Source organism: Muntiacus reevesi, chromosome 12 (assembly GCF_963930625.1).
Source record: "Muntiacus reevesi chromosome 12, mMunRee1.1, whole genome shotgun sequence".
Lineage (NCBI taxonomy): Eukaryota > Metazoa > Chordata > Mammalia > Artiodactyla > Cervidae > Muntiacus > Muntiacus reevesi.
Window position 1 is genome coordinate 20473044 of NC_089260.1, and position 288358 is coordinate 20761401.

Consider the following 288358-nt stretch of genomic DNA (forward strand, 5'->3'; position numbering starts at 1 on the left):
ATAAACCTTTCTCTTTCCACACATACAGCCTATTGGTTCTGTTTTTCTGGAGAACCCTGACTAATACACTGTCCTACCTCCTAACTCAGCTCCCTGTTCCTGTGTTCACTCCCCTCCAACCCTCTCCAGTGAGGCGCACTGGCTTTTTGTAATGTTAATTTACAAAATTTGCTGAATCCCTATTGCTTATTGATGGACAACTGGGTTTCCCAAACATCAGATGTTTGTGTATCTTCATTGAGCTTGACATGAGTTTTCAATGTCCCCTATACAGTTACTTGTTTTAGATTTTCCTTTACATTGACGCTTCTCAGGAATGCTTGCCTTTTGGCCAGAATGTGTGCGTTTTTAAGATAAAAGTTCTTTCAGAGATATTGTGGGTTTTAGTGAATAGGAGAAGAGCACTTTTGTGGAAGGTTTTGGGCTTTACTAATTCCTTGCAACCCCACAAGCTGGCCCTCTTGAATTGAAGCTAAATGTCTAAGATAGGATGTCCCAGCAAGATGGAGACATATGACACAGATAGATACAGCTGTCTTGGGTCATCAAAACAGAGGCGGCTCCTTCTTGCCTCTTCACCTGTGGATGGGAGTGGGGATGGTGAATGTTTGGTCCACTCTCTGGGGTAGGGATGGAGGTGGGGAGTATGAGTAAGGAAAGAAGAGGAAGAAGGCAAGAGACCAGTCAAGTTTTCGTAACTCACTCCCTGGTGTTTGAAAATATCCTATTTCATTATTTTCTAGAATTTATTTCTGCAACATCTATTCCGAGGAAAACATTAGAAAGAAATATGTAGTCTCTTTGCATCAGTTACTCCTTTTGTCAATATTAAATGACTTAGTCACTTCTGTGGAGAATTAAAGAGGTTGATTCATGGCGATGTGACCCTCCCGTTACTTCCGCTTCCTTTTTCCCTCTTGTATATCAAGACTCAGAGCCCTTGGGAAGGCCTTGCTGCACTCAGAGAAGAGCCTGAGACGAACCTGTAAGTAAACTTTCAGAATAATCTTGATTTTGAAATTGCTTTTTTTTTTAAAGAAAAAATTAAGCATTAGTAAATTGAGTAAAGATGAGACCAGAGGAAACTTGAAGTCCCAGGTTCTACCCCTGACAGTTTACCGATGAACAGAAATAGCAGAAAGAAAGCTTTTTGTTAACAATGGTCTGAGGGATCTGAATCCCTCATCGCAGGGAGGACAGCAGCTTGAGCACCTTCCTAACAAACAGCCGTGTGGACTTGTGCCACCCCCAGCTTTTGAAGAATTGATCCCTTAGCCAAGGCTCCGGTTGGGGAGAGGAGCAGGACTGGCTGCGAAAGGGCTGCCAGGCCTCACAGACAATGCCGAGACGGACTGAATTGTTCTGTAGATGCTGCTGGGTTTACCCCGATAGCTTTCATTAATCTTTCCTTTCTTGTGTGAAGGTTGCTTTCAGAGAGGAAGGCGTTTGCTGTCTTTCCCAAGGCAAGAGCGATGAAAACACAATGATGAGGAACTCACTCCACCTCTCGGCGCTGCTCGAGCTATTTTGGCAGGCTCAGAGAACAGTGCGTTCCCAACCGATTTATGAAGTTTGCAAGAGTTTGAAAAAAAAGAGAAAAACAGAAATGCTCCATTCTCCTCATGTCCCCCTCTGGGGGCTCCTGGGCGGCTGCAGAATGCCAGCGCCCAGGGTGGGCTCGGCCACTCTCCTTTGCCTTCTTTCCCGAGACCGTGGGCTGGAGGACCCTTAGAACTGAGCTCAGCCAGCCCACGGCACCTCTGCGGCCCCCAGTGAGGTCAGGGGACCAGGCGAGGCCACAGGTCTGCTGTCTCCCAGCCTCACGCTCTTTTTCTATGCCTCCTCTGCCCTTTCTCCAGATTCCCTCTAGAATGAGATTTCCACCAAGCCCCGAAGTCAGTGAGAGGCTGACAGGTGCAGACTAGTTTTCTGCAGCGGATTAGCAAGAACCGGCTGGAGGAGCAGAGAAAGCGCATGGGCAGCGGGCCGGTGGGCAGGTGCCATGGGAGTTGGTCTCCCTTGCTGGAGATCTTGTGATGCCAGGCCAGGCGAGTGCTCCCCACGCGGGGAAGGAGGGAAGAAATGGGAAAACGCTGAGGTGCCTGTCTGTCCTCTGGGTCTTTCCCCAAAGAGGGCTGCGTTGGTTTCTCCTGCACTCGCAAAAGCAGAGAGCCTGTGCGTTTCTGTCTGCCAGCCCCAGAGCGGCACTGCTGACGTGTATGCGTCTTTAATACACCTCCACCCAGAAGACTCCCGGGGTGGGCCACTTCAGGGGCTGTAATGGTTTTTGTCAGGGCTGTTGGTTGGGCCTCCTATCTGAAGCAAGGATGCATACTTTGCACCTCGTGAGTTAATCTGGGCCCAAAAGAATCACAGGACAACACTGGAAAGTTCATCTCCCTGACACCCCAACAAAGTGGGTAAACAGAGCTCTGGGGCTAGGGGCTGGGAGCTGGGAGCCCACGCCCTCCACGCCAGGGCTTTTGCTGCGATCCCTGACATTTAATAACCCCTGGGAAAGACCATCGAATCCACTGTGTATGCATCTCCCGGATGGTGGTTGCTGGCGTGCGCAGGTTGATGGAGGAGCCTGGCTGCTTCTGTTTCCCATGGCAACGGTTCAGCTCTGCATGGAAGCAGATAAGTGTGGGCTCAGCCTGCGTACACAGACCGCACATTCTGCATGGCTCCCTGCTTGGACCAAGTGCTTCTCATCATTGCCCCTGCTTCTTAACTTGTTCCCTCCTACCTGGTGGCTCAGACAGTGAAGAATCTGCCTGTAATGCGGGAGACCTGGTTCAATCCCTGGGTTGGGAAGATCCCCTGGAGGAGGGCATGGTAACCCACTCCAGTATTCTTGCCTGGAGAATCCCCATTGACAGAGGAGCCTAGCGGGCTGTAGTCCATAGGTCGCAGAGTCAGACCCGACTGAGCGATGACTAAGCACAGTAACCCAGCCACACAAAAATGACTTTCATCCCGTGAAAGAGAGATGGGTCCTCAGTGATAGTCTTCTGTGGACTCCAGCTGTGGGTTCTTGGCCCCAGGGTGTGGTGAAACTGGAGTTTAGGGGTAAAGGCAGAAAAGTGGTCATTATTCTTGGCATATTGCTGTTGGTAAAAGCAACAGGTACATGGTCCTGGGTAGACACTGACATGGAGTCAGGAGATAAACATTGTTGCTAATGGAGGCATGATACAGGGCAACCACAGGTTAAAGAGATCGGGGGGAGACTTTTAGTGCTGCTGAAGAAGCAATGGAGGAGAGGGGGCGCTCAATCCAGCAGCACAAGAGAAGGGAATAAAATAGAGCTGGAGATCTTTGGGCAGAAATAAATATTCCCAAGGCATAAAGAAAAACATTTATGCATGAGACTGGAATCTGGCCTACAGCATGATTTTTAAAAATGTCTCAGGGGATAAAAAGAGAGAAAGGCAATTCAGATGACAGGAGAACAAGCAGGATAAGATGAGGAGGAAGGCAGAGCAGAGAGAGGAGGAGGAAGTCAGGTGCGGATTCCCCAAAGGCCAAGGATTGCAAATGGGTGACCAGTGTCCAAAAGCATTGTCAGACTGCTTAAAAATAAAGTGAGCTAACTTAAAAGAGAAAAGAAAAACTCAAGAGATGTTACCCAAAGAAAATGAGATTTCTGGCTTCTCTTGGAAAAAATCAGAAAATCTGGCCATGCGGGGTCTGTGTACAACCTCAAAGAAAGCCTGCTGGGGGCGGAGGAGGGAGCTTCATAGCCCCCCACGCCCCACGCCCCACACCCCTGCCCTCCAAGAATTCTCTGTCTCCTGATTTCCTTCACTCTTTATGGTGCCCGTCTGACCCCTGCAGGCATTTGAAAACCTCAGTGCTGCCCACGCTGCCCTAACGTCCTAACTCAGGGACCACCCCGACCCTGACCTCCAGCCCAACAGAGAAGGCGGGGACCAACACCGAATGCAGGTCTCATCCCCTGACCCTGGGAGGACAAGTGCCTTGCAGCCTGGTCCTCAGACTAGGATGGGCCTGACCCCCAGATGGAAATCCATTGTCAGCTCTGGAGGACTCAGCTAGTCTGTGCTGAGGACGCCCAATGTAGATGACAAGGCAAGGAGAGCGTATACCTGCATTGTTGAATATGCATTTCATGATATGCATGTGATTGGGGTTTTGGGAATATAGTTCAACTAGACTTAGAAATTACTCTTTGAGGATCATGTGAAAGAGAATCTGAGAAGCTTGCCTATCCTGAATCCTCAGTACCACTTAAACATGAGATGTAATTCTGTTTCTTCTGCTTATTCGCTATGTGACTTTGGGCAAGTCACAGCCTCTCTGAGCCTGAGTTGTCTCATCTAAACTGTATCAATATAATCATGCAGAGCTGTGGCGAAGATTGGGAATAATGTATTTCAGATGCCGTAACAGTGGCCAGACTCTCGGTAACAACCTGATCACTGTTAATATTATCTATTATTATTACTATTTTGCTCATTCCTCATTTCTAATTATTTATTTAGTAATAGCTGAAGGCAAATTTGGTATGTGGGAAATGTGATACTCTGTTGCTTAGGAACTCTGGTAGGGATTTTAAAATGGGCTTCATGAAGAGTCAGAGAGGAGATGTTGATGGGATGGAAATGTGTCGCCCTGTGGCAGGAAACTGGGGTCTGCCTCCCACCTCTGCCTCCAGTGTTGGAAGGGCCTTGGCAAGTCCAGCAGCCTCTCTGGATTTTCATTTGCTCATCTGTGGAAACCAGCTGGCCAGGTGTTAGTCATCTAGAGCTGTGTTGTTCAGGACACAGACACCAGCCACGTGAGACTATTTAAATTTAAATGAATTAAAACTAAAGTTAGGAATGCAGCTTCTCAGTTCCACCAGTTCTAGGTCAAGTGCTCAGTCATCACAGAGGGCCAGTGCTGACCTCGTCAGACGACTCGGATACGGAATATCTCCATCACCACTCAAGGTGCTGTCAGACACTGCTGAATTCTAGAGACGGCGACCCAATGTCTGGTCCCCAGACCAGCAGCATCAGCACCACCCAAGACTTGTTAGGAATGTGGACGCTCAGGTGCCATTCTAGATGTTTGGGATCAAAATCTGCATTTTGACACGACTCCCCCAGCGATAACACACTCAAGTTTAAGAAACTCTGATCTATAAGATTTCTTTCAGCTCTAAAAATAAAATTTTAAAAATCTGGTATCTGCCTGAAAAAGTCTTTGAGAAAAAATAAGCAACCGGCTTGTTCAAATCCTGATTCCCTGTTTTTTGTTTTTTTTTCCTAAAAAGAAAGGATTGGGGCAATTGGAAGAAAGATGAGCAGAATGACTGCACCTCTGTAGGACCAGAAGATAGAAATCAACGGACATCTATTAATAAAGGCAACGTGTCAAATGTCAGTGCTGGGAAGGCGGAGCAGTCCAGCTCCTGCCTCTGAGCCTCCCATCCTTAGGGCATTCAAGCCTTGCCTAAAGAGCTTCAGAGAACAGAGGTTCAATTCTCTGTGGCAGCAAAGAAACAAGAAGAAATGGATTGCATTTACTGGGTACCTACCTTATCTCCAGGGCATCTTAACCTGCTTGTGAAAGCTCCCCTCCATAAACCTCACCAGGAAGGAGCTCAGCATGTCTTCTATTCAAGTAGGGAAAATGAGGAAGAGAGATTGGTGAAGAAATCAAGGCCACATTCAACAGTGATGGGAAGGGCAGAGTGGAAGACCAGTCCTGGGCTAGTGGTGCAAAGCTCTCCCCTGTGGCTTGAGATATTAATATAAAATGGGAGGGAAGGTATATGGTCTCTTGCTGCAGAAAGTTTTGGTGTCTTTTAGTGACATGCTGTTTTCAACCCCAAAACAAATGGGAATAATATTAGATCTGTTGCTTGTTAAGAAAACATGTGCCTCTTACAAGACAAAATTGCAGGCATATATCTTATATAATTGTTATTAGATTTTATTGGCAAATGTTAAAATTTTAATGGATCCATAAATCTATTTCTCACTTGCAGAGAAACCTCTTCATTAAGAACACACTGTACAAGGATAAAGGCAAGAGAAGGGGAAAACAAATCTAAAATATGCATTATTAATTTTTTAGGAAGCAAGCAACATGGTACCTCATAAAGGATATTAGAAAACATAAAACAGCTGGGATTTGTGATTTGCTGTAGAGAAAAATCTGCTGATTTGAGAAACATGCTCACAGGGACAACTGTGCTGAGCTGTGTTTAATCGCTCAGTCGTGTCCGACTCTTTGACACCCCATTGGCTGCAGCCTGCCAGGCTCCTCCGTCCATGGGGATTCTCCAGGCAAGAATACTGAGTGGGTTGCTTTACTCTCCTCCAGGGGATCTTTCCAACCCAGGGATCGAACCCAGGTCACCTGCATTGCAGGCAGATTCTTTATTGTCTGACCCACCGGGGTCAACTATTTTGATGCAAAAAAAAAAAAGAGCAGTTAGAAATGGGTTTGTGATATACAAACAGTGTCTTAAAGAGTCACTGACAGGAAGTGTGATGAGTTTCCAGCAGATAGAATGAACTGAGCACCCTGTCACACAACAGAGCCCAGAGCCGTGGAATCTGGGCATGGTGCAGGGGGACAGGGAGATCTGGCCTGAATCCCCTTGTGCCACCTGCTCTGTGTGGCCCCTGACACATTTCAGCAAGCACTCTGGGCCTCAGCGTCCATTATGTGAAATGCAAAGAACATCTGTCTCCAGAGGCTTCAGAGAGGATGCAGAGAGAGGCTCTCTGTAAAGTGCCCCTAGGACACAAAAGGCAATTAATACCCATTAGTGCACCAATTACTCACATAATGGTTTGAGGTCAAATCCAAAGCCCTAACAAAGAAGGCAATGGGGCCACGCCTAGGAGGAGAGGCGGCACCTCCCAGCGGCACTGGGGCTGGGTGTTGTGTGAACTCCCCACCTGCTCACTGCTGGCTGATCAAGTCCTCCTGCCCAGCAGTGAAGCAGGGCTGATTCACACCGGCAAGGCTGGGGACGGTTCAGGAGCACAGGGGCCATACATGATTTCTGAGGGTCAGAGAGGTGTGGGTGTGGAGTCGGTGCATGGGAGCACTCAACGTGTGTGTGTTAGTCATTCAGTCATGCCTGACTCATTGTGACCCCATGGGCTGCCGCCTGCCAGGCTCTTCTGAAGTCCATGGGATTCTCCAGGCAAGAATACTGAAGTGGGTTGTCATTCCCTTCTCCAGGGCATCTTCCTGACCCAGGGATCAAACCCTGGTCTTCTGCATTGCAGATGGATTCTTTACCATCTGAGCCACCGGGGAAGCATGGAACCACTTAGTTCAGTTCAGTTCAGTCGCTCAGTCGTGTCCAACTCTTTGCGACCCCATGGACTGCAGCACGCCAGGCCTCCTGTCCATCACCAGCTCCCAGAGTTTACTCAAACCCATGTCCATCGAGTCGGGGATGCCATCCAACCATCTCATCCTCTATCGCCCCTTTCTCCCCCCGCCTTTAATCTGTCCCAGCATCAGGGTCTTTTCAAATGAGTCGGTTCTTCGCATCAGTTGTCCAAAGTATTGGCGTTTCAGCTTCAGCATCAGTCCTCCAGCCTCCAAACTGGTGTTAACTGAGCAACCTGAAATGAGGAAATGACTTTCTTTTTGGGTTCAGGCAGAAGGGGGTTAATGTAGGGCAGAAATGAGATGGGGAAGGCAGGTTAGGAACAAACCTGTGGAAATTTCTCCAGCAATTATATAGAGGGCTTGCAGCTCTTGGCATGTAATCTGAATGGGAAAGTTCACTGCCAGCCTCCAAACCAACCTCCAGTTCTGAAAGGAAGCAAGCTTAGGGGAAAAATTAACTCTGTTCTTTTGCTGGTTACCCTTCTAATGACCGTTTACTCCCATCCCCTTTCCTCCAGATGGAGTTAGAACACCCTCGTGGGGAGGATCTTGAATCTCCCCTAAGGCCAGTCCCACACGGTAATGCCCCTTCTTCAACACAATGTCTCCCCATTTTTCTTCTCTGCACTGAACTTTCCCATTCAGATTAAGTGCCAAGGGCTGCAAGCCCTCTATATTATTGCTGGAGAAATTTCCACAGATTTGTTCCTAACCTGCCTATTTCCCCATCTCATTTCTGCCCTACATTAACCTCATTCTGCCTGAACCCAGAAAGCCATTTCCTCATCTCAGGTTGCTCAGTTCATGCCCTCCAGCCAATGCCCTGACACTTCTCTCGCATCACGAGTGTAATTCACCGGCTGGAACGATATTAAGTTACTCCATAAATCCAGCCCCACAATATTTGATGTGAGAAGGGATTTATTTGAGAGGGTTTAATAATTGATCAATGTGTTCATTAAAATTCCGTATACACGGTATAATGCTCATTAGGTATTTTCATGTCAATCAAGAGAGCTCAAATTTATTTTATACTGTTCCAAGTGAACCCAAGGCTCTCTGAGTGCATCATGGACCTAAACCTGCATGACTGTCAGGGCAACCCCTTAACACCTTCATTTTAGTTATGCCAGATGTGGGAAAAAAGAAAAGATGATTAACTCAGTGACAAATTATTCTCGTTTTCCTTATAAGACTCTCAGGAGAGAACTGCACTTGGAGGGTAAGAGCTAGGGAGTGAAGGCGCAGAGCTGATTACATCGGTCTCAGTCCAATGCCACCTTTGAATTTGGATGCCTTTAGTTTGCCTTCTTTTTTGTAAAATTAGAGCACAAGAAAACAGATGATTATCTGAAAGTGGTCTGTCTTCTTGCAGTTTGTGGAAACTGCAGCCTGTCCATCAACCTAAGATTGGTTTCAATTAATAAGACCCACGGCACAGTCCCGCTGCTCTTATCAGTAAACAACCACTGCCTAACGAAGTCGCGCAGAATTCAGGGGCTGAGCGTAAACAAGCATTCCTTTTTATTGTTCAAGTATCTGTGATCAGCTGGTGGCTGAGGACTGGCTATGTGATATGTGATGTGTGGTATGTGACATGTAGTACCCTGCTTCACATTCAGGCAGTGGACTGGCTATTGGCTGAGTTGATGGAATAGACTGGTCATGTGCCTCTTGTCCTTCAGCAGTCCACCGTGTATAACAGGCAGAATGACCCTCGCCTCCCCGAGCCCCAACCAAAGATGTCCATGTCCTAATGCCCAGAACCTGTGGCTATGTTATCTTTCGTGGCAAAAGAGATTCTACATGTGTGCTTGAGTTAACAATCTTGAGATGGAGGGATCATCCTGGATTATCTGGGTGGCCCTAGTATAGTCACAGTGGTCCTTACAAGAGGGAGGCAAGAGGATCAGAGTCCTGAGAGAAGATATAAGGATGGAAGCAGAGGTCAGAGAGAAAAGAAAATGAAGCATTGCTCTCTCTGAGATGGAGTAGAGTCCACAAGCCAAGGAATATAGGCAGCATTATAAGCTAAAAAAGACAAGGAAATGGATTTTCTCCTGGAAACTCCAGCACTCTGGACCAATTTTAGACTTCTGACATTTAGAACTATATGAGAATAAATATGTATTGCTATAAGCCATTAAGTCTATTGAAATTTGCTATAGTAGTAATAGAGGCAAATACACCTGGACTTGTTAACAAGGGCTTCCCTGGTGGCTCAGACAGTGAAGAATCTGCCTGCAATGCAGGAGACCCAGGTTCAGTCCCTGGGTTGGGAAGATCCCCTGGAGAAGGGAATGGCAACCCACCCATGCCAGTATTCTTGCCTGGAGAATTCCATGGACAGAGGAGCCTGGCAGCTATAGCCCATGGGGTCACAAAGAATCAGACATGACCGAGCGACTGACACTTCCACACTTTCATAAGCCACTAGCTGTGGAAATTTGCTTCAGCAGTAATAGAAGCTAACACACTTGGACTTGTTAACAAGTTCTTAGCAGGGTTCCAAGAGAGAGGCAGGAGGGAATCATAAACTCGGAAGAGACACTGTCACTTCTGCCACATTCTCCTGGCCAGTGGTGTCACAAGACCATCCAGAATTCAAGGGTTAGAGCAATAAACCCCACCACCGGATTCTATTTCTCTTACCTCTTGATGGGAGAAGAAGTAAAGTCACCTTGCAAGGAGGTGTTGAAACTGAGCAGTATTCTGCAGGGCCTTCCTAGGAACCAACCCCATGTGCCCCAACTCTTGTTTGTAGAAGAGCTTCACCCTCCTAGGCCCTCTCCAAGTCCAAAGAGCAAATTTAATCAGAAAAGTGAGAAACTATAGAAACAAAGGAAAATAGTCAAGCAAAACAAAATAATGATTTTAGCCATAAAACAAAGTCAGGGCCCTTTAGTTCCTCCTCACAAGCTATAGATAATATTCAGCACCATATCCTTGAGTTGTTTTGCAGATATTAAAATCTCCATCGGGTGAAAGAAGTTAACTGCAGGCTGACCACAGCAGGTGGACCTCAGATTGGTTGAAACCAGGTTGATGCTGCTAATTCCCAGAATGTCACACTCACCACCGGGCAATCAAGAGCTACATGAGCTGGTCAGGCACCTGCAAGCCTCTCCCCCGTCTTGACTTTAACAGCCCTTCCCCAAAAGCCATTGGGGAGTTGTGGCCTTCTTTTTTTTAACCATGTTTTTTATTGCGGTTCAGCAAAGCGTTGGACATGACTGAGAGACTGAACTGTCAGTCGCTCAGTCATGTTTGACTCTTTTCAACTCCATGGACTGCAGCACGCCAGGCCTCGCTGTCCATCACCAACTCCTGGAGTCCACCCAAACTCATATCCATTGAGCCAGTGATGCCATCCAACCATCTCACCCTCTGTTGTCCCCTTTTCCTCCTGCCTTCAATCTTTCCCAGCATCAGGGTCCTTTCAAATGAGACAGCTCTTTGCATCAGGTGGCCAAAGTACTGGAGCTTCAGCTTCAACATCAGTCCTTCCAATGAACACCCAGGACTGATCTCCTTTAGGATGGACTGGTTGGATCTCCTTGCAGTCCGAGGGTCTCTCAAGAGTCTTCTCCAACTGACTGACTGACAATTAGTTTATAATGTTGTGTTAGTTTCAGGTATATAGCAAAGTGATTAAGTTATATACATACAAGTTAAGATATATATATGTATGTATGTATGTATGTATGTATGTACATACATAACTTAATTGCAGCCCACTCCAGTATTCTTGCCTGGGAAATCCTATGGACAGAGAAGCCTGGCACGATAGGGTCCTTCGGATCACAAAGAATCAGACACAACTGAAAACGCACATATATATGTGTGTATATATATATATATATACACACACACACACATATATATATTCTGTTTAAGATTCTTTTCCCTAGGTTATTACAAAGACATTGAATACAGTTAATTGTGCTATACAGTAGGTTTGTAGTTTTTATTTATTTTACACAAGATGTGTGTATATGTTAATCATAAACTATTAATTTATCTCTCCTTCAGCCCTCACCCCATGGTCCCATCTGGAAACCACATTTGTCTTCTGTGTCTGTGAGCCTATCTCTGTTTCATAAATAAGCTCGTTTATATAGAGTTTGGGTCTTTTAAACACAAGCTGCCAATTCTCCTGCCTGGCCCCACGCTGGGGGCCTTGGGATAAACTCTGCACTCCCCTTCCCCACACTCTGGTACCAGTAGGTTAGCTTTACTGCCTTCAGGCGTGTGGACCCAATCTTAGTTCGATAATAGTGTGGAGACTGAGAAGGGTAAAAAATTATGGCCATTCTTCTTGCAATCAATCTATCACCGTGCCCTTTGCAAAGTGAGAGGGGACATTTAAAAGCAGCATCTGACCCTGGTTTTTCTTCATTTCCAGGGACACAGGAAGCATGGGCGTCTGGACCTCAGGCACCAACATCTTCTCAAGCCTCTGGGAGACGTATGTGTCTCCAAGAAGCCCTGGATGGGTGGCCTTTACCCAACACGTGGGCGTTTGCTGTTTTGTCGCTTTCGTTTCCGTGGGCCTCCTTTCCGGGGCCTTCTGCTGGTTTCTGTCCTCACTCATCGTCTTCATCACCTCCTGGATGGCCACGTGTGTTCTGCTCTGCTGCTCCAAGCACGCACGGTGCTTCCTTCTGCTGTTCTTCCTCTCGTGCGGCCTGCGTGAAGGCAGGAACGCGTTGATCGCTGCGGGCACCGGGGTGGTCATCTTTGGACACGTGGAAAATATCTTTCACAACTTTAAAGGGCTCCTGGACAGTATGACTTGCAACCTGAGGGCAAAGAGCTTTTCCATCCATTTCCCACTTTTGAAAAAATACATCGAAGCCATTCGGTGGTTGTATGGCCTTGTCACTCACCTGAGTCTATTTGATGATCTTGTGTCTTGGAACCAGACCCTGGAGGTCTCGCTTTTCAGTCCCAGCCAAGCCCTGGAGGCTCAGCTCAACGACACCACGGACAGAGCCCTGGGGGTCTTGTACCAGATGGTGACGGCGACGGAGGTGCTGTGTTCCCTGGGGCGGCAGGCCCTTGCCCTCACGGGGCTGCTGCTGCTGCTGGCTGGCACTGGGCTCTTCATGAAGCGATTCTTGGGCCCTTGTGGCTGGAAGTTTGAGAACATCTACCTCACCAGACAATTTGTCCAGCTGGATGAAAGGGAGAGGTGTGAACAGAGGCCCTGTGTCCTCCCGCTGAATAAGCAGGAAAGGAAGAAGTATGTCCTCGTCCCGTCTTTCTGGCTGACTCCTAAAGACAGGAGGAACCTGGGGCTCTTTTTCTTCCCGGTTCTTGCCCACCTCTATATCTGGTTGCTGTTTGCAGCCATAGATTATCTGCTATACTGGCTCATTTTCTCCATGAGCAAACATTTCCAAAGCTTGCCAGGGCTCGAGGTGCACTTGAAACTGCACAGACAGGTAGGTGCTCATGGGCCCGTCTCACCTGGTATCCTAGCTGCTTGGAAAAGATCGTGAACGGCCCAAGGAAGGGCAGTGTTATATTTCCCTCCTGGATCCCCAGTGCCTGGCACGGAGCCTGGAATGTAGGAAGAGCCCCAAACAAATTGGTTAAACTGAGTTGAAACCCCAGTCTTATATGATAACGTTCTGCACATCTTTGATCTCTGCATTCGTTTCCTGGGGCAGCCTTGTCCCAACAGAGAGGACCATGGTTTTTGTTCATCCCATCTTTCCTCTTTTCCATTTTTTCCCCGTGGCAGTTTATGATTACGTGGACATTTCAGGGGGCTTCCGAGGGGTTTCCCTTGCCACTTCCCAGGTGCAGTAGCTAAGAATCCACCTACCAAAGCAGGAGATGCAAGAGACTTGGGTTCAATCCCTGGGTTGGGAGGATTCCCTAAGGTGGGAAATGGCAACCCGCTCCAGTATGCTTGGTTGGAATATTTGCCATGGACAGAGGAGCATGGAGGGCTACAGTCCATGGGGTCACACGGAGTCAAACACGACTGAGCCCATTCTGGACATTTCAGAGGATCTGCAGCCTGACAGATACTTGTCTCACTTGTTTTTAAACCCAGGCACTGTGGAGCTGAGCTAGGTGGGATGTGCACTTGTGTGTCTAGTGGATGCGTATGTGTGCACACAATGTGTGTAGCTGTATGTGTTTGCACATGCGTGTGTGTAGGAAAGTCATGCATACTGGGTGGTGTGTACTAGCCTGGGGTGGTGAAAACACCATCCACTGTTTCCATGTGTCGGACTTTCTTTCCTCTTTATGGAGCTACAGTAGGTTATGCCTCTGCTGGGGGAAATCTCGGAGGGGAAGGGCAGAAGGGGACCTGCAAACCCTCCTCTGAAACCCCACTTCCTCCTGCGGTGTCCACACTCTCCCTCTCCCCCCCTTTTCTCCTGGTCAGCAGGTGCTGTCTGGCCCCTGTCCCTCCCACTCCTGGGCTGCTTCTCCGAGCTGATTACTCTGAGCATTCCCTTCCCCTGAAGACTTCAGTTAATTACAAGAACCCCCCGTTGCTCAAGATATCTGGAGCAGAGTGGATAATGGAAGCAGAGTCTCAGATGGAAGCCAAACAAGACTTTTCAGGCCGGCTGGATCGTGGGGGGCAGCTGGTAAAAGGACCCCTGCCTTCCCTCCCCCACAGCCCACCTCCCTCCCATAGGTCCTTTTTTTAACCAGTTCCTCTCTTTCTTTCTCTTTTTGCTCCTCTCTCATCTGTTTCTCTCTCAGCCAAAACCCAGGCCTGGTTTGTGAATTCTCACTGTTTTAAACGGGGGGCGGGGTGGGGAGATGGGGGTGGGAGAGGGAAGCGATCTCTGCCTTTTGAAAAAGGCCCAGAAGCTTCCCAGTGACACTGTCCTGACAAATACATTTTTCGGTGTTTTTGCGGGGGTCCTGGGGATGCAAAGATGTCTCAAGCGTGAGGGCTGCCGTCCAGCAGCTCACGATCTGGCGCGGGGAGACCACCTCGGACACTCACAAGGACAGCAGGGCGCTGGGCGCTGGGACAGATGCGAGTTCGAGCCAGCTGTTCCGGCTCCTCTCAGACTCTCTGCTGCAGAGCGCGGGAGACCGTGCCCCCAGCGGCCGGCCTCCACGTGACTGGCAGTGCCTCTCTTATTCCTGGATGACCTTGGAGATTCCTGGTCCCTCCGTTGGGGCAGATTTTCAAAGCGGTCAAGCAAGAGGAGAAACACTGGCTCAAGTTTCCTCCCACTTTCAAATGATTTTAAATAAAGAAGAAAGATGGGAGATGACGTGACTGGACCTGGCTGGATGGCTGGGCACTGAAAGAAAAAAACAGCTACTAGGTCGCTACTTATTGAGCACCTACTGTGTGCACCAGTCTGCATTAACTTTTCAGGACTGTCTGCTACCTGAGCGAATCTTTTCATTTGTTACTCGATGCCGTTCTGGCAAATTGTTTACTTGGGAGAGGCAAACACATTTTAAAACATTGGGATACCATTTAATACATCGCTCTGTATTTTGAGAGTTTGTCTTCCACACTGCCCTCTATCAAGCCCTTACAAAAGTGTTGACTCAACCCTGACTCCCAGCTGCAAAATCCCTGGTTAGATTCCTAAACTAAATAACTCCTTTCCAGACTGGACACCCGCTGCTTTCTTATTGCAGGATTTCTCATCACTGACTCAATCGATGTGTTTGTTTCTTCAACGGTATTAAAAAGAGTGCATGCCTTTGCTCTGGGGACTGAAAACTCTCTATTTAATCACAGGCAAACTGTCTTTTTTTAATAAGAGAAAAGGAGAGTCAACAAGAAGGCTTTCTCCTGCCTGGCTACAGTGCTGGGGAAATTGCAGATTGGACTTGACATTTGTGTTAAAGTCCCAGGATTGGGGTTTCCAGATTTTTTACTGGTATTGGGGTGAATGCAAGGTGCACAGTGTTCTCTGGGTGTGGTTGGGTTCTTTTCAGAAGTCATTTCCAGCTTTTGGGCCCCAGGGCTCTGGGGCGCTGGGGTAATAATAACTTACTAAGTATTCCAGTCTATAAGGTTAATGCTCCATCCCCAAGGTGCTTAATTTACACTGGGAGTAGTTTATTCGTGGGCAGGATCTGGTCCATTAATTCCTGTTTTACCAAATTGGAAAACAGATCCACTGAGAGATGATGTGACTTTCTCAGGTCAGGGAAAAGTAAGAGCTGAATCAGCACACACGTCTCCTGCTGGAGGCTTGTCTGGGTAGCCCAATGTCATCTGCCCTCTGGGTCAGTTTGATGAGGGCAGCTGGTTTATTCTGTTGCCTTCAAACAGGAAGGAATGCACCCCTCCTAGCATCCAAGAGAGATGAGAAATTGTCCTATTTTGAGACCTCTATAAATAGGATTTTAGAGCCACTTTCAGTAAATATACTCTTTTTAGTACCCTTGCATCAAGAATAATTTTACCCCATCCCCGCCACTTCAAGCTCTAGAAGGGTGACTGAGAACATAAGTTAATGCCTCTAGATCTTTATGACCTTGTGGTCTGCTGACGGGGTGTTTGTCAAGATGCAGAGACTATGACTGGGTCTTGATGGGCTCTGCTACAAAATATCTCCTCCAGTTGAGCTAAAACCATCTTTCATGAATCCCACATCCTCTGAAGTATAGAAACAGGCATTCCATACGTGGGTTATGCAGTCAAAATTATTAGAAGAGGACTTCCCTGGTGGCCTGGGCTTCCTTGGTGGCTCAGATGGTTAAGAATCTGCCTGCAGTGCAGGAGACCTGGGTTTGATCCCTGGTTTGGTAAGATCCCTTGGAGAAGGGAACAGCTACCCACTCCAGTATTCTGGCCTGGAGAATTCCATGGGCAGAGGAGCCTGGCAGGCTACACAGTCCAAGGGATGCAAAGAGTCGGACATGACTGAGTGACTTTCACTTTTTTCTTTTCCCTGGTGGTCCAGTGGTTAAGAATCTGCCTGCTGGTGCAGGGGACATGGGTGTGATCCCTGGTCTGGGAGATCCCACATGCTGCAGAGCAATTTAGCCCATGTGTGTGCCACAAGTACGGAAACCTCAGTGCCCTAAAGCCTGTGCGCTGCAACAAGAGAAGCCACCGCAATGAGACGCCCAGGCATCGCAGCTAGAGAGTAGCCCCGATTTGCCACAACTAGAGAAAGCCAGTGTGCAGCAATAAAAACCCAGAGTAGCCAAAAATAAAATAAATAATTTTAAAATCCTTTCAAACATTATTAGGAGAAGGATTTGCTGAAGCCAACAAATTTCTCTGCTTTCTTCTCAGACCCTTCAACAGTCTTGTGGGTATCATTTCTCTCTAAAGAAGAGACAGAGCAAACAAACTTACCTGATATCCTTCTCTCAAGGAAATCTATATTTCCCCAAACCCACTTTGGAAAACACTGCAGTAGCTACAACTAAAACTCCTCCCTTCTTTACTCCAATCGTTGCACATAAAAAGAGTTGGAATAGCTTCTTCCACCAAAGCTCCCTGCGTGTTTTAAGATAAATTCTACCTGCTGCAGAGCAGTATAGAGAAAGACTAGGGCAGGTTATGAAAATGGCGTGGATCTTGATGATTTTATTCTTTCACTTTAGGAACAAGGGACTCAAGACATCATCCATGATTCTTCCTTTAATATATCTCTGTTTGAACCGACCTGCATCCCTAAACCGAAGCTCCTTCTGTCTAAGACCTGGATTCCTCTCAGCATCATTCTTGTGATACTAGTGACGCTAGGACTGTTGTCCTCCGTCCTGATGCAACTTAAAATCCTGGTGTCAGCATCCTTCTACCCAAGCGTGCAGAGGGAGCGCATGCAATACCTCCACGCGAAGATACTGAAGAAAAGATCAAAGCAGTCAGTGGGAGAAGTAAAAGGGAAACTGAGTCTGTACTTTACAAAGGTAAAGCTGAAATGGGGGTGTAACCTGTAACTAGGGAAAATTTGAGCTTCAAGGGCAAATGGAATTTCTAAGCACTCTTTCAAGCTTACGTTAAGGCTTATATCCCCAGCAACAGATGGGGAGACCCTGGGGGTGAGGGGGCGAGGATGGGGAACAGACACACATGGCTAAGTCCAGAAGATTCTACAATAATGCTGGTTGGTCCAGAAAATTCTGGAAGAATAATCCTTCAAAATGCTGATTCCAACTGAGTTTTTCAGTCTTATCGTAGAGAAGCTACTGGGAATGCCTCCTCTAATTGCTGCTAAAGGACACTGCCTAGAGAGAGTTATTTTACAGAGTAAATAAAGAACAGAAGGGAAGTATCTGCTACAACTTGGTAAACTTCAAAGAATTTGCTCATTGTCCAGCATTAAAAGACATAGGGACTGTCCTTGTAGTCCAGTGGCTAAGACTCCAAGCTTCCAATGCAGGGGACCCGAGTTTGATTCCTAGTCAGGGACCTAGATCTTATAGGCTGCAACTAAGACCTACTGCAGCCACATAAATAAACATTAAAGTTTTTAAAAAATATATGATATTTATATAATATATGTATATTTATACATATATATGATAACATAATGACTTCCACATACATATAAAATGAACACTCATCAAAGACTTTATTCAACTTATTAATTAAAAAGGGAACTTTAAGAAATTCCAACCAATTCAAAGAACAACTTAAATCACACCCATATATACAAACCACTGAGAAGACCAAAATTAATTTGCTTAATAGATGTAAAACTGGCTTGTTCCAACAGGGTGAATGGGAGGATGAGTTTTATTCTACTGGGTGAAATTCATTTGCATGCTTATCGACAAGAATCATTTGTATTGTTGCCATCAGCCATCTACAACTTACGGAATCAGAAAATATTTCATAGGCAATGAAAGAACAAAACAATTCTTAAGAATAAGCTTTTCTGGCCATTTTCAAAGTCTTTTGAAAAGTTTATGTCAGTGGCAAATGAAATAATTCTAATGCTCATTCATCCAACTTCGTGTCTTTTCAGATTCATTTCTGGTTTCCGGTCTTGGAAGTGATTGGGAAGAAACAAATGGACATTGCCAGTGAAGACAACCCAGAAGAGACCCCACACAGCTCTTCGTCTACCCTGTGCCAGCGATTCTGCTCAAGGCTACTGACAGCAGCCCATTCTCATCCCCAGCGAGAGAGAGCTGCACAGCAGGGTCCTTCAGCAGCTTGAGTTTGCAGGGTCAAGCCATTTTTTTCCATAAAGGGGTCCCAGGTAAATGGTGAAGCTGTCTGTCTCACAGACCAGACACGTGGTCTGGACTGTGTGTCTGTGTAACAGTACAATAACCCAGGCCCTGCAAGGATGAGTCTCAGCATAGATTAATATTCAAAGAAGAAAATTAGAAAAAAAGAAAAATCTCTGCTATAGACTCACAAGTGAATATCAAAGAGAGCATACATGTATGATGCCAGGAAAATATCTTTCAGTGCTTCTGTCCCTTCTCTGCCCTCCTTAATATCCTTCATGGCTATTTCCTATTCTCACAACTGTCTGTCTGCCTTCTGCACCCTTATTCAAGAACTCTTTCCAAAACCCGTCTCCAGCAGCTCCCAATTTCTTCCCACCATCTCCTCTCTCCTACCCTCTACTTTCCTGGGTCTCTTTGGCCTTTCCTCTTTTACCAAATCTTCCAGCCACATTTATTTAGAGAACACATTTATTAAAATCATATGAAAGGCTGGTTACAATGTTCACCTTGGGCCTCTTTTTCATGATACTCAATATATACTGTGTAGCACAGAGACATATTTCCCCGATAATACCTAAGGAAAAAAAATACTGATTCTGTTTTCTCTATGGTGTCAGAGTAGGAAAGAAAGAAACATCAAATTTTTTAAACTTTTCATTTTGAAACTTTTTCAGACTTACAAAAAAGTTGCAAAATAGTACGTTCCATCTACCCATCACCCCTCATCTTTGAAAGTTACCATCTTATATAACTGCAGCACAATTGTCAAAACCAGGTAGTAGCATTTGGGAAATGCAGAATCTATAGAACTCATTGGATTTTCACCAGTGTCCCACTGATAGCCCACTAATGTCCCAAGGACTGGTCCTTGATCCAGTCCAGGCTCACACATTGTACTTGTTTGTCACAGTTCCTTACTCTCGTCTTATCGGGGACAGTTCCTTAGTGTCTCTTTCTTTTTCTTTCATGACCTTGACACTTCTGAAGAGTGCTGCCAGTTATTTAGTAAAATGTCCTTTGACTTGGGTCTGTCCGATGTTTACTAGTAAGGAAACCCCGGAGACGTATTTTTTAGCAACAGTACTACAGAAGTGCTGACATGCTCATCTCAGTGCACGAGATCAGGGGTAAGTCATGCTGACATGCCTCGTTACTGGTGAGGCAACCTTTCTTCGATTAGTTAAGATGGGCTCCGCAGAATCTTCCACTGTTGAAGTCATTTTTTTCCCTTTGTAATGAATAAGTATGTTGTGAGGAAATGCTTCAAGACTAGGCAAACATCCTGTTTCTCATCATACATTTACCCTTTAGTTTTTGCATTCAAGGATGCAAAACAGTGCCAGCCAAATAGTGATTTTCTTTATTTTAATGGTGATTTTCTATTTTCATAATATCTTCTACATTTTTAAACTGAAATTCTACATTATCCCTAGAAAGAAATTTTTTTTTCAAAGACAGCTTTCGTTTTGGGCACTGGAGTAGGCATTTTGTACATATGATCTCACTTATGTTTCATGACAATCCTGTGAGGTTGGTAGTATTATTTCTATCTTCTCAATGGGAAAGCTTACCCTCAGAAACTCTGACTTATCTTGCCTAGAATGGGGTCTTGGCTTCTGCATGTTTAAAGTTCCCAGATGATTCTAACGGTCAGCCAGCCCTGAGAACCATCATTCCAGGAAGTTTTACATTGCAGTTCTTTCAATACAGGTTGTCAACGGTGAAATTTCTCTAGCAGAAGGATCCTACATTAGAATTCTGAGTCAGCATTTCCCAAAGTGTGTTCCTCAAACCACTAATCCCTTAGTTGTTTCATAAAAGAGATAAATGATGTTAATAAATCCTTATCATCTGCCTTGCAACCTTGAAGATCCATAAAGCATGTTGGCATAATTTTTAAGAATTAAAAAGAACCCTATAATAATAGATCTTTGAGAAACCCTATAATAAAGGAATATCATATAATTTTGTTTCACCCCAAATTTTCTCAAATTATTAGACTTTGGTGCGATTTTAACTGTAATAACTATTAATAACACGTAGGACCAGCTCTAGAACCCAAACTCTGATAAGTGCTGATTTAATTAGCATAACTTTTTGACCAAAAAAGACCTGTGGTGAAGATAAGTTTGTAATTTTGGATTTTATAAATATTCTAATGATTTTATGCTTTACTGTATTTTCTAAAAATATATATATATTAATAAATTGATATGATATGTGATTTTTTTTACTCATTTGGCACTTATTTCTCCTAGAGAAGGGATCTGCTCCACATTAACTAAGGCAAGAAATCAGCTGCTAAAGTTAGAATACACTCATACACAAAATAAACTCTAAATGGCCCAAACAGAAGACATGATACCATAAAATTCTTAGAAGAGATCATAGGCAAAGCACTCTCTGACATAAATTGTACCAATGTTTTCTTAGGTCAGTCTCCCAAGGCCACAGAAATAAAAACAAAAATAAATGAATGAGACCTAATCAAATTTACAAAGTTTTGCATGGCAAAGGAAGCTATAAACAAAACAAAAAGCCTTCAGAATGAGAAAAAAATATTTGTGAATGACAAGGATTTCATTTACAAACAGTTCACACAACTCAACAACAACAACAACAAAACAAACAACACAGTCAAAAAACAGGCAGAGGCATAAATAGACATTTCACCAAAGAAAAAACACAGATGGCCAGTAGGCACATGAAAAGATGCTCACTATTGTCGATTAGAGAAATGAAAAGCAGAGCTACAATAAGGTACCACCTCACACAGTTCAGAATGGACATCATTAAAAAGTCTACAAATGACCAATGCTGGAGAGGGTGTGGAGAAAAGGTAACCCTCCTACGCTGTTGCTGGAAGTGTAAGTTGATGCTGCTGCTATGGGAAATAGTATGGAGGGGCCTCAGAAAACTAAAAATAGAATTACCACATGATCTAGCAATCCCATTCCTGGGCATATATACAGACAAAACTATAACTCAAGATATATGCACTCCTATGTTCATAGCAGCACTGTTTACAACAGCCAAGACATGGAAGCAACCTGAATGTCCATCAACAGATGAATGAATAAAGAAGATGTGGAACCTATATATCAGCACAATGGAATAATACTCAGCCATAAAAAAGAACAAAATAATGCCATCTGCAGTAACGTGGATGCAATTAGAGATTATCATACTGTGTGAAGTAGGTCAGAAAGAGAAAGACAAGTACCATATGATATCACTTTTATGTAGAATCTAAAATATGACACAACTGAACCTATCTATAAAACAGAAGCAGACTCAAGGACAAATAGAACAGATTTGTGGTTGCCAAGGGAGAGGGGGTTATGGAGGGGTGGAGTGGGAAATGGGGGTGACAGATGTAAGCTCTTCTATATAGAATGGATAAGCAAGGTCCTGCTGTACATCACAGGCTTCCCAGGTGGCCAAGTGCTAAAGAACCTTAGACATAAGAGACGCAGGAAGATCCCCTGGAGGAGGACATGGCAACCCACTCCAGTATCCTTGCCTGGAAAATCCCATGGACAGAGGAACCTGGCAGGCTGCAGTCCAAAGGGTCACCCAGAGTTGGATACGACTGAATAGACTTAGCACACATGTACTGTATAGTACAGAGAATTATATTCGATATCCTGTGCTGAACCACAGTGGGAAAGAATATTTTAATGAGAATGTCTATATATAACAGAATCACTTTGCTGTGTGGCAGAAATTAACACACTATAAATTAATTATACTTTAATAAAAAATTAAAAATAATGGACTACTCAATTTTTAGAAAAAATTGGACCCTCAGCCTTCCTAAATTCTATTAATTAACTAGCTTACTTATTTACCTAAAAGTATCACCTTTATCCACAGCAAAAATTTGAACAGGGCACATAGAAGGTGCTGGGGATGCCCAGATAACTCACCTTTGTCCATGCCTTTGGGATGCTTTCAGTCTACTCAGGAAGACAGATATATGCTTAGACAATAAATGACAGTATGTGGTAGCTTTTGCTAAGTCCCTTCAGGGAACAATGGGCCTGTCTCTCTGCCCTCCTCTGAACGCTGTAAACTGAATGCTCTGTTTACCCCCCTTCTCTATGAGGAGGACACTAGAGGGGTTGGTCAAGGGGTCTTAATTTCCTTGAAACCAGATTACCTTTCTGAAGTAGCAAAATCCCTCTTGTTTCTAACGGACTTTGAACAGTTCGCCAGATGCCTGGAGCATGTCCTGCTGTTATTATGTTAGGCATGCTTGCCCTTATTCTGAAGAGCTTGTCCCCACTGGAAGGACAGGCAGGCAAAGAGGTGCTGGTCACCAAAGGCAATTTTGATCTTGAAAACAAGATTCAGACTTGCTTATTAGGGCCAATCTAATGTAGGACATAAAATTCTTATTAAATTTCAGCTTATCCACTTTAGATTTAAATGAATGGTCAGTTAAACTTCTGGAGACATCTATTGTGGAGTGCGCTCTCTTAATCTTGTAAAGAGACAGAAAGATATTGTCCTAAGTAATTTAATACAACTTCCTTTCACCTCTAATTTTAATGGCTTGTAAAACTGTATCGCATGGTCTAAATCACTATTTCCCATCTCATGAATCTGTACTTGGTGTCCATATTTTGCTATAAGTGTCATTACGATGCCCTCATTGACTCCATATTTGTTGTCAGTTGTGTTTCTCTTTGACAGTAAGATACTAATCCTAAAAATCTTCATACTAATACATTTCTTTTACTGTTATACTGAGGATGTTAAATATTGTCTTTCCTCTTAGATTCTATATCTGCTGCTTTTTCTGTTAGAACCTAGTCAATTCTAATTATAATATAGGATATATTTACATCTTCACATATCATACATTTTTGTCTTAATTAACCTAAGAGAAATAAATAAAAATATCTAACGCCTAAGGAAGTAAGAACTAACTTTTTAACCCAGTCAGTAATACTGACAAAGACCACTGAGGTCAATTATTATTATTATTGCATATAAGGCAAGATAAGTTTTAATGATATGGTTCACTCATTTACTTTAATTAATCTGATAAAAATGATTAGAGTCACCAATCCTTCACACTGCCTCCAAGTAAAGAAAGTTAATTGTTCTCTTAAAGATGTTGGGTACTACTTAAAAGAAACCTTTCATGCTACCCTAAGACCATAATCATTAAGCCTCATGATAACATAAGATGTAGTGGTGTGCATTTATATAAGTTCATATACCATATATAAATTCATCAAAGTTCATACACCAGAGAATTTATTAGGTCAGCTTTTTAAATCATTGCTTTTGAGAATGCCCAGTATCTTTCTATATTTATAAAATTGTTTACAAAAATTAAACTTGTCTTAAAATCTAGGCAAATTTGTTTAAAAATAATTATTGTAAAGATTTATTAGTACTATCAATGTATTTGGCAAAGTTAGGGAAACTCAAAAGATTAAAAAGCAGCTTTGAAAAGATTCTCATATAATTAGGGTACATGCATGCAGAACTTTTGAAATTAGAACTTTGTACTTTTAAATAAAATGACAAGCTAATTGCTTGTTCTTAATAATATATCATGGTTTGGAACCACTATATCTGTAAAGTTTAGTAAGCATAAATTGAAGAGGTGAATATAAAATATCTATTTTGACAAGCATCAATTAGCAAAGTCAGTCCAGGAACTATTGCAAAAGAGCACAAGAGAAAAAGAAGGTGGGTAATCCAGGATATTTGTAAATTTATCACTGACATACACATTAGAAACTAATGCTGTGTTTAGTAAGCACATACCTAACTTTTTAAGAGAGGTGTTTTTTTTTTGACTGAACAAATATAGTATTTTTAAATCACCATATAAGAAAACAAAAGTCATTACAGATTCTGAAAATAAACTGGACAGATTAGAGAGTGGCATGAATGAAAAAGTCAATGATTACTGGTGAGATTGTGGAAGGTTATTTTTCATATTTAGAGTTTTCATTTCATGCAAAGATGGGCACAATAAAGACAGAAATGGCAAGGATCTAACAGAAGCAGAAGAGATTAAGAAGAGGTGGCAAGAGTACACAGAAAAACTATATAAAAAAGGTCTTAGTAATCTGGATAACCATGATGATGTGGTCACTCACCTAAAATCAGACATCCTGGAGTGTGAAGTCAAGTGGGCAGTAGGAAGCATTCTACAGACGAAGCTAGTGGGGGTAATGGAATTCCAGCTAAGCTGTTTCAAATCCTAAAAGATGATGCTATTAAAGTGCTGCACTCAATATGCCAGCAAATTTGGAAAACTCAGCAGTAGCCACTGGACTGGGAAAGGTCAGTTTTAATTCCAACCCCAAAGAAAGGCAATGCCAAAGAACGTTCAAATTACCATACAATTGTACTCATTTCACAAAATTGTACTCATTACCAAAATTATGCTCAAAATTCTCCAAGCTAGACTTCAGCAGAACCAAGAACTTCCAGATGAATAATCTGGATTTAGAAAAGGCAGAGGAACCAAAGATCAACTGCCAGCATTTGCTGAATCACAGGAAAAGCAAGGGAATTCCATAAAAATGTCTACTTCTGCTTCATTGACTAAAGTAAAGCCTTTGACTGAGTGGATCACAGAAAACTGTGGAAGTTTCTTAGATATTAGAATACCAGACCACTTTAACTGCCTCCTGAGAAATCTGTATGCAGAACAAGAAGCAGTAGTTAGAATTGGACATGGAACAATGGTTCAAAAGTGGGAAAGGAGTCCATCAAGGCTGTATATTGTTGCCCTGCTTATTTAACTAGTATGTAGAGTACCTCATGTGAAATGCTGGGTTGGATGACTCACAAGATGAAATCAAGATTGCTGGGAGAAATATCAACAACCTCAGATATGCAGATGATAATCACTTTGATGGCAGAAAGTGAAGAGGAACTAAAGAGCCTCTTGATGAAGGTGAAAGACGAGAGTGAAAAATCTGGCTTAAAACTCAATATTCAAAAACGAAGATCATGGCATCTAGTCCCATCACTTCATGGCAAATAGATGGGGAAACAGTGAAAACAGTGTCAGGTTTCACTTTCTTTTTTTTTTTTTTTAGGTTTCACTTTCTTTGGCTCCAAAATCACTACAGTGGGTGACTACAGCCACAAAATTGAAAGATGCTGCTCTTCGGAAGAAAAGGTGTGACAAACATAGACAGTGTATTAAAAAGCAGAGACATCACTTTGCTGACAAAGTGACAAAGTATAGTCAAAGCTACGATTTTTCCGGTAGTCATGTATGGATGTGAGAGTTGGACTATAAAGAAAGCTGAGCTCCGAAGAATTGATGATTTCAAACTTGAAGCTCCAATACTTTGGCCACCTGATGCAAAGAGCTGATTCATTGGAAAAGACCCTGATGCTGGGAAAGATTGAGGGCAAGAGGAGAAAGGAGTAACAGAGGATGAGAAGTCTAGATGGCATCACTGACTCAGTGGAGATGAATTTGAGCAAATTTGGAGATAGCGAAGGACAGGGAGGCCTGGTGTGCTGCAGTTCATGGGGTTGCAAAGAGTAGGACCCAACTTAGTGACTGGACAACAGCGTGCTCTATGGTGGCATGTGATTAAGAACCCGAACGGTCAGGCAGCAGCTTTAAAGCACATAAGTCTACACAGTGCTACCGGGCTGCATAGGTATGTCTCCCTGGCCATCATCTCGAGGTTTCCCCTGGGCAGCAACCCCCCAAACTGGGTCCCAGATGAGCATATGCGCTTCTATCTGGGAGATACCCGCAAGCTACAGTGAGGCAGTGGGAGGGCGCAGAGATGCTTTGCACTAGCCTACCTGCCCCGAGAGCACATCTGCATCCACAGGGCCTTAGAGGTGGCACTGTCCTTTCTGTCAAAGCTCCAGCAAAGAGGCCACCCAGACAGACAGCCTGGTGCAGGACCGGGGGGAGCACCTCAGATCACCACCTGGGCACTGCCTCGAGTGGCTACCAACCAAGAACCATCTCACAGGCTACCACATTGCCCTGAGACCCAGCCATGCAAGCCTGGCTGCCTATGAGAGCCAGGGGATCAAGGAGTAGCCTCTGGACAGCAGCCACAAAGACTCGGAGCCAGATGCCTATAAAAGTTCCGCTGGGGGAATTCCAGGGACCAGAGGTGGTGGGCAGAGAGCCAAGACAGTGGCCACCAGACCCCTAACTTCCCTCCTCAGAGTGCCAGCAGGCCCCCAAATGCCTGTCAGATCAGATACCTGCCCCCAGGCCAACTCCAAGACCAGCACATTGGCCTCTCTCTCACAAAGTCCAAGCACCCTGTGTCTGCCCTACACCCTGAGCTTCAGACTGGTGCGTCCCAGGACAGGAACCCTTTAAGAACCCACCTCCCTATAGCCTCGTGGGGCTTGTGGACAGAGCCCTATTGGTTTTCAAAGCTAGATGTCTTGGGAGCCCATCTCTCAGGTGCAGATCTTAAAAGTGGTGGCTTCCCACTATGAGGTTTAAACCTTTTGTTCCTCAGTGAGAAGCAATCTCTTCAGGTCTATGATTCTTTAGGAGACTGCAGTCTCCTGGAGAGAATCACCAATAACCTGTCACCCAAGCTTCAGCATTTGATTTGTTTGTTCTTTCATGGTTGGTCAATGAATCATAAAGAACAACAGATGCACTTGGGTCATAAGTATGATTCATTTGATGAAAGAGGGAAAAGATAGCATTTGATCAAAATAAATGTTTTCTCCACAGACACAAAGAAACAATCAGAACAGTTATTATATTCTAAATGTCATAATTTCATAAGGTTTAAAGTAAGGCTGCAACATCAGTTGGCTGAAAATGGAAAGTCTGGCTTTTTCAAAGCAAACAGTGCACTCGCTCTAAATGCAATATATTAATTAGAGAATGAAAGAAATTGATCAAAGTTCTTTTTCTAAAGGGAAACCATTGTAGTGACTGTGCACAAAGAATAGGAGCACTATGCCTTGCAAGTAGAAATGCTAATACATACCAGAAAATAAATAATCTGCTGTTTTAAAATATGATACAATGAAAGAAAAAGAATGTTGAGTTAGAAATTAGAGGAACTGACTTCTAATTCTGGTCCTGCTACGAGCTAGCTCAGCCAAGGCTCTTCCATTTCTAGAGTCAATTCAGTCCTCAGAAATCATGTGTGTGTGCTAAGTGGCTTCAGTTGTGTCCAACTTTGAATGACCCTAGGGACTGGCCTACCAGGCTTATCTATCCATGGGATTCTCCAGGCAAGAAAACTGAAGAGGGTTGCTATGCCCTCCTACAACGGATCTTCCCAACCCAGGGATCGAACTCCCTTCTCTTATATCTTCTGCATTGGCAGGCAGGTTCTTTACCACCAGCTCCACCTGGGAAGCCCCTCAGAGATCATAGTAGCTATTATTTACTGAGCCCTTAGTAGATATCAGACATTGTTTGGGGTGTATAATTTCCATTAATCCTCACCCAAATCTCAAGAGAGAAGTTCTGGTGCTGTTGCTGTTTTATAGATGAAAAAGCTAAGGCACAGAAAAGCTAAGTAACTTGTGTGTTCATGAAGCAATAGTTGATCACAGCTACTTTCTACCATGCTGCCTGCTACAGCCTGGTTTTGATCTGTGGATCCCAGCTCAGAGATTTGGATCACAAATCCTGGGGAGTTAACAGTCTCCTCACCAAGCATTGGGAAGATCCCCAGGAGAAGGGAACAGCTACGCACTCCACGATTCTTGCCTGGAAAATTCCACGGAGAGAGGAGCTTGGCAGGCTACAGTCCATGGGGTCGCAAAGAGTCAGCCACAACTAAGCGCCTTACACACGCCAGGCATTTGTTTTTTGTTGCTCAGTCACTCAGTCGTGTCCGACCCTTTGTGACCCCAGGGACTGCGGCACACCAGGCTCCCCTGTCCTTCACTATCTCTCAGAGTTTGCTCAAATTCATGTCCATTGAGTTGGTGATATCATCTAACCATTTCATCCTCTGCCGCTCTCTTCTCTAGCCTTTAATATTCCCTAGCATCAGGGTCTTTTCCAATGAGTCGGCTCCAGGCATTGGAGCTCCCCTCCAGTCTGATCCTAGCCTACTTCCTCACCTTATTTCTCACTCCCCTTCTGCCCCAACCCTCCCTTCAGTCAAAAAGCTCTTCCCACCTGGCTTGGGAAGAGTCACCTGCATTCCCCATTCACACCTTTGAGCTCTGGGACCTCCCCACCTGTAGCCACTCTGCAGTCTTCTCTCCTCATTCACTTCCTCCTATCGTTGAAGTCCCACTGCTTCCGGAAATGAGCACAGTGGGAAGAGCACGGGAGGGAGTTAGGAGAATGCGATCCATCCTGCCTCTGTCACAGTGTCTGTGTGGGAACTAGGAAATGTCATCTACTCTCCATGGGCTCCAATTTCTTGATCAACTGAGGTGTCAGACTCCTGAAATTTGCAAATGTATCAACTACTATTCCTTTAAGCAGTAACCCCACCCCCTTCTAATTCATTCTTTTTTAAAAAAAACATTGTATATTTATATTTTGTATTTTTTATTGTGGCAAAATATATATAACATAAAATTTGCCATTTTTACAGTTTTTAGATGTACAATTCAATGCCAGCATTGGATTTTTTAAATTGAAGTATGGTTGATTTATGATATTGTGTTAGTCTCATGTACACAGCAAAGTGATTCAGGTTTTTTTCAGGTTATATTCCACTATAGGTTATCATAATGGAATGTTGAATATAGTTCTGTTGTTGAATGTAATTCAGATGTTGAATATAATTCTGTGCTACACCGTGGGTCCTTGTTGTTTCTATTTTATACCTAGTAGCTTGTATTTCTAATTCACTTTTTAAATCACCAGTTCCAAACCCAACAAACACAGAGTTGCCCTGCTTGAAACTGAGGCAGGTGACTTGAAGCCAACTTTCCTTCCTCTCCACAGTTCTTGAGGCAACAGAGGAGTCTGAGGTAGGAGACACCAGACTGACTTTAGTCATTCATGCACAACGTTCCCTATTTATTTTATCACATATAGCGTAATTTGTGTTCTATCATGTACTTGCATGTTCTTTAAATCAACCCAGCATTTTTTTCTTAAATAAGTTTATTTTAAAGGGAAACTTTTTAACACTATTGCAAATAGAAAACCAGGATCACCTTCTGTAAATAGAAGGTAACATACATAGACATCATATATAATATTTATTGTATATATATATATACTTACATATTTACTAATACTCAATATATATATATATACATATACATATATATGTACACACACACCCCATACAGATATACACAGAGACTCATATACATACTTTGAAAGCAAACCAACATTATTACATTAGCTTCTGCCAACATCCACCCACCAAAGCCTGCAGCCCACTTTCTGTTTGTGTTAGCAGCTTGTAGCCCCCATACCTAGGGGATATCCCACTGAGGGTGAGGGCCGGGGGTCTTTATACACCAAGTCCTGCCAGTTGCTGGTTGTGGGCTGGTGCTGCTTCTGGGTGGTATGTATTCCCTGGCACACCTGACTTCCCTCAGTTATGAAAAAAGCTCCCAGGCAAAGAGATGCAGAGACTGGCTGCTGGAGGCCTGCGAGAGCTTGAGGAAGTGGTGAGTCCGGGGAGGTAGGAGGAACCTGGTCCCCGCAGCATCTCCGGCAGCGCCACCTCCCCCTCAGTACAATGGAGAAGCCCCGCCTTCTGTGATGGTTCAGGCCTCTGCTGATGTTCAAGGACCGCCATCGTCTTGATATGGTTCTTATCCATAAAGCACTGAAAACACTTTGCTTTCATTCCTGACTCCTTTTTTCTAATAAAATATCTGTTCCTGGTGTGGGGATATTTATACCACAAGATAATAGTTTTCCTGAAAAAGCAGTGTTCTTCTCCAGGTAATGTACTGAAAAACAGTCATCACTGTACTTTGGAATGTGAGAAAGTCATGGGACCATTAATTCAGCTTAAGTACATGAATGATTTCTCTTTGAATGTCTGTCTCATTCAGCCATGAAATCCTAGACAACTCCCAGAAAGCTGTGGCCCAGAACACTTCAATCCCACTCAGAAAACTATTTATAAGGATGCCCGTGTGCAATAGTCTTTAACAGTTTTTCCCCCTTCTCGAATGTTCTCTAGCATAGATGGCATTTATGCAATTCAGAGAAAGGCGTCTCAACGGGATTAGTCAGCAGCCAGTCCTCTGACGCAGCTTCTGTGATCTAGTTAAAAATAGGAAAAGAGGATGTTTTGCATAAGTCATCACCATTGTGCGGTATGGGAGAACTGACCACTTTTTTTTTTTTTTTTTTTTTTGGTTTCCACATCCTGTTACTTTATCTAAAAATAGATGGAAAGTCTGTCCCTGAATCTTTGGACAAGACCTTAGCTTCTGTGACCCAGGCTCTCTGGTTCTGCTCGTGCCTCGGTTCCTTCGTAGGCTTCCCTTCACCCCTGCCATTAACGACCCCAGCTCTGGCCTCGAGCTTGGGCTCGGGCTCAAGGCCCCTGCCTTTCCTCCCCTCCCAGGACTGGCAGACCCCACGGCGGGCAGGGCCCAGGTACAGAATATATACAGAAGCTGACCAGGTGGAGGGGTACACCAGTGTGTGCCCACCTCATCCAAACTGAGGGCAGCTCTTCCTTCTTCCTCCCAGGCCAGCTGACCTGCCCAGATCTGCTAGACACACAGAACTTTAGGGAAGCTCACTTTTATTTTAAAGCCTTTAAAAATTTTTAAATTAATTTTTATTGCAGTATAGTTGCTTTACAATGTTGTGTTCAGTTCTTCTACTGTTCAGTAAAGTGAATGAACTATACATATACACACATTCCCTCTGTTTAGGATTTCTTTCCCATTTAGGGAATTACCCCTTGTATGATATGTACAGTATGCAGAACCAACTCTTTTAAAGATATCTCTTACTGGGTCATAGCTTAGGTGCACATTTAGGATAAACTTTACATTATCTTCTGATGTACTCTACTGCTAAATTCAGATATGAAGAGGTTAGGAGAAACCAGAATTGAAATTTTTTTTCTTTTTTTTTATTGAAGTATAGCTGATTTATAATGCTGTGTTAATTTTGGGCATAAAGCAAAGTGATTCATATATATTCTTTTCCCATGTCAGTTATTACAAAATATTGAATTCCTTCTTCCATACAGTAGGTCCTTCAGAATTGAATTTTTGATGTACAGCCAGAGGAAAGTTGTTCTATGGAACTTGGAATTGTATCTTAGCTACAATACATGGTCTGCTACATAGACGCTCATTGAGAGTTGAGGAAAAGCTCTAGATGAAAGACCCCAGCAATCCACTGGGCTGAGGGATCTTATACGCGAGAGATACCAAGTGTAGTGATCCACCTGGTGTCCTATGGGAAGACAAGGAGTGGTGAAAGGCCCCAAGTGAGGAATAGGATGAGCTGTTGGACCAAGGACAAGCCCACCCACACTGGCTACATGTGGCAGGTGTGTAGCAGACAGCTCTTCTTGCAGATGTAAAAATCCACCTTGGAAAAGAAAAGATCATGTGATCCTGAACCACCATTAGTGGGCCTCCTCTGAGAGGTTCTTAATATAGGTGACAGCTGAGAAAGAGACTGAGGTCGTGACACATACTGCAAGGGGAACAAGATGGATGCTAAGAACAGATCGGTTAGATCCATCGTCATTAAAGTGATGGAACCATGTCGGGAGCCTTAAGACACAAATGGACCAGTCTAATAAAAATGACACAACAAAATGAAATTAAATGTGCACTGTGAGTGGATAAGAACCTGCCTGCCAGTGCAGGGGACATGGGTTCAACCCCAGTCCGGGAAGATTCCACGTGCTGGGATGGGGGTGGGGAGGGAACTAAGCCCCTGAGCCTCAACTCTTGAAGCCCACCTACCTAGAACCCATGCTCCACAACGAGAGAGGCCAACGCAACAGGAAGCTGGAACACCACAACTAGAGTAGCCCCCTTGTTTGCTGCAACTAGAGAAGGCCTGCACACAGCAACAAAGACCCAGGGTGGCCAAAAATAAATAGAAGAGGTGGTCTTACACTCAAAAAATATACACGTAAATTTTTTAAAAAATGGACCTTCTCTCTACAAAAGGAAAAAACATTATGTGCACTGTGACTCTTGTACCTCCTTTTTCTTGGAACGGTGTTCAGATTTTCATTTGTGCCAAGGGTGAGATCGCTGCGGTCTGATCATGGCAGTGACCAGCAGGAGGTAGAGTCTGCCGATGTAGGTGAGAGTTTGAGAGCCATATGTTACTTCAGGAGCCAAATGCTTTTCCCGGAGACTCTTCCCAGGGCTTTACAATACACATGGAGAAAAAAAGTTTTGAAAGGAATCAATGAAAATGGCTGGCTGACAAGGGAACTTGTTTCTTGGCGAGGAAGTTGTTGAGAAAATTTTTATTTCTAGTTGGAAAAAAAGAAATCATGCCATAATGTGTTTAAATGCAATTTTTAAAGTTAATTTTCTGAGAAGACAATGTTCCCTTAATGTAAGACATTCTATATCAGGACAGGATGTAAACACGCTGGGAACTGCCACAGTTAGACATCTGAAAAAGATACAGCAATGCTTGGTAATGAGAGGCAGGGTGAGTGTGGCATAATGAAGGAGCAGGTTGCCATGGAAACAAGCCACTAAGTGGAATGTGGCCATCTCGAGCGCACACACCGCATGAAGGGAAGGGAAGGAGACATGCTAGATGGTCAGGAGTTCTCAGGAGGGATCACGAGGGTGGTTCCACATGAACTATGTGGCACTAGAAAGAAAGCCAGAGGCTGTGCAAAGCCACCAGAGAGGGGAATAAAATTCACAGCTTGTTGGGTGTTTTGAACTTGGCTTTACTCATTTGTCTTTCATTCATCCGTTGGTTCATTCTAAGAGATATTGATAAGTACCTTCTGAAGGCCAGGCACCATGCCAGGCGGGTAAGGCTGCGGAGAGGAAGGAGACGTGGTTTCAGGTCACAAGGAGCCTTGTGGTCTCTAACTCTTCTGTGGATGAACAAGACCTCAACACTGTCCTCAGGTCCTGCTCCTGGGAATCCAGCCTCTCTTTGCCCGGCAACTCTGGTCCTAATCCAGGATGTCTGCCAAGCTTCCTTCCTGACCCAGTAGCATCCTTGCCACCTTGCCTAGGATTCCAGCTCCTTCTGACCTGATCTTGGCTTCCAACTCCATCCGTGCTTCAGATCTTTGTACTTCCTGGCAGCTTTTGGGCTCAGATATCCAAGTGCTTGTCCTAACCTCCTCCCTCCCGTGGCCTCCTGTTGAGCTTTCTCAGAACTTGCCTGCAGCGTTCAATTCATTTCACTGTCCTGGTCCTCCCAGCTCTGTGAATCCTCTCCATGAGTTCTCGAATGCCATTCTAGCCTCCACTTGGCCTGCCTCTTTTGGGATCTGGCTTTTACATGTGGCACTCAATAGGGATGGTACAATGACTCATAGTAAATGCTCACATTATAAGCTCTTTCCTAACCCCAATTTCTCCGTGTATCAGTGAACTATACCTCCCGCTTCCTCCAGTGGGACCCAGCAACACCTCCTCCTTCTCTGTGCCCTGTTAAACTTGTTCAGTTCTCAGTTATTTTCTCCCTTTCTTAGCACCCTCCCCTCAAAAGTGCCCTTCTGTTATTACAGTGATCTCACCAGTTTATTTTTAAGTCTCCCATGGCCTTTACAATCTCTCTCTCTTTTTTTTTTTTAACTATAAACCAACTTTCAGAACTGGTTTGTAGCTCAGATGGTAAAGAATATGCCTGTAATGCAGGAGACTGAGTTCAATCCCTGGTTGGGAAGATCCTCTGGAGAAGAAAAAGGTAACCCACTCCAGTATTCTTGCCTAGAGAATCCCCATGGACAGAGGAGCCTGGCCAGATACAGTCCATGGGGTCACAAAGAATCAGACATGACCGAGCGACTAACACTTTCACTTTTCAACTTTTAGAATAACTGATGTTTTGGTCCTGAAATTGAGTTTATAATCATATTATACTCATTACATTCATACTGTTTTATTGTCCACAAGCTTCACTTGGTTCAACACAATAAAGTAAGCAGGACAGATATTGCCATTTCCACTTTATGGATCAAGAAATTGAGATTCAAAGAGACTCGCCCCAGACCACACACTGTGATGAAAGCTGTCCTTTCACCCAAATCCCGGGCTCCTTGTCCATGTCATGTGTCCTCTGGTGCATGAGGCCCAACTTCTGGGGCTCTGAGTCTTCGCCTTCACCACTCCACCCCCCACAAATTATTCTAAGAATCTTTCCTTCTTAGTGTTAAACCACCGTCCTCCAATGAATTTCAATAAAGAGAAATACCTTCAATTTTTCCTCTTTAATTAGATCCGTGGCATAAAGGTAGATTCTAGGATTCAGAAACCTTCCTTTTTCTTTTGTTGCTTTTAAGGTGGAGGAGGAGGAGAAAAGGGAGGAGGAGAAGAAAAAAAAAACCACACACACAACAAGAAAATCATTTTTTTTTTGCATAAGTCCTTCAAAATCCCAGCACTACTGGCATAGTATCCACGCCTAAGAATCTTAGTAATTTTTTGACTCCTCTCCCCATAACATTTTCATTATAAGCTCCCTGAGGGTTGTGTCTACATCTTCTTAATGTCCTGTAAACCTCTCTCCCTCTCAGCAGATCTACACCCAGTAAATATTGATTTGAGGGGGTGCAGTGTGTTCTTTCAGAAAATAGAAAGCAAGCGGTCTTGTTACTAAAATTCCCCAGACAAGAGAATGCTTTATGGCGAGTTGACGGCAAGTTGGCCATAAGGTGTAAAGCAACTCAGAGAATTGTACACCACTTAAGAAAAGAACAGAGGCCCTGAGAGAAGGGGGAGTGGAGAATAAATAATCCCCAAATGTTTGTCTGCAAAGTGAGTCTGTGCATGGAGCTTGGCCAGCTCCCAGTGTACTGATGGGAGGAAATGCCCCTGGAGGGGTCAGGTGGGCGCTCTCTCAGCCCCGTGGACGCTGTACCTGGTCAAGATGGTGAGTTGACCATCAGAGTCTCACTGGGTGATGAACAGGATGGGCACAAACACGAGGTGTGGGGGAGTCCCAGTGATGGTCTAGACATCTACCAGTGATGCTGAAAACTCTTCATCTGTGAACCTGTACCTAAGCAAATCTTAGAAAGTAATGGTGTTATTGTTGGCCAGGCCAAGGGGAACATAACGGTCTCATGCCTCAAAACCTGTGTGTCCCAACCCAGAAGGATTTGGTGTGGAGTTTTATAGCAGTGGTTCAAGGGTGGAGATGCTAATAAGGATCAGGCTGTGTGCAGGGCCTACACTCCTTTAATCTGGCTTGGGTGGTCACCTCCCTTGTCTCTGCATCCCCTCCCTTCCCTGATTAGCAACAGTTCCAATCTGCCCTTTGCAACTCAGGGAAGGTCATGGGGGCTGGAATCTAGTCCTTATAAAGAAGAAGTGGGGAGCACAGAAGAGCTTCTATGCCCAGGAGCCCTAGAGGGTCCTGCTTGGTTTCAATAAGGGCCTAACAAATATTACATTAATGACCAATCGAAAAAAAAATGACCAATCGAGCATGTTTATAGAAATAATTAAAGAAAATGCTGAAGGTTCTGTGTTCTTGTGGAGACTACATCCTAATCTAAGGTGGAGAGCAATGCTTGAAAAAGCCTTGTTAATGCTTCCTAACTCCAACAGCTTGTTATGGAAACCTCCGGTGGCCCATAGAGCCACAGTGGCCTGTCCCCAGTGAACCTCTATGGCTGATGGCCCTGGATGAGCTGAACTGTAATCTTCTCATACTGTTTCTTTTACTCGAACACACTTTTTTTTCTCCTCTGCCAAGTGTGATTTTCTTCATCAACAGGATTTAAAATCCTCTTCTTTCAGCAAATCTTTCCAAACTCAGACATTTTCCTTTAAATCGTCTCAGCCACAGTACTTAATTTTCATTCACCAAGCCCATTGTGAAGGTCTGCCTTGTGGAAATCATTGTACTGGTGTTGTTTGAGGCATGAGCTGCTAAGAAGCCATCCCTGCCCTTGAAGAACTTAAAATTACAATGCAGTTGCAAATACTTTGAACAATAAATATAACATAGCTATTTTATCATGCTAGATTACTGTATAGGTTAAATTAAAAAGTGGGCAAATATATTTCACGACTGGTCATTTTTAATTTTACAAACTTCCCTGACACCCTACGGATAGCTCCTGAGATAAATGCCTTCCTGAACCCTGAACACAAATAATGATTTGCTCTACTGTTCATCTTCATTTGTAAATTATTTCTCTTTTCTTCCTCCATCATCATCATCTTTGTCTTCTTTTCCCGAGATGAATTCATCGAACACTTCTTTGTGCTACTCACTGTACATTTGAGGGACAGTGGCAGCCCAAACTGAGGGATTTGGGGGAACTTCCCTGGTGGTCCAGTAGCTAGGACTCTGAGTTCCCAATGCAGGGGGCCCAGGTTGAATCCCTGGTCAGTGAACTAGATCCACATGCTACAACTGAAGATCACACAAGCTGCAGCTAAGACAGGCCCAGCCAAATAAGTAAATATTTTAAAACAGCAAACAAAAAACTGCGGGGTTTGGTTTTGTGTTCTATAAGCAGTAGGTGTTTAATAGTAAATGATAGACTCACCGCCTTTTTCTTTATTTTAACTTGTCCACAGATGCTGTCCAAAAAGAAAGAAAGGGAGAAAGTGGGCTTGATACAAGGAAATCTAATTAATCTATTTGTGCTTTCAGGGGGTTCAACAGCAGGTACATGAGAAACAAGGCAAATAAAAAAGTTAAAACAGGTGTGGGAAAGAGGCAATGAGGACAAAAGTCAGCTTCTGTATCACCTCAATTAGTCCCTTCAAAAGCTCCCCAAGTGAGGAATCATTATTAACTGTTCCCACTTTACCAATGGGGAAACAGACTCAGGAAGGTCAAGTGTCTAGATCATCTGGTTCAAATCCAGCTCTGTGACTTTAGAGCCTGTGACAGGCCCAGTCTCTCCCCAACAGGATGCAGCCTCCTCTGTGGTGGACAGGCAGAGGGGAAGAGAAAACGCTGAGAGAAGAGGGCCCCGGGTGGAGCCGCAGATGCCGACCCTGGGATCCGCTGGACCTACAGGCGTCACCTGAGAGCCGGGCTCTGCTCATCCTCCATGTTTCCTCTTGTAGCTTACTGATTGCTCAGCTGGTCCAGGCCTCAGGGCCACATGCCCACTGACCTCAGAGTTCTCTCCGGGTCCGTGCTAGTCCCTCACCCTGTGCCCGTTCACTCCGCCCTTCCACTCTTGGCTTCCAGGCTCCTCCAGCTGCCAAAGATCTGGCATTCCTGAGCCTGGTGAGCTTCCCCACAGAAAGGGAACAGTCAAGACTTTGGCAGTCTCTGGGAAGTGTGCTGTTTATTAATTCATCATGTCCCTATTAGCAGTAGTCCTAACCAGCCTGTGCTGACCACACAGTATGGGTTTTGTGACCCTCACAGCATCCATGTGCATTAGGAAGATGCTATCATTCTCATCTTATAAATGAAGGAACTGACACTTAGTAAAATCAATTAAATTGCATGATGAAAATGAGCTCGACCTCATTAGCACTCAAGAAAATGCAAATTAAATCTCCAATAAGATAACTTTGACAGGATAAGATAACTTTGTTGATTGGCAAAGCTGGTAAGTTGGACAATAAATAACGTTGGTGAGAATCTGGAGGAGCAGAAACCCTTAGCCTGTTATGGAGGGCATAAGTTTCCATATTGAAGAAGAATTTGCCAGTATCTAACTAACAGTTTTGCTCAAGGCATTCACCTTAGAGAAATGTCCAGTGAACACAAGGAAGCTGGTACAAAAATGCTTATAGCAGTGTTGTTTGTGATAATGGAAACAACCTAAATGTCTATCAATAAGAATGTGGGTAAGTAGACTGGGGTGTGGTTATACTAGGAAATACTGGACAGTAATAAAATGGATAATAACTAGCGCTAGACCTATCAGAACAAATAACTTCCAAATATGTGAAGCAAACAATACATACTTAAAAAAAAAAGCCCAGAGAAAACGTATACATCCTATATAGTGCTTTTTAAAAATTTTTGGCTCATGTGTGATCTCATTCCCCAATCAGGAATTGAACTCACACCGCCTACATTGGCAGCACAGAGTCTTTACCACTGGACCACCAGGGAAGTCCCTATAATGCTTTTATGAAATTTAACTACATACAAAACAATGCTTAGAGATATGTACATATATAGAAAAGATATAAAAGTTGTCAGTTCAGTTGCTCAGTCATGTCTGACTCTTTGCGACCCCATGAATCGCAGCACGCCAGGCCTCCCTGTCCATCACCAACTCCCGGAGTTTACTCAAACTCATGTCCATCGAGTCGGTAATGCCATCCAGCCATCTCATCCTCTGTCGTCCCCTTCTCCTCCTGCCCCCAATCCCTCCCAGCATCAGGGTCTTTTCCAATGAGTCAACTCTTCGCATCAGGTGGCCAAAGTACTGAAGTTTCAGCTTCAGCATCAGTACTTCCAATGAACACCCAGGACTGATCTCCTTTAAAAGTTGTACATGGGACTAAAACACCAGATTCAGGACACTGGTCACCTTCGGGGAGGAAGGGGAAATGAATAGAGAGGCACACAGGGCTCTTTAGCTGTAAACTTTTCTATTTTAAACAGGATAGTAGGTAAATAAATGTGATTATGTCAATTTTTTTTTGCTTTTGTATGTTTTGATAAATTCATATTGCATCTTAATTTTAAAAACTGCTTAAGTCCTCAAACTAGGAGACAGAAGTTTAGATCCCATACTTTTGTGCCCCAGTATATCACGCTGCTTATCAGAGGAAGTAGTGAATATTAAAAAAAAAAAAAAAGCTACTAATTCCGTCTAGCCTTTGGACAAGACTTGAGAATGTAATCGTTTAGCGACTAAGGGACCCTTATTTTGTATACCAGAAGCAACCCTGAAAAACATGGTGTTATGTTTTCCCATTGCCTTACGTCATTATTTAGAACTACGTTTCTACAAACATTTTCATGACAAAACCTGATGAGAGCAACAAAGAGATCCTGACATTCATTTCAAATGATTTTGTTGATGCAGATCCTATGATTATTTCATTCTCCCAAAGAAATCCATCAAATACTAGTAATGAATCAGTATTCTACATTTAAAGCCTTCCCTGGTCCCTCAGGTGGTAAAGAACCTGCCTGCCCTTGCAGGAGATGCAAGAGACTCGGGTTCGATCCCTGGGTCAGGAAGGTCCCCTGGAGGAGGAAACAAAACCCACTCCAGTATCCTTGCCTGGGAAATCACACGGACAGAGGAGCTTGGAGGGCTACAGTCCATGGGGTCACAAAGAGTCAGACATGACAGCGGCTAAATCAACCACCACCACCACACTAAAATACTACACAAAATTTATCCTTATTTTGTCGAAAGTTCACACTACTTCATCAGCATCAATTTAGGAAGTTAGCAGGAACTCCTTCATGTCCTCCAGTCATGATCCATCAAATGCCCAACAGTTGACACTCTGGTAGATGCTGGGGAAGTAACAGTGGACCAGACAGTCCTTCTCTGAACAAGTTTTCAGTTTCCTGGAAGAGGCTGACAAGTAAAACTATGGTACTATGGGATCAGGTACATGGTGGCCCTGATATGGAGGGTCAGAAAGTGGACCTAACCCATCCATGTTGGGTCTGGGGAAGCCTCAGAGTGAGGGTGATATTTAAGCTGAATTCTAAAGGATGAGCAAAAACTGGCTTCTAGATGAGAAAGTAACAATACTTTCTTTTCAGAGAATTTGGTCATCATATTGTTCAGTTTTTTATTGCCAACCAATGTGGAGAAGAAAAGTAGGAGATATTTTAAGGTATCTCTTACTCGAGGAAAAAAGCCTTGTGATTCTTCTGTAGATGTATTGTTGTTGCTGTTCAGTCAGTAAGTCGTGTCCAACTATTTGCAACCCATGGACTGCAGCATGCCAGGTTCCTCTATCCTCCACTCTCTCCCAAAGTTTGCTCAAATTCATGTCCACTGAGTCAGTGATGCTATCTAACCATCTCATCCTATGCCATCCCCCTTGTTCTTTTGCCCTCAATCTTTCCCGGCATCAGGATCTTTTCCAGTGAGTAGATTCTTCTCATCAGGTGGCCAAAGTGCCGGAGCCTCAGCTTCAGCATCAGTCCTTCCAGTGAATGTTCAGGGTTGATTTCCTTTAGGGTTGACTGGTTTGATCTCCTTGCAGTCCAGGGGACTCTCAAGAGTCTTCTCCAGCACCACAAATCAGAAATATCTGTTCTTACTGGTTTGGCCAAAAAGTTCGTTCAGCTTTGCCTGTAAGATTTTACTAACAAACTTGAATGAACTTTTTGGCCAACCCAATAGTTCATCATCCTTTTTGCTGCGTATTCAAGATAAATTACAGTTTGAGTAAACTGGATTCCCCACTTCATGGATCACAGCCTGCTGTGGCGAAGGGGCTTGTATACATCAATGAGGCTATGAGCCATGCCAAGCAGGGCCACCCAAGACTCAACAGGTCATAGTGAAGACTTCTGACAAAACGTGGTCCACTGGAGAAGGAAATGGCAACCCACTCTAGTATTCTTGCCTGGAGAACCCCAGGACAGTATGAAAGGCAAAAAGATATGATGCTGGAAGATGAGCACCCCCAGGTCGGAAGGTGTCCAATACGCTACTGTGGAAGAGCAGAGAATGATTCCTAATTTCAAGACAGGCTTCAGCAGTATGTGAACCAAGAATCTGCAAATGTCCAAGCTGGGTTTTGAAGAGGCAGAGGAGTCAGAGATCAACTTCTAATGTTTGTTGAATCATGGAGAAAGCAAGGGAATTCCAGAAAAACATCTACTTCTGCTTCACTGATTACGCTAAAGCCTTTGACTCTGTGGATCACAACAAACTGGAAAATTCTTAAAGAGCTGGGAGTACCTGACCACCTTACCTGTCTCCTGAGAAACCTGTATTTGGGTCAAAAAGAAACAGAACCTTACATGGAACAACTGATTGGTTAAAAATTGGGAAAGGAGTCCATCAAGGCTGCATATTTAACTTATGCACAGAGTACATCATGCAAAATGTGGGGCTGGATGAATCCATGCTGAAATCAAGATTGTTGAGAAAACTATCAACAACCTCAGATATGCAGATGATAACACTTTAATGACAGAAAGTGAAGAGAAACTAGAGGCTCTTGATGATGAAAAAGAAGAGTGAAAAATCTGGCTTAAAACTCAACATTCTAAACACTAAGATCATGGCATGCAGTCCCATCAACTCTATGGCAAATAGAAGGGGGAAAAGTGGAAGAAGTGACAGATTTTATTTACTTGCACTCCAAAATCTCTTTGATAGATGGTGACTGCAACCATGAAATTAAAAGATGCTTGCTCCTTAGAAGAAAAGCTATTACAAACCTAGACAACATATTAAAAAGCAGAAGCACTACTTTGCCAACAAAGGTCCATATTATCAAAGCTATGGTTTTTCCAATAGTCATGTACATATGTGAGAGTTGGACCATAAAGAAGGCTGAGCACTGAAGAATTGATGCTTTGGGATTATGGTGCTGGGACTCTTGAGAGGCCCTTGGACTGCAAAATCAAACCACTCAAACCTAAAGGAAATCAATCCTGAATATTCATTGGAAGGACTGATGCTGAAGCTGAAGCTCCAGTACTTTGGCCACCTGATGCAAAGAGCTGACTCATTGGAAAAGACCATGATGCTGGGGAAGATTGAAGGCAAAAGGACAAGGGGCGGCAGAGGATGAGATGATTCTCTGGGTTAAATAGCATCACTGACTCGGTGGACACAAATTTAAGCAAACTCTGGGAGGTAGTGAAGGACAGAGGAGCCTGGTGTGCTGCAGTCCATGGGGTTGCAAAGAACTGCACATGATTTAGCAATTGAACAACAGCACAAAACTGGATTTCTACCACCCTTTATCAAAAGCATGAATACATCCCACATCTAAGTAAGTTGAGGCAGATTTGCCTACCATGAGAACATTAGTGCCTGGATTTTACCACATGTTTTTAAAAACCCTCTTGGCCTAGTTACCCAGGGGAGGAAATATAAGCTCAGCTTCTCTGCATACATGAAGGATCACAGCATAGACCAGAAAGCATGGGGAGGGAAGGTTTCATTGTAGCATCTTGCAGCCATACGGATTCCATTTAATGCCCTCAAATCCTGTGTTCATTGGTATGATTGGATAATTTGCCTTGGAGGTATTCTAAGGTTGAGTATTTAATTTGATTACATGGGGTTTGCTGAGAGATCTGATTTCCAGGAGTTTGGAAGCAGATGTCTCTCAGGAAATTATGCTTTCTAATCAAAACCAACCTCTCAGGCTCCCAATCCCATTAGTTAGGAGAAGACACACATAATTGGATAACAGGATATAAAATGAAGATCTAAATGTTTATTAATTGCAATAAAGATCTAAATGCTTATGAATTACAATAGAATGTAAAATCACAGAGTTAGCCATTAAATAACTACATTTATTTAAATAAATGTAGTCATTATAAAACTTTAAACGGGAAAGTGATTTTTAAAAATTCAAAGTAAGAAATCTGGTACAAGCAAAGATGACATTTTAAAGTATCGTCTATGAATTTTCACACAGACTTTTTCTCCCACAATAATATTCATTTATATCTTCAATCTTGCACAGCAACAAAGTCACAGTAAGAAAGACAGCAATTGCTTCTGAAAAGAAATCAAAGAAGCCGAGAGAGATTATTCTTTCAAAAGGATCTTAGGGAGTTGAAATAAGGCTTGCTTCTCCACGGGCTGACAGCATTTAACTGGGATGGGAACAGTGACATCCTTTTCTCTGATTTTACCTTTGAACAGAATAAAAGGAACTGAGTGTAACATTCTCCCTCACAAAGAGATGCAGAACCGAAGCCTAACCCCCAAGAAATGTTATAATCAAAGTAAACACTAATCTCACTCCTACAAATGCTGGTAATAGCATGTTATGACATTCAATAGAATGTCTTCCTCTTGTTAATCTTCCTCTGAATTTTTAACACAATTTTTTTGGATTGGAAGAATAATTCCAATCATCAGGAAATGACAACAAAGCTGGAACTGTTGGCTGTACGGTGTTAATAAAGACTTAAAAACATTCAAATGAAAGAGAACACGGCTGGGGGTACACAGCACCCCATCACAGTGTCAGGGTTTATGTCAGGAAGCATAGGTTAGCATAAAGTGCAAACCAGCAATGCCTAACTGGATTTGTATGTAAAATGAGTCCTTTGACAGATTGTGTCCCTAATTAACACAAACATCTTTCCCTGTCCATCATGTCAACGTCTTCTGTCATCTTTTGCTGATGTGATGTGTTGCAAATCTGAAAATATATCATAGAGACTAGTGAAGTTACAGAACATGCAGATTTCATGAAGTAAATAGAAATGATGTTAGAGAAATGTTTAAATCACAGCAAAGCCCAGCCAAATAGACACTTGGCAGAGTGGGACCAGAAAACAACTGAAAAAATAATAATAATTTTTTAAAAATCCAAGAAAAAGAAAATGACAAAGATGATGATCATAGGTGCTCGAAGAGCACAGATTTGAATGTGAAAAGAAAAAACTGATGAAGCACTCAAATTTTTCTTAAAAAAATGACCATATCTGTCATGTTATTCTAAAACTGTGTGAAATAAAGCTTATTATATACGATCAAATAATTTTCCTGAAAAATTACACCCAAAGTAACACTTGATTCATTTTTCATTCATTCTAACTTCTAGAACATGGTTGCCTTTACAATACAAAGACTCATTACTTCCAGATAAAGTCCTAACCAGTTTATACATTTTGACTATAAACTTGCACTCTTGGTATTAAGTAGTGGCAAACTTCCTCACAGCAGGTCCCTCTGTGTTACCAGCCTCTTTCTTATATCTAGTTTTCCAAGCCTTTGAGCAATGTTTCCTAACATCTTAGAGAATAAATCTCCAGCTAGCTCAAGGCCTTCTTCAACTTGGGAGGCTCACCCACGCATTCTGCATCAAGAGGCTCACCCGGTCTGTCCTTTGGCCAAACTATCCTTGAATCTTAAGTCACTTGGAAGTCTTTGACCTTGATCTTGGACTCTTCAACCGTCCAGGAAAAAAGAGATAGGCTAACGTTATACGTTGTACGGCAGGAAACCTTGCTCTGCCCACCATCCCTTACCGACAGCATGTGGTCAGGGCTGGGCCTGTTTCCTGGTCCCATGCGTGGAGCCTTCTTTTGTCCCTCTGGATGTCAGTGTGACGACTTCTCCTTTATAGGGTTCACGCTTCACGGGGGTAGGTGTGCAAGTCTGAAAGAGAACATTTCATTTTTCTCTTGTGGTTTATTGGCTTCTTGAATTCAAAGCTAAGTTCTGCTATCTAAATGAATTGTGAGATCAAAAATGAGGCAGTGAATTTATCAAGTGCCTCCCACTCCTTATCCTTTTACAGAAGTTCCCAGCAAACAGGTACCTGTGTTATCCCCACTGTCTCTTTCAGGGGTTAAACTGCATCAGACAAAGGCCCAGGGAACACTTCCTAACACCATTCTTTCCACTGCAACTTTCACCGGGATCTCTACCATCTCCTCACACACTGGGTTTTATAACCACCTTACAGGCTTATCAAACATTCTGTCTTTTCCTGTGGCTTCAATCCTAGATGGCTGTATTCCCAGAGTTCTTTATTGTGCATCTCCTAAGACTTTCAGCATTTTGCTGCAGATCCTAGCAGTCTGTGTGTACATTTCCTCATTTTCCTGATTGTCTCTGCTTGTAACAGGCCTTCCACAGAATTTCCCATCTGGAACTACACCTCTCTGCTGACCAGCTGGGTAGTGGGACCCTGGATTCAGCCACAGTTAACTCAGTGTTTGACCAGAGTTTTGAAATCAGGACTATCTAAACAAAGGGATTCATAAGAAGTAAATTATATTGTTCATCAGTGTGGAAACAAATTCCCTGATAGTTCAGGTGAATTGTAAACCACTGTCATTAAGGGCGTGGGCTCTGGAGCCAGCTTGCCTGGGTAAATTATTTAACACTGTGCTTCAGCTATAAATTGAGGATGGTAACAGAACCTAATTTATAAGTTGGTTATGAGAATTACATGTTGAGAGGATTAAATATATGTAAAACATTTCAAATAATGTCAAGTGTATAATAAGCTCTTAACAAATAAATACATGTTTGTGTGTACATTTGTCTTATTTTTACCATCGAAACTAATATCTTATAGTGATCAACAGTGTGGGCTTTAGAGAAAGGCAGGTCTAAGTCTGAACATTAGCTTTGCCATTTACTGGCTGTAGGAAACTAGTAAGTTAATAAGCCCCTCTGAGCCTACTTACTCACCTGTGAAATGGAGGGCATAAAACCCACGTCCCCAGCACATGAGATTTCCCAGATACAAAGCATTTTCTTCATTCATTCAATAGATATTTATTGAGCACACACGAGCCCCAGGCACAGAAGCAGAGAACAAGATGGAGACCATCCCTACAGCTGCAGAATCTGAAGCAAGCTGATCACTCAGTGAATACGAAGACCCCTGCCCTCTGCATGTAAGTCCAAGCCTCTGTTCATTTCCTGTGTCCCATGGGATGCTTTGCTGAACCTCCATTTCAGCTCACTGTCAACTAAGTCCCTTCCTTCACCCTGGATCCTGTCATCACCTTGAATATCGACATGGAGAAATGAGAGCCCATCCACACCTGAAACTTTAAGCTCACGTAATTCCCCACTCTCTGACCACAACCTCCCTTTCAGGTGTTAAGTCTCCAGGTTTTTCCTTCTCCCGGTTGACTTTCCAAGCCCAACTGTATGTATATACCTAAACCTAAGACATGCAACACAACCTGCAACATGCTCACGCTCAGTCCTGTCCAACTCTTGGCTCCTCTCTCCATGGGATTTTCCAGGCAAGAACACTGGAGTGGGTTGCCATTTCCTTCTCCAGGGGGTCTTCCTGACCCAGGGATTGGACTCGAGTGCCCTGTGTCTCCTGCATTGCAGGCAGGTTCTTGACCCCTGAGTCACTGGGGAAGCACACTTGAAACTAAAGTGACCATATAATTTACCATCCAAACTGGGACACTTCTGAGCGTGTAAAGGATACTAAACACAATGAACAGGCATAATCCAGGACCGTCCAAGCAAACCAGGATTTGTTTCCACCTTCCTCCAACCTTTCTCTTACCGACAATCTAAAGTCTTGCTTCTTTCTCTTTTCCAGTTGTTATTTGCTCTTGGCAAAACCCGTGGCATATTTCAGTTCAATCATCAGCTTTTTCACAGCCCTTGGAGAAAATGACATCAGTGGGCAGATAATCTGTGTCACCCGCCTTTGTGCTGTGTATTCCTCATCAGCTCCCCCTCCCACCTCCCTATTCCCACAACAGTGCCTTTGAAACCTTTGTCTGCAGTTTTCATCTGTACTTTTTGGTCTCTCCTGGACTCCTTAGGGACAACACTGGTGATTTAAATGGAACTGTCAAGCCTGGGCCCTACCCTCCTCATTCAGGACAGGGCTTGTTCCACAAGCTGCCTGGTCCCTTGAAGGATCCTTTCCCTGGACCCAACTGCAGGCTCAGGGATGACTCAAATCAGGTGGATCAGCATCCTTCCTAGCATCTTTCTGCTGAGGCCATGTCTTCTCCTACTGTGGCATGCCCACCCTCTTTTTTACCTAAATATCTGCAGTGGATCTTCAATAACTCAGCCCAGGCAATCGTCAGCCCAGGAAGCTTTAACCCTCTCTGCCACATCAGAGTGTCTTGTTTACCATTTTCTGTTTTTGTGTAATAGTCTGCCTCCTCCAGCAGACTCGGGGACAGTGTATTGCTCTGTTTCTCTATAACAAGTACTCAGTATATAGTTGACAAGTCCCTACCGAGGGTGGAGGGCCTTGGTGGGGAAGAGATCCCCCATCTGAGCTTCTCTCTTCTTTGCGTCTGTTGTCCTGGCCAGAGCTGACTCAGTTTCCCTCATCTTCTTTTGTTCTGCTTCACCATTGAGCTGCTCCCCAGGTTGCACTTGCCCTTTGCACTTGTCTTAAGACCGCTTTCAGGCTGCTCAATCACTGTGCTAGCAATGCCACGAGGCTCCTCTCAGCCTGGCTGGTCACTCTGGTCACACCAACCATCCAACAGCTCTGATGCGACTGGCCAGGCGTCACCTGCACATAGCTTCCCTCTGCATCTGCCGCTGAGGCTCGGGACGGGCAGGGACCGGTTTCCCATCAGAATGGCCGTGGCCATTAACCACCTCTGCCCACACGGCCACCTCGGGCACAGACTGACCTTCTTTGGGGAATTTTCTGCCACCCTACACTTCACAGCCTTCTGCTTTATAGACAAGTGGACAGAAATCAAAGACAATCCAAGCTCTGGTCTCAAGCCTTGCAGTCCTTTCAACCTTTTCATCTTTTCTTATCCTCGGACACGGTTGCATAATCTCTTTTAATGCTAGACCCAGGTCTTGCTCATCTTTGTACTGTTTATCACCCAGGGCACTGTACTCTGTGTACATTTTAGAACCTCAGTGATGTTCACTGTGATGAAATGGAAAGGTCACGGTGCTGGTGCTGCAGAATGTGAAGCTGTCCCTGTGTTATTCCAGAGTTCAGTTGCCCATTTGTTTTCTAAGTAGACTGACCCTGCAGCTCTCAGGAAGAGCAGTCACGTGGCTTCTCTCTGGTGACAAATGGCAAATCTCCATCTCAGCCCGGACATGGGCACCAGCATCTGGCATGCCCTCAGAGGCTGTCCCAGGGGTGTCCTAGAGGCTGTCCTGGGGCACCAGCATCTGGCATAATCTCAGAGGCTGTCCTAGGGGTGGGAATCAAAATCAAGCGGGTTTCTTTCCCAGGTATCCAGGATGAGTACAGTAATGACAGGGACTCCATCCCAAGTCTCCCAACTGAATGCACTCCTATCACTTAGAGGATGTTAATTCTGCATAAAGCTCACGGAAAGGCCAGGATGAAGCATCAGAGGGTTTTGGGTTGAGTAAAGTAAGTAGGTCTCTTCTCTTCTCATGTTCTCCTGGGTTTCTTCCTGCCTCACCCGTCAGCTTTCTTTGGCTCCCTTGCTGGCTCTTACCCTCCTCTCCTCAACCTCTGAAGGCTGACATCTTTCTCAAGTTCCCTTTCTTCTCTGGTGGCCTCAAACTTGTGGTTTTAAATCTTATATATGCCAGGATTTCTAACTCTTATGTCCAGCCCCAATCTCTCCCAAATCCCAGACTTCTCTATCCCAATGGCTAATGACCTCCTCACAGGGAGGCATAATTAGCATCTCAAACAGAATGAGAACTTAAGCACCAACAAACTATAGCTGAAATTGAAGTAGGATTACAGCTCTTTGAGCCCAGGGACTGCTATTTTATTGCACCGGTATCCCCAGCACATGGAAGATGAAACAGCACCTGGGGCTTAATAATTTGTTAAGTGAAAGATTTCTTGACTGCAGGACACTTTTTTAAAGAACTTTTTAGATGATATCAGGCAATAGAATCACCTGAGGATAGCATTATCTACAATCATTTGACAGTTTTCTCAAGGAGCACCTCAAGAGACTAGGGTTCTGAACATATACCTTTGGGAGATTGACCTGGGTGGTGGCATCTTCTCCCCTAGAACAGACTGGTCAAAATTAGATGATCACCCCAGGCCAGCAGTTCTTCCTGTCTTGATGCGTTCACAACCAAATAGAATGGCTTGAGAGTAAAACAGTGTGAAAGGCTATCCTAAGTAATATAGGAAACGCGGATGGTACCTCACCCAGCAGGGTGCTGGTGGTTTACCCCTATAAATGAGAGTTCAATTTGAGTTCACAGTATTTAGTGATGATTCTTACTATGATGAGTTAATAGAAAGATGAAAAAGAATTATATCACAATATGCAGTGCTATGAATAAATATTAATTGCAATCATTATACCTGCATAATTGCATAGCTGCATTTTGGTTAGCTGATCAGGGGAAAGAGGAAACTTCAAGTTGATAGAAAATTTAATTGTATTGTCTGCAGAGAGTGGAATGCTAAGATGCTAGATTTTCTGACTAGCAAGACCATAGAAAAGAATCTTGAACCCCATGGAGTTCCTAATACAATGTTGACCATGGAGGCTAAGATATTAAAATAGTAATAAAGACAACAGAACTTCCAAATACCAAAAGCAGATGCTGACCTAACACCAAGCAGTTCCTTTGTTCCTTTGAAACAGTGACTCTCAGGATAAAATCCACGCCTGGCTGGTGAATTTAGATAGGTACTTAGTACCTCGTGAACGTCGAGGTTCTCAGAGGTCCTTATGGAACTGAGCTCACCAAGGGATGGTGAATCACTAGACTCAATAGAGGTGATCCATAACAATGAAAATTCACATTTTGGTAATGTTTTATAATCCACCAAATGTTTTTATTTAATGTTCAAAATACTCTGTGAGCTATTTCTCCAGAACAACATGAGCACCTAATTGGTTTTCAGCAAATATTTACTGAGTGTTGAATGGTTAGATGAAATATGAAAAGAAAGCATTTAGAAAGTCCCTGTATACAGAGATGTGCTGGTAAATGTTGACAACCCACCTTCCCTTCTCTCATCACTCCTAAGGCCCCGACTTAATGCACGTGCCTCTTTCTGTCATGCAAATGCTCCCACCGTGGCTGGTTTCAAGCTACCAAACTGACATCACTGAAGAAGGAGCTGGGATTTGATACATATATGTGGGTCCAACATACAGTTCACCTTTCGTAAGTGTAAGTAAGAAGAGATCTACTTATTCATTATTAGCCATCGATCTGGGAAAATTAGAATTATATGGCAGTTGATGATGACTTCAATTATTAATATTTTCCTTGAGTTACCACATTGAGAAAGACATTGAAAAACTGTTATTTAAGAAATGGAGGACACCCATTTCAAAGATTAGATCAGCCATTCACTCAATTTTATCGTATCTAAATGGCAAATTATGTGTATTGATGCAAAGGTACAGCTAGTTTAAAAGCTTGGGCAGCAGTATTCTGAAACCATGCGTGGCTCCATGCAGCTATTCCTGCTTCTTCAGAAAATGCAACATGACCCTTATTTTACAAAAGAGATTGGGTTGCTTACTACTAAGAAAAGAGAAAAGGGGATGATCGGAAGAATGTCTATACTTCCAAGTTTTGGTAAAAAAAAAAAAGTAACACTCTAAACACACACAAAGTCTAGAAATAATAAACCATTTGAGTTTAAAGAGCTATCTTTTGGAGGGGGGTTGAAGAATGAATCACATGTAAATTGATTTTGTTCTTTCAAAATGTTCTTGAACGTCTCAGTTGCTGTTACAGAGACCTCCATAGGCATCATTGGTTGAATGCACAGATAGAAACGGACAACAGTATAAAGGACTAGAAAATCTGTGGATTTTGGTATCTGCTGATACTGAGAATAAAACCCCTGCAGATACCAGGGGACAAAGTACTTTTTTTCTTCCTCTATTATTTTTGTTTTCCTGAATCCCTCAGTACTCTTCCATAAGTGACTTTTTATATTGAACTGAAATATGTATTTTATTATTCTGTTTATCAAATAAAGTTTGATATTTCATCTCCTGATCTAAATTTTTTCCCTTAAGGATCCGCTGTTTAAATGTTAAACTAACAATTTCCTGAAGCTGTCAAACTACATCAAAATGTCATTTCTCTCCTTTGGAATTCCTCATAATATCTGTTAACAGTGACAGCTGCACAGCATGATACTAAGTTTTTTATTAAGTAATAAAATCATTGATAGGAATCAAGTTTACAGATAACCCCCCTGTTTGGGACGAGGCAGGGGACAATTTTCTGTGTAAATTTATCTAAATTCCTTTCCATGACCTCTGAAACTATAGTCTTTGTTCCTTCCATTTGCAATTTGTCTATTTATCAAACACCTACTAGATAGCAAGTATTGGGCATAAAAAAGTAAGTTCTTCAAAGAACTAACATTCTAGCCAGGAGACCAGCTGAGTTCTGGGACTGAGAAACCCTGGCATTTCTCTACAATCTGTGCTTTGGAGTCCAGAGTGGTAAGTGATTAATGTTCTCGGGAAGGATAACAGGTGAGCAGGAGAAGTGATCTGGGCACTTCCTGTTTGCCTTCAAACTCTTATCCTCACTCACAAAGAAGTCTGAATATTTTAAATGAAAACCAAGGGAAGAACTCTCATTACCTCATGTGAATATAAAATCTAGGATTCTTAACCGCTCTTTTTCTTAACTTCAGTGTGATATGTTTCTTCTATAAAATTATCTTTGCCTAATGGAGATTTTAAAAAAAGATCTGAAACATCTCCACACAATCCTCAAACCTCATTTTATCCACTTTATTTGATACTTTTTCCACATTAACACTTTTAAAAATAACAGATTCCCCACGATTTGAATTTCACAATTATGTTCTTTTTTCTTGTTCTGTTGAAGTCCCATGGTATAGTGAGAGTCCAGAAAGCATTACCACAAACCCTGGCTCTTATGATTCCTCACTGCTTAGCCCAGGGAAATTTTACCTAATTTTGCTGAGAGTCAGTTTTCTATTCTGTAAAACAGGGATGATACTATCTCACATGGCTTGCTGTGCAGATTAAGTGAAATAAAAACTATTAATTACACCAAGTACAGTGCCTGACAGATCATAAGTGCTCAGAACAACGTATTATAATGACAACTTTACTTATTGTTATTGTAAAGGCAATCATGGACTAAAATACCTTCAAAATTGAGATCAGAAGAAAATAGTAAGAAGCTAACTCACAAAACTGATGGTGAACTCTGAAAAAAAATGACGTTGACATTAATTTTGCCAACAAAACACCCAACAACAGTTTGAAATAGAGAACTGATGAAGCCAATCATGTGGTGATCTTGGCTGCCTCAAACATTTTCCTAACAGGAGGAAGACTTAGGCAAAGCCAGTCTTTCAAATACAGTCTATCAGAAAACCTGGGTTCCATCTCTGGGTCAGGAGAATTCCCTTGAGAAGGAAATGGCAACCCACTCCAGTATTTTTGCCTGGAACATTCCATGGACAGAGAAGCCTGGTGAGCTACAGCCCATGGGGGCACAGAGTCTGACGTGACTGAGAGAGGCTAATATGAGGTGTTCTCAGTTAGCCTAGCATCCTTGCTGGTGAGCAGCAGGTACTGACAGCCAGGAGCTGCCTCACCCTGGGCATGATCCCTGGGTTGGGAAGATCCCCGGAGAAGGGAATGGCTACCCATTTCAGTATTCTTGCCTGGAAAATTCCATGGATAGAGGAGCCTGGCAGGCTACAGTCCATGGGATGGCAAAGAGTCCAACCCAACTGAGAGATTAACCCTTTCACTTTTTCTATTGGATCTACCGCCACAGAAAGTCTACGCCTTTCTGTTTATTCCTTGTATTACTACTACGAGTGTCATGAATGAACTAGCTTCCATAAATGTCTCCAATTATTTTTTCCCAAACCTAGCACAGAATAATTTATCTCCCATTAACTCACTTAAAGGGCTTCCCTTGTAGCTCAGTTGGTAAGGAATCTGCCTGCAGGGAGGGGGGATTGGGAACGGGAACACATGTAAATCCATGGCTGATTCATGTCAATGTATGGCAAAAACCACTACAATATTGTGATGTAATTAGCCTCCAACTAATAAAAATAAATGGGAAACAAACAAACAAAAAAGAATCTGCCTGCAGTGCAGGAGACCCGGGTTTGATCCCTGGGTTGGGAAGATCCCCTGGAGAAGGAAATGGCAACCCACTCCAGTATCCTTGCCTGGAAAATCTCATGGACAGAGGAGCCTGGTGGGCTGCAGTCCACGGGTCGCAAAGAGTTGGGCACGACTGAGCAACTGACACTTACTTAACTCACTTAAGTCAACCTTTATGTTTTACACTATGTGGTTTATTGCTTACGTATATAGCTTTTGGAGTCAGATAACCAGAGTTTATGTTTTGGTCCTGCCATATATGACCTATATGACATGACCAACTTTATTTCCTGAAGCTTCAGTTTCCTAATATTTAAAGTGGGGAAAATAATAAATACTGCCTCACTTACAAGGTTGTTACAGTGACAAGATCCCCTAGCACTATGCTTTGCCTCAGTAAGAGCTCAGTAAATGTTAGTATTGCTGTAATTTACCATATGATATTTAGAAATACATGGGAATCTTATAGTTTTTACCTACCTGTCACCTGTCAGCATCAACATTTACAAATTAACCCCAGCAAAATTGCAACCTTAAATATTTTGACGAAATACAATAGATGAAGAATCATAACATTCTGAGAATTTACAGCATTCCAGAGTACTCGTTTACTAAATCAAAGCTTTAGGAAGTGATTTTAAAAAAAGAAGAAGAAAGGATGAATCTTATTTATAACAAAGTCTGAGAATCCACAAGCAAAAAAATTTCACAAGACATTAGGGAAGAAATCAAAGAGACTACAAGACCCAAATGAAATGAATCAGAAAACAGCTGGAGAACTTTGGAAAAAGAGAAATGTATTTTAAAATGAAAAAAGACAAGGAAGCGTTAGAACAAATCCAAGGGTTATAAACTGTAATGGTTACATGGTCAGCTTGGGAACATTAATGAGTAAAGCCTGCAGATGAAAGTCATAAAGGCTGCCTCTGCAGGACTCCATCACCCAGCTCTAGCCTATTCATACCATATGATATTAAGGGCACTGGTTGCCTTCTATCACTCCCAAACCAGCAGTTTAGATGATTTTAATCTGAAATTTTTGATATGTTAGTGTATTTAGTTGAAGTGAATTTTTAAAATTGTTGAAAACACTGCATGAACTAAATAAACAAATGTGAAAATCCAAGACATATTAAAAGAACATACCTTTTAAGACCTCTCTTATAACAATAGGATTATTACAAAGACTTTATTAAAAATTCGGTCATCAAAGGGGGAAAACAAAGAGACTGAGCTGATATTTATAGACCTCCCACTAATGCTTTATATTTTAAAATCTCACTTGACTCTTACAGTCTCCTGGGGAGAAAACACTATCCTCCTTTTCGAGATGACGAAGCAGCCCAGGGATGACAGAGAAACTTGCTCTTGGCCACACGGCCAGGAAATGTGAAGTCAAGGTAGAATTCATATTTACTTGACCCCAAACCCTGCCATGAATGCACCTTGAAAGTGAAAGTGCTCAGTCGTGACCCCAAAGACTATACAGTCCATGGAATTCTCCAGGCCAGAATACTGGAGTGGGTAGCCTTTCCCTTCTAACAGGATCTTCTCAACCTAGGGATCAAACCCAGGTCTCCCGCCTTACAGGCGGATTCTTTGCCAGCTGAGCCACAAGGGAAGCCAAAGAATACTGGAGTGGGCTGCCTATCCCTTCGCCAGTGGATCTTCCCGACCCAGGAATCAAGCCAGGGTCTCCTGCATTGCAGGCGGATTCTTTACCAACTGAGCTATCAGGGAAGCCAGGACGGCCTTGCAGACCTTCATCTACAAGGAGCATGGTTTTCCAAGAGGCTGTTGAGTTTGAACTTCACGTTTTTTGTTCGTAGGGGAGGCCACGCCTCCCACTGCTGCTCCCAGCCAATGACAGCATGCTATGTAGCTGGACGCAGGAACCGGCTCAAGGGCTGGTTGTAGGCCTGGCTCAATCTTTTTTAGTCTGCAAGAGATGCTTCTAGGGTGCTTACCACGCTTTTTTTTCCTCTCCCTGTCTCATTCCTTGGGGCTGGGCTTGAGTTGCAGTCTGATGGCTCTCCACAGTCTTTCCCACTTTCCCCCCGATTTCTTCTCTGAGGTGTAAACTGGTGACCCTTTTATCTTTCTGGATGGCTACTTGTGAGTGGACCCTGACTAACAGCAACTGCCAAAAGCCCCACAGGGGCCCTGAACTTGCCTAGGAAAACCCGACTTGGTCCACTAGGAAACCCTGAATAGGCACTAATCTGCAAAGGAAAATGCATCCATCTAGTAATGATTGCTTTCTTTGAAAACTCTATTTGTCGGTAACCTAGGTAACCTTTTCTGACATCCCAGGAATAGGTTAGCCCATTGTATGGGATAATAGCAGCACCAACATCCAGGAGCACGTGACAGGACCACCCAGCCCATGGTAACAGCCCCTGCAGCCCCAAACTCACCTGGTCCCGCTGCTTGATCCGTTTGTAAATATATTCAGCAAATGGTTTACGAGGAATAAACTTCCCATCTCCTGCTGAGACACTGAAAACTCCAGCTTCATATACCACTTTGCCTCTTGAAATAGTCACTAGGGGCACCCCATGGCAAACCATGCCCTCGAAGATGTTGAAGTTGACGGCCTGATGATGAGTTTTTGCCGAAATGGTCCTGATGTAAAAACAAAGATGTTCCCGATCATGCCTGGCTCACTTGACAAGTATCAAATATTAAAATAATGGCTTAGAAGAAAATTTAGCAACTCTATTAAGCCATAGCTTTATTACTGGAACAAGTGACTTTAAGAATAGAACATAGCATTAACATTTCATTACCAAGTAATTACATTTTCTGAGGGAAAAACCCAATAGATCACTCTTTATGGTGATTAAAGAGGTGGAGCGGGTGGAAGAAGGGCATTGTCTCTGATGTCCTTGATTTTAAGTCATTTTTATGTATATGTTTAAAGAACAAAATATTAACTATAAAATATTTCAAATAGATGAATCTGATGAACATGCTGACCCAATACCCAACTCTACAGAATTTTAACTTTTTGCAGACACAGTTGAGGCTTCCTCAATACCTCTCCCCAAATTCCATTCCTAGAGGCAATGGTTAATGGGTAGCTTTCAAGGAAAATTATATCTTGAATTTCTTTCCCTTGTCTGTGGCAAAACTGGAAATTCGAGCACAATATAAATAACAAAATATGTTAGCATATAATCCCTTATTCACGTGTTTGTATATTCATCAGCTGTCTCGGTAGTTTATGAATACTTCTTAATCGCATACAATATGACTAAAGACTTCCAGGCTGGATATTTGGAAATGCTGGGTGTCTCCTTTCCCTAAATCACATTAAATGGAAAATGAAAAAGAAAATCTGGCAGCAGTGGACTATAAAAGCATAACCTGAAGTTTCTACAAATGCTTGCTCTCAGAAATGGATTAAAGAAAAGTGATTTGTTAAAAAAAATCCCAAGGTTAGGTGGAAGGAATAGCAGCTAACAGCTCCCCTGCAGCCCTAATCTGGAGGGTCAGAGCTGGTAGACTTCACAGAGCCACCTCCAATGGAAATGAATGGGATCACACTGGCCTGGTCCTGGGTTCCAGAACCCTGTACCCAACTACCTGTTAGGTTTCCACTCCTTAACGCGTCCAAACAAATTGTTGATCTTCCATGATGACTACAGTCCACACACTTGAATTTGCTCCTCTCTGGAGTTTCTCATCTCAATAAATGATCCTCCAACCATGTTTCCTCAATCCTTACCCATCATCAAGCCTATTGATTCCACCTCTCCCCTCAAAAAATCCCAAACCTACCCACTTGTCTCCCACTCTGCTGTCCCACTGAGTCCACACCACGACCGTCTCTCATCTGGACAACCCCAACACCTCTCGATGCTTCCACTCTATTTTTTTTTAGCAGTTTGTCTGTACTGTGCTGCATGTAGGATGGTTCCCTGACCAGGGATAGAATGCAGGGCATCTGCAGTGAAACCACCAAATCCTAACCACAGGCCACCAGGGAGCTCCCTCCGTGTTTCCACTCCTACCCTCCTGCACTCCTCACCACTCCCCACAAAGCTGCTCAAATGATTTTTTTTTTTTTTAATGAGTATCAGATCAGGTTGCATTTCTGCTTGAAACCCTCACTTGCTTCAGTCTGTTCCCCAAAAGCCAAATAGCTGTTTAAAAAGTCCAGATGATAATAACCACAAAAAAGAATCTGCTACCAATGAGAAACATCAGCATGGAAAAGAAAAAGAGGAGCTTCCTTATGCCAGGTGGATACTTTATGACATGCTATTTCATTTTTATAGCACCGCTTCAAGATAGTATTTTCTACACTTGACAAGTAAATAAATTGAGATTTAGAGAGATTAAATAACTTGTCAAAAGACCTATGACTACTTTGTTGAAACTGCAACCTTTTTATATTTTTAAAATTAACATACAATAAATTTACTTTTTTAGTGTTAGTTCTCTGAATTTTGACACCTGGATAGAAGTCTTATCCTCACAACACTCTGGACACAAAACAGTGCTATCACCTCCCAAAACTCATACTGTCCCTGTGTAGTCACAACTTCCCCTCACCCACAACTCTTGGAAAACCCTGATCTGTTCTCGTTATTGTAGCTGTCTCTTTTCAAGAATGTCATATAAATGGAATCATTGAGTAGGTAACCTTTTGAATCTGACTTCTTTCATTTGGCATAACTATTTTGAGATTTATCCAAGTCGTTGTACATATCAGGAGTTGATTTCTTTCTAATTGCTGTGTAGTATTACCTTGCATGGGCTTCCCAGGTGGCCCTAGTGGTAAAGAAACCCCTCCCAATGCAGGAGACTGAAGAGATGAGGGTTCTATCCCTGGGTCAGGAAGATCCCCTGGAAGAGGGCATGGTAACCCACTCCAGTACTCTTGCCTGGAGAATCCCATGGACAGAGGAGCCTGGCAGACTATGGTCCATAGGGTCACAAAGAGTCAGACACGACTGAAGCGACTTAGTGTGCACGCATTCCATTGTACAGATGCACGACTGAGTGTTTTTCCATTCACCTTCTGAAGGTCATTTTGGTTGTTTCCAATTTTTGATGATTATGAATACAGATGTTATAAAGATTCATGTACATGTTTGTTGTGAACTCTTTCCTACTATATATTCCCATGAGTGGCATTGCTGGGTCATATGGCCAGTGTATGCTGCCAAAAAAACAGCTTTCAGTATCTTAGAAATCAACTAACTGATATAGAGAAACATTAAAAGATTACTAATGATTGGGAGGTGGGTACAAATACAACAACAATAATTTCAAACACTAAGGAAATGAATAAAATAGTTAAAGGGTTAGTAGGTATAGAATGAGTTATGAATAAGCTATGAGTTGGTGATAAAAGATACAGGCTTAAAGAAAAATAAATCTAGGAAACAATATAAAGGAGATTTAGACCTTCAGGCTACAGTGACTTTTTTATGACCATCACAATCTGTCTGTGATAATTTCATAGTCTAGTACTGCGTTCCTGCTTTTCATAGTTACATTGATGGCAGAAGCTCTTGGGCTTATATTGTAGTATGTTACATAAGCATGTCTAGACTGATGCATTAGTAAGGCCACTATATAGAGAAAATAAAATGCATAGTAATTCATGCTGAAATGGTTATTTACATACAAGATTGGGAGGCAAGAAAGAGAAAACCCTAAATTATAAAACTTTATTTCTCTAAGCAGAAAGTTAAGAGTTACAGATGCTGTTAGGAAAATAATCTAACAGAAGAAATAAGTGCTATACACAAAAATTGCCATTATAATATCTACTATTGAAAAACTGAAGCATAACAATTTTCCAATGATTACTCAATGGAATATGGTATATCTACGAAAGACTAGAATTAAGAATACACTGGGAAAGCAAAGAAAATGATGATTATATAATTTAAATGAGAAAAAAAAGTTGGGTTTTCCTAACTTCCTAGAAAGCATGGGTGAACACATATGCATGTGGACAAATGCAAAAGAAATATACAAAGCAAAGTGCTTGTGTGGCAGAGGAAAAACAAATATGCAAAAAACAAGTAAATATGAAAGCAAAAGATCTGTGGCAGCAAAATATCAAATCACATTTCTCTGCCTCAGCCAAAATAAAAGTCAGGTTTTTACTTTCTCATGTTGGAGTTAGCAAGAGGAAGAGGGCAATTAGGCAACATCTAAGTGATTCACTATAATAAGGTATTATGTAAATGAGGTCAAATTAACACAAAATATAAATTCTTGGCATTATCACCAGCAGCAAAAAGTATGAGCTCCCACTCGCACATTGGAAGGTGTCTGACAGGGTGTCATTTCTCACCCAAGTGTTTCTTCCAGCTGAGCTGCGAGTTTGCAGCTCTTTAGGTGCTGTCAGACTTCTGAATCTTCTCTTTCCCCGGGTGCCCTTCTCACTGCTCACACCTGCTCTCTCCCTGCCCCTGCCATGCCAACTTTTTTACCTTCCACTAGACTCTGCTCAAAAATCCTGCTCCCATTCAATTATATCTCAATAAAACTGACAAAGAAAAGAAGAGAAATGAAATGAAAAGAAACTAAACAAAAGGAAAGGAAAGAAAAAAGAATACTGGTCCCCCTAGAAGCTAACCCTGATGACCCACGGTAAAACTTTGCATATTCCTCTGTGGTTTCAGTTCAGTTCAGTTCAGTTCAGTTCAGTGGCTCAGTCGTGTCCGACTCTTTGCAACCCTGTGAATCGCAGCACGCCGGGCCTCTCTGTCCATCACCAACTCCTTGAGTTTACTCAAACTCATGTCTATTGAGTTGGTGATGCCATCCAACCATCTCACCCTGTCATCCCCTTCTCCTCCTGCCCCCAATCCCTCCCAGCATCAGGGTCTTTTCCAATGAGTCAACTCTTCGCATGAGGTGGCCAAAGTATTGGAGTTTCAGCTTCAGCATCAGTCCTTCCAATGAACACCCAGGACTGATCTCCTTTAGGATGGACTGGTTTGATCTCCTTGCTCTGTGGTTTAGCATTATGTAAATCAGTTACTATGTTTTGTATGTTTTGGAAATAGAATACTGATTTAAACGGAATGTAAACATCCAGTCCTACAGTTCTGTTGTGTACTTAACATTTCTGGTGAACTGTACAAGCTCATTAGTAATAAATAAATAAGCATGGTTACAATTATTATTCTTAGTTGTATTGTATCCAGTTATGTGAAACATTTGTTTATCAATACCTAACAGTACTTAGCAATACCAACATTATCAACATGATCAAATCCACAGATAAGGATTATCACCCCATGTCTGGATGAGGCTGAAATACAGCTGTGTAAGAGCCTGCAAGGAGATCCAACCAGTCCATCCTAAAGATCAGTCCTGGGTGTTCATTGGAAGGACTGATGCTGAAGCTGAAACTCCAATACTTTGGCCAGCTCATGCGAAGAGTTGACTCATTGGAAAAGACCTTGATGCTGAGAGGGATTGGGGGCAGGAAGAGAAGGGGATGACAGAGGATGAGATGGCTGGATGGCATCACTGACTTGATGGACATGAGTTTGAGTAAACTTCGGGAGTTGGTGATGGACAGGGAGGCCTGGCGTGCTGCGATTCATGGGGTTGCAAAGAGTCAGACACAACTGAGCAACTGAACTGAACTGAACTGAAGAGCTTGCCCAGTTTGATATTGAAGGAACCTCTGAGAGGTTGGAATCACTGCCACTTTTTGAGTAAACTGATATATCTGTAACCCCATCATATGAAGATTTTAAAACTTGTGGTACATTTTCAATATTTGTTTTAAACAAAAAATGCAATACAGTATCATCACAAGGTTTATTAAATTATTACAGAATGTATTTAAAATCTACTTATTACCAGTACAGTAGGGGAGATGCTTCCCTCATAGCTCAGTTGGTAAAGAATCTGCCTGCAATGTAGGAGACCCAGGTTCAATTCCCGAGTTAGAAAGATCCCTTGGAGAAGGAAATGGCAACCCACTCCAGTCTTCTTGACCGGAGAATTCCATGGACAGAGGAGCCTGGCAGGCTACAGTTCACGGGGTCGCATGAGTCAGACACAACTTAGCAACTAAACTACGACCATGAGAGATGTGGTCCACTGATGGAAGAAGCACAAGTTCAAAGTCACACAATTGCTTTTGTAAGGACGCTTCTCCCTTTGAGCATGCTTCTTCCAAGGCAGAGGCCTTCTGCTCTAATGCAGAAGCCACAACACACTTCTCAGACACCTTTGCAGCGGACCCCGTCAAGTGACCTGGCCTCCTCCAAAATGGTGCCCCCGCACCAGTCTTTGCATGGCAAGCTGGTGGCTCAGGAAGCAGGTGCCACAGAATCCATGTTGGTGAAGGTAGAGCTGGACCAATCCTGTTTTTCAGGCCAGCTGTGACAGAGGTTTAGCACTAGGTTTCAAGCTCTGCTTCAGTCAAACCATCCATGATAAGTGAGTCAGGAACAGTCCTGGAGCTCTCCACATCCTGTGGTAGACTTGGGGCATGGGTCCCAGCTACACATCCTCTCAGCCTGGTCTTCTGGCCCTCCTGGAGATTCTCTGAGCCACCAGTTCTTTTTAACACGTTCCTCTTTTTTTTTTTTAACCACCTAGCTTAGAGTTCTTTTGCTTGCAGCTGAAGAAACCTGCCTGATACACTTTCTTTCAGCCATCTAAGAAGAAAGCAAGAACAACATGCCTGGGCTCTGACTAAGAGGGATTCAGTCATTGGACTAACATGTCATCATCCTAAGGTTCAGTGACACTGGGAGATTAAATTGGAGCAGGTGACAAATTGGAGCTTTGCAGTGTATTTCAGCCACACGTGTGGTCCTCTTCCGAGAGATGCAGTGTAGCAAGCACTGCAGTTCCAACCCTTGACGTTCACTCTCCCTTCCTCTGGTTTTAGCCACACCCCCAATTTTTCTTTAAGAAAACTCTCTCACGAATTCCCTGGTGGTTCAGCGGTTAGGACTCCATGTGTGTCCACTGCAGGGGTGGTGGGTTCAATCCCTGGTCAGAGAACTAAGTTTCTGCATGCTGTGGGGTGTGGCCAAATAAAAAAGAAAGAAAGAAATGTTTCTCCCCCATTGTAGTTAATCTGGCAAGATGGTCACACAGGGTGCCCTATTCTTCCCTGGCTAAGAGGTGGGAAACCACAATATTTCCCAAGAATTTGAATCTTTGGCAGGATGACAAAAAAAAAAAAAAAAGTGATTGGAGGGTACATCCCTGAACACAGATCAACTTCTGCCACAGTCTGTCCGGGGTTGCTCTGGGCTCTGCTCTTTCAAAGCCTGGCCCATAGACTATTCCTTTGATCTGTGAGCTCCCCATGACCTTCCCATAGACCATTTTTACTTACCTGAGTATAAGTTACTTGCTCTGGTTTGCAGCCAAAGACCCTGACTGATAAAAACCTTGGCCTTTGGAGAGTAATTCCTGTAATGAAGAGTCCATGGATGTCTCTGAGGCACAGTTCAAAAGGTCTGTTACTCAAAAAGAAATCAGAAGCTACTTTCCACCAAATCTATCCACAGAATAGATGTGAATGTGGGGTGATGTTCTGATTCCATTCATAAGTCAAACCAAAGAGCTGTGAGATTCATCATCAAACATTTTTTTCAATTTAATGATATGCAAGCCAGCTCAGGAGAGGAGTAATTATAAGAAATACCTTCTTTTTGACTACTGATTGGATGACTAGGCTCTTGGTCTGTCCCGGTGGTGACAGGAAAGACAAGAATGATTAAAGCCTTCCCATCTGGGAAGTGAGGCTAGAGTTCCTGGACCACTGACTCTTCATTAGCAGATTCTCCGTGGTCACCCTGCCCCAAGGGAAAAACTGGTCTCTGTCAAATGAGCTTTGAGCCTGTATCAAGCAGGCACGTCTCTCTGCAGAGAGGTGTCAAGGTTGTCTTAGCGAGTCCCAATTATACACATCTCCAAGGCTTGAGCTGACAGGAAAGCAGAAGCCCTAAAGATAACATTAAGCTGTTTTTCAACTGAGTCAATAACTTTGATACCACTGACATCACAGCCACAGAAAAACATTCTGTCCCTTTGCAAATAGCTTCCTATCAAAGAGCTGTGTGCTCCTACAGATGAGAAAAATCACTGAAGCAAAGCCTGCGGGAGATGGCAACACTGTCCGTGTGCTTTCAGAGAGAACACTGGGGAGAGGACGAGAATTTCTGAGAATAGTTGGGGGTCTTCCTGACCGCAGAGAAGTCACTTTTGTAGGTATTTTCTTATAGTTTCTCCAACTCAGCTACTTCGTCCACGGCATGAATAGATTCTTACCATGAGAACCAAATGGAAGTTAAAAGAATGTATCAGGTCTATTAGTGGTTTCTTCAAAAATATATCTTGTCTCAAAAAAAGGGAGGGGGTGGGAGGAATTGGGAGTTTGGGATTGACACATATATACTATTGATACTATGTACAAAGTAGGTAAGGAATGAGAACCTACTGTATAGCACAGGAAACTCTACTTAATGTAATGTGGTCACCTGAGGGGGAAGGAAGTCCAAAAGGAAGATGATATTCACACAGGTGTGGCTGATTCTGATTCATTTTGCTATACAGTAGAAACTGACACAACATTGTAATCAACTATACTCCAATAAAAATTAACTTAAAAACATATATACCTCATCTGTCTACACTGAGTTATGACACCTTATATATTGAACATGAAAGGATAGTAACCATTTAAAGCTTCCCAAGAAGAACTAAAGAGACTCTTGATGAAAGTGAAAGAGGAGAGTGAAAAAGTTGGCTTAAAACTCAACATTCAGAAAATTAAGATCATGGCATCTTGTCCCATCACTTCATGGCAAATAGATGGGGAAACAGTGGAAACAGTGGCAGACTTTACTTTGGGGGGCTCCAAAATCACTGCAGATGGTAAGTGCAGCCATGAAATTAAAAGATGCTTACTCCTTGGAAGGAAAGTTATGACCAACCTAGACAGCATATTAAAAGGCAAAGACATTACTTTGACAACAAATTTCCATCTAGCCAAAGCTATGGTTTTTCCAGTAGTCATGTATGGATGTGAGAGTTGGACTATAAGGAAAACTGAGCCCCCAAGAATTGATGCTTTTGAACTGTGGTGTTGGAAAAGACTCTTGAGAGTCCCTTGGACTGCAAGGAGATCCCATCAGTCCATTCTAAAGGAAATCAGTTCTGAATATTCATTGGAAGCACTGATGCTGAAGCTGAAACTCCCATACTTTGGCCACCTGATGTGAAGAGCTGACTCATTTGAAAAGACCCTGATGCTGGGAAAGATTGAAGGCAGGAGAAGGGGATGACAGAGGATGAGATGGTTGGATGGCATCACCGACGAAATGAGCATGAGTTTGAATAAACTCTGAGAGTTGGTGAAGGACAGGGAAGCCTGGCATGCTGCAGCCCATGGGGTTGCAGAGTCGGACACGACTGAGCAACTGAACTGACTGACTGAACAACATTATGAGGAAGATACTATTTTTTCTCCCATGCAGTAGACAAAGATGATGACACAAAAAGGTGAATAACTCATGCTCTGTTACACAGCTTGTAAGTTCATGTATCTCACATGAGATAAGAAGTTGAACTATTAACCACTAGACAAGTAGCCCCTTGAAAGCTCTATGAGAAGTTTATTGCAAAGCATGCAATCAATGAAAACATTCTTCCTCCACCAGGAAACAAATGAGGAGCAACTCGTCCCGTACTTCCTGGTATTTCTCAAGTCTGTTTTCTGTTTAGGCACAAGAGATTTAGGATGCTATTAAAAATTCCTTAAACTGAGATTGGATATTCTCCAGGTGATCACGATGGAAGACTTTTTTTTAACGTGTGTTCCAAATGTCCATTTCAAAGTACTTCTCTGTCAATTTCTTGGATGTGGCAAGTTATATAAATGGGGAGCAAAGCAGTCACTTCTCTGGAAATGCTAAATGGTGTTGCTTCAAGTGTATTCTCATTATTAAGCAAAGTTGCTGCTCACTGCACCCATCAATCTTCCATCCTCTCTGCAGACTTCTGCACCGCCTCCCACAGAAGAGAAAATGGGAATTGCTTCAGCCACGTTATTAAATCTAAATTGGACAATCACTTGGAACTCTATTGGTGCTCCATGGATGACAAAACATTCAATGCAGATTCATAAAAATGCTGCCCAAATATTGACTTACAGAAATAAACTGATCAGGTAAACCAGCTATTTTGTCCTTGGAGTTCTATTCTACAGGTCATGGATAGTGGTATAGACCGCAGTTAGATACACTGGATTTAGACTCTAGAAAGTTGACCTTGGGCTTCCGTGGTGGCTCGGATGGTAAAGAGTCTGCCTACAATGCGGGAGAGATCTGGGTTTGATCACTGGGCTGGGAAGATCCCCTGGAGAAGGAAATGGCAACCGACTCCAGTATTCTTGCCTGGAGAATCCCATGGACAGAGGAGCCTGGCGGGCTACAGTCCATGGGGTCGTAAAGTGTCGGACACGACCGAACAACTAATACAACAACAAGCTGACCTTGGAAGGAGGTACCACATCTTTCACCCCCTCACACAGCGCTGAGCAAATAGGAGACACTTTGCCTACATATTTGTTTATCTGAAAATAAGTTATTAGCTAATTTTGACATTACTACTTAACATAAATATTTCATGGTTTATATAGTAGTTTTCAGAAAGTGGGGAACTAAGAATAATTTAGTGTCTCAAAGGGACAGGAGCTGAATGTGAATCAGCAAAAGTTTAGCATGATTCTAGGAGGCACGTCTTACTAATGTTAAACAAGGAAGTGCTTACTGCTGAGGTTGATTGTGAGCTTTCAGAAGGTGAGGCTGTGGGCTCAATATATTGGTTCTGTGTTAGAAATAACTTTCTGGGGTGGGGGGGGGGTGGACTTGGCCTTGTAATGACATTGTTACCCTTCCTGGGAAACTGCCTTGCTCTTAGCAAGATGACACTGATACCCTATCTATGGGTGCAACTTGGGCAGAGAAAGATGCGGATTTTCTGCATAGTAATGCATGCTCTCTCAGTCACTACAGCCATGCCCAACTCTTTGTGACCCTATGGACTATAGTCTTCCAGGCTCCTCAGTCCATGGGATTCTCCAAGCAAGAGTACTGGAGTGGGTTGTCATGTCCTCCTCCAGGGGATCGTCCCCACCCAGGGATCGAACCTGCATCTCCTGCATTACAGGTGGATTCTTCACAGCTGAGTCACCGGGGAAGCTGTATAGGTTTTCCATACAGCAATACACTAGGTCAAATTCACATAATATCCTTCCTGAAAATCAGAATAGACCAGGTCCTGAAGATTATGTTCAGCTCTAATAACATATTTTAGGAACAAAACAAGGCTTACTGGAATATAAAGGGAAGACAGTAGGGTTCTCAATAAAGGGATGGAAAAAGAGAACGCTAGATAACAGAAATGTCAGAGGGACTTCTCAACTTTTTTTTTTTTTTTGGAAAGGAAAAAGATGACCTATTTTCCCTCCATCCCTGCTGAAGGGAATAAAAAGAGGTAGTAAGCAGAAATGCAGATGAAATGTGGTATGACACTGGAAGATAACTTCTTGACAACCAGGAGTGAGATGTGTTAGTGAAGAAGAGCAAAGTCTATGGCCGGGAAACAGATCCATGGACGTGGCTGCCAGTGAACTGTGTGAAGAAGTCAGAAGGAATTTCCAGCTCCACAAACCTAAGAATGGACCCCTGGCTGCCAGCATTCCTGAGGCAAATAGAATGTCGAGTGATACCATTTCCAAGTCACTTCAAATAGGGACCCTCAGAAACTCCAAAACTGTCATTTGCTTATAATAACCATAACCAAAATACTTAGGATTTACTCTGTCATAGGCATTGAAAGCATTATCTCATTTAATCCTTGCAGTAAACCTATGATATTGATGTATTATCATTATGCCTATTTTACGGATGAGAAAACTGAGGTCAAAAGAGGTTAAAATTTCCAGGACACAGTGAGCATGTGGCAAAGCTAGACCCTGAACTTCAGTCTGTGAAGTAAAAAGGCTTCCGAGTAATGATGAAAAGCAGCTTGATTTAATGGCAATGCAGGTTCTACACACTCTTTCAGAAGTGGCCTGAGACAATCGGTTGTTAACTACGCAAAATGCTATGCTTATGTATTTCTGCCACAGCTAGCAAGTTTTTCCTCGTGCTGACTGCTCAAATACCATCAGTCAGTTTTGAATGGATGGAGTTACTGATGATCCAAGTAGCTAAAGGGAATTTCCTTAGAATTTTTTAGACATAAATTGTGAATAACAAAGTAACATTTTCCCATCACTTTTTAAATTCTGTCTAAAGTTTGTGCTGTGCAATGATACTCCACAAGAGCCACTCAGATACCAGAGGCTTCCCCGGTGTCATGGTGTGAATGAACCAGAGTCCCAGGTGTCCAGAGAAGGCGCTGACCTTGGATGTTCAAGAAGTCTGTAATCTCCCAAAACCCTAAATCAGGGCTTGGAAAACTATCAGAGGTTGCAGATCAAATCAGGCCCACAGCCTGTTTTTGTAAATAAAGCTTTACTAGCACATAGCCACGTTCATTCAGCTATGTATGACTTGTGGCTGCTTTTGTATCTCAATGGCAATGTTGAATAGTAGCAACAGAGGTAGCAACAATAGTAGCAATCATAAAGCAGCAGGTTTTATGGCCCATAAAACCTAAACTATTTTCTCTCTGGCCCTTTACAAAAGGAGAGTTGACCTCTGCTCTAAATGCTGCTGCTGCTGATGCTAAGTCGCTTCAGTCGTGTCTGACTCTGTGCAACCCCACAGACGGCAGCCCACCAGGCTCCTCCATCCCTGGGAGCCTCCAGGCAAGAACACTGGAGTGGGTTGCCATTTCCTTTTCCAATGCATGAAAGTGAAAAGTGAAAGTGAAGTCGCTTGGTCATGTCAGACTCCTAGCAACCCCATGGATTGTAGTCTACCAGGCACCTCCTTCCATGGGATTTTCCAGGCAAGAGTACTGGAGTGGGGTGTTATTGCCTTCTCCATCTTTAAATGCATTCAGTAGCAAAAAGAAAAAAACAAACAAAAAAGGACCTAAAATCTTGACAAGGGAGGGAGACACAGAAAGAAAAAATGGAAGGACAGAGGAGAAAGAGAGAGAGGAAAGAAGAGGGGTAAAGAAAATAATAAAAATTTTAAAAGTGCAAAGGAGGACAAAAAGGGTGACCAAATCCTTGTGGGCAGAGGGGGACACACACACCTGTGACCATCCAGCAAATTCCAGGTGTTATCAGTGTCCATTAAACTATGTTCCAGCTTCCTCCATGGGCACCGCCTCACCTAATTTTGCAACGGCCCAGATTATTATCTCTGTTGAACAGCTGAGGACATGGAGACTGAGGGAGGCTGAGAAACTTGCTTGAGTCACACAGGAAGTATATGTGGCAGGGTGGGAAATAAACACCAGCAGACGATCTCCCCCACTCCACCCTTCATCGTCACACCCCACCATCCATGAGCACCCCCTGCCCCAAGGATGGGAGTATCACAATCTTCACTCATTGACAAGGTTACTAGGACTCTTGGACTTTTAACAGTGAGTATCTGCTTTCTATCTGGGCAAGAACGCTGGTGACAGCTAATCATCTATTTCCGTCCGGGTGCACCGGAGCGTTTCATCGACCCTCTGAAAATAGAGCATTCTGGAGGAGTGAGCACAACCCCAAAGTCCCAATTAGCAATACGGAAGTCTAGTTCCCATTTGACCGGGCCCAAAAGGCAGCTGCTTCGGGGAAGCACTGTTGGGTCAAAAGAGCAGGCGCCGGGGCTGATTGTGGTCACTGCAGCATCACCTCTGTACTCCTCGAGCAGGTGCGAGGCTCAGACTCCAAGGTGGTGATGCTGAAAAGCTGCGCAAAGTGCAGCGGGCGAAGTTGACTGCGCTCCGCCACCAAGCCCGCCTCAGGGCAGCTCATCCATAATGAAGCAGGGAAGGCAGCGGCGGCCTGACAAGCGCTCTGCCTCTGCAGAGAGACAGGCAGAAACCCGCTGACTTGAGCAAACTGGGGTAACAACTGCCAACCCTCAGGGGTGCTTACAGCCCTGGACACTGTTGCAGAGAATGCAGCTGTGTTAATGCCCTGATTCTGCATACAGTCTTTGACTTCGGGGTTGTAATCAGGCCCATTTGAGGAGGAGGAAATTGAAGCAAACCAAGGTTAGGCAACTCACCCTAGGTTTCACCATCTGTAAGTGGAGAAGCCAAATTTTAAACCTGAGAGGTCTGAGTCCAGGGAGGTCTGAATCCAGAGACCACGTGTTCTATGCTGCAGGCACACCTTCCTTCCCTGCCCTCTAGGGAGGCTATCACTTTACAGTGTCTGACAGATGAGACAGAATCCAACCAGGCCTGCTCTGAATCCCAGCTCTGCCCTTTTCAGCCCTGTGATCTGAAGCTAATGAATAACGTCTCTGAAATGCTCAGTGTTTTTACCTTAAAACAGATACCTGCATTGTTCATGGTATCTAAGCTTAAAACAGACACTCACATTGATCTTGGCATCTAGGTTTTAGAGGGTGGAAGTGAAGCAGCAACCAGTTTGCAAGTCAAATGATCTGCCGCCTCATCTCCAGGTGGGAGAAGCCCCCCTGAGTTCTCCTGCTCCGTCTTCATCAGCCTCCATCAGCTACTCTGACTCCAGGCTCCCCTGTCCACAGGATTTTCCAAGCAAGAATACTCAAGAAGGTTGCCACATCCTTCTCCAGGGAATCTTCCCAACCCAGGGATCGAATGCTTATCTCCTGCATTGTAGGCAGCTTCTTTACCACTGAGCCACCAGGGAAGTCCATGTATGTATATATACATGTGAGCATATAGCTATTGCTCATACATATGTATATGCATGTGTGTATACATCTGTATCTATATCCGTATTTCTAGGTGGTTCCAATTCTCTGTTTGAACCCTGACTGATATATCCTAGATGGGCTACTTCTGGGATCTTTTCTTACAGGGATCTCTGTCTTTCCTTGTCTTTTGCTTTGACATTTTCACTTGATTTTCTTATAGTCACTAATAGCACCTCAGTGGCTAGGAGCCATGGCCAAGCCATGTATGATGAACATGACAATGATAAATAACATTCTGTTGCAGCTTCTGTTTATTGCTTGCTTATTTGTCAAACCCTATGCCAGCATCTTTACATGCATTATTTTATTTAATCCTCACAATCCAATGGGAGCAGGATTTTTAAAATACTTATCTTGTAAATGAATAAATTGAGGCTCAGGGAAGCTGAGTGACTCACCTAAGATCATAAATAAGAGTCTATGTGACTCAAACACAAAGCACTTAACCATCATGTATTGCCTCCATCTGCAAGTGATCCATCCAAAAAACAAGTCTGGAGCAAAATGCACATTTATAGGAAATTTTACCCCATGTTCTACCAGAAACACTAAAGCACCTTAAAAGGAAAACATAATGTGAGGTAGGATAATTAGAGATAAAAACAGAACAGAGAAACTTTAGGAAAGAAGATGGTCCCAGGCACCTGTGGGTAGATGAATTTTGGTCTGTATAGGAGATTAAACTCATTAGCATAAATTTCTATGCAAAACCTTTCCCCCAAACTAGGCAACCAAAGAATGAATCAATTTTAAGGCATTCTGTCATGTTTTCTTTTAGACCTTGTGAACAATTTATTCTCATTATTGCCAGAAAACAACAAGTGAGGCATGGAAAGACTAGGAGCCTTGTCATATATTTAGGAATTAGAAATGCTGTTATATAAAAGCAAAGCAACAACTTGAGTCTTTTGTCATATTGCTGAAAGCCATGCTTGGGTCATTAAACTCTTCTTGTCTCTGATTTATCACTTAAATAAATGAGGTAGAATTACTAATTAGGCTTACAATGTTACCATAAAGAAAGTTAGGTTCTAAGAAATGAGTTTCCTAAGTCCAGAATGATAAGAATACTATTTCACAGTTCTGACCTGCCAGCTATCCACAACTCCATTTGCTTCCAGCTTAAGGCGAAAAAGAAAATGAAATGAAGTCATCTTGGTGGAACATTGTAGAAAATCTCTATCCATCTATGTGTTTATCTCATACTCATTCATTTAACATATATTTATTGGTCACTACTCCATGGACTGTTTCAGGCACTGGGGATACAGTAGTTGAATAAAACAGAAAAAAATTCCAACCTGAATAAAGCTCACACTCTACTCAAGCCTATTTCTGAATTTGCAAGGACCTCTTTGTTATAAGTATGACTCTAACACATGAACAAAGCCAATCTTTCAATAATAATAATGTGCATATAGGGCCTTACAGTTTATGCAAAGCACTTTCATGTAACTATAGATTTTATTTCTCAAAAGAAACTTGGGGGGTTTTCAAAAAATAAGAGACTATTTAAATAAAGAGACAAACAATAATATGTTACCAAATGAAAAATATACAAAGCGCATGAGCGGATATTTCTTTATAAGGAAAAAAAACCCAATTAACAAACATGAAAAAATATTCAACTTCCTTAGTGCTCAAGCATATGCAATTTGTAGCTGAAAAGTAACAATTTTTACCTGAAAAAGCAGCAAAAATCAAAGAAAATAAAAGATTGTACTCAGAATTGGTCAGCAACAATGAGGAGGTAACCACATATGCAGAGAACCCTTAAATTCATATATTCTTTGATGTAGTGATTCTGCTGTTAGTAATTCAGCCAATAGAAATAATCAGAAATTTGGATTTAAAACAAAAAGAGAGAGAAAGACTTAAAAACTGTAAAAGTGTTCCAAGTTATAACTAACATAAAGAAATTATACAGACAGCCTTCTCTGGAGACACTGCCCCACGTGGTCAAACATCCATCGCTGCTTAACACTCCTTTGCAATGTGACATCTAAGGGGTTTTTTACGTAAAAACCACAAGAACAACTGCATCCAAGTGACATGCCAGTCAGAAACTAAATGTGTGGAAAAGGATTTGTAAACAGGATCGAAACTATGATTGACAAAACAAACTGGAATTCTGAAACTATTGTTGGTTCTTCTAAACTTTTTTTATTTCCCATAGGTTCTCAAATCATAAAAGTCATTTACTTTGATACTTCTCTGCTAGTTGAGAAATGTCTCACCACTCTGAATGTGATAATGATAACGCTATTGCTGTGTGGTGCTTAAGTTGCTCAGTCGTGTCCAACGCTTTGTGACTCCAGACTATAGCCAGCTGGCTCCTCTGTCCCTGGGGATTCTCTCGGCAAGAATGCTGGAGTGGATTGCCATGCCCTCCTCCAGGGGATCTCCCTAACCCAGGGATTGAATCCAGGTCTCTCTCATTGCAGGCAGATTCTTTACCATCTGAGCTACCAAGGAAGCCCGATAAAGCTATTAATGTGCTTCAAGTTTTACCTATGCACACATCATGTGAAAGGCATTATCTCCTACTCCAACAAGCCCCAGGGCTTGGTACTATGATTCGCACATCTGCATTAGTGTGTGTGAGAGGAACTGAGACCTGAAGAGGTGACTAACTCATCCAAGGTCACGTAGCTCCTATCTGAGATTTGCATCTAGTGACCCAGTTCTGCTCTGAATCTCATGCCCCTTAACGACTGTGCCACACACCCTGACCTTTTACCTTATAGTAAATACAAAGAGTTTTGTTTTAATCTGTCCAATTATGTTCTAAGTTCATAAGGGGAACACATCTCTCACTCAGCTTTGAGTATGATGTCTTACACCCAGATGGCATTCAATAAATGCTTGGGTCATAAATGAACAAAGCTGCAGTTGTTTTGAAGTCATTTCTATTTCATTCAATTTTCAGTCTTTCTCCAAGTTATCAGGAGACTTTTCTGTCCCCCAGGGAAAAATATCTTAAATCAATTCCTTTCCCCCCATTTTCTTTGCCATTACCTTGTTTGAGACCTTAATCCCTCAACCCAGCCTCCACCAATAGCCTCCTGATTATTCTCCCAGACTCCAACCCAACCTGTATATTCATGACCCTAAAATGCTATTTAATCAAGGTTTCCCAATGGATGAGCCCAGACGCAAGATTGAAACTCTGAGATCCCAGGGTGACCAGGTGTGGGCAGAGCTCCTAAGCTAAGTCACCTTTGACCAAAAGCATCCTCCCAAGTGACAAGCAGTCCTGGTGTAGGCTCAGGCTGAGAATTTTGTCTGGATGTGAGATTTTCAGTGTTACTGGAAAACTGGCAAGGTTCCGGGCAAACCAGGACAAGTTGACTTTGCTATATTCTCCTTCCAGTCTCCAAATCCCCTTCTCTTTATTGCCATGTACTCTACAAATAACCATTTTCTACTTATGCCATGTAAAAATAGGGAGGCACAGATTTAGATCAATTCAAATCCTCACACAAAGACGTTCAATAGCTCGTGCTGTCTAAGAGAAAATCTTCTGGACTTAAACTACCACTCAAAACCCTAGGCAGTTTGGCCAGGACTAATCTTGTCTCCAGCTGCTTGCCCTCTTGACCCCTCTGCCCAGCCCCTTCTGTCTCTTGATTGCCTATTGAATTATCTTTTCCATTTTCCCTCATTTCTCCCAGATTCTTCATCTGGAGGGCTTTACTGCCCCCTGTCTACTCATCCAGATCCTCCCCTCAAGGTGATTCAGTTAGTTCTGCACCCTTTTCCAAGCCCAGCTCAATCTTCTATCTTCAGCTCAGGACAATTATTTGAACCATTCATTAGTAGGAATCAAGTGCATGAGACCTTGCCCTCTTCTTGAACTGATGTGTTGAGAGGTTATAACTTTACTCTTCCAAGAGTTACCTTATCCTTTCCCATGTTTATATCTTGTCTGTCCAACCAGAATGCGGTTTTAGATGGTGTTACACTTTATATTTATGTCCCCCCCAGTGCTTAGCAATGCCATTTCTTACATCAAGTGAGCGTACAATACATGCATGTTTATAGATAACTGGGCTGTCTTTCTCCCCCACCTCCACCGCATAAGGAATTCAGCAACCCTTCTACACAGATGAATGCTCCAATTTTGTGTGTGTGGCTAAACTGCCTTCTCATTTTTCTGCCTCCAGACTCTTAGTTTTTCTTAAATGCCTGGTAGGAGAATAGAACCAACAGTATAGTATAAACACTTCCTTCCCTGGTGACCAAAAAAAAAAAAAAAAAGGACAGAATCACATTGGAGGTGGAGTTGGGAAGGGAGACAGGAAGAAAATATTATCACAGAAATGTAAAGAAACAACCTTTAAGAAACTTTGGAGAGGTGAAGAGGATTCCAAATATAGGAAAAGAAAGAAAAGATAGAGGGGAAAAGGGCTTCACAGAAAAGAAAAAAATCAAATAAGCTGTCTGTGTTAGCGTATGGCCAGAGAATGTGCAGAGAGGCCTGGCACAGACACCACGCTCTGCCTGGAGGCGCCACTCCTGTGACCCCCTCCAGAAGGCTGCCCTTGACAGGCACTGTGCAGATGGTGGGATGCGTGTCCATGCCCGGGGGGACCCAGATGCCTGGTCAGCATGCAGCCCCAATCACAGGACCCAAGGCAGGCACAGGGAACTGATGGAAAATTTCCTTCAGGCAACATAATCTCGGCATAAAAAACAATATTGATCCATTTGCCTTCCAGCCAAAGAGAAATCAAGTTAGACAAAGGAAATTAGGCAGTAGGTTTAATGTGACTCCAGCTGCAGCTGCAAAATAAACCTAATGTAGCCTGACTCTCCTTCCCCAGCCCGCTCTGCTTTGCACTGGCCACTCTTCTGGGAGGGCACAGAGTTTGCACAGGAGCAGGAAACCTTTTAAATGGAAAACGTCAACTGTCCTCTGGTGTTCAGAGAATCCCCCAGCCAGCAGGACGTGCTGGGAAGTGCAATCCCGAGCACTGGCAGATTTGCAGGGACCTATATCACTCGTTGGCCAAGCGCACACTTGTCACTGAGGACAATGCATGCAATCCGCTTCTCTATAGCCCAGCAAGGAAGCTGTGATCTTGAAGTCTGGGGCGGCCTGCTCTTCATGAACCTATACATGTACATGTGTGTATATATATGAATACAAATTTAATCTCAGTTTACACGTGATGAGAGTGGGGGAATCAGGACCAACATGTATGTTTGTGCAAAGTATGTGAGGCTGTAACCAGAGTCCTGATGAATAGGAAACAGTTATATGTCTATGTGGATGTCTCCTGGGTCAATGCTAAGAGTCTATATTTCAGGATGAGGGATGCAGTTAGAATAACAAAATAGGTACGGGGCCAGGTCTAAAGGTGGATATTTGCTGCGTCATCTCAAGGGACAGGAAGTGATCCTGAGCCCACGTTGTCTAACTCCACTTCCTCCCACCCACACCCCAACTCCACATTCTGTCCCACTCTGCTAGTGAGGGCTGATCCCTGGAATGTCACACTCACAGTTCAGAAAACAATAACTGCAGCGAGAAAAGCAAAAGCCACCACCTCTCCACTAGCCTTGCCTACCTACCCCCTGCTCCACCTACCCCGAGTAAAGAGTGGGATTATGTCTTACTTTTGTCTTCAGCTGCCTACTGTGGTCTTTGACACATGACTCATTGGAAAAGACCCTGATGCTGGGAAAGATTGAGGACAGGAGGAGAAGGAAGTGGCAGAGGATGAGATGGTTGGGTGGCATCACCAACTCAATGGACATGAGTTTGAGCAAACTCTGGGAAACAGTGAAGGACAGGGAAGCCTGGTGTGCTGCAGTCTATGAGTCGCAAGGATTAGCGACTGAACAACAAAAAAGGGGTCCAATATACCATTCTTAATGACTGACTGAATGAATGTGGGACAAGATAAAATGTACTACAGACAAATGGAAAGTTCTGCATTTACTTACAAAGAATCATGCAATTTTCTATCTTTCTACTGGCAAAAATTTGACAGCATTTGATATAAAACAAATCAGGGACTAGATGGATGTCCTATAGAAACTCTCCCAGTGTACCAAGGATGGACACAGTGTCTGAAATAGTGAAAGACTGGAAAAAACCTAAACATCCACCAGCATTGGAACATATATAATCAATCATGCTATATTTGTAAAACAGAATATGATACAGCAGTGGAAATGAGTGAAGCACCTATGCATTTCAGCACAGATGAGTGCCAAAAACATAATACTGAGAAAGTGGCACAATGATAAATGTGGTACAATTCACATAAAGCCAAAAATATGCAAAATACATATATTGTGCATATTCTGTGTTTGGGAATGCACTTATGTATTGCACAAATAGAAATAATGCATGGAAGCAATAAACATCAAATCTAGGATTCAAGTAGCTACTGGGGAGAGGGGAGAGATGGGTTTGGAAAGGTTAATACACAAGTGTCAATTGCATTGTTCTTTGTACCTTTTGTTTATGTTAAATATTGTGTCTTTGAAGGATTATGGACATTGTAAATTACTATCTGCTCAAGGGGACTTAAGAGTGTGGGACCAAAAACAACCATTCAGTATAATCCTATCATCTTAACATAAATATTAATACCAGAGAAGGCCCTACACAAGTTTCTACATTATTGACTGAATAAATGTGCTAAGATATTAAAACTCCATATAATTGCTCATATTTCACGTTTTTAATCTTCAAATGGCAATTTAATAAGGTATTGAGTCAGCCAAAAGATTAGTTTGGCTTTTACTGTAGAATGTTATGGAAGAAATGGAATGGACCTTTTGGTCACCCCAATATATTCTAGAAAAATGTCATAAAGGTAATGAAGAGTTCTTTACTTAGTTATAAAACCAATCATCTTCATAAGTTCCTGCTCTGGTGGTATTACAAGGAAAGTCAGATCCAGTTCTAGGACTTGCATCTTTGTAGGATATGGACAGGTGTCTGTCAAGAGAAGGGTGAGCAGAAGTGTGCCCAGGATGTTGGGATTCTGCTAATTATGGTCCTCAGGATCCACTGAGGGATCTGAGGATGCTTATCTGGTGATGGGATAACTTATTGGAGCCAATATCTTCAAATGTTTGATTGAATGAATGAATGAATGGACTATTATCTGAGAATGTAGAAACATTCCTTATAGCTTCAGAGGCCAAACATGTTAGGAGCTGGAAGGAGGTAGTTTTTAATGCAACCAAAGTAAGAACATCCTAACAATTAAAACCATCCCAGAAAAGACTAAACACTTTGGTTAGGTAGCAAGTTCCCTAAAATGAGTAGTAATCAAACAGGGCTATAGAGAACTTGTTTGGGGAGTTTATTGGATTTTGAGTTCCAAAGTCTTCTCATGCACTCTGAGAACCTCTGCTGCTCACACCTGAGCATCAGAAGTCCCTGAAGGGCTTATGAAAACACAGGTTGCTGGGCTCCACATGCAGTTTCTGAGACAGTAGGCCCCAGGAGGTACCTGAGAATCTGCATTTCTAATAAATTCCCAGATGATTCTGATGTTGCTGGTCCAGGGACCACACTTTGAGGACCCCAGCTCTTTAAAAAAAAAAAAAAAGGGTAAAACAGCTTACATTAAGGTTTGTGTGTGTGTGTGTGTGGGGGGGGGTGGGTTGAGTTTTGTTCAAGCCATTAAAATAACTTCCTAAATGACTCTGCTTCCAAATAGACTTCCACTGCGATCATCTTCCACAGAGAACAATGTATTGTTACCGAGGCTTTCTCTAAAGGCCTTTGTAGGAAGCTATGGCTCTTTGCTGTGCTTTAAGAGCATAAGGACCCTGGGATTGTTTGCAGGTACTGATATTAAATTTTCTTCCACCCATTTTCACTCTATCTCCTGACCCCTCCATAACCAAGGGCCCATGTTTTTAAAATAACTAACCAGAATTAGGGGTGAGTCTGTGACCAAAACACAGAATCATTTAACCCACAAAAGAATCCAATCTGGTTTAAGCCACATTCATGGCCAGGCTAGGTCTGGCAATGCTACTGGTCCTTGACTCTGGAATGTATCCTTGTCAAGCACTGCCTTGGGGAAGGAGAAGACAGAAGTGCCAAGGATCTTTCTTTTTTTCCAACTCAGATGGGAAAATGTAAAACCTGGATCTTGAACCTGTTTCAGGAACAGATAAACAAGGCCCAACCAAAAATTTAAAGTCACATTTATTCACTGGCCCAAGACAATTAATATCTGGTTTAGTCACTCAGTAAATAACTACTGAAGTTCTATGTATTCCCGCAACTGTTTTGGTACCTAGGGATATAGCTGTAAATAAGACAGGCAAATGCCAAAGAGAGAAAAATGTATAATATATGTGTGGTAGGAAGAAAAATATAGCAGGTGTTTAGTTAGAGAAGACTATGCCTTTCATACAACCACCTCCCCTTGGTGCTTATTTTTTGCCCAAATCCTAATGCTGAAAATAAACTGCTTACTCTGGCAAAGGCAAACCATCAGTGACAGAATGGGTTACTGTGATCTGTTTCTAAGCTGCTTTTCTTTTATAATTTGAAAAAATGCAGTTATTAGTAGTGAAGTCCTTTGAAATCATTTCTAGTTCACTTGAAAGGTTCAGTTGCAGTAATAACATGTTTAAATAAACAACCTGGAATAGATAGTGGTGAAAATTTTACCCATATGTAATCAGCAAGCTAGCTTTTCTCACTCATAGCCCAAAACTGTTTTAAAAGGAAATATCTCCTGAAGGTCACAAAGTGGATCTTAGCGGATTGTTGAAACTGTTTCACTGCAAATAATCTCTTAAAGGAGTCAGCTCTGGGAGCACACGAGTTCTGATTTAATCATGTTATCTTAGCCAAAAGAATCCATCTAAGCGTCTTCATTTTGGTCCTTCTTGCTGCAAGTTGCAGGTGTGTAAGAAACACAAGAGATTGAGCTTTCTCATGATTTTAGTATAATTTCATATAATTTTAGTACTGTATGGTATATGATCTCATATAACTTTAGTACTGTTTGGTCTGCTTTTGAGTCATAATTATAGTTAACAATAGCTCCCACTTATTTAATCATTGACCATCTACTGCCACTGACTACCTACAACTATTGAGCACCTACTGCATGCCAGGCACTACTGAACATTAATTATGTATGGAGCATTTCAAATAGTTTGTTTTTTATTTGGTTTATTATTCCAAGCATTTTATGTACACTGTCTTAAACACAACAATGCTATGAGATTAGATATCATCATCATCCCTATTTTATAACCAAAGAGACTGAAATTCGGAAAAACGAAATAACATTCCCAAGGTCACACCCAGAGAGTATGTGGTAGACAGAGGAGCAACTGAACCGCCAAGGCTTTCTCTTGACAATCTTGTTTTGCTCCTGCCCTAGCAGGTAGGCTAGATTTTATGTGGATTAGCAAAAGTCTTTTATTCCTCGAGATACTTTGCTGTCATTTGCCAGAGAATTGCCATAATTGCTCTATAAATCTATGGTAAATCTACTATGTGATGGGTGCTCGGATGGCTGTGCAAAAGCAGAGGCTGGACAACCTTCACCAGAAGCCACGTTGCCCCCATGAACGTCTGCAAGGCAACACGGTGAAAAATCATGGCGTAAATCATCCTCGTTTCCTGTCGCCCATCTGGTACAAGGCTTGGCTCTCTCTTCCCTCCTCCCACAGGATGTGTGCAGCGATAGTGTGGGTTTGGGGACTAGAGGAGGCGTGAGTTATAAACAGTCTTAGAAACAGGTATTAAAAGCAGAGCCTTCAGGCTGACCAGCGTTTACAAGCAGAGACGCGGTCGCTGTGTCTGTGAGTGTGTGCTAGTATGTGGGCATGCTGACGCTTCTTTTGAGAAGAAAGATCATAGTGTATACAAATTAGTTAAATGGTACACATTGTGCAACTTCAAGGGGAAATGCCCAGTAGCTTCCATGAAATAGTCACTGGCAACACAGCTGTAATAATCAACCACAGTCACCACCCTTTACCAAAGGGCACCTTACTCCCTATTTTTTGTTTTTCCCCCGAGTCCCACAATCCCCATTGCCCAAGGATGAAATCATCATTCTTATCCTGCTTTCTTTCACACCCAAGGCCCTCTCTAGATCCAGGAGGGCACTTTCTTAAGCTGCAAGTCATTACTCTTCTCTGAATATAGTTAAATTCATTTATCTCTATCTTCAATGAGAAAGGGAAGGAAATTAAGCAGGAAAGACAGCACAATGCCTTCAAGAATGACATATTCAAGGTCAAAACCTGCAATAATTGAATTTAAAAAATAATACACACAAATAACTGAGCAAAATATGCCTGCTTTGCAAAACACAGTCCAGCCTAGGAGTCTTCATGAAATGTTCCAGCGCACACAATGTGTTGGCTGTGTGTTTGTGTGCTTGAGATTCTGTGAGATACCCTGCAGCTCATAAATACTGAAAAGGGACAGTTGCCATAGTAACTAAGTGCTATTTAATGAATACAGAAGAACGGAAGCTCATAGGATAGCCTCAAACTGCCAGAACGTGAGTTACTGATGCTGCTATGAGCTTGCAAGTAACTTACATGCCATCTTCACTAGTAAGGTTTTTAACAAGTTGGCCAGTTTGACTGGTCTCTGTCTTTGTGATACTGACAGATTTTGTCTTGACATCACATGAAAATCACACTCTTGATTTCGTCCTCCTGATTCTAAGTTCTAAGATATCCTGCAAAAACGGGCCAAACATTTAGATTGGCAACATGTCCTTAAATTCGAAGCTCTGACTCAAGTTGTGACGTGTTAGGACACATACCTCTGTCACAAGCAACAGACCCTGGCTCCATGGGCCGTCACACTGCATACAGCAGACTCTTTTTTACTTCCAAAAAAGGTGAATGCTCCATATGCACAAAATGCAGTTTGTTTTGAATGTGCACAGAATAGCACAGAAGAGCTATTGCACTTGATTTTTGCAGAAATTTTTACAGGCTAGCAACGTCTTAGGTAATCTTTCATCAGGATGTCCAAACCTTCTCTACAGACTCCCACTGCCAATCCTGTCTCACCATCCATCACCACAAGTCAGATTCCTCACTCTGGAATCATCTGGCTTTTTACAGGTTTAAAATAAAAAAAAGCCTGGTGTACTGCTTTTCTTTCTCCTCATCTCCCTTAGTCACTTTAATGCAACCCATTTTTAAGGTTACAGATTGTGTTGCAAGCATACTTACCTCACATGCCATTAAAAAGTAATGAGAATTTAAAAAAAAAAAAAAGAAAGAAAGAAAGAAAGGAAAACATCTATGTACCATGAAGCCAAAAATCATTAGCAAGTGCATCCATCCTCCAGGGGCTGGCTTTTTCTTGCATAACCAGCAGCTAGATTGGCCTCGTTTGGGCCCCTAGCTCAGGGTGGGCTGTGTGCGCCCCCTTCAGGTTCTTGGGTGAAATGCACATTGCTCTCATTTGACATAGTTGGGCGATTGCTTTTGCTAAAACCTTCCGGGAAATTTGGAAGGAAAATTCTGTCCAATCTCTAATAGTGTGGTCAGATAGAAAGCTTTCACATCACCAGCCTTCAGATAATAATAAACTCATGTAAAATCATCCCTTTTTATAAAGGGATATGTTGAAAAGAAAAAAGAAAACCTATAGATACATCTGTTTGTTCATTTAATAATGCTTCCCCACTAGATAAGATCTATTTAAAACTGCCTCTATCTGTAATAAACAAAATTAAAACTGGAAGAGAGGCAGCCCATGGCCTCCTCATCCTTCTGCTCCTTCCACATCTTGAACCTGTTCTTTCTGCCTTGTAACCCCAAACCTTAACTGCCTCCACCCAGACAGACCCTCCTATCCATGCCTTGGTTTGTCTGACCTCCATGTTCAGTCTTGACTCAGGTCAGGGGCTTCCCTGGTGGCTCAGACGGTAAAGAATCTGCCTGCCATACGGGAGACTAGAGTTCGATCCCTGGGTCAGGAAGATCAGGTCAAAAAGGAAATGGCAACCCACTCCAGTATTCTTGCCTGGAGAATTCCACGGACAGAGGAGCCTGGCAGGCTACAGTCCATGGGGTCACAAAGAGTTGGATGTGACAGAGTGAATAACACACACTCAGGATTAGAAGTCTCATCTTCTCTCCTCTCTTAATGGTGGGCCTTAAAGGTCTTTTGCCAATGGCGGCACTAATAGAAGAAGGATCTTTCTTACTCTGAACTTCAGTGGTGCCTTGTTGCCTAGCATGTGATATTCTTAACACATTCCTTCTGGAACTGGGACTATTCGGCTTTATCTCTTATCTCCTCTCTGTAGACTGTCAGCTTCCCAAAGGCAGTGCCTGGCTCTTGTATAACCTTGACCCTCATGCCTGTTTCTCAGGGCTGCTCCTTGCTGAGTGACTGCGTGAATGAACCAGGAAGACAGCTCTCTGTTAACTTCATTTTCTTTTCCTGTTATAAGAGTTGCTTAAAAAGCTCATTGCTTCCCAACCTCAAAATAAAGGGGACACAATGAAAAGCAGACCCGTAAAGCAGTTCTTCCTCCTTTCCTCAGAAAATCCTTTATCCTTTATTCATCTTCATTCATTCATTCTCTCAACAATTATTTATTGATTCTTGTGAGGAAATAATGTTCTCCTCACTTTTCCTCTCATTATAATCTTTGCTGAAGAAAATCTTTCCCATTTTCCTCACCAGCCCTGGGATCAAACCAGGTCTCCTGAATTGCAGGCAGATTGTTTACCATCTAGCCACCAGGGGAGCCCCTCAAAGACCAGAGAGAATTGAAAACACTCGAGTGTTGACTGTCCTGTCTAATTCCTAGCCGTGTGGACAGCCATAGGCAGGCCAGTCCCTGCGGATCTTCTCTTTAACCCTTCCCCTGGATAGCTCCCGCGGTATCAGCCTTAGGAGTCTCCTTGGTTCTTACAATGTCTGAGAACAACACCATCTCAGGTGTAAAGCATTGTCTTCCTTAGACAACTGGACAAAGAAAAACGACCTGAACTCAAGGTTGTGAATAATTCGCTTCCTTTACTTACACATATATTGTTGCTTGGAAGATATTTATAGGCTGTGATTATGTCTCTTTGAGTCATGTTTTTAGACTATATAAATTTAGACCACTCTCTCACCAGTGTTAGCTACTGATCTCTGTAACATTCTTTGTCCTTCCTGTCCCATTCACTTGTTTCAGAATAGCCTGTAATGATCCAGATGTTAAGTTCTTATTCTTTTTAAAGATCTATATATTACTTGCTTAATTTCCCTAATTTCTAGCCTAAAATAACTAACTTAAGGTCAAGCCAAAAAGCTTCTGTGCTTTTAAGTTTCTCTCTACCACTTTTTTCATCAGTTCTCTAGTATTTCTTATATAATACCTGTCTTTCACTTTATAACAGTAATGATAACAGAAAATTAAATATTCACATTTTTATATACGTGCCTTTTGGGGAAAGGTTACATACTGGCTTTTGATTACTAGTTCTGAGTCTTCTCTCTTGATGTCTGCTTATTGTATATAACTAAGGGCTAAGCATAATGAAAACCAGCACAACCCGAGAGCCTGCTGTGTAGGTCTGGTCCTAGCTCACCAATGCTAAGCTGCAGAATCCAGGCATATCATTTAAGGTCTCTAAATGTCCACTCTCTCATCTGTAAATGAGATATGAATAATAATTATTATGCCTATTATTCAGATTTTTTTTTAAGAATCATCTAAAAAATGTAAAAATGTTTTAGAACCTAAGAAAGTGTTACATAAAAATAAGATATGTATTACTATGGTTATTTTACATATATCTAGTTCAGCTGGTGTCTTTCTTTGCAATAATCTTTCATTGTTAGGTGTTCTCAGCTATTTTGCCTGTGGTGACCAGGGAGGCAGATGAACTATTGGGCTCTATTTCTCTGACTCTCAGAGTCTTAAAAAAAAAACACAAAAAAACTTTTCTTATTTTAATGTCCTTTTGAAACACAGAGAAATGTTATCTTTACTTGGCAGGATGTACTGAAATGATCTAGCTCTCTTTGGATTTCTTTGACTTGTATCTTACTTCTCCAACCCTTTAAGAATTTTCTCTAATCCACAGTCAGAATTTTTTGCACTATCATTATTCATCTTTTTCAATGTGAAAACTGCAGAATGTGAGAAATGGGGTTGAATAGGTGGTTGAAGAGGAGACTCCATGAATAATGAATCTGGAAGAATACAGGCATACCTTGGAGAGAGGGCAGGTTTGGTTCCAGAGCACTGGAATAAAGCGATTATCACAATGAGGGAAGTCACATGAATTTTTTGGTTTCCCAGGGCAAATAAAAGTCATGATAATATTGCATTGTAGTCTATTAAGTGTGCAATAGCATTATGTCTAAAGAAACACTATGCATACCTTAATGAAACATTATTTTATTGCTAAACAAGGCTAACCATCATCTGCTGCTGCTGCTAAGTCACTTCAGTTGTGTCCGACTCTGTACGACCCCATAGACGGCAGCCCATCAGGCTCCCCCATCCCTGGGATTCTCCAGGCAAGAACACTGGAGTGGGTTGCCATTTCCTTCTCCAATGCATGAAAGTGAAAAGTGAAAGTGAAGTCGCTCAGTCATGTCCAACTCTTCGCGACCCCATGGGCTTCAGCCCATCAGGCTCCTCTGCCCATGGGATTTTCCAGGCAAGAGTACTGGAGTGGAGTGTCATTGCCTTCTCCAAACCATCATCTGAGCCTTCAGCAAAGTCCTAATCTTTTGGCTGATGGAGGGTCTTGCTTGGATGTTGATGGCTGCTGTCTGATCAGGATAGTGGTTGCTGAAGGCTGTGGCAGCTGCAGCAATTTCCTTTTTATTATTGTTTATTTATTTTTGGTTGTGTTGGATCTCCACTGCTCCGCGTGGGCTTTCTCTAGGCAAGCGAGCTTCTTGTTGTGGTGGCTTCTCTTGTTGCAGAGCATGGGCTCTGGGGCGTGCAGGCTTCAGTAGCTGTGGTGCATGGGCTTAGCTGCCCCACAGCATGTGGAACCTTCCCTGACCAGGTATGGAACCCGTGTTCCCTGAGTTAGATTCTTAACCACTGGACCACAAGAGAAGTCTGGAAATTGTCTTAAAATCAGACAACAATAAAGTTTGTTGCAATGATTAGCTCTTCCTTTCATGAAAAAAATGCCTGCAGCATGCAATACTGTTTGATTGCATTTTACCTACAGGAGAACTTTTTTCAAAATTGAAGTCAATCCTCTCAAACCCAGTCTCTGCTTTATCAACTAAGCCTACAGAATATTCTAAATCCTTTGTTGTCATTTCAACACCTTCATAGTAACTTCATCTTAAGAAACCACTCTTTATTCACTCATGAGAAACTACTTTCTATCCATGAGATTGCAGCAATTAATTCATAAGCTCAGGTTTCTAATTCTAGTTCTCTTGCTATTCCCACTACGTGTACAGTTACTTTCTCCTCCGAAGTCTTGATTCCCTCAAAGCCATCCATGAGGGTTGGAATCAACTTCTTCCCAACTCCTGTGAATGTTGATATTGTGACCACTTCCCATGAATCACAAATGTTCTTAACAGCATCTAGAATGGTAAATCCTTTCCAAAAGATTTTCAACTGACTTCCTGGATCCATCAGAGGAATCACTATCTAGGGCAACTATAGTCTCATCAAATGTATTGCTTAAACAATAAGACATGAAAGTTGGACTTATTCCTAACCAATGGGCTGCAGAATGGATGTTGGATTAGCAGGCATGAAAACAACATGAGTCTCCATCAGAGCTTTTGGGTCACCAGGTGCAGTCATATTTCAAAAGGAATTTTTTTTTTTTCCGAGAAGCAGGTCTCATCAGTGGACTTAAAATACTCAGCAAACAGATGTACTGTCATCCAGACTTTGTTCGTCCATTTATAGAGTACAAGCAGACTAGGTTTAGCATAATTTTTAAGGGCCCTAGGATTTTCAGAATGGTAAATGAGCACTGGCTTCTACTTAAAGTCACCAGCTGCATTAGCCCCTAATAAGAGAGTCAGCCTGTCCTTTGAAGCTTTGAAGCCAGGCATTGACCTTTCACTAGCTATGAAAGTCCTAGGCAGTATCTTCTTCTGACATTAGGAATATTTAATGCATTTTCATTTACACTGACAATCTGTTGTGGGGTGTAGCCACCTTCATGAAATATTTTTGCTAGATTCTCTGGATAACTTGCTGCAGTTTCTACGTCAGCACTTGCTGCTTCACCTTGCACTTTTTTCCTGAAACTTCATGAACAAATCGTTGCTAACTTCAAACTATGAATATTCTTCTGCAGTTTCCTCACATCTCTCAGATTTCACAGAATTGAAGAGAGGTAAAGCTCTGGATTAGGCTTTGGTTTAAGGGACTGTTATGGCTGGTCTGATCATCTATCCAGACCACTAAAACTTTCTTCATATCAGCAACGAGGCTGTTTCACTTTCTCATCATTCATGTGTTCACTGGAGGAGCACTCTTAATTTCCTTCAGGAACTTTTTCTTTGCATTCCCCACTTGGCTAGCTGTTTGATGCATGAGGCCTATCTTTCAGCCTATCTCAGCTTTCAGCGTGCCTTCCTCACTAAGCTTAATCATTTTGAGCTTCTGATTTAAAGTGGGAGACATGACACTGTCCCCTTTCCTTGAGCACTTAGAGGCTGCTGTAGGGTTATTAACTGGCTTAATTTCAATGCCGTTGTGTTACAGGGAATGGGAGGTGCAAGAAGAGGGGGAGATACAAGCGAATGGCCATCTAGTAGAGATGCACATCTCTAGAGATCTACTAGATCCACATCTAGTAGAGAGCACACACAGCATCTGTCAAGTTCATCATCTTACATGGGCTCAGTTCAGCCCCAAACAATTACAACAGTAACATCAAAGATCACTGATCACCATAACTGATATAATAACAATGAAAAAGTTTGAAATATTGCAAGAATTACCAAAATACGATGCAGAGACACTAACTGAACAAATACTGTTGGGAAAATGGAGCCAACAGACGTGCTCCAAGCAGGTTTGCCACAATCCCTCAATTAGTTAAAAACACGCTGTCTGAAGTCCAATAAAACAGGGTCTGTTCGCATAGACTTTTGTTTACCACAACATAAAACCTATAAACAAATGTCTCTTTGGTAATAGTAGACGGTCTTACCTATCCCCATTTACACATACACATGTGCATACACACACACTTGTGCACACACACATGCAATGTTAAAGTATGTGGAGTTTTCTCTATTAACACCTGCAGAACTTATGAAAAACACAACCAGGATGCAGATGTCGTCTGCATCAACATCCTATCAGGAGAAATTAACAAAGTTTCAGCCTCTACCGAACGCTTTTCTGAGTTGGTAGAATTGGCCAAACCTGCAATACTAACATAGAATTATGGAAATTGGAAACAAAAAGCTGGCGTCTACTGGGAATGACAGGCTCAAGATGAAATCAGCTGGAAAATTTGGCCAACTAAAAGTGACATCCTTTGTGCTGGAATTTTTCTATCTGAAAGCTTGAAAAAGGCTATAATTATTTCGAGTTTTCAATGCAACCCTTTTTAAACTAAGCCTTTCCTTTTCTTCACGGCTCTGTACCTTTCCTCCCTGTGAACTCAGGCGCCTGCCAAGCACTGAATTGGGAAATTCATATTGGTTTTATACACATATGCATTTCCACAGAAGGTAAGCAACACAACTCTTGCATCTTCTATGCCAAGGAGAACAAAAGAATGTTTGTAGAGTCAAATCTGTACCCTGTACACAGGCTCAGATTATAATACCTGAGCCTGCCAAGAAGAAATGACTGATTAAGGCCAATGAATAATTTCTTTGCAAGTTAGTGCTTTTTCTCCATGGAGAAGCCAAGTAATACAAAACCTTAGGCTTACCTTGTGGCTTTTGGGTCCCAAATCACAATGTCAGCATCTGAGCCCACAGCTATTCTTCCTTTTCTTGGATAGAGGTTAAAGATTTTAGCTGCATTTGTGCTGGTAACTGCCACAAACCGGTTTTCATCCATCTTGCCACTGTGCTGTAAAACAATTCAAGGAAGAAAATACATTTCTTTTTCTGATGAATCATAAAACACTAAAAATCTCCTATCAATAAAAGTGGGAGACTTGTATCTCTTAGAACCAAATAGAACCACACCTAATTTTGTATACTGTGAGGCCAAACACATCTGTGAATACTGATAAATCTTAAACAATCATAGTGACAATGATGGGGATGAATGAGGTTAAATATGGAAACCTGAAAGGAACTTTTTAAAAACCTATCAGCTTAACAAAACACCCACACAAATTTTTCCCATTCTTCCCAGAATCACAGAGAAAAGAGCTAAATGTTGGTAACAGTAATTTCAATTTTTTTACTTCCACCACCTACTACATTTATGATCTGGATTATTTATTGCAGACCTAAGATTTATAGATAAGATTTATAAGAAAATCATGTAGATATTATACAGAATACTATAGAATTAAAATAAGATAGGCCTATAAGTCTGGTGACAACACTTTTAAAAAAGAAGAAAAATCAGCCAAGAGGTTCAGTTTTTGCACTACTAAAATCTACATGAACCAACAGTCATGGACAGTCTGCTGCAAGAGACTTTAATATGGACAAACTTCAGTGGGATGTGATCCCTCTGAAATGATTTTTTTTTTTAAATGTTGAGAGTTTATTCCTATACACACTTATATGGCAAGAGCATCCTAAGGTCTATTTAATTATCAAAGGTTCTCTGCCTAAAAAAAAAATAAATAAAACTTTAGGAACCACACCCTGAAAGTAACATTCCCATAAATAAATCATCCTAAAATTTCAGAAAATAACATAGATTCCTGTATGTTATGAAGAAATCTCCGATCACTTTAGATCCACTTATACACTTTAAGATCAGGTCCCATCACTTCAGGGCAAATAGATGGGGAAACAGTGGAAACAGTGGCTGACTGTTTTTTTTTTTTTTGGCTCCAAAATCACTGCAGATGGTGATTGCAGCCATGAAATTAAAAGACACTACACCTTGGAAGAAAAGTTATGACCAACCTAGACAGCATATTAAAAAGCAGAGGCATTACTTTGCCAATAAAGGTCTGTCTAGTCAAGGCTACGGTTTTTCCAGTAATCATCTATGGATGTGAGAGTTGGACTATAAAGAAGGCTGAGTGCAGAAGAATTGATGCTTTTGAACTGTGGTGTTGGAGAAGACTCTTGAGAGTCCCTTGGACTGCAAGGAGATCCAACCAGTCCATCCTAAAGGAGATCAGTCCTGGGTGTTCGCTGGAAGGACTGATGTTGAAGCTGAAACTCCAATACTTTGGCCACCTCATGCAAAGAGCTGACTCACTGGAAAAGACCCCGATGCTGGGAAAGATTGAGGGCAGGAGGAGAAGGGGACGACAGAGGATGAGATGGTTGGATGGCATCACCAACTCAATGGACATGAGTTTGGGTAAACTCCGGGAGTTGGTGATGGACAGGGAGGCCTGGTGTGCTGCGGTTCATGGGGTTGCAAAGAGTCGGACACGACTGAGTGACTGAACTAACTAATACACTTTATATATTATGAAAATCTGCTGTAATGAAGTTACTCATTGTAGTTAACACAAGTTCAAAGTGAAAGGTTGGACTGTTGTTATCAAGAAAGTCTAAACAAGGAGAAAGAGAAGGAAAGCCGTCTGGGATGATTAGAGTTAAGGTAGAGGTAAAAGGGGGGTGGAGAGGACAAATGGCAGAAGATAGGGCCGTAGAGATGTTTTGAAGATCTTTACGTGTGAATGAATTGTTCAAATATCATCCAAGAAGTAATGCAGAAAATGAAAGGGTTTTAGGGAAGAAAGCAGCATGACTATACCCTGGTGTTTGAAATGCAATAGTGGTCCTAGAGTATAGGATAGATTGTAGCAAGCCAGACAGGGACACCAGCTGTGAGGCTACCATGATGGTCCAAACAAGACATGGGACTCCAAGTAGAATGGTAAAGGTGAAGGTGGAAATAAGGAGGCATTTGGAAATAAAATTGACAAGACCTGGTCTTGTCAAAAAAAAAAAAAAAAAAAAAAAAAATTAGAGCTGGCAGTGAGTGGTATGTGCAAGGGATTCTGGGTGTAGATGTAATTATTCCTTTTCTTTTTTTCTTTTTTAAATTTTTTTGGCTGTATCATACTGCACATGGAATCTCAGTTCCCTGACCAGGGATTGAACCCATACCCCCATATCAGAAGCTCAGAGTCTTAACAACTAGATCACCAAGGAAGTTCAGACATGTGATTACTACATCGTTGAAGGGAGGGGTTCTGAAAGATGGATGGGAATGACATGACAACGGGGACCTCAGGTCCTACTGAGCAAGTCTTCACTGCTGATCTTTACAACTACACTCGTCAGCTGCCTGGATAGGGTTATGTATGAACATTTAGCCATGTGATTATTCTTCATCTTCAGGTAGAAACTTTTAAACTGTGAAATTAAAAGAAAATCTCTGTGCTTTGGATTTATGATTTATGTGACCTCATACAGTAACTTTTTAACCCTAATATTCAAAAGTTCTTTAAAAGGGACATCTACATTTTTATATGAAAAAGAGGTACAAATGTAATAAAAAAAAAACCCTTCATGTCTTTTCAATCATTCCAAGTGTTTATATCAGTGACACATGAGGAACTGGGATTCACAAACATGGAAATCAGATAGAAGGACTATTACATTTCAAAGACTTCAAGAATAATCCTCTTGGTACCCAATCTAAATTTATACTCTGGCACAAAGCATCCTCTAAATCATGTAGAGAAGAAAAGTATTTTTCCTTATTATCTTGGGAGATGGCATGGTGTTGGTGATGCGGTAGTATTCTCAGTGGCCACTTTAGTGAAAATAATTAAGAAGCTCTTCATGAAGGCTTCTGGAACTTTGGTCCTAAAATAGACCAGATCCCATTGAGGAATTCAGCAAAACAAACTGAATTCTGTGACACTCACCACGCCTTTTTCCCATATTATCGACATCCGGTCCTCAACACCATTCACTCCATTGGGAATCTTGGTGAAATCATCCTTCCCAAGAGCTTTCTGGCAGCTGTTGAAAGTACAGTTGTCAGACCCTGTTGTGGTTAGGTCATCGCTGTAAAAGAGACACACATGAGGGCAGAGGTGGGTGAGGAGATAGAAAATGTCAGGAGGAAACTACCATACCTTTCCCTGGTCTCCTGACCCCGTTCTCAACTGAAAGTCAGAAGACCGCAATGGAGAAGGAGCAGCTTTTCAAGGCTGGAAGGAAGTGGCAAGTGAACTCTTGTACAGTCTGTTGTGAAAACTTCTTTGTTAACTTGGATCTGAGTATCTGTGAATGGGGAATGTCAGAATGTCCACGAATGGTATATTCCTCAACAAAAATGATCATACTGTCCCCCCAGACCCCCACCAAAAAACATATATCAATGGTCTGAATGGACTTTCATGGGGATAACCTGCTCTGAGGGCAGGATGTTGCCTTTTACCTGTGGCTCTTCCCTAGATCATCATCTTTTGTATCCCTACCACAGGCATATCTGGATCCTGGGTTATATCAGCATGGAAAATGTTCAAGAATATTCTGTCTGATAAAAATAAGGCATATGGATGCGACCCGGCCCTAAGCAACAAGAGATAGAAAAGACAGCAACAACAAAAAGCCAAAGCAGAGGAAAACGTGATCTAAAAAAAAAAAATGATCTGATTTCACTGTGGTCAGGAGAGATTTTGGCACCACATCATAATGTGATTAAGCCAATGCCTTTTGGTCCCCAGATGCAGGACTCCCCAGGGCCTGTCAGGTCAAGTAGAACAGAGGACTGGGAGGTCAATGGAAGATCCAGATGATATCACACGATCTCCTACACTCAAATCCTTCATGTTTTGAGACTTGAAAAACATCTTAATTTTGCAAAACATGTAACAATCATCTGCTAATTGATTACTTAGCCAACAGATTCATGAGGAAGTCAGGCGTTGAAGGGTCCGGTCGCAGGGGTGGACCCATCACATGGTGGGCGGCATGGAGCCATTCTCTGTCCCAGTGGTGGGTGCCATCCGTGCCGAGACCCGCTGCGATGGGTTCTCCGTAGACCACCTTCCCTGGAAAGTTCAAAGGAAGTCATCAGCACCTCCATTTGCTCTCAAGAGAGCTGATTGACAAACACCTAAGTACTAGTCTGTCTGTCCTAGCTAAACTATCATTTACCTTTGCCTTTCACCTCTCCAGTGGCTCTGGATTGAAAACTAAAATCTCCTATTTACTGAGCCTTTACTATGCTCCTGTCAAAGTGCACTGCAGCTTGTGGTAAATGATTGCACCCACTCACTGCTACTAGGCTTGGCCTCACGACTTCGTTTGGCCAATTAAATATGAATAGAAGTGCTTGGAAGTGCTGCTTCCAGGCAGAAGCTATTAAAACCACGATGCGTCTTGCCTCTGCCATGAGACCAGTGGAAGCTGCTTCTTCAGGTGTGTCTCAGAATGAAGAGAATATGGAGCAGAGGCAGAGCCAACTGATGATGGACATGAGCATGAATGAAAAAGAGATCTCTGCTGCTGTAAGCTATTGATATTTTAGGTTAATTTGTTATTGGAGCATAACCTAGCAAAAGCTGGCTGATATATATGCCATTTTAATGGAATCTTCTCATAAACCCTATCTAGAAAATGCTATTATTATCTCCATTAAAGGAAGCGTCTTGGGCATATATTTAGAGACAACTATAATTCGGAAGGATACATGCATTCCAATGTTCACTGCAGCGATATTAACTACATCCAAAGCATGGTAGCAATATAAATGTCCACTGACAAATGAAAGAAGAAAGATGTGGTACAAACATCCAGTGGAACATTACTCAGCCATAGAAAAGAATGAAACAATGCCATTTGTAGCAACATGGATGGACCTAGAAACGATCATACTAAGTGAAGTAAACCAGACAGAGAAAGACAAATAGCACATGATGCTGCTTCTATGCAGACTCTTCAGAAAAAATATACAAATGAACTTATTTATGAAACAGAAATAGATCCACAGACATAGAAAGCTTACAGGTTACCAAAGGAGAAGCAGGGGGAGGGATACATTAGGAGTTTAGGATTAACAAATACACACTACCATTGGGTTAGCCAAAAGATTCATTCAGGTTTTCCCTAACATCTTATGGAAAAACCCGAATGAACCTTTTGGCCAACCCAATATATATAAAAAATACATAAACATCAAGGACCTACTGTCTAACACAGGGAACTATACTTAATATTTTATAATAACCTAGAAGGGAAAAGAACCTGAAAAGGAATATACATACATATATATATATATATATACATATATATATATGACTAAATCACTTTGCTGAACACCTGAAACTAACACAACATTGTAAATCAACTATATTTCAATAAATAAATAAATTTTAGAAGGTAAGGCTAAGGCTTATAGGTTTAAACTCTATACAGTTAAATTACACACACGTAACACAAATGGGGGGAGGAAGTAGGATCTGAATCCAGGCATTTTGATTCCATCAATCCTAACCTCTATACTACACTACTCTGATGATAATGATGACATAGAGCCCAACCACAAATAAATTGATCATCTTTTCACACTCTTAAGGTAAAAAACCTCCTCTAAAAGCATACGTTAAATAAAAGAACACTCAGATAATAAAATTGTAGCCAGAAATGCATATTTATAAAATCATGCAAATGAGACTATCAAAAGCACACAATGTTAGAGCAGTTAATAGCACGTAGTGAATTTAAATTTAAAATCAGGAGCCTATCTCTGATTAGTGTTTGTCAGCACTGTAATAGATTCAGTGGCATCCACCTGATCACATCCAAGCTCTCTTGAAGGAGAATAAACAGAAGAAAGAGGCTGGCATCTCAGTCACTTCACTCTGGCTAACCAGATGCCAGACCTTAGTTAAAATTCGATATACAACTGAAATCCACTGATTTCCGCAGAGTGTCCTGACAGTGGACGGCCACCAGCTGCCCGAGTCGTGCTGAACTGGGACGTAGCAGCCTATTATCACGCAGCTCATTTCTCCCCCAAACAAACCATCTTCTCCAGTGAGCCTAGGAATTTGAAAAACCCTGAAAACAAAGCTACTTGAAGCCTAACCGACATTGCCTCTTAACTAACCCAGTATCAAACCACGGTCAATGAAATTTATCCTCCAAGAACTTTTTGTTGTTTAGTTGCTAAGTCATGTCCGACTCTTTCGCAACCCCATGTACTGTAGCCTGCCAGGCTCCTGTCTACATGGAATTCTCCAGACAAAAATACTGGAGCGGGTTGCCGTTTCCTTCTCCAGGGGATCTTCCTGAACCAGGGATCAAACCCAAATCTCCCGTGTCTCCTGCACTGCACTGCAGGCAGATTCTTTACTGCCACTGGGGAAGCCCCAGACTAAGGGGAAATGCACTCTTTATTGGAGAGATAACAGGACAGACACGGTATTTTATTTGCAGGTACGAAGAGACCTTCCTAGTCCAAGAGAACTCTTTACGGATAGTTTAGACAATGAGAAACTCAGATACTTGATCTGCAGTAACTTTGCAAGTTGCCAACTCAGGATTTTTCATGGTGCTTCATCACAGAGGAAAGATTCTTATCACATGTTCTATTTGATCATTTGGCCCATCAAGGGGGTATGGGAATATAATTCCAAAAGTTCTACAATTTTAATAGCTCTCTGGAAAAATTAAAAGTGTCAGCATCTACCAGGAGTCTGCCAGAGTCGTTTTGAAACCAGATGACAGGCAATTTCCTTGGAAGGGCTTAGCACCTTTAAAATGTGATGTGCCACTTTACAAGCTCTCTATTAATAGGGCTATTTTCAACTGACTCCCCATTAAGTATCTGTAAATACTTAAAAAAATAGAAAAAAGAAAAAATTCCTAACTACTCTTTCCTGTATTTCACAATGGTTCTAAGACACTTTCAAAAGACTAAACAGCAGGAAAGCAATGACAAGAAACAAGGGGCCTAGGTAATCTATAAATTGAAGAATTAAATTAGATAATTCAGCATAATGGTGGGTTCTGTTATTTGGGGGCCAAAAATAAAGTCGTAATAAAAAATATAATTTATGTATAGCACTCTGGGGTTTGCAGATGTAGCTTCAAGATCATATATCTTATTTGACCTTCATGGAAACCAAAACACTGGTTTGACAGATAAAGAAACACATTCAGGACTTCCCTGGCAGCCCAGTGGTTAAGGCTTTGCTTTCCAATGCAGGGGGTACAGGTTCAATCCTTGGTCAGGGAGCTAAGATTCCACATGAGTCATGGCCAAAAAACCAAAACATAAAGCAGAAGTAATATTGTAACAAATTTAATAAAGACTTTAAAAATAGACCACATAAAAATTGAAAAAAAAAGAAACTGACCCCCTATAAAACTAATTTGTCCATGACACAGGAGTAGTAAGTGGTCCATGAGAATTATAGAAACCTAGTACACTGATAACATACTACACATAGGCACTATGTTAGTAGGGAGAAGTATTATTTTTCATTTCTTGGTAAAGAGCATATATTTTCAAAAGTCAACCATTAGATCTGTGGACTTGGTTAAGCGATTTTCCAATTTCACTTACTGGTTTGATTTACTATACTTAACAGGTTGGTAATGAAAAGTCTTAGATCTGTTCTCTCTTGATTATATTCAAGACCAGATGGTTTCAACAACCCTTGGGAGATAGTACATCTCCATCATTAATGTCCTCCCACTGTCTCAGCAAGTTTCACAGTATGTTGTACCCTGCCTCCCCATGCATGTTCTCTCCTTCTTTCTCCATCCTTTGGCTCAAAACCAACAAAGAATCTGCACTTATGATGCAATCTCCCAGTTGAAGGAGTTCTGCTCTCTGAGAGATTCTTAAGATTTCTAAATAATGAAACATGTCAAATCAACCAAAACTGCCCCCATCCCTGACCAGACAACCCTAATAAAATAGCTGTTTATTAAATGAAAGTGAGAGAGCAGATATTAACATCTTGTCTGCATTTGGGAGTTGCATACAATCAAGTCACAGCATCTTTTAGAAAAGGTTGAAAGATGCAGAAAAGCTGGCATAGGTGCCCAAGAGTGGAAGCATTGGTTACTAAACAGAAGACCAAACACTCTCATGAAAAAAAAATTTCCCCGCTTGAAAGACAGAGTAGAACCTTACTGGACTTCAGATTCAAAATATTACACTTACAAAGAAAAAAAAATTGAGAAGGAAAATACACAGAAGGGGTATAATAAAGTAGATCACACAGATTTAGATTCAAATTCTGATTTTGTTCATTTTAGTTGGTGACATTGTGCAAGATGAGCCTCAGTTTTGCTCATCTGCAAAATGGGATCATAGTGTGCCTCTAGTGTGGCAGTTTGGGTGAGGATCAAATAAATTAACATATACAAAAGTACTTAGCATCTTCCTGGGATCCTGGAATCACTTCATGTTATAAGCTGAATCGTGTCCCTTGTCAAAATCCACACGTTAAAGTCCTAACCCCCAGTATCTCGGAATGTGACTGTATTTGGAGATAATGATACTTTAAAGAACTGATTAGGTTAAAATGAGGTCGTTAGAAGTGAGCACTCATTTAATAAGAATGGGTTCTTGTGAGAAGAGGAAATATGAACACAGACACACCGAGGGGAGGCAGTGTGAAGACACAGGGAAGAGACCAGCATTACAAGCCAAGGAGAAGGGTCTGGAACACTTCCCTTCCTTCAGTGACGGCAGAAGGGACTAACGTTGCCAACACATGGGTCTTAAACTTCCAGCCTCCAGAACTGTAAGGAAATCAGTTTCTGTTGTTTAAGCCACCCAGTCTGTGGTAGTTTATTGCAGCAGCAAACATTAGTTTTCTTATGGTCAATTCTCTCTCTCTCTCTTTTTTAGTGTTTTAAACTGGGCAGTCTTGAATTGGTTTGCAAATAGACATAAGGTAAATCACCATGTTCTAAATTTAAAGGACAAGGAGGGTTCAGATGTTCACGCAGAGGAAAGAATAAAGGAAGTCTGAGATTCAAACCCACCTTGGCTCAGGCACACATCCATCCTTTCTTAGGAAAAGCACCGGTTCCCAAGCATCAGCTCATTGAACTTGTGTAAGTGAAATTCGGTTCACTCTACTCAGTACCAACAAGCGAAGAACAGCATGAACATACGGCAGAGAGAGGCCTCTGTGTGGCCCTCCCTCCCCCTCAGTGTCAAACACAAGAGGAACACGTGAGGAGGGGAAGGTAGAGTTTAAATAAAATGGAAAACGGGACATCTAAACCTCTCTGGGAGAGAAGTTTATATTTTATAGCAATAAGCCTGAAAAATAAAGCTTTCTACCAATGTGAAACCAAAATCAAATCAAATGAACAACAAAAAAACTCAACCATAATGTAGCCCAGTTCATTGTAAGTTGCTTGAGAATCAAAATTATCTTAATCATCTTTGCAAATTCAATGCCAAGAGCAGTGTCAAGCATATATTAGGTATCCAATAACTTCACTTTTTATGAAGTATAAACAAAACATTTTATTAAAAAGTTCAAGTGAGAGTCATATTTATACCCAAAAGACATGAATACGGATGTAAAACAGAATTAAGCTTTATTAAGACAAATTGAAACAAGTTATATAGAGAAACTAGTATTGAAATTTTCAGTCATTAATTGGTAAACAAATTATAACAGATATACACCAAAGAGCGCATCAAGTAAGCTGCAGAGAGAAATCACCACCTTTCTAAACAAAGCACAAGAAAAATACTGAATTTATGTGCATCCGTGTTCTACTGGGAGGTGGGAAGGAGAGATGAACAATAATTTTTAAACACTATTAACAATCCCATATGTCAATATATGGCCAAAAAAGGAACATGGATAACCAAAGCTACTCAAACCAAAGTAAAAAGTACCTCTGTCATTGAAGCAAATGACATATAGTGACACATGTACCATTTGGACAAAGAGTGAACAGTGAATGAAAGAGATCTGAGAGTAGACAGATGGGAACTTCTATACGAGGCACAATTTCAGCAGGTTCACCCAACTTTTTACTGGAGGTATGGAGCAACGGAGGGGAACTCTACTTCTGGAAGAAAAGGATAACACTCTAAGGACAGCCTTCTGACCCCCTTGCTTCATTTTTGCACTAGTGGATGGGAGCTAGCCTAGATCTAGTTGCTCAGCTTGGATTGAGACTTGAAATAAACACGAAATTGAAATTCCTTGCCAACTGTCAAAGGTAACTCAAGCTTTCAATGACTTGCATGGGGAAGCTTTATTCTTTTTCCTACAACCTGCTTTTCACTTTTTATTGCAGGTACTGAACCCTAAAAGGAAATATCAAGGTATGAACAAAGGGAAATGGCAGGCTTTGAATGAAAGTTGATTCACTGAACATGTATTCCCCTCTCTTCCTTTCCAGCTCACATCAAATGCTGTTAAAGATGTACAACAGATGAACAAAATCCAGAGCTGTGCTGAGAACCAAAGAGGAACCATGGCTGACCAGAGGTCATGACAGACTGTAGGAAGACAGAAAGCAGACAGGATTGCAGTTCTTATAACGGCAAGTAGTGGCAGCAACAGCCTGAACTCAAAGGAGCAGAAGGTCATGACGGACATTCTTCCCGGGGTGGAGAGGGCAGTGAGCGTGCAGAAGGGGATGAGATGGGGCCGTTGGCCCCCATCCACACCTCTGCCCGGGGAACTAAGCTTCCTAAAAGGTGCTGATGCTCCAGAGTGAAGCAACGGAAACCGAAGCTCACGAGTGACCATGCCCCATTTACACTCACATAGCTCATAGTCTCATTGCTGGCGCTCTCATTTGGGGGCAGAGTTTGCTCAACAGCGGAGGAAGTCCACACCAGCTCCCTGCTCTATCACCTGGACTGTCCACTCATGAACACGGACAGCCCAGGATCACCAGATACTTGAAGAAGAAACAAACAACATAAAAAGAAGGGCCAAGATGTTTAAAAAAAAAAAATACACACACACTGAAAAATGGACTCAGTAAGAAACAGAGATAATCCAGGAAAAAGTGCTAAGTTACTCAGTCTTGTCTGGCTCTTAGTGACCCCACGGCCTGATGCCCGCCAGGCTCCTCTGTCCACGGGGATTCTCCAGGCAAGAATACTGGAGTGGGTTGCCATGCCCTCCCTCACGGGATCTTTCCGACCCAGGGATTGAACCCACGTCTCTCAAGTCTCCAGCCCTGGCAGGTGGCTTCTTTACCACTAGCACTACCTGGGAAGCCCAATTATAGAGCCAGCTACAAATGCTGGAACTCCCGTGCATGTAAAGAAATAACGGAACTGATAGAAGTCAGGAGGAGACAGAGGAGATAATACTGGGCCTCTCAGTTTCTTTTCAACCTAGTAGATAATAAAGAGATCCCACACAAAAAATTAGCCAAAACACATAAATTTAAGAAATATTATTTGAAGTGACATTTACTATTAACAAAACTCAGGAGGCGAGAGGTAAGATTTATGTAAGTTAGACTGCTCCTTTTCCACCACTCAGAATCAAGTGATACTGTCAAAAATTTTTAAGTCACTACTTACAAATTTAAGGTTTAGAATTTTGGAGGAAACCAACAACAACAACAAAAAATAGACATGGTTAAAAATTTCTAGTTCCAAGACTGAGCTGAGAGAGAGAATGCTTACTTCTGACTTAATACATTCTTCATCATTTCCATTTCTGGCATTTTTTTCTTTTAACAATGATAAATAACAGAATGATAATAATATTTTAAACATGCTTTTAAAAATGTAAGGCCAATAAACAAAACCAATTAAATATAAACTTGACATCTGCATTTCCCAACACTGTAACCTAATTTCTTCTTGACAGAGTAAAGAGTAATAAAAAATGTGGACTTTGGGGTTGAACAGACTTGAATCCCAGCTTTAGCACTCACTAGTAAAGTGAACTTGGGCTTAATTTACCAAACTTTCCCAGTCCTCAATTTCATCAATCACAAAACAGTGATAAAATTTTGCCTGAAGCATTGTTATGACAATTTGAAAAGATAACGTATGTTAGAGTGTATTAATGAGATAATATATAATAAAACTTGAAACAAGATATATTGAAATATGTGCCAAACGCATATTAAGCACTCAACAAAGTTGGTTGTTACAATCGTTAACCCTCAGGTTGCTATCTTCTGGGTATATAGTTGGCAATATAACAATAAAATCCAACATAATGAGAATGTTGTATTTCTAGGCAACTACAATAGAGACAATTAATAACTGGATCTCTTCCGTGCCTCCGGGAGCAATGATTCTCACATTTAATATGCATATGAATCACCTGGGGTTCTAGTTATAAGGGCACATTCCAACTCAGTGCATCTGGTATGAGGTCCAAGGATTTGCATCTCTAATGAGCTCTCAGGGGATGTCAATGTAGTGTTCCAGGGACCACACTCTGAGTGGCAAGGCCCTGGATGACAGAATGGGCTGGCAAAAGGATTTACTGATAGGAGATCCTCATATTACAAATTTGTAAGGCTGAATCATCCCTTTTTAAAAAAAGATAATGATGAATAGATGTGTATTGTTCTTTTACATTCAGAAATTATGTGAGATATACCCTACTTATTTAACTTACATGCAGAGTTAAATGCGCTGGGCTGGAGGAAGCACAAGCTGGAATTAAGATTGCCAGGAGAAATATCAATAAGCTCAGATATGCAAATGACACCACCCTTATGGCAGAAAGTGAAGAACTAAAGAGCCTCTTGATGAAAGTGAAAGAGGAGAGTGAAAAAGTTGGCTTAAAGCTCAACATTCAGAAAACTAAGGTCATGGCATCTGGTCCCATCACTTCATGGCAAATAGATAGGGAAACAGTGGAAACAGTGGCTGACTTTATTTATTTATTTATTTTTGGCTCCAAAATCACTGCAGATGGTGATTGCAGCCATGAAATTAAAAGATGCTTACTCCTTGGAAGGAAAGTTATGACCAACCTAGACAGCGTATTAAAAAGCAGAGACATTACTTTGCCAACAAAAGTCTGTCTAGTTAAGCCTATCGTTTTTCAGTGGTCATGTGTGGATGTGAGAGTTGGACTATAAAGAAAGCTGAGCGCCGAAAAATTGATGCTTTTGAACAGTGGTGTTGGAGAAGACTCTTGAGAGTCCCTTGGACTGCAAGATGATCCAACCAGTCCATCCTAAAGGAGATTAGTCCTGGGTGTTCATTGGAAGGACTGATGTTGAAGCTGAAACTCCAATACTTTGGCCAACTCATGCGAAGAGCTGACTCATTGGAAAAGATCCTGATACTGGGAAAGATTGAGGGCAGGAGGAGAAGTGGACGACAGAGGATGAGATTGTTGGATGGCATCACTGACTCAATGGACATGGGTTTGGGTGGACTCTGGGAGTTGGTGATGGATAGGGAGGCCTGGCGTGCTGTGGTTCATGGGGTTGTAAAGAGTCGGACATGACTGAGCGACTGAACTGAACTGAACTGAATGAGGACGGAGTAAATGAATCTACTATAAAAGGTCACTGTGTCCACCAGCTCTTGTCACTCTGTACTCCCCATGGATCTGCCCTCGGATTGGCTGACGCGGTCACCACGTGAATGGTTTGACACTGCTTGGTCACCTGTGAGAGGTCACATGCCAGTGATGGAATAATCTCTCATGCTGGTTTATTCTAGACTTCTGCTGGCCCTGACAATTGCATGCTGGAGTATCTTCATAAGTGTTATTACAGTACGTCTGACTCAACTAGAGCATTTGGGTTGAGATTTTAAGTATTTCATACTTATAACCACCTTGCAAAGGGATTTAGCAATATCCAAAAAGTATTTGAACTAGCAGTCCCGTTTCTAGTGAGGTTACCCTTTTATGGGAGATAGAATAATGGTGCCCCAAAGATATCCATGACCTAATCTCTACAACCTGTGAGTATTTTACCTACATAGCAGAGAGACTTCAAAGATCTTAAAGATCTTCAGATAGGGAGACTATCCTGGATTAAATAGGTGGATTCAATATAATCCAAGGATCCTTAAAGAGAGATCAGAACAAGGAATGTTCTCCACCCACCACAGCTGGCTGTGAAGAAGAGGTAGGGAGATAGGAACCAAGGAATGTAGGTGGTCTCTAGAAGCTAGAGAAGGAAGGGCATTCCCCTTGGAGCCTCCGGAAGGAATATAGCCCTCTGACACCTTGGTTTCAGCCCAGTGTTACCTTTTTCAGACTTCCACCCTCCAGAACTATATGATAATAAATTTACATTGCTGTAAACCATTACATTTGCTATAATGCGTTACAACAGTAATAGAAGACTACTATACCTTCCACATATATGAAATAACATATGCATAAGGCCGTCACTGTGGTTTTATCTGTAACAGCTAAAAATTGGAAACAACTCAAATATCCATCATTAAAGACTAGTTCAAAAATATAGTGGGATGCTTTGCACCTGTGAAAAAGAGTGAGGAAGCTCTCTATATCTAATATGAGCTGACCTTTAGGACATATTTTCAAGTAGGAAAAAAAAATAGAGAACACTATGTATTTTACCTTTCAAGTAGGAAAGAAAGAAAAATAAGACATGTATGTTCTTTTTCCAAAAAAAAAACCCCCAAAACCAAAAAACACTACAAGGGTAGCCCAGAAATAAGTTAATGAAATAATTAACTATGGGATGTTAGAGAACACTACGTATTTTACCTTTCAAGTAAGAGAGAAAGAAAAATAAGAAACATATGTTCTTAAAAAAAAAAAACACTGCAAGGGTAGCCCAGAAATAAATTAATGAAATAATTAACTATGGGATGTGGGATGAAGCAGCTAGGAAGGAAGCAAGACATCTCTGAGAATACATCTTTTAATGTATCACTTTGACTTTTGGACCAGGTAAATGTTTTATATATTCAAAATATAAAATTATATTTTAAATAATATTAAGATATTCATAATTAATTTTAATAATTTTCTACCTATGATTTACATTCTAAAATCTTTTCTAGACTTATTCTGCTGCTAATGGAATTCTATCCCAAATCAAAATAAATACTCAGGATCCAGAAACTGTTTCCTGACAGAACGGTCAAAATCATAGACTGCTGGTGGGTTAAGATTGACCATTTCTGCTGACTTTGCTGTTTCTTAAATCATATTTTTACATTACAGACCTCACTGACAGGCTATAGGACCTGGTACACCACTTACCAAAAAATAGAGAAAACCAATTTCATAGGGCTAGCAACAGCGCCATCTGGTGCCAAAATTTAAAGCTATAACAATTAATAAAATTGAAGTAAAGGTTCTTTTTGAAGTGCTGTGTTCTTTAATGTTGAAGTTATATATGGCAGAAAAAAGCAACCAGAAATGGCTGGTACCAAGATCTTTTTTTCTTATGAATACAAGATTTATTTGTCTTCCTTCTTTCAAGCGCTGAGCCAGCCATTTTCCCCAGGTTTCCTGGAGAAGTACAGAAGGAGACATGAGAGAAAGAACTATGGGAGGTGGAAATGGCTCCTTCACAAGGCGAAGAGGATGACAAAGGCCACCATCAGGCAAAAAGAGCCCCATGGCCTCAGAGAGGGCAAAGCCCAGAATGGCGTAGAAGAGCTGCTGCTTTAGAGAAGGGTTCCTCCCATAACCAGTGATGAGGCTCCCAAAGGAAAGCAGAACGTGTGAGTTGCTCAGCTGTGTCTGACTCTTTGCAACCCTATGGACTGCAGCCCACCAGGCTCCTCTGTCCATGGAATTCTCCAGGCAAGAATACTGGAGTGGGTTCCTATTCCCTTCTCCAGGGGATCTTCCTGACCGGGGACCGAACCGGGGTCTCTGGCATTGCAGGCAGATTCTTTACCATCTGAGCCCCCAGGGAAGCCCGAGACTCCCAAACACAGTCCTAATTCCAGTCCTGGAGCCAGCCACCCCTGCTGCGGCAGCCCCAGCTGCAATGAACTTGACCACTGTGTCAATGCCCCTTGAAAGGGCTCTGGTCTGGAAGCTGTGGCTAGGAGTAAGTGCAGTGGTCAGGGAACATGGGGCTGCCGAGCTTCTGAGGCCTTCAGCTGTCAGCGTCGTCGGCCTTCTTAGTACCACTGCAGACAGTGACCGGCTCAATAGTGGAGAGGTCCTCCTGATCCAGGAGGGCGTGCCTGCGTGCTAAGTCGCTTCAGTCGTGTCCGACTCTTTGCAAGCTTATGGACTGTAGCCACCAAGCCCCTCTGTCCACATCCACAGGATTCTCCAGGTAAGAATACTGGAGCGGGTTGCCATTTCCTCCTCCAGGGGATCTTCCCGACCCAGGGATCGAATCCCTGTCTCCTGGGTCTCCTGCACTAGTAGGTGGGTTCTTTACCACTAGCGCCACCTGGGAAGCTGATCAAGGAGGGAGTGGAGACAAACTTGGCACAAGTGTACATTTTCAGGGGATGAAGGGCTGTTTCAGGAGAGCTGCTCCCAGTGCAGAGAAGACAGAGAGGGGTGGGCTGGTAGTCAGATCCTATCAATTCCTGTGTGAAACTGAAGTTACTCTTAATTTGATATATTTACATTTACATTTAAAAATGCATTTAGCTTGCCCAAAATTCTTAGTGAAATTCAAGCGACAAGAAGTAACGTTGAAAAAATTTATCCTAGTGTCTATTATGGACATGCCAAATCTATTTTCATAGTTTTAAAATCTATATTATAAAAATGCAGCCAGGATGAGTTACACAAATCTTTCTGGTTATCTGGTTTCCTAAAAGTGAGAGAAACCACAACCATCTCCCAGGAGCATCTAAAGTGTTGAATAAAATACACCTTATTTGTTTTCATCTTTCCTTTCCCAGTACTGGCCAATGAATGAAATTATTTCCTTCCTTAATTCGTACCAAAAGCAGATTTTCTCTTTCTTTTTAGATGATTACATAAGACCTGGGTTTGATTCCTGGGTTGGGAAGATCCCCTGGAGAAGGAAATGGCAACCCACTCTAGCATTCTTGCCTGGAGAATCCCATGGACAGAGGAGCTTGACAGGTTACAGTCCATGGGGTCGCAATAGTCGCATACGACTTAGTGACTAAACCACCACGACCACCACATATTAAATTAAACTATAGAAGTGAGGCAATTAAACAATTTGGAGTAAAAATATCTTTGTTTTAAAAGTCTTAAAATAATTATCATAAAAACACTATTTGGATGATTATTTCCATTGTGCCAATGACTAAGTTGCTATGAGACAAATCAATTTGGTTCGAAAGAAATGTATTGAGCACCTACTGTGTGTTTTGCATGACCCTGATTCAGGTATTGGAAGGGCTAATGGAGGTGCCAAGGAGACAGGGAAGTTTCTTTGAAGTTCACTAGAGAACTGGTCTGACTCTGTGCAACCCTATAGGCTGTAGCCCACCAGGCTCCTCTGACCATGGGATTCTTCAGGCAAGAATACTGGAGTGGGTTGCCATGCCCTCCTCCAGGGCGTCTTCCCAGCCCAGGGATGGAACCCACGTCTCATATGTCTCCTGCCTTGGCAGGTGGGTTCTTTACCACTAGCGCCAGCTAGGAAGCCCTAGAGAACTGGTAGTTAGTGGCGTGAAGGTTGGGGCTTGTAACCGAAGGAGGGCGAAAACAGACAGACCTGTGTAAGACTGGGGGAAAACAGAAAGGATGCTAATAAAAAGGCAGGAAGAAAAATTATGGAAATGCATGGACAGCTTTCTCATAGCGGTTGCCATTATTTCACCTTACTCTTCAGCTAACAGCATGGAGTCGTAAGGGAGGGTGCAGTTCAGGAATTACCATCTCTCCGGGCGTCCGCCACCACCTTTGCCGCGGACTTGCTCATCACGTGCACGACGTAGAGAGGGCAGTTCACGGCGCTGGCTATGGTGATGGCCCTCAGCGTGGCTTCTGCCTCCACCGCCTCTGGCCGGCACAGCTCATGACCCTCGGGCCCCGTTATCCCCAAGGCCAGCATCCTCTTTGCTCCCTGAAAAGGCAGCAGGAACGTACGCGGGGGAAGGCTTTGCTGATGACAAATCCCGTCATTATGTTGTGAAATAAGCACACTGCCAGGTGTTTATTTTAGATCTGTTTGGCCAAGGTGGGTGTGAACGTGTGTGTATACAGTGTGAGTTTTTGGTAAAAAATAATCTACTAGCTCTGATTTGTTGCTGTTTAGTCACTCAGTCGTGTCTGACTCTTTGTGACCCCATGGACTGTAGCCCACCAGGCTTCTCTGTTCATGGGATTTCCCAGGCAAGAATACTAGAGTGGGTTGCCATTTCCTTTTCCAGGGGATCTGCCCCACCCACGGATAGAACACACGTCTCCTGCTTGGCAAGTGGGCTCTTTACCGAGCCATCTGGGAACCCCACTACTCTGATAACATGTTGTTAATTTTTCATATACACATTTCACAATTAAATTATTTTGATTGAAAAGGTGAAGAAGATATGAGGTCTGTTCTAATCACATTCTTTGAAAAGACCCAGGAATCGAACCAGGGTCTCCTGCATTGCAGGTGGATTCTGAACTACCAGTTGAAGCCCCTTTGAAAAGCAGTGTCCATTTTAAAGACATTGGTTCAGAACAAACAAAATGAAGAATCCCAGTCCCCCACATTAGATTCTTGTTGAAATGACTCATGCTATTGTGTAGTTAGTTCTAGTCTTTACCGATTCATACTCTTCACTGCCTTCTCCTCTAACCCACAGAATGATATTAGGCTAGTATTTCTCCTCTCCAAAAGTGTTATTTCTTCCTTACAAGAAAGGCAGGAAGTCAAGACAGAGCGTCAAAATGACTTGCCCGGTATCATACAGCTAGGATGTTGAAGAGTCCAGTTTAAATCCCAGTCTGTTTGAGCTTACAGCTCATGCTTTCCTCGTATCATCCCCCACCCCGGCTTCTGGCCATGTGGCCACCCTCTCACTGACTTTAATGGGAACTGAGCCCAGGGAGAGAGAAAGATCAACCAGTATAAAAGGCAAGAGGCAGCTCTTTAAATCTTGCAGATGGTGTACCCTTTGGGCATTAATGATGGAGCTAACATGAGAAATAAATATCATCTAGATTCCTTCAGAGCACATTTTAATACCCTATTTCTGAAAAGAGTGGGGCTTAAAACAGCTACCTAATGCTTTGCTTAAGTCATCAGATTATGCTGATGCCCACACTTTGGCATTCTGAACCAGCAGCTTGAGCATACTTTAAATGAAAAAAAAAAGTGCTGGGGACACAAAGAAAAATCTGTGCTTTTAGAATAAACCTTGTTTGAGATCTAATGGCTGCTCTGAAAAAGGGAACTCCTCATTCCAGTGCATATACCACCTGCCAAAAACTCAGAGCAAGGACAGCAAGTAATTGGAGTCAACTGTTTCCAAGTCACAGAAAATTAGTTCCTGAATTTCCTTTTTCCCAGTCCTTTAAATGAGTTTACCTACTTGGGGCCAGTCATCTTCACCTTAACTCATGGGCAGTTTCCCTTCTGTGGAAACTCTGAGTGGTAATTACCTACCTCCGCAATTAGCTCTCCATTTTCGGCATGAACTTGAGCAATGGCTCCGATCTCCTTGCACCGAGAGAAGGCCTCGTACAGCTCCACATCTCTCACCATGTACATATCTTTATAAGCCATAAACATCTTGAAGGAGTTCACACCTTTATCCTGGGTGAGGATTTTCATTTCTTCTTTAACCTAAAAGGGCACCACAATCACAGCAAAATGTCACCCTTTAAAGATAATACCAGCATTCTCCAAAATGCTGCATTCAGAAGAAAATAAAGTAAAATGAGGACATCAGTTGAACTCCAGAAAAATGTAATTAAGGAATCGATCGTTCATCTGATGAACCACTGTGAAAAAGTTAAATCATGAAAGAGTTAAGAGTACTCTCCCTTCCCCAAATACTTCACTTTTACACTTAGATATGAAATTCTAGGTATATCTAGAGAAACAGATACTGAGGTGGGAAGAAATTATTCTAGGACATGAAAAGACAACCGTTTGGCAGCAACAGAAGCAGTCGTGTCTCTAGAAGGAATCAGAGCTAATGTGAAGTAACGTTTGGGGTCAAATCTGAATCCCACAGGATGAGTTAGAAGACGGAGGTGGTGGAAGATGTGAACTGACCCACTGGCAGCTCCTGGAGGTGAAAGATTCTGAATCAGCGGGAAGCCCCAGGAGCCTTCTGGGTTGCCAGCTCAAAGGTTCTGATCACCAATTCCAATGTGTGAGTGGGAAGACTGGGGGTTCCTTCACACCGCCAAGCAGGTCTCCAGACATCAGCCAGGAGGCATCTTCCAACTCAACTCAATTTTAACACTACCTGGAGACTGCACCATGCTCCACAGGTTAAGAGTTCAGTCCTATGGGGGTGTCAGGTTGTCACCTACACTTCTGACCAACCAGCTATAAATCAGAGGTTTCCACAGCCCCCTCCTCAGGTTCAATTAATCTGCTGGAGTGGTTCAGAGAGCTCAGAGAAACATTGTACCTACTGGATCATGGTTTACTATAAAGGGACATAACAAAAGATACAGACGATCATCAGATGGAAGAGGTACCTCATAGGCGAAGGAATGGGGAAAGGGCACAGGGCTTGTGTGTCCTCTGAGAGCACCAGAGTTCCCAAGCCTCCCCTCGGTCACCATCCTTGAAGCTCTCCAAATCCTATCCTTCCAGGTTTCGTGGAGGCTCCATTACACAGGCCAGACTGATGCAAGCATTGGCCACAGGCAACCAACCCAGCCTCCAGCCCCTCTCCCCGCCTCAGAGGTCAGCTGGGTGGGACTGAAATTTTTAACCATCTAATCACACAGCTGGCTCCTGGATCAATCAGCCCCTGTCCTTAGGTGGTGTCTAAAAATCACCTCTTTAATTTCTTGTAGCTCAGATGGTAAAGAATCTGCCTGCAATGCGGGAGACCTGGGTTCAATCCCTATTTTGGGAAGATCCCCTGGGGAAGGGAAAGGCTACCCACTCCAGTATTCTGGCCTGGAGAATTCCATGAACTATACAGTCCCTGGGGTCGAAAAGAGTCGGTCACGACTGAGCGACTTTCACTTCACTTAATATAATAGACCCTTTCATTGCCCTCATCATGTAGGAAATCCCAAGGGTTTTAGGAGTTCTGTGCCAGAAATGGGGACAAAGACCAGACATGAATTTGTTCTTATAAATCATAATATCATACCAATGATAAGAGATGAGATAGGATCAAAACTAGTTTAGTAATTGCCTTTGCAGGTCCATTTTTAGTCTCAACAATGACTAATAACTTCAAAGGAAAAGTTAGAAGATTTGACCAAATAAAACTGCTTGAATTTCTACAAGTTGAAAAACACACACATATATGTAAAAAATATACACACATAAATATAACATAAAACAAAATATATAATAAAACATAAAAAATATGTAACAAGGATAGGATTATTGCTTAGTTAATAAAAATGTTAGAGTTATTACTGCTTCTACTTGATAAGAAAAACCTTAACATTCTAGATGAAAAATGTTATTTACAGTTCAAGCAGTAAATTCAAATGACTAATAAACATGGAAAAAATGTTAGCCTTCCTACTCATTAAAAAGTGCAAAATAAAGCAAAGCAATCTTTTCCTACTGTATCAGCAAAGTTTTAAAAATGACAATATCACATGTTAAGTTACTCGCTCCCATCACTGTTTACTCTTTTATTAATTTTTCTCAATTTTCTCCGTGGCACTTTATCAGCTGGCATATAATATATTTACTTGTTGATGACCTGCCTCCTCCTCTAGAATTTCCATCCCATATGAGGAGGGGCTTTGTACAGTTTGGGCTTCCGAGGTGGCTCTGGGATAAAGAATCTGTCTTTACCCCAGCAGGAGACACATGAGATGTGGGTTCAATCCCAGGGTGGGGAAGATCCCCTGGAGAAGGAAATGGCAACCCATTCCAGTGCTCTTGCCTGAAAAATCCCATGGACAGAGGAGCTTGGCAGGCTACAGTCCATGGGGTCACAAAGAGTCAGACACAACTGAGCATGCATGTAAGCTAAGCTTGTATAGTTTATCTGCTGCTATATCCTAGAACAGTCCCTGGTTCATAGTGGCCACTCAAAAACTTTCTGTTGGATGAATAATGAATGAAAAGGAGCAGAAAACACCAAAATGTTGAGAGTGAACATCACTGACATGATGAAATGAGTTTCAAGATGCATTAAGTGACAACAGCAAGGGTAGAACTTGGTATAATGCGCTTCATTTTTAAAAACTTTTTTATAAGTTCGAATTTTCTACCGTGAGTCTATTATTTTTATAGTGGGGGAAAAAATGCTTTAGACTGTTAGAAAATTCACACAAGGGGCTTCCCAATTACAACCCACATTGCTCAAGTGAAATACCTATGACTCCCAGAGTAGAAGAGCCTTTCTGCAGATGGCCTTGTTAAACATCCCTGTCACCCATATCCGTATCCGTGGGTAAGTCCCACTATACGAATCAGGCATAGTGGTTTAAGCCTTGCTATTCCAAAAGTGTGGGACCTGAACAGAAACAGCAGCAGCACCTGGGAGCTTACTAGAAATGCAGAATCTCAGGCTCTACTGCAGAATCCCAGACCTACTGCTATGGGTTGGCTGTGTCCCCCTCAATTCATAGGTTGAAATCCTAACCGCTAGTACCAAATGTGACCTTGGGCATGCATGCTAAGTCACTTCAGTCGTGTCCAACTCTTTGGGACCCTGTGGACTCCCACCAGCCTCCTCTGTCCATGGGATTTACAGACAAGGATACCAGAGTGGGTTGTCATGCCCTTCTCCTGGAGTCTTCCTGAAGGGCAGGAAGGCATGCCTTTCCTGAAGGGCAACCCATGCCCTTCTTACGTTGCCTAGCTCTTTACCACTAGCTTACATTGCAAGCTCTTTACCACTAGCGCTACCTGGGAAGCCCAGTACCACCTTGGACTTGTATAAAAAAATTAATAAATAGAAGGTGGTTCAGATGGTGAAGAATCCACCTGCAGTGCAGGAGACCTGGGTTCGATCTCTGGGTTGGGAAGATCCCCTGGAGAAGGGAGCGGCTACCCACTCCAGTATTCTGGCCTGGAGAATTCCCTGGACCCTGGCAGTCCATGGGGTTGCAAAAAGTCGGACACCGCTGAGTGATTTTCACTCACTCAATTAAGTAGAGTCAAGAGACCAGAAGGGGGAGCTCTCATACCTGCATGTAAACGCAGAAGAAAGGGTCCTCTTCTTTCTTGGCAAGGACCAGAACAATGAAAAGTCATGGACTCTGTTTACTGGAGCGCTCCCAATTTTCTTCTCCCCTCTATGAAAGCCTGCGCCTTCCCTTGCCCTGTGGGGACTTGCACGTGGCTCCACATGTTTGTAGACCCTGAACTGCAATCCTTCTGTTGATCTCAAATATGCCTATCTCTGCTGGAGAAATATCAAGCAGTCTCCTTGTTTCAGGTCAACATTTGGAAATAGGGCATTAACCAAAGTAATCAATTAAGATGAGGTCACTAGGGTGGGCCATAATTCAATAGGTTGCCATGCCCTTCTCCTGGAGTCTTCCTGAAGGGCAAAAAGGCATGCCCTTCCTGAATTCAATTTATAAAAAGGGGTAATTTAGCCACACACACACACACACAGAGAACATCATGGGAAGACAAAGGCAGAGATTCAGGTGATGTTCCTACAAATCAAAGAATACTAGAGATTGCCAACAAACCACCAGAAGTTGGTGAGAGGCTTGAAAGAGATTATTCCTGACAGCTCTCAGAAGGGATCAACCACACCAACACCTCGATCTCAGGCTGTGAGTCTCCTGAACTGTGAGACAGTACATTTCTGTTGTTTCAGCCACCCAGAAATTTGTAGTTCTTTGTTAAAGCAGTCCTAGCAAACGAATACACTCACTGAACATAATCTGTACTTTAACAGTATTCACCAGGTGAATTATTTACATATTAAAATGTGAGAAACACTGGTACACGCAAGCATCTTCACCTTTGCTCTATCTTATAAAACAAGAGTGGGAGGAAAGGAGGAGAGGAGAAGGGAAGGAAGGGGGGGCCGGAGAGAAGAAGGCAGGCAGGAAGACCTTAAATCCAAGGAGGTCAGATGCCTCATTTAGAATGCTGTTTCTGGAAAAAAATTAACTTTTTCTCTGGACTCTAAACCTTGCTACTACATTTGCTGAACTATCTGATTACTTGTTTTATATTAACTTAGTGTCTACAACCCAAATTTTGGGAGGAAGTAGGGACAGAAGTTACATGGTGACTTCAAATAAAGTCACCCCTGTCAGTCCTTTCTAGCAAAAAGATTTCTGAATTAAGTCCAATGTGGAAAACATGCTATTGATTTAAATCACAAGTAAAACTTTCTTCCAAAGTACATATACATGTTTTCATGGGAAAAATAAGCATATTTTAACATATCACAAAACTGTCTTTTCTATCTGAGTCATGTTATTTCTGCCATGGTCTAAATGGTGAGCAGATACAGAAGACAGTGGAAACTCTATTTTGAAATGATCTGACCAGGAGTTGATATTAACAGAGCACCAGCTTAGCACACAGCTGGGAGAAGGCCTTGAAAACATTCCTGATCTGTCGCTTCCTTGTTTTTTTTACAGATATTAAAAATATTTATCTAACTGAAGTCTAATCTGTGGGAAAAGACTCCTTAAAAGTGCCTTCAGATGTTGAAGTGGAAAAGTCCAGTACTTCTAAAAATTGCATTTAAAGTATTTACAATTCATGACTTAAATATTAGGAAAGACTATTGTGAATAAGTATAAGGGATTTATCCTATTATCTAGCTTTTTTTTTTTTTTTTTTAGTTTTCTCAATTGATAATACTTCACAGGATTCAAAACTCAAATGGTACAAAACAGTATGCAATGAAAAGTCTTCCCTCCAATTGTGAGTTCCAGGAAGCAATCAACATCACTGGTTTCTTATGTTTTGATGTTGCCCATTCCTTGATCTTTGCACAGAGCAATGACTAAAGGACTAACTAGAAGAAATTGGACCCCTCCATGGTTCACCTGGTCACTCCACCACGTCACCGCCACATGAAGGCTGTAGTCGCAGCAGACTTTGGGATCAGCCCAGCTTCGCCAGGTGTCAAAGGCCTCAATGAGGGAGTGGCCTTTGTGTGGAATAGCAAAATCAATGATCATGGTGGTGCCTCCCGCCAGGGCAGCCTGAAATCACAGAGAGTTTCAACAGGTTAGCCATTGGTTTTCTAGTTGAGTCATTTATCTCCTTGAACAGCACGCATTTACAAGCACTTGGGCAAATTTGACGGGCCCAGGAATTTGCACAAAGATGCTGCCTGTGTAAAAGATCCAGAGAGACATGAAGAGATGTTCCATAAATTCAAGTCTGAAGCATTAAAAGAGCTGGAATGGCTTCTGCAAAAAGAATGACATGTCTGGTGAAATGAAAATGGCTTTGCTCCAAAGAAAACAGAGTGAAGGCTGTAAAGAAAAGCCAAAATGGAAAAACGAAGACGATTCAAACATTTTTCTTCTCAAGAGAACTATATTCATCACTGTAAAATCCTCTTCATTAGACTCAGTCTCAGAGAACTGTATCTCTAACGACACTGGGTTCCACACAGACTCTCAGAAGACTCACGTGATTCCCAGCTGGTCTTCGTTCAGGCAACTCCTGAATGGTTCCTTAATCCTCAGCTGTCTCCTCTAATCCATCTCCAGTGCTCTGGCCTTACTGTTACCCCTCGACTTGCTCCTCATGCCTCCAGTTCTGCTGTTACTTCCTCCAATACAAACCCCTTTATTGCAATTAGAAGGAAATTTCAAAGCACATGTGTGACCCCTTGTCTCCAAGACATAAAATTGAATGCTTCCCACTGTCCCTGGGATAGCCTTTAACCTTAACATGGTCTACAAGGCCCTGCATGATCTGCCTTGAGACTTCTAGTCTCTTTGGCATATTATACTATGGTACCTTATGACTGGATTAAAAACTATTAAGTTATATCAAATGTCTTTGACTAATTATTGACACTGCTTTTATTACAAGATGGTTAAGTATGTTTTTAACTGTTGCATTCAAACAATGATTGAATACTCATGTATAGTTGTGAGAGCTGGGCCATAAGGAAGGCAGAATGCCAAAGAAATGATGCCTTCGAACTGTGGTGCTGGAAAAGACTCCTGAAAGTCCCTTGGACAGCAAGGAGATCAAACCAGTCAATCTTAAGGGAGACCAACCCTGAATATTCACTGGAAGGACTGATGCTGAAGCTGAAGCTCCAGTATTTTGGTCATCTGATTCGAACAGATGACTCATTGGAAAAGTCCCTGATGCTGGAAAAGATTGAGGTCAAAAGAAGAGGGCATCAGAGGATGAGACGGTTGGACAGCATCACCGATGCAATGAACATGAACGTGGGCAAACTCCGGGAAGTGGTGAGGGACAGGGAGGCCTGGCGTGCTGCAGTCTGTGGGGTTGCAAAGAGTCGGACACGACCGGGTGACTGAACAACAACCACAATTCAAATGAAGAAAAACAACAGGCAGAGATACACTAGCGCATGGGCTAAGGGCACTGACCGCACAGGCTCACTGGTTCCAGGGCACAGCTCAGCTTCAACATTACACTCCGAGCCACTCCTTCACTCCCTCACTCCTTCCTTCCTTCCTTTTTAAAATTAAATCTATTTAGTATTTATTTTTGGCCGCTCTGGGTCTTCATCGCTGCAAGTGGGCTTTCTTTAGTTTCAGAGAGCGGCGGCTGCTCCCTAGCTGTGATGCACAGGCTTTCTCCTCGCAGAGCCCAGGCTCTATGGGTGCGTGGGCTTCAGTCGTTGGCGGCTCCTGGGCTTAGCGGCCTCTTAGCACGTGGACTCTTCCCAGACCAGGGGTCAAACCCGTATTCCCTGTATTGGCAGGTGGAGTCTTTACCACTGGACCAGTAGGGAAGCTCTTTCCTTTGCTAGTTCATCTGTACCTCCCTTCCTTGTATGGTATTGCACTGTGTATCAGGTCCTCAGAACTTATACATCTTGTAACTGAAGTCTGTGTCTTTTGAACCACAGCTCCCCTTTTCCCCCCGCACCTGCTTCTCAGCCCCTGACAACCACCATTCTACTCTTGGGTTCTCTGAGTTTGGTTTTTTTAGATCCCACATATAAGCGAGTTTATATTATTTCACTCAGCACAATATCCTCAAGGTCCGTCTCTGTTGTCACAAATGGCAGGATTTCCCTCTTTCTAAATGATATTCCATTGTATATACACAGGTTTCGTTTATCCACTCATTCATAAATGGACATGTAAATTTATTTATATCTTGACTTGTGAATAATCCTGCAATGAACAGGGGAAAGCAGACAGCAACTTCTCAACCTCCGGGTGCCTCTGATTGCTAACCTGTGAAGTGAGGACTATAATTGTACCTAAACCATAGAGTCGCTGGGAAGACTCAACTGAAGTGATGTATATAAAGTGCTTAATATGGTATTTGGTTCATGGTAAGTGTTTCATAAGCTTCAACTCGCAATGAGCCTTTGTGAATTAGGCATTTTCCCACTTTTCATATGTCAGTTCATCTCACCGTCAGAAACAAAATTACATGTTGTCATGTTACAACAAAGAAGGGCGTGCCACCATCTTCTCTCCTAGGTTTGCCCACATGTCACCTTCCCCTACTCCCCACCCCACAGCCTCCCTCCCCGGACATATTGAGTGCTCCCAGGTTCCAGCAGGTACACCAGCTATATTCCATCTCTTTTTTCGTGCCTACTTAAGTGGATTTTTATTTTTTCCTTAAGTCATTTGGTCCCACTCCAACTCTTTTTGGTCTCAAAAATCTCAGTATTTATACAGGATTCTGTACTTTTATCTCTATCTTTAGATAACAATTGCCTTATGCATGGTGAAACAATACATATTTGCATTTCTTAAGAAATCCCTATGGGTATAATGAGAGTACCAGAAAAAATTCCTTAGGCTCTGGATTTTTATTTGAATGCAGATTAATCTTCTCACCTTCTTCCTTCTAAAATGTCTTCTCACAGATATCCCTTGAGGATGAAGGGCATTTTTCTAATAGAAAGTGCTGTTAATTAAAGTGTTGAAAGAAAATACCTTTTTCCTGTCTATTGAACTAGAAAATCAAGCTTAAAGAACAATTCTTTCCATATTAAAAGTCTCATCACATGCAGAATGTGGGAAACTAAATACAGTGCTGGTGGGAATATAAATAAAATGATGCAGCCACTTTGGCAGTTCCTCATAGAGTTATGCGACTTAGCAATTCCACTTCTAGGTATATACACAAGAGAAATGAAAACATGTCCACACAAAAACTTGTACACAGATAATCAGAGCAGCATTATTCATAATAATCAAGAAGTGGAAACAGCTCAAATGCCCATCTACTATTGAGTGAATAAACAAAAGGTGGTGTGTTCATACAATGAAATATTATTTGGCCATAAAAAGGAATGAGATTCTGATATGTCTGCTACAACTTGGATGAACCTTGAAAACATGATGCTAAGTGAAAGAAGCCAGTCACAAAAGGTTACATATCCTATGACTCCATTTACATGAAACGTCCAAAAGGGATAAATCACACATTAGGAAGACTAGTGGTTTCTTGGGGTTAAGGGGGTTGGGGAAATTTGGGATGAGAGCTAAAGGGTACTGGGCTTCTTTTGAGGGAGATAAAAATATTCTAAAATTGTGGTGATGTTTGCACAGCTCTGTGAATATACTAAAAAACATTAAACTGCACACCCAAATGAATTAATATTATTATATATGAATTACATCTTAATAAAATTATTACCCCCCAAAAGTCTACCCTATGTAAGTTATTACATGGAATGAAAGGGCTGGTTACACACAATGCAGTGAAAAATCTTCCCTCCAATTCTGACTTCCAGGAGGCAACACACATCACCAGTTTCTTGTGTTTAGACATTGCCCATTCCTTGATCTTACACAGAGAAAGGACTAAGCAACTAAACAGAAGAAACTAGACCCCTAGTGGTTCACCTGGTCATTCCACCATGTGAAACACAAATGATCAGACACACAAATAATCAAACAGTCTAGAGAGGGAGACAGAAATACAAACAAACAATTATAAAATAATCAGATGATGATAACAGGTAGCAAGTACACTTCCATAGTAAGCACAGTATAGGGATTGTGAAAAGGAAGTTAACATTGCTAAGCTCCTAGAAGAGATGGGCTTCCCAGGGGGTGGTAAGTGGTAAAGAACCCACCTGCCAATGTAAGAGACATAAGAGATGCAGGTTCAATCCCTGGCTTGGGAAGATTTCCCTGGAGGAGGGCATGGCAACCCACTATAGTAGCCTTGCCTGGAGAATCCTATCGACAGAAGAGTCTGATGGGCTACAGTCCATGGGGTCGCAAAGAGTTGGACACAACTGAAGTGACTTAGCATGCATGCTAGAAGAGGCAGAGGGAAAAGACTGCTGGAACATTCAGAGGAGCGAAACAGATCAGAGGAGGCTGGGATTTGAATTAGTACCGGGACATACGCTCGAAGCTGCCACTAACGGTAATAAAATCTAACTGGTAGAGAGCACCTATTACGTTCCAGGAACTATTCTGATGTTCTAAGAGTTTAAACCCCCTCAGCAGCTCTGCAGCAGGTCACATCATTAACCCCGTTTTAGAGTTGAGGAAACCGAGAATAGCACCCTGAAATAACCCCCTAGTTCTCACAGCTAGAGAATGACAAAGGCTGGACTGGACCCAGGTCATGGGTTCCAGAGCCTGTGCTCTCGGGAGCAGCCAGGAGCAGGCAGAAGTGCTGAGAAAAGGGTCCGCGAGGAAGAATCAGCAGAAAAGTGGTAAAGGGCAGAATGCATCTGCACAACAGAAACCGGCTCACAGAGAACACCAACTCGTGGTTATCTAAGGAGAGCAGGACTCGGGGAGGGACAGGCAGGACTGAGAGATACGAACGACTGTGTGTAACAAAATAGAGCAGCAACAAGCACAGTACGGAGAATTATAGCCATTATCTTGTAATAACCTATAATGGAGTGTAATCTGCAAAACCACTGACTCACTATGCTAGACACCTGTAACTGACATAATATTGTAAATCAACTAACTGTACTTCAAAAACAGGGGGAGGTGGGAGGGAGGGTCCAGAGGGAAGGAACATATGTACACGATGACTGATTCCGGTTGACGTATGACAGAGACCAACACTGTGTTGTAAAGCAATTATCCTCCAGTTAAAAATAAATGAATTTGAAAAGATGACCAAGACGTGTGAAGCAGTGATTCCCAGAGGCAGGCAGGGCGGTGGTGGCTGCAAGGGTGATGGGGGTCTGTGAGCTGCGTTTGCCTGGGGTGACTGAGGCGGTCGGCACAGCCGGGAGAGAGCATGGGCTCCGGGGAGGGCAGCCCGCGTGTGAGATGCTCGGGCGCGTGTCCACTCTGCGGACAGAGAGAGACGCAGCCCTGATACTGACCAACACTCAGGAGGACGATAGGAGAAAGATGTGGCGGTGACCTCGGGAAGGGTGCTAGAGGGGTCCTGGGGTCGGTGGAAATAACCAGAGAGAGACAGAGAGGCCACAGCAACACGCTCCAGAACGTAACAGCCCCTAGCAAGAAAACAAAATAGGACGGAGTCAGGACGAAACGTTTTCAGTGGCTGTTTCTGGAAGGCGTGCTTACGGGTCTTCTTCATTTTCCTCTAGTTAACTTTTGTCTTCCGTAGCTGCTATATTTTCTACAAAAAAAGTCTAACTTTCGAAAGACGATAAAATAGATTTTTACATGGTTTTAGTGTGAGTCAAAGTCGTTCAGCGGTGTCTGACTCTTTGTGATTCCATGGACTATAGCCCACCAGGCTCCTCTGTCCATGGAATTCTCCAGACCAGAATACTGGAGTGGGTAGCCGTTCCCTTCTCCAGCGGATCTTCCTAATCCAGGGATCGAACCCAGGTCTCCCGCATTGCACGAGGATTCTTTACCGTCTGAGCCGCCAGGGAAGCCTGGTGTATTATATTAAGTATAGGTTTTACATAATATGATACAAGCTCATATATGCCATATGAATTAAGTAATGATGAGTCTCATGAAACTGAAGGTGTGATGGTAAAACAGCCACTTTTGTTAAAACTACAGCAAATTTCCTGGGGCTAGCTATAATTTAATCATGAATAAATATTTATCACAAATGCTTCACATCCCTAATGAACTGAAAAGGAGCAGACATTTGTCTTTTTTCATTTCTTCTCGTTCTGTTTCTCTTTCCCGCTATCCTCCATTTCCTCAAATTTCAAAATAGGAACAAAGTGTCTGGGAGAGGACAGCCAGGGGCCAGAGTGTGCAATGGATGGAAAATGGAATCTGTCTTTTTCCAAACCACTAGGGCATCATCCATCCATCTGCCACAAGGATCCTAGCTGCTACCCTGGGACCTGGCGAACAGTGGTCGGGCACCGTCAGCGTCCCTCCCCGTGTCCCTCGAGCCTCTTTTTGGTCTCTCTAGTCACCCAGGGTCCTTTGGCAGCCCAAAGTTTTCTCAAATCCCTGAACATGATTTCAAGAGCTGAAATACTTCCTTCTTTCCCCTGGGTTCAGGGAGCCATGTGTCACAGCAGCAATTCTGTAATCTCAATTAAAGGGGACACAAAGACGTGGGAAGGAGACCTGTACCTCCCACTAAGTATTTGCCTCATAAGGAAGAGCTTGTTCAAACACTCAGTCCTTCATTAAGCATTTTTTTTTTTTGTCTTCTGAATCCCTTTAATTTACTTTTTATTGAAGGATAATTGCTTTACAGAATTTTGCTGTTTTCTGTCAAATCTCGACATGAGTCAGCCATAGGTATACATATATCCCCTCCATTTTGAACTTTCTTCCCATCTCCCTCCCCATCCCACCCCTTTAGATTGATACAGAGCCCCTGTTTGAGTTTCTTGAGCCATACAGCAAATTCCCGTTGGCTATTTTACACATGGTAATATAAGTTTCCATGTTATTCTTTCTATACATCTCACCCTCTCCTACCCCCACGTCCATAAGTCTATTCTCTATGTCTGTTTCTCCATTGTGGCCTTGTAAATAAATTCTTCAATACCATTTTTATAGATTCTGTGTATATCCATTAGAATATGGTATTTATCATTCTCTTTCTGACTCACTTCACTCTATATAATAGGCTCTAGGTTCATCTACCTCATTATAACTGACTCAAATGCATTTCTTTTTATGGTTGAGTAGTCTTCCATTGTGTATATGTACCACAAATTCTTTATCCATTCATTTGTCAATGGATATATAGGTTGCTTCCATGTTCTAGCTATTGTAAATAGTGCTGCAATGAACAATGGGATACGTATGTCTCTTTCAATTTTGGTTTCCTCGAGGTATATACCTAGGGGTGGGATTGCTGGGTCATATGGTGGTTTTATTCCTAGTTTTTTAAGGAATCTCAATACCGTCTTCCATAGTGGCTGTATCAATTTACATTCCCACCAACAGTGCAAGAGCCTTCCCTTTTCTCCACACCCTCTCCAGCATTTCTTATTTGTAGACTTTTTGATGAGGGCCATTCTGACCAGTGTGAGGTAATATCTCATTGTAGATATCTCATTTTGATTTGCATTCCTCTAATAATAAGCGATGTTGAGCATCTTTTCATGTGTTTGTCAGCCATCTGTATGTCTTCTTTGGAGAAATGTCTGTTTAAGTCTTTTCCCACTTTTTGACTGGGTTGTTTGTTTTTCTGGTATTGAGCTGTATGAGTTGCTTGTATATTTTTGAAATTAATCCTTTGTCAGTTGTTTCATTTGCTATTATTTTCTTTGATTATCTTGCTTTGATTCATGTCATCGAGTGTTCTGCCTATGTTTTCCTCAAAGAGTTGTATAGTTTCTGGTCTTACATTTAGGTTTTTAATCCATTTTGAGTTTATCTTTGTGTATGGTGTTAGGAAGTGTTCTAATTTCATTCTTTTACATGTATCTGTCTGGTTTTCCCATCACCATTTATTGAAGAGGCTGTCTTTTCCCCATTGTATATTCTTTCCTCTTTTGTCAAAAATAAGGTACCCATAGGTGCATGGCCTTATTTCTGGACTTTCCATCTTGTTCCATTGGTCTATATTTCTGTTTTTGTGCCAGTACCATACTGTCTTGATGACTGTAGCTTTGTAGTATAATCTAAAGTCAGGAAGATTGATTCCTCCAGCTCCATTCTTCTTTCTTAAGATTGCCTTGGTTATTCAGGGTCTTTTGTGTTTCCATATGAATTGTCAAATTTTTTGTTCTAGTTCTGTGAAAAATGCCATTGGTAATTTGATAGGGATTGCACTGAATCTATAGATTGTGTTTGGTAGTATAGTCATTTTCACAATATTGATTTTTCCTACCCAGGAACATGGAATATCTCTCCATCTGTTTATGTTGTCTTTGATTTCTTTCATTATCTTATAATTTTCTGAGTACAGTTCTTTTGTCTCCTTAGATAAGTTTACTCCTAGATATTTAATTCTTTTGTTGCAATGGTGAATGGCATTTCTCTTTCTGATTTTTCCTTGCTAATATATAGAAATGCAAGTGATTTCTGTGTATTGATTTTGTATCCTGCAGCTTTACTAAATTCACTGGTTAGCCCTAGTAATTTTCTGATACTATCTTTAGAGTTTTCAATGTAAAGTATCATGTCATCTGCAAACAGAGAGAGCTTTACTTCTTTTCCAAGATGGATTCCTTTTATTTCTTTTTCTTCTCTGATTGCTGCATCTAGGACTTCCAGAACTATGTTGAATATAGTGGCAAAAGTGGACACCCTTGTCTTGTTCCTGATGTTATGGGGGATGCTTTCCATTTTCACCATTGAGAATAATGTTTGCTGCAGGCTCATCATATATGGAGCTTAGTATGTTGAGGTAGGTTCCTTCTATGTCCATTTTTTGAAGAGTTGTCATCATAAATGGGTGCTGAATTTTGTCAAAGGCTTTTTCTGCATCTATCGAGATCATCATATGGCTTTCATCTTTCAATTTGTTAATATGGTGTATCACACTGATTGCTTTGTGTATATTGAAGAATCCTTGCATCCCTGGAACAAACCCAACTTGATCATGGTGTCTGAGCTTCCTGATATGTTGCTGAATTCTGTTTGCTAAAATTTTGTTGAGGATTTTTGCATCTATGTTAATCAGTGATATTGGCCTGTAGTTTTCTTTTTGTGTGTTGTCTTTGTCTGGTTTTGGTATCAAAACCAGATGGTGGCCTCATAGAATGAGTTTGAAAGTGTTCCTTCCTCTGCAATTTTTTGAAAAAGTTTTAGAAGGATAGGCATTAGCTCTTCTCTAAATGTTTGATAGAATTCTCCTGTGAAGCCATCTGGTCCTGGGCTTTTGTTTTTTGGGAGATTTTTTATCACAGCTTCAATTTCAGTGCTTGTGATTGGGTTGTTCATAATTTCTATTTCTTCCTGGTTCAGTTTTGGAAGATTGAACTTTTCTAAGAATCTGTCTATATCTTCCAGGTTGTCTATTTTATTGCCATATAGTTGGTCATAATAGTCTCTTATAATCCTTTGTATTTCTGCATTGTCTGTTGTAACCTCTCCTTTTTCATTTCTAATTTTGTTGATTTGATTCTTCTCTTTTTTTTTCTTGTTGAGTCTAGCTAAAGGTTTGTCAATTTTATCATCTCAAAGAACCAACTCTTAGTTTTATTAATCTTTACCATTGTTTCTTTCACTTCTTTTTCATTTATTTCTGCTCAGATCTTTAAGATTTCTTTACTTCTACTAATTTTGGAGTTTTTCTTTGTTTTTTTTGTTATTCTTTTTCCAGTTGTTTTAGGTGCAAAGTTAGGTTGTTTATTTGGTGCTTTTATTGTTTCTTGAGGTAGCATTGTATTGCTATAAACTTTTCTCTTAGAAGTACTTTTGCTGCATCCCATAGCTTTTGAGTTGTGTTTTCATTGTCATTGTTTCTAGAAATTTTTTTATTTCCCTTTTGATTTCCTCAGTAACCTGTTGGTTATTTAGAAATGTATTGTTTAATCTCCAAGTGTTTGTGCTTCTTACAGTTTTTTCTTGTAATTGATGTCTAGTCTCATAGTGTTCTGGTCAAGAAGATGCTTGATATGATTTCAATTTTCTTAAATTTACTGAGGTTTGATTTGTGATCAAGATGTGGTCTATCCTGGAGAAAGTTCCATGTGCACTGGAAAAGGTGTATTCTGCATTTGGATGGAATGTCCTGAAGATATCAATGAGATCCATCTCATCTAAGCTATCTTTTAAGGCTTGTGCTTCCGTATTAATTTTCTGTTTTGATGATCAGTCCACTGGTGTGAGTGGGGTGTTAAAAGTCTCCTACTATTATTGTGTTACTGTCAATTTCTCCTTTTATGTTTGTGTTTGTCTTATGTATTGAGGTGCTCCTATGTTGGGTGCATAGATATTTACAATTGTTGTGTCTTCCTCTTGGATTGATCCCTTGATCATTATGTAGTGTCCTTCCTTATCTCTTGTAATATTCTTTATTTTAAGGTCTATTTTTTCTGATGTGAGAATTGCTACTCCAGTTTTCTTTTGCTTCCCATTTGCATGAAATATATTTTTCCATCCTCTCACTTTCAGTCTGTATGTGTCTTGAGGTCTGAAGTGGGTTTCTTGTATATCTCCAAGATATATAGCATATATACAGGTCTTGTTTTTGTATCCATTCAGCCAGTCTGTGTCTTTTGGTTGAAGCATTTAATCCATTTACATTTAAAGTAGCTATTGGTATATATGTTCCTATTGCCACTTTCTTAATTGTTTGGGTTTGATTTTGTAGATCTTTTTTCTTCTGTTGTATTTCTTGACTATATAAGTCTCTTTAACATTTGTTGTAAAGCTGGTTTGGTGGTACTGAATTCTCTTAATTTTTGCTTGTCTGAAAAGCTTTTTATTTCTCCATCAATTTTGAATGAGATCCTTGCTGGGTACAGTAATCTTGGTGGTAGACTTTTCCCTTTCAGTACTGTAAATATATCCTGCCATTCCCTTCTGGCCTGCAAAGTTTCTGCTGAAAGATCAGCTGTTAAACGTATGGGGTTTCCCTTGTATGGTACTTGTTGCTTCTCCCTTGCTGCTTTTAATATTTTTTCTTTGTGTTTAGTCTTTGTTAGTTTGATTAGTGTGTGTGTTGGCATGTTTCTCTTTGGGTTTATCCTGTATGGGACTCTTTGTGCCCCTTGGACCAGACTGACTATTTCTTTTTCCATGTTGGGAAAATTTTCAACTATAACCACCTCAAAAAGTTTCTCGTATACTTTCTTTTTCTCTTCTTCTTCTGCAACCCCTATAATTTGAATGTTGGTGTGTTTGATATAGTCCCAGAGGTCTCTGAGACTGTCCTCAACTCTTGTCATTCTTTTTACTTTATTCTGCTCTTCAGAAGTTATTTCCACCATTTCATTTTATTTTCCATCTCACTAATTCATTCTTCTGCTTCAGATATTCCACTATTGATTCCTTCTAGAGTATTTTTAATATCAGTAATTGTGTTGTTTGTCTTTGTATGTTTATTCTTTAATTCTTCTAGGTCTTTTTAAATGATTCTTACATTTTCTCCATTTTGTTTTCAAGGTTTCAATCATCTTTACTATCATTATTCTGAATTCTTTTTCAGGTAGTTTGCCTATTTAGTCTTTATTTATTTGGACTTCTGTGTTTCTAGTTTGTTCCTTCATTTGTGCAGTATTTCTCTGTCTTTTCATTTTTTTTTTTTTTTTTTTTTTTAGACTATTGTGTTTGAGGTCTCCTTTTCCGAAGCTTCAAGGAAAGTTGAATTCTTTCCTTGAAGAAAGTTGAATTCTTTCTTCCTTTTGGTTTCTGCTCTCCTAAGGTTGGTCCAGTGTTGTGTGAGCTTTGTATAGGATAAGATTTGTGCTGAGTTTTTGTTTGTTTGTTTGTTTTTCCTCTGATGGGCAAGGCTGAGTGAGGTGGTAATCCTATCTGCTGATGATTGGGAGTGTATTTTTGTTTTGTTTGTTGTTTAGATGAGGCATCCTGCACAGGGTGCTACTCGTGGTTGGGTGATGCCAAGTCTTGTATTCAAGTGGTTTCCTTTGTGTAAGCTCCCACTATTTGATACTCACTACAGGTAGTTTTCTGGTAGTCTAGGGTCTTGGAGTCAGTGCTCTGATTCCAAATGCTCAGGGCTTGATCTCTCCCTAGGGTGTCCTCCAACACTGTGCTGATCTCTGGATCTGCTATGGGACAGATTCTAATCTGGTTCTACTCCTGTGTGTTTCTGCCTCCAATGTCCACAGCTAGCAGAGTTAGTGCGTTTTCTTTTGTGGGAGCTCTCAGTGGCCTTTTATATATTCCATAGACACAGAGTCTGCTTAATTGATCATGTGGACTTAATTTGCAGCTTATATAATTGGTGGGAAGATTTTGGATCTTCTTCCTTAGACACATTGCCCCTGGGTTTCAACTGTGGTTTTAGTTCCACCTCTGGGTTTCAATTGTGGTTTTGTTCCACCTCTACATGTGGGTTGTCCCCTGGAGTTTAGCTCCTGAGGCTGCCCTGGAGGGCTTGGGTTTGCCCCTGTGAGGGCCGGGTGCGGAGGTGGTGCGGCTGCTTATGTCTCAGGGGTTCTGGCAGCACCAGGTCCTCAGGGGGTTGGTGGCTAGGATAGCAGGAAATACAGTGCTCTAGAAGGGTATGGCAACCAGAATTGGCCAACATGCTCCAGTATTCTTGCCTGGAGAACCCCCTCTCTGACAGAGAATCCTGGCAGGTCACAGTCTACAGGTTCACAAAGAGTCGGACATGACCGAGTGACCCTATGAGCATAGATGCAAGACTTATTTTTTGCCTGTGGCAGCTCTGCCCCAGTGAGAGTTGAGCATAAGATGGTGCAGCTACTTGTCTTGCGGGGACCCTGGCGGCACCAAGTGTGTAGGGACACAGACTGCCTCTGCCGCAGGAGTTATGACCCTATCAGAGTCTTTTTTCAAGCCTTTTTTAGTTGGCAGTCAGAAGGCCTCTTTGGTCAGTCTTTCTCTGTAGCTCCACCTATTCAGGCACTTAGAGGACTCCCTTGCCTGGGGAGTGCTGAAGAAGCTGAAATCAAATGGTTCTATGAAGACCTACAAGACTTTTTAGAACTAACACCCAATAAATGTGCTTTTCATCATAGGAGACTGGAATGCAAAAGTAGGAAGTCAAGAGATACCTCAAGTAACAGGCAAATTTGGCTTTGGAGTACAAAATGAAGCAGGGCAAAGGCTAACAGAGTTTTGCCAGAGAATGCACTGGTCATAGCAAACACCTTCTTCCAACAACATGAGAGAACACTCTACACATGGACATCACCAGGTGGTCAATACCAAAATCAGATTGATTAAATTGATTAATCAGATTGATTATTCTTTTCAGCCAAAGATAGAGAAACTATACAGTCAGCAAAAACAAGATGGGGAGCTACTGTGGCTCAGATCAAGAACTCCTTAGTGCCAAAATCAGACTTAAATTGAAGAAACTAGGGAAAACTACCAGACCACTCAGGTATGACTTATATCAAATCCCTTACAATTATACAGTGAAAGTGACAAATAGATTTAAGGGATTAGATTTGACAGAGTGTCTGAAGAACTATGGATGGAGGTTCATGACATTGTACAGGAGGCAGTGATCAAGACCATCCCCAAGAAAAAGAAATGCAAAAAGGCAAAATGGTTGTCTGAGGAGGCCTTACAAATAGCTGAGAAAAGAAGAGCAGCTGAAGGCAAAGGAGAGGAAAAAGAGCAGAGTTCCAAAGAGTAGCAAGGAGAGATAAGAAAGCCTTCCTCAGTGATCAATGCAAAGAAATAGAGGAAAACAAGAGAATGGGAAAGACTATAGATCTCTTCAAGAAAATTAGAGATACCAAGGGAACATTTCATGCAAAGATGGGCACAATAAAGGACATAAATGGTATGGACCTAACAGAAGCAGAAGATATAAGAAGAGGAGGCAAGAATACACAGAAGAACTATACAAAAAAGATCTTCATGACCCAGGTAACCATGATGGTGTGATCACCCACCTAGAGCCAGACATCCTGGAATTCAAAGTCAAGTGGGCCTTAGGAAACATCACTATGAACAAAGCTAGTGGAGGTGATGGAATTCCAGTTGAACTATTTCAAATTCTAGAAGATGATGCTGTGAAAGTGCTGTACTCAATATGCCAGCAAATTTGGAAAACTCAGCAGTGGCCACAGGACTGGAAAAGGTCAGTTTTCATCCCAATCCCAAAGAAAGGCAATGCCAAAGAATGCTCAAACTACTGCACAACTGCACTCATCTCACATGCTGGCAAAGTAATGCTCAAAATTCTCCAAGCCATGCTTCAACAGCACATGAACCGTGAAACTTACAGATGTTTAAGCTGGTTTTAGAAAAGGCAGAGGAACCAGAGATCAATTTGCCAACATCTGTTGGATCATTGAAAAAGCAAGAGAGTTCCAGAAAAACATCTATTTCTGCTTTATTGACTATGCCAAAGCCTTTGACTGTGCAGATCAAAACAAATTGTGGAAAATTCTGAAAGAGATGGGAATACCAGACCACCGGACCTGCCTCCTGAGAAATCTGTGTGCAGGTCAAGAAGCAACAGTTAAGTTCCAGAAAAACATCTATTTCTGCTTTATTGACTATGCCAAAGCCTTTGACTGTGTGGATCAAAACAAACTGTGGAAAATTCTGAAAGAGATGGGAATATCAGACCACCTGACCTGCCTCCTGAGAAATCTGTATGCAGGTCAAGAAGCAACAGTTAGAACTGGACATGGAACAACAGACTGGTTCCAAATCAGGAACGGAGTACGTCAAGGCTGTATATTGTCACCCTGCTTATTTAACTTATATGCAGAGTACATCATGTGAAATGCCAGGCTGGATAAAGCACAAGCTGGAATTAATATTGCCAGGAGAAATATCAATAACCTCAGATATGCAGACGACACCACCCTTATGGCAGGAAGCAAAGAAGAACTAAAGAGCTTCTTGATGAAAGTGAAAGAGGAGAGTGATAAACCTGGCTTAAAACTCATCATTTAGAAAATCAAGATTATGGCATCTGGTCCCATCACTTCATGGCAAATAGATGGGGAAATCAATGGAAATAGTAAAAGACTTTATTTTTTTGGTCTCCAAAATCACTGCAGATGGTGACTGCAGCCATGAAATTAAAAGATGCTTGCTCCTTGGAAGGAAAGCTGTGATCAACCTAGATAGCATATTAAAAAGAAGAGACATTACTTTGCCAACAAAGATCTGTCTAGTCAAAGCTATGGTTTTTCCAGTAGTCATGATGGATGTGAGAGTTGGATTATAAAGAAAGCTGAGCGCCGAAGAATTGATGCTTTTGAACTGTGGTGTTGGAGAAGACTCTCGAGAGTCCCTTGGATTGCAAGGAGATCCAACCAGTCTATCCCAAAGGAAATCAACCCTGAATATTCATTGGAAAGACTGATGTTGAAGCTGAAGCTCTAATACTTTGGCCATCTGATTTGAAGAACTGAATCTCTAGGAAAGACCCTGATGCTGGGAAAGATTGAAGGTGGGAGGAGAAGGGGACGAGAGAGGATGAGATGGTTAGATGGCATCACTGACTCAATGGACATGAATTTGAGCAGGCTCTGGGAGTTGGTGATAGACAGGGAAGCCTGGAATGCTGCAGTCCATGGGGTTGCAAAGAGTTGGACACGAATGAGCAACAACTGAATTGAACTGGTCTGGGGTCCTTCTCTTGTTTGGCACATCAGGCACATAGAGAGGGCCCCCTGGCTGGGGTCCTACTCTGTAGTTCAGAGTGTCAGGCATTTGATGGGCCAGACTCCCTATTGTTCAGCTGCCAATGCTGGCGCGTGGGAAGAGAGAAGCTATGGTGGTGGTTCCACCGCTGACGCATGACTCAGCAGTATCGCCTTGCTTACATGGCTGCCTGGCTTTCCTCTACTGGCATTTCCCACCATGGTCTCCACCCTCACATCCCCTCTATCGTCTCTCCACAGTCAACAGCAGCCCTCACCCTGTGATTGCTCCATAATCCCTAAACTCCAGCTCCCAGCTGCTGCACCTTCCGGGAGACCAGTGTTCCTATCCAGGGTATGTATGGCTGCGGCAAGAGCTGATTCTCATTCCATTTAGGCTGCCATAGATCAGCTATTTCACTCTCAGCCTTAAATGTTTCTTCTCTGATGCAGACAATTGTCCCGCTGTGGGGATCAGACCCCTGCTTCAGTTCCCCACCTGCTGAGGGCAGGTCCAGTCCTACTAATGCTCCTGTTTTTCTCCCTAGTTCCTTCGCCCTACTGAGTTTGCGTGGTCCTCTATCTTCTTTTCCACTGGTCAGGTACTCCTGTCTGCTCTCAGCTGGCGTTCTGCATGCACTTCTGTGTCTGAAGGTGTATCCCTGACGTATCCGTGGAGAGAGGTGTACTCCACCTCCACCTACTCCTCCGCCATCTTGTTCTCTCTGTGTTAAGCTTCTTATATACATTAACTCATTGAATGATGCCTTGCTACAGTCCTGAGAGATAGAAATTGCTTTTCTTATCTTACAGTTGAGGATACTGAGGCTCAGAGATGTCAAATGACTCTCCAGGGCCACACAGTTGGCAATTCTCATTGGGAACACAGAGGAGGCTGCAACTTTGAGCAGGAGGTCTTACATTCTGCCTACACTGGGCCTCAACCCCATGCAGGCCTTTTCCCTTTACCCAGTCTTCAATTTAGTATTATGACTTCCAGCCTATTGACCCAGTTCATCAGTGAATTCTTACTTGAAGAAATGCATAGGTTGGTAAAATAAATCAACCGTTTAGGAAACCCAAGACCATACCAAAACAAAAGAAATCCCATTGAACTATGAATTGTAAATGCACAAAGGAAATGAAATTTTATTAAGCTCATGTCATGTTCATCATTTTGAGAAAAGCCATTGAAATAATGTGCTCCTGAAAGAGTTACAAGGAAAAGCCTTATCTTGATGCTTTTTGCCTTCACACAGCTACTACTCATGGGATAATTAACTTTATCCAGCAAATCAACTCATCACAACATCGCATTCCTAGCTTACCTTGCAGATTTTCAGTATTCACTGAACTGCTTTTAACATCAGATGCTTTTCATTCATTTCACAACATGTTCACCAGGATCAACATTTGAAGAATAAAAAGAGTTTAGGGGAGGGAGAACCAGGAAAGAGGGAAAATTCCTTTCATATTTTCATACAAAACCTAATTGTTTCCTTTGTATTTACTGCTGATTGACTTCACCCTTATTTGTCAGTTAGCCAAACAAAATGCATTTACCTCTTCTAATCTTGGCTCATAAATCAATTCTTTCAGCTCCTAATTACTTTGGCTGTTCTCCCTTGAAAACCTTCTAATTTGTCTAAAACCTTCTCTTAGGGAGAAAAGAGCAAGTACTTGCTATCTTATGTGCAAACCTTGTTGTTCAGTCTCTAAGTCGTGTCTGACTCTTTGAGACCATATGGACTGCAGCATACCAGGCTCCTCTGTCCTTCACCATTTCCCGGAGTTTGCTCAGATTCATGTCCATTGAGTTAGCGATACTACCTATCTCATCCTCTGCCTCTCTCTTCTCCTTTTGCATTCAGTCTTTCCCAGCATCAGGGTCTTTTCCAAAGAGTTGGCTATTCACATTAGCTAGTCAAAGTATTGCAGCTTCAACTTCCGCATCAGTCCTTCCAATGACTATTCAGGGTTGATATCCTTTAGGATTGACTGGTTTGATCTCCTTTCTGTGACTGAACATAAATTGGGATAAACTCTAACCAACAGTAGGATTATAATATTACATAACACAAGATTTTACTTAAGACTGTATTAGACTGTATTGAAAGCATCTCAGGTGTTTTCTTTTATGGCCTCGCTGAATTTTCATTTCTAAGCTCATCTTGGAACAAGTGACTTTGTTTCACTAAAATTCATCACAGGACTTGCTCAACCCAAATGAATCAAAAAAGAAATCCAACAGGACATTTGAGCCTGAGGGAGAAAAACACTTGGCTGAATTTTCAACTTTCTCATAGTCACTAAGACTTAGGAAAGCAATTTTCATGATTCTAGTTTATATTCTAACTTCAGAAGCATAACCAGCTTTGTAAAAAGACGTCCTCCACAGGGACTTCCCTGGTGGTCCAGTGGGTGGGAGTCCACCTGCCGGTACAGGGTACACGGGTTTGATCCCTGGTCCTGGAAGGTCCCTCGTGCTGGGGGGCAACAGGTCACACACTCTAGAGCCGGTGCTCCACAACAAGAGAAGCCAGCACAGTGAGAGCCCACGCATCATGACTAGAGAAAGCCAGAACGAAGCAGTGAAGAACCAGCAAGGCCAAAAATAAAACATAAGTAAATCAAATTAAAAATAAGTAAAAATACTTTAAAATAGGTGTCCCACAGTACCTTGCCTTACTCTTTGCCTCCCCAAGTGTGAAACATTAATCACACCATCACCCATCCAACTGGGCAAACCACAGACTTAAGAGGTACCCTTGACGTCTACCTCTCTTCCCTGCTATCACCAAGTCCAATCCATCGGTAAACGCATCCCCTCCCCGACATACACCCTGAGTCACCATCCTTCCATCACTGCTGCGTGGGCTACATGCATCTCCTGACCAGGCTAGAGCAGTTAGCCTCTGTACGGTCACCTTGTCCTCAGCCACGCTGGCCACTTTCCACCTTTTATTGACTTCCCTCTGCTGTTAGGAGGAAGGAAAAACAGTTATCACACAGCTCCCTAAAGCTCTGCACGATCCGAGTTCCTTTCCATATCAGAGAGTCAAGTCACCCACATTCTTCTCTCCTTGTCCCTTCTCTGATCCAGGGACTCTTTTTTTTCTTAAGATTTTTTTTTTTTTTTTTTTTAAATGTGGACCATTTTAAAAGTCTTTACTGAATTTGTTACAATATTGCTTCTGTTTTATGTTTTCGTTTTTTGACTCTGAGGCATGTGGAATCTTAGCTCCCTGATTAGGGATCAAATCTGCACCCCCTGCACTGAAAGGTGAAGTCTTAACCACTGGATTGTCAGGGAAGTCCCCAGTTCAGTGACTCTTAGCCCTGGCTGCCAGTAGGCCTGCTTTAGGGAACTTTTATCCCATCCTCCAGAGATCTTTTTTATTTTGTTGATGTAGTTTCATTGCCATATGCCTCATGCCTGTTACAGTCCATAAATATTCTTTAAATGTTTAAGGGAGAAAGGAAAAGAGACCAATGAATTTCTCCCAGAAATTATGAGGTAGAATAATTAGGATGGTTCACTTCTCCAATAGCAAAGAGGGAAAGCTGTGCAGATTGCATAATCATGCGCGATTCCGCTTCTTAAAAACATTGCTAGCCCTGGCTATGTTATTTCCAAGATCCTTCTATGAAATTGTTAACATGGAATGTAGACTTTAAGCACATTTGAAAGCTGAATGCTCAGTTTTGTCCCAAGCCTATTACTTAATCAGTGTTAAATAGGACTTTTAACAAAACAGAATTACAGTCTATTTTTATATCTATACCTCCAATAATTTCCTGTTTTTTTAAAGATTATGATCTGCTTTATTTTATTTTAAGCATTTATGGGTAAAAAGATCCTCGGGGCTGAGGAACTCATGACTACTATCACTGTAACACACAATTTCTCTATTAGAGGCAATGAAATGTAACAGAAACAGTGAGGTGTCCTCCCTCAATTGAGACTTGACATCTGAAAAGAAGAGGACAGAGCAGTGTTGGGGGCAGGCTCTGGGCAGTTGCTGAAGCTCACTTATCAGAAATGTAGCCCAGTGATGTCAGCAATTAGGACTGGTTACTAAGCACAAGGGAAAATGCCAGATTGCAAGTGTTCACTCAAAAATAGTCACACAAAATTCAAGTTAAGCCTACACATCCAAAAGTTCACTGCGTATAATTTATTACCAATGCCAAGAAAAATTAGAGCCCCATATACCTCCAGTCTGTCTGCCATTGAGAACAAAGATCACGGTTTCATCTCTATAACTCCAACCACAGTGCCTGGCACTTAGGGGGTTTCCAAGAACTATCTGTTGCCTGAATTCATGGAACCTAATTATGAACTTTAAAAATCCATCGCTTAAGGCTATTCCATATTAAATGGCAGTGATGAGGTCCAGAATGTGCCACTGTGGCATAAAAATCATTTTGAGCTGAAGGCATCTGAAAATAGATGCCTCCCCCCCCCCCTCCCTCCACCTCCCCAAACTCCTTTACCTGCCTGAAAGCAGAGCCTTTCAAAAAAGAATTGAATTGTCATAAATTCCCTTCCAGGAAGATAAGCCTTACTACCTGATACTAGAAGCTTGCACCACACCTAAATAGATCTTGTCATGAAATATCATATCTCCATCTATTCTCCTAAGAGCCCATCGGTCTCTCCTAAAAGCCATTTGTTTTCCCATAAGTGCCCTTCCCATGTTAAGGTGATAGGCATGCCTGTGCTCAGTCATATCTGACTCTTTGTGACCTTTTGGACTATAGCCTTCCAGACTCCTCTATCCATGGAGTTTTTCAGACTAGAATACGAGTGGGTTGCCTCTTCCTCCTCCAGGTGATCTTCCTGACCCAGGGATTGAACCTGCATCTCCTGTGTCTCCTGCACTGGCAGATGAATTCTTTACCGCTCAGCCATGGGGAAGCCCCAAGGTGACATAGAAGCCCCTAATTCTAACTTGCCTTCTTGAATCACATTTTTCTGTGAACTTGGACTGAATGTACATGAATTTTAAAAATCTATCTTTCCTCTTTCGAATCTGTCTTTTGTCAGTTCAATTCGTGGGGCTGGTTTTAGTTGCTAAGTCATGTCTGACTCTTGCGAGTCCATGGACTGCAGCCCACCAGGCTCCTCTGTCCATGGGATTTTCCAGGCAGGAATACTGGAGTGGTTTGCCTTGGTTTCCTTCTCCAGGGGATAGCCCCAACCCAGGGATCAAACTTTGGTCTCCTGCACTGCTGGCAGATTCTTTACCGACTGAGCTACCCACCAAACTAAACATAAGTGGTCAGAGGAAAAGTTTTCCTTCCTGATGGCAGTATCAAGGAAATTGTGATTCCTGACTACCTCTGTCAGACACTGAAGACATGTGGTCCAGATAAATGAAGAAGAAAACAAGTAGGAGTGAAAAGCATGCAAAACACAAATATGAAAATGGAAAGAAGGCAAGTCCCAGGTTCTGTAAAATTCAATGAAAGGCTTCCTAACACACAACACCCTCAATAGAGCCAAAGCCCTACTTCATACTGAGTGGCTTCAAATTAATCTTTGAGATGGTTTTATTTTTGTCTTCTGATTAGTACAAAGATTAAATTTGTAATCAGTAAATAGCCACTGATGGAAATCATAGAATTACACACTTTTACAGCTGGACCATGGAAGCTATTAACACAAGAATGTTCAAAGCTCAGCCTTACCAGCAATGAAAGAAATGCTTGTTTAAAAACAGTAAATTCTATGCTTTCCCTCTTAAATTAGCATCAATTTTTAAAAAGTCAACATCCACAATTAGCTAGGATGCAGTGAGATGGGAATTAGGATGTATTGCTGTGGAGGTGGGTGGGGATTGGGGCATAAACTGAAAGGCAATCTGGATGCATGTGTTAGACTCTTTTAAGATGGGTCCAATGCCGGCCCAGGCATTTCACCCTGAGGGGTGATTTCCACGTCAATTATCAAGCATTTGAGCAATGAATTACGTTGTACTGTTATACACAAGCCAAAAAAAGCTGGATGCCACCAAAACATCCCACATGAGCACAGTGAGAGTGGAGGTGTTAACAGTAGGGGAAACAGGAAGAAAAATGGGTCAAGTACAAGGAAAAACGTTTATATGTCCCTCCCAAAAAAGAAAAATCTGAAATGAAAATGTTAAAAGCAAAATGTTGAAACTGTAGGCGATCTAACTATTATTTTTCTTTATACTCTTCTGTATTTTCCTTTTATTTTTTTAAAAGGGGTTTCTTCATTCAACTCACATATATTAAGCGATTATAATTTCCAACCTTTTCCTGAATGATGAATATATATTTTCACTACTTAAAAACTTTGTTTAATCGAAGATGTTCTCACTATTATTGCCTATTTTACAGATAAGGAAACACTGACAATACCCAGAGAGGAAATGACTTGCCCAAGGTCACAGAGTCAGCCCGAACTCTTTCTGAAACCCATCCTGGAGCTCCGAAAAAGAGGCAACAGAAAAAGAGGTTTGGTTTGCAACCAAACTCTCTGAATCACAGCTCTTCTACAAGGTGAGGAAGCTCTATAAATACAACCGTGAATGTGTGCTTAATCATATACCTTCCACTCCCTTATTATAAGTAATCACCGTCATGGCATTTTACCAAAAAGTTCCGGAGCAAAGTATAATTTTCTCTCTTGATAATTTTGAGGACTTTTTGTCCTTCACATAAAAGGTGTTCTGCATTCTCTCAATTTTAAAAAAAAAAATGATTTTTTTGCCAGCTACTGATGCTGCCAGGTTTTTAATGTGAGTTCACCCACTCCAAGTTGTGTCTGTGTCTGAATACAAATATATATATATTTGAAAACTGACTGAATTCTTTTAATTCACTTTCTTATCACAGGATGTTGTAAAAGCAGTCATAATTCCTTCAAGTTTATCTAATTTACAATACCCATTTGAATAAAGAATCCCATTGTCTTTCACAACAGATATTAAATTATTGGAAGACTACTGTACATCTAGTACAGAATAACAAAATGAAATGTGGTTTCTTTAAAGCAGGATGCTATTACCATTAGTTATATCGGAAGGAAGGCTTTTACCTGTAATTAAGTAAATCAATTATAAGCTTTAAACCTACTTCTGACATGAATTAGATTTCCAACATGTGTAACCTTTGGTTGACCTATATTTCAGTTTTTAAATTTGGCTCCATCACAATCTAGTGATCGATAGATAGAACACCACAAACAGCATCCCTTCTGTTTGTCAGATATTATAAATGATCAGCCTGGTGCTTTCAGGAAGCCCACACTGGTCTAACCTTTTAGGGCCCATCTCCTGAAAGCATGATATATCAGTCTTACTTTATGGCTTTCTGTACTTAAGGTACCTATTTCTGTACCCTTAGAGATGATGTGGCTATAAATGCAGGTACAAATGTCTCACAAACGCACTCCCTGCAGTGTATATTTATTTTGACAACCTTAACTGTCTCCAGCACTGGGAAGGTGAAGGGCTACTGTATAGCTTAAGGTTGACTTTGCTCTGTCTTTGACAAAAGCCATCTCACAGTAACATATCCCTTACTTATATAGGTTTTTCATCTATCTATGGCCACTTTGGTGAATCTAAACATTAGATTTTTTTTAAAAAAGTCATCATTTCAGAAAGGAAGAGAACCTAGTATAGAAGGCTGTTTATAATAGCCAGGACATGGAAGCAACCTAGATGCCCATCAGCAGACGAACGGGTAAGGAAGCTGTGGTACATATACACCATGGAATATTACTCAGCCGTTAAAAAGAATTCATTTGAATCAGTTCTAATGAGACGGATGAAACTGGAGCCCATTATACAGAGTGAAGTAAGCCAGAAAGATAAAGACCAATACAGTATACTAACACATATATATGGAATTTAGAAAGATGGTAATGATAACCCTATATGCAAAACAGAAAAAGAGACACAGATGTACAGAACAGACTTTGGGACTCTGTGGGAGAAGGTGAGGGTGGGATGTTTTGAGAGAACAGAATCAAAACTTGTATATTATCTATGGTGAAACAGATCACCAGCCCAGGTTGGGTGCATGAGACAAGTGCTCAGGGCTGGTGCACTGGGAAAACCCAGAGAGGGAGGTGGGAGGGGGGATCAGGATAGGGAATACATGTAACTCCATGGGTGATTCATGTCAATGTATGACAAAAACCACTACAATATTGTAAAGTAATTAGCCTCCAACTAATAAAAATAAAAATAAAAAAATAAACTGAGAAAACAAACAAAAAAAAGAAGGCAGGCGGTCCTGAATTTGAAGAACGGCTCCGCCACTTACTAGGTGTGCAGCCATGGCCACGTGACTTACATTTCAGCTTCTTTAACTGCAAAGGGTAGACAGTGGCACCTGGGATGATTGGAAAACAAAGCAAAGTGCCTAAAACGTAGCACAGACTTGATGAAGCAAAGGCTGCTCAACAGTACTCATGTCTTTCAAGTTTAGTATAAAATATGACCAGCATTTACAAAAGAGTTCTTTGTCGCAATTTCCCCAAACCCAAAACCACCAACCCTGAGTTGGGAATTATTGTGAAGACTCTAGAAAAGAGGACAAGATAACTTCATAATGGCCTTCTTTCAGAACTCAGGCCAATACTTTAATGCTCATGTTTATCTATATTTACTTGTCTGGTTCCCTGTTATGGAGTCTCATCTGTTTAGGGAGTGGGGGTGGGAGGGTGGGTATCTCCTGGGATTCAACCAGCCCATTTAAAGTAAACTTTTGCAACTTTGCCCTTTTGTGAATACTGTTTAATGTTCAACATGCATTTAGTCTTTGCTCAATCTTTGACCTTATCTCTGACCATATCGTTTTCTGCTTGCAATTCTAAGCTCATGAAAAACATGTTTTCCTTTAATATCTTGACAACCTTTAAATGAGAAATGCCTAGAGAATCAACCAGAAAGTTCTTTAAATAATATGCTACAAAAAGCTGTCTTCTAAGTATGGAATCATGATGTGAAGTGAAAGTGCAAGTCACTAAGTTGTGTCCAACTCTTTGCGACCCCATGGACTATACAGTCCATGGAATTCTCCAGGCCAGAATACTGGAGTGGGTAATCTTTCCCTTCTTCAGGGGATCTTTTGAACCCAGGTCTCCCACATTGCAGGCGGATTCTTTACCGTAATGGAATCGTAAACCTCTCCAAACTGGAATCCCAGAATGGACAAGAACATGTAGAAAACTGAGAACTACCTCCCTGGATCTTCAGGCATGCACCAATCATCTTGAGAGAGAAGAAACATCCCTTCCCCACAGCATTCTAACCCTTCTTGGCTGCTTCATCTGGGATGAGAGAAAGGGAAATAATGAAGGGGAATGATGCTGGTGGGCCTGGTGACTGACTGATGATCAGCAACAGCAGCTCCCTACTTGGTAAATGGGGGTGTCAATGAAATGCCCTGCCATCAGCAATGCGCCGAGTGAATGATGAGTCCATGACAACAAGAAAGTGCATGTACGATAACTGAATACAACAGGATACATGATTTCTATATACAGGTACACACATGCACAATATCACCTCAGTTATGTAAAATAAAGCATACGAAAACCATAAAGACATTAAACCACAACATTGTCACCAAGTGAGAAATTATGGGTAATACTGTTCCTCTTTTTATTTTTCTATTCCCCCCCCCCCCAACTTTCTACAACCATGTATTGCTTGGATATCTGAAAAAAAGTATTTTACATGTCAACATAAATAAAGTTGTTGAAATTTAGCAAATTTCACGTTTTAGCAAAAGAGAAAAGTGAATACTATTCAACAGATACTGATCTTTCCTATAAAAGACCTTGACCATTGTCCTGGTAATTAGTAACTAGGAGGAAGCTTTGCAAATGTTGGTGTCAGCAGCCTGCCCCAGACCTTCTCTCTGGGTCAGATAGTTCTTTTTTTCTTAAACGCTTTGGTCAATTATAGAGGATTGGGAACGTGGAGGAAGAGAGGTGTAGAGAAAGTGAAGCCGTTAGAAATCGGTAGGGTAATGGATAAATCCTCAAAACTGCTTTGAAACCCCACAGCCTGTACTTGGACTAAACGGCCCGATTTGCTTCATACACTTCAGAGCACAGTCAATGAGAAAAAACCTGCACAGAGAGCTCAGACCTTCCGGATATCACTACTTGCATTTTGCAAGGAGCTGGCTGTGCCACCCACAGCCCCAACGGGAGCCTCAAGAAGGGTGCAGGTCAGGCTCCTGGCAAAGTGGCTGTGTGCAGTTTTTACTGCAGGTTCCTATAAGCTGCCCTGTTCATCTTCTAATTTTTATTTATTTTTTTCTTCCGGGAGCTTTGGAGATTCGTTTCAGTTCTTTTCATAGGCTGAGTCTTTAGGCCTTTGTGTCTAGAGAAACCCAGGCCTCCCTCGCCTGGGGAGATCTGTAATCTGATCCTTCTACCACTCTGTGAAAGCCGCAGGTGCTCAATCGGCAAGAATCAGGGTCTGAATTTGATGTCCCCTGGCAAGCAGGTAGGAGAAGGGGTGGGGTCAGGTCGAGAGCTATCGCTGGGAGATCGTTTCTGCAACAGCACTCTTGGAAACCTTCGGCGGCCTTGCATGAATACTTTTTCTGCTGGAGGGTGGCAGCAACGATTGTGGATGTGGTGGGCTCAACACCATCACTCGCCGTGCGCTGCTAACTTTTGAGTGGTGAATGGATTTTTCATTTGGTTTTGGCTGAGAGCGTCGACTACAAAGAGTATAGATATTGAGGAGGACTTTCGGAGTTTCACAGAACACCAAGTGAAAAGGAGGGGTTCGGGGGAGGGGGATGGAGAAACGAGGGTGAGGGAATAGGTTGCTTTAAACGAGTCAGATTACCCAAAGAGAGGCGCAGGGGGGCGTCTGGTTGGGCCGAAGCAGAGCTGATGCCCCCCGAGGAGGACCACCCAGAAGAAAGGAGCTCAGCGTGGGGGCCCGCATCCGGCGGGGTCGGCCCGGCTCGCTCCTCCGGGTCCGGGGACCGCGGGAGAGGCGGCCGAGGACTGGGCGGGCGTCCGGGGTGTAAGGGCGCGCGGGGGCCGGGTACCTTGGTGCCCAGATGGAAGTCGTCCACGGAGCGCGAGCCCATGAAGGGGAACTGCATGTGTGTGTGCGTGTCGATGCCGCCGGGCAGGACCAGCTTGCCGGTGGCGTCGAGGACCCGCAGCCCGGCGGGCGCGTCCCCGGGCGGCAGCAGGTGGCGCCCCACCGCCCGCACCACGCCGTCCTCCACCAGCACGTCGGCCTCCTGCGAGCAGTCGTCGTTGACCACGCGCCCCCCGCGGATCAGCAGGAGCGACGGCGCAGCCATGGCGAGGGGCGCGTTCCTCCTCGGTGCCCGGGGACAGCCCCGGGGCCCCGCGTCCGGGTTTATCAACTCGGCCGCGGGACGGGGTAGGGCCGGGAGAAGGGGCGTATCCACCTCCAACCACCATCCCGCCAACCCGGGGCTGGGCCTGCACCCAAAGGATGGGGGTGCAACCAAAGGTCAGTGCAACTCAGACTCTGCTGCTCCGAATCCTGCTCTACGTGTGGGTCTTGGTCATTAGAAGGGAAACATCTTGAGGGTAGTTTTATTAATTTATTTTTTGAAGTTTTATTTATATGAACTTTTATTGGATACGTTTATTTAATATAAAAGTTATTTATATTAACATATTTATATGAACTTTTATTGGAGTGTAAGATATTTACAATGGGGAGGGAAGTGGGAGGGGGGTTCAGGATGGGGAACACACATAAGTCCATGGCTGATTCATGTCAATGTATGGCAAAAACCACTACAATATTGTAAAGTAATTAGCCTCCAACTAATAAAAATAAATTTAGAAAAAAAGAGATATTTTCAATGTTGTGTTGGTTTCTGCTCTACAGCGAAGTGAGTCAATTATACATGTATCCACGCTTTTAGATTCATTACACAGTACTGCGTAGAGTTCCCTGTACTATCCAGTAGGTTCTTCTTGATTGTCTGTTTTATATATAACGCTGTGTACAGGTTAATCCCAGTCTTCTGATCCTCCCTCCCCACTTTGGTAACTGTTTATTTTCTAAATCTGTGAGTCCCTTTCTGTTTTGTTAATAAGTTCATTTGTAGCATTTTTTTTTAGATTCCACATATTAGTGATATCATATGTTTGTCTTTCTCCCACTTCACTCTGTGTGACAATCTCTAGATTCATCCATATTGCTACATTTTTTATGGCTGAGTAATATTCCATCATACATATGTATATGCCACATCTTCTTTATCCAGTCTTCTGTTGGTGGATGTTTAGGTGGTTTCCCTGCCCTGGCTGTTGTAAATAGTGTTGCGATGAATTGGGGTACGTCTGTCTTTTTGAATTATGGTTTTCTCTGGCTGTATGCCCAGGTGTGGGATTGCTGGATCATATGGTAGCCCTATTTTTAGTTTTTCAAGGAACCTCCATACTGTTCCCCATAGTGGCAGTACCAATTTAAATTCTTGGTAGGAATGTAAGGAGGGTTTTCCTTTCATGGAGGTAGTTTTAAAGGCGAGGGATATTTGCTTTCCTTTATAAGAAAAGGCACTTTTGGGAAAGAAATTCACCTCATCTCTTCTCTTTATGAAAAATGTGTCTGTACCAAAACACAGACAGAGGGAGAAGGAGGGAGGAAGGGAGACAGACAGACAGACACCTCTGCAACAATGAAAATACCCATGCCTGGAAGACCCACTTGATCTGTATTTCTTTTTAAATATTCTTAATTATGTGAGGAACAACGATAAATGACATCCTTACCCTCAGGAAACTAAGAGACAACAGTAACACACATACATATTTCAATTTATAACTACACAAACCAGAAGTTTCTACTTTTGAGAGAGGGTACGTATATGAGTTTAGAGGAAAGGGAAAGTTTATTTCTGCCTTGAAAATTAGAGATGGAAGATTCACAAAGAATATTTGATTTCAGGTATGTGCTTAGTCGCTCAGTCAGTCCGACTCTTCGTGACCCCATGGGCTGTAGCCCACCAGGCTCCTCTGTCCATGGGGACTCTCCAGTTAAGAATACTAGAGTGGGTTGCCACGCCCTCCTCCTGGGGCTTTTCCCAACCCAGGGATCCAACACAGGTCTCCCGTGTCGCAGGCGGATTCTTTACCATCTGAGCCACCAGGGAAGCCGAAGAATACTGGAGTGGGTAGCCTATTCCTTCTCCAGGGGATCTTCCCGACCCAGGAATTGAACTGGGGTCTCCTGCATTGCAAGCAGACTCTACCAGCTGAGCTACCAGGGAAGCCTGAACTCTAGCATAGAGGACATGAATGTGGAGAGAGGAGGGGTGGGGAGAGGGCTGGCTTTCTAGGTGAAGGAACAAGCTAGGTAAAGGCACAGAGGAGATGATGGCACGTTGAGTCTGAGCCCCGTGTGGTTAAGCTGAGGGGTTAGGGTTGGACAAGAGGGGACCAAAAGGGACAGTCAGAGAGAAGGGAGTTCAGGGAGCCCTGTGTGAGGGAAGACAGCAATGCAGGATTTTCAAGGGCACCAGGATCAAGGGCCCTTGTAAAGAAGTGGTGGAGAGAGGCCGACGTGCGCTCTTCCGCCGTCTGTTCTCATCCTCCTCCTGCCGGTAGTCGGTGGAGTTTCTTTGGCAGGAAATCCTCCACGTGCATTCTCAGAACACTTGTCTTGGTGGAACTGGTGGCACCTCGGGTTCTGGGACTGGCCTACGTACCTCAGTGCTCCCGATCAGGGCAGGACGTCATCACAGCCACAGTGATGTGCTCAGAGATGACGTGGGTCCCAAGAAGACTGACTGTGCTCAGTGAGAGCAGACCCTAACTTGTTTTTGTTGAGCAGAGGGGAAGCTTTCTCTTTCCTGTTGGACTTGCATCCTGGAGGGAGTAAACTACAACAGGGAAGAGTCCCACGAACAAGCCAACAGAGACAACAGGAAGGAGAGATGGAGAGGGACTGCGTTCTCATGATGCGCTGCCACTCCTGAAACCAACCGTGTCTGATGACCCCTCTTTTCAGACTCGCCAGTGTTTGCTTCAGCGGGTTTCCTTTGGATTTTTTGTCATTTTCAACCATCAGCTGACAGAGAAAGGGAAGACCCTTCAAGTTTGGGGACTAAGTAGTCACATGTGACCTTGGAGACGGCGTTTTTAATAATGGAATATAAGGTATTATTAGCACCAGATTTCCTCAAGTCTCAGATTACACAAACCTCACAATGATTAAAAATTAGGAAACATCAATAAAGTGCCATAGATTTGGCAGTCAAGCCAGGAACAAGAAACCCAAGAAGGTAATGTGATTTTTATCCAAAGGCTGTTGTGGAAAGGTGAAAAGAATAATTATAAATATAATGAAACTCCACCAAGCTACACACATAACAACACTCTAGGAAGATAAGATTGGTTGGTGTCAGGGTGGTTGTGACATCCTTTATGAAATTATTCAGCTGGGTGACTTCAAAGGTGTCTTTATCTCAGACACTTGATCACAAAGCGCCCTGTAACACAACCCAACGCAAACGCTCCACATTTCATTAACTCAAGCTTGTATCAGGAAAGGGAGTTTGTAGAATGTCACTGAAGCAGGAGGAAATAGCTCAGAGAGCGCCACTGACCACACAGAAGGGTCGGTGAGTTTAAGGAGAAAAGCCAGCTCGCAGAAGGGGTCTTGCCCCTCTCTGGTCACCGCTGTCCAGACGCTGGGCCGTGTCCGCCATCCTGCCTGCTGGAGGCTGCGTCTGAGCAGGTGTTCTCAGAAGGGAAGCTTGTCCTGAGACCCCTTACCTCCCTTTTCTCTGCCTACTCAGACCAGCGGGCCCCGAGTGGACAGGAAACAGCAACCCCAGACTCGATGGCGTTGCCACTGGAGGACGGCGTGAAGCAAGATTCCTGCTCTTTTGCCTTCTTCTTGCTGGAGGATCAGTCTGACTGACTAACATGCCAAAGGGTGTCTGAGGAGCCATTACTCCTCAGAGGACTCGCTTTGAAGGAGGATTGTGGATGCTTAACCCACAGAAACACGTTGTTCAGTCGGTCAGTGTTGTCCGACTCTTTGCAATCCCGTGGAGGGCAGCACGCCAGGCCTCCCTGTCTCTCAGCATCTCCCGGAGTTCAAGTCCATTGAGTTGGTGATGCCATCCAGCCGTCTCATCCTCTGCTGTCTCCTTCTCCTCTTGCCCTCAGTCTTTCCCGACGTCAGGGTCTTCTCCAGTGTGTAGGTGAGAACCGTCAGAAAGGAAGGCCTTCCCAGCTCTGACTGATGGTCTCAAGGGACAGAAAGGCTGAGCAGCAGAGTGACTTCCTTCTCTGAGCAGCTCAGGTTTTGGGGGAAACAAACCCCCCAGGTCCAGGCATATCTGGTCCTCCACAACCCTGGAGTCACTGAGTTTGCTTTCCCTGTTCTCCTGAGCCTTCCTCACTCCTGCTCCAGGCCCTGTGGCTATGAGGGGTTTCAGGGTGTTGTTTCCAGCTCGAGGAAAAGTTGTCCATGGGGCAGAAAGAGGAGACGATGAGGGTGTGTGAGCCAGAGTGAACAAGGAGAGAATGGGCAGAGCTGGGCGTCTCCAGTACGCCCCAGCCGGGAGCTGTGGGCAGCCCTGGCCGCCTGGCCCTCACTGGTATCAAAGTCCCTGGCAGGGGAATGAGGTTAAACCTGAATCAGCGATAGAACAGGCGGGTAGGTGGCATGGAAGGGAATCAGGAGTCTAGTGTAGCTCTGATGCCAGCTTCTGGTGTGAGTCTGGGCAAGTCACTCTCAGGCTCCTCAACTGAAAAATGAGGAGCTAGTTTGACAAGACCTTGTAAGGCTTCCCTGATGACTCAGACAGTAAAGAATCTGCCTGCAAAGCAGGAGACCCAGGTTCGATCTCTGGGTCGGGAAGATCCCCTGGAGAAGGGAATGGCTACCCACTCTAGTATTCTTGCCTGAGAAATCCCACAGACAGAGGACCCTGGTGGGTTACAGTCCCTGGGGTCACAAAGAATCGGACACGACTGAGCGACTTTCACTACTACTACATGTACTGTTACAGTCCTGTGATTCTGCGAACAGGGACAAGTCGCCCATCCAGAGAGTGCTGGGCATAGGTCTGAATTAGACTCTTCTTGGGTCCAGGTGAGTGAATTACAGACCAGGAAGCACTTGCCTTCTAGACTTGGGGCTGCTTTATTTCTGGGGCCTCTACTGAGGCAGAGGGGATCTGCTTGGAAAGAGTTCCACGTACAGAGAGTAAATCCAGATGTAGGTTATTGGTGGGAACTTTTGGTGATAAGCAAGAACAACATCTTTCTCTCCGCTCAGCAGTAATAGGCATGACAGCTGGAGCGGTCCCCTGACTCTGCAGGGCCAGAGAGAGAGAGAGAGAGAGAGAGAGAGAGAGAGAGAGAGAGATGACCACTGCTCACCTCTAGAGGGCGCTCTTCCTTGAACCTCCTGGGCAGAGGGAGGAAACACCAGCAGAGGAAGCTGAGATTTACTGAGTACTGGATTCAAGTCAGTCCTGGGCCAAATGCTTCATGTGCATTATTTTACTTTGTCCTCCACAACACCTCTTTGAGGTAAGTACTATTTTCCCCTTTAACAGATGGGCTTTTTGAGTTAAAATGACCTGCTCAAGGTCACATAACAGTAAATGCTGGAGGTAAACCTCTCATTCTGGAACCTGGGCTTCCCCGATGGCTAAGCGGGTAAAGAATCTGCCTGCAATGCAAAAGATACAGGAGACTCAGGTTCAGTCCCTGGGTCAGGAAGATCCCCTGGAGAAGGAAATGGCAACCCACTCCAGTAATCTCACAGACAGAGGAGCCTGGCAGGATACAGTCCAGGGGTCGCCAAGAGTTGGACACGGCTGAGCAACTAACACACACACAATTTACTCACAATGTGAGACCAAACTCTAATGCCAAGTTCAAATCCTGGCCACACGTGGGCTTCAGGTTGCAAGATAGATGAGCACTGACTCCTACAATCACAAAATTCCTATACCCATCACTCTTTACACCTCTGGCACTTCTGACTGGGGGCTGCAAAGCTCATTCAGACTGTTAGCTAAATATTGGGGAGTCATTTGTTTTTCCTCAGATAGCTAATGGCATGAGCTTGAACGAAAAACTCCTTCCTCTAACAAGTTAAGAAATTTGGGGGACTCCAGGTCTAACACACCGACATTGACCTGCCCTGGGGGAAACTTGCAGGACGAGCCACTGAGATAATCCAGGGTAATCTCTCCATTTCAGCAAATCCTTCACTTTGCCACCTCTGCAAAGTCCCTTTTGCTATAGAAAGCAACATTCCAGGGACTAGAAGGACATCCAGGTATCTCTGGGGCCCATAATTCGGCCAATGACAGTGTCTATCATTGTCCCCCTGAACAAAAAATGCCGCAGCCCAGAGGTTTCTTCTGCCCTTTTGCCAGCAATACTAATATGTACATCCAGAAACTCCTGCCCTTTGACCTCACTCATACTGTGCTGTGGCTTCCAAGTTATTTTGAGCTTTTTTTAGCAAAATATTTTTCAGCAATATAACAATACTTAAGGAAATAAAGGAAGTGCTCCCTTGATTAGAAAGAATATGAGTGTGTGTTAGTTGCTCAGTCGTGTCTGACTCTTTGTGACCCCATGGATTGTAGCCCGCCAGGCTCCTCTGTCCATGGGATTCTCCAGGCAAGAATACTGGAGAGGGTTGCCATTTCCTTCTCCAGGGGATCATCTTGACCCAGGGATCGAAGCTGGGTCTCCTGCATTGCAGGAAGATTCTTTACTGTCTGAGCCACCAGGAAATAATATAATAAAATTAAAAAGCTTGTACTTTGGAGCCAGATTGCTCTAGATTTGAGTTCTGGCTTTATCATCTCTCATCTGTGGAATCTTGGTTAACCTTCTTACTAGTTCTGTGCCTCTTGATTTTTTTTTTTTTTTTTTGAATAGTGGTAGCAACCTATAACGACTGTACACTTTAAATTAGGTTGTTCATGTAAAGTCTGTAGCATTGTGCTTGTCAGATATTATTTTTAACCAATGGTTTCATTTCTGTTCTAGCATTTTCTTATTAATAGTTTCACTTTTAAAAAGGTTTATTTGTTTATTTTTGATTGTGTTGGGTCTCCGCTGCTGCTCTGGCTTTCTCTGGTTGTGGCGAGAGGGGGCTACTGTTCCTTGCGATGCTCAAGCTTCTCATTTCAGTGGCTTCTCGTGTTGTAGAACACGGGCTCTCGGGGTGCAGGTTTCAGTAATTGCGGGGCGTGAGCTCAGTCGTTGTGGCGCATGGCCTTAGTTGCCCCTCGGCATGTGGGATCTTCCCAGACGAGGGATCAAACCCATGTCCCCTGCATTTAGACGTGGATTCTTTACCGCTAGACCACCAGAGAAGCCCCATGGTTTTGCTTTTTAAAATGTGAGCTCCACAAGCTTACGAAATTATTATACTGATCTTGAGGAGAATTTTTTCCAGCTTTATTGAAATATAATTAACATATAACCATTGTATAAGTTTAAGGGCTACACGGAATGATTTGATGTATGTACATATTGCAGAATGTTTACCACAATAAACTAAGTTAACACATCGATCACCTCCCCATAGTTACAGCTTTGTGTATGTGTATATGGTGAGAACATTTAAAATTAATTCTCTTAGCCACTTTTAAGTGCACAATACAGTATTGTTAACCATAGTTACCATGCTATAGTTAATGTACATTAAGTCCCCAGAACTTATTCATCTTATAACTGGAAGTTTGTACCTTTTGACTGTCTTCACGCATTTACAGTCCTGCTCATGGCATCCACCCATCTGTTTTCTGTTTCTGTGAGGTGTTTCATTAGATTCTACTTATGAACAATATCATGCAATGTTAGTCCTTCTCCGACCTGTTTCACTTAGCATAATATCCTCGCAGTCCATCCATGGTGTTGCAAATGGCAGGATTTCCTTCTTGTTCATGTCTGAATACAATTCCATTTGTTGCGGCTTCCCTGGTGGCTCAGACAGTGAAGAATCTGCCTGCAATGTGGGAGACCTGGGTTCAGTCCCTGGGTTGGGAAGATCCCCTGGGGAGGAGAATGGCAACCCACTCCAGTATTCTTGCCTGGAGAATTTCATGGACAGAAGAGTCAGACATGAGTGAGCGAATTTAAAATTTAAAAAAAAAAAAATTCCATTTGTTGTCCTGTAACAAATAGGCTGCCAGATGTTTCTTTCCCAGAGACAGGTTTATTTGGGATCAAAAAGATTGCAATTTGCGTCTCCAACCATGGTGAGCCACAGGCAAGTCTCACAGGGCAAGGGAAGGAGAAGGCTTTTGTAGAGAAGAAAAGGAAGTTGGATTCAGTAAACCAAGCGTCCATGGCTTTTCATTGACTGAGTTCTTGACTGGAAAGGAGAGGAGTCTTTACTGCCCTGGGCTCTGCTATCAGCACAGGACGTGAGAGCTCCCTTTTTGGTTTCCCAGTTCTATTTGATTGATGTTACTGCTTATTCATTTCTTATACATTGAGTATATATATGCCACACACACACATATGAGGTCACAAAGAGTCAGACTTAGTATTTGACACACACACACATACACATGGGGTTACAAAGAGTCAGACTTAGCAGCTGAACAACAATGACAAGTATATGCCAAACTGTTTTATCCATTCGTGTGTTGATGTCTTGACTTCTGTGTCTTGACTATTATAGACAATGCTGCAATGAACATGAGGGTGTAGAAATCACTATCTTTGAAATGTCATTTTGAAAAAGTTTTTCTAAAAAGCAAGAGGAAATAATTTTTATTGCACTTCATATATTTAGTTTCTTAACAAACAAAGCATAGAAAGTAAAATCCACCTTTTAATGTGTACAGTGCTATGAATTCATGTAACCATGCACCACAATCAAGATAGAAAATATTTCCATCACCGCAAAAAGTTTCCAGCTGCCTCTTTGCAGTCAGTCCTCTCTCACCAGCCTTGGCCCCTGGCAACAAGGATCTGCCTTCAGTTCTTCGTATTTTGTTGACTTGAGACTTGGATACAAAGTAAGCTGCAGGGTATCTTCAGGAAAGTTCACCTTCTTTGGTTCTATGACTTAGTATAAAACTCTTCCTATGCCCAGCTCTTGATGCTGTCAAGGTCTAAAGCTAAAGAGATTCAAGGTGACCCTTACTAGCATTTACCTCAACTTTCCCAGGAATCCTGGGCAGTCCTGAGCATGACCTCAGTTGGGGCTGAAGCAGGGATAGTAGGTTCTGTTCTGGAGTCCTCAGGACACTGTCTCCAGTTATGTAGATGGACTGATGCCCTGAATGTTGAAAGAATCAGGGTTCAAGGAAAAGCATGAGCTATGGGGAGACAGTAGTCAAGGTGCAGCTCCTTTTACCCAAACATGTCCCGCCCAGGAGAAGGATCGACAGAGGATGAGATGGGTGGATGGCATCACTGACTCAACGGACATAGGTTTGAGCCAACCCCGGGAGATGGTGAAGGAAAGGGAAGCCTGGCGTGCTGCAGTCCATGGGGCTGCAGAGTCAGACATAGCTTGGTGACTGAACAACAGCAGTCCCACCCAGGCCCACACCCTCTGAAATGGAACCTTTCTGTTGTCTGTCCTGTCTGTGCCATCTTGTTTTATACTTTATTTCTCTGATGTAAATCAGAAGGGAAGGGAAATTATGTTGTATGGTAAAACCTCCCTTCTGTATTAAAACTTTTATTCATCTTACAGACATCTCAGGAGAAAAGTTACTGTTTTGCTGTGAGAGGTATTGAGCATCAGACAAGGCAAACACAGTGAAAATGTGGTCTAAGGTCAAGGATAATACCAACTACTTATTTGTTGCATAACTGTGTACCTAAGGGCACTAATCTGTGAGTTTCTGGGAAATGAAAACTGCATGGCATTTATCCTTGTATTCCAAGACCTATTACAGACCACAGCGATGCATAAGGAGTTCACTAACTTCATTTTCACCCTGTCAACATCACATGCAAGACTCTGTGGAGGGACTTTTTAGCACTTGGTTTGTATCAATAAGAATTCAAAGTTCATTTGAGTGTTATGAAGACAAGTATTCAATTATCCATTGCAAAAGAAATAACTGTAATGTTGAAATAAACCACTAAGGTGGTTTCTTGTAAAGACCGACTATTTCTTTGGTCTGCTCAGCAATTTGCTATAAATAAGCAGTAAGCCACACTTTCCCAGGTGACTCAGATGAGAAAGAATACACCTGCAATGTGGGAGATCTGTGTTCAATCCCTGAGTTGGGAAGGTCTCCTGGAGAAGGGAATGGCAATCCACTCCAGTATTCCTGCCTGGAGAGTTCATGGACAGAGGAGACTGGTGGGCTACAGTCCAGGGGGTCACAAAGAGTTGGACACAACTGAGTGCCCAACACTAAGCCACACTTTCCCAGGTGACTCAGATGAGAAAGAATACACCTGCAATGTGGGAGATCTGTGTTCAATCCCTGAGTTGGGAAGGTCTCCTGGAGAAGGGAATGGCAATCCACTCCAGTATTCCTGCCTGGAGAGTTCATGGACAGAGGAGACTGGTGGGCTACAGTCCAGGGGGTCACAAAGAGTTGGACACAACTGAGTGCCCAACACTTTCACTTCTTTCACGCCATTCCTGGTGACCTTTTATCTCTGTGATAGATAGCTGTTATCCTTTCTTTAAAGTTGGAAAGGCAAACAGCTTGTTACTTTGTTCTCTTGAATATGACTAATGCATCCTTTGTGGACATCTGTAATGTACAATTTCATATTACAAAATGATAACTTTCTTTCTATATCAAATATAGTCTTCACATTAAACCAAGTTTTCACATTATGCTTTAAAGAGCATATAGCTTGAGGATTTCTGAGTGTACAGTACTCGCTCCATAAATATTTATGGACTATTTAGTTGTTGGATTTTAATACACTGGGCATTGGGCTAAGCAAGGCCGTTGTATATGACATCTCATCTCTACAGAACTCCGTGAGCTAGGAAATATTACTGCTGTTTTACAGATGCCAAAGTAACATAGTTACTCAGATCTCAAAGCCAATGGTGCCCCCAACCACTTCATTATACTGTTAAGTAGATGAAGATGATACGTTCTGTCTTTAGTTTAATAAAACAACTACTTTTCTGAAAAATAGGGAAGATTATTTGTAGAGTGATAGCTTGTGAGTGCTAAGAAGCTTCAGTTAAGTCCAACTCTTTGCGACCCTATGGATTGTAGCCCGCCAGGCTCTTCTGTCCATGGGGTTCTCCTGGCTAGAATACGGGAGTGGGTTGCCATGCCCTCCTCCAGGGAATCTTCCTGACCTAGGAATCAAACGATACCTGGGTCAGGAAGATTCCCTGGAGAAGGAAATGGTAACCCACTCTGGTATTCTTGCCTGGAGAATTCCGTGGACAGAGGTGCCTGGCAAGCTACAGTTCATGCGTTCACAAAGAGTTGGACACAACTGAGTGACTAACACTTTCAGAGTTTGGAAAACTAAATCTAAAAGCCAAATTAGATAAGGGATTTCTATGTTCCTTGAAGTCAGAACTCAATTTATGAGATAAATATAAATATTCAAGTAAAATTTGATACTGCAGTGAAATGGAGAAAAGTTCTTGAAAATTGCTTAATATGTTACCATAATTTTTTGAATAGAAATAGCATCTCTGTATTTCTTTTATTTATAGTTGCTCAACACACGTTCTAAGTCCATATATTTCTTGGTCTGGGTTCTATACAAGTTCATAATTTTGGCCTTTTTTTAATAATAAAATAAAGAGGTCTGTGCTAAAATGTCACTCTTTTGTTTAGTGAATCTACTTTTCATTGAGATACAGCCATGTAATCAAGAAAAACAGGACATATTTCTTACTGTAAGAAATATGCTCTTAAAACTCTACTAATATACAAAATGCATAACACTCAGTGGAGGGGAGTTTGGGAAAAAAGATCATTTTAATTTGGATAATGAGTCTGTGATAATGACAATTAAAATTTATTTCAACCTCTTCTTTCATTTAATCCTTAAGCATGTATGCTACCCCACTTTCCAGATGACACAATAAGATCTAGTGAGATCAAGTGATTCATTCAGCTCTAGGACATCAAAAGTAGCAGAGCCAGGATTCAAACAGTAATGTGTCTGACTCCAAAGTCCATGCTTTCCCATTACACTCTATTATTTTTCCTTAGTAAAGCTTACATGTTCCTTTCTGGGAGGATATTAAGCTTCTTTGGGTTTTAGCCTCTCTTGAGCACATGGGAATATTCCTTCCAAGGCACATATGCAGGTTAAGAGGCACCAGGTAGAACTGAACATAGAACAATGGACTGGTTCAAAATTGGGAAAGGAGTGCGTTAAGGCTGTATATTGTCACCCTGCTTATTTAACTTATATGCAGAGTACATCATGAGAAACGCTGGGCTAGATGAAGCACAAGCTGTAATAAAGATTGCCAGGAGAAATATCAATAACCTCAGATATGCAGATGACACCACCCCAATGGCAGAAAGCAGAGTCTCTTGATGAAAATGAAAGAGAAGAGTGAAAAAGCTGGCTTGAAACTCAACATTCAAAAACTAAGATCAAGGCATCTGGTCCTATCACTTCATGGCAAATAGATGGAGAAAAATTGAAAGCAGTGACAGACTTTCTCTTCTTGGACTCCAATATCACTGTGGACAGTGACTGCAGCTATGAAATTAAAAGACACTTGCTTCTTGGAAGAAAAGCAATGACAAACCTAGACAGCATATTAAAAAGCAGAAACATTACCGACAAGGGTCCTTATAGTCAAAACTGTGGTTTTTCTAGTAGTCATGTACAGATGTGAGAGTTGGACCACAAAGAATGCTGAGTGCCAAAGAACTGATGCTTTTGAATTGTGGTGTTGGAGAAGACTCTTGAGAGTCCCTTGGACAGCAAACAGATCAAACCAGACAATCCTAAAGGAACTCAACCCTGAATATTCATTGGAAGGATTGATGCTGAAGCTGAAGTTTCAACTTTGGCCACCTGATCTTTATTGTTTATGGAGCACTCACACTGCACTTCACAGTCACTATTCTAACTGGCTTTTACATATATTGTCTCATTTAATCCTGTCCACCATTGTTGTTATTCCCAACTTAAGAGCCTGCAGAGGAGTTAGGCATGTCATACTCCATGGTGAGTGAGACTCCTACCACACTTGTTTCATAGAACAGGAAGTCAAAGGAGTCAGGCCAAGGCTGGTGCAGTTGCTCAGAGACAAGAGGCCTGTTTTATTCTTTCCCCAAACCCTCAGAAGGAGGCTTCCCTCCTTCTGGATGCTGAGTACACACATTTGCTCCAGTGAGGGGACTGAAAGTGAAGTGAAAGAGTTAATCGCTCAGTCGTGTCTGATTCTCTGCGACCCCCATGGACGGTAGCCCACCATGCTCCTCTGTCCACGGGTTTCTCCAGGCAAGAATACTGGAGTGGGTTGCCATGGCCTCCTCCAGGGAGGAGGGACCCAGGGGTCAAACCTGGGTCTCCTGCATTGCAGATTCTCTACCACCTGGGCCATCAGGGAAGCCACTAATGATCCTTCCACAGGGGGCTAAGTGATCTAAAAACTACTGCTGTTCTAGGAGGCCCGTGAAGACCCTTCTCCAGATTCAGTCACTATGGCAACTTCCTCAGATCCCAGGCTCAGCAAGGTCCCGTCTCTTGGGTCTTGGAACTCCCTTGAACTCATCACAAATGGGCTGCTACTGTCTCTTTTCCCCTTTTCTTGCTCCCATTCTGACGTTTATTCTGGGTTCCTGGTTCACGTCCATGATGATCCCAGGGGAAGTGGTTGCCCTCAGAAGCACCCAGGAAGCCCATCTTCATGATCTTCAGAAACCATGAATATTTCTGGACTTTTCACATACAAGATCTCATCTAATTCAAGCTTCAGAGATGTTTTCTGTTTAACATTCAATGACAGTAATAGCAAAGATGTAGTCCTTACGATGAGCCAGGCACTGCTTCAAGAGCTTTACATACAGTAATCTTCCATGAGGCCAGTCATCCCCATTGATAGATGAAGATCTAAAGTGCAGAGTGATTAAAGGACTTACTGAAGATTTCATGTTGTATTGCCTCTAAAAATTTAAAAATATTTTATAGACTCCTACGAGTCCATGGACTATAGCCCACCAGACTCTTCTGTCTATGGAATTCTCCAGGCAAGAATACTGGAGTGGGTTGCCATTTCCTTCTCCAGGGGATCTTCCCGACCCAGGAATTGAACCCGGGTCTCCTGCATTGCAGGTAGAATCTTTACCAACTGAGCTAAGAAGGAAGCCCATAGGTTACAATAACAAATATAAACTTAGTTGAAAAATATTAATAAACTTAACATTCATACTGCCTAAATGTGCTTATCTAAATTTGCATCAATGCTCTGATTTCTCTTCCAAATATACTAAGGCTAATTGTCACACTGTTGCATTTCTAATAACCAAGATATGCATGATTAATGTACTTGACATATGACAGAGGAGCTGAGTTAATGTGATATCCTTTTAGCAAATGAGTTTCTTTTTAAAAAAAATTATTTATTCTTGGCTGCCCTGGGTGTTCCTTGCTGCACATGGGCTTTCTCTAAGTTGCAGTGAGCAGAGGCTACTCCGGGTTTTGGAGTGTGGGCTTCTCACTCCAGTACCAGCTTTAGGGAGCACTGGATTCAGTAGTGGCAGTGTGTGGGATCAGTAGTTGTGGTGAGCAGGCTTAGTTGCCCTGCAGCATGTGGGATCTTCCTGGACCAGGGATCAGATGCGTGTCCCTGACACTGGCAGACTCCCAACCACTGGACCACCAGGGAAGTTGGCAAGTGACCCTCTTAACTGGACTGTAGCACTGTTTTTCTGCTTAAGATATTAATTCTGGCAATTTGGTATTTCTTACACATCAGGTACTCTCCTGAGATGGATTATAGATGTCACAAATCCTTTGCTACGTCTACTATGGAGTGGAGTCTATTTGTCTTTCTGTGGAATCTGGGTTGGCTTTAGAGTTTTGTTTGACCAACAGAATACGGTAGAAGTGATATTTTGGCCCTTCTGAGACTAGGTCCTAAGAAGCTTGTGCAGAGATATCCATCAGTTTTTAAACAGGGGCCCACTCGAGTAAAATGGGTCAACTTGCGGTCCTTTTCTCCCTGGAATTCAGGAGGAAGGGTGAGGGAACGGCCAAGCAACTCGAGTGGCGAGCAGCAAGCAGGTCACCAAAGCATCGCTGGGTCTGTGGTAGAGACTCAGTGAACACCTAGTGAATTCAGTCTGCTCTTTTCCCCTTTATTCTAAACGTCGTATGCATTCATTTCCAGCTTAACAGTGGATGACAGTGGTAAGCAGCAGTAGCAGCTGAAACCCCAACGTCTTGCTGGAAGACTCCCCTCATCACGTGCTTATGTTCTCAGTCCTAGTGAGCTGAGGCGGGGCTGCGACCTCTGAGCCCGTATGACACAGCCCCGTGGTTGCTGCCCCTCTTCCTTCATGCCAACACTGGAGCTCTGACGGACAGACTGAGAAGACAAGACACAGTACAGGGGAGAAGATCTAAATGGTACACGATAAACTGAGTAATCTCTAATAAAATCTACATCCTGTGAACAGGGAATATACTTAAAAAAAGAGATCCTGGATATTAAAAATTAAGGAAAGATAATAAACTCCCCACAGTAATATAATACACATAACATTATCTGATTCTGATGTCCAAAAAAAAAGAGAATAAAGCAATCAGAAAACAATACCAATACCCACACCGAATCTGCTATTATTTGGTAAAACAAAAAACAATACATAGCAAAAAAAGGAAAAAAGTCTTCTTTTATACAACTTGTGGGTTAAGGAGGAAATAAAAACAAACTTCAGAACACCTGGAATATAAAAGTAATGACAACACTAATACACCTAAGTGTTCTGGCCTATGCAAGCAGTACTCAGAATTAAGTTATGACCAACCTAGACAGCATATTAAAAAGCAGAGACATTACTTTGTCAACGAAGGTCTGTCTAGTCAAGGCTATGGTTTTTTTAGTAGTCATGTATGGATGTCAGAGTTGGACTATAAAGAAAGCTAAGTGCAAAAGAATAGATGCTTTTGAACTGTGGTGTTGGAGAAGACTCCTGAGAGTCCCTTGGACAGCAAGGAGATCCAACCAGTCCATCCTATAAGAGATCAGTCCTGGATGTTCATTGGAAGGACTGATGTTGAAGCTGAAACTCCAATACTTTGGCCACCTGATGCAAAGAGCTGACTCATTTGAAAAGACCCTGATGTTGGGAAAGATTGAGGGCAGAAGGAGAAGGGGACGACAGAGGATGAGATGGTTGGATGGCATCACCAACTCAATGGACATGAGTTTGGGTAAACTCTGGGAGTTGGTGATGGACAGGGAGGCCTGGCGTGCTGCAGTCCAATGGGTTGCAAAGAGTCGGGCACGACTGAGTGACTAAACTGAACTGAATAAAATTAAATCTCATATTAATAATTAAGAAAAAATAAAAATGATTAAATCGAATGCTAACAAGGAGTTAAAACAACAACAAAATAAACTAAGGAAAGCAAAAAGTAGGACATTTATTTAAGGAAATCAATTAATTGAAAAACAGAAAAATAATAAAAGAGACAACTCAAAGCATACCACTTGGGGGGAACAAGGAAACAAAAACAGCAAATTAGGTCAACTACTAGCTATCTTAATTAGGAAAATAAGGGAGCAAGCGTAATACATACTACACACAAAAGGGCCATGCACACAAAAGAGGAAGGGGTAACTCTGCTCACCACTGGGAAATTAACTTGAAAACCTGGACAATATGGATGGTTGATGGTCCTAGCTGAGACACAGAAACTATACACACCAGTTACCATAAATACCAAAAGAGTTGTTAAAGAGCTATTTGCTAAACATTGACTAGCCCCAGACAATTTCACTGAAATCTTAAGGAAAATCCCAATGTTATGCAAACTGTTCCAGAACTCAGGAGAAAGAAAAATATTTCCAGTTTACCGGCATAAAGTCAATAACAAAGCTTCTTAAAGGTAGTGCACAAGGGTGCATGCACACACACACATATGACTAATTGCACTGATGAATACGGATGCAAATCTAAATAAAATATGAAATAATCTGGAAATACATTGAAAGAATAATACATATGGTCAAGTAGAGTTTATTTCAGGAATTTAAGGATGGTACAAAATATATTAACAAAATTCATATTAAAAGGTCAAGGAGAAAAATCATATGATCATCTCCATAGAAAATGAAAAGGCATGTGATAAAATTCAACATGCAATCAATCTTGACTAATTTTTTTAAAAAATAGGGGTCAACAGATACTCCTTAATATGATTAATTAAATGTATATAACTCAACCCAGTTCATTATAGCCAATATATTTTAACATTATTCTAGAAATACTAGACAATGCAAGCAAGAGATAAAAAGAGGTATGCAAACTGGAAGACATGACTGTATAAGTGGAAAACACAAAAATATTAAGTGAAGTACTATTAGAAACCATAAGAAAATCAGAGTCTGGTAGCTGAGTAGAAAACATTTTACTTTTTGTATATACTAAAATAAGACTAAATTATAAATTGGAAGGACTTCCTTAATGATGGTAACAAAAATAATAAAATTTCTTAGAACTCTTGAAGAACATTACAAGTTCTCAGTAAAGTAAAACGTGAAGCATCTTCAAAGGAAACAACAAAAAGACTTGATCAAATGGGAGCCATTTTTGGATGGTTTAGACAGAATTCTTAACATGATAATGATGTCAAATTTACCCAAGCTGATCTATAAAACTGTCCAAAAAAAAAAAAAAGTTCTATGGGTTTGTTTGGTGGAACACAAGGGCTGGTTCTAAAGTTCAACTGGAAAAATAAGCAAGAATATTTGAACACTTAAAAAATTACAGTTATTAAAACAGTGGAAAGTGAAGTCGCTCAGTTGTGTCCGACTCTCTGCGACCCTGTGGACTGTAGCCTACCAGGCTCCTCTGTCCATGGGATTCTCCAGGCAGTGGAAGACTGGTACAAAAAAAGAAAGGCAGGTCAACTGAAGAGAATGGAATGGGAGTCTAGAAACATATCTACACAATATGAAAATCTGCAATATGATAAAAGGGTCATTTGCAAAAGTGAGGAAAGAATAGATTTAATGAACTGTCTTACAGTAACTAGGTAGTTACCTAGGAAAAAAAAAGTGGAGCCTTAAATTCAGGACAGATCAAATGTTTAAATGTGAAAAGTCAAAAACCAGAAATACTCATCTTTACTTTTAACATTCAAATAGTAGTAGATACACCTTGCCTTTGAAAAGAAGTGCAGAAAAGAATGCATGTTACAATTTGTATTATATCATATAGCATTTATACACATGGATACATTTATGTATGTATACGGTATTTCTGGGGGATACACAAAAATGTAGTGTTTGTACCTTTTTCTTTGAAAGGGAACTAAAAGATGAGTGTCAGGAGTAGGAGGCAGACTTGATTTTTTTTAATGTTTCAACTAAGAAGATGTATTAGTTAATTTAAACAAAGAAATTAAAAACACATGCCAAAAAACAAAAACAAAAAACCTATACATAATAGCATATAATTAGTAGGACCCAAACAAGGTTAATTTGGTAACCCAAATTCTGACAGTAAAATATTGCACAGGAGTTTAAAATGTCTGAAAATAACATAAAAAGAAAACTGCTAGAGTTACTGAATCTTCTAAGATACGTCAGTTTTTTCAAAGGCAAAATAATACTCAGATCCTTAGGGATTTTTACCCTCGAGAACTGGTATAAGCTACTACTTTATAAGGGAGTTAAGAAAGACTATCTCCCTTTAATTTTTCTTCTAGACATACTGCATATTTCATTGCCTGAATTTGTATATACACCAAATGAACAAAAATAAAGATCAACTTTGAGTTAAAAAGTACCTCGAGGCAATACAAAAAAAGTAATTTTAATTTTTGATACATATTAAAACATTTCAGTCAGTTCTTCCTGACAGCATAACACGACAAATACACAAGACCTCAAACATGCTTTAAAATGACATTCAGCAAAGTATTTAAAATTTAATAAATAGCAATAATCACACACAAATACATTTTTCATACTCAATCATTAAGCTACTAAAAGAGATAGCTAAAGAATAAATAAATGGGAATTGACAATAAAAAAATATGCGGTTTTGCAATTCACTTTACTTTAAAAAGGGAGGTGATCTGAATGACTTTTTAATTTGCTTTTCATGAAGCACGATCCTCCCCTCATGAATAAAATATATTGAAAAAAATCACTTTCTTACAAGAATGCAGTCTTTAAATACAACAAATAAATATGAAACCAGCAAAGCAACCTCAAGTTGTAATAAAAATGCCCCCTCACCCCCCAAAAAAGCTATGGAAATATAGTCATCATGATAGCAAATAATAGTATTTAAAGTGAAGGTGCTTCTGCACTAAATTCATCTGAGACCTTAATATGATTTTAGTGCAAATCCCCTAGGGTCTTATACAAGCATAACCCAGTATCAGGGAAAAACATTACCAGTTGGAACTTGTACAGTTTTTGTACACATAAAGTTCAAGATTTAATGCATAGTAGAATATCTTCATCTGCTTAATTTTGTCCTTAAATAGAGATGAAAAAGAAATGACTTGGGATTTTTACCATTTGGTTTGTACCATATTAGAGTATTAAAGTCAACATTAGAAAACCTATAAAAGAGTTTTGTTTTTTGCCATTAATTTATCTAACTATCTAAATTTCACATCATTGCATGTCAAACATAAGAGAAAACATTTTAGACAAAGTTTTTTTTTCCCTTTGACAAGCTCATGTTATGATGAAATCCAATAATGCCTAGACAAATGTTAATGTTATATAAATAAAAATAGATGAGTATAAGGAATTTTTACTTTTTATATTAACAACCTTAACATCTAGTATATTAACTTACAAGATGTGTTGGCAAAAGCATAAAGGGTTTAATTAAAAGAAGGTATTATTCTAAACAAAAAAATATTTTAACATAGGATAGATAAACTGACAGTCAAATGAGTTTCAGCAGCCATATCTCTACTGCTAACCACAGTACCGGAATGAAAACAATTAGAAACAAATGGAAAAACATTACTGAACAATCTGAATACATAATGCATTTTTAGCTGCTAAAATAGTAAACTCTAAAGTTCATAGAGTTACAGTTGTTTAATTTAACCATGCAGGCTAACATATGATAATAAGAAATCGCCCTGCATCTTTTTCTTTTCTTTTTAAACGAAAACTAGTTTAATTGTAAAGTTACAAAACAATGAATGGATATTGCTCCAACTTGTATCCAAGCTCCCTGATGGGATCGTACCTAACAAAGTAACAAAGCTTCATCATCACTCGTTTCAGTTTTCAGCGTTGCTTCCAAGCAAGAGTCCGGGATCTGGGCAGTGTGGACGATACCACAGCGCTCACAAGGGCCGTCACGACTACTTGGCCTCACTCCGGGGTTTGTTCCACTGTGTGGTTGTCTGAACCCTTGCCCTTGATCGGACGTAAGACCAAGAAGGGGCCTGGAGCAGTCATTCACATCGAAGTCTGAAGCTCCTTCAGAAACTGGAATTAGCATCTCGACATCATCATCTTCTTCTCTTCCATTTACCCCATTATCAAGTTGTCTCAAAGGGCTCTGGTTCTGACTCACGGAGCTTGATCGCCCTAATGTAAAACGTACCCAACGCAGCCCCTGAGTCATTCGACTGAGCGCACTTGTGAGCTGGTGCCGTGCTGGACTCACACTGCGGGGCTCCACGGCGGTCACATCCCGTCTGGTCTCTGTGTGACCCCCTCGGGTGCTCTGAGTGGTGGAACTTCCACTCGCTCCCACTGCTGCTTCTACAGCTGTCGTGGGAGGGACTTTTTGGGGCAAAGGAGCTGCAACCCCGCCCGATGCTCCTGCTGTATCTCTTCTCTCGTTTTCTGTGTCTGTGTCATCAGACTCCACGGAAAACAGACTTCTGTGAGTATGATTTCTTTCAGGTTCTCTGCTGGTACTCTGGCTAGGGACAACCTCATCTCCATCTGCTGAGACCAGAGCCAATGACCCTGAATGGCGTGACCGTGCAAAATTAAAAATACGGTTCCAGATGTTGCTGGATCTGCCTGCCATAGGAAGCCTGATGGAAGTAAATCCAAGCTGAGACCGTACAGCCAGCCTCAGGTTTTCCAAAACAGACGCCTGAAAAAAAAAAAGATCTTAAGACAGCTGAAAGCAAGGTATTAAAACTATGTTGTGGATAAAAATTCTATTACTCATTGCTAGGGTCTATGAAAGATAAATTAAATTCTCTCATTGATACAGGTTCATCCCATTGCAGAAACTAACCTATAACTGGAACCACTGTTCACTGTGTTTAAGATTTTCTTGATACTTTATATATGAACTTTAAAATGATACTTAATGTCAATCACAACAGCAATTATGTTTTAAAACTTCACACAGTAATACAATCCTAGAAATGTACCAAGGATGAAAATGAAATTATTTGATACTTCTTTAGCTATGAGCATAGAATAGTCTCTACCATAATTCTCTAAATGACTTACAGGAGTGTGAAAACCAGGCTGTTTACCTGTTTGTTTAGAACAGAACAAATTAGACTTGATTTACAAGGTCAAAACCAAGGATTTATTGAATGAGTAGATATTGAGAATTTATTTATGTTACCATAAACAGGAATTATATTTGTAATGCAGCACAGAAAACAGAAAGTCAAAGAAAATAATTTGTTTATAGCACTATTCAATGGTATCTGAGACATTTAGGTTTCTTCTCGATCTTAAAGATTTATCTCTTATTGTCATGTTAAACATAAATTATAACCTTATTCTTTGAAAACTGATGATTTTTAACTAGTGCACTTGGGAGGTGACCATATTGCTCAACTGAAAGAAAAACCTACTCTTTTTTTTTTGTAGATGAATGACTATCAGAATTATTAAAAAATAAAAACCAAAACCCAACAAGCTACTGTTATAAAAAGTCTTTAGCTCCATCTAGTGGTTATAAAAAGGAGTAATCCAACTAGAAACAAACACAGCTTTCATCAATCTGGTATTTAGTATTTACAACACAGTATTTCCAAGAAACAACAGTAAGTTGATAGACTCCCTTTCAAATGAAGATACAGCTTCTATTTGCCAAAATGAATGACTCTTGCCCCTCCTCCTCACACAAGAAAAGAAGGGAAGAGAATAAGAAAATGTGATAGTATGTTCTCCATCTCTCTGTGACTGGTACTGCACTTATTTGTGATTTCCATGTGTGTCATATAGACTTTTTGAACATAATCCCTGAAATATAATTCACAGAAAGCTAAGAAGCTACTATCACAGGATTATCTCATAGTCTGGCTTTAATAAAGAACAGACTGTCAATAAGAAATCTGAATATCAGCATATATAAATTTAGTATGCCAGTAAGATTTTTCACCAATTAAGAATATAAACTAAAAGTGGTTCACATCCCTATGAACCCCATAGATCTGGTTCTCCTCATCCGGCATTCAAGTTCTAAGGCTTTGTGTGAGCACTGTCTTTAAATCCAGCAAGGAATACAGGCTCTTCAGCTATCCTCCCCTCTTAGGCAGTGTGATCCACAACACCTTCAGCACCCTTCAGAGCCGACTTTAACAGTACAGTCTGCCACAGTGATAGGAAGTTCTCTACTCGTTTCAAAGTCTGTTTAATTAAATGACTGCCAATTCAATTCTATAAGGGGATCTCATGATTGTTTTAGGAATAATTTCATATACTTCTTCAGTTTATGAAGAAAAAAGAAAGCATGCCTCAGAAAGGATCGCTATTTTGAATTGAGGTGGTAATTCAGAAAATAATTCTTTTTAAAAACTAATATAGATATTTGATAATTTATTAACAAAAGTTTCAAACTTGAGAGTTTAATCTCATTAACTGAGTAAAATCTAAACATGTACAAACATGTTTTGTTTTAAAACTTTTTTGAATCAAAATTCTCTCAGGGTAAATTATAACCCAAGATGAAAGCTGTTATGGGGAGTTAATTAAACTTTACCCAAAGTGAAGTCTGACCTTTGCCCTTTACTTCTGGGAAGAGATCTCAATCCCTGGAATGTCATCTCTGATAGAAATGTCATTGCGTGGAGCCTTGGGTCAGCCAGAGAGTAACAGTGTGTTTTAGGTGGAGGCTCTGAGCCACACAAATGTGATGCAGGGTGAGGGCTTTCAATCAGCAGAATCAGTCAATCTCTGAAGAGCTCGAGGCCGGGATCAGTCACGTGTGTGATGAATTGTGCCTATGTGATGGAGCTCTTATAAAAACCTTGGACACCAAGTTTGGGGGAGCTTCCTTAGATGGCAGTGTTTCATGCATACTGTCATTCACTGGTGTTGAGAGAGTTACACAGTCCTGAGATTATGGGGAAAAGACAATTGGAAGGGCTGTGTTTGGTACTCTCCTGAACCCTGTTTTATATGTCTCTTACTTTGGTTGATTTAATCTGGGTCCTTTCCAAGCAATAAAAGTTACACCATGGTATATAACAGTACTCAATGAGCTCTGAGGCTTTCTAGTGAATTATCAAACTGGAGGATGGTTCTGGGAGCCCCTGAACTTACAATTACAATTGGTGTTAGAAGCGAGGGCTATCATATGTGGACAATGCTCCATGTAACTCAGAGTTGACTAAACTCTTGAAGGTACCCTCAGGGTATACCGGTGATGAGTGACAGATGGTAGAGGGGGTGCATGGAATTAACCATCCTCTGAATTCCTACCTAAAAAGAACCCTTCCCCATGGCAGGACCAACAATATATTATGAAAAAGCCATAATGTAGGTTCTTCCTATGTTGCACACAAAATTTCAACCAGTGGAAATTCTGAATTATTTATTTAGCAAATTATATCCAGAGAAATGTTTTAAAACTATCAATTCTCACAAAGATTTCCTAAAAAGACTCAAATAAGGTGACAGATTGCAATCAGAGATCTCATTTACCAAAAAGGAAATGGACTTTAATTTTGAACAGAATTAATTACTGGGCTTCTCTGGTGGCTCAGCTGAGAAAGAATCCACCTGCAATACAGGAGACCTGGGTTCGATCCCTGGGTTGGGAAGATCCCCTGGAGAAGGAAACAGCTACCCACTCCAGTATTCTGGCCTGGAGAATTCCATGGACTATCCATGGAGTCACAAAGAGTCAGACACGACTGAGCGACTTTCACTTTCAACCAGTGGGAAAACAATGTCTAACAATTTTTCTTAATTATGATACTAGGAACAATTTTTAGAATTATTTCATGATGAATTTACATTTTAAATGTATAAACCTTTATGGCCTTATGAACCCTGGCACAACTTTAAGAATTGAAAAAGAAATTGCCGGGAACTAATTACAGAAAAAAATATGAAAAAGAATGTATATAACTATGTATATAACTGAATCACTTTGCTGTATACTGGAAACTAAGACAACACTGTAAATAAACTACATTTCAATTTAAAAAATTGCTAACAAAAATTTAAAGAATTCAGCAACATTAATAAAGAATGACTACATAGGAGGGGAGTTTGGGGGAGAATGGATACATAAATATATATGGTTGAATCCCTTTGCCGTCCACCTGAAACTTTCATAACATTGTTAATTGGCTATACTCCAAATAAACTAAAAAAATTTAAAAACAGAGTCACTATTTAAAGAAAATGATATGGATTTTTAAGCACTGTAAAATCCAGCTGTGAAGAGGTTTTCTCTCAAGGCAGGTAGAAATATTAACTTCATTTCAATGACTTATTTTAACCTTGCATGTTACTAATGTATTTCTAAGCATATCAACTTTAGTTGATATCAACATATTTACTCTTAAATCTTCAAAATAGTTCAAGTAGAAAATAAGTTGTCAGACTTTACTTCTGAATTTTGACGTACTAAATTATTCTAAACATTAGGGCTTTCCAGGTGGTGCTAGTGGTAAAGAACCCACTTGCCAATGCAGGAAATAAGAGACACGGGTTCAATCCCTGGGTGGGGAAGACCCCCTGGAGGAGGGTATGGCAACCCACTCCAATATTCTTGCCTGGGGAACCCCATGGACAGAGAAGCCTGGTGGGTTACCGTCCATGCGGTCGCAAAGAATCGGACATGTTTGAGCGACTAAGCACATCCTAAACATTAAAGTGCTTAAGAATCACGTAACCAAATAAGAAGTAAAGAATGAAAAGTATACTTTTGAATTTCTTAAAATATAATGAAACAACTAGAGTAGACCCTTGAGCAACATGGGCTTGCCTAGGTGCACTTATTTACAGATTTTTTTTTCAATGGCAAAGACTACAGCACCACATCATCTAAGGTTGATTGAATTTGTGGATGCTGAACCCTAGACAGAAGGCTGACTAAAAAGTTGTTTAGTTGCTCAGACATGTCCAACTGTCTTGTGACCCCATGGATTGTATCCCACCAGGATCCTCTGTCCATGGGATTTCCCAGCAAGAATACTGGAGTGGGTTGCCATTTCCTTCTCCAGGGGATCTTCCCAACCCAGGGATCAAACTGCATCTCTTGCATTGGCAGGTGGATTCTTTACCACTGGGCCACCTGGGAAGTTCAACTATAAAGTTACATGTGAATTTTAACCTGCATGGAGCATTGATGCCCCTAACCCCCACATTGTTCAGGAGTCAACTATATAATTTCAAATCTTCCATTTATTTAATTCTTGACTCGACTGCAAAAATTCTGACACAGTCAAGGGTCCTTCACCACTACACGTAAGTATAGACTTCATTTTAAGAGGTACTGAAACAGAAATGATAAATTGTAACATACCTGATTAGGTGAACAAACAGGAAAATCTTCAACTGGTGGAATTAAACCCTGAGCGATCAATTGTCCATAAGAGGGAGGAGCTTCTCTTCTTAACAATTCTGCTTCCACTCTGGACAACTGTGTTTCAAACGATCTTTGAGAGAAACAGGGGGATGAAAGGAGTTTTTTAAAAAAAAGGGGGCAAGCCAAAACAGTAATTTTTAAATTATCAACAATGAAAACAATCGGAAGGTTAACATATTTGTTCATTCGTAAAGCAGAATCAACCAACGCTTGGTGAGTATCTATACTACCCACACTGAGAACACAGAGGTGAAGCGGACAGTCCAGCCTCATGTGGTTTTTACTAGGGGCCTGGATCACTAAGTTTTAAAAAATTAAATATCCCTGTAAAAGATAAAAGTACTAGATCTTTAAACTTCTGAGATCATAGGGGCTTGAGACTTGAGGTGAAAGTATCTGAATATTCTTAGAAGATACTTTATTCATCAAGACCAACACATTTATCTTTCAGGTAAGGAAAACAGTGAAATGAGTTGCCAAACCCCTCTGGAGTAACTTGCTCTTAAACTCAAGACCTCTGGTCTTCATTGTGCTCTCACGTTGTGTGTGTGCACTAAGTCCCTCCAGTCATGTCCGACTCTTTGCGACTCTATGCACTGTAACCCTCCAGGCTCCTCAGCACATGGGGCTTCTCCAGGCAAGAACACTGGAGTGGGCTGCCATGCTCTCCCTCAGGGCATCTTCCCTACCCAGGGATCAAACCCATGTCTCTTATGTGTCTTGCATTGCAGGTGGGTTCTTTACCACTCTTTATGTTGCTTACTTGCTTTTATGTTGCAATGTAGTAAAACATTTCTGGTCACTTATGCTCACTTATGCCAAGTAAGAAGCATATGGTAGTTGTGATACTGGGCATCTGTTCTTGGCTCTCTGGTATGTGACTTCTTTGTTGTATGTATTACTTGCAACTCTCCTGGGGCTGATGGTCATGGTCTCCACAGGAGCTTTCTAGACCTCTCTGCCATCAACTTCTCCAGGTCTCTCCTCTGCCACGTGGAAGATGGCTCTCCCTGAGGGCCACCCTTTCATGCGGAACCATTTCTTACTTAACTGAGATCCTCTGACTTTCATATCACTTTATTTTATAGCTATTACAGCATTTATGTTCTGTCATTTGATCCTACCCACCAGTTCCTTCCTTCTAACTGTAAACTGCCTGTGAGATCACTTCTACTCATTGCTCTATTCACCCGTATACTGCTTTGAACATAGAAGGCTCTCAAACGTCTGTAATTGTTGAATTAATATTTATAAAAACTCAGGTTAAAGCACTACAACCAAGAATTACAGCTTGCAAAATTCCTATAAAAAATGTTAATCTGAAAACAGTAACTGAATACAGACTGCCTTTTCTCACCTCCTAACTCTTAGGTGTTTGTTTTTTTAATGCGCTTATTAACCTTTTGAGTCATATGCATTTCACAGTAATTTTATAAATCACAGACAATATGTAGCTCTGTCTCCAATATTGTAACAAGAATATATTGCTCATCTCCTTAAAAACTGTGTTGCAAATATCTGGGCCATGTTTTTACTGTACAGAGCACGCTCCCCCATAGCTCTATCTCGATACTGACCTTCGTTCAAACATTCTCAGAGAATAGAGCTTACAGGTGCACCCCAAGGCAATGACCAGCAGCAGGCCGCAGATGAGGCTCCCGATGACAGCGGCGGTGATGACCCGAGTCGGCACAATCACGGGGCAGTTCTCCTCGTCGCTGCCGTCGCCGCAGTCGTCCTGAGAGTCACACACCCAGCTCTCAAACACGCACCGGTTGTTTTTACAGTGAAAGTTTCCTGGCTGGCAAAAAAAGCAGTTTTTCTCATCGGAGCCGTTTGGGCAGTGGTTCTGGTAGTTGCAGCGGTCGGAGCGCGGGTAGCAGACGCCGTTGCGGGAGCACGGGAACTCGTCCCTCTGGCAGGCGGTGCAGTTGGCCTCGTCCCTGCCGTTCGGGCAGTGCCAGTAGCCGTCACAGCGCTGCGGCTCGGTGTAGCAGCCCCAGTTCCCTCCGCAGGGGATCTCCCACGGCAGGCAGAAGCCATCCACCTGGTAAGTGGCGTTAAAGCCCCGGGCCGCGTTGACTTTATCGGCACAGAAATGGACCCTTATCTGTCCAGACGAAGACACGACCGTGAGAGGCGCGTGAGAATCAAAAGCGGTCAACACACGCAGAAGCTTGTGCGGATTCTCCTCTAAACCATCGTATATTTTGACATAATCACCATAACCAGTACCATCAAGTTTAAAGTCTGTGAAGCGTAAGATGACTTTGCGGTGATCACCAGTGTCTATTAACCAGGTACAATTGCTTCCGGGAGGATAAAAGTCTGGATAATTGGGAGAATTAAAAGTACCATAAAAATATTTTAACCACTGCCCACATGTGGGCACATCACAGTCGATCTCATCTCCGAGGTCAAGACAGTCAATGTTGCCGTCGCATTTTAAAGACTCAGGAAGGCAGGTGTACACTTTGGTAAACCGAGACAGACACTGGAACTGGTTGTAAGCACAGGGCTGGAAGGAGGCAGATGTTGGAGGATTCGCTTCTCTGGCACAGATCTCTTCATCAGAACTGTCTCCGCATTCATCCATGTTGTTGCATTTCCAGGCTGCTGGTATACACTTTCCATTTCCACAGCGAAACTGGTCACAAGCACAGTTTGGTTCTTCAGATTTCCCTGGGAGGTCAGTGGGAGGGGGAGATGGAAAGGTAAGGAGGGAAAAAAACATATTCTTTAAAGGATATGTAACAGCAAGTGGTATTTTTATCGTAAATGTTAACTAGTTGGGCTTAAGCAAAAAATTTAATTAATGTTGGCTTACTGATTACTCAAAACTTTAATTAAATAATACTTATGATTTGTCCCATGAAGATCTCTACAACTGATCTAAAGATAAAGGACCGATTCTGTTTTTGCAGAAGCTGCTTTGCTACAGAACATTTAGTAAAGTGATGTAAGATATATGAGCCAGGATATATTGCCTAAGAATTTTAAATACCCTACTGAATAAACATTTTGAAATGAAGAAAAACTCCATAATAATCACCTTTTCAAATCCATTTTAATATTCTTTTCTAGTTATTTATATATATATATATATATATATGTACATATACACAATATCTTGCAAGTCGATTATCTAGACTCAAGAGTAAGAGAAAGAGAAAAGAACTGAAATGTTCATAAAATTCTAATTGTTGTAGTAGACTATCCTAAATATATGTCAAGAATGAGACACGGAAAGAAAACTAAACATCAGAATCCTACAGTCCATACTGATGATGTCAGCCAAAGGCTTTCCTCTCCATCAACAACTTATTTACTGGCAAATAGGTGACAGAAAATGCTTCAGAATCTAAGTAATTATTACAAAGATGTGCTTTTAATAAAAAAGAGAAAAAGTAGCATATGTTGCTAAAGGTGACCATGTTAATTTCAGAAAAATGTAAAATTATATTCAGCAAAAATTTACAGGACTTTAATGCTCTGAGTTCTTCATATTTTTATGGTCTGGTCACACTTTCAGATAAAGTTTAAGAACTAGCTAAAGAAGACTTCTGATACTACAAACTATGAAAGTAAAATTGATTGTGTCTTTTCTTTGAAAAGATAATGTCTTTTTTTTGTAAAGATAATGGTAACACACACAAAAATACATTCTGAAGTAACATGCAGGATATGGGTGAACACTTGAGGGGAAAAAAGTTCCTTTTAAAATAAATATATTCAAAATATTTTAAAAGACTGACTTTAGTGTGTAAAATTAACCATTTTATTAGGATTATACAAAATGCCTTTTGGAGACCTAACTCTAGGGCACCTGAACCTTTCGCCTCGAATTCTTCAATCTCAGTTGTCTTGGTATTTAGTCACAATAAAATAGACATTGTTTAGAAGGCAAGTCCTGAAGTGCCTGAGGAGTTAATATGATAGAATTCTGTTCCATACCGTTCTTCTTATATAAAAACACACCTGAAAAGTATGCCAGCCTGAAACCCTTCCTAGAGATACTGTCATCAGAATGGAACCTGATCCAGACGTGGTCTTGGGAAGAAATGTACGGCGGTGGGATTGTGGAACCACAGGCTCTGTAGCTTTCAATATTCTTATATGTTTCTATCGTCAACCAGTCCAAACTGCATCTTCTGGACCCTTGAATGTCAAAATCCTGAAAACTACAAATAAAAAGTCAGAAAAGGCTGTTGAAAGGAAATTTTGGAAAAAAAATTTCATTTAAAAAAAAAACAACAAAATAAAAATAACTGAGAACTTTATTATAAGCCTCTAAATGTTCACTGATTCTCCTGGCTCTTCTTAGAACACAACTGTATCATCAGTTGTGTTATTAACTATTAAATATTAACAATAATACTTCTGTGTTCCTAATATTTATATCTCTTTCCCAGATTCCAGAATAATACTTCTTCATAAGTAACACAAAGTTCCAAAATAATGCTAAGAAACAGGAGATAGTTGGCACCGGCACCTTTTTCTTCTCCCTGTATGTCTTTAGGAAGGACCACTTCTATTTTCTAATACTCTAAATTGTTCTCTGTTTGGACCAGAAACACCACTCCATAATTCAATGAACTAAAAGACACAGAGGAAGTCAGCCTTCCCTTAGATTAGACTGGTTCATCTGCTTGCTTAATGAAAAGTTTATAGCTTACATTTTCAGGAGAGTAAATAGCACAAACCTGAGCCAAGTAAAGAAGTTAAAAATGAATAAACAAAAAAACCTCAGTGAAAAGTCCCTGAGTTTGGGAATACTTTTCTACATAAATGATTTATATCCAAATGTTATCTTATAGTTCGTAAAACACGGGCACAAATAAAGGACAGAAAGGGCTTCCCAAGTGGCTCTGTGGTAAAGAATCCACCTGCCAAAGCTGGAGATGCTAGAGACGAGGGTTCAATTCCTGGGTTGGGAAGATCCCCTGGAGGAGGAAATGGCAACCCATTCCAGTATTCTTGCCTGGGAAGAATGGACAGAGGAGGTTGATGGGCTATAGTCCACGAGGTCACAAAAAGTCAGACATGGCTGAGGAACTGAGCATGTATGCAAAGGACAAAACAGTCATATAAGAAGCACATACAAAATTAGCCAAAAAGTGAGATTCCCTGCCTCTGCCTTAAGCCAAGTGATGACAAAGTTAATTATCCGAGGATTATTACACCAGGCTATTTCCTCTTTAAATATTCTGAGTAACTAGAACAAAGGCTGACACTTTGACTGCTTCCAGTTTTTCACTATTATGAACAATGCTTTCTCTCCATACACACAAGAGCAAGTATTTCTGTAGGACAGATTTTTCTAGAAGTAGAATTGTTAGATCCAAGTATACAATTTTGCTTTAAAGTTGATGGTGGCATTGAGAAAATGTTTATACCAACTCACAATTCCACCGAATGTGTGTGAAAAAGTACCTTATACCCTACAACTCTGGCAAAAGGAAACATTTTACTTCCAAAGATTTGTTGCCAATTAGGTGCATAAAATAAATTTATTGTTCTAGTCTCCATTTCCTTATTTACTGAGATTGAAACACTTTTCCCATGTTTATTAGATATTTCTATTTCTTTTCCTGTGAATCATATTGTTATATCCTTCGTACACTGAAATGTGTTCTTATTCAAGAGCTCTTTATGAACATATGGGGCTTCCCTGGTGGCTAGGATGGTAAAGAATCTGCCTGCAATGCAGGAGACTCAGATCCCTGGGTTGGGAAGATTCCCTAGAGAAGGTAATGGCTACTCACTCCAGTATTCTTACCTGGAGAATTCCACGGACAGAGGAGCCTGGCGGGCTATTAATCCATAATGTTACAAAGAGTTGGACATAACCGATCAACTATCACCTTCACTTTTAAACGTACCTTTTTGAGGCATGTATGTTACACAAGATATATATGTACAAGCACTCACACCCACACTCTCCAGTAGTCAGTGCTAACCGTGGTGCTAAATTTGATGCTAAATTTAGTTGGTGCTAAAATTCTTTTGAATTTCAGCCATTACTGGGCATGAAATGGCATCTCCCATGGTTGTTTTATGTGCATTTCCTGAAAGACCAATGATGTTGAACATCTTTCATGTGCTTATTGGCCATTCTTGTATCTTCTTTGAAGTGTCTGTTCAAGTCTCTTGTCCTTTTAAAAAAAAAAAGTTTGAGCTATAGAAATTCTTTCTATGTTCTGGATCCAAGTTTAGATATGTGTATTGCTAATATTTTCTCTATCCATGGGTTGCCTTTTCACTTTCTTAATGGTATCTGTTAATGAGACGGGTTTTTCTTTTTTTGAAGTATGGCTGCCTTACAACATTGTATTAGTTTCAGGGATACAACACAGTAACTTGATATTTTTATAGCTTATACTCCATATAAAATTATTATTACATATTGGCTATATTCCTCTGTGCTGTACATTATATCCTTGTAACTTTTTTATTTTATACACAGTAGTTTATATCTCAATAGCCCTCCACTTATCTTATCCCTCTCCACTGGTAACCACTAGTTTGTTCTCTGTGAGTCTGTTTCTGTTTTGTTACATTCACTAATGTGTTTTATTTTTCAGATTCCACATAAACTAAAAATATACAGTATTTGTTTTTCTCTGTCTGACTTATATCCTGTAGGTCTATCCACACTGTTGGAAATGGCAAAATTTCATTCTTTTTTATGGCTGAGAAATATTCCACCACCATACACACACCCCACATCCTTTTTATCCATTTATCTGTATTTCATATCTTGGTCACTATAAATAATGCTGTTATGAACACTGGGATGCATTCATCTTTTGAAATTATTTTTTTCATTTTCTTTGGGTATGAAGAGTAGAACTGCAGAGTCGTGTGGAAGTTCTATTTTTCATTTTTTGAGGAACTTATGTGCTGTTTTCCACAGTGGCTGTGCTGAATGGGAGAAGATATTTGCAAATGACATGTCCAATAAGGGGTTAATCATCCAAAATACACAAAGAACTCATACAACTCAGTGTCAAAAAAACAACCCAATTAAAGTAGGGGCAGAGGATCTGAACAGACGTTTTTCCAAAGGAGACATACAGATGGCCAACAAGCACATGAAAAGATGCTCAACATTTCTAATCGTCAGGGAAATGCAACACAAAACCACAATGAGATAGCACCTCACAACTGTCAGAGTGGTTATTGTCATAGCCGTGTTGGTCAGGATGTGGAAAAAAGGGAGCCACCTTTGTGCACTGTTGGTGGAACTACATGGAAAACAGTATGGAGGTTCCTCAAAAAATTAAAAATAGAACTACCATACGATTCAGCAATTCCACTCCTAGGTATTTATGGAAGAAAACAAAACATTAATTAGGAAAGATATATGTACCCCTAATGTTTATGCTGGCTTGCAGAATCTCAGTTCCCTGACCAGGGACTGAACCTGGGTCATGGCAGGGAAAGCCTGGAATTCTAACCACTAAACCATCAGGGAACTCCCAACTTTTAATCAGCTAAAATGTTTAATATTCATGAAATCAGGGACCTGATTCAGAACAAAAGAAATAATCAGTAGTTGTCTCTTCACTATTGAGGATCTGGTTTTCCAATATTCATTTAGGGTGCTTAAAACACATTTCTAAGTAGAAAATTGACTTCCCTGGTGGCTCAGACGGTAAAGTGTCTGCCCATGATGTAGGAGACCAGGGTTCAATCCCTGGGTCAGGAAGATCTCCTGAAGAAGGAAATGGCAACCCACTCCAGTATTCTTGCCTGAAAAATCCCATGGACAGAGAAGCCGGGTAGGCTACAGCCCATGGGGTTGCAAAGAGTCAGACACACCTGAGGGACTTCACTTTCACTTTTCATAAGTAGAAATAGTTTTCAGTTTTTCTTTTTTTATGCTTTGTAATAGTTTATGTAACAGTTTACAAATCTGCATCTTGTGCTTCTTCACAGGACAGACGACTTAGGGTAGAGATTTTCAATTTCTTCAAGCTTTTTGGTTTAATCAGCTTTTCCTAAACTTTCAATAAGTCAATTTTGGTAATTTAAACTTTCTTAGAAGTCATTTGCCCTTGAAAGTAAAATTTATCACGGCAAAGCTTTACATAGTACTTTCACACAACTGTTTAAATTTTCATTATCTATGGTCTAAATTTGTTTGGGTTTTCTTTGTAGGTAAGTATAATACTGGCAAATAAGAGTTTTACCTCTTCCTTTTCATTTTTTTATATCACTCATCTCTATTTGTTGGAGTGTTGTATTGACTGAGGGTTCAAGTACAAGCAGTAAAAGTGTTGTATTTATAACTATAGACATTTTTGTTCTTGTTTTTCTATTTTTTTCCTTCAGTCTTGCCTTGAGATCTTTGTTTATTTTCCTCAGTTTTTCAGAAAACCAGTTTTTGGTTATTTCTTTTTCTGTTTAATTATCTTCTGATAAATAAAGTTTTTTTTCTGTTTAACTTTAATTCTTTTTTTGTTTAATTATTTTCTGACAAAGATTTACCCTGTAGTTTTTATTCTAAACTCTTGAGAAAATGCTGAGCTAATATATTTTCCACTTTACTTTCTATGCATTAATTTTTAATTCAATGCATTAAAGTTGTAAATTTTTCGCTAACTGCTGTTTCAACATAGTTCAACAGTTTTAATATCCAGTAATTTCATTACAGGTATTTAAAAATATTTTGAGTTCCACTGTGCCTTCCATCTTTGGTGCAGTTGTTATTTAGGAATATGTTTCTGAACATATGGGCTTTTTAATTGTTTTCCAATTTAACTGTGTTATGGTCAGAGAACACAATCTGAATGATGTAAAGTCTGGAAATACAATGAGAATTCCTTTGTTATTTAATGTATAATCAATTTTTAAATATGATTGCACATGTCATTAAAAGAAATGTGCATTCTCTATCCACTGAGATAGGTATAAAAATCACACACATACGTGATATATGTGTCTACTGGATCAGTATCAAAATTTCTCTATTTTTACTTACTGTTTTCCTGTTTAAATTCAGATAACAAATATGTTTACAAACTTCCACTGTAATTGTGAACTAATAAAACTTGGTCAGATTTGCTTGGTAATTCCCTACAATTTGCTTTTGCTTGGTTTTAGGCTGCGTTATTAGCTACATAACATCTAACCACGATTATATTTTCCATTTGTTACTAATATTTTGTTTTGAAGTCAATTACAACTGATGTCAACCCTCCTACACTAGCTCTCTTCTGATCAGTATTTCATAGCTTATCTTTTCCTGTCTTCATTATTTAGATTTCCTGTATTGGTACTCTTTTAGGTATGTTCCTGTAAGCCCATTAGAGAAGGATCATACCAGTTAACTGATATAAACCTGACTGGATAGTCTATCTTCTAAATGTTAAGTGAGATTCTGGTTTTCTCATTTTCCTGTATTCTTCTATACTAATAGGCTTTTTAAAAAATTTCTTTCCCTCTGCTTTGGTCTTTGTTGTTGTTTAGCTGCTAAGTCATGTCCCATTCTTTTACAACTCCATGGACTGTAGCCTGCCAGGCTTCTCTGTCCATAGGATTTCCCAGGCAAGAATACTGGAACAGGTTGCTAGTCCCTTCTCCAGAGGATCTTTCTGACCCCGGGATCAAACCCACGTCTCCTGCATTGGTAGGTGGATTCTTTACCACTGAGCCACCAGGGATGCTTTGGTCTAATAAAGTCCAAATACAAGTATTCAGTGTTTCTAATCCCCTCGCAAATTTTCAAATTCAGTAGAAAAATCAACAATTTTATTTTCACCCATCTGTAACTGAAATTTAACATTTCATTAACATTGCTTCACTTATGAAATAAACATACTATGAATAGTTTTTATAATGCTTCTCACACTGTCACCAGTGGAAATCATAGAAAATTTCATATTACATTTTAGTTTTAGTAGATATCGAGAGTAACTACTTACACTCAAAACCATTTTGAAATTATAGTAACTGTTAAAAGCATGGCTTGCTCAGTAATTGTTAATAAACATATATGTGTCTGTAAAAATATCTGATAGCTGTGTTTCAGGAATAACTGGTTTCTTTTGTAACGCTATGTGTTTTACTCTATGCATTTAAAAATATTCTGGGAATGGATTTATGTTTCACCAAACTACCAAAGTGCTCATGGCACAAAGAAGGTTAAGAAAAAAAACCCCAGTATAGTAAAGTGTATAACGTCTGTAGTAAATCTGTGTTCCAACTTGCTTCCCTGGTGGCTGAGATGGCAAAGAATCTGCCGGCAATGCAAGAGATGCAGGTTTGATCCCTGTGAGAAGGGAACGGCTACCCACTCCAGTATTCTTGCCTGGAGAATTCTATGGACAGAGGAGCCTGGCGGGCTATAGTCCAAAAGGGTCACAAAGAGTCGGACACAATTGAGTGACTAACAGTTTGATTTTGTTGGCTGTTTTGCTTAATATTAAATTTTTTCATACATTCTAGAAATTTTGGGTTGCAAGCTTCTGAGGAGGATTTTTGGTGCTGTTTTTAATTTTTTTCCCCCTATATTCCCCCACAGCATCTGCTCTGTAACTTCCTCCATTTAGGTCTCCTTTCTAAAACCAGCCCTAACGTTGCAGTTCAGAGCAGTATTACAGTCGTGTCACAGAATCAGTAAGGGACTTAGTAAAATTCCCATTTATTATGGTATGTCATCCTGTCTCTCTAAGCTCTCAGCTCCATGAGAGTTCAAGCAGTGGTTAGCAGAAGTCTTCTTCAGCCTCCTTTCTTAAGCAAAATATCCTGACCCTAGTCCTTGACTTCAAGCAGGGAATCAGAAACCAATCCTCTGTGGATAAGGTGGACAGAGGATAAGGTAGACAGAGGATAAGGTGGATAAGGTGGCCTTTGTGAATTTTAGCAGATTTCCAGGGAAAGGATAAAAATGCTTATAAACTGGTTAAATAGTTTAACCAGTTTTACAAGGAGAGTTCTAAGTATTATTTGTTTATAGTATGTAATTTTAGTTTCTTTTATCTGTATTTTAATTATTTTAAAATTATTTTAAACTCAGGAATGCATGTTGATTTTCATTTTACTGAAAAGCTTTAAAGCCTGTGTCTAGATAATCATACACCTTTTCTCTGACTTATATGGTAAATTAATTTAATGTTTCCTAAAATTGACTAATTTGTGTGTTTAAATGAACTGCATTTGATTATGGTATAAATTTCTTTTGAACAATTTATTTAAGATATTACACCAATATTCACAAGTAAAACTTGACTTTCTTTGCATATTATGTCAGTATGTCATCTTTAAAAGTTTGTTATTACCATGATAATGGTTTCAGTAAGAACTAGGACAATTACTAAAATTACTTTCTGATTTTGTGAGACTGGCTGTGTAAATCCAAATTTGTTAACTCGGTTCAGAATTTAGGAAATCTTCCCCTAGGTGTGTTGGGCTCACCTCTAATACTCTGCATTTCAATACTGTGCTTGATTTTTAGTGTAGCTTTGTGACATCTCAAGGATTCAACACATGATCAGAACCAGATGGCAGTATTCCATGTCACCTCCTCTGTGCTAGCAAGAATTGCCAATTTTTACATAACTGAGCTGGTAGGCTGCAAATTCAATTTGGGGTTGAAATTTTAGGTTAAAAGAAAAAAAATCTCTAAAAATGCTAGTTTCATGTTTAAAAAATATTTGGAACCCCTATGGTAAAATGTTACTTTGGAAACACATTTGTACTTGTCATATTGTAAGTAGCAGAAAACAGGCATATTGTTCAGATTCCAATGTTGGTACAGTTACAGAAGGGTAACTTTCATGGCACATCCCACCCATGCATCAGGCAAGGGAATCGTACTTCTCACAGAGGAGTGTTACTGCTTCCACAGATGCTCAGCTTCAGTGTTCCAGAAGATGTGGCTCAGGGCAAAGAGAACCAAAGGAAAACATACCATGTGTTGCTGTTTTACGGCTTCCACAGAAAAAAGGGGATAGACAGCAACTGTGTTCCTCAATTCGTTGAGGAACGAATGGTCCTCTCATTCGTTAATAAATATAAAAAAGGAAGATGGAAAGGTTCAAACATAGGCTTAATTTAGAATCCCACTTTTTTTAAAATGTAAAAATGAAGGAATATGTGTCTATGATCTATGAGGTCTCTTCTAAATCTAACATTCCATGATTCTTATCCATAAACATGTAAATAATGAAAGAACATCAAAGATGCCTTTGTAATATCTCTGTGATAGAAATGGCATTCTTAATTGTGTTACAGTTCTGTTTAGGTACACTTTTTTCTCCCCTTCAGGTAAATTTTTTCCCCTAATAGCCCTGATATAATTTCCTTAAACAAGCAATAACTGGTTTTACTGGGTATTTCCTTCTTAGTGTCTTATTCCCACAGTATTTCTCTACAATTTTAAATGTCTTTAGAATACTCTTAATTTTCCTTATTTATATCTTATTTATTCTTAGGATTTTAAATTTACGGTTATTTTCCCTAGGATTATCTTTCATTTTGTATTTTTAACAAATGATCTATTGTCTCATTGTTACAAAAATGAGCTTTTTCTAAACACAGTATTTATCCATCATTAGCTTATTTCAAGTTTTATACACACATAACATATACACAGGCATAGTCTACAAATATGTTTTAATTCATTAAGGTAGAGGACTCTACTTTCAAGACCAAGATTATGGGCTAGATCTCCAAGAGGATTAGTAAGTCTGTTTATCTGTCTCATTGCCAAAGATTACACTCTTGATTCTAATAAACTATTCAGCAAATGTGTAGCTTTTGTTAAAAGATAGCCTAGAAGAATACAGATGGCTCAGTATAAATTCATTACCACCATTAGAAAATATTCAAAACACATGCCCTAATAGAATAGGAAGAATGGGCAGTTACTCCTCCCCGCGAGACGGTAATGATAAATATAATTTATTATATTTTCTAAAAATCATCTTTTTATACTACTGCATGTTGAGCAATGATACTTGGAAAGTGAATTTATATCTTGTAATAAAATATCATACAGTAATACACGGAGGTATCAGAATTACCTTATAGTAATGATTTCCCCTGGGTTTGCCCTTATGAACCAGCTACAGTTGATTCTGGCAGGATATTCGGAAGGCCAGCCTGGGCTTGTGATTATCCCACTCGGTGCTCGAATCTGTTCTGGAGTTTCTCCACAGGCTGGAAGATAGTCGAAGCAATCTTGGAAAATTATTGTATTTTTAAACAAAGCATTAAGTAAATCAGTATTTATTAAAAGAGACACTTCCAACGTCAAATCATATACAATAAAATATGGTATGGCCAACCTTAAAAACTTTCATTATTCTAATTAGATTGTTTTCTGTCCTTTTAGTCAAATTGTCTTATCGTAATTAAGTATAAAGTTTTGAGGAGGCGTGGAAGTTTTCAATTTGAATCTCTGAATAACAATTTAAGAGTCAAGACTGCTAGCTTTAGCCATGGAGATCAACTAGTACATCCATCCATCTATCTTTTTCCAAGACTCACCTTTTAAATTTATTTATTATAACTACCTAAAAATCAACTTTACTGAACTACTTTTTGGATACTTTAAATTTAAAAAATCATATAGTCTTCTGAACAAAATAATTAAAGGAAAGCACATATAAAAACAAGAGTAAGATGCTGAGTTATTAAGAAGTGGGTAGATGACTGGATAAAAGCAGCAAAACATTTCTTCAAAGTAGTTCTTTAATTCATTCCAGGAACACTTCCAAACTTTATTACAAAGTCATAAATGATTCCTAAATTATTTTAAAAATAAAGGCTTGAAACAGTAATTAAAGTTATCATTATGCAGTTAGATATCTAAATATCTTAGAAACAGAGAATAAATAAAACACTGAGTCTAGCATACATCTTATTGCCCACACACAAAGTTTCCAATTGTTTTTGCCAAAAAAATACTTAATTTGATATTTTACAAAAAGACTATATTTATCCAAATTTGATTCTATTTGGGGCTGATTAACACTGAAGTCTTAATAAAGCAATGCAAACCATTCAATATCACAGTAATCCAAGTCTATGCCCCAACCAGTAATGCTGAAGAAGCTGAAGTTGAACGGTTCTGTGAAGACCTACAAGACCTTCTAGAACTAATACTCAAAAAAGATGTCCTTTTCATTACAGGGGACTGGAATGCAAAAGCAAGTCAAGAGACACCTGGAAAAACAGGCAAATTTGGCATTGGAGTACAAAATGAAGCATGGCAAAGGCTTTGCCAAGAGAGTTTTGCCAAGAGAATGCACTGGTCATAGCAAACAACTTCCAACAACACAAGAGAAGACTCTACACGTGGACATCACCAGATGGTCAATACCGAAATCAGATTGATTATGTTCTTTGCAGCCAAAGATGGAGAAGCTCTATACAGTCAGCAAAAACAAAACTGGGAGCTGACTGTGGCTCAGATCATGAACTCTTTATTGCCAAATTCAGATTATATTGAAGAAAGGAGGGAAAACCATTAGACCATTCAGGTATGACCTAAACCAAATCCCTTATGATTATACAGTGGAAGTGAGAAATAGATTTAAGGGATCAGATTTGATAGAGTACCTGAAGAATTATGGATGGAGGTTTATGACATTGTACAGGAGACAATGATCAAGATCACCCGCAAGAAAAAGAAATGCTAAAGGGCAAAATGGTTGTCTGAGGAGGCCTTACAAATAGCTGTGAAAAGAAGAGAAGTGAAAGGCAAAGGCAAAAAGGAAAGGTATACCCATTTGAATGCAGAGTTCCAAAGAATAGCGAGCAAAGATAAGGAAGCCTTCCTCAGTGATCAATGCAAAGAAATAGAGGAAAACAACAGAATGGAAAAGACTACTGACCTCTTCAAGAAAATTAGAGATACCAAGGAAACATTTTATGCAAAGGTGGGCACAATAAACAACAGAAATGGTATGGACCTAAGAGAAGCAGAAGATATTAGGAAGAGGTGGTAAGAATATACAGAACTATACAAAAAAGATCTTCACGACCCAGATGATCATGATGGTGTGATTACTCACCTAGAGCCAGACATCCTGGAATGTAAAGTCAAGTGGGCTTTAGGAAGCATCACTCCGAACAAAGCTAGTGGAGGTGACGGATTTCCAGTTGAGCTCTTTCAAATCCTGAAAGATGATGCTGTGAAAGTGCTGTACTCAATATGCCAGCAAATTTGGAAAACTCAGCAGTGGCCACAGGACTGGAAAAGGTCAGTTTTCATTCCAATCCCAAAGAAAGACAATGCCAAAGAATGCTCAAACTACTGCACAGTTGCACTCATCTCACACGCTAGTAAAGTAATGCTCAAAATTCTCCAAGCCAGGCTTCAACAGTATATGAACCGTGAACTTCCAGATGTTCAAGCAGGATTTAGAAAAGGGAGAGGAACCAGAGATCAAATTGCCAACGTCTGCTGGATCATCGAAAAAGCAAGAGAGTTCCAGAAAAACATCTATTTCTGCTTTATTGACTATGCCAAAGTCTTTCACTGTGTGGATCACAACAAACTGTGGAAAATTCTGAAAGAGATGGGAATATCAGACCACCTGACCTGCCTCCTGAGAAATCTGTGTGCAGGTCAGGAAGCAACAGTTAGAACTGGACATGGAACAACAGAGTGGTTCCAAATTGGGAAAGGAGTACCTCAAGGCTGTATATTGTCACCCTGCTTATTTAACTTATATGCAGAGTACATCATGAGAAATGCTGGGCTGGAAGAAGCACAAGCTGGCATCAAGACTGCTGGGAGAAATATCAATAACCTCAGATATGCAGATGACACTACCCTAATGACAGAAAGCGAAGAACTAAAAAGCCTTTTGATGAAAGTGAAAGGGGAGAGTGAAAAAGCTGGCTTAAAACTCAACATTCAGAAAACTAAGATCAAGGCATCTGGTCCCATCACTTCATGGCAAACAGATGGGGAAACAATGGAAACAGTGACAGACTTTATTTTTTGGGGCTCCAAAATCACTGCAGATGGTGACTGCAGCCATGAATTTAAAAGATGATTACTCCTTGGAAGGAAAATTATGACCAACCTAGACAGCATATTAAAAAGCAGAGACATTACTTTGCCAATAAAGGTTTGTCTAGTCAAAGTTATGGTTTTTCCAGTAGTCATGTATGGACGTGAGAGTTGGACTATAAGGAAATCTGAGCCCCCAAGAGTTCATGCTTTTGAACTGTGGTATTGGAGAAGATTCTTGAGAGTCCCTTGGACTGCAAGAAGATCCAACCAGCCCATCCTAAAGGAAATCAGTCCAGAATATTCATGGAAGGGACTGATGCTGAAGCTGAAACTCCAATACTTTGGCCACCTGATGCGAAGAACTGACTCCTTGGAAAAGACCCTGATGCTGTGAAAGACTGAAGGCAGGAGGAGAAGGGGATGACAGAGAATGAGAGATGGTTGGATGGCATCACCGACTCAATGGATGTTGAGTTTGTGCAAGTTCCAGGAGTTGGTGATGGACAGCAAAGCTTGGCGTGGTGCAGTCTATGGGGTCACAAAGAGTTAGACACGACTGAGCAACTGAACTGAACTGAATGAATACTGAAGCACCAGAATTTTGTTGACAACCTTGTTCTAATGAGATATCATCTCAGCAATCAGTGAAAAGATGCCCTAAGTCATTTACAAGCCCTTTTTCCTTTCTTCACTCTCTTGCCAAAGCATTTTGTAGCAGTGTATTGAACAAATTCTTAACTTCATGAAGATACACACAAATAAATTGGAAAAAGCTATTATTATCATATCTCCCCCAGGATATTGTAAACTGTTCATTTTCATTAAAAGATTCATTTATGTTAGAGAGAATAATACAATTTTACGTTAAACTGTGTTTAACTTACAATTATAACACTGTAATGGCATGTAACTACTCAAATACTTATCAGCTGATCTAACAGTTTTGGGACACATCCAAAAACCAGGTGGGAATAATCTATGATAAAGCAAATAACTCCTAACCTTTAAATAAACTCAGGTGGAGAGACTAGTTGTAGAGCAAAACAGGAAAGAATTTTATTACATTTTTGTTTTATTAGATTTTGCTTAAAAAGTTTTCCCTCAAATACCTGAGAAACCCATAGGTGGTGCTCTTATACCAAAAACTAAAGAAATTATGATCTGGCGTGGATGCTCAAAAATACTGTTGTGAATATTTTATTTTCATACAACTGACAAAGGACAGACACACCATTCATAAATAAGAGCAGTTATTTTAATATTCACTATTTAACATTCTAACTCACTTAATACTTCTATAACATTATTTGTTGATTCTACCTGATCAAAAATTAAATTTTCTCTCTTAATTGGCTATGAATATATATTTTGATTAAATTTTCCAACATGACTGACTCTGGCATTTTGTTTTAGATTCAGCCAGTGGCTTTTTACCAACATCTTTATACATATAATATACACTGGACATGCAGATTAATATACTCTAGCACAACCACTATTTATCCCTTTCTATATATGAGAAACAACACATTCACATGCTCAAAGAATACGACAAACATTAGAAATCAAAAGAAAATTCCCCTCCTTTTTGAGCTTAGAGTTTGCCTATATATACTGGTAGGTTTGGAATCAGAAGACTTAGGTGCTATCTGTTCTATCTGCCACTACGGGCTTTGCCATAGTATAAACTACTAAACCTTTTAAAGGCTTGGTTTCCTCATGTGTTAAAAGGAGCAGTTGCTGTTTAAATAATCTCTAAGGCCTATTTCAGCCCTAAATCATGCCCCTCTTTCATCATCATAATATACTTCTACTATATTTCTGATACTTATCAGGATGCATTGGTAAATTTTTTTGTTTCATCACTTTGCATTGTCTCTTTGGCTCACTGAGATCACATTTTCATACTTTTACCTTAACCCCATCAAAACTGTGTTAGCAAGCAAAGGCCACCACCAAATCAAATGTCCCCTCACTTTCCATGGTACTTGATATCTTTAGGCCACCTGACAGTGATCTTTTTCCTCTTGGTCCCATACAACCTTGACTTTGCTGACATCACTCTTTTAGTTCTCCTAATTCAGACTCTCTGGGACTGTTCTCAGACTGGATCCTTCTTCCTCAGCCAGGTCCTGACATACTGATGTCATGGTTCATTCCCAAGTCTTATGTTCTTCTCTCTCTCTATGGGAGATCTCATTCATGCCTACATCTCCCCTTATGATCTACAGTTGATGAGTCAAAAAATCTCTAACCCAGAGACTGCAAAATCAAAGGTCCACTGGACATTACAAATTCAATATGATCAGAACTGTGTGTTTCTCAAATCCTTCTCTTTATTTTAAATTCTGAATTGTTATTATCGTAGACCTCGTATTTGGAAAAAACAATAGTCATTTCACCTAATTCAAGTAAAAAGTAAACTTACTTTAAGAATACCACAGGCAATCTCAGTGATTTCCTAAGTGTAGGAAATAAAATTCACAGCAACTAAAACTAGAAATCACAAAGTCACAACCTGAGGCTGCCTTCATCACCTCTTAAAAGGCCTGCTTTGTCTCCTATATGTCTGTCCCAATCTTCCAAATGGCTTTCAGAGTCTTCTACTTTTCCATTTCAGTATCTTATAATGACTTCTCATTCCCAACTTATCATAACACGTCAGTTTAAGTATCTACCATCAACTGTAATCTCATTGTTTTCTTATTTTGCTATATTTATACTATTGTTCATGTTATATTTTACCCTTTTACATAAAAGATTTGAGGTGACTTACTATCACAATCAATTTGATAATACTTTAGCATCTACTTCCTCATTTGTAAATGGGGATTAAAACACTACCTACCACATAACAGTGCTGCCAGAATTAAATACAACTACCTTCGACTGTGTGGATCACAATAAACTGTGGAAAATTCTGAAAGAGATGGGAATACCAGACCACCTGATCTGCCTCTTGAGAAACCTGTATGCAGGTCAGGAAGCAACAGTTAGAACTGGACATGGAACAACAGACTGGTTCCAAATAGGAAAAGGAGAACATCAAGGATGTATATTGTCACCCTGCTTATTTAACTTATATGCAGAGTACATCATGAGAAACGCTGGGCTGGAAGAAGCACAAGCTGGAATCAAGACTGTCAGGAGAAATATCAATAACCTCAGATATGCAGATGACACCACCCTTATGGCAGAGAGTGAAGAGGAACTGAAAAGCCTCTTGATGAAAGTGAAAGAGGAGAGTGAAAAAGTTGGCTTACAGCTTAACATTCAGAAAACTAAGATCATGGCCTCTGGTCCCATCACCTCATGGGAAATAGATGGGGAGACAGTAGAAGCAGTGGCTGACTTTTTTTGGGCTCCAAAATCACTGCAGATGGTGACTGCAGCCATGAAATTAAAAGACACTTACTCCTTGGAAGGAAAGTTATGACCAACCTAGACAGCGTATTAAAAAGCAGAGACATTACTTTGCCAACAAAGGTCCATCTAGTCAAGGCTATGGTTTTTCCAGTGGTCATGTATGGATGTGAGAGTTGGACTGTGAAGAAAGCTGAGCGTCAAAAAATTGATGCTTTTGAACTGTGGTGTTGGAGAAGACTCTTGAGAGTCCCTTGGACTGCAAGAAGATCCCACCAGTCCATCCTAAAGGAGATCAGTCCTGGGTGTTCATTGGAAGGACTGATGCTGAAGCTGAAACTCCAGTACTTTGGCCACCTCATAAGAAGAGTTGAATCACTGGAAAAGACCCTGATGCTGGGAGGGATTGGGGGCAGGAGGAGAAGGGGACGACAGAGGATGAGATGGCTGGATGGCATCACTGACTCGATGGACACGAGTTTGAGTAAACTCCGGGAGTTGGTGATGGACAGGGAGGTCTGGTGTGCTGCAATTCATGGGGTCGCACAGAGTCGGACACGACTGAGTGACTGAACTGAACTGAACTGATTTTGGTAAGGAGATTAGCCCACTGTTTGGATTACAGCAACCTGTTGATAAATAACATCACATGATGGACCAAAGCAGACTGGTTGGCAATAATGCCTGGAATGCCATACTGAGATAATTACTAAGGCAGTGGCCAGGCTAAATGTGAGAGGGCAGTGACTGTTCATTTAATATATGCTGGGCACTATCATGTTCTGGAAAGAATGTAAAATTATGCCATAATTAACTAGTTATCTGACATGAGTTGGGATATACACTCACAAAATGTTGCTTTAGGGAATGAATTTTTGTTTGTTTTAAACAAAATTTGTACATGGTTCTGATAGTTTAAATGTCTTTCTAGATTTTTGACTATATTCCAATCTAGAATGTACCAAACCTAATTCTTCTTTTACTTCCATTTTTTTCTACCCATGTCATCACAATTGTTTACACAAGTTATTTTAGCTATTCTCTGATTATTTCTTCAATAGAGTTAATTTATATATAACTGGCAAACAGAGGCATCTCATCAGTATAATGCAAAGCTGTGAAGGATCTTATTCCCAGCATGTGAATGATGTGAAGTAACCAGGAGCAGGAGAAAACCCCTAAGAAGTAACTTCTTTTATTGCAAGAAGGGCTTACTTTTACTGGTTTAAAGAACTGCTAAACTTTCCTCTGTATTAAGCCATCTTAGGAGGCTGCAAGTATAGATAGAGATGTGAACACCTTTCCCCACTATCAAAATAAAACAGAAAACCTTAATTGATTAAGGGTATCTGGAAACAGTGTCAGACTTTATTTTTGGGGGCTCCAAAATCACTGCAGTTGGTGATTGTAGCCATGAAATTAAAAGACACTTACTCCTTGGAAGGAAAGTTATGACCAATCCAGAAAGCATATTAAAAAATAGAGGAGACATTACTTTGCCAACAAAGGTCCATCTAGTCAAGGCTATGGTTTTTCCAGTGGTCATGTATGGATGTGAGAGTTGGACTGTGAAGAAAGCTGAGCGTCAAAAAATTGATGCTTTTGAACTGCGGTGTTGGAGAAGACTCTTGAGTCCCTTGGACTGCAAGGAGATCCAACCAGTCCATCCTAAAGGAGATCAGTCCTGGGTGTTCATTGGAAAGACTGATGCTGAAGCTGAAACTCCAGTACTTTGGCCACCTCATAAGAAGAGTTGAATCACTGGAAAAGACCCTGATGCTGGGAGGGATTGGGGGCAGGAGGAGAAGGGGATGACAGAAGATGAGATGGCTGGATGGCATCACCGACTCGATGGACACGAGTTTGAGTAAATTCTGGGAGTTGGTGATGGACAGGGAGGCCTGGCGTGCTGCGATTCATGGGGTCGCAAAGTCGGACATGACTGAACAACTGAACTGAACTGATCTCTGAATTATGTTTTTAGCTTTGATTAAACTGGTCTCCATTAGAAGAAGCATGTATCTTCAAGGAGGAAGTCTGAACTTCAGGGTATGTGGCTGCAAAGTAGGGACTGAGTCTAGGTGTAACTGTCAGGAGATATTTGTCCTGGCATTTGGATCAACATTTTATTTGTTAGGGCTGTGCTTACAAAGTTACATAGTTGTAAGCAATCTGTACCAAAACTACCTTTCTCATAAGCCCTGTAGTTTAATGTTCAGTTTTGCAGAATATGAGATTTTCCAGGAACACACACATAGCATTATGGCAAGAATGACTATATTTTAGCCTTTGTTCATTTTGCTTTCTTAATATATCTCTTAATAATCAGTAACAATTTTTTGTTATCCAAACACAAATACCTACAAAAAATATCTGTTTAATTTACTTTAGTATCTTTAGATATAAACAAATGTTCAAGTATTTTGGGTGATGACAATATATATCTCTATAGAAGCTCCCAAATTAAGAGTTCCAAATGTTCATTCAAAAAAGTTAGCAACTTTCAACCTTGAGAGTGTCTTCTTCACAGAATGCAGTGATTAGAGTAAGTGTTAGTCGCTCAGTTGTGTCCAACTCTTTGTGACCCCATGGACTGTAGCCTGCCAAGGTCCCCTGTTCATGGGATTTTCCAGGCAAGAATACTGAGTGAGTTGCCATTTCTTTCTCCAGGGATCAAACCCAGGTCTCCTGCATCACAGGCAGACTCTACCATCTGAGCTGCCAGGAAAACCTCTGGTTATCTGATTAGCTCCCCTAAAGCCTATTCCATTTGTACATTTGGAATGAAAAAAGAAAATAGCATTATTATAATGCTAGTGGTTAAAACGCACTAAAGGCTAAACTAAATAATACACTTTTTAATTGATCGTATATGTTCTCAAGAAAAGGAGAATTAACTGGAAAGTAAGTAGGTAGAGATTCTTTGATGGCATTCTTAATAAAATTTTGATAATTTCCAGGTTTAAAATACAAAGATCTCACTGTAGAGTTGAGAAAACAGGGCAAAACTAATGAGAAACACTCAAGACTTCTTCATGCTTATTCTGATACTAGTTCAATAATCCCACAGAAAAAGCAGGTAACTATGATTTCAAGATCAGATTTGTACACCATACCTATTATCTTTAAAGTAACCATTTAAAGAATAGAAACTGTGCAAACAACCTCTATTTTAGAGGCCACATGGGAAAGAAGAGGATGATTTCAAAATATTTCATGGTTTTTAAGATCTGAAAAAAAGAGACACGGAAGGAAACTTACAGTTCTCCTTGTAAGGGAAAAAGTACAATTTCCTGTTCCACAGATGAAGAATGGGGTTTCTTTCCAAAGCTGACAAGGGTTTTTGGCACTTTGTGACTAAAGGTGATATGAAATCTTTGTGCCTTTGGTTTTAACAAATCACAGAACTGAAATACAAGTAAAAATCAGCTGTGCTTAGTGGCCACCCTAAGTATATGAGATACATACGAAAAGCACAAAAGAACATGAAGAAAATTAATGTTCTCATGGACACTGAAGCTTTGTAAAAATGAATTATGCTTATTAGCTGAATCCAAGAAACATATAAATAGTTATGAGAGCATATAAGACAAGTTTCTGTTCAGTTGCTCAGTCCTGTTCAACTCTTTGAGACCCCATGAACTGTAGCCTGCCAGGCTCCTCTGTCCATGGGATTTCCCAGGCAAGAACATTGGAGTGCATTGCCATTTCCTTCTCCAGGGGATCTTCTCAATCCAGGCATAAAACCCACTTTTCCTGCATTGGCAGGCGGATTCTTTACCATTGAGCCATCTGGGAAGACCTTGCATAGAAGACAATATAGTCCCAAATGACATAGTGTGTATTTATAAACAATGCATCATAAGGCATAGGGTATTATTAAACAGAAACAAAGGCCCACTTTTGGGCCTTATGTAAGTCAAGTTTGACTGTTAACAAAGGGTTTCTTTGACTGAACAGAAGTGAGAAGAATCAGAGTAAAGAGCACATTCTAAATTAGAAGAATTTAGTGAGTCAATTCTATAGATACTAGCTAAGGCAAGGTATGCTACCGCTAAAAGAGTTGATATGATACAAATACTGTGTAAACATGCCTTGTTGTATACAACCCGTGGGAAGACAAACTGGTGCAGCAAAGAGATCAGCTAAAAAGCAGGTACAGAAACTCTTCCACTTGTAAAATTTTACTTGATCAAGTTTCAGTATGAAACAAAAGCACGCTCACTCTTGTTTCAAAGTATTTATAGTCAACAGTGGTCACTATTATTTGGCCATCTCATTTTTTCAGTGTATAGAGTGCTCCATAAATATTAACTCCATTATGGCTGTTGAATACAAAAGCAATTCCACGTGTTGAAAATACCAATAAAAAGGGTTTGATTCCAATGGAAATAAATGAACTTAAATACCATCTCCAAAGTAAAAAAATTCACAAGCAAATGGTGACTGTAGAATGGTCATGTGTGATGAACCTATGAATGATCCTGAGGATAATAAGTGACTCATGCAAAACATGGAAAACATTATACCTATGCAAGCAATAAAAGGCACCAAGACATGGAAAATTAAAGTGTAAAGTTAGATGATTAGGCTGGAAACCAAATGCCAACTGGTCCACTGTTAATTTAAAAGAAGGGCACCAGTGTGAAAAGTTACAGCCAAGTATGATGAAAAGTGCTAAAGATGAGACTTTTGTCACTAATCAGAAGCTTATGGTTCATAAATTCAAGATCTGTGAATATACTCAAAGTGAGGAGTGTGTGGTCAGGTCTGTAGGTCCCCTGGCTAATGATAATGTTACTGCCCATCAGGTACTTCTTTTTCTCATGTCTTTTCACATTTAATTATTAGTATTATTAGCCCTATATAACCAATGACTACAAAATGGAGGTACAGAGAAATTAAGTAATTTTCTTAAAGTCACAAAAAAGTAAATGTCACAGACTGGAGTCTAGGCAGTAGGCTTTAGAGCAGCATTCTTTTCTTTTTTAATATTTATTTATTTTGCTGCGCCAGGTATTAGTAGCAGCATGTGGGATTTTTGGTTGCCAGGTCACACTACTGCCCACTAGGGAGTTCCCTATGATACCTGGAAATATTATCAGGGGATGGGGGGAAGAGGCCTCAATAGAATTTCAATAAAGATAAAAGTGGTCTCATTTGGTAAAAAATATGTCTTGGTCCTATATTTACCTGGAGAGAACAGGTACAGAATCTATGACAGCACAGATAAAGAGGGTATACTTAAAGTTTCTAAAGACAGATTTCTTTTGGCTACAAATCTATACAGGAACTGCAGGTCAGACAAAACTGCTTCCTAGTCTCTTTGGAATTAAACAGCTTTGTAAACAGGATTCTAGAAGTTCTTTTAATAATAGTATGTACATATATACATTAACTCCTGGTAAGCTGATTAGGATATGGGGCAGAATAGAAGCAATAAGGGTAGGCAGTGAATGCTGAGGGAGGTATTTCAGACGAAAGAGAAGTAGAGAAGAGGAAACCAGAGAGAGCTGGATGACTAATGGAAAGTGATTGTGTTCTTACAGATTCTTCATATTGGACAAATAGGCAGAGTTTAGAAAGCAAGCATGTCGAGCATGAAGATCATGGATTGCTGAGAACACAGGGCAAGTACCACGCTGAGTGTCAGAATCTGCAAGATGAATGACATGTAAGTATAAGATGGCTCTTTGGCAGGATGCCCCCTGGAGGACAAAGCTCAGCTTTGCAACTCAACAGGGAACACAGAAGCCTTGGTCAGGAAGAAACTCAGTTGGAAAGTCCACTTCTGCAACTGGACTGGGTTTGTTGCTCACACTTAGCATCTTGATTTTTTTGACTTTGTCGTCCAGATCCTTTAATACCTGATTTCTGTCATAATGAAACCAACGGTCAACATTCTGAAGATGGACTGAGCTGGAAGGAGGCAGGTTGGATATAAGTAATACCCCTTAGAATTACTTCATATTTCATTCTAATTTTTTCAGGAGGTCAGCAAACTGACATTTTCCCTTTAGGGAAATAATTACCAGCACTCTAACAGCAATGTTTACTAGTCTAATCTGTAAGCAGGTCAGGAAACAACCGTTAGAACTGGACATGGAACAACAGACTGGTTCCAAATAGGAAAAGGAGTACGTCAAGGCTGTATATTGTCACCCTGCTTATTTAACTTATATGCAGAGTACAACATGAGAAACGCTGGGCTGGAGGAAGCACAAGCTGGAATCAAGATTGCCGGGAGAAATATCAATAACCTCAGATATGCAGATGACACCACCCTTATGGCAAAAAGTGAAGAAGAACTAAAGAGTCTCTTGATGAAAGTGAAAGAGGAGAGTGAAAAAGTTGGCTTAAAGCTCAACATTCAGAAAACTAAGATCATGGCATCTGGTCCCATTACTTCATGGCAAATAGATGGGGAAAAGTGGAAACAGTGGCTGACTTTATTTTTCTGGGCTCCAAAATCACTGCAGATGGTGATTGCAGTCATGAAATTAAAAGACACTTACTCCTTGGAAGGAAAGTTATGACCAACCTAGACAGCGTATTAAAAAGCAGAGACATTACTTTGCCAACAAAGGTCCGTCTAGTCAAGGTCATGGTTTTTCCAGTAGTCATGTATGGATGTGAGGGTTGGACTATAAAGAAAGCTGAGCGCAGAATTGATGCCTTTGAACTGTGGTGTTGGAGAAGACTCTTGAGAGTCCCTTGGACTGCAAGGAGATCCAACCAGTCCATCCTAAAGGAGATCAGTCCTGGGTGTTCATTGGAAGGACTGATATTGAAGCTGAAACTCCAATACTTTGGCCACCTGATGCGAAGAGCTGACTCATTTGAAAAGACCCTGATGCTGGGAACGGTTGAGGGCAGGAGGAGAAGGGGACGACAGGGGATGAGATGGTTGGATGGCATCACCGACTCAATGGACATGGGTTTGGGTGGACTCTGGGAGTTGGTGATGGACAGGGAGGCCTGGCGTGCTGTGGTTCATGGTTTCGCAGAGTCAGACACGACTGAGTGACTGAACTGAACTGAACTAGTTTAACATGGGAAAGTTTTCAATTATCATTTAAAATATAGGAATCAGTATACGCAGAAAACTTTATATTAATGTATCACTCACTCTTAGGATACTCTCTCATTACTCTTAGACTTGGGAATCACACATATCTTTGAAAGCAGGAAATCCCATACCCAGAATATCCTATATTCAGAATGAATAACAACTGGATATTCATTCCTCTGCATTAGAGCAGATACTTAAGAATGGATACAGCAATAAACTTATTCCTATTATTCTTTTTTTTTTTTTTTTTTTAAATATTATTTTATTAGTTGGAGGCCAATCACTTTACAACATTTCAGTGGGTTTTGTCATACATTGACATGAATCAGCCATATAGTTACACGTATTCCCCATCCCGATCCCCCCTCCCACCTCCCTCCCCACCCGACTCCTCAGGGTCCTCCCAGTGCACCAGGCCCGAGCACCTGACTCATGTATCCCACCTGGGCTGGTGGTCCGTTTCACCATAGATAATATACATGCTGTTCTTTCAAAACCTCCCACCCTCACGATCTCCCCCAGAGTTCAAAAGTCTGTTCTGTACTTCTGTGTCTCTTTTTCTGTTTTGCATATAGGGTTATCGCCACCATCTATCTAAATTCCGTATATTTATTCCTATTATTCTTAATGATTTTTTTCAAGGGCAAAAATATTCACTTGGTCATTAGCTCTATTCAAGGCAATAACTTCTTGGCTTCTTAAAGGTCACTACTGTCCAGAGCTTCCCAGGTGACTCAGTGATAAAGAATCTGCCTGCAACACAGGAGACCCAGGTTTGATCCCTGGGTCGGGAAGATCCCCTGAAGGGAATGGCAACCCGCTCCAGCCTTCTTGCCTGGGAAATCTCATAGACAGAGTAGCCCGGCAGGCTATAGTCCATGAGATCGTAAAAGACTTACTGACTAAAAATACTGACAACAATGTCCAGAACAAACAAATAATAATCAGGTGCTACATGACAGTAAAATACATTTTAAAGAGTCAAAACAGGTACAAAATGTGGAAAAATACAGAAGAAAAATTTTAAAAAAATACAGTCTTAGTTCTAACAGGGTTACAGCACAATATGGATCTAAGACCAGCAGCGTACTCTTTTAACGGAACTACCTAACTAGTTTTATCCTAAAATTTCTAAGGGCAAGACTAATTTTGAATTTTGCTGGCAAAGCACAAGATAAAATGAATACAGAAGATTTAACCTTTTATACCTTTTTAAAAAGGCCGTAAAAGGGCAATTTTTTCCTGGAAGGGTATAAAAACGATTGATACGTTACTCACATTTTCTAAATTTAAGCACACTAGATGAATAAAATGCTAAGTAAGCTACTACTATTTCCAGAATGGGAAAACTATTAATTTTTGAAGTTTACTGTGATTCTTGCTGGAAACATAGAAAAAAGGCAGGAACCAGAGCAAAGATAAACTGGCCTTGAAGTTCACAATTTTCTAAGTCATTTCTATCAGCCTTAATAGAGTTTTTAGTGTAACACATCTTCTGAGAGTATTCCAGTCTTGGTGTCCTCTGTCAAGGGTGATATCCAGAAATAAACCTAATATTCAGATTATGTTTAAGGGAGGAGTAAAGAATTTGATGGACTATGTTCTGGATTTTATATTTCTATCACTGCATCTTAAGATTAAATCACTCCCTAACTTGTATCAATCCGTTTGTTGTTGTTTAGTTGCTAAGTCATATCCGACTCTTTTGCAACTCCAGGAACTGTAGCCAGCCAGGGAGCTCTGTCCATGGGATTTCCCAGGCAAGAACACTGGAGTGGGTTGCCATTGTTTTCTCTTCCCAACCCAGGGATCAAAGCTGTGTCTCTTTTATTGGCAGTGGATTCTTTACCACTGTGCCATCAGGGAAGTCCCATATGGGTCTGTTAATTAACGTTGTTCATCTGCTAAGTGACTGGCTTTTGCACAACAGATGCACAGTATCTTCAAATCCATGCCTTAGCAAAAGTACAAATAATTAACATGATCTCAGGTCTCCAAAATCACTAAGGATGGTGACTGTACCCGTAAAATTAAAAGATGCTTGCTCCTTGGAAGGAAAGCTATGACAAACCTAGTGAGCTTATTAAAAAGTAGAAACATCACTTTGCTGACAAAGGTTTGTATAGTCAAAGCTATGGCTTTTCCAGTATTCATGTAAGGATATGAGAGTTGGACAGTAAGGAAGGCTGAGAGCCAAAGAATTGACACTTTCAAATTGTGGTGCTGAAGGAGACTTGAGAGTTCCTTGGACCACAGGAGATCAAATCAGTCAATCTTATAGGAAATCAACCTTGAATATTCATTGGAAGGACTGATGCTGAAGCTCCAATACTTTGGCCACCTGATACAAAGAGGTGGCTCACTGGAAAAGACCCTGATACTGGGGAAGACTGGAGGCAAAAGAAGGGGGCAAATGATGTGATGGTTAGACAGCAACACTAACTCAATGGACATGAATCTGAGCAAACTCTGGGAGAGAGTGGTGGACAGGGAAGCCTGGAGTGCAGCAGTCCAAGAGGTCACAAAGAATCAGAAATGACTTAATGAACAACAACACACTGAATAATTACTGTAAAGGTTAAAAAAAGTTATTCTCAAGGTTAACAGAGTAGAAAAGAAAATGTCAAATGTTTGAATGCAACCTGTTTTTTATCTTCAGCAGAGCTGGCCTGCTCACTTGAGCAGACGATCACTTCTGCCATCTACACAGTGCACACTTCTGTCACATTACACCCTGTTCTATGGTATGGCTAGACATACATTTAATGTTCTGTTGATAGAACACATTTAATGTTCTGCTGTTGACTTTATTAAGAACATACAATTATAAGATATAATAATCTTGCTATAAACATAATTGTTCAGTAAACATTTTATAACACATGAAATGTTATGATTAGATAAATGCTTCACATAAAATATATTATTGCATAATATGTCATAGATTTAATTATGTAGTATATAATATTAATATAAAAGTATAATATATAAACATTATAATACAACCATTATTTCTTTGCTAAAATTAACAGGGAATGCTCTACTCCAAAAGCTCAAGTGTTTCAAAAATAAACTCTCTGAAGGCAGGCAATGTTTGTATAGTCATTGTTTATAAACTAAACTAATGTGGTGGTTTTTTTGTTTTTGAAATGTACTCTGTCTTGTATTCTCCACTCACTTTCTTCATTTGAAGCACAGTTCCTTGTGTTCATACTAAGTTTTATTTTTATATTTTGAAAAACTAAAAACTAATGTGGTGTTGTTTCCAGAACTAATTTTTTTTTTAAATGTACTGTCTTGTATTCTCCACTCACTTTCTTCATTTGAAGGACAGTTCCTTGGGTTCACACAAAGTTCTGTTTTTATATTTTGAAATCCTAAAAACTATAAAATTCATACACTTTTCTTCCCCCCTGCCATTTGCAACATGAATAAAAGATATTGTATTGGTTAAAAGAACTGGTGAAATTCTTTTTCATAAGTTTAGCAAGAGGTCCAGGTATTTAACTGAATAACTGAAAATAACATTAAATAACAGGAAAGGTACAAAGAACCACTTGTACCTGCTGCTTTACTCATGAACTTTTCTATATTTAAAAAATAACTGTGAACTGCTATCAAATAATTATAGTTTAAGCTTCATTTCCTTTCAGATGCTTTTTTGGTAAGATTGGAAAATTCTAGGACAGTAAAATGATCAAGATGACAATAGATCAAGATGTTCTTCCAGGGAAACTTCAATATACCATATTATAGTACTCAAGCCTAAAACTGAATAAAACTAAAGCTATTTTACTACAGTGCTTCATGCTAGTGTAAAATGTTGCTCAATAATTTGTAAGCAAATTATTGCAACTTAGAAATAATATCTCCTAGGGACTTTCCTGGCAGTCCAGTGATGAAGATTTCACCTTCCAAGACAGGGGGCATGTGTTCAATCCCTGGTCAGAGAGCTAAGATCCCAAATGCCTCACAACCAAAAAATCAAAACATAAAACATAAGCAATATGTAACAAATATAATACAGACTTTAAAAATGGTCCACATTTTAATTTAAAAAAAAAGAAAAAGAAAATATCTCCTACTTTAAAAGGCCCACAACTAAATTATTAGTTTTAAAAGACTTATAGGATCAGTAGCATGCTAGACCATTGAGGACAAAAATAGGCACTATAAAATGAAAAAACACAAAAACAAGAAAGGGTGATGATTTTAATAAAATAAAAATTCTGACAGAATATAGGAAGAATAACAGGTAACAACTACCATTTTCTATACTCTGTTAATTCAATTAATATGAACACGTATTAGGATAGAATTCCTAAGCAGAAAACTCTCTTTCTCTGCTCTCTGAAATGTCAGCCTTGCCTGACAAAGATTTGAAGTCAAATACAAAGAAGATTCAAGACTGGGCTAACCTGAGAGCTTTTAGCTACAGATATTATAATGTAGGAACATTCAGCAGGTGTATCATTGGTGAACTGGGAATAACTTGTTAAATTTCATAAATAAAAACTTTCTAGCTCAGAAAGCACTTGTTCCAACATCTATTAACAACCTATTAACAACCAGAAAGTCTTAAATTTCAGGGTAGTTTCTGCTTAACCATTAAAGAAAGCCAATCTCATTCTTTTATTCTTTGCAATGTCACAACTCTGAGCCGTGAATCTGAAAAGAAGTGAACAGTTACATTTCTGAACAGTCTGGGGAAAATAAAAGATTGGGACTTTAACAGAAACAAGGTAAGAAACAAGTTAAACAGGAAAAACATGATTATATGCAGTCTAAGTGCTCTCGTTTCTGGGGGTAACTCGGTAAATTAGTACAATTCTTTCTGAAAGCAATCTGTCAAAAGGTTTTCAGAGTTATAAATTTCTTTATGACCTTTGATACAGTAATTCCAATTCTAGAAATCTACATTGAAGAAATAATCTCAGAAATTTAAAAAAGGGCTAAATATATATTAAATTGTTCCTTGCAATATGATCCAGACTAGGGAGAACCTACTGGGAAAAACACCAATGATATGTTTAAGTACATTGCAATATAGCCACAGGATGGAAACTTTACTATATAGGTATTAAAATAACAACTATGAAAAAAATGTATTCTATACAATGTTAAATAGAAAAGGCAGGAGACGCAATTAGTTATAATCCAGATGCATATACAATTATTTTTAAAGGTATACACAGAGTACAAATGAAATAAATTATAATATTATTAGTTACTAAGAATGCAAGGTTAGTGGGTGATTTTTGTAATCTTTTTGCTCTTTTTCCAATTTTTATAAATATTTAATGTAATTTACATAATGTGTAAACAGAATTTGTGAAAACAAAAAAATGACTTGAAAGTAATTAAGAGCAATGAGGACATAATCAAATTACATCTAGAAATATTCTTTTTTAAAAAATCGAAGTACAGTTTATTTATGTTAAGTTTCAGGTGTCCAGGAAAGTGATTCAGTTATATATGTATATACATGTGTGTGTGTGTACATAGATATATACATATATATATATTCTCTTTTAGATTCTTTTCCATTATAGGTTAGTGCATCTAGAATTACTCTGATTCAAATAAATATGGATTATATAATAGAATTCAAAGTAGATACATATTAAAAATCAAATATATTTGTTTAATGTGTATAAATCAATCTGATCTAAAAAAGTTTCATTCTATGTAGCAGATGAACAATAAATTAGCCATTTTACAAACTTAGACATTCAAAAGAGAACATGAAGCATTTAATTTAGGCATTTTTTAAAAAGAATATTAAAATAGCCTTCCTATTTTCTTATATACAATTACTTGCAATTTCTATGATATAATTTCATGATTTACGTATGAAATCATGTAAAAAATTTTCGTGATTTTCACGCATGAAAATCATTAAAAATTCTAAAGAAAGTAAGCATACAAAAAATAACACTTTATCCAATCATTCTTTTCCATTATACAACCACTCGATGTATAGTTTATACTAACTCCCATTTTCTCATGACAATTCCTATAGCATAAGAACCAGCAAAAGGATAAAAACATATCTCTTAGCAAAGATTTGAGAAAGAGGAAGATGAAAATGACCAGAATGCTAGAAATAGAAATAAATTATCTGGGGCCTAAGAACCCAAGCTATATTATTAATCATAAATTACTAATTCCCATAAAAATTCATACGAATAAAGAAAACTAAGTACTTAGTACTACTCAGAACTAAGAAAAATATTAAATCATTTGGGGACAGGCGTCTTCTAACTAATCTTTACTAGAGCGCAGCTGTTCCACAATGCTGTGCTAGTGGGTGCTGTGGAGCAAAGCCGGTCGACTATATGCATATATACATATATAAATGTATACAGCTGACATATACATATGTATATCTCCCCGCTTTTTTGGATTTCCTTCCTATTTAGGACACCACAGAGCACTGAGTAGAATTCCATGTGCTATATAGTAGGTTCTCATTAGTTATCTAATTTATAAATATTAACGTATATGTCAATCCCATTTTCCTAATTCACCCTACCCCTCCTTTCCTGTCCATATGTCCATATGTATCCATATATCCACTCTCTACTTCTGCATCCCTATTTCTGCTTTACAAATAAATTCACGTGTATCATTTTTTTATATTCCACATATAAATAGTATTATATGACAAGTTGTTCCTGTTCTGATTGCCTTCACTCTATATGACATCTAGGTCTCTCCACATCTTTGCAAATTGCATAATTTCATTCCCTTTTATGGCTGAGTAATATTCAGTAGTAATATATGTACCACATCTTTATACATTCTTCTGTGGATAGACATTTAGGCTGTTTCCACGTCCTGGCTATTGTAAACAGTGCTGCAGTGAACACTGAGGTACATGTATCTTTTGGAATTATGGTTTCTCTAGGTATATGCCTAACAGTGGGATAGCTGGGTCACGTGGTATTTCTACTTTTTAGTTTAAGGAACCTCCATACTGCTCTCCATAGTGGCTGTATCAATTTACATTCCCACCAACAGCGTAAGAGGATTCCCTTTCCTCTATACCATCTCCAGTATTTACTGTTTGTGAATTTTTTGATGGTAGTCATTCTAAATGTTGTGAGGTGATACGTCACTGGAGTTTTGACTTACATTTCTCTAATAATTGGTGATGCTGAACATCTTTTCATGTGTTTGTTGGCCATCTGTAGGTCCTCTCTGAAGAAGTATCTATTTAGGTCTTCTCATTTTTGATTGGGTTGTTTTTTGATATCGAGCTACATGAGCTGTTAGATTAATCCTTTGTTAGTTGCTTCATCTGCAAATATTTTCTCCCACTCTGAGGATTGTCTTTTCATTTTGTTTACGGTTTCTCTTGCTGTGCAAAAGCGTCCAAGTTTCACTAAACCCAAATTGTTTCTCTTTGTTGTTGCTACTCTAGAAGACGGATCAAAAAAGATCTTGCTGTGATTTATCTCATAGAACGTTCTATGTTTTCTTCTAAGAATTTTATAGTATCTAGCCTGTACCTGTCCAGTTTCCCAGCACCACTTATTGAAGAGACTGTCTTTTCTCCACTGCATATTCTTGCCTCCTTTGACACAGATTAGCTGACCGTAGATGTGTGGGTTATTTCTGAGCCTTCTACCTTGTTCCACTAATCTATATTCCTGTTTTTGTGCTAGTACCATGCTGCCCTGGTAACTGTAGCTTTGTAGTATAGTATAACGTCAGGGAGCCTGATTGCTCCGGCTCTGTTTTACTTTCTTAAGACTGCTTCGGCCCGGCTTCCCTGATGGTCCAGGGGTTAAGAATCCACCTTGCAATGAAAGGAATACCACCATTTTGGTCCCTGATCCAGGAAGATTCCCACATGTTGCTGTGCAACTAAGCCCATCTGCCACAACTACTGAGCCTGTGTACTCCAACTACTGAAGCTTGTGTGCCTAGGGCCTGTGCTCCACAACAAGCAAAGCCACCACAGCGAGAAGCCCAAGCACTGTCACAAATCATCCCCGCTGGCAGCAACTAGACGAGGTGAGAGCGCAGCAACAAGGACCCACCACAGCCAAAATATAAAATAAATCTTAAAAAAAAAGGACTGCTTTGGCTATTTGAGGTCTTTCGTGTTTCTATACAAATTGTAAAATTTTTTGTCCTAATTCTGTGAAAAATATCCTTGATGATTTGACAGGGGTTACACTGAATCTGTAGATTGCTTTGGGTAGTACAGTCAATTTCACAATCCAATTCTTCCAATCCAAGAACATGGTATATCTCTCCATCTGCTTGTGTCATCTTTGATTTCTTTCATGAGTAACTTAGTCTTTTGAAAGTGAAAGTCACTCAGTCATATCCAACTCTTTGAATATAGCTCTTTTGCCTCCTTAGGTAGGTTTACTCCTAGGTATTTTATTCTTTTTTTGTTGCATGGTAAATGGTATAGTTTCCTTAATTTCTCTTTCTGAGCTTTCATTGTTAGTGTATAAGAATGTAAGAGATTCTGAGTATTAATTTTGTATCCTGCAACTTTACCAAATTCATTGATGAGCTCTAGCAGTCTTCTATTGGTGTCTGTAGGACTTTTTATGTACAGTATCAGGTCATCTGAAAAAAGTTGAGTTCTACTTCTTCTTTTCCAACCTGGATTCCTTTTATTTTTCTTCTCTGATTGCTGTTGCTACAACTTCCACAACTATGTTGAATAAAAGTAGTGAGACTGGATAAGCTTTTTCTGCATCTATTGAGAAGAACATATGTTTTTTATTCAATTTGTTAATATGGTGTATCACATCGATTTGTTTGCATACACTGAATAATCCTTGCACTCCTGGGATAAATCCCACTTGATCATTGTTATGATCCTTTTAAAATGTTGTTAGGTTTGGTTTGCTAGTATTTTGTTGAGGATTTTTGCATCTATGTTTATCAGTGATATTGCCCTGTAATTTTCTTTTTTCTGTGATATCTTTGTCTGGTTTTGGTATGAAGAGTGATGGTGGCCTCGTACAATGAAGTTGGGAGTGTTTATCCCTCTGCAATTTTTTGGAATTGTTTGAGGAGGACAGGTGTTAGCTCGTCTCTAAATGTTTGACAGAATTCACCTTAAAGCCATTTGGTTCTGAACTTTTGTTTCCTGGAAGATTTTTAATCAGTTTCAATTCCATTACTTGTGACTGCCTGTGCCTGTGTGTGCGCTCTGTTGTGTAGAGTCTTTGTGACCCCATGGACTGTACCCCACAGGTTCTTCTGTCCATGGGATTTTTCAGGCAAGAATACTGAAGCAGGTTGCCATTTCCTCTTCCAGGGGATCTTCCTGACCCAGGGATCGAATCCGGGTCTCTTACGTCTCTTGAATTGGCAGGGGGATTCTTTACCACTAACATCACCTGGGAAGCCCCTACTTGTGATTCGTCTGTTCAGATCTTCCCATCCCTTCATGTTGTCTCTGCACAGCCAACAGCAGCCCTCTCCCTAGATCTGCTTTCCTAACCCCATGTTTTAGTATTCATCCCCCACCAGCAACTTCTGCTCCTACGCTGGGGTGCCCAGGGTAGATTCTGGAGGAGGCTTTGGCATAGATGGGCCACATGGGCCTTACGTATGATCAAAGGAGGCTTTGGTGGTGGTGGCACTCAGGACCCTGGAACCTGCAAGGGTGGGCAGCGGAGGCTTTGGCTTCAGCAGCAGATGAGCTTGCTCAGTCGGGAAGGAATATTTTTACTTACTGCTTACTCCCATCCTTCTCAGCACAAGGTACATATCAGGTGTTTAGTACAAACTGAATGAATTTAATTCATTACAGTTAGGGTGACTGTACATTCCAAATTGACTAGGATAGTTCTGGTTTGCCTGTGGTATCAGCATATTGAAAACAGTATACCTTTTTGCTTTCAAAGTGTCTTGATCTGGGTAATAAATTACGTGAAAATACTACTGCACCTAAGTTAAAGTTCTTCAAAAATGTCATTAAAATTTCCAGAACATAAAGAATGAATGAGCTAAGGTGCAAAGCACTGTCAAATAAAGCAGCAGAGCTGAAAAGAGCAGGTGAAGAGCAGAAGCAGGCAGCTCCACAGAACACGGAGACACCTTGTCACTTTTGCTGCTTGCTGGGCCCAAGAAAGAGCAAGTCCTACATTTAGAGATTCTTCCAAAAGCTAATTTCCCATTTATAAGAGCACTGAAAGGGCTCTTTTCAACTAGGGATACAAGGAATTCAGAAGGCTTATACTATACCAAGCATTATACCTTCTATAGCTCCATACTGACTAAAGAAAAAGTGCAATGAGTCTATATCCAAAATCACATTTTGAGAGAACATTCATTTATATTTTTAATGATATGGTTGGAATAGACTTCATCTTAATCTTCTCTTTCCACAAAAGAAAGATTTTATAAGACAAACCTTCAGGAAAAACAATAAGTCATTAATAAGGTTTCACTGCGCTCTGAAAGTAATTTATTGATATATAAGTACATTTAATTAAAACACTCATTTTGTTACAGACTGAACTGTGTTACCCCTAAGACTCCTATGTTAAAGTCCAAACTGCCAGTACTCAGAATGTGGCTGGATTTCGAGACAAGATCTTTAAAGAGGCAACTAAATTAAAATGAAGTCACATGGGTGGGTCCTATCTAATGTGATGGGTGTCCTAATAAGGAGAGATCAGGACACAGACACACAGATTGAAGACTATGAGAAGATACAGATAGAAGACAGCCATCTACAAACCAAAGAAAACGGCCTCAGAAGAAACCAACTCTGCTAACACCTTGATTTTGGATTTTTAGCCTTCACGACTATGAGAAAATAAACCTATGTTATAAATCCACATAACTCAGTCAACCAATATTTCCAAATATCTAATTCGTATTACAAAATCATGCATGGTGAAAAAAACCCTTTAAAGGACAAGAACGGTCACTGGATTTTGGTAAAACAGGGAACAAAAGTTCACTGATGCAGTTTCAGATCCCACTTGCAACTAACCTTTAAGAAACCACCACCTGTTGAGTTCTGGCATCACATCAAAGAAGAATCTTCATAATTATCTGAAAAAAGTTATGGAAATATTCCTCTCTTTTCAAATCACACATTGGTGTACTGCTGGATTGTCCTTATATTGTCGAACAAAGCAACATGTTACAAAAGGCTGAGCGCACAGATGTCAGAATCCAGGTACTCCTTTATAAGTCAATCTTTAAAAAGTTTGCAAAACTGTAAAGCAATACCATTCTTCTTACTGATGTTGTTTTGGAAAATGCATTTTTAACAAAATTATGTTACTGATGTAAAGATGCCATGGATTCACTACTTTCATATCCAAGTAAATGAAGAAGTTTTTAAACAATTTCTCAGCTTTAATTTCTAATACAGTAAATATCAGTAGCTATAGCCTATATAAACATAAGCTCTTTGAAATCCTTGTTATGGGCTGAATTGCATCCTTTGCAAACTCATGTGCTTAAGTCCTAACCCTCAAATGTGACTGTATTTGGAAGCCAGGCTGTAACTCATAAAGATGGGACCCTAATGCTACAGGGCTGGGATCCTTATAAAGAAGAGGAAGAGACACCAGAGTACCTCACTTTCTCCGAGAGCACATACAGGAAATGTCATGTGAGGACAGAGTGAGAAGGCCCCATCAGCAAGTCAGGAAGAAAGGTCTCACCAGAAACCAACCCCACCCGCCCCCTGACCTTGGACTTCTAGCCTCTAGACTGTGAGAAGCTAAGTGACCTTGGACATCTAGCCTCTAGACTGTGAGAAGCTAAGTTGCTATTATTTAAGCCACTCAGCCTATGGTGTTTTGTAATGGTAGCCGCCCGAGTAGACTAATACAGTCCCCGATATTATTAAAAGTTTACAAGGGGTCCTGAGACCAAAAAATTTGAAAATCACTGAATTAGATAATAATCACTTGGCTGTGTAAATTAAATGTTTGTAAACAATTTCTTACTTCATAGTGACAACTTGGAAAAGTCATCACAATTCTCAATAGATATCCAAAGCAGGAAAAGGGAGAAAATTAAGGTCAACCCTAAATAAACTTTTTTAACTTGATATACACAACTGTATGACACTTGAAAGCATATGAAAATGGGGAAACACACTGTAGAAGAATTAACATAGGCTGCAAAGGCACCTGCTTTTCACTTTTAGGAAACCTGACCTGTCAATCTGTTTGGCCTGGCACAGGCTAACTCCTAGACTACTTGTTAAGTCTATTAACTTTCTAAATATAAAATAAGATATAAAACAGAAGAGGAAACCTTCAGTTTTGCTTAATGAGAAAAAAATAACCACAAAATTGTAAGAAAACATGAAGAAATCAAGTGGTAAACTGACAAATACACCAAGTGCAATTTTTCTTAACTACACAAAACTCATTAAGAATATAGGAAATAACAGTAAGAAACTCTATTTCAGTATATGTGGAAAATAAAGATTTTGCTCTCCAAGTAACTGTACTTGATAAGGTAAAAATGGTATCAAAGTTGTAGAAATCACCTAAGAATGAAAAAAAAAATCAACTGAATTATAGTTGATTTATAATGCTGTGTTAATTTTAGGTGACAGATTCTTTTCCATTAGTTTATGAGAAGATACTGAATATAGTTCCCAGACTTTATTATTTATTTTGTGTATATAAGAATGAACATTTTAATAGATATGGGTCCTTAAGTAATTATTAATTTATAAAAGCTTAAATAGGTGGAAAAATGCATTTATCTTAGCAAGTTTCTGAATCTCATAGATGCACATATGTTGTTGGGGTGCTTTTTTAGTAACATATAAATTGTGCATTCAAGTACTACAGTTTTATGTATAGTAGCATTTCATCTAAAAAGTCAGGCAAAAATGCTAATTTCTAAGGCTCCAATGCTATAAGCAGCATTCAAAATTACATTTTCATAAATTTCATTTCATATAACTTTCTATGGAAAGAAACCACAAATTCAGCTTGAGCTAACTTTTCTCTTGGTTCAATGTTTGTACAGAAAAATAATTATGCAGTCCTTCTGGAAAAGTATAATCAATCCACAGCCATGCAAGTATCAATTTTATCTTGTGAGAATTTCTCCATGTTCCAGTTCTTTCCTTATTACATGCTGCAAAAAGCAGTAATAACTTTTATAGCCAAATATCACTTCATAAGATACCAGGTGGCTTTCAATATTTACCATATAAGTCATGCATGAAATTTAAACATTACAAAAAATGACTTACCAGTTGACACTCCTGAAATATGCACATTTTCAGAATGTTCTGCAAGAGCACCATGTCCTAAAATTAAACATAATGAATAAACTAATTTCCAAGATAAAAATTTTTTAAAAATTTTCAGATTCTCCCTCTAACAGAAAAACAGGTACTTAGAGCTACTTATAATATTCAGAAACTAAATTAAGGTCTCATAATAATCTTCAAAACAATATTACAAAGCCCCAAATCATAATCTCAGTAAGAACAACAAAACGTTTTGGAAATCACGACAAGGTAGTGTAAAGTAAAGGCCAAATATATAAGTGTGATTAATACCAGAAAGAATTTTCTGTCAAGTGAACAGTCCAAAGAGAACTTAGTACTATTACCAGAAAAGGGACAATCATAAACTTTTTAAAAACAGCATTTCTCTAAAAGCATGCTTAATAGTCCACAATGTGCTCACTGCTACAGTCACACATGTTGGTACTTAAAAAAAAAAGGTCTTGCTTTTGCACTGTCTTCTAAGTCTGTCAACATTTTATCAACAACTCTAATAGTCTTTAGGGGCTTCCCCTGTGGCTCAAATGGTAAAGAATCCACCTGCCGTGCAGGAGATCTGGGTTTGATCCCTGGGTTGGGAAGATCCCCTGGAGAAGGGAAAGGCTACCCACTCCAGTATTCTGACCTGAAGAATTCCATGGACTGTATAATCCATGGGGTCGCAAAGAGTCGGACAAGACTGAGCGACTTTCAATCAATCAATCAATCATCTTTAGAGTAGAGACATAATTATATCCTATTTTGGTAGCCCCTGATTTTCTATATCTCCTACCACAAAGCTGGGCACATGAAAGCATTCAAGTAACTGAAATTAGTTACCAAGTGTCAGCTAGAAAAATAGCGTTTAAAAAAGACCCCTTTTAAAGTAGAAACTATTTACTCCTTTAAATGAGTAAACAGTGTCCCTCAGGTATTATCCTTAAAAATTTAATTTAGCTGTATTATGAATGACTTCCATCTACCTCTATTTTTCTTGTACAAGTTGCTCATGTTTACTTCTAAAGTTTGTCTCTTGTCTATGCATTAGGTCAATTTCCAGCTGATAAGGCATTCTCCCTAGGGTGGGGCAGGTTCAGAGGAAGCTAGGTGGGAGAAACTTCAATGGCAAAAGCAGAATTCTCTCTGAAGGTTCAAAGAGTGAAGATAATAGCAAATACTATAATTAACAGTTCATCTTTTAAACCACCACATTTCTATGGTTGCTTGATTACTGTTTTGCATCCCCCAAGGAACTAAGCTCTAGGACAGCAGAATCTGTTTTCGCCTGCCTCACCACTGTCTGCACAGTTCCCAGAACACAGCAGGTGCTCAAAGAGCTAATGAATGAAGGGAGGCTACGGGAGGGCCATGACAATGAGATGAAATCATGCCAGTTAAGCACCTGATACACAGGACTGGAAAAGATCAGTTTTCACTCCAAGACTAAAGAAGGGCGATGCCAGAGAATGTTCACACTACTGTACCACTGCACTCATTTCACATTGCTAGTAAGGTTATATTAAAAATCCTTCAAGCTAGGCCTCAGCAGTACATGAACTGAGAACTTTCAGATGTACAAGCTGGGTTTCAAAGAGGCAGAAGAACCAGAGATCAAATTGCCAACATTTGTTGGATCATGGAGAAAGCAAGGGTGTTTCCAGAAAAACATCACTTCTGCTTCATTGACTACACTAAAGCTTTTGACTGTGTGGATCACAACAAACTGTGGAGAATGCTTAAAGAGTTCGGAGTAACAGACCACCTTACCTGCCTCCTGAGAAATCTGTAGGCAGGTCAAGAAGCAAGTTAGAACCAGATATGGAACAATGGACTGGTTCCAAACTGGGAAAGGAGTACATCGAGGCTGTATATTGTCACCCCGTTTATTTAATTTATACGCAGAGTACATCATACTAATTGCTAGGCTAAATGAATCACAAGCTGGAATCAATACTGTTGGGAGAAATATCAACAATCTCAGATATGCAGATGACACCACTCTAATGGCAGAAAATGCAGAGGAACTAAATAGTCTCTTAATGAAGGTGAAAGAGTGAAAAAGCTGGCTTAAAATTCAACACTCAAAAAACTAAGACCATGGCATCTGATTCCATCATTTCATGGCAAATAGAAGGGGGAAAAGTAGAAGCAGTGACAGATTTTTCTTGGCCTCCCTCACTGCAGATGGTGACTACAGTCATGAAATTAAAAGATGTTTGCTCCTCGGAAGGAAAGCTATGACAAACCTAGACAGCATATTAAAAAGCAGATAAATCATTTTGCTAACAAAGACCCAAATAGTCAAAGCTATGGTTTTTCCAGTAGTCATGTATGGTTGTGAGACTTGGACCATAAAGAAGGATGAGTGCCAAAGAACTGATGCCTTCAAATTGTGGTGCTGGAGAAGACTCTTGAGAGTCCTGTGGACTGCAAGGAGATCAAACCAGTCAATTCTAAAGGAAATTAACCCTGAATATTCATTGGAAGGACAGATGCTGAAGGCCCAATACTTTGGCCATTTGATGCAAAGAGTTGACTCATTGGAAAAGACCCTAATGCTGGGAAAGATTGAAGGCAAAAAGAGAAGGGGTAGCAGATAATTAGATGGTTAGATGGCATCACCAACTCAACAGATGTGAGCTTGAGCAAACAAACTCCAGGAGATAGTGAGGACAGAGGAGCCTGGTGTGCTACACTCCATGGAGTTGCAAAGAGTGAGACATGACTTAGCAAATGAACAAGAACAGTGCCAGACAGATTGCACTGAACAGAAATTCATTTTTATAGCTATGTAAAATATATTTTAATTATTACTGAAGAATAATAGTGATAAAACAACCTTCTTAGTTCAACCACAACTACAGCCTTCAAAATGAAAAGAGGTGTTATACTTCCCTCCATTAAAAATGATCCAGTGGAAATGGTGGCATAGGTGTGTAAGTTGTATTTAGTACACAAATAAATTGGATCAGTTATTTATATGAGTACTGAACATTAATACCACAGAAGCCACATTTTTTCCCAGCAATATTAAATGATACAGACACAGAAATGAAACTACTAGAAAGCTCCTACATTATTTCTTTAATGTGTACAACTTATGAAAATTCGTAGCATAAACAAAACAGTAAATAAGAAATAGATTCAATAAACAACTAACAAGATTGGCTAAAGGTCAGTATAAACTGCCTAAATCTTTGCTATTTACAAAAGGTCAGCAGTACAGGCATTCCAGGGAGCTTACTTTTGGAAAGGCAGAGTCTCAGGCCCTGCCCCAGATTACTGAGTCAGAATTTACATTTTAACAAAGACCACTCCCCTGCTCCCAGTGATTTGAATGCACATTAACATTTGAGAGGCAGGGTTTAAACCTTTTACTTCTAAAGTAGCTACAACTCCAAATTAAAGCTGTGTAATCTGCGATCCTAAGATTCAAATACCCTTAAAGTAGCATATTAAATTATCCTCAGGAGTTTTAATATTAGATACATTTTATACATTAAATTTTTAATTCTAATTCAGTAAACAGAATACAGACAAGCAGAAGGAAAACAGTAACAATGTAGTATTCAAGACTATGGGTTCTGGACTAGATTGCCAGGATTCTAACGCCAGCTCCAATTATTTACTTGCTCTGCAATTTGGGGCAAGTTACGTAACCTCTTTGTGTCTTAATTTCATCTTTAAAACAGAGCAGATAACACCTATCTTAAAGGGTTTAGGAGAATTCTGTTAGTAGAAAATAACAGAATTTAATCTATATCCCCATTAGCATGTAAATGAACAAATTAAAAACAGTCTTACAATAAAATATTCAATAAACCGAATTAATTCTATATGTGGTGGTGGTTTAGTTGCTAAGTCATGTCCAACTCTTGCGACTCCATGGACAGTAGCCTGCCAGGCTCCTCTGTCCACGGGATTCTCATGGACAGAGAATCCTGGAGTGGGTTGCCATTTCCTACTCCAGGGGATCTTTCCAAACCAGGAATCAAACCTGGGTCTCCTGCATTGCAGTCAGATTCTTTACCAACTGAGCTACAAGGGAAGCCTAATTCTATATGTACTCACATGAAAAGATATGCCAAGTTAAATATGCTTCAGAATAACATTAGAATATGATCTAATTTTAATTTTTAAATGGTGCATATATAGTTAATGCATATGTTTATATAATCATAAGATATATGAATGCATGTGTGTGTATATACACACACAGACACAGACACATATGTGTGTGTGTCTAAGGCTATACACAAACTGAAATCAAAGAGGAAGACCTACTTTGTGTACTTCAGCATTGACCGAATTTACTACAACAGGCACAGATTCCTTTTAAAAAAATTTATTCATATTATCAAAAAATAGAGAAGACATATAGTCCCTTTCCCATCATTCTAAATAAACAGAAGTCTCATAAATATTGTATGAAACATTATAATTTCAGAAGTATTATTGATTTTTAAAACCAACATAACAATACTTTAAGTCATAAAACATGATACTACTAACTTCCCACAAATTTACTCTAGTTTAAAAACAATCCTATTTAAAAGTTAAAAAAATGATAATTTCTGATATCAAATAACTATCCCTTTTTTGAGGATTACATTATACTAGATATTTCCTACTCTAAGTATCACATGAAATAAGTGGGCTGCTGAATTGAGGTATACTTGTCATTTTTACAAACATGCCACTTACAAAACACATGTTATATATAAGCTGAGAGCACTGCCTCAAACTGCTTTGTTAATATAAAGTTCATTATATTTCCCCTAATGCCCAGCCCCCAACACCCAAGAGAAGAAAACCCCATACATATGAGGTTGTACACACACCACCTCCTCATTGCAACTACAGAGGTGACCATGCAAGATATTCTCACGTAAGTCACCCTTTAAAGTTGCTATATACTGGAATAATACACAGTCTGATAAAACATTACTTCTATAACCATACACTGTGTGTGTGTGTGTGCACGTGCTCAGTCATGTCCAACTCTTTGAGACCCCATGAACTGTAGCCTGCAAGGCTCCTCTGTCCATAGAATTTTTCCAGGCAAGACTACTGGAGGGGGTTGCCATTTCCTCCTCCAGGGGCTCTTCCTGACTCACCGACTGAAACGGTGTCTCTTGCACCTCCTGCATTGGCAGGTGGATTCTTTATTACCGGGCCACCTAGCAACTAATTAGTTAGTGGACCAGCTCATTAGCTAGAACTCCTAGAAAACAAGAAAAAGTTTTATTATCACTTAAATAAGGAAATAACTTTTAAGACTTAATTTTTTTTCATTCCTATTAACCAAATTCCAAAGATAATTGGTCCCACTTATAATACTTCTTACCAAGCTAAAATATGGTTCTATAATTTCTGAAATACAAGAGAGAACTGTTTTAGGAAAAGAGACCACAGAGGGGTGAATTTGAGCTCTGGAACCAGACTCTGTGGAATCAAACCTTAGCTTTACTATTTATTTTACTCATGAACCTTAATAACAATTTCTCCTAAGATTTACTCACCTGCATAAATAGAATATCCTCATTTAGAGAATATCTTAATTCATGGTCTCTCCATCCTTGTTGCTTTGTGTCTTTCTTCCTGTCTATTCTTATTAAGAACTAAAGTTCTTAAAAAATAGCTAATAAATACTGCAAGTTTGATAGATACATGCCAGACACACCCTAAGTGCCTCACAAGGCTTCCCTCAGCTTATCCTTAAAAAAAAAAAGCAGTTCACTTTAAGGCAAGAAAACCAGCTTTTAGCAATTTAGTAATTTTTTTTCAAAAAGCAAGTAATTGGATGGATTAAAAATTCAAATTCACAGTCATTAAAAAGTTTGTGCTCCTTATTTAAAAAAAAAAATGCGGACATGAATATACTTGCTTGCAAAGGAAACAGGACTCAACTTCTTAACTTTCAGAATTAAAAACCACCTCCCAGAGCTACTCCAATTTGTATGGGGGAAGATCAGTGGTTAAAAAGTTAATGAGCAGCAGTTACAAGTCACTTATATGATCAGCATCCTACAATCCTATTTTCACTGTGCAGTGAGAAGTATCAAATATCAAAACATGAACATACATATATATACCCCCAAAGCAAACATCCTTTCTATTTTACTTTACTTAAAGAAAAATTTCAAAATTGTAAATAGGGCTTACCAAACTCTACAAAGTATGAGCCTTCCCAACTACTCCAAAAGTTTCCTCTCTTGTGATTCACTTTTCCACTCCATATCTTCTCTCCAGAAATATTAGATTTCACTTAGAAAAGAGTCAGTTGCGTCTAGATTTCACTTAGAAAAGAGTCAGTTGCGTCTTTTGCCTTTGGACTTTAACATATTATTTTTTTAGGAAGGTATCTCCTGATTCCCTCATTAGGTTAGGTCATTCTGTTACCAGGCTCCTATAGAACTGTCATTTTCTGAAAACGTATCACACTTGTATTATCTGTGTAATGTCTACTGTGTGACCTTAATCTAGGTGGTGGAAGGTGGGTGGGTGCTGGGACATAGCTGGGTTTGTTCTGTTTTGTAACCCAGTGACTAGCACAGAACCCAACACACAATAGGAGATACTTAGTCCAAATCTGATCAAATAAACGAATGAACAGTAGGTTGACATGTAAGTAAAAGGCATAGTCTTTGCCACCAAAGAGTTGATTATCTACTGAGAAAATAATTTAAAATATATGAAACAGAAGCAAACAATATAAAACCAAAATAAAATTAGCAAGCTTCTTACTCAGGTAGGAAGCTTTGGAGGCTTTTCTACTAAAAATGGGAATGGAAGATAGAAGTACCCACCATATTAGCCATGATATTAACCCAGTGCAATTACACAAAAAAAGACAATTATAGGCATTAAGGACTGGAAAAGAAGAGGTAAAACGACATCCATCTGTATCTGATATGATTGTATATGTACTTGAAAAACCCAAGACAGTCAAGAGCAAAGTTATAAAAAATATGATAAATTAGTAAAGTAGCAAGATATAAAATAAGCATACAAAAACAAAACACCTTTATAGAAACAAGCAACAGCCAGTCCGAAGATAAGAGAAGATACAATTTTTAATAGCAACAAAGAAAGATTTTAAAACCTCAAACACAGAACTCCTGCTGCTGGTCCTGATGAAGCAATGGATAACAGACCAGCTTTCTCCAGGTAGAAAGCTAATGCAATAAAAGAACTCTTTTTAATTTGTTTCCCAGAGATCTTTATTTCTCAGAGATCACAGTTTTATACTGCCTGCTGTCTCATGTCTGAAAATGTTGGAAAAAAAATAACAAAAGTTCAGACATGAGACAATAGGCAGTTCTAACCAACAAAAAGAGAAAGAAATCCAAAATGGACTTGCTAATACCATTTTGTTAACTGTTTTCTAGTTTTTTCAATAATTCTTTTGTTCCTTTTTTCTTCTCTTACTTTCTTCTTTGTGATCTGATGATCTTCTGTGGTGGTCTGATAAGCTTTCTCTCTTTTGTGTATCTACCATAGGTTTTTGCTTTGTGGTTCTTATGAGACTTAAATATCTTATAACAGTCTACTTTAAGCTGTTAACTTTGAATGTGCACCAAAGCTCTACATTTTTACTCCCCACATTTTATATTTTTGAGGTCACAATTTATATCTATTCACCGAGTATTCATAATAAATTATTTTAGTCACACTTTTAATACTTTTGCTTTTAAACCTTCATACTAGAGTTATAAGTGATTTACTAACCACCAATACAACATTTGAATATTCTGAATTTAACTATGTATTTACCTTTACCAGTGAGATTTATACTTTTATTATCTTTTCTTGTTCCTAATTAATATTCTTTCATTTCAACTTGGAGAAGTTCCTTTTAACATTTCTTGTGAGGCGGCATAGTGGTGAAGTCCTTCAGCTTTTGTTTCTCTGGAAAACTCATTATCCTCCTTTAATTCTGAAGAACAACTTTGCCAGGTAAACTATTTGTGGTTGGCAGTTGCTTTTCTTTTTTTTATTTTAGCACTCTGAATATGGCATGCTACTCCCTTTTGGCCTACAAAGGTTCTGCTAATAGTCTTATGAGGATTTGTTTGCATGTAACAAGTTTTGGTCTTGCTGCTTTTAAGAATCTCTCTTTCAAAAAAAAAAGAATCTCTCTTTCTCTTTCACAATTTAATAATGCATGTATCAGTCTGCTTGATGCTGTCCATAAGTCTCTTAAACTATCTTCACTCCTTTTCATTCAAATTCCTTTTTTGTGTGTGTAATTCACTAAAGGATGCAAAAAGTCAACCATAAGAATTTAAAAGAAGTAGTTGTTTCTAATCAGGATGATTATTGTATTAGATGTTGTTCTGGTACCCAGATGAAACTTTTCTAAATTGTGCAAAGTGTATAAGAGAATTTGTTATGCCCTTGTAGAAGTGAATAACACTTGCCTCTGACAGGCCTACTACCAATCTGTAAAAAAAAATAAGGTTCTGGTAACACTGCTCTAACCAAACTCATATGGCTTGTAGATTTCTTTTCCCAGGTATTCTTTTATTTCCTATGATCTTCCCTAGAGCCATATGAGTAACTGCTGGTTTGTGGAACTCTCATCCTTACCCCATTTTGGAAAATCAAAACTGCATTTCTGTTTTCCAATCATCGGATCTTTCTTTCCTTCTCTCATTCCCTGGAAGTATTTTACCACCTAAGTCAGAACTCGTTAAGGCATTTAGAGTCTCTGGATGAACTATAATCCTTGTACCTGTGTCCTTCAAGAAGACTCTCAGATACAATTACTCTTACCCTTTCAGTGTGAAGAGTAGTATATTTGACAGAGGGGACATAAACATCACCAGTATTACACCATCTGTCAAAGTAACAGACTTATATTCTTCTCTGTTAGTCTTTATTCTACAAAGAAATGTTTAAAAGGCTGCTTTGTTGTCCTTGGTATTTTTGCTGAACTCAGTCTTGTGTTTTCTCTATATTACTAATAGCAATGCTTTTATTTTTGGTTATTAAATATCCTTTTTATCTTGGGAACATGTTCTTAATTAGTGAAGTCATTGAGGAATCACTTAATTTCCTTAATTTTTTCTGCCATTCATTCCTTTTTGGGAGTTTGTGATTTCAATAACTAGAAATTTTTGAGATTTTAATAATCTCCCCAGCCTTTCTTTCCAGATTTTCATGTTGTGGAGGCACTTTTTTTTTTGGTCTAAATTACTTTAGAATATTTAGGTCTTAAGCTCTGATTCTGACCAAGCTAATTAAAAAAAAACACAACATTTATTGTGTTATTTATGGCTGCCCTGGGTCTTCACTGCTGCATGTGGGCTTTCTCTAGCTGTGGTGAGTGGGGGGCTACTTTGTCCTGGTGTGTGGACTTGGCACTGCGGGAGCTTCTCTCATTGCAGAGCATGGGCTCTAGGGTGTGTGGGCTCTAGGGCGCAGGCTCAGCAGTGCTGGTGCATGGGTTTAGCTGCCCCATGGCATGCGAGATCTTCCCGGACCAGGGGTTAAACCCATGTCCCCTGCATTGGAAGGTGGATTCAGAACCATTGGACCACCAGCGAAGTCTCCCAACCTCATTTTTTTTTTAGTGATTTTAATACAGTTATTTCTACCTGGTCAAATAAGGTATAGAGAAAGTACACTGTTAAGGACTGAAATGTGCCGCTCAAAATTAATACGCTGAAGCCCAAATGCCCAAGGTGACTGTATTTGGAGACATGGCCTTCAAAGGGATAATTAAGGTTAAAGGAAGTCACAAGGGTGAGGACCTAATCTGATGAGACTGTTTCTTTAAGAAGAGACATCAGATATCTCTTTATTTGTGCAGAGAACAGACCATGTGAGGACACAGTGAGATGGACACCTCAAGTCAGGAAGAGGAACATCAACAGAAACCAACCCAGACAGCACCTTGACCTTGGACTTCTAGCGTCCAGAATTGTAAGAAAATAAATTTGCGTTGTTTAAGCTACCCAGTCTCTGGTATTTTGATGAGGCAGCCCAAGCAGACTAATAAACACACTTTTCCCAGGTCATGGCTAAACAAAGATGCTTGTGAATGCCTTAAAAGTGTATAAAAAATTCAGAACATTCTTTTGAAAACAGGCTCCATAGTGTCTAACAAATACATGAGAGGTTTTGTGCAAAAAAAGGTTAAGAAATTCCTTGGAGACAAAGCTTCTTTTCCAGCTTTATTTAATTACTGGTATTCTAAAACTATTACTTCTATAGCTTTTTAATTGTAGGCATTCATTATGGATTTAATAGACTTTTATGAACTGGCCTGAACCTACCTGCTACTTAAAATAATAATGATCATTTACAACATTATTTTTTATCGAAATAAACATTCTAATTTTCAAAGCACATTAAAAGACATTTGGGAATTCACTGTTTTTATGTTTAGGCTTCCTATATTATGTTAGTAAGATTTTATGCTGGAAATATCTTCAAATAAGGGCATGATGACAATGAACTATTAGTCAAAGAACAAATACTATACAAACACAAGTTACCTGTATTCACAGGATGAATCATATCCCTGAAAGAACATGCAAGACAGTTATGAATCCCACTGCTGAGTACCTCAGTGACCATGTTCACGCAGATAGAAATAATCTTTATTGTAAAACAGCTTGAAGCATTGATGTAAGAACTCACAAAACAAACTAGAAAGGGGCTCAGCTAAAGAGTACATGGGTTCAAAGGTTCCTACCTGTGACTTCTGTGTTTCACAAGAGTAAATATGAAGGTTTGAATGGATTCATAAATCTAGGAAAAATGAGAATTATACACATATATTTCCAATGAGATTTACTGACATATACTTCACACAACATTTAATTCATCATTTAAAGTATACCATTTGGTGGTTTTTATTATATTCAAAAAGTTGTGCAACTATCACTACTATCTCATACCTGAATGTTTCCATCAACCCCAAAGAAAAAGCGTACCTATTAACAGTTATTCCTCTTTTTTGTTTTCTTCCAGCCCCTACATTAACTAATCTAGTTTTTGTCTCTATGGGGTTTTCCTATTCCAAACATTTCATATAAATGGAACCATACAATATGTGATCTTACATGTCTGGTTTCTTTCATCATGCATAACGTTTTCATGGGTAATCCATGTTGTGCCACATCAGTAGTTCATTCTTCTTCATGGCACAATAGTAGTCCATTATATGGATAAATCACATTGGGCTAATCCATTCATCAGCTGACAGACATCTGGGTTGTTTCCACTTTTTGTGAATACTGCTATGGATATCTATACAAGCTTCTGTGCAGACATGTTTTCAATTCTCTTGAGTATATCCATAGAGAGGAACTGCTGGGTCTTTTTGAAAACTCTATGCTTATTTTTCTGAGCAAATGCCGAACTTTTTTCCAAATGGCTGTGCAATTTTACATTCCCAACAGCCATGTGTAAGAGTCCCAATTTACCCATATCCTCAACAATACTTTTTTATTGTCTTTTTATTACAGTTATTCTGGTGGGTGTGAAGTGATACCTCACTGTGGTTTCACTTACATTTCCCTAATGAGTAAAGATGTTGAAGTTCTTTTCATGTGTTTATTGGGGATGTCAATATATCCTTTGGAGAAACATCTATTTAAACATCTATTCAAATCCTTTGCCCATTTCTTAATTAGCTGAGTTGTCTTTTTGTTTTTGTTGAGTTTTGAGAGTTTTTACATATTGTGCATATTAATCCCTTATCAGATATGTGATTCACAAATATTTTCTTTCATTCTGTAGTTTAATTTTCCACTTTCCTGATGTAAAGATGTTTTTTGATGTTGAAATATGTGTTTGAAGTATAGGTATTTTTTGGTTTTGAGACAATCCAATTAACCTATTTTTGTGGTTGTTGCTAGTGTTTTGGAGTCCTATCCAAGAATCCATTTTGTAATTCAAGATCACAAAGATTTACTCATATGTTTATTTCTAAGCGTGTCACAGTTTTAGCACTTATACTTGGTCTCTGGTACATTTTGAGTTAACTGTTGTGTACAGTGTTAACAAAAGGGTCACATTCGTTCTTTTGCATGTGGATAACCAGCTGTCTCACAACTGGATGAAAATATTATTTTTCCCCAGTGACTTATCCTGGCACTTGTGTTGAACATCAATTGGCTATAAATATAACTATTTACTGCTGGACTTTCAATTCTATACCATTGATCTAAAATGATCTAAAATATATATCCTTATGTTAGTATCACACACTTTTCATTACTGTAGCCTGATATTGTATTGATACTGTAGCTTCTGAAATTGGGAAGTATGAGTTCTTTTTTGAGATTATTTTGGCTATTCTGAATCACTTGAATTTCTAAATCAATTTATGAATAATTTAATTAATTTATTTGGCCATGACATACCGTTTGCAGAGTCTTAGTTCCCCAACCAGGGGCTGAACCCAGCCCTCAGCAATGAAAGTGCAGAGTCCCAACCACTGAACCACCAGGCAATCTCCTTTAAATGAACTTTAAAATCAGCTTGTCAATTCTGCAAAGACACTTGAAATTTTAGGAGAGATTATGCTGAATCTGTAGATCAACTTGGGGAGTATAAAGAATACTAATTCCTAACAATATTAATTCTTCAGATACATAAATATGATGCACGTCTTTTCATGTACTTGTTGTTCAGTCACTCAGTCGCTTCCAATTCTTTGTGACCCCATGGACTGCAGCACACCAGGCTTCCCAGTCCTTCACCATCCCCTGGAGCTTGCTCAAACTCAAGTCATTGAGTTGGGGATGCCATGCAACCATCTCATCCTCAGTTATCCCCTTCTTCTCCTGTCTTCAATCCTTCCCAGCAAGAGGGTCATTTCCAATGAGTTGGCTCTTCACATCAGGTGGCCGAAGTATTGGAGCTTCAGCTTCAGCATCAGTCCTTCCGGTGAATATTCAGGATTGATTTCCTTTAAGATGGACTGGTTGGATCTTGTTGCAGTTCAAGGGGCTCTCAAGAGTCTTCTCCAACACCACAGTTCAAAAGCATCAATTCTTGGGCGCTCAGTCTTCTATATGGTTCAACTCTCACATTCATACATGACCACTGGAAAACCATACCTTTGACTATACTGACCTTTGTCAGCAAAGTGATGTCTCTGCTTTTTAATATGCTGTCTAGGTCTGTCATTTCATCCAAGGAGCAGGCATCTTTTAATTTCATGGCTACAGTCACTCTCCACATGATTTTGGAGCCCAAGAAAATAAAGTCTGTCAGTGTTCCCATTGTTTCCCCATCTATTTGCCATGAAGTGATGCGACAAGATGCCATGATCTTTGTCTTTTGAATATTGAATCGGAAGCCAACTTTTTCACTCTCCTCTTTCACCATCATCAAGAGGCTTTTTAGTTCCTCTTTGCTTCTGCCATAAGGGTGGTGTCATCTGCATATCTGAGGTCCCAGTAATCTTGGTTCCAGTTTGTGCTTCATCCAGCCCAGCATTTCGCATGATGAACTCTGCAAATAAGTTAAATAAGCAGGGTGACAATATACAGCCTTGACGTACTGTTTTTCCCATTTTGAACTAGTCCTTTGTTCCATGTCCACTTCTAACTGTTGCTTCATGACCTGCATACAGATTTCTCAGGAGGCAGGTAAGGTGATGTGGTATTCCCATCTCGTTTAAGAATTTTCCAGTTTGCTGTGATGCACATAGTCAAAGGCTTTACCATAGTCAGTGAAGCACAAGTAGATGTTTTTCTGGAATTCTCTTGCTTTTTCTATGATCCAAAGGATGTTGGCAATTTGGTCTCTGGTTCCTCTGCCTTTTCTAAATCTAGCTTGAACATCTGGCTGTTCTTGGTTCATGTATACTGCTGAAGTCTAGCTTAGAGAATTTTGAGCATTACTTTGCTAGCATGTGAAATGAGTCCAATTATGCAGTAGTTTGACATTCTTTGGCATTCCCCTTCCTTGGGACTGGAATGAAAAGTGACCTTTTCCATTTACTAGATATTCTTTAATTTTCCCCACAATACTTGGTAGTTTCTGAGTATTAGTTTTGCATTTTGTTACATTTATTCTGAAGCATTTTATTCTTGTTCATGCTATTGCTAATCAAATTTTCTTACTTGATTTTCAGTTGTTCATTTCTAGTGTATAAGAATCATTTTTCTTATATTCTGCAATCTTGCTGAATTTATTAGCTCTCATGGGCATTTATGAACTCCTTAGGATTTTTACACACATGTATGTCATATCTATAAACAGAGATAGCTTTACTTCTTCCCTTCTAATTAAGATGCCTTTTTCCCTTGGCTATTTCTCCTGCCTAGAACCTCCAATACAATGAAGAATAGAAGTAGTGAGAGCAGATGGACATCCTCGTCTTGCTCCTAGTCTTAGAGAGAAAGCTTCCAGTCTTTTACTGTTAATTATGATGTTAGCTGTGGGTTTTTCATAAACGCTGTTTTTTCAGGCTGAGGAAATTCCTTTTCATTCCTAATTTTTAAAGTATCTTTATTATAAACTGGTATTGGTTACTGTCAATTGCTTGTGTCTACTGAGATGACTCTGTGATTTTCGTACTTTATTCTATCAACATGGTATATCACATGGATTGTCCTATGGTGAACCTCACATTTCTGAGAAGAATTCATTTGGTCACAGTTTACAATCCTATTTATATACTGCTGGATTTGGTTCACCAGCACTTTGTTAAGAGGATTTTTGCATCTACATAAGTAAGGAAAGTTGGTCTGTAGTTTCCTTTTTTCTGGTATCAGGGTAGTGCTGGTCTCAAAGAATGACTTGGGATGAGTTTTTAAAGGATATATATACATTCACATACACACTATGTGCTGCTACTTATGTATTTTACTCTCATTTAAGGAAACAACAAGTATATTGCTTTTGCTTCTAACTTTTCTTCTTGGTTTATTAAACTTCGTATTTTATTACTTCATATTATTTGATTACATTGTAATGCTTCTGCAAAGTGCCTAGGGGTTTGTTTTACTCAAATGATGTACCAGGCACAGTACCCATTCAGATAAATCCAGTACATGGTCACCTTAGTACAGGAGTAAAGTCCAACAAATAAAGGTGTTTTTTCTTTCTTTCTTCCTGATTTTCCAACAGGAAAAATCTTTGCAATGTGGGGATGGCCTATGACTGGGGTTGGGAAGGGACAGTAGGAGAAGCCAGGTGATAAAAATGTTGGATTTTTTATGTCAACTCTATTTTAATAGCTGATGAAGTTGAAGTATAGACAGAAGGGAAAGGCAGTTATATTTTTAAAAATCAACTTTGTTGAGCATAATTTACATGAAAAAGATTCACTAATTCCAAGTATACAGTTTGATGAGTTCTAACAAGCATATATGGTATTGCAATCACTATCACAATCAAGACACACATCTCCATTGCCCCAATAGGCTCTCTGGTGAATCCCTTTTCCACACTCTACACCCAATGTATGGTCACAGGCATTTATAAGGTCATCATTTGTATTAGGTATTGCGCTGAACCCAATACACTATTTAATCTTCCTCCTAAAATTTTAAGGATACTGTTATCCCCATATTACAGATGAGGAAACTGACTCAGATCAGGTAAACTGCAAGTTTCTTTAAGCTAGTAGGTGGTAGAGACAGACTCAAAGCCAGGACTACCTAATTCCAATGTTAAAAATAGAGTTTTAATTAAAAGATACTAAATTTCTTGACTTCCCTTGAAAAAAATTTTGTAACTGTCTACAAGTATTCATGCATACAAATCTACTGTGCTTGTTTCCTTCAGTAGAAGTATGCATTTTTTTTTTAAGATACCCAACAGGCCCATTACTTCTATTGTCATCTTGCACTGATCCTACGCCTTCTAAGTTAACTTGTGTTACTTTCCTGGTCTTTGTCAACACTTGAAATTGTGACCCCTGGTGCATTTTGTGAGTACAAGTTATATGCCTAGAAAAATATATGTTAAGATACAAAGAACACCAACTAACAATGATTACTCTACTCCCTTAACTGCAGCCTCAAAGTAGAAAGAAGGGGGGACAGAGATGATTGGCTTTCATTCTTGATACATTTCTATAATGTTGACTTATTAAAGCATATATTACTTTTGTATTTTAACTCATGTGTATTGATACTATGAACTAAAATGTTACCTTCTGAAAAAAATTAAGACAACATAATATTCTACAGCTATGGTTTCCAGTTTTTTTCTTCATAAAAATAATTAACAATTACAGATGATATCTTTTTTCTTAATATTATTGACAAAACAGTACAAGAACGACCACTTAATACACACACTGAAACATATTCACTATTCTCTTCCATAGCAACATGTCACTTTGAAAAAGGTTCAGTAATGAGAAGATGGCTATGTGGCTGCAACTTTCTTATTCCTGCTGATGTCACTGACGGCACCATGGCATTATGTGCAGACTAAAGCGCACAAGTAGAAACAGTGCTGCTCTGCAATAATAACAAGGATAAATGATTCTTAATGTACTTGTATTAGACTGCAGGAAAAGAGCCTTTTAAAGGAGAACTATACAGGAAGCAGAATTTTAAAACCAGTAACCATCTAAATTTTTAACATTTTGAACTTTTAACATTTGAAAGAAATCACTAAATTGTTAAAATCATTGGGGATACTATTTGTAGACTTAGGTTTTTCTTGACACCAGGTGATTTTTTTCCCCACATCAAATGACCACACTGTTCTTTTTCCTATCTTAATTATTTATGAGGGACCTCCCTGGTGGCTCAGTGGTAAAGAATCTGTCTGCCAATGCAGGAGACATGGGTTCAGTCCCTGGGTCAGGAAGATCCCCTGGAGAAGGAAATGGCAATGCACTCCAGTATTTCTGTCTGGGAAATCCCGTGGACACAGGAGCCTAGCAGGCTATAACCCATAGGGTCGCAAAGAGTCAAGTCAGACATAACTTGGCAACTAAAGAACAATTATCTATGAAGGATGAGATGGTAGGTGATTTGTTTCTCCTTCTAGTAATGTGTAAAGCCAGAGAACAAGATGTTGTGAATGGAAAGTATTTCACTGGGAGGGAAGGTTGTTCTCAAGTTTATCAGAGGCTCTATCATGGGACCCAAAGAACCAAACGAACAGTTAGCCTAAAAGCAGATAGTGGATCCTACAATCTCATTTGCCCCTTCTTTCCTTCCCCTTAAGATCCTGCTCTCTGGTTCATTTGTTTCCTCTTGATTTATTCAGGTCTTTCTCATGCATAAAGGAAAAACTTTTTTTGCCAGCACACCTTCTTGTTTCTTCTTTCCTATCCCGGTCTTACTTTCTCAGTCAAAAACTCTTTGAAACAATCTACACTCACTAATGGAGCTTCCGTACCCATCATTTGCTCCTGAACTTGCTAAGTTCTTACCCTCAGTGCATGTCTGAAACTCATGTGGCAAAGATTACCAAAGATCTACCTACCAAACACAATCCTCAAAAACATCAGCACTGAACCCAGGTTCCTGATATTGGAGAAAATCACATAATCACAAGGAATTATGTCACGATATAGTCATGGTTTCATCTCAACTGGATATTTATTACTGGAGTATAACTTTATAATAAAGCTTTATTCAGCTCTATCTCTAATTCGCTCAAAAACTACATTAGTCCTTTATGCTCCCCGAGCCTTCAAACAACTTCCTTGACTAATAATAAATACTCTTAGTAAATTATCTCCCTAATCCTTCAGAGATCTTTTGACATAGTATCCTCTTCTTTTCTAGAAACTCTTCAGCATATATGTTTAAAGGTTTGAGTCCTCCACATTGCTATCTCTCAAAATTTGACCCATAATAAGAATCATTTTCTTGAGGTGCAAATTCTTACTTGACACCAACCTCCCCAACATTCACTGGACACTTACTGCCAGTCACTGTGGTTGTTGCTTTTCATACACTATTACTGATCTTTACAGCATCAATGTAAAATAGATACTATGCCACTTTCCATGCAGAAAAATTTAGACTCAAAAGAAGTTAAAAGATTTGCTCAAAGCCACACAACTGGTTAGTGGTACTGCCAGGATTTAGGCAGACTTGTCTAGCTCAAAGCCCTTACTCTTAAAATAAAAACAGCAGCAACTAATGAGTTTGGAATATGTGCCAGATGATGGTCTAAGCAATTTCCACGCTTCAGCACATTTAATCTTCATAACCACCCTATAAAGGAGCTGCTATTATTATTTCCATCCTAAAACTTGTCTTTTAACTTCCCACTAAACAGGAATTCAGTACTACCTTAATATTACCTAGCTATCTTAAACTCACTATGTCTGAGATGGAACTCTTTTTTTATCTGCCTTCAATCTTCTTCTCCTCTGGTATTCCTTACCTGGGAGAATGACAACATCTTCCATTTGTCCACAGAGAAACCTGGAAGTCAGTCCAGATTTCTTTTTCACCAAATCCATCTTTCCCTTTGCACTATCTAGTCAGTTCTCATGATCCCTTCCTTTGTGTCACTGATATTTCTTTCTAGTTTCACTGCATTAAATCTAAGCTCCACAAGAACAGAAGTGCAGAATAATGCCTGGCTCACAGCAGACATTTGATAAATATTTGCTGAATGTATGAATAAATGAATTAGCTTGCAAGCTTTGTACTTCTGGTCTTGCAGCCTCTGATCCATTCTTCATAGTGCTACTAGAGATCTTTGGAAAAGGCGTATCTAACGTGAATCTTCAGCTTATAAATCTGTAACTGGTTCAGCTCCTTGTACGTATTAAGCAGCCTCTGAGGCCCACTATCATCTGGCTCTTCTGTGTCTCTTCACCCTTAACTTTTAATACTCTTGGTCTGCTTTTACTTCATACGTATAAATTTTGGTTTCGACACAGTTTAAATATATAGAGTTTCAGAAACTGATGTTTTTGAATATGATGCAGTCTCTGCCTGCAAGAGTCCAGCACACTGCCACCAGCACACATCAACAGTTTCACTGAAGATTCATATCAGATACGCCTTTTCCAAAGGCATTATGGACTCCTTCAACTCCATTCCGGAAACAGAATTCCATCCATCTCAGGGTGAGTTAGGAGTCCTTCTTGATGTTTTCACAGGACATCATCTTGATATTGAGCTATGTGCACATCTTTCACCCAAAATTTTGAGTGTCCTGAGGCAAAGAAAGTTTATCCCTCCTTTCTTTCTTCTTTTTCTTTCTTTTTCACTCTCTTTCTCCCTGCCTTCCTATTTCCCAAAACCTATCTCTTAGTTTCTGACAGAGTGAAATTTCAGTAGCTGTTCATTTAAAGAATCAAAATTTCAGATTTTGAAATTAAGCATGGAACACCCCTTATACAAATAGCCATTTGGTTTTCATGTTGTAGTTTGCTCAGAGAGTAAGAGGAAAGAAGGAAAAGGATGAAGAAATATAGCGGATGACAGGCATTTTTTTCGTTAGTGAATGAAGTTAGAAAGAGATGAAGGGAAAGAGAGATTTTGGATGTAATTGTCCACTTGGATGACAGGCTTTAGAAAGCTGTTTCTTACAACTGTACTTCAAAATGGAAAATATTAGCAAATGACTACTCAAAGCTCTTGAGCAGCGTCTGTTTTTAGATTGTAAGGGACTCAATTAGCATTAGCAACTTGCAGGTCGGCAAGAGAGGACATCAAGTCAAAAGCATGATGCTTTTACCATTTTTGATCTTCAATGACTCCTGAGTTCTTAACAGCTTAGAGACCATCAATCTAATAGATATACTTAAAGAATTCTCTTTTTTCCTCTGAGCAAGTGGCTAGCTTCTCACCCACATCTACCAGAGCTCGTCTCATAACTTACCTATTCTTTCATAGAATCTTAAAATAGTAACTTGCAGTTTATCCTGTCAACTAGGCATTTTCCCATAGAAGTATCATATATGAATTAGAAGATTATTCTTTTCACATATCTTTAAACAATTATGCAATGTAAATATATCTATTCTTGTTCCTCTGTTACCGATGTCTATAGATATAATGGAATAGGAAAAAATCAAGTTGCACTTATATTGACAAGGATTCCAAGAGATGAGGGAATTTAGAAAAAGATAGGTCAGTAGTTGTTAAAAGCAACCTAGAAGACCATATGGTAAAATCTATTATAGAAAGTATATTATGGCATGATGATATGGTAGGAAGTATATGAGTCTTGATATCAAAGAATCTTGAGTTTGAGTCTGCTTTTGGTACTTCCTTTCTTCTTCTTGGGAAGTATGTGAAAAAATATTCCATATATCATTTCACCTCTATATATGTCAATATGCATATCTAAAAATATAAACATTCTCTTACCAACTATCATGCTCTTATTCTAACAGAATTAATAATAATTCCTGGTATCACTGAACACAGCCAGGTCATAATCAGGTTTCCCTGTCTGTCTCATAAATGTCTTCTTACTCTTGGCTTATTTCAAGCAGTATCCAAACATCTCCACATTTCATTTGTTGAGTGTGTTTCAGTCTCTCAACCCACAGTGATACTCCCTTACTTTCCATGCCACTGACTTGTTACAGAAACTGGATCAGTTGTCCTGCTACAGGCTCATATTCTGTGGTGTCACTTCCTTTTGGTGTCACTTAACTTCGTTCATCTACCTCAAGGGCCAGAAAACTTTTTCTGTAAAAGGCAAGATGATAAATATTTTTAGGCTCTGTGGCCATAAGGTCTCTGTCACAACTACTCAACTCTGTCACTACAGCATGAAAGGAGCCAAAGACAAGACTTAAATGCATCAGAGGGGCTGTATTTCAATAAAACATTATGAAAAAAAAAAAAAAACAAACATGCAGTGGGATGGATTTGACTCAAAGGCCTTAATTTGCTAACCCCTGCTGCAGAAGCCTGATTTCATGCAGGTTCAACATTTTTGGCTGGAATTCTCCTTCAGAGAGAGTGCTGTTTGCTTTATACGTACCCCTGCAGCACACGCAGACTTCTCATCAGTCTGAGATTAATCAACAAGTCCAGGTAGGGCAGCCTGATGCTCCCACTGTAACATTCCCACATAACGTTTGTTTCATTTACTGATGATCACAGCCTGAATAAATTATTTCATTAAGGTGGAAAAATTATTTTCTAATCCTGCCATTCTTTATACCTTCATTAGCTAAATTTTTGTAAAGAACTTTTCCTCAACGAATGTTATTCGCTTACCCTGAAACACAGTTCATACAGAAAAAAAGAGAGAACAAATGCTTAATTCTTTCCTTATAAATTTTCAGAATATGGAGTTAATGCCCTATTTGTTACCACTGGTATCTGGTAACTTGTACTGGTGTGTGTCTTATTACGAATCTGTTGTTATGAATCAAGGAGTTTTCTATATTCAATCAGCTGTCTTTATTACTCCTTTTGATACTTAAGTTCTCTCATCTTTGGTCAATGGGAGTCTCTTTACATTGGTCTCTGTGTCCTTTTGGCATGAACCACTAACTAGTCTTTGGGAGTTTCCTTGCTTTTTTGATACACAGAATGTCCCAGGCTCATCTCTTGGCACTTTCTGCCCCAGAATGAAACCAGCCATTCTTCCATAATCCCCAGATCCTTTCAGTGAGGAATGGTATTTACCATGATAGAGTTCTAGTTGTGGTCAATGCTACTGTGCTGTTAATTACAACGTTTCACTGATAAAAAATATATATATATATAACCTTGAATTCATGGGCAGAAGATTAAAATAGTATACTTTTTCTGGGAAGCAAACCCTACCTCTATTTGTGTGACTTTAAGAAATTATTTAATTTCTCTATGGCTGAGTTTTCTATAAAATGGAGTTAAAACAGGGTCCATCTCATAGTATTAGTATAAAGATTAAATAATTTTACACCTTTGGCATTAAAAGCCATGGTTCAGTCAGCCAGTCAGTTCAGTCACTCAGTTGTGTTCAACTCTTGGCGACCCTATGGACTGCAGCACGCCAGGCCTCCCTGTCCATCACCAACTCCTGGAGTTTACTCAAACTCATGTCCATTGAGTTGGTGATGCCATCCAACCATCTCATCTTCTGTCATTCCCTTCTCCTCCTGCCTTCAATTTTCCCAGCATCAGGGTCTTTTCATAAGAGTCAGCTCTTCGCATCAGGTAGCCAAAGTACTGAAGTTTCAGCTTCAACATCAGTCCTTCCAATGAATATTCAGGACTGATTTCCTTTAGGATGGACTGGTTGGATCTCCTTGCAGTCCAAGGGACTCTCAAGAGTCTTCTCCAACACCACAGTTCAAAAGCATCAATTCTTCAGTGCTCAGCCATGGTTAGCATATGGTAGAAACTCAGTAACAATCAGGTACTATTTTTAGTGAAAACTTTGAAAATACTACAACCTTTGACCCAATAATTCTGCTTTTATGGCTTAACCATAAAGAAAATAATTTAAAAATTAAGATAAATTTAAAGCATGTCAATTACAGTATTTATAAATGTGAACAAAACTGTAAACAATCTAACATTCAACATTAGGGAAATAGTTTATGAAGAAAAAGTGATATGGAAAAGCCCATGATATATGTCAAGTAATACTAATAAACCTGTCAGCCAAAGATACCATTCTGCTAGTCAAGTATGAATGCTCATTTCCCTGCACCCTAACCACATTTTGATTTTTATGTCTTAAACATTTGAACACTCATGTACTGAACATTTTGAACACTCAACAGAACACTCTTTTACATATTTACTAAATTAGCATGTGGTATTTATTTGTACTTCTCTGTGAAGTTAATTTTTGTTTCTAATTTTAATAGCCATCCAATTACTATTTCTATAAATTATCTCTTGTCCATCTACTGAGGAAAAAATAAAATTAATATTGTATATAGAAATCATTTGCATAAGTTATTTAATATGCTCACAACAAACCTTGAGGGTATATGGCATAAAATCCAATAATCCAACATCTTGCCATTTAGAAACCTCAATTAATAGCAAACCTAAATTAATTCAGAAAACACTAATGATCTGGCATCTGTGGCTTATCTATAAACATCACAAACAGATGAGTTCTAGTAATAAATTTAAAAAAGCAAATATATTGGGAATTAATCAGTTTGTATATAAACTGCACTGAATTTAGGGAAGTCTCAGAGTAAAACTACAAAGCAGCAGCATGGTGTAAAGGTTAAGAGCACCAATTCTTGAGCCATACTACCTGGGTTCAGATCCAAGCTCTTCTACTTATTATGTGATCTTGCTGAAATACTTCTCTGTGTCTCTGGTTCCTTATATGTGAAATGCAAATAATAATAGTATCTAAGCTGACAGGGTTGTTATGAGAAGCGAGTGAGTGTATGTGCATACACTCACTTCTCGTAACAATACATGTATATGCACATACACTCACTCACTTCTCATAACATACATATATATATGTATGCACATACACAAAAACACAGTGATTTAAATATTGCCTGGTATGCAGTAAACTGTTATATGTTTGCTATTATTACAAACATATAGCAAGTTTAAAAATCTTTCCCTCCTTGTCTCCTACTAGTTCATAGAGCAGAGCTTGCTATTCAAATATTGTATTGTTTTGTGACTTTTTCAAAATACTCCTACTTTAATTAGCTATGTACAATTTAATCAAGGTACAATTCTTTTTAAAGTACTTCTGATGACATGCCAGACACAATATCTAAAAGAAAAAAGAAAAAGAAAACTCTACAGTAATCTTCAGAAAGAAGAACAAAGCTGGAGGCATCACATTCCCTGATTTCAAACTATATGACAAAGCTATAGTAATTAAAACAGACACATAGATCAATGGAATGAAATAGAGCCCAGAAATAAACCCACGCATGTACAATGAATTAATTTACAACAAAACAGCTAAGAATATACAATAGGAAAAGGACAGTCTCCTCAATAAAGGTATTGGGAAAACTGAGCAGCCACATGCAAAAAAATGAAAACTAACCTCTATCCTTACACTATATGCAAAAATTAATTCAAAATGAATTAAGGATTTGAACATAAGACCTGAAGCCATAAAACTCTTAGAAGAAAACATAGGCACTAAGCTCCTTGACATGTCTTGCTGACAATTATTTTAATCTGGCACCAAAAGGAAAAGTTACAAAAGCAAAAATAAAGAAGTAGGACTATATCAAATTAAAAGCTTCTGCACAGCAAAGGAAACCATCAATAAAATGAGAAAGGAGCCTACTGAATGGGAGAAAATATTTGCAAATCACATATTTGATAAGGGGCCAATATCCAAAATGTATAAAAAGCTCAAACAACTCAACAGCAATAACTCCAAACACTCAGATTACAAAATGGGCAGAGAATCTGAGTAGATATTTTATACAGATGGACAACAGGTACATGACAAAATACTTAGTTCATTAATCATCAAATAAAAAACCACACTGAGATATACCTCATACTCATCAGCATTATTATTATCAAAAAGATTAGAAATAACACATGTTGGTGAGAAAGTGGAGAAAGAAATCTCTAGTGTGCTGTTGGTAGAAATGTAATTTAGTGCAGCCACTATGGAAAACAGTGGAGGTTTTCAAAAGGAGGTTCCTCAGAAAGGTAAAATTAGAACTACCATATGATCTATTCAATTCCATTTCTGGGCATTTATCTGAAAAAAGTGAAAACACTAACTCTAAAATATATATGAACTACTATGTTCACTGCAGCATTTACAATATTCAAGTTATGGAAACATCTAAATATCTATCAATAAATAAATGGATAAAGAAATTGTGATATTTATGATAGAATATTATTCAGCAACAAAAAATGAAATTTTGCCTTTAATGAAACATGGGTGGCATTATGTTACGTGAAAGAGGTCAAAGACAAATACCATATGATATCTCTCATAAGTGGAATCTAGATACGTATGTGTGTGTGTGCATATGTGTATTTCCAAGCTCAAAGATATCAAGAATAAAACCATCAATATAGATCACATCACAACACTACAGAGGTCTCTAATCTCCTGCAACAGTGCTTCTCAAACTTGAATATGAAAGAAATCACTTGGGGCTCTTGTTAAAATGGAGAGTCTAATTCAGTATCTAGGGCAGGGCCTGAGATTCTGCATTTATAACAAGCTTGTCAGATGGTATCAATGCAGCTGGTTCAAGAACAATGCTATCGGGGGTCATGAACAAGCTTTAAGGAGTTCTGGAATCACATAATATCACATATGACATTTTCTATGAATGTGCATATGTGGATTAGTGTCTAAGCAAAGGACCTACGTACAGTTCTTACCATCTTATCAAGAGCAGGGGTGCTAGTAGGAGAAGGGGAAAGGTAGACAGTAAAAAGTCTCTACCTTTCGTGGGAGAGGTGAAAAGGCAAAAATCAGTCTCACAGCTAACTGAAAAAAAATTGTCATATTATAAACAGGAAAGATGATTCATAAAGGCAACTATTTTACATATGTATGACAACTATAACTTTTAAGACTAGGCTGAGGAATTAGACAATTCTATATTATAAACAACTATACTGTAGAAAGTTACAACTGAGAAGACTAAATTGAAGAATCTTTAAATTCTAGAATAGAAAGACAAAGATAAAAAACTAAGAGACAAAAAAGAAAGCCAGGACACATGTAGAAAATATTTTTGAGAGGACATTACTTATAATTTTAAAGCAAATATGGAAATAGAGCTGAAATTATAATATGCTAGGAAAATATGACCTAGTATTTTTAACAAAATTGACTCAAAGAGGTAAAAGTTGAAAAGATATATTCTCCAGAAGTACCATGCCCTTATAGTTGCAGAGTATAGTTCTAAAAAAACTTACTTAAAAAAAACATAACTTCTATTATTTTAAATTCTGTTGTAGCTACTAGCCCCCTACTTAGGTCAGGGAAACAAAAGAACTATTTTTTAAAAAATAAACAAAATAAATAAAAAGTGGGAATAAATTATGTATCTTAATTTGAATTCTCTGTAACACACCCACATACTTCAATCAAATCAAGCACTCAGTTCCTTGTTGTAATGCAGTGGGAAAAGTAATGTGGAGCTGAATCCTCTTCAGACTGAATTTATGCAATTTTACCTACACTCACTCACATTTTTCATATGGCCTCTAAATACAACCATTTCATCTGGTGCTCAAAAAACTTCTGTACCAGTGCCAGAGAGAAAACTGGATGTTTTGCACTTAAGGAAAGTATGCTATTCAGCACTAAATATTGTAAAACATGTATAATATACATGTAGTACTGGTGGGCTGCCGTCTATGGGGTCGCACAGAGTTGGACACGACTGAAGCAACTTAGCAACAGCATACATGTATACTATACATGAAGATGATTTCAGGGAGTTTTAAAAGACCTCCACTTTAGCCTTATTAACTGACATTAGAACCTAACGTCTGTGTAGTGATTCTATTAGAGCAGCACAAACAGTCGGTTCTCATTTCATTTTCCACCATCGGTACCAGCGTGGATACTCTTACGTACAAGTAATCATGTGAGGGACACCACAAGGTCACGGCTTACACAGTTCTGGGGCCACATTTTGGTTAATTCTATGGCTGTTACCTTTTGAGCAAGCAAGTCTGGTCTTAAAATATAATCATCCCCAACAGACTAGAAGTGCCCCTCTGACAGAACACAGTGGTCCTATCCCTGGATTTGAGCTCAGTCTTCATTCAGCGTCTCCATTTTACTCCACAGACCCCGCCTTCGGGTAGAATTCTTCTTCTTATGGAACCAGTCCACCTCCACCAAAGAATCTTACTTGCTTCTTTGGTCATAAGGCTCATTCATAAGAAGAGGCTGATCTCTCACAGGTTCATCTCTATTACCTTGCTTAGTGAAACAAAAGTCTATCTGCACGAGGAATGAAAACATTTCTCCTGTCAGCAGAACACAGTTGTTCATTTTTGCTTTCTTATTATAACTGTAGCTATACAGGTCCTAAACTCTTACTCTTCCTCCCTAATAGAAACTGAAACACTGCACTGTTCCTGACAGCTGAAATCAATTCTAAAAGGTGTAATCTGTTATAAGTGGATCTAAAAGAATAGATTAACAGATGCGAAAAAATGAAAAAATGGCTAGAGGAGAGAGAAAGTCAGCTTACAGGAGAAAGAAAACGGGTGGAACGAGTTAGAAAGTTGGCAGTAACTATAAACTGACTTCATAGATACAAACACAAAGCCTTAAAAAATTATTAAATGTATTCCAGCAGATTAAAAGATAATATATCATCACCAACTTGTCCTGGTCTATCTCATAAATGCAAAAGGAGTTCAACACTGAACTACTTGAACCTCAGTAGTTCACATGAATGTAATTTACTCCATTAAACAAATTCATTTATTCAACAAGTACTGTCCTGTATTATGTTAGGTATAACTTCTGGCCCTCATAAATAACTTATGATCATTTCAGAAGTAACAACTCTTAAGTGTCAAAATTAAATGTCTATTTCCAGAAACTTATTTTATATAGGAACTCATGTAGTAGCTTCAATTTGATTAAGAGTTTATCAGAAACCTATAGCAAACATCACACTTAACATTTTGGGGAAAAAAAAGGTGGGAGATGGGAACCATTAACACTAAAGACTGAACAGATCTCAACCACAGAGTAAGGACCTTATTTGGATCCTGATTCAAATGGTTTCTGAAACTTCATGTTTACATGACAACTAGAGTGATATATCGGAGAAGGCAATGGCACCCCACTCCAGTACTCTTGCCTGGAAAATCCCATGGATGGAGGCGCCTGGTAGGCTGCAGTCCATGGGGTCGCTAAGAGTCGGACACGACTGAGCAACTTCACTTTCACTTTTCACTTTCATGCATTGGAGAAGGAAATGGCAACCCACTCCAGTGTTCTTGCCTGGAGAATCCCAGGGACGGGGGAGCCTGGTGGGCTGCCGTCTATGGGGTCGCACAGAGTCGGACACAACAGAAGTGACTTAGCAGCAGCAGAGCGATATATACACATGGCTAGATTTGTGTGTGCATGCTCAGCTGCTTCAGTCATGTCTGACTCTTTGTGACGCTATGGACTATATCCTGCCAGGCTCCTCTGTCCATGAGGATTCTCCAAGCAAGAATACTGGAGTGGGTTGCTATCACCTCCTCCAGGGGATCTACCCAACCCAGGGATCGAACCAAGTCTCTTACGTCTCCTGAACCGGCAGGCGGGTTTTTTACCACTAGCGCCACCTGGGAAGCCGACGTGGCTAGATATGCACTGACAGGAATTGTCAACTTTTTAGTTAGTGGTATTGGGCTTAAGGTTTTCCCTGTTTTTTGTTTGTGGAACCCTCCACATCTTAGAGATACATACTGAAATATTATTAAGACTAGATATTTGGGATCTGCTTCAAAATCATTTGGGTTTAGGGAGCAGGTAGAGGAGGGCATAAAACAAGACTGGCCATATAATGATTATTTGTTGAAGCTGGATGTTGGGTATATCAGGTTAATTATACTAGTGCTCTACTTTTGAATACATAAGAAATTTTTCAGAGTTTCAAAATTGTTTTTAGTTATCAAACACAATGGGGGGGAAATAAAACAAAAAAGAACAAGAACTAAATGTAAACACTAAAGAAAATCTACCTTACCAGAAAATCTTCTATGGATATTATTATATAGCATTACTCTATTTTTTAAAATATTACTTAATAACTTTTATTTGAAATATACATACAAAAATGTACTAATTGCAAGTTTATAACTCCATGAGTTATGACCTAAAAAAACCTGCATCTGTGTAAACCACCACTTAGGTCAAGAAATAAACTTAGGCAGCACCCCAGAAGCTTCCTTGGTACCCATCTCAATCACTACCCACCTCTGCCCCACTCTAAGAGGCAACTACTCTCCTACATTAGTCTAACTTCTAACACTGCAATCATACAGGAGCCATAATCGTGTGTTTAACTTCTTCTAATCAACATGTGAAATTAACCCACCCTACCCGCAGCAGTGGTTTGGTTCTTTTCCTTCTTTTTAAAACTTTGTTCTTTTCTATTTGTTCTTGTAATGAGAGCAAGCTGTTCTCAAAGTGCGGTCAGTGGACTCTTGGAAATTTTCAAGACCCTTTCAGAGTTTAGCAGCATACAGAGAGTTCACTAATTTGATTTCAGATTCCACATTGCAACTAAACTTTAAAAAGCTACCACTTCTCAAGTCTTGGTGCAGCATCAAAGAATATTCACGTTTATCTGAAAAAGCCACTAAAATTTTTCTCACAGTTATCTATGTGAAGCCAGCTATTCTTCCTATACCTCAAGCAAAACATGTCACAACAGACCGACTGCAGAGGCAGACATGAGAAATCAGCTGTCTTCTATTAAGCCAGACATTACAGCGATTTGCAAAAATGTATAGCAATGCCATTCTTCTCATTTAACTTTTTTGAGGGAAATTTTAGTTGTCATTTTACGTATTTTTAAATCGTATGCCACTGAAGGTCACACGTACTGGAGTTTCTTTTTCAATTTTATCATATTACTTAAAAACATCTATTTCTGTCATATAAAAAACATTCTTTGAGTCCCTCAGTAATTGCAGAGCCCTCACGTGGGAGTGGGAGCCAAGAGCAGCAGCAGCAGGGACATCACCCCTGCCCACCCCATGTAAAAAAAATAATTCTGGAGCCCCAAGTCCAAAAAGTCTAAACTGCTGGTGTACAGTTTTCCCTTATGTGAAAATACTGCATACCATAATCCATTCTATTGCTGATGGACATATGGGCTGTTTCTAGTCTGGAATTAAAACAAGTAAGGATGCTATGAATATCCTCGTACATGTCTTCTGATGCACGTGATATCCTTGAATCTACTGAGTTTATATCAGGAGCAGAACTGCTGGATCACAGGGCTTGTTTATAACAGATAACTGTTTTCAAAGTAGCTATTAAGCATTTGAATGTGGTTAATCTAATTGAGATAAACTATAAGAATAAAATTTACACTAGACTGTAAAGGACTTAGTATGAAAAACATAACACAGAATATATCTCATTAATAATTTGGTATTGATTACACATCAAAATATTTTAGATCTATTAAATACATTATTAACATTAATCTCACTTTTTTTAAAAATGTTGATACTAGAAAGTTTAAAACCATGTATATGACTTACACTTGAAGCTCACATGATACATCTGGTATGCAGCGCTGCTCCAGGGAGAAATATAGAGAAGTAAAACAGGAAAATACCAAATTTGCATATATTAAGAACAATCTGAGGAGCTTAGGTAACGTGTACCTACTTTGGAGCAACCAGGAGAGACCTCCCAAAGGAGATAACACCAAAAAGCAAGCCGAAGGATAGCAGTAGTCCGCATGGAAAAGAAAGTGGTGGAGGAAGGTGGATAAAACCAGGCAAAGAGCAGTGTGTGCAAAGGCCAGGAGACAGAGAACCATGTTCAGTGTGCGCTCAGTATAAACAGCAGGAACACGGTGGTGGGGAGGGGCATGGTGGAGGGAGTGACAGGAGACAAGAAAGGGAGAACCTACTAGCTCCTGAAGGGCCTAGTGATGCTTCTATTTTAAGAAAAGGGAACCACTAGTAGGTTTTAAGCAAGAAAGTTACGTAATCATATCCTCACTTTAGAAGAGTCCCTCTGTGGCTGCTCTGTGTGATATGAGTGAATCAGGATAAGACTCAAGACTACTAGCTGGGACTGTTACAACAATGGAGATTAAATGATAATAGGCCTCTATGTGAAGAGAACAGCAGAAAAGAGATGTGAACCTTAGGCAAAATCACTGTTCTCAAAGCTTCAGTTTCTTCTTATAATACCCACCTCAGAGTTATTTTGAGGATTTAAACGAGGCATCATTTTGCAAAGGACTTCTGTATTCTAACTCTCTGTAAAAGGTTTTAGTGTCATTGGAACAGACAATAATAAACCCAAGAATCTGAATTCTATTTCAGAATATGCCAGACAAAAAGATTCATGTCTTCTCCAACTTACTAAAACCTAAAAGATAGCTTAACAATCAATGAAATTAAGTCAGATAATTACATTTGAACAGTACATTCTAACTATGACATATCCTACTGTGCTCCATTTAACATGAAAAGATTAGCACCACATCCCAGCTCTAAAACCTGAAATGGAGGTGTACTCAAGGTGAGCATCAAGTCACTTTCACGCAGTGGTGAAAACATGAATGCAAAACAATTTCATGTCTTCATCAAACTAATACTAGCAGGGAAATGAGCTATCAAATATTCAAGAAGAAGAAAACTATTCGGTCTCAATTATCAAATATTCAAGAACTAAAAAACTATTCATTAGGTTTCATTTATTTTGAAGTTGTGGGACCTTCTAAAGTTATATCTTTTGTAAATAAACTATTCAGTCTGGGCAGGAAAGGTAAAAGGTAATTTTATTTTTCTGAAACTCTGAAGTTATGTGATCTACCAATGTATTCTTGACTCTCCTAAGATAAACAACAGTCTTTAATAGATCACTTAGTAGAAAGTGTTTAACTTGGGCAAAAGACCTTGAAATCTAACATTTGTTCTACCCTTTATTTTCTGCCTGAAACACTTATAAAACAGTGTTGGAAGTTTTGTTCTGTACTTACTTCATCAACAAAAATGACACTTCTTAGAACTGAGTTCTCCACAGAAAACTTAAGCCTCTCCCCTTTTAACTTTAATCTAAGCCCACTCCCAGGGTCTGTGTTGTATAACTATTCACCACAATATACCTTCCTGCACTGGATGTTTTTAGCCTTCTCTTTTCTGTATTAAAAAACAGAAACTTAAACTTCCTAGGGTCTACACTGATTTACCGAATTATGGAAACAGAAATGACCCTCAACCTCTCAGCCCTTTTCTTCACTCTCACTGGATGATCTCATGTTCTGTTAATTCTCCATCATCCTACCTCCAAACCTATGGACCCCTTCCCTCTTTCAGCAATAGAGGAAGTACCCCTTTCTTCCCTATCAAAAGGGAATCTGTACTCTTCCTTCTATTCACCACTACCACCTCACTCCAAGCTCCTGTGTCTCTCAGCCAAAACCTATCATCCCACCTCTGCCCTTGCCTACTTCGCAACAATTCACACAGTGGCAAAAGCGACTGTTTCAAAACATAAATCACATTATGTCATTTAAACTGTGTCAATAAGTTACACTTAAAATAAGCCCAAACTCTCTAGGTTGGTTTCCAACACCCTGAGCTCCTGCCTGAGAGTCTAGACTCACCTCATCACGCTTATGACCATTGTGTTCTAGCTACTGATTTTATTTCTTTACCTGCAACACACCAGCTCTTCCACATCAACTCTTTTCCAGGTCTGGATCTTTCATGGGTTGTTTTCACGTGCAAAGCTCTCCTATCCCAATCATAACATGGTTAGCTTCAGGTCTCCTATTCTCCTCTACAATGAAGCCTTCCTCTAACTACTCTGTGTCTATTATTCGCTGTCTCTGACCCTTGTTTGTTTTTGTTAGAGCACACAAGTTATTCACTAGACTATAAGCTCCACGAGGGCAGAAACCATGTTCACCAGGTTGTTGTATCTTACTGCAAGTAAGTCCTCCACGAATATTTGCTAAATGAATGAATGAGTGAAGAGAGAGACAGGATTAAGCTTCAGTCTTGGTTCTATTGTTTCCTAGTGGTATGAGCTTAGACAAGGCACAACTTCTCTGAGATTCTATTAAAAAAAAAAAAAAAGAAAGAAAGAATACCTTGTAGGATTACTAAATGAGACCTAATGAAGATTAACGGGCATTGAATGAAGATCAAGCACAGTATCTGAACTTAATTTAATAAATGTTAGTTTCCTTCCCTTCCTCCTATAGTTTAGAGAATAAGAATTCCCTAAGCTAATTCTGTATTGAAACTAAAGAGACAGACAGACAAACCTATCTATCTACATATACATCTGCTGTTGCACCTACTTAAAAAGACTAATGACATGCATTTGAACAGACAGACTGGTAACTCGTATTTGTAGGATCTAGTCTTGCACCTTAGAAAATGAGGAATAAGTAGGATACATCTTACTCAGCCCTCTCACAAAGGACGAGGTGGGGTGAGGAGAAAATGAAGAGAAATTAAGAAACTGGAAGGAAAGGTAATCTGAGAAATTAGAAATCATTAATTCAACCTCAACTCCTAAGTTTAGAACAACCTTCAGTTACCTATAAAGACTTGCAGTTGGAACAAGATTAGAACTCATTCTAAAATAAAACATTTTCTATTTAAACCTACATAAATCTCATCTATATTAAATGTATCTTTAACTTTCATTTCCTTTTCACCTTTCATTTCTTTTAACTGTAATTTCATTGATATGACAAAAGAAAAAACAACAAAGAAACCCCAAATACAAAAACGCCTCAGCTCAGAGAAAGAAAAACAGTATTAAGCAATTAATTTAGTTTTCTTCAACATTTTATGTAATCGAGCTTGACTTTCTTAGAAGTAACTGGAATCCAGTTTAGATTTTTTCTTATGTTCTAGTTATTTCTACAATCTTTCTAAAATTGGAACTTCTGTTCTATACTTAAACTGGAAATTTATAAAATGCAGCACAAAGTTTCATAAAATTCACCCATTAGATATAAACTGCAAGATATATTATGTTCCCACAACATCTAGAACAGCAGCGCGTACAGAAAGAACTTTTGACTATAATGAGCTGAAAACCATTTTAAAGGTAACATTTTGTCACAAGTCAGTCAGTGTACCTCAGGCAGAGTTCTCAATGCTCTCAAATGTTCTAGGAGGAAGTAACTGAAGACTTAACCACCTACAACTCTTCAAGGCTACTGTAAAATGATATACAAATACAACAAACACTTTAAGTGACATTTTAAGGCTTCACCTAGGGCAGAATTTTACAAACAAAGAATTGTATTCTGTAAGTGGGTCCAAGCCAGTAAATGAAGAAAGGAAGCAGGACAGAAGGGAGGTGGAATAGACTAGAAAACATCAGAGAGAATCTCAGGTGGTACCAACAAGTATTATTTCATGAACTTTGTTTTGTTCTGGGAGTAGTAAAAAAAAAAATGCAACATTTTAGGTATTTTATGACTTTATTTTTATTTTAGGTTTGAGTGGGGGAAAGAAAGATTAGAAAACATTGATCTGAGAGACAAACAGAAGTGGAAAAGGAAAAGCAATGGAACTGCCACAGTTACCAAATTATGGTTAGCTTGTATTGACTAGGAGACAGTCAGGGAGACCTCCATACATTCTAACAGTCAGATGTCCCCACGTGAGATATGGAAAAAACACCTTCTCCGCTTACAGCCAGCCTAACACAGTAAAAAGCCGACTCACTGGAAAAGACCCTGAAGCTGGGAAAGATAGAAAGCAGAAGAGGGCGACAAAGGATGAGACAGTTGGATGGCATCACCAATTCAATGCACATGAGTTTGAGCAAATCTGGGGGACAGTAAAGGACAGGGAAGGCTGGCATGCTGCAGTCCATGGGGTTGCAAAGAGTCAGACACGACTGAGCAACTGAACAACAACGCAGTGCCCCGCAAAGCTCACAGCTGCCCTCACTAACTGTTCTTATTCCTACAAACTTCCAACGGCAGAGATCAACCTTTACCTTCTCCTGCCAGGAACATTCAGTGCAGTTAAGATACAGCAGCTCCTGAAGATAATTATGGTCTTTGAACAGCTACTCCTATAAAACATTAATTGTATTCCATATCATAATCAAGAGTTTCAAATGAGGCATGGGCATTCAGAAAAGTAACTTGGAAGGAACAGTCACACTATTCCACTAAAACAGTCACATTTTAATAGTCACAGGGTTCATGAAATTGGTCATGTGAAGAGATTAAACACCAAATACAGATTATTTTTTAAGGCATTTGAAATGTTTCAAAGATTCATGACACAACCTGGAGCCATTTATGACTACATTTTAATAGACAAGAAAGAGTCACTCTGTGAAGAGTTAGTATTGGAACTGACCCAATAGCCAATCCACCTGTATTTACTTTTTACTAGGTCTAAGTTAAGCATTACTCCAAATATTCAGTTGCATTAACAGAGGTTTCTCATTATTTTTGAAGCCACTTTTTGGAAAAAACATGTTTTGATGTATAAGGGACAGCTCCATAAACTACAGGGTGTATTTGTTCCATAGGCTCAGAACAGGTACTTCTCAGGATGCATCCACTACTCATCACAACTATTGCACACACAAGTAAAACCTCAGTACTATTACGAATGCACACCCCCTCCCACGCTACTGTTCCAGCCTTTTTCCTCTAATACAAATCCACAGAGGACTGAAGAGACAGAAGAGGACAAAAAGTGCAGCAATAAAGAGATTTTCCCCAACTGCAATGAAGGAGTGAAGGGCTCCTTTAATCTCTGCTCACAGTTTAATGTTCCGCCTGGCTCACTACCTCCTTTTTCTTTATACTTTGAAACTTGCTGTGAAGCTTGAGATATCAACCCTTCGCATAATCACTCTCTAGTTTTATAATCTGACACCACATTGTTGGAAAAAGGAGCTTCAGTCTCTGCCTACTAACAATTTCTCACTACACACAAATTCCCCAAACATAAATATCTGATAAGCACCTACCAGAAAGTCATTCTTGTGCACCGAGACAAAATTATGGGGTTCACAGCCTCTTATCCCTAGGGGCCAAAAGACTTTTAGTTCAAACACTAATGGCACAGCTTTTAACGAAAGCAGAGCTAAAAGAACTTGTTTGTTTATCCATTCTGATCAGACAACACTGACTCAATTCTGATTACAGGAGAGGGCAAAGCTGGACACTCCTAACCACACTAAAGATGCCTCTCTCTTTCTTCTCTCTCCTGGACCATTACACCAAACCTAGTGCAGAACTACACCCAACGTCAGGCTAGAAGAAACACATAACAACTTACTGATCTCTGGTGTAGACCCAAACCCACAAGTCACCAGGCGAGTAGGGATCACAGCCACTTGATGCAACTAACAATCAAAAGTCTTGCACTGGGTTTTCTGGTCACAAATAAGCACACCGTTGGCAATGACCACATCAAATGTGGACCAACTCCCCCCAGACAAAAAAAAATAATATATTAATCAACTCAGGGAGCAGCGATGCATTGTGAACCATACAGAAAAACTACAATTTCTTGGTTGTCAGTAAAGGTCCATTTCAGTTCACTAAATTCTTCATTTCCTGTAATTTCTCAGGTTTTTAAAAGTTACGGTCACATTTAACCCTATAGATAAGTGCTTTCAAAAGAGATAACGCTCCCTTGTAAACCACGTGTTTGTGACAATTTTTAGAAGTAAAACTGACTTAAGAATGGCAACTTCCAATTATTTCCCTCTGAAGAAATCAAACCACAACTCCCAAAAGTAAAGGTTAACGGTGTTCTCTGAAACAACGATTCAGTGTTTTTTAACTGAAGGAACTAAGAACATTCAAGTCAGAAGTGGAACTCAAAGTCTCTCAAGCAATGAATGTTCTTTCCAGTGAATTCCATGTAGCTCTTGTTCTGACCCCTGTGTGATACATAAAGCTTGGTCCTCGCTCATAGCCTCAGCCTTCTCTTAACCTCAAAGATATATATATATATATATATATATACGTAATAACAACCTACCACTGGAATAAAGCAAGAGTGACAACATTAGCGGACAATGATGGATGAGATGACAAACGAACCGCGAGTCAGCGCAGACATGTACGCCCCAAGAGGGAGGGCTGAGGTAGGGCTGGAAACTATTTTCTGGCCTTCTCCCGCGCGTTGCTTCAGAGTAAGGCGCAGGATCTTGCATGCCCGGGGATCAGCAGAGCCTCGGCCCCCGAGGTGCAGGGATGGGAAGAAAATAGCGGGCAGCTTTACCAGCGAGTTGGGAAGGCGAGGAGTCGGTGCGGTGGGAAATCCACTGCGGACAGAACTTCCTGGCCCCGGGAGGGTCGAGGGGGGCTGGACCGTCCCGGCCGGCGGCTGGGGGCGACCTCCCATTCTCTCTCCCCCACACCGTACATCTTTGTCATGTGTGGAGTGTGCAAGGGGCTACGAGTTCCACAGGAGCCGGCCGCCGGGGCCCTCCAGCCCGGATCGGGAAGTCCGCCCGCCACCCTCGAGCTTCTCGGGGGTTTGGGGAGGCTTCCCCCCGGGGCCGGGGACGCCCAAGCCGCTCTCCAACACCCCCGAGGGTCTGGAGGCGGACGAGCGGACTCACGGCATCTCCGTGTGGGGGGAACACCTCTCGCGCTGCATCCAACCCTCGCCGGATCTTTTGTCCCGCCGGCAGTCGGGGTCTCTAGCCGGTTCCTCGGGGAGCCCCTGTCCAGGAGGCCTCGGGGCTCCGGGTCGCCCCAGCTTTTTTTTCTGTCAGCGGCGGGGCCGGGGGTGGGGGGTAGGTGCGGAAACGCGGAGACTTACCGTACACCCCGGCGAGGAAAAGCAAGACCAGCGCAGACCTCCACCGCGGAGACTCTTTTGTGCTCCAGCGACGGGCCATAACCACGGCAGATGGAGGGAGCGAGGAGAAGAAGGAGGAGGAGGAGGAGGAGCCGGGGCCAGACGCCACCGCCGCCGCCGAGCCCCCGGCGGCTCCCTGCGCTCTCCGCGGCGGCGGGAGGGGGAGGGGCCGGGCCGCCGCCGCCGCCGCCGCCCGCGCGCGCTCCCTCTCGCTACCTCCCTCCGGCCCCCTCCTCAGCAGCTCGCCGGCTCCCCCCGCCCCACCCTCCCGCGGTCGGCGCGAGAGCCCTCCGCCTCCGCGGGACGGCCCTCCCGGGGGCAGGGGTAGCCGGCGCCGGGGCGAAGCGAGGCGAGGCGAGGCGAGGCGAGCGGGCGGCAGACGCGCGACTCCGGCCTCGCCTCACGCCGCACAGGCTGGCCCGCGCCCGCCGCCACCCGCCAGACAGCGCGAGCCGGCACCCGCGCCCATCCGTGCGATCGGCAATCCCCTGGACCGCCTGCCTTGGTCCCCGCCCCCTCTCCCCCCGCCGGACTTTCTCCGTCCCCGGGGCCGCGTTCCCCGCGACGGGAGCCGGAGGAGCAAGGCAGCGCCAATCGATGAGCGAGCGCGAGAACGCCAGCCGCCGAGTTCCCCCGGCTGGAGTGGGAGGAGTGGGGGGCCCGGCTACGGAGCTCCGCCGCCGCCTGAGGCCTCGGGGCAACTTCCCGCGGGGTGCTGTGAGGGCGAGCTGGGAGGCGGAGGGTGGCCGTCTGAGCGAGGAGAGTGGGTGTCCCAGAAGCTGGGAACTTGCGAGTTGCTCTTCCCTACCCCTCCCTACCTCCACTTAATACCGGCGCGGAGCTCGGAGTGGGTGGGTGCAGGTTCTGCCGGGACCCAGGCCGCCGGGTCGCTGTAGATGCCGCCGGGGACCTGGGGCCGGACGCCCACGCTCGAGGTGCCCGGGAGTGAGCTGGGCAAGGCTGGCGTGGAAGCGGTGTGACCATCCCGCGGGGGAGTTGGAGCTGGGCCGGGGATGCTCAGCCTGAGCCGACCTTGGGGGCCGGGAAGTGGGAGAGGGATTCACTGGGCAATCCGTTATTTCCCTGAGCATCTTCCCCCATCCCCACAAGTGTGACTGCATCACCGTAGCACTTTCCAAATACTTTTGTTGTGACTCTGGCACGTCAGACCTTCCGCCTTGTATTTTTCAAATGTTTGTCTACACGTCTTATCTCCCTTAGTAGATTATCACTGGCCTTTACACGGAGTATCTGGGCTGTTGAAGAAAGACCTACTATGCTCCGTGCTGTCCAATTGACATTGGTTATCTCTTTTTGATCCCTAACGACCTTGTGAGATAAGTTTTATTATACATATTTTATAGATAAGAAAACGCGACTCAGGTTAAATTATCCAAAAGAATGTAACAAAGGTTACACTTTGTTACACATTTCAAACAAATGGTTTGAAACAGTATTTCTCATCCCAAATTCAAGGCTGTTTCCTCTACTGCAACTTACTCTGTAGCACAATGCTTAGTGCATAGCAGGTAAATATTAAGATTTAAGATGAATTTCTTTGAAGGGATATTTAGTCTTTCTGTCCCTTACCGATTTGACCCCTTTTAGATTTTTTTTTTTTTCCTGGAAATGGTATTCCAAACGGTGAAAAATTTATTAACAAACAATGCAAAACCCAGTAATAACAAATCTTGTATTATCTGGCAAAGCAAACACAATCTAGATCTCCAAAAGTGTTTTGCACTTTTGTTGGAGAAAAAAGGAGCAGCTTCAGTGTTCTTCTTTAACAACCAGCAATTGTCTTTCCTAGTTTTAGGAGTGGAGACTCTACTGGCTTGATTCTTGAGATCTTTTTCCAGAAATTGTGATGCAGACCGTTGTGTTTAAAACAGGTCACAAACAAAATGAAGAGACTGCATGGTACTGCCTCTCTGCCCTTTTCCTCCCAGTCAAGGAACCCTATATCCCAGACAAGACTCAATGATGCTCTCCTTCTTAACTCTTCCCTTCACCCGCTCTCACCTTGACACTTTCTCAGCCCCCCACCCCCCACGCCCCAGACCTGTCTTCTGACAAGTACCAAGTTCTCAAACCTTTTGGTCTCAGGGCCCCTTTTGTGTGTGTGTGTGTGTGTGTGTGTGTGTGTGTGTTGCTCAGTTATGTCCCATTCTTTGCAACCCCATGGACTGTATTCTGCCAGGCTACTCTGCTTATAGAATTCTCCAGGCAAGATTACTGGAGTGAATTGCTATTTCTTTCTCCAGGGGATCATCCTGATCCAGGGATTGAACCTGTGTCTCCTGCATTGCAGGTGGATTCTTTACCATCTGATCCACCAGGGAAGCTCAAGGGCCCCTTTAAAAACACTTAAAATTTGCTGAAAACTCCAAAGAGCTTTTGTTTAGGTGGGGAACATCTACTGATATTTCAGTTCAGTCTCTCAGTTGTGTCTTGACTCTTTGGTGACCCCATGGACTGCAGCACGCCAGGCCTCCCTGTCCATCGCCAACTCCCAGAGCTTACTCAAACTCATGTCCATTGAGTTGGTTATGCCATCTCATCCTCTGTCGTCCTATTCTTCTCCTGCCTCCAGCCTTTCCCAGCATCAGGGTCTTTTCCAGTGAGTCAGTTCTTCGTATCAGGTGGCCAAAGTGTTGGAGTTTCAACTTCTGCATCAGTCCTTCCAATGAATATTCAGGACTGATTTCCTTTAGGATGGACTGGCTGGATCTCTTTGCAGTCCAAGGGACTCTCAGGAGTCTTCTCCAACACCATAGTTCAAAAATATCAATTCTCAGTGCTCAGCTTTCTTTGTTTAAGTCCAACTCTCACATTCATACATGACTACTGGAAAAACCATAGCTTTGACTAGACAAACCTTTGTTGGGAAAGTAGTGTCTCTGCTTTTTAATATGCTGTCTAGGTTGGTCATAACTTTCCTTCCAAGGAGTAAGCGTCTTTTAATTTCATGGCTGAAATCACCATCTGCAGTGATTTTGGAGCCCCCAAAAATAAAGGTCAGCCCCCGTTTCCACTGTTTCCCCATCTATTTGCCATGAAGTGATGGGGCCAGATGCCATGATCATAGTTTTCTGAATGTTGAGTTTTAAGCCAACTTTTTCACTCTCCTCTTTCACTTTCATCAAGAGGCTCTTTAGTTCTTCGCTTTGTGCCATAAAGGTGGTGTCATCTGCATATCTGAGGTTATTGGTATGTCTCCTGGCAATCTTGATTCCAGCTTGTGCTTCGTCCAGCCCAGCGTTTCTCATGATGTCCTCTGCATATAAGTTAAATATGATATTTACCATTTCGAAGTTAAAACAATTTAAAATATGTGTAAATTCACTTAAGAAGTATGTTACAGGTTAACTCTTTTCCAGAACAAAAATCTTTAGTAAAAAGTGTGTCATTGTTTCCATCTTTATAAACCTCATTTTCATATCTGCTTCTGAATCCAGTCTGTTGCAAGATGTTCCTTTGGTTAAAGTATATGAGGAAAATCCAAATTCACACAGATATGTGATTGGCAAAGAGAGGACCTTGTGTACCTCTCCAGGGTCCTCAGATAAAATTTTGAAAACTTGATCTAGGTGTCTGACTTACTACGTTCAAAAATCTAAGTATTTTGGTTCTTATTGGAAAAAAATACAATATTCATTCTAAGGGTATTAGCAGCTGAGCACTTAAATGTTCCTCAACTAAGCATATTTATGTTTCAAGAGGGAACATTTTATTTCTACAAAATCTAATCCTAATTGATCATCAGACCTGTGTTTCTCATCTAGCCCACGCCTCAGGCTCATGCTCACGTGTCTGAGTTTTTGCGACCCTCTGGACTGTAGCCCGCCAGGCTCCTCTGTCCCTGGGATTCTCCAGGCAAGAATACTGAAGTGGGTTGCCATTGCCTCCTCCAGGGGGTCTTCCCAACCCAGGGATTGAACCTGTGTCTCCTGCTTGGCTGATGGATTCTTTACCATCGAGCCACTTGGGAAGCCTGGGCCCGGGCCTAGTATTCAGTGTTATCTTTTTCTCCATGTCTATTGAGCTGAGAAACTAGATGTTTCTACTACTAAGCTAATATGGAAAATCCCAAACAAACTTTTGGACCACACTAATACATCAAATAACCCATATATGAGAAAGCACTTAGAAATCTATAAAAACTAGATAAATTGGTCAGTACTGGTAACAGTTCTGTTGCAGTAGGAGTGCTGATTTAACTTGGCCAGCTTTCTAATCTACACCCTATAAAGCATAAAGCATGCTCCTGAGACTCTTAGTGGTTCTTAGTCTCAGTCCCTGAGTCCATAGATGTGTTTCAAGGATCCTGAAATTGTATGAAATTTTGTGCTCATATATTTTTATAGGCAGAAGATTTGTTATTTTCAGCAGTTTCTTGAAAGACTGTGTCAATCATTTTTTAAAATGTTTAAGAAAAATTGAATGAAACAGCTACTTGAGTTGCTTCTTAATCCTTTTCCAAATGGTTCTCAAGCTCCTTGAAGACATGCATTTGGGAGTGGAGAAGTACATGGACTATGTACTTTTTCCCTCGACTATTCTGAAAAGAGCCATGCTTTTCCACTTTGTGGAGATGTGTCTGTAAATAATCCTTTTGTTTTGATTTTGCACTTCTCTTTCCTTCTTTTCTAGCTATCACCATATGTGCTGGTTTAATTTTTACTCTTGTCACTAATAAAAACTGTTTCCTTCTTGGTATAGACCTTGCTTCATTTAGTAGCCTTTAAGAACCTCATCAACACCCAGTGAGGTTAGACTGGGAAATTAAGTCTACCACTGTGTGCATCATCTTTTATTGGAAAGAAAATTGATGGTAGTAGTTTCTCTGCTTGGCATGCTGCCAGGCAGTGCTGAATCTCTTAACTCCCCCTCAAAGGAATATTATGTTTACAAAAGAAAAACAAACTTGATAAACACATACAAATAACTAAAAGGGAAAGAAAAGAATTTTAAAGATTCAAGTTAAATGAGCGATCTTTACAAGCAAATTGTAATTTCCATTGGAATTGAATAATAGAGGACAGCAAATGAGATCCATCAATCTAGGCAACTTATATACCAGTTCCCTAGCACATTTATTGTGTTTATTATTTATTGTGTTCTATGCTGTGACAGCAGACCCAGCATTGTACCAAGTAGTCAAAGACATAATCCTGGCTCTAAATTAAAAATCTCCAGTCCACACAAATTTAGTTTTACCTTCATAAGCTCAACTTCTTAATTGTAAAACCTGATTGCAGAGCATGCATGAATTTACAGGGCTAATAGCATCTCTCTCTTGTAGCTATATGAAAGAGTTGCCCCTACCAAGAAAAAAGGAGGGAAAGGAAAATTGACTGCAGACATTGGTATTTATAGACAGATACTCTGAGTGTTTTTGCTGCTTAACTCTGAGGTTTCAAATGTACATAACTGTGTTTTTTTAAGTTCTTCCTATTATTGATTGAGAACATGAACCAGAAGTGCTGGTAGGATGGAATCTTTTTTTTTTTTTTTTTTTTAGGATGGAATCTTATTTAAAATGAGTCCATAAGAAGTGAATTTAGCAATAGTGATGACAACCCAAGAAATTTTATATTGCTGATTTGAGGCATATATAACTTAACTGTTTGTACTCTGTCCAAGTGGAAAAAGGATTTGGGGTTCCCAATGTATTTGGCAGGATAGAATTAATATATTGTAGTTATTAAAAGTATAGGCCTTTAGAGTTTAACAGAGGTGAGTTTGACCTAGGCAATTAACTGTGGTCAAGTAACCTAACGTTTTGTACTTTGTATTGCCACCAAAAAATTGGAATATATGGGGGCCTCACTAGATTATCTGCATGCCTAAAATAAGGTAAGAATAATTGCTAACATGTATTAATTACTTTGCCTGGAGGAGGGCATGGCAATCCACTCCAGGATTCTTGCCTGGAGAGTCCCATGGATAGAGGAGCCTGGCAGACTACAGTCCATAGGGTCACAGGAAGTCAGACATGGCTGAAGCAACTTGGCACAGACATGTTGAGTACTTAGAGCATGCTACACATTCAGCCCTCAAACAGTCCTATGATGTCCATACTATTATTATCTCCACTTGTCAGCTGAACAAATAGGCAGAGAGAGGTTCAGTAGTTTTCTCAAGAACACACAGATACTAACTGTTCAGTGTTCAAACTCAGGCAGTCTGACTTCAAACACGTACTTAAATCATTCTACCACGTTTTATGTAAAGTACTTGAGAGAATGCCAGGAACTTAGTAGGTGCTCAATAAATGGCACCACTTAAACACATAAATGACACAAAGAAAATAGTTTTTATTCTTTAATCTCTTACCGTTTAAAATGCAGTATACATAGTAGTTTTCTGTCTTCCTTTTATTTCCTAGAAGTAGCTGATACTACTCTGAGTTTGGTTTAAATTAGACATAAGCCTTTAAAGTTTTATTTCCTTGAGTTTTTGGAAAACATGAAGCAAGCATCAGTTAGATGAAACATAAGTCTGGCTTTTTGCTGCTTGTACTAAGAAATTTTTTTTCGGTGACCTTGTAGTCATTATTTATAGTTTCCTTTGAAGATCAGAGAACCTTAGGTTGCTTGTTGCCCTAATCTTCAGAGACGATCTATGACAGACTTTTCTGATCCCAAAGAATACATCAAATCACATGAAACTGCTCAGTTATCGGGCCATGAAAACAGAGGTCATTTCTACTAAAGAATGGATTACTCCAGCTTCATCATGAAAAGAATATTCTCCTTGGAAATACCCAGACGGGTTTGCATTTTGAATATGTACCAGCTGTGATGGAAAAGAACAGTCTAATCCTTTCGATTCCTGTAGTCAACCGCTTCACTTGCACAGCAGGGAATGTAAAAGAAATGGTGTCAAAAAGCATTTCAATATAAAAGTTTTATTCTCATACTCCATAAAATGAATTAAGTAACTGAAACAAAAAATAAGTTAAACACTTCAGAATATTATGTCAGTTGGTTCTAGTCACCAGGCACTTAACTCTAGACACCGTAACCTTTTTCCATGTTGTGGCTAGCTATGCTTATGTGTAGATACTCCTGAGATGGAAACTCCAATTTACACATACTCATATATACAGATTTGTATAAAATACTTTAGCTCTTTCAGTGTATGATTTAAGGGCACTTACTAGCAGTTGGCAGGTAGAGACCTAGTTGCATGCAGCCGCTTCATCTGACCCGTGAATGTGAAAAAGGACACAGTCCCAGAGCAGCTGTGCTGGCGGCGCTTGCTCTGGATCAGACTCCCAGCAGTGCTAACCTTCAGGACTCCGGGGACCAGGGTATGTGGAAGGATGCTGTCATCCAACGAGTCTGTTCTCTGTGTTGTTCATCCTCATCAGGACAGTTGATTAAGCTCCTCAGGAGACTGCTGCTACAGGCTTCAGACCTCTTCTGGCAAACCACTTAATGCTTACCCCTCATTCACTCAGTCCATGAAGATGGGAGAATTCATAAATCCCATCGGTGGCCCCTGGACTGGTGCATTTGCTAATCTGAAGAGCAGAACCAGCATCTTCAGATTCTCCCATCATCGCTGAGGGTGATGATGGACAAAGGAAAGGAGAGAAAGCTGCAGTGAGATGGGGTCTTTTACAAGTTTTGTTCACTGCATCTTCAGCACCACAGAAAGGGCCTGTCTCCCAGTAGATGCTCAGGAAACATTCGTCAAGTGAATGAATAGGGAGCTCAGAAATGAACCAGATCCCTGGCGGGTAAGAAGAGGCAAAGCTGTTGGGCAGTGTAACATGGAGGAGAAAGGACTCATGCTTTTCCTGTCATTGCTGCCTAGGTGGTCTGCGGAGAAGGCAGCCTGCTTTGGAGCTCAGGCAAAAATGGAGTGAAACATCAAGTCTTGGTCTTTTAGGAAAAGCTGATAAACCTCATTTGGAGGATGAGGCCCATTTCACCTTGTGTGCTGAGACTTAAGATATTACTTTATGAGGTTTAAAAAAAATCTCATAAAGTGAGAGGGACTTCTTTGGTGGTCCAGTGGTTAAGGGAACATGGATTCGATCCCTCGTCTGGGAAGATTCCACATGCCGCAGGCAACTAAGCCCACGTGTCACAACCACTGAAGCCCACGCTCCCTAGAGCCTATGTTCAGCAATAAGAGAAACCGCTGCAATGAGAAGCCTGCCCACCACAACTAGAGAGTAGCCCCCCACCCCCCACAACTAGAGAAAGCCTGCCCTGCCCCGCCTGCAGCAATGAACACCCAGCGTAGCCAAAAAAACTGATAAAGTAATTAATTGATTAAAATTTATTATTAATTTAAAAACTTTAATGAGGAGGTCAAAAACCATATTCTGGTGTTGAAGCCAGTTTCCTATAATTTTATTTCCAGTGTTTAATATTTCCATTATACTATAGGTTAAATGGACTTTTATGCCCTCAGCTGGCCTTGTATGATCTATAAGTTGGGCACTATTTATTTTATTGATTATTAAAATAAACAGGAACTTTGTTCTCTAAACCAACAGAAACCCTTAGAAAAGAAGACATTTTAAAGCATTCTCCTTCAGAGGACTGTGAATTAATGCCTTGCTTCGAGTGTGTAGAGAAATTCCAATTCCATTGTCTATGAAGTTAAACTGTTCCTTAACATCAGTCTAAGAGGTGCTTAAACCAATGTCCAGTATGAAGTCAGGATCAGAAGGCAGAGAAGGAAACCCAGGTGGCCAGTATGAATTCAAGGTTTGTTTAATGTATTTTGTATTTCTGGGTCATCAGTCACTTCCATATTAAAATGTAAGTACAAAGAGTACTTTCCAATTTCCAAATTCTGAAATATTGTTTATCATTTGTTATAATCAATATGGCCTTCTCTCCATTTATATATACTTGCTTAAGTTGATTGTTCGGGAAAATGAAATCAGTTCTATCAAAATTAACAAGAATGTTGTTGAAATTGTAGTAAGAATTTACTTTATATTTTTGAATACTTGAGATATGTAAAGACTGTAAAATGTAGCTCAAATAATCTAATTCAATCACTTAAAGGTAGAGATCTTACTCTGGCAGACCAGTTATTACAGATACAAGGGAACTTGTAATCTAGTGAAGAAACAGATAAATCAATAAATATAAGCAACACTCATTCATTCAACAAATATTTATTGAGCACCTACTATGTGTCATTAATTTTTTTCAGATGTTGTAGCTGCTTAGTGAATGCATATGCCATGGCAGGGGTACATATACGTAAGATACACCAGAACCACAGGGAAAATCGGAGAGGGCCTCACAAAAGAAAAAAAATTTGATTTGAGAAGCAAAACATAAGTAGGAGACTGATAATAAAAAAGGAGATAGGCAAGGGGTAATGAAAAAGCATTCCAGGCATAAGAAATCAAGTGGAAACAGGAGAGGAGAATAGAGTATGTTCTGAATAGATAGAATAGAGTTGTCAATGTAAAGGATTAATAGTTTGTATTGCTAATTTAAAAGTAGCCTGTGTGTGTTGTGTGTGTGTTGGGTTGGGGAGGAAATAAACATATAAATTGCATCATAAAAGGTCTTAAATGACATGCATAAATGTATGTAGAATTTATTCTATAAGATGCCAGAGATGGGAGCCTTGAAAAACTGTAAGCCATGGAGCCCTGGCTTTCTATGATGGAGCCTGGAATGGGGAGGAAAGGGATTTGAAGACCAGTAAGGAGGATACTGGCCTTCCCCAGTGGCTCAGATGGTAGAGAATCTGCCGGCAATGTGGGAGGCCTGGGTTTGATCCCTGGGTCAGGAAGATCCCCTGGAGAAGGGAATGGCAAACCACTCCACTATTCTTGCCTGGAGAATTCCATGGACAGAAGATCCTGGCAGGCTACAGTCCATGATGTCGAAAAGAGTCTAACACAACCGAGTGACTAACACACACACACAAGCACACACACACACAGGAGGATATTGTAGTCGTGAGAAATGGGATGGACTTGGGGGTGCCTCGTAGCAATAGGAATGGAGACTAAGGAACACCATTGGTAGTTGTTCAGAAGGTAATCCATTTCGCCCGGATTTCTAGTTGGAGCAATTGATAACACCTTTCCTTAAGATATGGGATATGGGAAAGGAAATGAGGTGGAGCAAAGAGGTGAGTATAACTTGGAGGAGCACATTCAGGAAGAGAAGTCCAATACCATATAGCCAGGGGAGAAAAATGGGCGCAAGATAGAAAACCACTGGCATTGATTAAGACTACTCTTGGAGAGGATGTTGCTTCCCCTAGAGAATATGAAAGGCATCAGTGGTTCATGGAGGAGAGGTGGTAGAGGAACCAGCAGTAAGAGCAGAATGAAATGAAATGGCCAAAAGGTAGGAAGAAATGTAGAAATGCCTGTTGTCACAGAAACCAATTACGGAGATCCAAGCACAGGGAAGGGAGAGGTAAAATGTGTCAGTGCCAAGGGTAATGCAAGTGATAAAGGGTCAAGATGTGAAGAGCAACTAATGTATTTTCCATGACATCTTACAGAAAAACCCAAACCAACCTTTTGGCCAACCCAATAATTGGCTACAAAAACATCTAATGTCCTTATCTAAAGATTTCTACAGGTATCTGTTTAGCCTTTAATTTAGACCAAAGCTGAATTCTTGATGATCTATATATCCTATTGTTATATCTTCAAGAATTTTATCATAATTTCCTCAGTCTCTTCTATCCTAGCATTATCCACTAAGAATTTAAACTTAAGAATGTCTAATTTCACATGGACCCAAGACACAAATGTTGAAGTTTATAAAGTTTGTCTTCACCACCCCAACACTCCTTTTCTTGATTATCCTTCACCCTTCCTGAGCCTTGCTTATATTCTTTTATCCCAACTGTGGACTTCTGACATGTTTGTGTTTTCTGACCCTCAGCTTTCCTCGATCAAAAATGATTCTCAAGAAAGAACCTTTGAAGTAAACCTGGTTTGAAGCTGGATATGGTTTCTCTTGCAGCAGGATGGGAGAGAAAGTGTTAAACATCCTTGGTGGATGTTTGAGGGTGAAATGTCAGTGGATGGGGGAGAGAATTGGGGCCAAGGAGGTTTTCCAGATGTCCCTCTAAGGTGACCTCTTATCTCAAAGCAATCCCTGCCTAAGGTAGAAGATGTAGCAGTTCTAGCATGACTGATTTTTCCTCCTAGAACCATACTAAACCTTTAGAAGACTGAAAGGTCACAAACATTTACTATATCAGTGATGTTCTTTTTGGAAATTATATTTTTGGCTGATAGTATTTCAATGTACTTAGTTGCTAACATAATAGCCAAGGCACACATATCCTTTATCTTGTTTAATGCCAATTACTCTGTCACTGTTTTACTCGGAGCTATTGGAATAACGTCAAATGTGGTTTGGGACAGACAAGTTCAAGTCCACAGGGGCCATATTTCCATGTCCTCTGAATCAGCTGTTTCCTACTGAATTTTTTTACAACAATATTAATGACTGACTTCTGTAGAGCCAAGTAGCTTGATCATGCTTTTAATTTAATTCAGTTGTTTAGGAAAGGGAAACAACTGCATTAATCATTTTTAAGATTCAATTTATGCATATGATATAGATACCATGTTTCCTGAAAGTGTTTTTGCTGAAGTTGTTTGATTAGGAAAAAAAAAAAAAGAGTAGCTGGGTGAGTGAAAAATTTAATTGTTATGAACTTTGTTTCTAAAAGTAAAGATAAATGATGAGAGGATTTGCTTGTTCTGATATATAACTGAAAACTATGTTAACTTTTGCTCAGTATATCATTTAAAATGTGTTATGCTTTCATGAGTATGTTTGTATCTCATGTCAATTAATTAAGTGCTCTTAATCCCCTATTTATATTTAAGCCTCAGGTAACAAGGTTTCTAACAAATGCATTGTGTAAATGTATTCTCTTACCAAGAAAGAAGAGGAAGTCGACAAGTTCATACATCTCACCAGCAAAGGCCCAGTATCAGAGGCCAGAAAGCTTACACAAGCCTCTTGAGGAACAGGAAACAGTAGATTAGCAATGCTTCCCATTTAAGTTCAACATTTGTTCTTAAGAAAAGCAGATGGAAGATCTTCAACACATGCCTTAGTTGTCTGATAATAACTAGAGTATTTAAGGAAGAATACTCTCTAAGTAATAGAAGCATTACCTCAAAGGAATGGTGAGAAACTGATCATGAGGAAAAGAAAGAACTAGGTTAGGATATGTAGGAATAGAAATAATCCACTCAGGACCTGGTGTGATTTTATTTTCTCTGAGGTGCTGTCAAGGACCATTAAATAGAAGAGGCATTTATAGGATCATAAGACTGTCAGAGCTGAAAGGGTCATCTCTAGTCCAATCTCCTAATTTTACAGGTGAGAAACCCAGACTCATTTATGCAAGGGTGATAGTACACTGTGAATTCTGATTCTGCTAGAAGACAGGCAACCTGGGAGTAATGAGGACCCAGAGCTAGACTGAGAAACTTGGGTGGAGATGGAGGAGGAGAGAAAATTGGCTTCCAGAAAGGAAGTCCAATCTCGTGGGAAAGATGTGGAATATGAAGGGTACAACAACAGAAACAAAGTCATATCTTGGAAAAGTAGCATCAGCTGGAAGGGCTGAGGCAGCAGGAATATTTCGACAGATGGAGAACACATAGCTGGTACTGGGAGGCCAGCAGTTGGGACTGGAAAATTCGAGGAGGTAGTGAATCCTGAGCAGGTAACTCGTGCCTTAGTTAGTTATCTTCAATCCGGAGGCAGGCATCTCATCCCTGGAAAGAAAAGAAGCTCAAACTTCCATGTGTAAAATAGATAGCTAGTGGTAACGGGCTGGATAGTGCAGGGAGCTCAGCTCGGTGCTCTGTGATGACCTAGAGGGGTGGGATGAAGATGGCGTAGAAGGAAGGTCCAGGAGGGATGGGATATAGGTATGCATGCATGCATGCGTGCCCGGTCACATCCAGCTCTTTGCAACCCCAAGGACTGTAGCCTGCCAGGATCCTCTCTCCATGGATTTTCCCTGCCAGAATTCTGGAGTGGGTTGCCATTTCCTCCTCCAGGGGATCTTCCTGACTCAGGGATCAAACCCGTGTCTCCTGCATCTCCTGCATGGATATCTTTACCACTGAGTCACCTGGGAAGCCCCGGATATATGTATACAGGTAGCTGATTCACTTCATTATACAATAGAAACTAACACAACAACATAACATTCTAAAGCAATTCTATTCCAATTAACCAAAAAAAAAAAAAAAAAAAAGGAAAGAAAAGAAGCTTCACAAGAACAAGACCAGGGCTTCAATCAATCCCAGAAAGATACCTAACTGGGATGCCAATTAGGCTAAGAATATATAATCAGCATTGAATTAACAGAATGTTCAAGATGTGTATTTTAGCTTTAGAGCAAGAGAAGTTCTTAGTAGAGGGCACAGGGTGAGAGCTAATAGAGGCTAAAGAGGCAAATGGTCTGTAACAGGATGCTAGGGTATGACTCCCTACATTCCTTTTAAGGAAGGGTTTTTCTAAAAAAAAAAAAACCCACTAGTCTGTGGGAATCTAGTGGTTCCAGCTGTGAGGGAAAGAGAGCTTCAAGTCCCATGAAAATATACTTAGTCACTTCTAACATTGCAGATCCAATGTCATGTAGAACACTTTTCTGCTTTATCACTTAACTTTTCACATTTAATAACTGATTTAGAGATTTCACTTGAGCAATTTGTTTTCTTTTTTCTTTTATAAATAAATGTTTACTTATTTATTTATTTTAATTTTTGGCCACACCCCATGTCATGCAGGACCTTAGCCCCCAACCAGGGATTGAACCCTCATCCCTTGCATTGGAAGGTGGAGACTTAATCACTGGACTACTGGGAAAGTCCCAGCAATTCTCAGTAGAACTTACATCTGTATTGTAAGAATGGAGGATTAGAGGAAAATTTCTCCTTTCCTTCCTCATTAATAATACTGATTATTCTCATGCATGCATCTAATAATAGAACTTTGAATTGTAGGTCTTGTTTTGTTTCTAGCAAAAAGAGAAAAGTAAAGAACAATGTAATTGGAACATCTTGCAAAATTTCAGGAGAGTGGGATAATCCATGTTGTTGAAAATTAATATTACTCAGGTCAGCATTTACCCACCATGTGAAGGATCATTGAACTGGAGGTTTACATGGTATAATGGTTTACATGATATGTCAACTTGACTAGGTTATGGTGCCAAATTTGGTGTCTGCTTAGTGAAAAGCCAGACCAGATTCTTCTGTGAAGAAATTTTTGGTATGTAATTAATATTTGCATCAGTAGACTTTGCATAAAGCAGATTATCTTCCATAATATGAGTGGGCTGTGTCAAGTCAGTTAAAGGTCTTAGGAGCAGAAACTGAGGTTTCCTGAAGAAGGAATTCTCCTGAAGACTGCGATAGTCTTTAAGACTGCAATAGAAACTCTACCTGAGTTTTAATCCTGCTATCCTGTGGAATTTTGACTGTAGCATCAACTGTTGCCTAAATTTCCAGCCCACAGGCCAACTCTACAAATTTTGAATGTATCAGGCCCCCACAATCACCTGAGACAATTCTTTAAAATATTTTTGTATCTATCTATCTATCAAAATTGATGCTTTCAAACTGTGGTGCTGGAGAAGAATCTTCAAAGTCCCTTGGATAGCAAGGAGATCAAACCTGTCAATCCTAAAGGAAATCAACCTTGAATGTTCATTGGAAAAACTAATGCTGAAGCTGAAGCTCCAATAATTTGGCCACCTGATGCAAAGAACTGACTCATTAGGAAAGACCCTGATGCTGGGAAGGATGGAAGGCAGGAGGAGAAGGGGGTGACAGAGGATGAGATGGTTGGATGGCATCATCAACTTGACAGACACGAATTTGAGCAAACTCTGGGAGATAGTGAAAGACAAAGAGGCCTGGTGTGTTGCAGTCCATTGGGTTGCAAAGAGTCAGACATGACTGAGTAACTGAACAAAAACAACAATCTGTCTATCATCCTACTGGTTCTGTTTCTCTGGAGAACCGTGACATAGCCTGTTCTCACACTAAGAGTCAAATTCAGAAAAATCTTCAATATCTCAATATTTGATAGCTTGGTCTGGTTAGGCTGATAGCATTTGGATTTTTTTGAAAGTGTTATCAGGAAAACAATACATCTCAAAATATTGTAGTTCCAATTTCCCATGCCAAGACTTGATTAATTTCATCCAAATTTGAGTCACAATAAATTTTGCATCTGCTGAATCTCTGCCATTTTTCCTTTCAGGAGCTCTTCAAGCCAAGTTTCAGTGGGGACATGTGAAAATATCTGTAAGGCCCTGGCAAATAGCAAAGTCTAAGGATGTGAAGGGCACTTTGATGAGCAGCCTAGATCATCATGAATTAATTGTTGCCAAGTATTTATTAAAAAACAGTGTCAAGTTAAGCAATTGATTTATTGTTTGTTGTCAAGCACAAAATGTTTAATTCAACTAGGGATTTAATAAAATCCTTTTTTATTCACATGTTTATGATTTCTTAAAAGTTGATGCAACCTAAAATGATCTAAGTTACTGGTTTTGCGAATGAGGTACAGAAAAATTAAATGAATTTGAACAGTGATTTATTTTCAACCAGCAGTCAGAATGAAATTTTAAAAGCATGTTGGACATGTTACATCTACATCCAAAATGTCCAAGGACTTCCTTAGAAAAACCTAAAGTGCTTTCGAGTTATGCAACTTCCTACGTGATCTGCATCTTCCCCCTTGGTTACCACATTGACATCACCTCCTTCCACTGTCTTCCTGGCTCAGTCTGCTCCAGCCTGCTCCACCGGCCTCCTTGATGTTCCTTGAACAAGCCAATAAGTCTCTGACCTCGGGACAGAAATGAGTACCATTAACAAAATGATCAGAAAAGCCCAGTCATGCATAAAAGGTATACATAATTGATGCACTCCAGATGGCAGGCCAATAAGTAGTGGAGGTGGCAGGAGCATCAGAATCAGAGAAGTCCATCAACAGATTTTGAAAACCCTAATTTGTAGGAAGACTGAACAAGAAATCTCAGTTCCTTAGTTTTGGGAATGATGGGAAACAAAGCTAAACAAGACCGTTCAACAAACATACTAAGCACTTGCAGCATGTCAAATACTTTAAGTTCTGGACATAAAACGATGGACAAAGAGGACCTCATCCCTGTTCTTACAGAATGTAGATTTTAGTGGAGGAGGACACACACAATATAAGTAAACATGGCATGTGAGATCATGATAGATGCAATGAATATAATAAAGTAAGAAAGAAGGGTGGGATAAGGATTGTCAGAGTCAGGGAAGGGTGGGGAGGGGAATGTTTGGCTTTATATAATGAAAGCCCTACAGAGAGGGTAGGAAAATGAAAAGAGGTAAGAGAGTGAGCCATGTGGATACACGAGGCCAGAGTGAAAGGGATGGAGTTGTAAACTTGTGGGTCAGGAGACTGACTGACCTCACCAAGGGGGTGAGAAAAGGAAGAGAGGAGTCCATGGCCTTGGATCCTGCTCATTTTAGAGAAGATGAGGAATCAGCAAAAGAAAAGTGAGAAAGAGGAGCCTTCTCAAGAAAACCAGGAGAATGCCCGTATCCTGGAAACCAAGAGGAAGTGTTTCATGTTGGAGAGGACAATTAACTGTAACAAAATCTGCTAGCTAAGTCAATTAAAATGCGAATTGAGTCTTGAATGTTAGATTTACAACATGGAGGACTTCAGTGACCTTGAAAGGATTAGATTCAGTGGAGTGGTGGGGTGAGTTTCTAACTTATCTTGTGACTAGGGAGTGGGAAAGAGGCTGTCTGTTGAAAGAAATGCATTATTGGGATACATGGAAATGGTATCTGAAGTGGTTGGTCTTAAACAAAGTTAAATGTGACCTAATCAGGTACCCCAAGCTGGGCACAAGTTCTCCATGGCAATAGATAATATTTATGAGATTTTACCAGTAGGAAGAGAGAGAGAGGGTGGCAGAGAGAGATTATATTTTAAGGAATTGGCTCATGCTTATGTCACTGTGGACCTGGCATGTTTGAAAGTCTGAGATCTGCAGGGCAGGCTTGCAGGCTGGAGACCCAGGAAGAGTTGGGAAAGCCCCTTGAGTTACAAAGGTAGTCCAGAGGCAGAATTCCTTCTTCCTGGAGAAACTTTATCATTGCTCTTAAGACCTTCAACTGATTGGTTGAGACCCACCCACATTATGGAGGGTAATCTGCTTTACTCACAGTCTACTGCCTTAAATATTAATGTTAGTCTCACCTCAAAAATACCTTCACAGCAACATCTAGACTGGTTGAGCAACTATCTGGGTGCCAGAGCCTAGCCAAGTTGACATATCACAATGGTATAGTCTAGATTAACCAAACTGACCATCATGAATTAACCATATTTACCAAGTTAACCATCACAGTGATATAGCCTGAAGACAGTGAAAGTGTTAGTCACCCAGTCCTGTCCAACTCTTGTGACCCCATGGACTGTAGCCTACCAGATTCCTCTGCCCTTAGAATTCTCAAGGGAAGAATACTAGAGCGGATAGTCATTTGTGAAAGTGTTAGTCACCCAGTCCTGTCCAACTCTTGTGACCCCATGGACTGTAGCCTACCAGATTCCTCTGCCCTTAGAATTCTCAAGGGAAGAATACTAGAATGGATAGTCATTTCCTTCTCCAGGGGATCTTCCCTAGCCAGGGACTGAACACAGGTCTCCTTTATTACAGTCAAACTCTTTACCATCTGGGCCACCAAATGAAAATGAAAGTTAGAGGAAAATGAAATGGAGGAGAAAGGAAGAATGTTGTGGAAACCTGAGTGGGGAGCCAGGAGGAACACCCACCCACGTTCAGTTTGACTTAGTGCTAGAGAACTTTATTGTCCTGATATATAGGAATGAAGATTGGGTTTAGAATCAGGAACAAAGTTAGCCCAGCAGATAGCTATAACATGGTCTTTAATTGTTAGAGCACAGAGGACATGATAGCTGTGGTCATTGACATTCTGGTCATCTTTATTGAATATATTTGTCTAATAATTACAACACTTTGCCTTGTTCTTCCTTATAGTACATATAATATGTTAAACAAGATGTATATCACATGTTATAGAACAAATGCATCCTCTATGTTTCTTTCCACTGAAGATGTGCATTTTTTGTATTTTCTCTACTTCCTGTTTCTAAAATACAAAAATAACTTTAGGAAGCTGTTCTGTGGCAATGAACACTGGGTGTTTGAATATAATAATAGCAACAATGGAAATGATTATGAGCAGTTTTCCTATATCATGATAAACGTCATCACGGACAGACAGATGTGTCATTTCTAAAGTGAGATCCTACTTCTATCACCTTTAGTATACCAAATAGGGCTAGGTATCTCACTACATAACCCTCACTAGCCTAGCAAGTCAGATCAGGCCAAAGAAGGTACCACCCTGACTTTTTTTCAATTGCATTATGGTACATGCGTATTTCCTTTTTTAGCTTTGGATAGTAAATATGTTTGTTAGGATTACGGTGAAAGCCATTCATTCACTAAGTCTGATTTTCTTAGAAAGAAACATATGTATAACTTACCAGTTGCTATTTGGCAAACCTACCAAGCAGAAGATTGTGCTTATGAGACCAATGAACGTTTTCTTCACTTTGTAAATGTTGCTGGCATAGTCATTATTTTGTGGCAATAAGAGTTTTGTTCCATTTCATTGTTTTTTTTTTTTTTTTTCTGTTTCTTTAGGATATGCTCTCTTATTACTCTTCCTGCTAAGGCTTGAGATAGGCTCTTCACATATCTCTGAATACTACTCTCTTATAAGTACTTTTTCATAATACTCATAATAACCATCTTTTCTTAAATACTCATGCTGCTCTTTATGCATGCTATTGTTAATATTTATAATTTTGAATTTTGCAATTAGAGTAACTAAAGCTCAGAGCAGTGGGGTCACTTATGTCAGATGTCACAGCCAAGAGATGGGAAGGCATGATGTTGAACTCTGAAGCCCTTTCTCTTTCAACTCTGTTATGCTACATGCACTAATTCATTTTATCTTTTCAATAATGGCAAGAACTGACATTTTAAAAAACAATTACTGTGTATCTATTTCATATATTTGGCATGTAGTATCTTATTTAATCCTTAAACAGCTTTATGAAATAGGTAATATTATAATACTACCTTTATTTTTTTGTGAAAGAGGAAATGGAAACACAGCAAGGTTAAGTAATGCTCCAAAATCAAACAACCTGGTAGAAGTTGAGTAGGTAAGGGAGATGTCTTTACATTTCCCATTTCATGGATGAAGAAACTGAGATTCAAAGATATCCAAGATTTGCTCATATTTACAAAGCTGGTTAAGTGGCAAAATTGGGTCTTGTAGGTTCAAGTTTCATGGTTTTAACAATAGTAGGAAAATTATTTCTTAAAAAGTAGAGTTCTTAATGGTTTTTGAAAGATATGAGAGCTGTGTGGTAAGAACTCTAAGCACTTACTGTCTATAAAAGTTAAAGGAAGTGAATGCAAGTGAAGGCTGCAGAAGAAGCCCATTAAGAACACTGAAAAACCATTTCACACCATGAAGGGTAACTACGGACTGTTGAGAAACAGTAATAAAAGACAGTCCAACCAAGCGTACCGAAATCATAAATTGGGTTGCTGTCTGGAAACAAATGTCACTAGCAATTGCAAAGGTATTTTTTAATCTGTGAAATAAGTATAATCTTTTAAGTCTATATCGTTCTTGTTCTCTTTTCCCCATGTTCAATAGATAAATCATTTTGGTCAGTTTTTTCAACATTTGAAATATAAGCCATCATGACTTCATTGACATAATGCTAGGAAGTTTGTGACCCAAAGTTAGAAGTTTGGAAGAACCTGAAAAAAGTGTCCATTTATGGACTCCAAATTCTTCCTAGCTCTTTTCTTTTTAAGAATAAGTATAACTATTTACAATCAACAGTATGTTTTAGCAATAAAAGAGTTATTCTTTAGGCACTTGATCTGAGTCTTGGTTACTTGGGTAATGTGTTATTTCCAGTAGCTGTGGTCCAGGCTGCTAGAAACTCTACCCTCTCTCATGCACATGTCACATGGGATGACAGCAAAAGTTGAGACAGACAAAACAAAAAGCAGAAAGGGAATACTCTTTCAGGAGTTCAGATTTCAGTCTTCAAAATTGTCAAATAGCATAATCAAATTTTTTTAAAAAAGGACTATCAGTTTGGTAAAATATTAATACAGTTACTCATCTGAAGGATTCTGTGTTGCTGAATTTATAATTGTGTATTATCGCATGACAACGTATATGACACAGAGTGTATTTTAACCTTGTTGATCTTTTTATTTCTTTATAGAATCAATTATGCAAAATTAAAAATACAAACATAAGAAAGCTGAACAAACTTTGTCTTGATGTCTTCTAAGCTTTTTTGAAATGTGTATATGTGTCTTTGTGTTAGTATAACAAAAATTTAAAGGCTGTTTTGGTTCTTAATGTTGTTCTTATGATAGAACAATTTATTTTTAGTAAGATTATTCATCTTGTAAATTCATCTTCTCATTTTATCAAGCATGCTAATAAGGCACGCTTTATGTGTGATTTTTAGTGTATGTATATAGGAAACAAAGCATACTACTACATTGGCATATTTAGCCATTTAAAAGTATTTTAAAACTTTACTAAGCTTCTGACAAGATGTTATAGCTCACTTCTTCAGAGTGTGAGGAGGATCAGTGTTGGAATTTTAAGGGTTAAAAGTCAAAGTGGAGGAAGAGAGGCCCATTGACACCAAGAAAGTGTACCCAGAAACAGTCCAGGAGCTTATCATTAAAACAAAACAAAATGAAGTTACCAAAGAATGAGGACCATATTTTAAAATCACAGTGACATTATTTAAATATATTGAAGAACGGCTGAGTATATCAGAAAATTGTCTGCACAGAGCAAAACTCACGGTGGAATTCCCAAGGAAAAAGTAGTGACAGTAATGTACTAATGTCTTTAAAAATTTTGTAAGAAAAGTGAACATGATGAAGTTTTAGGGTTTGAAATATATGAAACATTTCTTCAGGTGGTGAACTGTTGAACTAGTTAAGATAAATCCCTGAGGAAAAAAGTGGCTGATGACCTAGTGGGCTCAAGGGTGAGATAATAATAGGAGTATGAACAGTAACCACCTAGTATGTGACAGACGCTGAGCAAACTGTTTGATACCTCGGCTTTGATTTTCACCAACACCCTTGCAGTTTCCAGGTGCTCCTCCATAAGCAAAGGCTTGGGAGTCTGACAATGGGGCTCTTGTGATGACTCCACACTTATCTGTTCTTGGGGGTTTGACCAGTTCCTGGAATGTTCTGCCTGGTTCTGATAGATCTACTCTCCCTTTTTCTACTTTTGAAACAAATTTCTCCTCGGATCATATCATCTTTTATTTCTCAAGGAAATGTAGCTGACAGTGAACTGCATCTGCAAGTAGCTCCTTTTTTTCTTCCAGTTTTATTGAGATATGACTGATATACAGCACCGTGTTAAAGTTTGAGGTGTACGAATGTAATGATCTGACTTACATGCATCATGAAATGATTATCACAGTTTGTTTTGGTGAAAATCCATCATCTCATGTAGATATGATATAAAAACAAAAGAATTTTTCCTTATGATGAGAACTCAGGGTTTACTCTCTTAACTTTTATGTATAACATACAGCAGTGTTAATTATATTAATCATTTGCACTTTATATCCCTAGTACTTATTCACCCAATAACTAAATTTATATCTACTTTCGAGCAACTTCATCTAATTCCCATATCCCTTGCCTCTGATACCCATGATCCTGATCTCTTTTTCTCTGAGTTTGTTTGCTTGTTTGTTGAAGTGTAATTGACCTACACTATGTTAGTTCCTGGTACACAGCATTGTGATTTGATATTTCTATTCTTTGAAAAATGATCCCCATGGCAAGTAGCTCCTTGTTAATCTTGGTCTCTGATGTCTGCAATGGGGGACCCCCATTTCTGACTCTGGTTTGGTTATTCTTGGCAAATTTCAGTGAATTCTTTCTTACTTAGCTTCTCTCTCCCTTTGTTTATAGGATGTGGTGCATGTCCTCCTGGAATTACTCTGAGGATGAATTTAAAGTCAAGGCAAGAAATGAGTAAGATCCTCAGACTAGACTGAGGGAGGAAGAAAAAGCTAAGTGAAGCAAGGTCGTGAGTGCTGGGTAACATTTCTGTAGAATCCTAGCGTGAACTTGATTCCAGACCAGGGACGCCTTGCAAAGCAGAAAGTGCTCATGTGAAATCATGTTGCCCCTGCTCTTTGCTGTCTGCACTCTTATGCACCAGCAGTGCTTTGGTGACTCAGGGCCCACGGGTGTGTGACTGTAGCTGGAGGGAGCACTCAGAGGTCAGAGGGAGCACTCAGAGGTCAGAGGGAGCACTCAGAGGTCAGCATGCTATTCCTACATGGGGCAGCAGCAGAGGGCTTAAGTTAATAGAAGGGCCTTCCTGAATTGTTCAACAAATCTTCAGGCAATCATCAAAAACCCACGCTTTCCATCTGCCTTGGAAAATATTATTCAATGAAAATTTAATATTTCATTATGGTTATAGTTAGGATTATAGTTTAAAGGCAGAACTGAATTTTGAGTAGGGATGGGTGTTGATGTAGTGAATTTTTAATGTGCTGTATTATTGCCATTTTTAGACAAGAAGGGCTGTCTTTGGAGAGAGTTTTATTCTCCTGACAATGTAAGGGCTATTCACTCATTCAGCAAGCTTATCCTGTTGTTGTCAGTGTGTTTGTGCTGGGAGCAGAAAGATGAATAAGTTCTGGTCCTGACATCAAAGAACTTAAAGTAAAGTTAGGGAAACTTAGAATCCTGTAAAATCATTTTACGGTTCAGTAAAGTGTTTGGAGTGGCACGGTAGATGTCTGCATAGAATATAATGGGGGCATAAGGATGAGTCATCAATTTTTATGGGGTTGCTAGAAATCCCCCTGGAAAAGTTTATCTTCAAAACATGCCTGAAAAAATGAGTAAATGCTCAGTGAGTAAAGGACTGAGACCCTCCAGGCCAAGGCATGTGGGTGAGCAGACACAGAAGTATAAAGACAGGGCTTAGAGGAGCTGCACTTTGAGAAAAAAGTTTCTCACCGTAACATGGCAGATAAATAAACAAGATGTTAGATTGGAGACAGAGAAAATTTTAGAGTACTGTTCCTATGAGACTGAAGAAGGCAGTATCCACAAGGATGGAAAGAAGGAGGCAGATTGGAAAAATGATTTTTAAAAATATAGAGTCAACCGGACCTGGCTGTGGGCTGGAATAAAGGGCAAGGGGGCATCTAAGCTGATTCCTGGTTCCCTGGTTTGAATGACCAGATAAAGTATCAGCCATTCACTAACAAGGGGAAAAGCTCAGAAGAGGACAAAACATAGACTGTAGATTAGAGATGATTTTGAGATGTCCGTGCGTAATCTAGGCAGTAAAATAGGTATTTCTGGACCACAGGAGAGAGGTCTGATACAGAGGCATGGATTTGGGTGTTACTAGCGTGTATGTGCGGAGAAGGCAATGGCAACCCACTCCAGTACTCTTGCCTGGAAAATCCCATGGACGGAGGAGGCTGGTAGGCTGTGGTCCATGGGGTCTCTACGAGTTGGACACGACTGAGCGACTTCACTTTCACTTTTCACTTTCATGCATTGGAGAAGGCAATGGCAACCCGCTCCAGTGTTCTTGCCTGGAGAATCCCAGGGACGGGGGAGCCTGGTGGGCTGCCATCTATGGGGTCACACAGAGTCAGACACAACTGAAGCGACTTAGCAGCAGCCGCAGCAGCAGCAGCAGCAGTGTGTATGTGTCAAGCTGTTGTAGCTCCAGGAATTGATAAGATCACTAGGAAGGAAGTTAATATTGGAAAACCACAGAGAAGTTGTCTCTGGCAATTACCACCATTAGCAGACTGGATAGGAAACAGATCTGTCATATAAACCAAGAGGGGTAGTAAGATAGTAGCATGCAGCTCAAGAGAGCTATTTGCAGTTGACCAAAGAAAGAGTTATTCCATGCAGGAGGATGTCAAATGATAGGAAGATGTCAAGTGATGCACAGAGGTCAACACTTCCAATAAAAAGAGATCAGTGTGTTAGGATGTCAAAGATGACCTCGGCCAGAACAGAGTCATGGAGGGTCGGAAGGGCACAGTCTTAACTACAGTTCACTGAAGAATCAATAAAAGAAGAAAAACTATTATTTGGCAAAGCTTGCTGAGAAGGGATGGAGATTATTGGTGGGGAATTAAAAGCCATGGAGTGTTTTCAAACAGTAACTTGAGCTGGTTTAGCCTTCTGAAAGGAGCATAGGAGAGAACGAAATGTTGGAAATGTTGAAATACGGGAGAAAGAGGAAATACCTTCACAGCTAGCCACCAGAGGAGATGGGAAGACATGGATTCAGGAACCAGGTGGAGAGGTCAGCCCAGACCAAGGAAGAAGGATATTTGTTCCTTGGCGAATTTGGGAGAGAAGGTGAGATTTGACACAACCACTATTCTTTCAAGTAACCTTTAAAGCATCCTGCAAAGCATTCTAGTCTGCCTTTTCCTGACTGTTTTCTGAGGATAGATTGAATGATTGGAAAGTTTTCTTGAGGTTTTCATTATTCTTCAGAAATTTAATCAAATATTGGTGCTTGTTTATTAGTCATGTTTTCATGTTTTTGATTTTTGTGAAGATGCAGTCTTTCTGGCACAAGCGTTTGCAAATTAAGTGCTGTTAAATTCACAAGAGCTGAAAAACCCTGATTGCCAGCCTTAATTATCAGCCTGAATTCTCTCTGTTGTGTGAGTGTTGGTGTCATAAGGCAAATCCCAAATGTCTGCTCACGCAAGTTCTTCCGTTACAGTCTTAAGAGCTATTAATATAAAAACTAAAGCTACTCCCCTTATGTAATTTTCTGTGATGCTTTCCTGAAAACCAAACCCTTAGTTTCTGGTTACCTGTACTAGTCTGTCTCTCTGTCCTCCCTTGGTTCCTTTTCTCTCTCCTTATCTCTGCCTCCCTCCCTCCCTCCCCTCCTTTTTCATCCCCTCCCTCCCCTCCTTTCCTTCCTCCCCATCCTTCTTTTCTTTATTCCTTTACAAGTCACTGACTTCTCTCTGTTTTACATGTTATAAATAATTCTACAATCAGTAAACCATTGCCAATTCCTTCTTTCAGACTTTCAGCATTTCTCGTTTTCCTTGTGGCAAAAATCTCCCAAACTGGTACTGCTGCCACAAGTCTTAATCCTCTCTAATCAACCTTCCATATGTCCACCATCTTTATTTTTTTAAAAAACACTTTTAAAAACTCTTATCTGCCACATGGAAACTGCTTGTGGCCTTGACAGTCATGGTAGAGTAAAATGGGGACCGTGAAAGCCAGAAGGACTGGGTTGATGACTTGCCTTACTTTAGAGCCTAATATGACTCCTGTTGACAAAAGTACGAAGACCAGATTTTCATTTAAGGATTTTTATAATCCCTAGCTCCAACTTACCTTTTAAGACTTGACCCGCTTCGATTACCTTATCTTTTCCATCAGCGTGTGTGACTGACATTCTACACGCTTGCTGTCCTGCAGCAGCATCTTTTCCCAGAATATCCCATGTTCTTTCTCTTTCTCGTGTTCCATTTTCTCTGAAATGCCTCCCATCCTTTTCCACATTTAAGAATCAAACAAAGCAAACAAAAATCCCCACTTATTCTTTGAGGCCCAGTTTAAACATCATCTTAACTGTAGTCCATCGTCATAATTTGCATCCTACTTTCACTTTCACTTTTATGTTGGAAATGGTTACCCACTCCACTGTTCTTGCCTGGAGAATCCTATGGACAGAGGAGCCTGGTGGGCTATGGTCCATGGGGTCGCAAAGAGTCAGACGTGACTGAAGAGACTGAGCTTGCACACATGTTGTCATCTTGGGATGTGGCAGTAGTTATTTCAAAGAAAACTAAATATGGTTAGGAGAGGGATCCTTGTGATTTCCACCTTGTCTTATTCTCAAGATAAAAACATCTGCTGACTCCATTTGAAGGAGGTGAGCTCTTATCTCAGGGTACTATTGTCTTTGTTTACTTGTCCACTTCTCTTGCTGATTAATTTTTGTATTCCAGCACTTAGCTCTTAGGAAACAAAAACAAATGTAGAAGGACTAACATTTATCTGCACAAACAGGTGATCCCTAAGGATTAGCTTTGCTCTTGGATGGCAAGAGATGATAAGGAGGAGTCTAGATCAGCTCTCTCTAATAAGCAATAGCATGCCCTTGAAGTTCGAAAGTTATTGCAAGATGTTGAGTAATATGGAGGAGTGAGTGGTTTCTCACACTAGTCAAGCTTCACCATTGACCTAATTTTTAGTAAAAGGCATATGTGATTTCAGGACTCACAGAGCAAACACAGTTCAGCAATTTTGGAAAGAATAAGAGTCCTTGAAAAGATTCTGAGTCTGTTCAGCCTACTTTGAGAAGAACTGCTCTCTTAACCGTATGTTTTAAAGTCTTTTAAAACAGATACCACTTAGCATGTATGTATGAGAGTGTGTGTTTGTGTGTGTGTGTGTGTGTGTGAGAGAGAGAGAGAGAGAGAGATGCTAGCAATAGTTTCATTCACTAAAAGAAAATTGGCTATAATTTTTAGACTTGGTTGTTTTTTAACTGACATGGTAGAAAACTGCTTGACATAGCTCAGAAACCAAATAGACAAAAGTGAGTGTTTAAGACAGTTGTTGTTTGGCAGTAATAATAACAACTAGTATTTTTTAAGCACTTATTATGGATCTGTGACTATTTTTTGTTGTGGAGAAAGCTAGAGAGTAAATCTGTTTCAAAGGAATATAAAATTATTTTAGAATGCGCTTTGAAAAGTTAGTGCAAGATTACAAATGCAGAGAAATACTTTGAAAACAGAAGTATTAATAATATGGATAGGGATGAGACCTACCATGTTTGAGAACAAATTTCAAAATGCAGTATTTAACAATGTATGATACCGATACAATAATAGACAGTCAGATCAGAGAAACATAACGCGTAGACCAGAAACAGATGCCATTATATACATAATCATTTAATGTATAACAAAAAAGGCACTACAAAGAAGTAGAGAACAAAATGATTAGTCAATAAATGATGCGACAATTGGCTTTGTTATACTGTGAAGAAACAATCAATTTAGTCACTCACTCTGCACTATACGCAGCAGTAAATTTCAGGCAGAGGTGTTAAATATAGTCAATCCATGGATAATCTAAAAGAAAATAGAATTTATTTGTTACTGGGTTTCTAGAAGGGGGAGGACTTACATAAGCTTAGAAACAAAAGAAGGCACCAAGGAAAAGATCAACAGCTTTGTCTTATTCGTGTAACTAAAAGTGCACAGCCTCTTAAAAGCAAATTCCTAAATAAGCTGGCAAACAATAGAGTCAAATATAGTATTTTTTATCTAATTTAAGAGACAAAGTTTAATATCTTTACTAAAGGAAGGATATATACAAATCTCTCTAAAACAGTAACCTCATTCACACAGAACATAAAAATGATAAACAAATATGGCAGAATGTTTGTCTTCATTAGCAACCAAATAAATATAAATTAAAAGATTGGTATGCTATTTCTGCATATCAATATATAGCATACATGAGAATGAATGAAAATAGTGACAGAGGTGCTATGATGAATTCTCTTACAGTATTGGTGTTTATATACGTTGTTTTTAAAAATCAATTTAGTGATTTTCATTGAGCCTAAAAAAACGGTCATATATTTTGACCCAGAATTTAATTTCTAGGGATCTGTCCAAAGAAATTAATTGCCAGAAGGAAAATCAAAACAGTCCTTATAGGGATGTGTATCAGTGTTCGTATTAGCATATGTGACTGACTGGTTTAACAAATTACAGCAAACCTGGTGGCTTAAACAACAGAAATGTATTCTCTCTCAGGTTTGGAGGCCGGAAGTACCAAATCTTTATCACTTGGCTGGAATCAAGATGCCAGCAAGGCTGTGCTGCCCCCAGAATCTCTAGGGGAAAACCCATTCCTGGCCTCTTCCAGCTTCTGGTGGCCCCTGGGATTCCTTGGCTTGTGGCTGCATCACTGCAATCTCTGCCTCTGTGGTCACATGGTTTCCTTCTCTTCTGTCTGCAGCCCAAACTTCCTCTGTCTCTCTCTTAGAAGGACACTTCTAATTGCATTTAGGGCTCACCCGGATTGTTGCCGTTGTTCAGTCGCTCAGTCATGTCCAACTCTTTGGGACCCCACGGACTGCAGCACGCCAGGCTTCCCTGCCCTTCACCATTGCCCGCAGCTTGCTCAGACTCAAGTCCATTGAGTTGGTGATGTCATCCAACCATCTCATCCTCTGTCACTGGATAACCCAGAATAATCCCTTCACCTCCGGGTTATTACTTATTCACATCTGCTAAGATTTTTCCTACAAGGTAACATGTAAAGCTTCCAGGGATGGACTAGGATCTCTTTGGGGGACACTTCCCTGTCTGTCACAATGTGCATGCCTTAACTCCACATGCATGCATGCAAGACCCTGTGTGAGGTATGGGATCAGCTGCAATGAGCCGGGGTATTGTACCTGCCCTCAAAGAACTTATGGTTGGGTGGGAAAGCCAGGTAATAAACCAGCAACTGCAGTCTACAATGAAGAGAAGCCTCTGGCACTAAGGGGACCAGAGTTTGAGGGTGTCAGGGAAGGGAGGCAGTAACATGTTATTTGCAACTTGAAGGATAAAGGAGAGTTGGCTGAGGGGCAGTGCAGGGAGAAAGGAAGCCTTCTTGAAAGGAAGCCTTTCTATGAAAGGAAGACTTCCATACATCATATGTCCTTTAGAGTACAGCAGGGGACTTCCCTGGTGGGCCAGCAGTTAAGACTTCACCTTCCAACGCGAGGGGTTCGAATTCAATCCCTGGTCCCTGGTGGGGGACTAAGATCCCACATCCCTTGTGGCCAAAAACCCAAAACATAGAACAGAAGCAATATGGTAACAAATTCAATATAGACTTTAAAATGATCTACATTTTTAAAAAGTTAAAAAAAATAAAGTACAAGTTCTCCTTAAGTGCACTGTGCTCTCTTATGTTTGAATATTTGTTCATCTTCGGGCCTTGACACACGCTTTTACCTTTTCCAGGAACACCTTGCCTCCTCCTCAACCTTCTGGTTTTAGCCTGACTGCTCTGTTCTCTCACAGCGCACTCTAGCTACCCTGCCATGACCCTTAACCCAATTCTAACTGCCCGTTTGTTACTTGTATAAATCCTCTATGAGTTTGTTACTTCTGAGAGATGCTAGTTTGTGCCTGTCCTGGTCACTATGACAGTGCTAGCTTCCTGTCTCCTAGTAGAGTATCTGGCACCTAGCTCATGCCATGAATTATTCAACGAGTAAGTAAGTGAGTGAATGAATGAATGAATGAATGCAGCTGGTAGGAAATGGCCAACTGATTAGCATTCATTTACCAATCCTCCTTTTTTTTTTTTTCATTCTGTTTATTTGGCTGCACTGGGTCTTTGTGGTGGCATGCAGGTTCTTTAGTTAAGGCATTCAGGCTCTTAGTTGCTGCATGAGGGATCTAGTTCCCTGACCAGGGATCAAACCTGGGCCTCCTGCAATGATAGCTTGGATTTGCTAACCACTGGACCACCTGGGAAGTCCCCACCAATTCTTCTTTTTGCATTGAACTTTTATTAAATATGCAGCTTATTAAGGTAGACTAAGCATTAAATTTGACATAGGTCAGGCAGATGCAGGTTCAAGATTAGGTTTTCTGTTATTTGTGTAACAATGTATCACCTAGCATGCTGCAGTTCATGGGATCAAGAAGAGTCTGATGCAACTTAGCAACTGAACAGCAACAACTATGTGTCACCTGACATCCCTTACCTCCTTTTTGTCTCTCCCTCTATAAAATTCAGAGCTTGGAATAAAGTATATCTAAGGCGGCATTTCCATGATTCTTGCCATATCCTAGTCAAGCCATTTCTTTGTTCACCTCTCTCTGTTTGAAAAGTTTTTTCTCCCCTGGACTCCCTTGGAGACCTCCCGATGACCCCTAAGGCAGAGCTAAGGTACCTGCAGCTCCTATTTCTCCCCTAAAGCTGGCAGGACTCCTCACTCTGCTTCTCCAAACACCTTGCAATTGTCACTCATAGGATATGCCACACTATATGTAAATGCTTATGTGTTTCCTATTCAATTCTTATCCCAGTTCTTCACCCTCAAATAGGATTTTGTTGTTATTGTTCAGTCACCCGGTCACACCCCTTTCTTTGCAACCCCATGAACTGCAGTACACCAGGCTTTCCTGTCCATCACCAACTCCCGGAGATTACTCAAACTCATGTCCATTGAGTCGGTGATGCCATCCAACCATCCCATCCTCTGTTGCCTCATTCCAGCTCCACAAAGCAGGTATGATGTTTTCAATCTCTTTGTATCCTTACTCCTGAGTGTAGTTCCGGCATCAATTAACAGTGAATTCAATTGATTTAATTCTTTTTCCTTTTCTCCCATGTTACATGTGAGCTTTTTACAAAATGAGGTGGGAAAGCAAGAGTGATGTTCAAATCATAGCAAGTCAGCAGAGACAGGTAGCAGCAGCACGCTGCAATCAGGCAGTTTGCACAACTGCTCTGTTCAGTTATGTACATTCAGTCCAAATGGTTACTTTGTGTAGATATAATTCTCCATATCTTATCAGCAGTAGATGGATTTGGCTGAGGTTCCTCTTAGGAGGAAGTTACAGGTAACCTTTTTGAGCTACCTGGATCCATTTAGTAATTTACTTTAAGTAAATTGCTTAAATAGAACCTCAGTGGCCTAGAAAGTTAGCACATGTGCCTAAAAGTAAGCAATTTACTCTCTTCTCAGTTATGGGATTAGTCCTTAATGGACTCTTTAAATCTTAATGACTTCCTCAGAGTGTGGAAGAACAGTAGTCTTTTATGGTATTCTAACTTAAGCATTTCAAATCAAATCACATATATTTATTGAGCTCTGTGCAAAGCATGGTGCTTAGCTGTGGGGCATACAAAGATGATTAAGATACAGTTGCTATCATTAAGGAGGGTACTATCTTTTTGGGTACACAAGACAGATGTGTGATAAATTAATTAATAATACATGATTTAAATAACAACTTGAGAGACTTGTTGAAAAGATTCCACAAGGCAGTAAGTGATTAATTGGCAAATTAATTATTCAGGCTACATATAGTAAGCATTCCAGAGAGTGGGAGAACCTTTTAGGTTATGTAAGGTTTTCTGAAGAAGGAAGTAGTTCAGTTAAACCTTCAAAAATGCCTGGAAGGGAGAAGGAATTTGTATTATCTGGGAATGTGAGTAGGAATGCCCTGTACCTCTTACCTGGTAAAACAGGTAACACTCTCAGGAAGTAGTAGGTAGTGAATTGTCTTAGATTTTCCTGTTATAGCAAAATGTCATCTACCACATAGCTTATAACAACAGAAATTTATTTCTTACAGTTAGAGAGGCTGGAAATTCTGAGATTGGGGTGCTGGCATGGTTGAGTGAGGGTCCTCTTCTGGTTGCAGACTTCTCATTATATCCTCACCTGGTGGAGGGGGTGAGGAAGCTCTCTCAAGCCTGTTTTATAAGGTTCTCATCTCATTCATGAGAGCTACCCCTTCATGACCTAATCATCTCCCAAAGGCCCCACCTCCAATACTATCACATTAGGCTTTAGGATTTTACCATATGAATTTTGGGGTGACACAGACATTCAGATCATAGTATAGGTCAAGCACCAGGAAATTTCTGGGAGAGAGTTCAGTCTGGAATATAACATCTGGAGGAAAAGAGCCAACAACATGTGACCTAGTCTTGGCAAGAAGTCAGTATCAAGAGATTTAGTGGAAAGGAGAAAAATGTCAAGATAATTGACCGCACGTAGGTAAGAGTTAATTATTGCAAAAACAATTAAACAACAGCAATAGTAGCAGCAGCGAACTACAATTTTCAGGTGTTGCCAAGGCACAGGCACAGATACATGATCCAATTTCATGTATTAATTCCTTCAATCCTCACTCATTTATAGATCAGATGCTAATATAATTCCCATTTTAACAAATGAAGCTATCAAGACATCAAATGATACTTACCAGTCAAATGGCAAAGAAACGCTGCTCACAGTTGAAGACTGTCTTGGCAAACCTAATGCCCTGAGGACCTGAGAATTTTAAGTAAGTTGTTGCTGCTGCTGCTGCTGCTAAGTCGCTTCAGTCGTGTCTGACTCTGTACAACCCCATAGATGGCAGCCCACCAGGTTCCCCCATCCCTGGGATTCTCCAGGCAAGAACACTGGAGTGGGTTGCCATTTCCTTCTCCAGTGCATGAAAGTGAAAAGTGAAAGTGAAGTCGCTCATTCGTGTCCAACTTGTAGCAACCTCATGGACTGCAGCCTACCAGGCTCCTCCGTCCGTGGGATTTTCCAGGCAAGAGTACTGGAGTGGGTTGCCAAAACAAGTTGTTAGGAGATGGTTTAATGTATTAATACAAGGGTGTTTACTCTGGCCTGAATCATCCATTCACCATGCGTTCATCAGCCCATGAATTTAAGTTGCAACCACCAATACTGTCTGTGTCATTTGACTAGATTTCTCAGTACTTTTTCACTCAGGCTCTTTTTCTGCCTGTTCTACTTTCTACCCCTGAGACGCTGCTTTGATTCCTGCTTCTGTGTTGGTTTTGGACTTAATCTCTCCAGTTTTAAAACTCGGTATTTACCAACGGACATTGACTTGATTACTGTCTTGATTGTTGGTCTGTTGGACTGTCTCTAGCAGGAAGTTCTGGTTTCCATTCCAACCCATAATCAGTCTTATGGGTCCAACACTCTCCTTATCCTATATTTCATACAGGCCAATCCTATAGCTCCTTCCTCACTGTTCTCTAAGTGGGGATAGGGTAGGTGGGAACATGGGTGGGTTCAGACATGAAAAAAAAATTGATCTGTATTGGGAATCAATGACTTTGCCTGAAGCAGGGTTCTTCCAGGGAACAGAGAGAGACAAGTCTGATTTGTCCATAGAGATTGAGATGGGAAGGGCCCTATCTTGAAATATTTCAAACGTAGCCATTTTTAGCAATAAGATTTAATGTGAAAATAATTACAAAATTAACACAGCAATATATTTTAAAAGCTCCGACTCTGTCTTATGTTTGCAAAATTCGAGTCATACATGGGATCTGTTTCAGGCAGACTTTTCTTTCCAGTTTCGAGGAATATACACCACTTCAGAATCTCTTAGATTAATGTTTCTTAAGAGAGGATTCACTGGAATATCAGGCTCAGATACACAAAATGACAGTTCCTAGGTCATGCCCCTGAAGTACAAGATCTGAAGCTTTTAGTGGTTGGAGGTAGTAGATTTCACCTTTTTAAAATAGATTTTTATTGGAGTATAGTTGCTTTACAATATTGTGTTAGTTTCTGCTGTACACCACAGTGGATCAGTTATACATATACAAACATCCCTCTTTTTAGGATTTCCTTCTCATTTAGGTCACCACAGAGCACTGAGGAGAGTTTGCTGTGGTGTTGTTCTTGTTGTTGTTGGTTCTTATTGTTGTTCAGTTGCTCAAATCACGTCTGACTCTGCAACCCCGTGGACCGCAACACGCCAGGCTTCTCTGTCCTTCACCATCTCCTGGAACTTGCTCAAGCTCATGTCCATTGAGTCGGTGATGCCATCCAACCATCTCATACTCTGTCATCCTCTTCTTCTCCTGCCCTCAATCTTTCCTAGCATCAGGGTTTTTTTCAATGAGTCATTTCTTCACATCAGGTGGCCAAATTATTGGAGTTTCAGCTTCAGCATCAGTCCTTCTGGTGAATATTAAGGGTTGATTTCCTTTAGGATTGACTGGCTTGATCTCCTTGCTGTTCAAGGGACTCTCAAGTCTTCTCCAACACCGCAGTTCAAAACCATTAATTCTTTGATGCTCAGCCTTCTTTATAGTACAACTCTCACATCCATACATGACTACTGGAAAAACCACAACTTTGACTATATGGACCTTTGTCAGGAAAGTAATGTCCCTGCTTTTCAATATACTGTCTAGGTTGATCATAGCTTTCTGCCAAGGAGCAAGCTTCTTTTAATTTCATGGCTACAGTCACCATCTGCATTGATTCTGGAGCCCAAGAAAAAAAAGTCTGTTACTGTTTTCATTGTTTCCCCATCTATTTGCCATGAAGTGATGGGACCGGATGCCTGTTTTCTTTTTGAATGTTGAATTTTAAGCCAGTTTTTTCACTCTCCTCTTTCACCTTCATCAAGAGGCTTTTTAGTTCCTCTTTGCTTTCTGCCATTAGGATGGTGTCATCTGCATATCTGAGGTTATTGATATTTCTTTTGGAAATCTTGATTCCAGCTTGTTCGTCATCCAGCCCAGCATTTTTCATGATGTACTCTGCATATAAGTTAAATAAGCAGGGTGACAATATACAGCCTTGACGTACTGCTTTCCCAATTTGGAACCAGCCCATTGTTCCATGTCCGGTTCTAACTATTGCTTCCTGACCTGCATACAGATTTCTCAGGAGGCAGATGAGAAGGTCTGGTATTCCCATTTCTTTAAGAATTTTCCACATTTTATTGTTATCCACATAGTCAAAGGCTCTTGGGTTTTCATTCGTTATCAATTTTTTACAAAGAATCAATAGGGTATATGTGTCAATTCCAATCTCCTAATGCTTCCCATCCCACTCTCTTTCCTCCCTTGGTATCTGTAAATTTATTCTCTACGTCTGTGTTTCTCTTTCTGCTTTGCAAATCAATTCAGTTCAGCCGCTCAGTCATGTCCGACTCTTTGCAACCCCATTGACTGCAGCACGCCAGGCCTCCCTGTCCATCACCAACTCTTGGAGTTTACTCAAACTCATGTCCTTTGAGTCGGTGATGCCATCCAACCATCTCATCCTCTCTTGTCCCCTTCTCCTCCTGCCCTCAATCTTTCTGAGCGTCAGGTTCTTTTCACATGAGTTGCCTGTTCACATCAGGTGGCCAAAGTATTGGAATTTCAGCTTCAACATTAGTCCTTCCAATGAACACTCAGGACTGATTTCCTTTAGGATGAACTAGTTGGATCTCCTTGCAGTCCAAGGGACTCCCAAGAGTCTTCTCCAGCACCACAGTTCAAAAGCATCAATTCTTCGTTGCTCAGCTTTCTTTATAGTCCAACTTTCACATCCATTTTGCAAATAAGATCATCTATACCATTTTTCTAGATTCTATATATATGTGTTAATATATGAATTGTGTTTTTCTCTTTCTGGTGGTAGTAGACTTTGAATTCTCACCCTAAATGATTGTTGAGTGCAGCAAATTTTTAATTAAAGGAAGACCAATAAATGCTGCAACCACATTATCAGACTTTACAGAAAACAGTAACAGTTTTTGTGAGTCAGTGTGATTCTAGGGATAGATTTTGTTTCGTTAGAAGTATTGTTAGCTGGTATCTCACCACTGTGACTCTGATTTTTTTTTTTTAATCTCTTTAGCCCTTATTCTCTTTTCTCTTACTTTTACCTACTGATTTTTGCTCACTTAACGGTTTCTACTACCTTAAATCTGGTACTGCCTCATGCTTGTGTTTCCTGTTTTTTCTCTGAATTTCGGTCTGCTCTGCTTTTCTTCTCAACTGATGATTTTGTCATTGTCCAGGAGACAGTTGCATAAAATCTTAAGTCAGAGATTAGGAGATCTCTGTACTAGGTAATGCTCATAGTTTTTATTTGCTTTTATTTTCTATCCTCATGAATAATTTTAATATTTTCAGGATTATAGAGGAGATACAACTGTGATTTATATTTCCCAAGTTATGTAATTAAAATCACATAGTCTATCATGTTTTCCTCACCTCTCTCTAAGGCTGCAGATGCCTTGCATTTAAATTCTAAAACAGAGAAGACCTAATTTATTTTGTTGGTGACTTTCCTACATAGAGCAGCTCTGTTAGAAGATATCTCATGTCGTTTCACATATCACTTGCCAGCCTTGCATTTGATTACCCATCCTTGTTCCAATTCACTGCAGCCAGAGTAGTTACGTCACAGGGTCGGCTTTCCTTAAAAATAGAAACTATGGACAGTCAAGAACTTAGAACATAAACATCCCTCTCTGATCCATAGCTACATTAGCTGAGTATTTGGTGATTTGGGGATAGCCTGTTTAGTGTGTGTGTGTGTGTGTGTGAGAGAGAGAGAGAGAGAGAGAGAGAGGGAGAGAGAGAGAGAGAGAGAGAGAGAAAATATACCCAAAATACATCATTTTGCTGATACATCATTGCTTGCCTCAAGCATTTGAGTCTACCTGAGGATGGCTCTGGACACAAAAGAAGCTCATGGTTGGCTGCCTCACTGGGTGTTATTTGTCACCGTGGCTTTATAGTAGAAATGCAAAGATAAGGCAGCACATATTCCAAGAGTCACACACCACTACTTCTCTATTCCATAGAGGCTGGATGCACAATAAAGATTCATGAACCTTTATTTCAAGAGCTAGCTAAAAACAAGACAATAAAGTTGGTTGAAGGATTCCATAGATATCAGGAAAAATCCACAGGCCTATAGCTTCTTCAGACCAGGGAATCAATTACATGCTAGGTTCCTTGAGAAACCATGCATTATTATTTATAGCAGGCTTGTCAATTGATTATTATGGACTGTGCTTCAAAAAAATAAGAAGCCTTGATTTATAGGCATCTGTTTTCCCACAGTGGATATGCAATGCTGATGCCCACTGTGTTCAAAAGAAAAGAAAAATTATTCAACACATGTCATGATGGCCATATTATAGGAAAATTTGAATGAATAATTATTTTCCTGAACACTGGCTATTGAACATATTACATGAAGCATGAAACTTTTATTCAAACAGAATCACAAACTTTATATTCTGTAAAATCTTTTTTTTGGCATTATTGAGAATATTTACTAGATATAGAAAGTCCTCAACTATTCACTCAACAAATATTTATCAAGAATCGATTATGTTCCAGTCATTATGTGACAGACACTAGCAAGATAAAGTCCCTCTTTCATGGAGCTTACCTCCCAGTGGAGGAGAGTGGGAAAAAATAAGATGATTTCAGAGAGCAGAAATAGGCAAGAGGAAAATAAATTAGAGTAATGGACAAAAGAGAAGGGGAATGGGTGGAGGTGGGGTGCTTTAACAGACAGCTACTCTAACTAGAAAGGCAAGGAAAGAATGCTCAATGGAGATAAAATCCGAGCTGAGACCTGGATGAAGAGCAACAGGAACATTTCTTTAATGCTGGTGACAGTGTTTTATGAAACAACACCTCAGTATAAACTATGGGAAGTTGTAGGCACACATATGCCCTATTACTTAGAAAATCCTTGCTCAGGTATATATTCAACAGAAATGCCAGCAGGTTTGTGTCTCATACAATTATGTACAAGGACTCCCTGTCTACTTATATACTTAGTAACGATGCTCGCATTTATGCTAGCTAGCCTCATTAGAGCTCCACACTGAGGGTTTGCCATTGAGATGTGCAACATTTCTGACTGCTATTGATTTGCTGAAAAACGTATTGCTCCAAACACCTACAGTGTTTCACAGTCTCAAACTGTGAACAGTTCTAATGTCCACCCACACTAGAATGCCCACATGAATTGTGTTACTTCATATGATGGAATACTTTGAATCAATGAAAATGAATGAATTGCATCTACATATGCATCATGGATGCATTGTGCAAGCACAGGGATAAATGACAGATCCCAGACACAAAAGAACACATGGTGTGTAAACCCATTTATATAAAGTTCAAGACGGAGGTGAAGCTAAACACTAGGGTTTAGGGGATGCAAGCTCAGGTGGTTGTCTGAAAACAGGCAGAAAGGTGATCACTGTGCCAGTCAGGATACCAGTTGTCTCTGAAGGAGGGAGGTTAGTACTCAGCAGTGGACAGGTGGGAGGCTTTGGGGTGCTGGCAGTATCTGTTGGCTTGCAGAATAACCCCCCTATCCTGACTCTCCATTGATTTGGTTTATAGTCATATAAGTTTCACTGAACTCCACATTATTATTTTGTGCATATAGCTGTTTGCTATATTTCACAGAAGAAAAAAATTCAAAAAGTTCAACCTATGCATCATTGAGTACTACTTGTACAACAGCATGAAAACAAAATCAAAGCATAACTTATTCAAAACATTTTTTTAAAGTATACAAAATTAAAAATATTGATGAGATTTTTAAGGTTGCAGTAAAGATGCTTAAGCTATGAAATACAAATATGATTTTATCTATAATAGAAAAAATCTTGTTGTCAGTCACTAAATGTCTGACTCTTTGTGACCCCATATACCGCAGCACGCTAGTCTCCCCTGTCCTTCACTATCTCCCAGAGTTTGCTTAAATTCATGTTCATTGAGTCAGTGATGCTATCAAGAAATCTGATATTTTATTAATTTTTAATTTGCTACCTCGTTGCTGTTTACCTGTGAAAGATGCTGATCAGCGATTTAGTCTTACTTTAAACCACACCAGAAGGTTTTCTAACTATTAGGTTAGTGACAGGAACAGAAAGTAATATTTTATATAATACCCTTTATGCTGAGAGTGCCTTAAGGTACTTTACAGCGTAAACATTGGTAGTGAATAACCTTGAAAAAATTTGGCCATTATAAAGCTTTTAAAACTCTATACATATCAAATAAGTAAATGTTGGCCAGAATGCAAGGCTTTTGTTACTATTAATATTCATATCCAAGCCTACTAGGGGTGTGTATATAATAAAACACCATGTTGAAAGAACAAAGGTCAACAATCAAGAAGAAAGATTTACCGTCTACTTATCTACTTGGTAATGATGCTCATATTTGGGCTGACATCACGATGGTTATTACTAAGTGCTAGGGGTTGGAATGTGTTATATAATGTTGCTGAAAACTATTGGTTCCTGAATAACTTAATGCTCAACCCACTGTGACACATGGGACGGCCAGTGTGTACAGTGATCTCATAACAAAGGAAAACCTTGCATGTTTTTTCTTTGTTCTGTAATTTCTTATTTCCTGTGTGTGTGGATCTGCACATGCATACATGTCTCCACAAAAAATGTACTGTGTTAATTAGAGATTATCACCTAAAGTGATGAAATCTATCAGCAGCCCTCAGTCACACTTAGTGTCTTTCCAGCATCTCAAACATCAAGCCCAAAGTTTGCTTAGACAGGGATGAACTAAATTGTATTAGAAACCCAGGTTCCCTCCAGGACAGAAAGGATTGAGATGTCACAAAAATTAGTGTTATATTGTAAAAACCTATGGAGGCAGACTTGTTGGTCCTGAGTAAGGTCCAATGCTGGTGTAGGTGTAGAAACTTCACTGCTAAAATTATGAGATAAAACTACTATAGAAGGTAAAAAGACTTAAAACTACAGAATTGGCTTGGGTAACAAGATAGATGGTTAGAGAACAATGATTTTTTTCTGGAGTCAATGAGGCAGTAGACACTAGAACCTATGTGTCTACTATGCATGTATGTGTGTTGGTTGCTTAGTCATGTCTGACTCTGCAACCCCATAGACTGTAGCCCACCAGGCTGCTCTGTCCATGGAATTTTTCAGGCAAGAATATTGTAGTGGGTTGCCATTTCCTACCCCAGGGAATCTTTCCCAACCAGGGATTGAACCCATGTCTCCTGCATTGGCTGGTGGATTCTTTACCACTGAGCCACCTACATCCAGATGGCAGACTTGAGTGGCAGCTGCTAAAACTGCAAGGCAAAGACCCCAGGCCAGAGAAGGCTCGGTGTGGTCTAGCCAGGAGTCTCCGCCAGAGTGGAGGTGGACCAGCCAAATTTATGCCCTTAGAAAAGCAACAGCAGAAACAAAGGGAGAATTGCTTCAGATGTCTTGGGAGAGGGCTTCTGGGAAGTTGCTATTAGCACAATCTGGGAAGTTGTTAGAAATGCATGCTTTAAGGACCCTCTCCAGACCTGCTGTATCAACATCTCTAAGAGTGGGGATCAGCATTTTGTGTTCTAGCAAGTCCCCTAGGTCACTCTGGGGGCTTCCCAGGTGGCGCTAGTGGTAAAGCACCCGCCTGCCAATGCAGGAGACATAAGATACGTAGCTTTGATCCCTGGTTGGGGAAGATCCCCTGGAAGAAGGCATGGCAACCCACTCCAATATTCTTGAATGAAGAATCCCATGGAGAGACAAGCCTGGTGGGCTGCAGTCCATTGGGTCGCACAGAGTCAGACATGACTGAAGTGACTTAGCACGCATGCTAGGGCACTGTGATCAGTGGTAAAGGTTGAGAACCACGAGGCTAGAGCAAACAGCTTCCAGTAGACGTGGTAGGATCCTCTAGCTTCAAGGACCTAACAGCAGGGTCGAAACCAGCAGGAATGGCCTTTTCAGTCTCTATAGGAGGTGACTGTGAGCTCTCAGTAGTGGTCACAGCACCAGCAATTAGTGATAATGTCAGGGGCCAGTGTGCTGCTGATGACAAAACAGCACCGCGTTACCTTCTGGAGAAAGAAACCCAGCCTTCATGAATGCTGAGCTTCCATCAGCCTGACAGGAGTTTGGCTTCAAAGTGACTTGAGATTAGATCAGATGGAACTTTGGATTCCAGAAGGCAGTCTGGGGGTCTTTTTGAACATTCAGGAGAGGGGGATCTGGGAGGAGGAGAGACTGAACTCTTTCTGATCCGTGATGAGATGGTCTCATTGTTGCAGCACTAGGGGCTGTCTTTCGTACCTAAACCTGCAAGGGGAGATATCGAATGTATGCAAGGGAGTATTTTCATTTCTCAGATTTGCATTTGCAGTCTGTTTTGGTTAAAATGTTAAAACTTGAAACATTTTTATTGATTGATTTGAGATCCTGATTTACAGTACTTCTCCACACTGGCATCTCTAAGATGGCCTCTGTCTAGTAGGTGTTAGCAAGGAAGGAATTGGTGCTCGTCTCTGGAAGCAACCACCTGGGCAAAGCGCTCAGGGGAAGCGTGTTGCCTTTAGTCTCTCGGGAAAATAGAACTGAATTCAGCTTCATCTTCAGGAAGAAAGCTTAATACCTACTACAAGAAAGATGACAGGGCCTGTGTCATGCTTATCTATGGCTTATGTTATAGGAGTTAACATTTTAAAAAATGCAAAACAGAATGAGAACATTATTAAGATCTACTATAAAACACTGCCAAGCTGGGACTAGAGAAGTTTGAGGAAACTGAATATATTTATGGACGGTCTCCTCTGACTTGATTTCTAAAGACTTCATGCAATTTCTTTCTCCTCTAAGGAAGACTAAAGGAAAAAATGCATTCTCATACCTTAACTATAAAGCTACCTCCGATGTTAAAAAAAAATGCAGTTATGGCTAAGCCTGGCACCATTATTTTATATTTTACATTCTTATTAATTTCTCTCATTTTCCCGCAACTGAAGAATACATTACACCATCTCCATATGCAAGGACTGCAGGAAGCGATAGACTTCTCTGCAAAGTTTTTGAAACGGTGGAAACAGTCATGCTCATAAATTGATGGTGCTTAAAATGATCATGAGCTGTAAAATCTTACTTTAATGGTTCTTAGCATATAAATGAGAACAGAATTTGTTCTGAGCAAGTTATCGCTATACTGCACCATACTCAGTGGGGCTGTTGGATTCCCTTACTTTGTGCGGTTGGCTATATCTTATGGTGTAGAATATGTTATTAGCATATTTCTTTATGTAGTAAAAATCTAGACCGTCTCACAACTAGCAATACTTCACTTTTTTAGAATCATCAACAAACAGCAGGTCACAATGGATAATTTTGACTTGAAATGTGGTGGGATTCCAAATTTAGCTAATTGCAGAGTAATGTGAGGTGCTTTCATATATGTTTTCACACATATCCCCAACCCTAGAGATTTTGATTTAATAGATCTAGGAAGGAACCTGAGTATTTGAATTAAAAACAACTCCCAGATGTTTCTATTACTAACCAGACTTGACAACCACTGAAGTACTCTATCTATATCCCTCTCGCTCTCTATCATCTGTTGATCTGTATAGGTATAGAGATTATATCTAAAACTTGTTCATAACTTTATATTATACAAAATATATTCTGAGATAATTACATGAGCCAAAAAATAAAAGTTGAGGAAAGTAGGGAAATTTAAGGGCAAAAGTCTGAAGCTCAAAGAGGTTCTCTTGGTTTGAAGTTGTAGGAATGGGCTTCAAACTCATATCTTCTTGTTCCAGAATTTGAGCCTTTTTCCTGTACTCTGTAGGGCTACAGTAAAGATTTGCCAGTAGTTCAATGCTGTCTTTCTCTTTCAGGAGAGTGTGGACAATCCAAGATCTTGCAACTAGGAGAGGTGGGAGGAGATAGGGAAAAAAAGCCACCACTTTCTTTTTTCCAGAGTAACCATGCATTCAACAAAGTGATAACCAAGAATATTCAATAGTTATGTTTATACTAGGGATTCTTGATCTGGTCAGTACCAGAATCCCAGAAGATACCTGTGTGGATTTCAGAAGATTTGTGAACTTTCCAAAGTTATATGTAAAATTTTTTCTGTGTAATTGAAATAGATTTTTTTGGTATTCCAGTCTTCTGCATTCCACATTCTTTTAGTAATGGCATCACCCTCATTGATGAGTTATATTCTTTTGGTGTATAGCCTCTTCCTTGTTGGAAGCACTCTGGTACACTATTAATGAAGGTGCCCCACATTACCAGCCAGGTCTAAGCATATGACACTTGTTAAACAACCACATTTTCTAATTTGAATAGTGAACCAGGTAACACAAAACTGAAATCTCTTGGAGTGCGTTTAGCAGAGATGCCTGAGTAATTCCTAATTTTTAGTTAATTTGTCAGCCTCCCCTCTGTATCTCTGAATTCCCATTATTTTTGTTTGTTCTGGGACTTGCAACTTAAGAGCTCTAGTGAGTGTATAACTTTTTTTTTTTTTTTTTTTCAACTGGGCAGAAATTTCAAAACTTTCATTACAACTTCATTTCAGTCAGTGACCTCAAGAAAGCTAGGTATTGCTGGTCTGGAGCAACTGGGAAGGGATTTGGCCCCATTCTAGAAGGCGGTGGTGGGCAGAGGGCTGGAGTGGACTCCATATAGAATTTGAGTGGTGGGAGCAAAATCTCATGGTACCACTTCTTCTTCTGAGGTGCATCTCCATTTTAGGGTTGACGCTGACAGCCCTGGTGGCACTTAAGTGAAAGAGCTCTTTGCAGAGTCACTTTATCTTTTCACATCTCCTGCCCCATCCTTATTTTCCATTGGCACATGGTTCTAATTTTCTTCCTTGTATAAGAAGTGTTTCTCTACATCAGTATTTCTCAAAGTGTGGCTAGGGGCCCACCCACATCAGAATCACCTAGGGTCATGAAAAGTCTGTATTCTTATGCCTTTCCTGCTGTTACAATGGATGAGCTGTCCCTGTTTCTCTGTAAGGTAACTCTTCCACTTGTGTTTCGGTTTTATCACTTTTAACCTTCCCAAGAACTGTTCATCACAGTTATCCCCCTGAGTCTTCTCTATCATCAAATTCTGTCAACTGGATCATTCCCTTTGATATAGAAAAATGTTCTATTAACTCCAGTCCTAAACTATTCTTTAGGCTGCTGTTTCCATGTAGCTACTTCCCCTCACCTCTGCCCCCCTTTTAGCAACCCCCCTTGAAAATCTCTCAATACTTTCTCTTGTCATTCTTCCCCAATCAAATTCAATCAACTTTTGCTCCCACTGTGTGTGCATGTGTTATAAGTCACCTCAGGCATGTCTGACTCTTTGCGACCCCATGGACTGTAGCCTGAAGGCCATGCATTTTTAGACTCATGCAAGAACTCAGTGAGAAATCAACCTGATGGGTGAAAAAAGACATGAACTGAGACACATGGTCCAGGTTGCAGGGTGGAGGAGAGAATGGAGTGTCTGCAGGAGCTGATGTCGGAGATTTCAAGGGATGTGGGGAGGTGAGATGGGTGTGGTTCAGGCAGAGACGGCAGGAGGTTGGGCCAAGCTTTTCAGGTTGGAGGTGCTTTCCAGAGCTTTTCTACTCTTGAGTAATCTCTTGATTCTTAATCAGCTTTTCCACCACAGTCTTTTTAAAGCTGACCTTCACCCCAGGCTCCTCTGGTCTCTCTCCAGTTTCCATCAGCTCTCTGGGACAAGACCTTATCCTGGAGCAAGAAAGCCAAGGTTGACTGACTTGCGTGCTCTTGATCCCCTCTCTTCACTTTAAGATGCCTCTAATCTTTCTCTTTCATTATTGTTTTTATCCTGTTTTTGGTATAAAATTTCTTGCTTTTATTTGCCAAGAAATCTTTTCATTTTTGCGTCTGTTTATTCCCTACCTCTTCTTCAATACCATCCCGACTTCATTTTTTTCTTATAACACTTATCACAATCTCCCACTAGAAAAACTGTCAGTCTGAGAGTCTCTGCCTCCTCATTGCCCTGTCCCCAGCTCTTAGAACAGCAGCTGGCACATAATAGGTGTCCAATAAATAATTGCTAATCTTAGGATTGCTGCACAATTATGTTCAAATGTTTTACGTGAAACAGGATAGAGAAATGAGCATAATTTAATAACTATCATTTCTTAAGGACTTTTTACTTTATACATACAGAGTTTTGTTTTCTTTCTTTAAGTGTGTTAATGTTTATAATGAACAATAAAGACACTTCCATTTAAAATGAATAAGATAGCATGACTCACTACTCCTCATCTACTTAGAATGCTCATTTTTCCATAATAGCACATCATTTTCTAAAATTGTGTAATATATTTATTTGTTTATTTATCATCTCCCTGTTTTGAATGTTAGCTCCAGGAGAGCAGAGAGTTTCTCTAGTTCATGGCTATATCCCGTCTGCCTAGAACATTGATTGACACATAGAAGGTACTTAAATACATTTTAATTCTCATCTTAAACCCACTGCTGAATCAGAATCTTTGTGATAATACCAGTGTCTACATTTTAAGTCAATTCAATAGATAATTTTTTTTTTAATTTTCAGTGGTACATATTTATTTTTTTTTCATTTATTTTTATTAGTTGGAGGCTAATTACTTTACAATACTGTAGTGTTTTTTGTCATACATTGACATGAATCAGTCATGGATTTACATGTATTCCCCATCCCGATCCCCCCTCCCACCTCCCTCTCTACCCGATCCCTTTGGCTTTTTTAATTTTGTTTTTTAAATTAATTTGTTTTTTAATTGAAGGATAACTACTTTACATAATTTTGTTCTTTTCTCCCAAACATCGACATGAATCAGGCACAGGTATATATATGCTGCCTCCCTCTTGAACTTCCCTCCCACCTCCCTCCACATCCCACCCCTCTAGGTTGTTACAGAGCCCCTGTCGGAGTT

The 288358-nt window shown here is 40.4% G+C and overlaps 3 protein-coding genes and 1 pseudogene across 8 annotated transcripts; 1 reads left to right on the forward strand and 3 right to left on the reverse strand.

Moving 5' to 3' along the window:
• The first annotated feature begins 961 nt into the window (after positions 1–961).
• On the forward strand, positions 962–20575 carry DCSTAMP (dendrocyte expressed seven transmembrane protein). Its single transcript, XM_065903088.1, has 5 exons — positions 962–985; positions 10334–10476; positions 11777–12818; positions 16939–17247; positions 18309–20575. Exons 2-5 carry the CDS (start codon positions 10469–10471, stop codon positions 18501–18503), a joined length of 1554 nt encoding a protein of 517 aa, XP_065759160.1. The 5' UTR covers positions 962–985; positions 10334–10468; the 3' UTR covers positions 18504–20575.
• Positions 20576–29652: 9077 nt separating this feature from the next.
• Positions 29653–140333, reverse strand: DPYS (dihydropyrimidinase). 2 transcript variants are annotated; one of them, XM_065902704.1, is made up of 10 exons: positions 139992–140333; positions 113188–113346; positions 107666–107845; positions 105946–106135; positions 92088–92244; positions 91111–91252; positions 88015–88157; positions 55687–55894; positions 44729–44858; positions 29653–30718 (listed from the first exon to the last, which is right to left on the reverse strand). In XM_065902704.1, exons 1-9 carry the CDS (start codon positions 140253–140255, stop codon positions 44742–44744), a joined length of 1560 nt encoding a protein of 519 aa, XP_065758776.1. In that variant the 5' UTR covers positions 140256–140333; the 3' UTR covers positions 29653–30718; positions 44729–44741. The 2 variants fall into 2 exon arrangements, with proteins under 2 accessions (XP_065758776.1, XP_065758777.1); XM_065902705.1 differs by lacking the exon at positions 29653–30718 and adding an exon at positions 42936–43381 and having other exon boundaries at positions 139992–140318.
• LOC136145150 (ATP synthase F(0) complex subunit C2, mitochondrial-like) lies at positions 103145–104582 on the reverse strand (annotated as a pseudogene).
• Positions 140334–158884: 18551 nt separating the features above from the next.
• Positions 158885–243300, reverse strand: LRP12 (LDL receptor related protein 12). 5 transcript variants are annotated; one of them, XM_065902542.1, is made up of 8 exons: positions 242855–243299; positions 240051–240128; positions 205503–205559; positions 178901–179036; positions 169848–170050; positions 167447–168551; positions 165807–165939; positions 158885–161174 (listed from the first exon to the last, which is right to left on the reverse strand). In XM_065902542.1, the coding sequence occupies exons 2-8, from the start codon at positions 240067–240069 to the stop codon at positions 160308–160310; spliced, it is 2520 nt and encodes an 839-aa protein (XP_065758614.1). In that variant the 5' UTR covers positions 240070–240128; positions 242855–243299; the 3' UTR covers positions 158885–160307. The 5 variants fall into 5 exon arrangements, with proteins under 5 accessions (XP_065758614.1, XP_065758612.1, XP_065758616.1 ...); XM_065902540.1 differs by lacking the exon at positions 240051–240128; XM_065902544.1 differs by lacking the exon at positions 205503–205559.
• Between the last annotated feature and the right edge of the window lie 45058 nt (positions 243301–288358).

Bases quoted from the DNA above. Each gene is read 5' to 3' on its own strand.
- DCSTAMP (XM_065903088.1), top strand. The intron at 12,819-16,938 runs GTAGGTGCTCAT...CTTTCACTTTAG, and splicing joins ACTTGAAACTGCACAGACAG to GAACAAGGGACTCAAGACAT. The intron at 17,248-18,308 runs GTAAAGCTGAAA...GTGTCTTTTCAG, and splicing joins TGAGTCTGTACTTTACAAAG to ATTCATTTCTGGTTTCCGGT.
- DPYS (XM_065902704.1), bottom strand. From the start codon at position 140,255: ATGGCTGCGCCGTCGCTCCTGCTGATCCGCGGGGGGCGCGTGGTCAAC. The intron at 88,158-91,110 runs GTGAGTGTCACA...ATTGTTTTACAG, and splicing joins TAATATGGGAAAAAGGCGTG to CACAGTGGCAAGATGGATGA. The intron at 55,895-88,014 runs GTAAGCCTAAGG...TTTTTACATCAG, and splicing joins TGGGACCCAAAAGCCACAAG to GACCATTTCGGCAAAAACTC.
- LRP12 (XM_065902540.1), bottom strand. From the start codon at position 242,933: ATGGCCCGTCGCTGGAGCACAAAAGAGTCTCCGCGGTGGAGGTCTGCG. The intron at 168,552-169,847 runs GTGTGTTTTTAT...CTGACCTCCCAG, and splicing joins CAGGCTGGCATACTTTTCAG to GGAAATCTGAAGAACCAAAC. The intron at 161,175-165,806 runs GTATGTTACAAT...TTTTTTTTTCAG, and splicing joins CTGTTTGTTCACCTAATCAG to GCGTCTGTTTTGGAAAACCT.